This window comes from Dendronephthya gigantea, unplaced genomic scaffold (genome assembly GCF_004324835.1).
Source record: "Dendronephthya gigantea isolate DGI-Jeju-01 unplaced genomic scaffold, DenGig_1.0 000083F, whole genome shotgun sequence".
In the NCBI taxonomy this organism is placed as follows: domain Eukaryota; kingdom Metazoa; phylum Cnidaria; class Anthozoa; order Malacalcyonacea; family Nephtheidae; genus Dendronephthya; species Dendronephthya gigantea.
In genome coordinates this window covers 429,909-664,749 of record NW_021163093.1, presented here as the reverse complement: position 1 = coordinate 664,749, position 234,841 = coordinate 429,909, and the positions used below count along the sequence as shown (strand labels likewise).

The window sequence follows — 234,841 nt, the reverse complement described above, 5'->3', positions numbered from 1 at the left end:
GGCAAACAACGCGCATCTCACTGCTATTTCAAACGTGTCAAAAATTTTGTCCTAAATCACATGTGATTTTGCCAATGCTTAATAATCGCCTTTGGAAATTGATCCGCGGATGTTCAGTTAGTACGTACACGCGTCCCAATATTCACGCACATGGAACAATAATTTAGGTATAACTATTTACTCGCTTGCATCCGAAGATTACATACGATTAAATCACGATTTTGATTAACCGTATACAGATATCCTTCCGTGGAATGAGAATATAAACGATCCTACTAATCGTTCAATCATTTCGACAATAGCATGCGTGCTTGTTTGGTTTCATAAACATTTATTTCAATACCTCAAAGTCATCTCACGCAAGCAACAATACGTGTATTAGAAATATTTACCAGTGACAGAGCGGGATCTTAAATTTAATTTTATAAGAGGCACTAATATAATTACATTATTACCACATGCTTGGAAACAGTTGCAATCATAAACAACTAACAAAATATGCCAGCGCATGCTTGACGAAGCAATCAATTTAACACTGAATGGCAACAAAAATAGACTTGCCAAAATGGAATGACAAATAAAATTTTATAAATGTGCTATAAAATGCTATATAAATGTGCTATAAAAATCTTGTATAAAACTCCACTTTAACTACACTTTGCATAGTTAAATCCTATAGTTAAATCAGAAATACACATGCAACTCTGATTGGCCACTTTTGTCCTTATTAACCAAAGTTAAACGTTAACTAGTCTTTTGTACAACTAGATATTATTACCCAGCGGACGGGACGGAGAATCGAAACTATTTCTCGATATAAAGGAAAAGGAGATGAAAAAGAGAGGGGGTTCGAAGAGGCGAAATATTAAGGTTCTTGAAATTAAAATGGTGAGTTAAACCGGTAATTTCCAGACGCCTGATAATTTCCTTTATCCTCGCATTTGTTTATAAATAGGAAAATACCCATAGCCTTCTCCGCAGGGCATCTTTAATGTATTTTAAGTTGTAGAATACCCATACAAACATATAAGTGATATAGAAAAATTAACTGGTATAAATTTAGCCATTTTCATAACACAGGTGATTTTTATTTATATTCATTTATTTGCCTAATAAGCATCGCGTTCATTCATGCAGAGATGACCTATGCATGTCACACTGGTAGCCTACTTTTTGCTGTTTCGCTACAAGCGGCATATGTGATCAGAACGAGAATAAACCCGGTGACTTTTGGTTCCAACATATTCGTAAATTCAATTTCCAATACAATTTCACGAGCTCGAGGTGCACTTAATGTAAGAAACCTTTCGTCTTTTTTACAGTATCGATTATATCTTCAAATTGCTCAAAGGAGCAACCACCTGACTGTTGTGAAGTTTCACTCGTATTTGCATAGCGGCTGGTATAGCCAAGAAAACACCTGCTCCAAAAGCTAACTACATTTTTAGGCAGCCCAAATTTGTGTGATACTTGAACGCGAGAAAGTTCGGCAACTTTGTAAACATAATAATAGTAGCACCAGAAATACATGCGTGTAAAATCTATTTGCTTTTAAAAGCAATTAACATATATTTTGGGCGTAATTCATATACCCAGCCGTAATTAAAAACTCAGGCGGAATCAGTTCGTTCGATCGCCTGAAGCACCTACTGGGGGATAATTATATACATAAGCTCTGCAACTCTTTTCAACTTTACGAAACGTATCCCTTAGCTTGGATTTATATTTGCCGAGAATTATTAGTTCGTCAGCAAAATTTTGCTTATTCTTATTTGAAATGAAGACAGTTGATCAACCTAGCTGAACTATCATTTATTTATTCTGTCAAAATTCGAAAGAAAATATGCAAATTTTTCGCTAGCGAACTATTTCTCTGCAAGTGGAAACCCACCCTAACACAAAGGCAATTGTCAAAATATTTTAATTGAATACCCATAAAAACGCTGTCAGTTTGCCCGCAGAAAATGGTGTCAAAGAAAAACGCTTTTTTTCTAATAATCGAGGGTCGGGGGAATTGGTGGAGAGTTGATAATTATATTACAACAGACTATGCAAGTGCACTCAGGCATGTGCAGGCGCAGTAAATTCCTGCTTATCATATGTATTGCTTGTGTCCGTGAGCAAAAGCGGATCCAGGGTAAGTCAGAATTGCTACATCTCGAACTTGAATCATATTGAAAGATTTTTATGTAAATTTTTTCTTTAAAAAAACGAATAGCCAATAGCGTTGTTATTAAGGAAATATAAATTACAACAAAACTACGATTTATAGTTTGATTATAGATTTATTATCGCACCAATTTTCTAGCTCAACTTCTAGGCAAACACATTCACAGCTAAATAAAAGCACCGTACATCATTGCAGTGTTAAAATTTGGTTAATTATCTTTTTTAAAGAAATCTGCCATTTTCCACATTTGGATGTGCCTTGCATGTGTTTGTAAGTATAGTAACTACACGTTCATACCACTCCTTTTTTTCATTCAACTTGACTAGTAACATAGAGAGAAAAGAATTTTTGTAGTGTACCTCCTTAAGGTATTTTTAATTTGAAATTACTCCGTTTAAGTTATTCTACCACGAAATGTTCGAAGCGATTCGTAGCAGCTGTCGCGATAACAGTGAACCCTAAACGAACAAATATAACTAGAGAACAATCCTTGTTTCCACTTGAGTAGATTACACGGCCTTATATCCAGTTTAAAAAGGCTCTATTTCCAATTTAGAACACCTTAATAACAATGCATCCATATGACATTCAAAACTCGCGGGTCATTGTTACATGTGTTCAATTCTGCATTGTATGCACCGCCGTTGTGTTTCTGTCCTCGGTCTCTATCGAGAAACCTGCTGATATTCCTATTATAATTTAGCTAATTGAATTTTCTCCAGAGGGTTTCCTTTAGTATACTGTCCAATGTATTCATTTCTGTCTTCTGTTAAGCCGCCTTGATCCGGTTTCTGTATCGTATATTTTTTCCTCACAGCAAATGGGTTGCTCTTGAAAATTTTCTTCGGAAAAATTGGGCGTGTACTTGTAGAAAGATTTCCGTTTTCGCCAGCGTTGCTGTAATCACTAGTGCTTCCTGTAGCAGTATCATCTACTAAAAAGGCAGTGTGAATTTTATTTCGATAACTTCAAATTAAAAATCGCCAAAGTTACGATGCTATTTGATTTGAATTTTTAATTCAAAAGAATATCGCTGCCAATAGAATTATTTTACAGGCTTTTTAAATGGTTGGTGTTTCTAAATGCGTCATGAACCCATTTTGACCAACGCTAATTCCTCCACTGATTTATGGGTAGGGTAGGTATCATTGGTGATATAGAACAGTTAGCCAGTTATGACAAAAAAGCTCCTTACGGCTCATACATTGCTTCATGTTTTTTAAACATTTTGGCATAAAATATTGCAGTACGTGCCTTCGTGAGAACGGTATTAAACATTATCAACTGTTTAACTGGTTCATAACAACTTTATATAAATGTTAAATAACCATTGCCTACAACGTTATTTATCGCAGACTGATATTGCTACTAACATTTGATGCATTCATACTTACAAGTACTGCTTTTTATGAAAGCATAAGTTGTGTGAGGAAGTTTAGCTGCCTTCTTTTCCGTTCTAATTGCTTCGTGAACCTTAAGGCAATGATAATATTCGTTTATATATTTTTAGCATTGTAGCAATCCCAGCCTTGGGCGGTGTCAGTGGTTTTCTCACGTGTCGCGTGGGTTTTGCGTGTGGAGACATCATTGGCTAATTTGTAAATAAAGACGCTTTTTCACTGGCGTAAAATCGCTTAAGGAAATAGTTTGGCCGTAACTGCGAAAAAATATATTTTTTTAATAGACCGTTTCTTTTTTGAAATAATTTCTTGGTTATCAGTTAATGACATAAAGTCACTATAGGCTATTACTGGAAATTACTTTAAAGATTGGAAAAGATTATACAAGGATTCATAATTTACACTTACCTTGCTGTTAAGCAACACATGAAAAACAAATATCACGAATCCTTGCAGAGAATTGAATATTGCAAATAAATATTTAAAGGCAATTGTGTCTCGATTGAAAACCAGTAAACCAAAAACCCACGTGAGTCCAAGCAGAGGCAGCAGTATTGCTGAACCTTTTAAACCAACTTTTACTCTTTTCAACTTGCTAACAGCTTCTGTATTTGTGGTGCCTATTTCGCTGGATGCTAAGGCATTTCGTAAGGCCAGAATAAAAATAACCAAGTTGATCTGAATGACAAATATAGTTGACACTGTCAAACTCTGCAGGTGGTTGATAGGAAACATGTTTGTGTCTCTAGTTTCAATTATACTTTCTGTGTGATAACTTTAAAGGGAATCCTACCGATAAAATTAGTACTATGGTAGCAACAAAAGTCCAGAACAGTGCACCACCACCACGACACCAACATGCATGTTTGGTTCTGAAATCCTCGCGATCATTTGTACCAAGTAGAACCGACATCACAATAATTGGGAGACCTGGACGAGAAATCAACAACTTTGAGATGAAAAAAAAAGGGGAGAGTGTTGATCATTGTATTATTTCAGATTTTAGACAAAAAATCAGCATGTTTTAGCAGGTATTTTAATTCAATACCGTTCCAAGCCACCCCGTGCGTGACATTGCCAAATTAAATGCTATTCTTACCCCAACCAATTGCATAAAATGCTCTCATGTGTTTTCCTCCCATACCCAAACCTGTGAAGACATTCACGAGTTGGAAGTACATGACAATCCCTTCACATAACATCCATCCAAAAAGGGAAAGTACGAAGAAATATAACAATATAGAAACGGCAATACAAAAGCGCTAGAGAAAGGATAGGGGATAATTAGTTGACTTAATATTATAGATATTTGCCGCGGAACAGCAAAAAAACATAAAAAATTACAAATTGTTGTGAAAATATATAGGTAAATTTATCCTTATTTAGCTTTACTTCATAATCATGTGCTGGTCCAGCCATGATAGCCAGAATGTCTGTTATTCCGATCACAACACAGAGATTCATAAGCACTTGGGAAGGTACTTTACTTCTAACATTTCTGTGTATGACTTTCCACATGAATGCATGAGCGAGAATGGTCACAGTTACTCCAAAGAGAGACAAAGAACAGCCAATCGTGGATATTAGTTCCAAAGCTCTCTTCTCGCTACCGCTTATCTTAAAGAAACACGGCAAAACCATACTATAAATCTGGTACTGGTGTATAATCAAGAAAATTAACGGCTTATTAACTCTTAATTACCATTTTTCTCGAAATATCCATGGACGCGAAAGCGGTGAGATGGTAACATTCACATGCCAAGCTTTTACTGTCTGGGACTCTTTTACATCCGTCACTCTTCCATCTGTTTTCGCTCAATTCTGGCTTCCAGTACACACAAGTTTCAGATTGGTTCTAAAAAGTAAAATCATGCACAAACTGTTTTGAATGCTTCGGCAAAGAACAGCATATTTCTAAAATTTTTGGGTGCCACCTTAATATAACATAGATACATAGATGTGTAGAGTATTGTTTTCAGCCACTTGCGCATGCCCAGGCTCTACAATTGTTTGCAGGTAACTGAAAATAGTAATACCATGATATCGCTGTTTTTCCCTTGCAATATAAAGAATTCGCCATGTTTTATTTGAAGAAAGAAATTAGGAGGCATTCATTACCACTTCATCTTTATCCCAGCTGATACGAACAGGCTTCTCAAAAGGCATCTTTGGCTCAGGTCGCACATTTACACTGATAATTTCGCTTTTTAGTTCTTCCTGGATATCACCATAAAAGCTTTTTGTTAAGAAAGAGTGCAATGTCTTATACCACAGAACAGCAACAACAGTATCAGTTTCATTGGATAATTCATCATTCGAAAGTTTGAACGATGCTTTTGAAAAATTAAAAATTCTCTCCTTTCTTGATAATTTTCCAGCTGGCTTTATGTACAAGACGCGTAGTTGTATGTTGGAATGGTTTTGGAAGACGGATGAATTGGTTGTGCTATTTCTCAGGCTATTTGCATGTTGTAATCCGTATTTTTCCAAGGTTATTGCCAGATCACGTATAACTCCCCCCTCCTAGATTAAAGAAAGCAGCTCACTTTATAAAAATAGGCAAGAGGGAATTGGAAATACAGTTTGTTTAAGATTGCCATGACACTAAGTGGCAGGAAGTAGTTGGAATATGCCTGAGAAACAATCAGAAGAGGCTTATCGAGACTTAAATCGCAAAAACTTCTTTTGACATTTCTTGTGAATGCTGAAACATACTATATGGCCACTTTATTTTTCAAATGTTGAAATACAGATGAGACATTTATTACTAACAGCAGTTTTTGAAAGAATTGATCCCAACATAACATCTGAACTCTGTACTAAAAAGAAGAATAATGAGTGACTTTATTATGGATACCTAATATTTAGGTCTCTCACCGTTGTTGTTTCCCAGGTTTCTGTATATCTACGATCCAATATGTTGCTTGCTGGGCCTAATAAATCAAGACTGCTATCAGAAATATTTAAATCAACGATCTTTTGAAGTATTCTGACAGTATCAGTGAGGATCGCAGCACTTTTCTTTTCCGTTCCATTTCCTTTGCCATGGTTTATGTCTAGATCTGTCAGGTAGAAAAGGTCGTTTATGATCTTTTCCGCTGCTAGTTTCCACGTTGACCTGTTTTTATTATTGAGTTCATCAGCCTGAGATTGAATAATGCATAGTAATTAAGTAAATAATATCCATTACTGTAAATTTTAAATTTTAAATGGTTTAGTAGACCCATTTGTAATAATTACCAAGGAACAGCGCAGTGCGTCTTTTTCGTAACAAATGTTGCATAACAATTGAGGCCCTTCATTAGAAGAGTTGATGTGACTGACCGTGAGCAAGTTAGAGAATTTTATGCTCATTTTTCATGTTTTAAATCATTATACTAATGACTTGGCGATAGAGAAAATTTTATCTATCATTTAACGATGTAAAGAAAAAAAAATTATCTTGCCTGATTGTTCAGCTCAGCAATCGTTAAACCAGATTCTTTAAAAAGAAGAGATTTTAAGGGAACAATTAGAGAATAGAACTGTTTGGAATTATTAGAAATGAAAGGAGAAATTATCAATTTGGTGGGAAAATCCAAAAGAAATTAATCTCTCGCGAAATACTTGCATTTCTTTGCAAATGATAACTGTCAAGTTTAACCAATTTATTTATTCTCTCAAAATTGAAAACAAGCTCAACCAATAGACTTACCAATACAAATAGTGCCATTTCCAGAATAACCTCTTTGACAGATACAGCTAAATGATCCTTTTGTATTTACACAATCAGCATGATTATGACAATTATGCAGATTTTTAGAGCATTCATCTAGGTCTGAACAACAATAAGTTAAAGTTTGTGTGTGTAATACTATAGCTGATAATTACGGGAGAGCTGTCTCGCATGGGTTGCTGCCGCTTGGGTATTCTTATCCAATAAAGTTGTGGAAATTAAAAAATTAAAAAAATTTCACAATTAACAATTTAGCGAAATTAAAAGAGTAATTGCGAAATGAGTTGAGATGAAATTGTAATACCTTATTTATAAAAACTTATAGTTATAAGAGAGACTAATCAAGCCTTATATAATATATTAATTTGCGAATAATAAAGGAACCATTTGAGATCCCATCACTCACCAAAACAAGATGCACCATTTCCTGAATAACCTTCAATACAAATACACTTAAAAGAACCATCTGTGTTCGTACACTTTGCTTGATTGTGACAATTGTTTACTTTTGTAGAGCATTCATCAACATCTATAAAAATATTTGTTGCATATTTAGCTGAAATAAAAATATAATAATTATTCTCCTTCCCCTGAATCACGAAATTCTGAGTCTAAAAGGGAACTTTTGATTTTATTATTATCTCCTACCTATTATAAGAACCCCTCCAAACTATATATGATAACGTATATAATTTTTAAAGTATATTTTTTTTTAACAACTAGATTGTGAAATCAAGCAAACGAAAGTTGTTCTCACCAAAACATGATGTACCATTTCCAGAGTAACCATTTTTGCAACGACAGTTGAAAGATCCTTTCGTGTTTATGCAATTCGCATTATTATGACAATTGTGTGAGTTTGTGGAGCATTCGTTATTGTCTGAAAAAATTTTTAACACACTGACTGGGATGGAAATAATATGATATATTCCTCACTGAATTACATCGTTAACGCCGCATAGTTAAAAAAGCCTTCTGTAGTAACTTTCTACGATTGACCTTTATACATTATGTTGTAACAATAGTCTATGTTTGTTGTTCATCGGTCAATTCTATAAAAATACATTTACATTATTAGTATACAAAATTAATTCTCACCAAAGCAAAAAGTACCGTTTCCAGAGTAACCATTTTTGCAAGTACAGTTGAAAGATCCTTCTGTGTTTATACAATTAGCGTTATGATGACAATTGTGTACATTTGTAGAGCATTCATCGACATCTAAAAAAATTTCAGAATTTTATTTTATTTTATTGGAGTTTAAAAAATGCAAGGCAATGTAAAAGGGTTTGAAACAAAGATATAATCACGCGAGCAAACATTAAAGATCATAGATTATGAATAAGTCAATACAATCATAGTTAAAAACTCCAAAGTTTGCAACAAAATTCAACCTGAATTACACAGCTATGCATTATAATTTCATAGCTATATCACAAAGAACTTATCTTTTACTAAAAGTATCACTGAAAATCTATTCAATTAATATAGTCATACTCAATCATGTAATCGTTCCTCACCAGAACATGATGTACCATTTCCAGAGTACCCAGTTTTGCAAAGACAGTTGAAAGATCCTTCCGTGTTTATGCAGCTCGCATAATTATGACAATTGTGTGAGTTTGTGGAGCACTCGTCATTGTCTAAAAAAACACACTAGCTGGGATAGAAGAAGCATTAATCACAACACAACATGTAAGTGATGTAACTATTCTAAAAAATACAGCGTTTAAAAAAATACCAACAATCACGGTGCAAATAAAAACCCATCTGTGATAATTTTCTACTATTGGCTTTGTAAAAAGAGTGTGTTGATCATCAAATTCTCGAAAATCATTTACATAATTGCAACAATTGATTGATTAATTGTTGAATTGATAATGCACAAACTAGTTCAAAGGTAATCATGCTAACAACGGAAGTGCTCACCAAAGCAAAAAGTACCGTTTCCAGAGTGACCATTTTTGCAAGTACAGTTAAAAGATCCTTCTGTGTTTATACAATTAGCGTGATTATGACAATTGTGTACATTTGTAAAGCATTCATCGATATCTGAAAAACATTTTAGAATTTCAAAATGCAAGACGTTGCAAACAGGTTTGAAACAGAGATATAATCACTTGAGCAAGCATTTAATGGTCACAGATTATGAAGTGAATAGTATCATAAGCAATAAAGTTTACATATAATAAAGTTTTGCAACGAAATTTAACCTGAATTGCATACAGCTAAAGTGCTAAACTTTTATATCACAAAGAATTTAACTTGTATGAAAGTGTATGCAGTGAAAACTTCTCACCAAAACAAAATGTGCCATCTCCAGAGTAACCTCTCTTGCAAGTACATTTAAAAGATCCTTTCGTGTCTGTACATTTAGCCTGACTATGACAGTTATGCAGTTTCGTTGAGCATTCATTTACGTCTAAAAAATCATTACACATTATGGTATCACGAATAGTTAATTTATGATCATTTTGCTTTTTGGTATCTTTCCCGATTGGTTCGACTAGACTTAAAAAGCTATGAAATAAATTATTTCATTACATGATTAGTGTTTGTTTTTGTAAATCCTGCAATTTGATTGGCTGCTGACGAGGCGGGATTTTCCCATATTGCCCACGGGCAATACGCTCAATTTTTATTGACCGGATGTAATGGAAATGAATTATTATTCGTGTTTATGGTTTTCCCAAATTAAGTCATATAATAAATAACTTACTGACTTCGATTGTTCGGTCTGTACGGTAAAATATCAAACCTCGGTCGTGCCGTATTGACCTCGCTATCGCTCGGTCAATACGGCACGACTTCGGTTTGATATTCTACCGTACAGACCTCACTCTCAGTCAGTAAGTTCTTATTGTTACATAGGTTCTGTGTATTTTAAATGTGATTGGTTCATTCGAGTCACATGACTTTAAATAAATGCAATGTTTCCCGCCAGGGAAACAAGTAAAAAATTGTTGCCCGCTTCTTGCCATAACAAAGTGAAGTGGGTTTCTTTTTTAATTGTTTTTTTCCTATATAACAAAACACTTAATGTACACTACCTCGGGAAATAGTGAGTCTTGTTTTCCCTCGAGTCTCAATGTTTACCTCGACTTCGTCTCGGGAAACATTCAGACTCTTGGGAAAACAAAACTCACTATTTCTCTCGGGAGCATACATTAAGTGTATATTATTACACACATGAGTGTTATTGAACTTTCGGCACTGCGAAATTGCACTTCGCCAAAAACCTCTCTATAAAAGGGACGAACTATCCAACTAACGAATCATAACACTTCTAATCTTCTATACAAAATTTGTTAATTTTTTCAGCAATTTTAGTTTGAAAGAAACCACGGCCTATCAATCCACAGTTGAATTCCGCAACAAGACCAGTGGCGTAGCCAGCCCGACAATTTATTCATGCTATGCTAATATTTTGGTGTTCATTGACTGTGAAAACAATGAATTTCTAAAGAAATGAATAAGGCTAATGACGTAAAGCATGACTAAATCGTCAGGCAGGCTACGACACCGGTATTTACGTCAGCTTAGTTCATCCATATTTATTTATTATTAATCTCTATATATTTCCTTTCTGGAACACCGTTGTTTGAACGCATTCGATTTTTCTGCTGTCTTGGATTAGAGCGGCTATCCATGGTACGTCACTGACGAAATCGCACAATATTATTTGCGGCAATTTTCCATCTTTTGTAATCGCGTGTGTCTGATTTGATGGAAAATTTGCAACAATTTTCCATCTTTTATAATCGCGCCAAATAGCACGTATGAACCTACCATTACAAAAAGTACCATTTCCAGAATAACCACTTTTGCAAGTACAGTTAAATGATCCTTTTGTGTTAGAACAACTTGCCCGGATATGACAGTTATGAAGGTTTGAGGAGCATTCATCCTTATCTTTAAACAGAAGGAAAAAGGGATGCAATAGAATGAAGAAGGAAATCCACTTACTGGAAAATTTTTAGTTAGTATTATCGAGTGTTAATTCGTAATGAAAAGCTTCTAATATCTATGCGTGCATTTGCAAATAGCTACACAGGATGACCTATAAACTTATCGTCTAAAAAGTAAGCCATTCTTAGAATTGCACTCAAAAAATTAATATTGCTTTTAGAAAATATTTACTTCGCTAATAGATTCCGCTCCAGGTCCCGCTCCAATCCTTCACGTCAGGTGATTTTGTATAAAGGACATAAATTTATCACATTATAGCTATCTCTATAGCTACCTCATTAATAATAAGGCCATTATAATTACACTATGCGATTTGTCGTATACAATTCGTATCCTGGCGTATGCGAACGTATGAACACACGTATACAAACGTGACATTTCAAATTCCCCCTGAACAATTTGAATAGAGATTGTGGCAAAGCCCCTCTTTTGCACTCGTCAGAATGATAATTGTATACAACTCTACGTGTAGTCTAAACAGGCCTTTATAGCTACCTGTACAGACGGTTCCATTTCCTGTAAAGCCCGCATTACAAACACAATTGTAAGATCCAAAGGTATTGTTGCATGTTCCTTGTGAAGAGCACTTGTGAGTTCCTAATGCACATTCATCAAGATCTGACGTAGCAATAAAAAAAAGAAAGTCAGTATGTTCTCGAAATATATTCATCTTAGCTTACATTTAAAAAAATTTGATTTAAATTTTTTTGCCAAAGTCCGTGGGCCCTGATCCATTTGACTAGATATATTAATGATATATATTCTATTGTGTCTTAACCCCTCCTGCACCACTTCAGTATATAATCTTCCAATAAATCATTATCATTGGCTCCTACCCCTTGATTGCGATTAAAAAGCGAATAGTCGCAGAAACGTTATAGTTTTTTGCCGCCTCGGGTAATTATCAGAGGTGGAAATTCCCAAATTAAAACTCTTTTTTCGCTATGGAAGACTCCGCACCCTTTCATTAGGCTTCAACATTGAATTATGTTTAAAACTTTTTTCGTTTTTATTTAAGTAAGCAAATATATGATTTTAAGATCATATAGCACTGTTCCTATTGTATTTGTCTAAAAGCGTAAATCTTAATACAAGCCTTCGGCTAGCGGTCCCTGTTGTTAAAATCTTGACAAAACAATCCTGGTAACTAACTCTCCTATTTTTTATTGAAATACATGTTTATGCATGCAGTTGTACCTATACGTTTTTTTGCCAGTGAGGGTCCTATTTTTCAATGCTTGTCTTCTTACAAGCCCACCAAACTTATTTCCTTTTTTGCTTTTTTTTATAACACTAATTTACCGTGTGTTTGAGAGAATAACATACCTATCATTTGGCAGACATAAGGCTTAGATTCCCTGCATCTATTGTTATTCCAGGTTCCTCCAATATACATTTCAACGCAATCTTCCACCCCACCGGAATCACTCGGTTCACCTTGGCGCCAATTTGTATACACTACGCTTCTTCCATTACTGTAGCACCATTTCGTCGCTATGACAGAGCATCTTCTCACACCAATCCAGAGATTTTGTTTTTTTAGTTGGCTTCTGTATGTTTTCATTATAAAATTGTTAACGTCATCCCCGCTAATATGAGCAAGCTTTCCCCCTTTATCCTCGCAATCAGTACTGGCTTCCTGCCAATTCTTCTTCTCGAAGCTCATATAGTAACACGCGTTATCAAATCCCTTCCAATTTCCGAGACAATTAAAATCTGTCATGAAACAAAAGTATTAAAAGATCTTTTCTGCATGGTATAGTATTCTTAAGGACCTTAAGCCACTAAGTAATTTAATAAGATGAACACATATAAAGTGAACATTAAAGCTTTTTCGCTCTAATCCTAACCAATTTACAAACCCAATTTAACAGACGATTCATTGGTTGGGATGAAATTAGGATGCGGAGACACCGCGGAAATTGGCAAGACTTGCCGCAATTTTCAATTCTTAGGCTTCAAACTTAGTGAGAAAAAATATTTATAAATACTCAAAAAATATGTCTTCACAAAGATTTGAAGCTTGCACACGGCAAAAACCAATCTTTTCAATCAATAACCTTCTGATAATATATAACGTTTAAATTATATTAAATTTTTACGTGCGTGTTTGTACCTACAAAAAGGCAACAGTGGAAAACAGCCCTAATTCCAATGCAGATATCAGCGTGCAATACATGGACGAGCTTGTTTTTATATTGGCTTGTACCTTTTTTCACCTTTATATTAGTTTGAAGCAATTTTTTTATGTGTAGTAGTAGGTGCTCGTCACTTTCGACGGCGGCAATTGCAAACAATAGTTCGTGTGCTTTTCAGTTCATCGGCTTGCGCAAGCAACTTGTACTTCGAATGAATTCTTCCAATAAGCGCAACTGCTTAAGTAATTTCATCGTGTAACTAAAGCCCCGAATTAACTGAAAACGACTACTGCATTCTGGATTGATAAAGCACATACGAATAATTTTATTGTAGACTTGTAGCTATATATATTGAAGTAAAATTATGAAATGACGCGCATCAATCAAACTTGACAATCAATGAATCAATCAAAAAATTTTATTGACGTTTCTAATCCTCCAGCTCATACTCTGCTTATCGGAGACACAATAAATGAAACCCATAATAAATTAAATTTTTTTTCGCTTTTTTCAATCATCAATTTTTTCTTCCGGTGATTAAATCGGGAAGCTCCTGAAGACCAAATATTAGACCAAACAAATATTGAAAATATATTTGGTCAACTGCTACAAGCTCTCTAGAAAAAAGATGGGCATATATTGACATCAAGATGGGCGTATTGACAATCGAACAGTTTCAACTAGTTTGGAAATGCTATAGGCGATTATTTCTCCACAGTTAAACATATTTTATGTCGAGAATTATCACATGCTCGTTTTTTACTGAGTAAAGTTTTAGTGAAGACGTAAGGTTGTAATTACTCATGCGCGTGAAGTGAGTGACAGCACAGACTTGAAACGTGCACATGTCGACAACGTTTAAAAAATTAACATATAGATTTTCGTCTTTTCCATAAACGATGACACGTCACTTATTATTACCAACGGCATTTTTAGTGAGTCATATACTCTGACTAGACTGCCTCAATAGAATACAACTCACGCTTACACCTAAAATAATTTACCTTATCTCTTTTGACAGGCGTGTACAAGAAAAGTTATTAATGTTTTACGTGTGACTGAAATTATAATAATATTTTCTATTATGTAAATTAATATTTACTTTCATGGTTCTTGCGGTTTGTAATAATTACTTTTTCATTTCATTTTGAATAATATTTGCCTTCGAATATTTTTTTCATTATTAACTAGCAAACGTAATTTGACCTTGCATAATTGATTTTCAACGAATACAGCTAACTCAATAGACATTTTACAACAATTAATTACTTACAAGTCAGAAAATTTTCTACCCTAAACTTGTTAAGCAGATTTTCTATCATGAGCCTTACGTGTTCTCACAATTTACGAGATTTGCAAGTTAAGGAGTATAAATAAACTGTAACTCATCATTCCTAGCGCGCTCAGTTGGGCTCAGTAGGTAACGTTCAACTATTTAAAGGTAACAATAGTAACTCCGAATAAAGCAAGCATTTTCATTCAACGTTTCGACTTTATTTAGTCATCATCAGGAATGATTAATTTACATGTGCATGCGTTGTATCCATATTATACATGTAAATTAATCATTCCTGATGAATGATGATGACTAAATAAAGTCGAAACGTTGAATGAAAATGCTTGCTTTATTCGGAGTTACTATTGTTGTGTATTTTATGAAAATGCTCAGTGGTTCCCGCAATTAAGGGCAACCTTTATTGAGTTAGCTGCATGTATACATGTATTTCGCTGCATAAACAATACGTTTTACTGTCTATAAATATACAAGCTGTTTTTTTACATCAAATTATTTATCGAGAACTGGAAGATTTTAATTATTTTTCAAAAAAGGACACCGCAATTGAGTCGAACCACCAAGGTTGAGCCCATGCAGGATACAAATGCATGCATGTAGGCATTCAAATTTTAACATTTCTCTCTGCCAAAGTCTCAGCTATATAAATTATTACAACTTATATACGCTATGAGAAAATTATGAAATAGCGATGATTTGTACAAATATTACGAATGTACGTAAAGCATTTAAAGAACGATCAGTTTAACACATAGCATCAAATCTATGCCAGCACTTAAGGCAAATATGATTTGTTTCGGCTCTAGTTAAAGTATGCATGCTTACCTTAATAACGGGCTGTGGGAATACCGCAGTTTACAAAGTCAAATTTGCATAATATTGGTTTTAAGACGTTTTACGCAAGCCATAATAATGCACTTATTCACCCGCCCCATGTAATGCACTTATTCGCCAGGGAGTTTGGGAAGAATAAGAGTTTAATTATTTCTTATAAATTTTAATCTGGGAAACATTCTATCTTTGCCCGCAGCATAAAATATTAGCCAAAAGTAGCGCTCGATAACTTTTGTTTAATGCATTTTTGGAACTTCCGCTTTCAACGTCGTCTTATATATGAACATTACACACTAAAGGAATATAATATACATAAAAGCTTTAAACTGTCACCGTGTCAACTCGACTGACAATGGGGCTAACACTGCCTACGTGACCCATGATTAAAGGAAGCCATTTGCACTGTACATTTACATCAAACAATTCATGTAATTGTCATGACATATCTGATTTGTGAAATGTAATGATTAAATTTTAATCCAAGGCAAAATTCCTAGAGTATTTCATAGTTGGCTTTTCTATAAGGCTATATATAATAGATTGGTTACAACGTCTTATAGAGTAGCAATTAAGTACAGTAAAATTTGGAATATTAATATGAATTTAAACATTCACAAATAAAAGCTTAATTTTAGTGCACGTTGCATACATTGATAATTTATACACGACAAAGTTGTTTCAGACGTGCTCTTCTGCACGTAAATTACTCACATATTACATCAAGACGTCTTTTTAGCCGCGTATACAAACAAAACCGCTTTTAATTATAAATCCCAAATTAGCATTATGGCTGTCCGTGGACTTTTAGAGCTTGCGCTTTTAAAGTTGTCTTTTATGCATTAAAATTATAGACTTAAAAATTGTTAATATTAGACAGGGCGCTTATATATATTTATATATATTATATAAGCGCCTTGATATTAGACTTATATACTTCACTCATATCGCCGGATTGCTGTTGATCGTATGCAAGATGCAATTATTAATAAAAACTATAGGCCCCACACAGTAATAATACTGCACATTGTAACGATTTCGAGATTGGAGCGTTTTGATTAGTGTTTTTGCGAGAAAACAGATGCATAAATGCATGCAAACAAGAAATGCCAAACACCAATTTATTACAGAAGTTGACATATTTATATATATACATGCACATGCATATTTGGCGACTTTCCATCTGTGCCGCGTGATCTGGCTCAGAACGATAAATTGAAACGGAACCGTATTATAATTAAAAAAAAAGTAAAGTTCATAGCACCGCGCTTCATCATTAAACGCGCAAAAAAATACTAAGTCTTAGATTTCGCGATAAACAGCTGCATATATCTCATGACAATGTGACCTAAATTCGAGTTAAAATAATCCCTACTTTAATTGATGCCCGGCATTATATAGCTATTGTATTCTATGTTCACACGACGTTCGCAAGAACAGCAACCTTTTTTATAAAAGAGTCGTTGAGATCATGACAAATCGAGACCCGCTGGCAAAACAAATTAAAAACTACACCAAGTAGGTCTATACGAGACGAATATGAATGACGTAAGATCTCTAAGTATATCGCGACGTTTAAACTCTCTCGCTCTAATAACACCTTCGAATGAGGCGATTTTATGGCTTCTTGACGATATCAAGGACAAAGCACAGCTGCAACATGAGAGATTTTTCATAACGTAAATGGAACATCAATATCACCTAACATTGGACGTACGATTGCTAAAACCTGCTTTAGAGAATTATGCCAGTGTATGGCTCCATGCATATAGCCTTTTTTAGCCTATATGATCTGAATTGTCGCTACAGTCTTAAATTAAACACCCTGATCGCAGATTGAGTTCACCCGCTTGTTCGCATAGGTGCATATGAAGGTATATAATAATTTCAAACTTTAGATTTTGTGAAAGGGTTTCTTTGCCATGCATATATTCTAAAGAAACTGGACATATAGCTATATACCAATAAAATAGCAGAACGCGTAATTAACAGTTTTGTTTATTATTTCACATTTAACTGAAGCATATATGAATCAAAAATACACATGGAAGAACGGTTTCAAAGCAGCGATAAAAACGAGACTAGAAGTCATGTTGGCTGACTGCATTAAATTAAGCTTACCTTGTGTGTTTACCGTGTAAGCGGCATACAATAGGACGCCAAAACTAAGAAGTAACCGCTTTAGCGCAATCATCTTTGTGTGATGCATATCTTCAACAGATGTTCGAGTTAACGTTAGCCGGAATATAATGGCTGGACTAATTCATTCTATATACAAGATAATAGCATGTCGAAAACCAATCATTTTCAAAGAATGGTAAACTTCAAAAAGTTGCATAATTTATATCTTGTAACCAAAGTACACAGTTACGCTTCGCTAAGTAGTATTGACAGACATTTAATGCCTTTGTTCATATAAAATTATACCGGCCAAGTTCACGATGAAACTATAATTTAATTGATATATACCTACAGAATTAAAAAAGACAATTTCAGATGAGCGATATTAACGGCGAAAAAAAAGTGCAGATAATTGTGAATTTTGAAGGATACGTTGATAAACTTGGTAATATTCTATCAGTCTATCCTGTAAGTCATATTAGCAATGCAAATTATAGGGATTGTTACTAGAAAATATCATTGTTCCGTTTCCCATTAAGTGTTGCTACTTGCATTAAGACAAGCTTCGGCCTTCGTTCCTCTCATTTTGAACGTCATGTATAATGTGAAGGGTCTAGCTAGGCGGGGTCTTCGTGTAGCTTTTAGTCGCTTCAAATTTCAGCTGCATATTTGTTCAGTTCTCTTAAAATATTCACCTTTTGGTAAATATCTGTATAAACATTTAAAAATTTTCTGTCTATCACAATCACAAATGTTCCAAGCGAATTTATCTTGGCCCAAGCCTCAGAATCAAGATAATGCGGTACACCTTTGTTTGACATCACCAAGTATTAAGTGTCGAGCAAGTGTTATAGGCATAAATATGAAACATAAAATTGCAGTAAAACCGCAAATATCAAATAAAATTTGCAGATAATACACAGGCTGTTCGATTTTAATTATTCCTTCCGGATATATACCTTGAAGCTGATTCAAAAACGTATGTGCGGTCACTGCCCCGTAGGCATACTTACGGGCTGCACTGCGTATACATACATATGGAAATGATCGTATAAGATTTTGTACTGGATAAATCCCACTTCTCTGGGAGCAGATGTAATAGTGGCTATCATTATTTATAGGAAGTAAGAGTTATCTCTCTCACGATAAGATACGGATATTTTATCAATTTTATGTCGGTTTCACCAACATTGCATTGAAGTAGCTAGATAAATGCAATAATTAGAAAGTTTAATATTATTTTCGTGCAAAACAAAGCAATTTTGAACTTTATTGTTATATGAGCTTGATTCGTGTGCGCATGCGCTGTTTATACGATCTCCGAAATCATGGAGAACATAATGCCGCAAAAATTTCACTGTTTATTCGATCTTGGGTACCAGGGGCTGCCATGTTGTCTTCTTAATAATGTTATATGGCTACTGCGCACGCGCCGTAGAAGACGTTAACTCTTTGGGCCTAGACAAACTATTAAAAGTGGTTAAAAGCCTCTTTCGTAAGCCGGGGTGTCTCTACCCCCAAGGTGCCCTACCAACCAAGGCGAGATTAAAACTTTCCATATAAACATTTGCATTTGTTCGAAAGTTCGAAACTGTTCTGATCAGTAGCGTAGCCAGCTTGACGATTTGTCCCGCTATGCTGATATTTTAGTGTTCAATGACTGTGAAAACAATAAATTTCTAAAGAAATGAATCATCAAAATAACTCGAAATTTACATAGCGGGACAAAATCGTCAAGCTGGCTACACCACTGGTTCTGATTACCCCTACTTTTAACTAGGGATAGTTAGAAAACATCACGTGACACGTACAATTTTCACGTGTTTGAAAGTGATGGTAATTGGTAACAGATAATGTGTTAACCGTGATGTTATGTTGGCCTTTTTTTAAGACTTTATCGTCATGCATAGACATATATCTATACTCAGGAATGTGATGGCCATTGTCGTGAGAAATTCAATGTGTAAAAGTGTCTTATACGGTGTATTATAAAACGCATTGTTGACCACATAATTTTACGTCATAGACGAACACTGTTCCAGAACTACATGGGCATTCCATTACACACACAGTGTTCTGAATTATCCAGAACAGCAAATGGAGCAGCCCTCTTGAATTCACTGTTTCTCATTTTGCTGTAATTGTCGTGAACAGATTATTTCTACTGATGCATGTAGGATGGTCATCTTAAAAATTTGTCTTTATTTCTGCATTTGAATGAACTGTATTCTTATTCATCAACCACCTGGATATGTTCACGACAATGTCAAAATGAAAAACAAGCCCTTTCCATGCATCACATACGATGAATGCCAAGTAAAGTGCACAGAGGATGGGAACTAGATGCAATATTTAACGGGGTGCATATTTCTTTTGCTACTTATACTCGTTTTCAAAAAAGATCCGTTGGGAAGAACAGAATACATGAATACACATCCCTAATTATCGGGTTATAGTTTTGGGTATATAAATGATGCAGTAAATGTTTAGACAATCCAATAGCTATAAATATTGTTTATTTCATATATTTATGTACGTACATGACATGAATATTTAGACTCTAAAGGCATGATTTCACCGGCGAAATTTTATAGCAAAATGTGAAATATTTCGCCTTCTTCATTCTATATTGAATTTTAAGACTTTATTCGCGCCCAAGGCGAGTGGAGTTTTTTTTTACTTGCGAAATCATGTATAATTACTACGTACGCATAAATTATTTTTTGGCGAAAATATTTCAACTCGCGCTGAAAAAATATCCCTGTCGTCAGGCGTTTAAAACCAATGTAACCTGTTGGGATTTCATGTATATAATTATGTTAAATAATATACGTTATCGTAAGGCTGAGTCTGACTAAAGTTTTCAACGTATTAAGGGATGTTCCATGCAATCCTTAGTTAAGAGTGAAGGAGGAACGCTCAGTAAAGTCGGGAATCATTCGATCGCCAGAGGCCCAAAATACGACCAACATAACCTATGCAACCTACTAATCTTATTTCCAGGTCGAAGATGGTACATCAGGTATAGGTTTGCTCCCGATACTGGATTAAATGCGCGCTGACAGACACGCTAATCGAATGTAACAAACTGTAGTCACGCCCAAGAAGTTGACTGAAAAATATATTGTTTTTAACATAATCAGAAAAACACTGATAGTTACTCATACTAGATATCCCATTCCTTTGCTTGAGACTTAAATACGACATTAAAATATATTTCAGGCTTTCCTCTTCTGTGACTGTGGGTAAATGGGCTTATGGAATACAAGGTGAGCGTATGTTCGTGAAATAAAAGTATGCATTTAGGTCAATCTGTTATGTGACTGAACTGATCAATTAATACGTATACTGGATGTTTTTGCAGCTTTGTATAGCCTGGTTTTCATTTCGTTGCAGTTGTCGTAGTAAACAAGTCATTTTCACCGATAAGAAATAGTCATCACATTACCCATGTTGACATGTTCACGACAATAACGAATGAATGGAAACCAGGCATACATGGCCTGAAGCGACTTATAGCTGATTTATTGTTACTTCAGTTCATCCAGGGAGCTTCCTTTAGTGTACGCGAACTCGTCATCGTTGCGTTTAAGGGTTTCACTGCTGCTGTGCTCCAAGTTGTATCTTTTTTTCACAGCAAATGGCGAGCTTGCCATAATTTTCTTTAAAAACACCGGTGTACCAGACTCTGATCTTGAAACACCGTCGGCTACGAATAAATAATAATTTACATATTTAGCTAAGGCCTTTCTAATCAGACGAGTGCCGAATCACTGGAATAGAGGTAATGTTATCAGACATAGGTACTAAAATCAACCCATATGGCATATATATTGACCCATTTTTGTTCGTGGATTTCTATTAAACCCTAGCTTTTGAACAATCCAATTACTGAATACCTGAATTATGTAAGTTCGTGCCTTATATATATAAACTTGTAAGGTGAATTTATCGTTGATATTTAAAAAATATGTCTTTTTGACTTTGTAGCATTTTCTTCTTATACCATGAAATAACTTTAAAACACTCGTCTTGTGCTAGTAAGGTGCAGCAAATGTTAAAATAGTAATAAAAACTGTAATACAACTATAAGGTAGTTCATCTCATCGAAATGATTTTCATCAAATCACTGAAAAAAACCTTTTAGTTTGCTCGGAGATTTAACACCGTAAACAACATGGAGGGATTTTTTTTTACATTTTCAAAGACCCAATCAGAATGCAGAAATTTTCACTACTTCCGGTAAAATGGCAAATTATTTACCATTTTACATGAAGTATAAAAGATTTAAGCATTCTGGTTGGCTTTGCTTAAAGAATATAAACAAATATGTCCATTAGTTTAAAACGAAATTCCACCTTGTTCTTACAATACTTACACAAATTGTTCTTGGAAAAGGCATAAGTAGTGTGCGTGGTGTTGAATGCTTTCTTTTCTTTCTTGATTGCTCCGTGAATCTAATAAAAGAAAATGGTGCAACTTATAAAGTAGCAGTTCAAATGCGCTTAAACATTCTAGATTGTAGAAGAATAGGCAGGAAAATAGAAGGAAATGGTTTTACACGACATGCAAGAAAGATGTGACATTTCCTGTTGCATACCTTTTTACTCAACAACACGTGGAAAACAAATATCATCAGTCCTTGCAGAGAATTAAAAATGGCGAATAAATATTTAAACGCAATTGTATCTCGATTGAATACCAGTAAACCAAACAGCCACGTCAACCCAAGGATAGGCAGCAATATAGCTGAACCTTTTAGACCAACTTTTGCTTTTCGCAACTTGCTGTCAGTCTTTGCACTTTCGCTTGCCATGCTGGAGGACATGGCGTTCCGGAGCGCCAGAACGAAGATTATTATGTTTATCTAAAAACAGTAAACCATGTTCAGTTTACTCACGAATGCTTGCTATTTTACATAGAGTTATGGGTGGGACAAATGGAGCCTTAAACACATCGGTATGCTTCCATGAAGAGTATCCGCTGGAAATTTTTGTCAATATCCATACAATGGAATATGCTATACCCATACTGTTTCCATACTATAAATTTATTATTCTGCGATATGAAAAGGGCAAGTATAAAAAAATAAGATTTCGAAATGGCATAATGATAAATGAGAAATGTTGTTTAAACAGTTTTGACAGTGTATATATACCTGATCAAGTTAAATAAATATTTGCATAACCTGGCGGCGTTTCAATAAACTTGGTTTGAAACTTAAAATCACGGTAGATCCATGCAAACTCGAAACTAATTAGGCGCAGGCTTTTATACTTGTTTAAAACACGTACGTTTCTCTGATTTTCAAGATGTGAATATTTGAGTGTAATACCTACCAGTAAGATAAGTATTATAATACCAACAAAAGTCCAAAACAAACCACCGCCACCTTGGCACCAACATGCGTGTTCCGATTTGAAATTTTCAAGATCGTTTACTCCAACTAAAACCGCCATAACAATTGCTGGGATTCCTAAAAATGGATATCATAAAATGATAAAATGATCTAAATTATTGAGGCAAAACGGCTATACCACATATAGAGAAAACCTATACACCTTAATGACGGACTTGTTAAGATTTATTAATGGTAATGACGAGGGGAAGAATGAGCTAAATAGTTGAATTCTTTTGAATCGAAAAATACACGAAAGGATTTGTATTATGAATTCGTCAGTTTTTTGCTTAGGAAGGTTGTGAAGTTCAACATTTTGAATAGTTTCATTAAAAAAGGACCAATATTTCGAGTTTTAATTCAAAATCGCGATTATATTTGCTCACGGCAAGCAAGCGGCCCCCTTAGCTATTATTTTTTTCCCGGGTGAGTTTCAAAGTAGCTCAAAACACCTACATCTTGCATCAAAAGTATTCAGTGTTAAAAAACAGGGTCTGCTTTCAACTTTTTTAATTTCAGTGAATCAAACACATGCATTCATATAATTATTTCGATTAAAATTAATTCAATTCGCTTACCCCAGCCAATCACATAAAATGACTTGAGATGTTTTCCTCCTAAACTTAAACCAGTGAAAACATTCACCAGCTGAAGGTAAACGACGATTCCTTCACATAACATCCATCCAAAAAGGGAGAGAACAAAGAAATATAATAACATAGAAACGGCTATACAGAATGGCTGAAAGGAGAAGGTTATTATATGTAAGTTAAAAAATACAGTATAGTCTGCAAGAAAACTCAAGATATGATTGAAAACGCTCATCGTTTTGCAATAATTTTACTACCTCGTTATTGAAAGCTGGTCCAGCCAAGACCGCGAAGATATCTGTCATTCCAATCGCAACACAGAGGTTCATAAGCACTTGGGAAGGAACTGTGGTCTTAACATTTTTGTGAAGTCTTTTCCACAGCAATGCGTACGTGAGTATCGTCAGAACCACCCCAAGTAGGGATGCAGAACAGCCAATTGTTGATATTACTTCTAAAGTTCTTCTTTCTTCATCTTCCATCTAAAAAAAATAAGTATAGCATGCCTCAATTGTCCAATCAAAAGCATTATTATATGGCACGCGGTCTCGTGACTAAAATAGCGTGCGCTGATTGGTTCTTTGCCGGCCTGGAATCCTCCAGTATTAGACCGTTGCCGGAGTAACGGTCCAACTCTCATATTTTTGAACAAAAACAAGCTTGCATTTTCATTTTTGACACGAAAAATATCGACGAAGAATGGACGAGGAAGGGCATTATTTGGTACATGTGAATATTACATTTATTCATCTTTGATTTTTGTTTATATTACTGTATCATTCTTAGTTAACGAGTAAAAAACAAAGTTTTGAAAACCACCCCAGTGCTTGCGTGGCGACTGGCTGGTGAAAGAGCCGACAAGAATGCTGCAGCGCATTGTATAAATAAATAAGCTAAATACTGTACGCCATATAATAAATCCCTTATTAACCGAATACGTTCGGTCTGGAAAATTATCAGACCTCGGTCTTTTATGTAAGGACCTCGCTATCGCTCGGTCCGGACTGTCAAGACCTCGGTCTGATATCTTTCTTTCTTTTGACATTTGACATATATCATGCCACGTTTCGCGTGGACCTGCAACTGCAAGGTTTATATAATTCGCATCCGCCATAAGAAAGTCGGATTTCGTCTAAAAAGCGGTCAAAATATGTAATAAGGTTTCGCGTGCAAATCTAAATCACCTGGACTTTATTTGGTAAAATCCTTCGTCATCATATTATTAAAACTAAGTGTAATTTATTCAAGTATCCATCACTTCTGATTGCATGGTTGATAGCCATGTGTGAAATAGTATTTGAAACGAGCAACGTCATAGCGTGGGAAAGATTTTTCTGGTTCACGCTATTACGCTATTACGTGATCATCACTATCATTATCGCAAGCATATATCGTTATGACATCATTTTAAAGACGATCATATCAACATCTTAAGGGGCGGGAATGTAAAGCAAAACAGATGCATGCGAGCGAAGAAAATTTCTATTTTTAAATAAACAATAAACAATTTTTGAAATGATTTCAATTTTTGAAAAGAATTATCAAGCGCTGTCGTTATGAATCTCAGACTTCGTCTTCGTTCGATGACGATAACGAGAAACTTCGAATTGACAATTCCCCATATCATGTTCTACGTTATCCAAAAAAATTATATAATGCATGTCAACGAACTTTACCAAAAAAGATTATGGGCACGACATAGAATTGCACGCAAAAGGCTGCAAAAAACTTTGACCAGTTTTTCCGTTTGGCTTTGAAACAAAAAACCCCAACTTTGATCTGAATCATGTGATATATTCGAACCAATCATTATTGAATGAGTTTACACGTGATTCAGCCGAGTATTTCAATTGTTTCTTGTATTCCCCACATTTCCGCTGCTCGGAAAAAACTGCCGAACCGGAAAAAATGATTCTTACCATATTTCTAGAAATGTCCATGGAAGCAAATGCTGTAAGATGCTTGCACTCACATATCAGGCGGTGTTCATCTGGTACTTTTGTGCATCCATCTGTTTTCCATCTGTTTTCACTTAATTCTGGCTTCCAGTATACACATTCTTCAGATTCAGCCTAAAAAGTAAGTAAAAACTAAATATAAACGTTTTCGCGTGATGAGATTACTTCCTGCATGCACTCGGTGGGCGAAAATTTGCTTTTTGTAATTGCTTTTCTGCATTGTTTCTCTATTATAAGGGTGATATTAAGGTATTATGGCGTCAAAAATCACGGTAACCACCGAGTATTTTGATAAAATATAGAACAATTGAAAAAAAACTCCGTAAAAAAAGTATAAACATTTTGAAAAATATAATTTTCTACGTTTCGGCTACACTATAGTAATTATTGACATAAGAAGAAAAGAAAGAAGAAGAAGAAGAAGAAGAAGAAGAAGAAGAAGAAGAGGAAGAAGAAGAAGAAGAAGAAGAAGAAGAAGAAGAAGAAGAAGAAGAAGAAGAAGAGGAAGAAGAAGAAGAAGAAGAAGAAAAAGAAGAAAAAAAGAAGAAGAAGAAGAAGAGAAGATAAAAAAGAAGAAGAAGAAGAGAAGAAGAAGAAGAAAAAGAAGAAAAAGAAGAAGAAGAAGAAGAAGAGGAAGAAGAAGAAGAAGAAGAAGAAGAAGAAGAAGAAGAAGAAGAAGAAGAAGAAGAAGAAGAAGAAAAAGAAGAAGAAGAAGAAGAAGAAGAAGAAGAAGAAGAAGAAGAAGAAGAAGAAGAAGAAGAAGAAGAAGAAGAAGAAGAAGAAGAAGAAGAAGAAGAAGAGGAAGATAAAAAAGAAGAAGAAGAAGACGAAGAAGAAGAAGAAGAAGACGAAGAAGAAGAAGAAGAAGAAGAAGAAGAAGAAGAGAAAAAGAAGAAGAAGAAGAGGAAGAAGAAGAAGAAGAAGAAGAGGAAGAAGAAGAAGATGAAGTAGAAAAAGAAGAAGAAGAAGAAGAAGAAGAAGAAGAAGAAGAAGAAGAAGAAGAAGAAGAAGAAGAAGAAGAAGAAGAAGCACGAACTAATCATGCACTAATGCAAACACTAATCTCATGGGTGGGCCAATGAATTCCACATGCATTTCTTCACCAACATAATACTACCGTGATGTCCGATTCAACACGTCTTCCTAACTAATCGAATTCTATACAAAGCAAACATGTCACGAAAGAAGACAAAAGTGAATACACACCGGGTCAATGGTATCCCAAGTGATACGAACTGGTTCTCGAAACGGTATTCTTGGCTCAGGTCTGACACTTGCGCTGATAATCTTGTTGTTCACTGTCGCATAAACGTTCTTTCCAGATAACCTTTTTCCGAGAAAGGAATTTAAAGTTTTATACCACAAGATAACGACGACTGCACCAGACTCTGTCGCTAGTGCATCGCGTGAAAGACTGAATGATGCGTTTGAAAAATTAAAAAGTCTCTCCTTTTGTGCCAATTCAACATTAGTTTTTAAGTATTTGACATGTAACTGTACGTTGGAACGGTTTTGAAATACTGAAGAATTGTATGTATTGTTTTCCAGTTTATTTCCGCATTGAAATCCATAGTTTTCTAGCGTCATCACAAGATCACGGATCACTCCTTCATCCTAAACATAAAAAGGACAAACATTACGAAAGAAAAGTGATAAGTGGAAATCAGTGCCTCTATAGAGCAGACTAAGGAAGAATTGGCAGGCAGAATGAATGCAAAGGTTACTGCATGAAGAGAAGTTTGCATAACTGCTGAAGTGGGTGCTTAGAAAGCTCTTTAAAATTAGTTATACGGGAAAAGGTATTGATAGGAATATCGATTTACAATTTGAAATTTTTTCTACACATCGCGAGAATGTAAAGATATAAAATTTATTTGCTCTCTTATTCTACTTAAAACTGGGCTTCTTTCCAGCATCCCTGCTGTTCATGTTACACATTGGATTACTGCCTGTGATAAACTTGAATTTGCTGTACAAAAGCAACGCTTACGTCAAAGCTGCTTACTACAAAGCTATAGCTGTATTGGAATGCAAAACATGAATCGAAAGAATGGTAGATATAGCAGACGCTCAAATGAAGATGACATGGATGGCTACGAAAGCAATTGAAAGACGAAACTGATCAATGAAACTCGAATGTCTTCAGGGACCGACTCACCTTTATTTTTCGCCATGATTCTGTGTTTCTACTATTTAATATATTGCTCGCTGGACCCAATATATTCAGGCTGCTATCAGAAATATTCAAATCGACGATATTTTGAAGTATTCTGACTGTATTGGTTATATTTTGCTGCCTTGCCGTTCCGTTTTTTCCGCCGTTATTCAAATCTTGACGTGTTAAGTAGGACAGCTCATCGACAATATTCTGAGCAGCTCTTTTCCGGGCTTCAAACGATATGCCTTTATTATAAAGTTCTTGCGCCTGGAAAATTAAATCATAAATTGTTGATGATAGTTTGTACATTTCTTTCTTGTCCTAGTTGCTAATTAATTATGCACTACTCTGAATCCGAAGATGAATAATATACAAAATTTCGAGTACAATTTATTTTGTTTTGGGTGTCACCGAAGAAACTTGAAATCTACTAAACCAGCACAGGTTGTGTCGAAAAAAATTGACAAAATCTGAAATCGTTGAAATTTGGATTAAACAAAAAAATTGATAAAATTTTTCCTCAGTGTGAAAATCGCTTTTGGAAAGAATATTTTGTTGTCTTTAGTCTTATGTCTTCTATGTCTCGGAAAACATTTAATATTTCACTATTTTCATGCATTTTTTCATGACTTTTTTTTATATTTAGCAATGAGGCCTGATTACAACATGAAGAAGAATCGAAGTTGTTCATGAAATTTTAGCTCGAACAACTCACCACTTGTTAACATTCGTGCGTTTTTGTTATGTTCTCAAATGAAAACACTACTCAATAAGCTAAAACGAGTTCAAATTTCTTTCTGAATGCGTATACTCTGCAATCTAAATGAATTATTGAAAACTCATCAAAAACATCTGGCAGCTGGAAAATGGCCATTTTGAGATAAACAGGTATTACTGTGCGTTTTTCTCTCAACTATATAATAATTAAATTACTTAATCCTTTCGATTTTTTTCTGAACGCACATCAATTTTTCACTCTTTGAAGCATTGGGTTAGTCGGCGTACCGCAATCTACGTAAGCATTCAAAAAATATAACAAAATATTCTCTTGCCTGATTTCTCAGTTTACCATATGACAGTGAACGCGATTCTAAACAGATGTATACGTTTAAGTTATACATTACATCATATATTTTTGAAAATGTACAGTACATGTACAGGAAGAATAAACAAGCTGTGGCAAAAAAAAAAAAGGCAACAAAAAAGTGTTGACTTACCATCACAGAGTTTACCATCTCCGGAATAACCATCTTTGCATGAGCAGTTAAAGGATCCCTTTGTATTTGTACAAACAGCACGACTGTGACAGTTATGTCTGTTAGTGGCACATTCATCTATGTCTAAGAGGTATATAAATAAATAACTTAACAAATGCAATCGGATTCGATAAGATTTATAGTAAATTCGTTTAGGACCTGTTCATCTTTTCTTCGTAATTTTATCACGTTTGTCAAAAGTAAAGGAGAAATTATTCTTTACAAATTAAAAGTTGACATTTTCTCGAATTTGCAGCTCAACTTCCACCATGAATATGCATTACTTCCTCAATCATGCACCCACTCGTGTGTTAATATCTTATCGATCCAATTCACTTCTGAAGGATGTTTTATATAGTCTGTTAACATGTAATGTATATGGGCAGCAATAGAAGAACTCATACGGCGCTTCGCATGGCCATTCCCTGAATGATTAACCATGCACTTTCAAATGCACCGTTAAAAGACCCGTTTGAATTTTCATAACTTGAATTTGGAGTTCATGTACGCATGATTTATGTCAGAAAAGTGTGCATGAGCAAGATTATACAAACGTAGATACGTCCTTATAAAGACTTACCATTGCAAAATGTACCATCACCATAATAACCAATTTTGCAAATGCATTTAAAAGATCCTTTTGTGTTTGTACAAACAGCGTCACTATGGCAACCATACATGCCAATAGAACATTCGTTTATGTCTAAAAGAAATTAGTATGACTTAAAAAGCCAAATAAGGAACATAACCAACTAATTAACGATTAACCATACAATCGTTATATACCACATAAAATTGCTAAAAAGATATGCAAGAAGTACGTTTTGAGCAAAAATTATTTAAGTTCCTTTTCTATAACCATTCCTCATCGCTATCCTGCCTAGCCCAACCGGCTTTATCAGAATTCTAATATTCTACCTATGTAAATATTAGCTGGCGGGTGGTAGAGGTTTTATATTTATATATTGCCAAATGTTTAATACTGCACGTCGAGTTTTTAATGCTTATTCCAGCTCTTAGGCTAAAATATTTAAAGCAAAAAAAGAAAATTCTATAGATTTGTGATGTGCCTATGGTGTTTATAACTACTCTAACTGTACATTCACATGCCTTTCCTTTCTAAAACTATCGTCTATCGACTACACTCCCATATATTCGGCGCGCCAAGAGTTTAAATTTTCCCTAAAATCGATTTCACTAAATCGATGTTAATTAAAAACTATATATATTTACCATGACAAAGAGAGCCATTTCCAGAATAACCCCTTTTACAAAAACACTGAAAAGAACCTTTCGTGTTTATACACCTCGCATTGTGATGGCAAGGACTAGGAAAGTTTAGAAAGCATTCATTTATGTCTAAAAAGTAAACAACAAAAAATTATTAGATTCCGCACTAAGATTACTCCGAATCTAATTTTTGGAGTGACATTTAGAAATGGAAATAAAAGAAAAAAATTTTAATACTAATTATATATCTCCTGCAGTATTTGGCAAATGCTGCAATTTCATTGGCTAAGAGGAGTGCGACTTGTGCACAATTGCACCTTACTCGTATAGTCAATGAAAATCGCTGTAGTATATATGTACAACTAATCAATCACCATTCAGAATACAAAATAATTTCAAATTGTACTATATTTATCAAGCATTCTGGTGATAAAAAATTAACAATTATGTCGAGGTTCAATAAATTGATGAGATATATAATTCATAAGTAATAGAGCGAATCATAAGAGTGTTTACAAAATCGACTGCGTAGCGGGAGTATACCTTAAAAAGGTCTTGCACTCCAATTTGTTCTATAACCTTTTTTTACCTTCGCATACGCTCCCGTTTCCTGTAAATCCTTCATTACATGTACAGGTGTATGATCCAATAGTATTCGCGCATTTGGCGTCAGGAGAACATTTGGAAGTACCCAACTGACATTCATCCACGTCAACTAATGTTATAGTTCAAAAATAAAAGAATATACACATGAGTGTTTTTAACATTGATAAACAATTTCTTCTATTATAGTAGATCATCTTGACTCAAAGAAATGAATCCCTGATAGCGAACATTGCATAAGATTGAGTTTTACGAAGATATTGAATTAATGACATACGTACATGGCCTTTGGCAAACGTAAGATCTGCTTAGTTTACATGAATAATCATTCCAGGTCCCGTCGTGGTACATTTCCGTGCAATTTTCAACTCCACGTACATTATTTGGTTCGTTGTTTATTTTGTCCCAGTTTGTATACACGGTCACTGTTCCATCAGGATAACACCATTTCGTCTCATTGAAAGAGCATCTCGTTAATCCAACCCAAATATGTTCGGACTTTCTGAATCTTTTAAGGATGAATTCGTTGACGTCTTTGTCTGTGACTCTCGCGATATCTCCGCCCTTGTTCATACAATCGTTTTTCGCGTCAAGCCAGCTTAGCTCCTTTGAAATACCCGTGTAACAAACACCGCGATACTCTGTCCAGTTATTCTGGCATCCTGTCTCAACACAAAGGTTTTAATTAATATTTTACTATACTTTAAAATCTCGGAGAAAAAATATTCGAGTCGCGAGTACAAATTGCGCTATTTATCACTGATTTTAACAAAAATATCCCGAATTTTGACCGAATTCGATAAAAATTGCCCAACTTTTCAATGTTTAAATTTTTGTGCACCCTCTAACTACCCCCCCCCCAACTTCGTACGCCTGTATTTATATAGGTGTTTTCATCGGTTCATCTGCAACTGTTTATTTAACTCCTATGCCTGTTTCTGTATAGAAGTTGTTTGAATTATGTGCATGCATTGTGCGTTATTTGAATTGAGATATCAAAATACTGAAGTTTTTTTATTCCTGTCGATGACAGTACTGCTAATCCATGCAGATTTTACCCAAAAGCGCACGGCACCTGGTTCCAGGTGTAGGTCTCGTAGCTCACGAATGTCTATATTTCCTGGGATGTGATTTACGCATACCGCTCAACTACCAAACATAATATTGATTAACCATGTCTTTCTAAATAAACATGATTTTATAGGTAAAATTAAGTTTCTAAATGTTATGACCAGAACCTATGCGCAGAACGGATTTTACCTCGCTGTGAACTAACACCAGTCGCAAACCTAATTAGCAAACCGGATAAACCATGCAATACTGTAGAACAATACTTCTACGGAATTTCCAACCAGAATGCCAACACGTGGACCAGTTTTATCATTATCAATGTCACAAGAAGATACTTATAACCTTATAGAGCTCCATTAGTTTGCCAAGATCGCTCTGTTTTTTATCGAAATTTGTTACACGAAGCACGCTCTACCATTTATGGAAGTGCTTTATGCTAGAGACAAATCATACGTCAAATGAGGGAGGTTCCTAGTTATTGCAAGTATATATTGCATTACTGACCGCAACCCCCTACACTATACAACACAGCCTGGGAACACAAATTACCCTGCGAACGAGGTTGTATTGGCGGTACAGACAAAATAATTGCCTCGTAGAAATTACAATAACGAAACAGGACTAAAGTCTGCTTTTCACTAGAGCACTGAGTAGAAAATTATGTTCAAGTGAAACCATTCAACATTGCCGACATCGGCTTCCGGCTTCGATAGCACTTAGGTTTTCCTATGTGCTATTATCCACCACCAAGTCTCAATATATTTTTCATCAATTCATCGTGTCTATAAATTTCCTGCTCTCATGCGCAAGATACTAGCAATTCGTAAATTGTGAAAATAAAATGCCCGGTTAAGGTTATAAGCGTCTTTCAGTGTTAAACTTCCAGTGCCAAAAGTGATATCATTCCTCTCTTAATTATAAGACAAGAGTGGTAAAAAAAATTGACATCGCATAAAATCCGCCCGCAAACCAAAAAAATGATCGGTATTTTTTTTATCTACCGCAAAACACATGTGACGTAAAATGACGTGGTTGTTTATTTGCAGTTTACGTCAGGGTGACGACAGTGTTGTTAAAGTTTGCAGTCAACTTCTGCAACCGAAAACTATGTATTTACATCCTATGACGATTCAAAATTATTCCTGATTACCAATTTGAGGGGAATTTGGTCAATGGTGTATAAATAACTCAGACTACAAAATAGACTAGGCCACGCAGGCATGGTCTAAACACCACGTTACTGAAATCAACCGAAAAAATAGTCCTATACAGTCGTATACAAAGCATTTGGCAGCAATCAATTTAAGGATGTTTACAAAGTGTTTCTTGTATTGCACAGGATGTAAAAAGAGAAGAATTATGTTTATATATATATATTATATAATCGTCACTCGTTGTAAATTTGGCTGCTCTACAAGCAGGGCTCATAAAAAATGCTACAACCCTATATAAATTGCCTGACAGCCATGCACTTGTACCGAACAGACTTTTCAGTTAATATACGTCGCAAAAAAAATCCGGCTCATTTTTTTTCAAATTAGAGCAACCTTAAGTGCAATGCAAAAGCGGCTTTCTGATTGGTTTCGAGCAGGTAGAGGTAATACTGAGCTTTTTTAAGTCCACCTTCTAGTCGGAATTCACCCGGTCAGTTTGGGATTTTCAAGATCTCCTCCGATTGGCAAAGTTGCTGGTCAAAATTCCTAAACATTGGCAATTTTCCGCAGAACGTGTATACTAACTCGTCTACGAAGGCCCTCAGGTCGAAACGTCGAGAAGTGTTTTGTCTGTTTTAGGCAGACAGTTGTTATTCCACATTTGATGCTAAATTGTTTGAGGACGCTGCCACGCAGCTACCTGGTTATATTGGAACTCATTCCACAATATATGTAGATTTTTGAACGCTTTTTCCCAAAATGTCATGAGATAAAGCTCGGAAATTTTGGAATTCCAGCCTCACTCGGTTCGTAAATCCCGGATACACCCCCCTGAAAGTATGTTTGTTATGAAATATCTTTGTTACAGCTTCCTTCAAAATTTATTGTTCAAAATAACAAACTCTTTCTCATTCATGTGTTTAAGAAGGATGTTTTGACTCTTTGGACTTGCCTCATTACTATCAACTCAGTGACGTAATCACAAGAAGGTCTATAACAGCTTCCCTATTTCCTGTTCCTGATATGAAAATTAAACTCCTGGGCACTTAAATCAGGTACTAGGGCTAAAACTGCAAACTTTGAAAACTGTTAGCAACTTTCATACAGCTTTTGTGAGTTTATATGCTTAGTAACTTAACGCTGAATTACTTGCGAATTCTATAAATATATAAGGTGATTTCAAGAGGTGCGAGTTTTGTCGTTACTTTGTTCGGTGTATATAATATGTTCTATAATAGTGTAAACTATATGGAATTTAAAATAACCAAGGTATTGTGGTTTGAATAGCTCTTGAGACTGAATTAAATACAATAACTAATTCTAACTTATTTAACCGTACAGTTTGTTGTATACGCGCCGTATTTGTTTTGAGATAGTGTATTGCATTCGTTGTTGGTGAATAAAACTTAAAAAGGTCTTCTTTTTCTCGCCCATTTAATGTGCAATGTTTTGCGTGCCAAATATATAATATTGCTCAAAAAGCTGCTGATTGAAATCTAATTTAAATTGGCGGCTAGGAGCCCTCCGCTGCGATATTCGCTCTGATTGTGCATTCAGCAATCTTCCAAATCCAGACATCGCAATCATCAACGACAATATCATGTAGTGGGCACTTGGGAAATGCATAACTGAACCAGATATCGATTAAGCATAAACGTCAATCCCTGACATCAGGATTTATTCAAGCTTTTTCATACATGCCAGCAAGCTTTCCATTCATTTTCAAGGTGAATAAATTGAATCGCAATAGAGGCATATATAGCATGTGCATTTGGTGGTATAAGAGCAGGCTTAAAAAGATTAATTTTGGATAAATAATGCTGTAAATAACTTAAGTAGCATATTCAAGCGTCCAAGAAATGCAGCGATAATAATTTCGCTTTCCGTTCTGCCTTTAGACCGACAGCAAATATTTGCAAATGACTTGTGTAAAAAATTTATTCCGTGTAAAATTTCGAAATTCCGTGTAAAAGTTGCACTCCATCCAAAGGGCCAAACTATTGAAATCCCCTCTGTCAAAATATGAATGCGGCACCTCATTATAAGTAATCCTTCGTGGGGTGAGGGGGAAGGAGGCATGAAGAAAATGGCCCTGAGTGATTGGTAATAAGGAGAGTGGGAATTGTATAGGGGTCTGGGGAGTCTCTATCAATGACCTAATTCCCCGTACTTTGGTGGATGATTACTGATGAATCTGTTCCGGCTGGGCGAAATTTGGTATGAGAATATCATTATCATTACTTTTTTTAAACATGGATACTTAGTTGCTAATATTTACGAGTATAATAAGAGTACCTTCATTGGGGAGACCGGCTTTAATCGCCCACCTCCGCTATACATGTTGAAAAAGGGCCTGTTTTAATGCTGAGAACACAAGTTGGACCAAAAAATCATTCTCGAATTCTACCTACTACGACATCAGCTATACCCTCATTCTCACGAGCAGTGTTCGATCCACAGGCCAACAACGCTCATTATGTTGGTTATGGCAATTATGTCGGTTTGCTATAGTCCCCCCCAAGAACCCTCTCTTCGCGCCTGCCGTCGGTAGCTTTAGACTTATGATGATGTTGTATGATGTTACGTTGATGTTCTTATTATATGATGTTGTACAGGGTGTCACAAATGAAAAGAAGTCGTCACTTTAACATGCCGTAACTCATTAAATATTAAGTCCAACGATTTAATTTTTAGATAGCAAGAAAGATGAGTTAATTATCTTTCTTTCAATCTTTTATGCCATAATGGCAGCAATGAAGAACCAAATAATTGTGTGTTAATAGTTGCAGGTCGAAAACTGCATTTTTTTATGCCGGGGAGTTTAATAAACAAAAATTTACTGGCGCATACACACATTAAACCTGATAATAAATTCAAATTTTCTTCGTGTTGCCTTATCTCGGCCAAGTTTTAGTTTAATAACCAAGGCCCTGTTTACACTGTGCAGGATTCGCATGGTCACGACAACGTCCAAGCGAGGTTTTCCCAAAAAAGCATGATAGCATGATTGCCATTTATTAAGACATGATCCGCCAAATGAAGAAGTTCTGGAGACAAAGATACCGTAAACAACATAAACTGATGTCGTGACCATCTGAATCCGGTAGTGTATAAACTAAGGCTATATCTGTACATGAGCGTCGTTTTCGAGCGTTTCGGTTTTTAAAATCGTTTTTGTCTATTAATGTTTAGATGCCTTGACCACGCGATCCAAGGAAAAATATGCATAAATCCGTATGTTAAATTAGCTTCAACCTCTATTGTAAATTAACCGGGCGGTGCCAGTTGAAACCGTTTTGGCATGAAAACGAATAGGAAAACGCTCGAAAACGTTACCGTGTGCGGACTAGCTAATTTTCATTTCAAAATTATTTGATCGTTTCTCGCTGTCTTTATACTGAAGGAAAGTATCATTGGAAACCTAAATAACTGCCCTAGCTTCCGTAACGCATAAGGATTAAATCATAAAATTCAATATATGCTTCATTTAGGTCTGTTAATTTCCATTTCGTTTTCTTAGACACCATATATATATATATAACAAATCACAGACGAATTGAAACTTAAGCAATCCTCACATGCACGCACTTAATCCCTCTGGTGTATGCATTGATATGTCTGCATGAATGCAGTATACCTAAATTTTAGCTTAGCCTAAGAAACAGGATCCATTGCATTGCATTGCTCTTCGCAAACAAGCCAAAAGGCCTTGTTTTATTTACCATAATGCACGCGGAAGTCCTAACAATTTTTTAAGCCCATGCATGGCTCTGCCTTGGTGTTATAGTCGTGTTTATGTTACGAGATTACCCTCCGCATGACCTGTACTATAGGCCTAGCTTCATTCTAATACTGAATTGTGAACGCAGTTAGCAGAGGTTGGAGAGAAAGTCAATACTTGACTTGATATACCGTGATAATCTTCATGGGCAAGCGAGTCTTAACCATGCAAGCTTGGCGACCAAGATTAATGAATAGCAAACTTGCGTAGGGTGAAATATTGTCAAATAAGGGAAACTATGGTCCATAGCTTCTTATAGGTATAAAAAATTTGCTAAATTCCGAGAGCTATATATCTCTACACAAATTACAATAATTTACTATAGCAAGATATGGCAAAATAAACAAGCACCCATGCATTGTCTAATTTGCTGTGCATGGAATACGTTCGTTAGAATAGACGGCTAAAAACTTTTGGAGAGTGGTTTAACAGCATTGAAGAAAAATTTTTCTCTGCCCATACAGTTCATATTTGTCAACAACTTTGAAAAAAATGGTGAAACTGAATCGTTTGTAACAATATTGTTCAATGTTGTTGACAACTGTGAACAAAATAAAACAGCACAACACTGTATATCAAAATTTCAACAACTGATCATTTTTACCAGTTTAAACAAAAAAGTACAGTGGAAATCGGTTTTTATTGCATTCATGCGCGTATAGACTTCACGCGCTGAAACAGATTTTCAGTCACGTAATGACTAGAATTAATCTCTTCCCACACGCGACTTAACACCTTTATTACTTTAAACAGATGCATGCATAACATTCCCTAACTACGTCTACGGTTTATAGAGATTAAGCACAATGCAGGCGACCCTATAAACCCAAGAATGAGCATGTGATGACACTATACTGTACATCAATATTGAAACGTTCATTTCCGATTATTTGAGCAAATAGATTTAACTCCGACGAGACTTTTACGCCATTATATTTTTCGTTATTGTAAGGTGATATTGTTACAATCAAGAAATATTTCGCTAATATATAACATCAGGTCGGACCAACCTATCATAGCTATATATCGTCAAATAGTACTAACGCAGGGTCAATTTTCTGATAATAATATACGCATCATGCTTTATGATATATATTCCAAGAATTATCGTGAAGTTCTATGGCGAGCTTAACGAAACATCACTGCATGGTGCTTAGCACAAGATTAGTACGTTCACACTTCGCCCTAAGGTCCTCGATTCCGATTTTCCGAGGTCATTTGGCATACAAATTACTGTCGATTTGTCCCCATTTATATGCGATTTCCCGTATCGTGGGTATATAAAATGTGAACCGAAATATATGCTAGCAAATATATCATGAAATTTTCTAAGATAAATTTTGAGAAGCAAAATATAGGAAATATATAGTAAATACTTGAACATTTTATCTTGGATACAATCGAAAAACATATATGGATGATGTAACATACCTTGTGTGTTGACATTCCAGGCCGTGTGAAGCACAAAGAATAAAATTAGCAAATTTCTAACAATCCAGCTCATTTTTGCGTGTTAAGTCTGACTATAGTTATAGTGCTTTCTCTATCGAAACGCAGGATACGACACGACACGACAATATTTATTTGTCGAAAACGCAAAACGATTGGTTTGGAGCACTTTAATTTGTACTTGAATTGCAGATCCGTATCTACCGTCACAATATATCCCAACCGTCATATATAAAACACTATTGACATAAATTCCTTTCTTGCGTCCTATATGAAGAGTACCCTGTCATTTAATGACGGTGATGCATGATGTAGGAAGCTGATCAAATATCCCACAAATTCGTTCCAAGTCACGCCCATCATCGATTATATAACGATGTTTGTATTTTGGTGATCTGTATTTGAAGTGAGATAATTGCTTATTTTTTTACGGCTTAGTTTATTTTGTACAGTTAAGGAAATCCCAGGCTGAAATGGGAATTTCGCAAGCAATACAAGAACCGTACTTTAAACTTTAGCGCTCGGTATTTTCAACAATGTCTGCATGGGTTCAATTTTCAGATCATGCTCTGGGATTGCTTGTTTGAACATCCATGTTTTCGCTAAAAAAAATTTGAGCGGGAACTAGCAGGAATATATGTGGTTTGCCGTAGGTCGCAAGAAAAGGATTTCTTTATTTCTTTCCTCTGTGCATATGGAGATATGGCTTCTACCTGGCCCCTATGGCTACTAAAATTTTACGATTTTATCATAATGCCATAATGATAAACAAATAATCATGCGATGTTCCTCGTACAATTCAGGGATTAATCGTAGTCCCGAATTGTACATTTGTACTCGCCATCTCATGAGCCCCCTTTAAACTACAGTGAATTTATTGGAACGGCAGGGGTAACATTGGTACCTGTACCCAATTTTAATAGTGTTATCCTTGCTCGGGCTACCAATACAAAGGCTCAGCACGGATAAATGGGCATTGATATACCTATTTTATATAGCCGTGCCGATAAACCAGGTGTAGTGTAAACGCGGCTATGATTACCAGCTCATCTTATACATATTACTCATCTTCAACACTGACCACCAAATTGAGACTATATCCTGCAGATATACCAAGGAATGAGAGTACGATTGCTTACATGTAGCCAGCGTCCAGATCTATAATTTCGGCCAAACAAATATATTATGAAATCAGCGATTTGTCTCGAAACCAATCCTCTGACGTCATGAAATTATAAGAAAAAGAGGAATGCAAACTATACTGGATTTATCGGCACGGCACGGCTAAAATTGGCACGTACCGAATTTTATTAGTGTTCAGGCTACCAAAACAAAGGCCGAGCATAGGTGAAATGGGCACGGGTACCCATTTTAGCCGTTCCGTGCCAATAAATCGAGCGTTAGGGTAAACGGGGCTTTGATTGCCTTATTAGAACATCTATAACCCATCCACTAGTTCACATCTACTAAAAAAAGGAAAATCCAATCGAAAATCTTAGCATTTTTTGATGTCATCATCTCATTTTGATGAGAAAGGGTGGATATAGTTAGTGATATTCAAATATAGCTACGATAACTTATACTGTACATGCATCAAAACATTTCATAACTATAACCTTTTCTACTATAACTTAAAAGTAGAAAATCGCATTGAAAATTGCAGCTTATTGAGCTTAAGTTGCAAGACTTATAGTGTAAACGGGCTTTAAATCGCCGCATATAGATAGAGCTCATAAAAGACCTTATAAACTGATCTCTACGGCAAACCGCTACGTCCTGGAAACGGTAAATTCTAAAAATTCATTTTTTGTCGACTATTTGTCGCAACAATCAGCTGTTATAGTTGACTAAAGAATACGATTTTACTTTTGCCGTTCGCCTGCATAGCATTCGTGGAATTACTTAGAGTTAAGCCGGAGGTAAGTGGTATTACTTACCCAGATAATCCCGGATATCTTAAAAAATGCATTATAAATGCTTGACATATTAATTTGTCAATGTATATAAAACGGTAATTTGATAAGATTATTGCCCAACAAATTACAAACCATCCCACCATATTCTGACTTTCTGACTAGGAAAGAAATCTGTAAGTAAATCTCTTAGAAATAAGAGAGTATAAGCTTTTAGAAAGATCTCAGATCCTTCTCATCATCGCGACTCTAACATATTTCACTGCTCAATTCCCCCTATAAGTACAACAATAACGCCAATCTTTAAACATTTTGAGAGATTGAGCTTCTTGTCAAACTATATGTATATTCTTTGTTTTTTTAACTTGTTGATACACGCGTTACTATATATATCTTGAACATGATTATACATCTTGTAACCACAGGAGCAGCGTCGCAGCGTTTTCTAACAACATCGCGACAAATGCGGATTAACCACTCCCCAAAACAAACAAAACACTCCTCGACGTTTCTAGCCAAGTGTCTTCGTGAGGACTATATATCTCATGACTAAGGCTCTTAGGTCGAAACAACGAATGGTGGCTTATATAATATTCTTATATAATATTCTTGTAATTTTGCAGGGTGATATCACAATATATAGAGATTAGCTTGTATATACGTACACCACGTAAGTAATTCATATGCAATTATATTAAATACTGACTTACCTGGTGTACCTACAAGCTTATTTATACTGCATGTAGCTCTTTTTTTTAATTATTTCTTGTTTTTTTTCTATAGGAAACTGTAACACCACATTTAATACGAAGTTATCAGTATTAAACAACTTGTTTACATCCACTTTCTTAATTAAGCTTGTTTAAACTGGATTTAAAACCAGTTTAAAACCATTAACATTTCGCAACAAAACTGTCCGATTGATATGTTCTTTTCAGCCATTTATCTCAGAACCGATGGCGGAATTGCCATTGAGCCTGATGGCCCTTTAATATTGTGAGAAAACATTACTTATTATAGAGATTCATTACATCTTTTTTGCGTATTATTTTCAGGGCAAATATCAGTGGCGTATGCAGCATCAATAATTGGGGGGCGGGCATATTCATATACTCATGTTAACAGACTGTAAAGACAATTAATTTGAAAAGAAATGAATCCTGCGTATCACGAATATATGAATACGCCCCCCTCGCCAATTATCGTGCTGGCTACGCCACTGGCAAAGATATTCTTGATTTCACAATAATTGAACGCACATCAAGTTCAAGTAGCTATTTATTTTAGGTTTTTAAAGTTTTTTATAAATTTATTGCCAGAACAGTATGCTAAATGCCATCGCTACACAACATGCCGCAACATATGGGCTTTTTCTTTCACCTACAAGAAAAGTTTAAGACTTTAGCAAACGGCCCCCGCTTCACCATTATTAGGTAAGTTGTAACTAGAAGTAACACCCTGGGTGGGCAGGTGTCCTAGCAGATAGTGTACCCCCCGCAGAAAATGTCTCCCCTATATTATTGCTAGTCAACTTTTTATTTCGTTATAACTGTATAGTTTAAATTGTATACTATGCGAAATATTTTATACAGAAAATATTTTTCACAAATACTAACTTTTTTTTGGACTATCACGTGGTCCGGGGGGACACTATCCGCGGGGGGGGGACCCATCCGCTGTAACACCGGAACATCTGATGTCACAACTGCCAAGAAGTAACTTGGCAAAAAGATCATCTATAAGCCGGGTATTCTGCGTTTGCTTTGCGTCTACTTGTGCCGCGGGTCCGCCTTCCCTCCGCTCTGCGTCTACGGCCGCCGGCAGCTAAGTCATAAGGGAGCTTTAGCAGTGACTACGAGTACAACTACAAGTACGAGAGTGTCAAGACTTTCTATTCGCGTGTTGTTTCCTTATGCCTGGTTTCCATTTAATCGTGGACATGTCAATGTGGTTGATGTGATACAGGTGCGCTCAAAAGGTATTGGACACGTAGTTTTTTTATTTTTTTTTTGTCTGGTGAGGATTTGGTCGGATAATAACAACTTATTTTAACACAGAATTTCAAAAGTCTATGCTCTGATACCACATTTACGAGCTACATACTATATAGCCTTGTTCATTTATGCAAATTACATGCAAATGCGCCGATACGTTCTGGCCATCTGTTTTTTTGTGAATGAAATGTGTTCTTAAGGGTTGTGGCTTACAAAATCGACTCATCCCTATGCAGAATTAGAAATGACGAGTGGGAAATGTCTGGATATATGCGAAAATGCCAATAGCATTACAGTCCCACAAGTATAACGTGGATTCATTCATATATATATCCACGAGTCTGAGCTTCCTCATCCATGCAAAGTTTCATGATCTTAGAATGGGACGTGATAAGAAAACTAAGAAGATTGGTGGAAGACGTTTGAAAGACGAAACCAAGTGGCGTGCTATTCTTCTCAAGAAGAAAGGAAAGTTGAGCAACCGACAGATTGCTGCGTGCTGCAAGGTCAGTCCTTCAACTGTAACAAGCCTTTTGGAGAAGTACAACGAGACTGGTAGCCTAAATGAGCGTAATGATCGACGAACTGGAGCACCAAGAAAGACCACCCCAAGACAAGATCGAGCACTCGTGCGTGCTGTTATTAAATAAGTTGTTATTATCCGACCAAATCCTCACCAGACAAAGAAATAATCAAAAAGCTACGTGTCCAATAACTTTTGGGCGCACCTGTACAGTGATAGAATATTTCTGTTGTGCAGTCAACAATGACCGATTTAAGGCAGAAATAAAGAAAAATTTACAAGTGGACAGTCTGGAGCATTTCTCATCGGTGAAAACGACTTGTTCACGACAATTACGACTAAATGGAAACCAGGCTATACAATATCAGCAAAAACTTGCAGTCGTGGAGCTTTTGAGTACCGACGATTTTTAACCGATTTAGTTAGCCAGGAGAAGAAGCGGACAGTGGACGCAGCCTGCAGGTACAGTTATACTTAACATTACCCGCGCGAAGTTACAGCAGTTTCACGTGATACGCGATATTGGGGCTAGAGCAGTGAACTGTAATAAATATTTATTACAGTGACTGTAGTCACGTTATTTAATACTTATTTTCTTTTCGTTAGTACAGTCACGTTATTTTCATTTCACTGGGCTAGAGTCATCATTATTACCATCATTTTTCAACAGAAATGAGAACTGCACGAGTTGAAAAATTTGGTAAAATTATTAGCTATTTGCAACAAGAATAAATCTTGATAATACTAAAGCGTTGTCCAATACTCACCAATTCTTGCCATTTTCCAAAATATTCCAAGAACACTAAAGGTATAAACAATAATATTGTTATTCTTATAACACAAAAAGCATTTTTTTGAGCAATATAATTACGATTCATTTAAACGGCATTTTTTGTCTTTATGGTCTATAGTCTGTCTCAATGATTACATCACATACAGGCACAAAAAAACTGGGATTAACTGTGATAGGATCATAGAAAAGTTACAATAAAGCAATTAAGCAACAGAAAAAGCAGGCTCAATAACAGCATAACACAAATACCGCAGAGCCTTATTTTCAATCCATCCATTCTCTGAGTTAGAAAAACAAAATAAGTGCTCTGCTAGCTTGCATAAAATTAATGCTGTCTACATTCTTCTTTAAAAAGGTAAGTTCAACTATTATGAGAACCTTTAAGACAGATTCATTTAACAGGTTTTCCATGGATCAAATGTGGCATGAAAACTGTTGTTTCACATTTAATTGCAATTTCTTAAAAGAGGCTAACATGATGCTTCTTGGTTATATTAGAACATAGATTTCATCAAGGCTGGATTTTTTATAGAGAAATAGTTGACATTTTAGTTGACAAATAGTATAATCAACATTTAAAGACAACTTTTGAAATATTATTATTGTGAGATCTGAGATTCTTTTATAAACTAATCGAGAAACACTAATTGTTGTAAACTACATAATTAATGGCAGGTTCCCCATTAGCAGGTAATACTTTGTGATGGTAGTAATTTAAAATATTTTGGGCATTACAATAATAAACCCATAATCAGTAGCTAGGGCATACTTTAAATTCATTATTGCTACACCATGTAAACAATATACTGCATATGCCCAGGAAATATTCATGCCTGCTGTTAAAATTCGTAGAGATGCTGTCCTGTGGTAAGCTGATAAATTTTTTTTCACACTTTTGGCCAGTTTGAGGCCTGTTCATATGGTATAGTCTTACACAGGAAGGCCATTGCATATCTATACAGCCACTATAGTGCTTGACATTGAGTTTTGCACAGAAAATTAACTTTACACATGCAAAAGGGAAGTCAAGGAGAGCAGGCATGCAGGGGTCCTAGGGCACACACTCCATTTCCTTGGCAACTAATCTCTAAATTGCAGCTGAATGCAACCTTTATATATCAACATTCATGCTTTTAAAAAGCACCTAGGTACGAGGCAGTCAGTGAAAAGTCATTCTACTCTCATGAGTTGATATTACAGCTAGGCGAAGCATTGTCTGCATTTATGTACTTAGTTTTATACTTATACTCAAATGCAAAATAGAGTTGGGTATAAACACAATATAAACACTGGAATTGTTTTCTATCTATATTTTGTCATGACTATTAAGATGAGAAAACCCTAAGAAAGATTAGTGAGAAGTATTAGCGCCTTGGGCATATCGTTCTTGGTCCAAATCGAGACTTGAATAAGTGAAAAATGTTAGCAAACTGCAATGACAAGAATTTTTTAGGAAATATCTAGATTTGATTAAATGTTTCTGACTTTGACCCGAAACATTTAAAATTCCTGGATCTTTTTTCATAACAGTGGTCTCTCCATGATTGGCCAAACAAGGAGACATTGTGGAATCATTAGGAATCATAAATGAATGTTACAAAACCTTGCCTAGTCATCTACGCTCCACGAAAGGTCAACAATTGGCTAGATTAGAATAATCATCATACCTACCCAGTTTTATTTTTGTCTAGAATTGCTGGTGCGAAGCCACGAATGTACGTACAAGCGCAAATCAAGAGCAATATGACAGCCAACAAGCTTTGAAAATTAAACAGTGCTGACTATAAAAAAATATATAGAAAATCACATCATCATATTGACCCAAATAGAAAAAAGTAACAAATTCGTAATTACCATGTTGCAAAACGTTGTATGAAATACAAATTATTACAAGTCCCCTCCACTTTCTTTGAAAATATGTCTCATTTTTACAGCCACAATGTCACATTGACACATCACACATCACCTTGTTCTTTGCCGCCCGCGATGTATATCATGTCAGCGGACTTCATGCGACACTTTGTGTCTTTACAATATAAACTGATGCACACTGCACAGCCAGATTCCTGAGAGTAGCCCCCGAATCAAACTGATCCTTTAAATTCGTTTACTTTTCACTGATTGTCTCAGAATTTTGGTGAGTATTCCTCTCTTTTGCTTGCAAATCCAAATGTAATCGTTGCCCATATTAGCTGCGTAAGAAATACTGTGGTGCTAATGGTAAGTTATGGGTGGACCGTGGACAATTTTTAGATTGATGGTTGATTGGGTTGATTGGTTTTCAGTGTATGAAGTTGTATGTAGTTTAAAGAACTACAAAATAGACTCAAACGCACCATCTCAAATGCATGTAGTTCTAAATTTGCCTACTCTCCCAGCCAAATGAGCACCAGCGTGTATAACACAAATTACTTCATGTCTGCCCTTTTAATAACTAACCTCATCATCAGTGTTTGATGATGAGTTCACCAGATGAAGCAGTTTTGTTTCATGGAGGATGTCACTGTGGCAAAGTACGTTATCAAGTGTCAACTGCACCTGTTGTTGATGTCTATAACTGCAGGTATACCTATTTCTCTCTATATACTGTTACTCTATATTATATATATATATATATATATATATATATATATATATATATATATATATATATCAAAATTTAGAAAGGTTGTTATAGCAAATCAAGAGTGCACAAGCCGAAGCGTATATATATATATATATATATATATATATATATATATATATATATATATATATACATATAAATATATATATATATAAATATATATATATATATATATATATATATATATATATATATATTATATATATATATATATATATATATATATATATATATATATATATATATATATGTATAACATGTTCACTCATAGACACATAATCACCCATGCACAGTACACAGTAATTTCTTCTTGGAAAATGCTAATATTTCGGCAAATAGCCATGTAAAAAGGTTTCATGATTTCAGTTAATTTTTTTGCTTTAAATTACAGTAATGCAAGTAGGCTGATCGATGCACTGATATCTTAATTATGCAGCCATTACCCCATGACATGAATGAATCGAGGCCAGAGATATCTGATTTTTGTGGGCAAAATACATCCTGGCCTTCAGGATAATTTAGAGCTTTATAATGTGAAGATCATCCTGAAAGTGATTATCATCATTCATCATTGCTGTTTATTTTGCAAATCAATGATGAATGAATTGTATTCAATTTAATTCAATTATGATTTTTGGCAATTCACTAGATGCAGGTAAATTCTAGAGGTTGAAAGGCTCTTAATTTCGAGTGGAATTATGCACGCTTCAAATTCGAGCCAGGTACAATTGATGGAAAAATGAGTCAACTATAGATAGGTCTTCCAGCAGCAATAGCATTTCACCGGCATCCCAAAAGCGTAGGTTTGATTCCTCCCAGAGGATCTTTAGTTGGCTCATTTTTCCATCAACTGTTCCTGGCTTGAATTTGAAGTGTGTATAATTCCACTCGAAATTAAGACCCTTTTAACCTCTTCAATGTAATTCAGTTATATCTACTGGTCATCTGTGTGTGCATTTAACTGCGCCTTTTCTTTCTGGTAATACCCTGCATACCTGCAGCTTCTTTGCAACACCTAGTCAAATGAGCTGTGCCATGGCACCAGAGGTATTAAGGGTACTGCCCTTCCCCTAAAATGCTGGAGACTGGATATGAATTTGTGGAGCTTCTAATTTGTGTTGTTGCTAAACTAAACCGATACTTTTTATTGGTTAATTTAGCAACAATAATTTATTACTTGTGTTGTTGCTAAACTGAGACTATTTTATCAAGTCCAGTATTTACAAAAATCTAGTTCATTGAAATATTTGTTCCTATAGTTGTAGCATCTGCAGAAAAAAACAGAACCAGCATTTTATTGTTCCAGATGCTTCATTTAAACTCCTTCAGGTAAGTGTTCATACTATAACATGCATTCAATTCATTTAATTGACTTTAATCCTGAAAAAGAAACAATTTGATAAATGATGTGTAGAATTCAAGTTTTTTGAAGCTAACTTACGTAGTTAATGCAATTATATTTTATTGAACTCTGATCAAAATTGAAATAGTGACAGAATATCCAACACTAAATTAGGCAAATAAAGCAGAAATTAGGCAATTTAAATGATTAAATATACACAATTAAAATGAAAAATTTACATCATTTATTATCAAACTTTTTTCCACTGCCATAGAGCACAGAATTCTAGAGTTGTTAAAATCTTAACAATTTTTTCCTAGGGTGAAGACAACCTGACTTGCTACACGTTTAACCAGCACATAGCAAAACATTTGTTTTGCAAAACATGTGGTGTCCAAAGTTTTTACAAACCTCGGTCGAACCCAAACGGCTACGGAATAATGCCACATTGTATTGATGAAGATGGCCCTGTCTTGAAGACAAATGTGAAATATTTTGACGGAAAAAATTGGGAAGAGGCAATCGTTGACAACAATGAAATACTTTCCAAGTCAGAACCGACGTCGATCAACGACTAACTTGACTCAAACTAATTTACGTAAACGATCAATTTAACCCTCAAAGATAAAAGGGTATTAACAACCCCCCCTTGCCATTGGGGTCGGAAACTGCAAAAGTCATTTGAAGAGAACCGTCATTTAGTTGTACGTCAAAAAGCAATGTTTAGAGAATGGGCTGTTTTAAGAAACTTCTCGTCTTCTCGATCCATTCGCAAGTCGATACATCAATAATTATCCACCCACCGCATGCATAGGGAACATGACGAACAAAGCTTTGGTATGACAAAGAGTAAGCAATAGATGCAAAGTTACAACTACGTGGCGTTTACTAATTAAATATGCGGGGTTTTTGTAGCCGCTTTTTTAGTGCGCATTAGCTAAAAGTGACCAACGCGAATTTTCATGTACCTATTGTACCGAACCGAACGCAAATGAACTTAAAAGGAGACTTCAGCTCATTACATTCGCGCATGAAAAGTTGGACAATATGAAATAGGCCAAATATGATATTTCTCAAGGCGATTTTCCGTAATACCATGCAGCGCAAAATCGGTGAACATTTCACAATTTTCAAACGCTTCGGACGATGGTAAATAGCCGTCGAGTTTATCACCTATTATTTCTTGAATAATGTAATGAACAAAGAAGAAATCCAACGCTAAAGAGTAAAGTTGATCAAATTCATAGTTGTTTATTACGTTTGAATCAATACAAATGGTGCACGGTGGTTTCTCGTTTATAATATAGTTTGTGATGTGTTGAAATGTGAGTCTTCTTATATGGAGAGAGTTCATTAATGTGATGTTCTAAATTCTAACTACATTTTGATAAAATTTATCGTAAATTTGATACCAGAATAGTGTCTGTCCAAGGTGAAGTGTTCGCTACTGTTTAGGGAGATATTTATCCTCGGCTTGAGTAAGTTCGTCGTCACCCTGCAGACGGAATATCTCCTTCACTGTCGCAATCTATATAATAAAGAGATATAATGACTAAAAAACACAAACGTTTAATCGGAGAAAACGAAAAAAATGGGGTAAAATTTTCTAATGCAAGATTTTCTACTATAGAAAAAGGGTCCAGGTGACTTTAACTTTGTGGTTCCTTCCTCGGAACAAAAATATATTTCCGAATGAAATTTGAAAAGATTCCAGTGCGCATGCAGTTAGCAAAAATTTTCCGGTTTGTAAATTAATGCAGCTATAATCAGGTCTTCCTGCGAAAATAAATCGCTAGTGGAAGGCAGGCTTTAAACCTTCAAACAAGGTCGTGGAACTAAATCTGACTGAAAGTTCTAGCTGGAGTTTTAGTTGAACAATATGGGGTCATGCTAATATTAACTAAAACTCCTTTCGTTCCCAATTTTCACTTGCTTCCTTCCTGGATTTTTACCTTATCTTCAACGTTAACGAGTGACTGATCTTGGTATATTTGTTGTGTAGTTTGCTTTATGGCGGCAACCGAGGCTCTCATATTGTGATTGGCCCAAATTATCATCGAAATACCAAGATCTCTGAAATGATCTGTGGGAACTTTGTAGTATTTCGTTGGAACAATGATCACTGGCCCCTGAATCAAAAGAAATTCGTTATAACTCGAAAACAATGAACAATTACAATGGATAATATGATGTATAAAATAAACTACGGTACAATTTAAATTCAAAGTACCTGAATAACGATAACTATTGGTTCTGAATTTTTAAACAATGTTCAACCTCAAATTTACCAATCGATTTACTTTGAAGATTTTTTAGTGTTATAATCTATCTTAACCCTAAATCCGCAAATGCTCTTAATTACCTTGCCGTATTATACTAATAGCCTATAACAGGACACCTTTTAATATTGAATCAACAAACTATTTTTTACCTATTCAGTAGTCACAGAACGTAACGTAAGAACATAACGTTACAAAGAACATAACGTTACAAAGAACATAACCTCAATATGTCTAATAGAAATTTTACCATGATTATGGCTGAAATATTAGGACGCATAGTAGGAAACCTGAGGCTCTGCAAAGTTTTCGGTATATGCATGTATAAAATTTTATACTATTCTGCATGTTCTTTTCATATCGAAGGATTTTTTCGCGTCTATTCATAGAACATGACAGTGGTAGATGTATATATACGGATTTCTGAACACGAAGCAGCGCTGCGTTCTTTGCATAATGGTAGTGAGTTTAAGGGGCACCAAATTATGACACCGACGTGAAGTATGTAATATTACTCTAATTTCCACAGTTTCCAAACGGGGATGGAAATTATAGACACAATAGGAAATTTTTGATAAACAAAGTCAGAGGCATACTGTATATAACAAAGTAATATACTGGTTTCCTAACACTAGTAGCAGTTTTCATGTAACGTCCGCGTCGTATAGATTTGGTGCATCTTAAACTCGCTAAATAAATATGCTTAAATATAGGGTTTATATCTGGTCCTCACTGTGGGCTTATCGCGATAAAAGCGATGACGTTTTATTGTCGTCGCAATATCGCAAATGGGAACGTGATTAATCATCGTATTAAACATCGAAACTATTCACGATAAGTAATTACGTTCTAATCCCGATAAAGTGCTTGGCACGTGACGATTGCATGCGATTATTCCACTGACGTCATTTTTATCGCGATAATCGCAATTACTTATCGTGATTTTTCGAGGTTTAACACGATAATTAAACATGCTTCCATAGGCGATTATCGCGATAACAGTTACTGTCATGGCTTTTATCGCGATAAGCCCGTAGTGAGAACCAGGATTTACGATCTACCACACCGTTAGCTCGACGACGCTATAGTCAAATATTTTGCTTGAAATAAGTAACGGGAAATTAATCATGCTGTGAAATAATGACGCAAACGTTTTATTTGTGCTAAGAACCCCCGATGTCTGGATAACAATTAACAACGTAGTTTCATCACAGGCAGCCCAGTCAACGCAGGTAGATTACCGCATACCATCTATACATAAGCTAAGGTAGTATACGGTGCACGCATTGACCGGGCTGCCTATGGTTTCATATATGCTATTAAACAGCTACCACGCGTTGCCGCTGCTTCTATGTCATCAAGAGGCCGTGAAAACGACTCGTTTGAAGGCGCCGTAAGAATGGCAACGCTGTCATGGGCCACATGGGCTGACCACAAGTTACGCATAGCTTTTGTCTAGCGTGTGGAGTTTCTTTGTTTTGCAAGCGCGTCGTTATTCGCTAAGCTGGCCGCATCGTGAACGTAATCTCCCTAATAAACGCCAATATTCGTTCTTTGATGGTACGAATTTATTGAAGGTATTCCCCCCCCCCCTCTCTCTGAGAAATGAACTTGTCTCATGCAGTGCGTGGATAGGCGAACCTCCATGTGCACAGTATATATATATATATATATATATATATATATATATATATATAATTATATATATATATATATATATATATATATATATATATATATATACTTTATACGCACCTGGTTTTTCCATGCGTTCATGAAAGCCTCAATGTCTGACGGGTCAGATTTCTTGCTATGCATAAGAATAGCATCAGCTCCTGCGTTTCTATACGCTTCTGCCCTCCTTAGAGCTTCATCGAGGTCCCAGCCAGCTATGAATGCCTCAACACGAGCTGCTACCACAAAGTCAGGATCTTCCTGGGTCTCTATGAAAACACATAAAGACAAGCGTTAACAGATGAAAGGCACTAAATAGAGACAAGCAAAGAGCAGCCATGCGGAAATGGGTGAACGCACGGTCTTATCGTGTAAGAGCTGCATTCCTCTGTCGCGTTTTTTGCACGTGGCTACGTACACACGCGTGAAAGCTTAAAACCTGATAATTTGTTATATAATTAATTCTATAACAGAAAAACACATGCACCAAATCATCAGCAGACGGAAAACGACGCGAAATTTGAGTTTTCGGAAGCATATAAGTTAAATTCTGGAAACAAATTTTAGAATATGGACAACAGAGAAGTCAGAATGTATTACCGTAAAGTAATCTGCAAGACGTAATATGATAGTTTAAAATTTATTTGCTCTTAGGAAATAAAAAACGTCGAAAATTCGCGCCGCGTTGCCAAATCGCGACTATCTGTGTGGGTCTACGTCTAGCCCCGTTTCCACTACACTCTTTAATTTATCGGCACGGCATGCACGGCTAAAATAGGTACCAGTGCCCTTTTATTTGCGACCGGCCTTTGAATTGATAGCCCGAAGACTAATAAAATTCGGTAAGCGTATACCCATTTTAGCCGTGCCGTGCCAATAAACTGCTTTCCACTGTCGCGTTTTTTATACGCACGTAAAAGTCTAAATCCTCATATACTGATATGTCATATTAGAAAAAGCTAGGTAAATAAATCGACAGGACTTAATTTTCCGGAAATTTTAGTATGTATTTGTTGACCCATGTGATAAATAATAAAAATTTAGAAGCATTTAAAATTGAGTAAATTAGCTTGTAGGTTATTCAAAAATTTCCGCGTGTAAAAAACGTGCAAGTGGAAAGCATCCCTTAAGGCTGTTTTCCACTTACGCGTTTTTCATACGCACGTACACGCACGTAAAAATCTAAATTCTTATACATGTTACCTTTGAAAAAACTAAGTGAATAAATCGAAGGAACTTAGTTTTCTGCATATTTTAGTATGCATTAGTTGACCTAGATGTTACATAATAAAAATTTAAAAGCATTTAAAATTTTCCGTACGTGTACGTGCGTATAAAAAACGTGTAAGTGGAAAGCAGCCTTTATAGTGAGGGGCGCTTTTACCAATACACTGAATACAGTCAGAGACTGCAAACAATAACTTAGAAACTGACTGAAATTGATACCTGACTGTATTACTAATACAGTGGGTGAAATTGTTAAATAATTCTTCCCCCTAAATTCTCACCACCTCAACGGTATACTCTCAGTGAACTAAAAAGGTTGTGTTGTTTGTTAACTAGGGAGTTTTGAAGACGTTTGGACTGTCTGACTGTCGGAAATCTCAGTGAAATTTGGATTTTCCCCTCTTCGATTCTGCGGACAAAATTTACTTCCCTTACTGATATATATATTTTTATTATATTATTTGGGCCACAGGCAATAGTCTCTTGACTACATACCTTTACAAGCTTTAATTTTCAGCGAGAATTCTTCAATATCCGCGAGAGGTTGGGCACGACCATCAAGTAATGAATTGGTCTTAGGAAATAATTTATCCTCCATACAAGCGCCAGCGATACCACGTTGTTCCAGCTTAGTTATCAGTCTCCTGGCGTTGTTAAAATTCCCGTATCCAGTGTCAGCGTCGAGCAGTATGGGTACGTCCGTCGCGTCACTCATGAATTCCAGAACATCAACGACCTGTGTCCAGGATGCCTCGTTGCTGTCACGAACACCAAGTTGTGCGGAAATTGACAAACCGCTGCCCCAAATGCCCTTGAATCCTGGGGACAAATAGAATCAGGCGTTAATAATCGTTTATTGTATGGCTTTTCAAAATCCTCTATTCCGATTGGTTCAGGAGCGGTCCGTAGAACCCATATCCGAACCGTGGTCCGTACTCCGTATATTCCGTATCTGGTCTGTACTGTGAAGTATCAGACAGAGGTTTTTTGCAAAGAAGCCTCGGTCTGATATTTCACAGTACAGACCTCCCTCGGTCAATAATCAGTTATTATTTGGCGATATCGAACAAAGTATCGTGATTTGTCGGTGGCGAGCAGACGAATTGTTTCAAGATCGTCTTGCTTCGAAATATTGGCGAGAATGAAGCACCGAAGGTCTTACTAACTCTAAACACTGCCCGAGAGTAGATTGCCCGGGAAAATAAAAATTATCGCCGAGAGCTGCCTCTTAATAAATCATAAAATATTATCAATGCTAGAATTAAAAGTGATTCTGTGTTACACGAAGGCGAGGAATTGATACGGAAAGCATCAAAACCAGGCGTCGAATGCCAATTTCATTCAGTTCAAACAGTTGAGTTGAACCATATTCATAGCGTAGTGAACGAATCACTGCGACTATAAAAGTGATCGAGAAATATTGAATACTGAATTGTTGACGGACTATTTACGCTGGAAATATATCAATATCATCATTCTCATAGCGTTTTCAGCATGTATGTAGCTTTATGTAAATCAACTTCACTCGTCTTTAGATACTGAATCAACTAATGCCAGTAACGGACGGTCAACTTTGAATCCTCGCTAGAATTATTGCACCCATGGTACCCATCACGTCCATGCATATACAACTATTTTGACGTCACCGTTCACGTACCTGCTTCCTGCACAATCTTTGCACTCAGACCATTATGAGCCTCCATGATAAATTCTAAATCAGGGGATTCTAACATCCTTTTTAGTTGCGTCGTTTTCTAGAAGACAAATAAGTATGAGTACGAGGTGAATGACTGTCTGAGGGTGTCATTATTTAATTCGTTCTTCATACATATAGACGTGGCAATCTGGGCGTTTCAAAGTTAGAGATAAAAAAGCTTTTGGTCGATCTCACAGGGAAATATAAGTTATCCAAGCCTAGGGCCTAGGGGAAAAGGGTGAATACCATAAGCAAATAGATTCATTAGAAGCATTAGTGATTATAGATGACAGATGTAGAGATTGTGGATATCTTATCATTCTTATATCAGCTCACACTAGACTGTTTCATATTAAAACCACTAGAACAGACCGGCTTTTTAAAACTGAATAAGGCAGAAAATCATAACACCACTTAAAATGATGATGAAAAAGATATGGCAAACTGAAGTGAAGTGACATCCTTTGTTAGATATCAGACTATTTTAACATTTAAATTTATTGCATTTTATGTTTTTTGCTAATCCAAGAGCTATGTCGATTGGTCAATTTATTTACCTACATACTTGTTCACTTCCATGCTTTGACCATGTGGTATTTAATCATCACTGTCATGCAATATTGCTGTACAACTTGCTGAATTAGAAAATTGTAACTGAAAAGTGGTATACTGCTTAAAGTAAATGATTGGATTCTTTAATACTAGCAATAAATTATACCCTAAACTGGAGCATTTATCATTTATGGGGGAAATTTCCATTCTTAAAATGACTTTTGATGACTAATGATTAATAACTCATCATTAACTGGCAGTACTCTTCTACTTCTGAGCAAAATTGTCTGGCATTAAAGGCAAAAGTACTAAAATAGGGCAAATCTGGGCCGGTGCATTGCCATTGTAACCTAATTAATTAAAAAGCAGTGCTGACAGACAGTTTTGTTAACTCACCAACTGACAATGCCATGATGAGTAAAATCATGTGGCATATAAAATACTAAAGTAGGGCACATAAGGGTGGATTGCAAGCTTGAATTAAATGAACAAAAAATTGCAGCATTGTGTGCATGACAACAATGGAATGTATACTTGGTAAAATGGATTAGATTGCAATTCCTACCGGAACCTTTTCCTTTGATGCTCCATTGGAAAGAAACCGAGCTGGAGTCACTAAAATGTGATGAAAAAGACATTCAAAATATTAACACTAAACAATAAATACCTGTACTCTGTGTAAAGACCTCCAAACTTTTAAATGACAATGAAAGTTAGAGCATATATAACCTGATGTCTTTACTTGCAGAGCTTACGACTAACTTTGAACAACTTATCTAGTACAAATGCACCTTGCCCAGACCTATCGCAAGGTAACCCAGACATTTCAGGTGAATTAACCTTGCAAAATATTTTTACACAGCAAAAATTAAGTTCATATTCAGGACAGGCCTTTTAAAGCCGTCAGTGTAAACACAGCTATGGAACTGGATTGTGAAATATGGTAAATCCTTTTGAAATGCTGGACTATTTTATGTTTACTCATGCAGTCGCCTGTATATCTGTTAATTATATAGCAGCTTATATGAAGCAGGAGACAGCAGATTCCTGTTGTAGCCAATTAAGGGTCAGCCATCTGAATTAGCAGCCACAAAAAGTCAAAAACGTGACAAAAATAGGATAACAGTGCCGTGTTTCTCCTCACAAACATTTTTTAATAAATTGAGGACAAAAACTTGTTAAGCCTTAACAGGAGTTGATAACAACCATGTCTGGAATGTCAGTAAGGTGGTGCAGCACAACATTCTCTAGTCCTGTTTTCAATTTTAATCAAATGGAACAACTTGTGTATTCTAACCCATGAATTGTATTAGTTTATAAGTACATTAATTGCTATATCATGGCTATATAATCTTTACTGGTCAACTTATATATTCTTTTGCTTGCTGGACATTGTATATATTACTGATAATTGTATATATCAATGAGGTTTTAGGTAATTTGGCAATTGGCACAAGCAATTAGTCTCTAAGAGGAAAAGCACTAGCCCAATCAAAGACGTGAAAAGTTTAAAAAAAAACTTAGGAATAACAATTCTGGGAATCTGAACTTCAAAATATATTTTAGGGGGTAAATTGCCCCCAAACCAGAGCAGGCAATTGCTAAGGAGTTATGACAAGGTTCAAACTCAATTAATTTTATCAGCCCACGATGAAAACCATTGCACAATGATCAAGAGTAAGAAAGCTAGAGCTAGATTAGCGTACTAGCAGTCTAGCACAGTGCAACGGAATCTAACACAACATCACACAACATCAATAATACAACATTGTGGCAATTTATGTTACAACACTTGCATACATTTATAAATCCTACATTCATACTGCCGCCGATACAAAAGAAATATACGTACAAAATGTATCAATTACTGATAGCTGCCAATAAAGGCACCAAATGCATTTAATATTTAGGGCAGGCTCGCATATTCGGACACAATCAAACTTTACCTCTCGACGTTTTTAAAATGATGTTCCTGTTTTGCCACAAAACATTGCGTAAACTTGTTCCTAACATATTTCTTTTTTTGCAGTAAATTTGTGCGAGAAAGCAGGACGCCAACGATAAACTGTCAACGTGTAGCGCATCTGCAAACAAAAGACCTCAGCAGTGAACTTTGTGACCGCCTGACCGGTCAAAATTTCCCCTTTGAATTTGTAGTGTTTCCATACGCGTGTCATAGAACTACCCCTAGGGGAAAAGTATGCTGCCTTTATTCAATGGTGCAGCAAAAATATTATATTGGTACTTGGTAGATGTACCATTTCATTCGGCCGAAGAAAGATTTGAATACTGTGAAATTACAGCAAAATTATGGATTTGCATAAAGTGTAAATAAGAAATTGGAAATAGAAATCGTGCTAAACCAAGATATACCTATGCTTAAATTAGCAGTAATCAGCATTGTTGTAAAGTTACTAAAGTAGTAATTTCCACATAATTATACCATCCAAGGGAATCAATCCTGGGTATTGGCCATTTCCCCCTAATTGTATAAGTTACCTTTCGAATCGAACGTTTCGAACTTTTCTCGTTGTATTTTTATTATACAATTTAACATAGTCAACATGTCTCTTGAGTTACATTACAACATAAAATTGATATGAATTCTACAAGACTGACTCATAAACACTTGGGAAATATAATACGTACGGTAGAAAGGCGTTATTAGCACGGACTGGGGTGACTGGACACAGAAAATTAGATATTAGGAGTTATATTTACAATTTTCGATAACTAATATGAACAATTTATTAAAGAGTACAAGAGGACCCTTAGTCAGCAAGTCGCTGGTTACTATTTACAGGTTTAGAATGGTGCGTTTGCTATTTCTTAATTTCTTTAACATTCATTTAAAGAATTTCCGTAAAATACCGATACCTTGTGTTATTCGCTTTGGGCCAATTATTAGTGAATTCTTTGAAAATATTCTATAGTCTAAACTATGCAATTCTACCGCAAGTGCCAAAAAGTAGCTATTTTACAGACAAGCACGCAAGAGTTAAGGGTGCAATTTTCATGCAACTTGCAATAAAATTGTAGCAATGTTATTACATTCTTTTCACCCTTGTTACACTTACATTTTGAAGAATCTTCACTAATTTACATCTCTTAAAAGTAGACGTGCATTGGAAGTTGCAAAGAAAATTGCACGGCGTTTTACAGGGCCTTACGTGCATAGAAACCGATCAACTCGGATCAGGTGTTTTCAATCACGGTGTGTCCTGGTTTTCATCGCTTGTAACGGATTCCTCGAATGTTTGGGATACAATTTGAATATTGTCAGCGTGATTCTCCGGCGAAACCTTTTGTGCTTTTGTCCACTGAACTTTTGTCTGCATGAAGAGCTCATACTGATGTGAACGTTTATGATCCCGTAGCCTGTTTGAGCGGGTGAAACCACGGCCACAAATATCACAAACATGCGGCTTAACCTCACGATGGATGTGCATGTGTTGCTTCAAGTTGCCTTGGTGACCAAAGCATCGACCACAGACACTACATTGGAATGGTTTCTCTCCGGTGTGCGTTCTCTCGTGGTTGTTGTAGGCGCTGCGGCAAACGAAGAACTTCTTACAATAGAAACATTGCAATTTTCGTTTGACAGGGCGAGATTGCTCGGCCTAAAACGTAAACCGCTGGATAAATCATCGTAAGTCCGCTGAGGAGCCAGAATATCGGATATATAAATAAACCTGGAACGCGCACCCAGTGAAGCTATGAAGTTGGAATACCAAGATTGAGGCCCTGTATATGTTTATTTAACTTTTACTGAACTATATATGTACACATTATTGTCCTCACCGGTTCGTTTCATTATTCGTAATAATATACCCCGTAACGCCGCATCTCAGATTTAAGCCAGGAGTTGCATGAGAAAAATGTGTCAATTACTGTCCTGCGGTGGAAATCGCTTTTGCGATGCCGGTGCAACGCCCTTGCCACTGAGGAACTGACAAGAGCAGGCAAGGAATGCACGCGTTTATTTACGCGTATAAGCTCCATTATCAAATTAAATTACCTGATGGTGTGGGGAATTTTGAGATGACCCTCCAGGACTATCAATACTCGCTGTACTAGGAGACGTGCTATCTCGGAGAAAAGCAACACGTTTTTCTTCATTGTTCTCGTCTCTCGTCGTGCAATCAATTCTCACTTCTTTACGGCTCGCCAAATACTCAAAGGTGCTTTCCACTGGCACGAATTTTTGCCGCGTTTGCACGTTGAAGTGATCAGGAAAGCCTTCGATGTTCTTACGTTCTTTATCCATTTTCTCGCTCAAATAAATACCACTTTTTGTTGTGGTTTCAACATGATTTACAATGTCGTCTGGCGTTTTTTGCCAAGAACGTCTGGTTGAAGCGGAGTATGAATCTGCCCAAGCCGGGTACCACATTTGGTCCGGTCGCAATGAAATGTACGTGTTTATCTCTTTGTCATGTTTATTAGTTGATTTCGTCTCTAAATTTGTCTCTGCTGATTTATTCCCACCTAGAGAGAAATAGTCGATGATAAACGTTTAAAAAAAAACAGTGAAAAGCCCTCCCCCCCCCCGCGACAAAGAATAACCGAAAAACAGTACAGTGATGTATAATTGTATATGTCAGAGTTGGCTTGACTTTTCAAGTTACCTCTGTAATCTATTTTTTACTTCAACACGTCGATTTCTGGTACAGCTAGTTTATTTACGGTCTCACTTCTAATTTTTTGCAATAGGTCAATTCTTACCATGTAGAATAATGTCATATTCTTGCTCTGTCAAATTGGTCTGCTCTTGTGTTATAATAAAAGCCAAACTGGAAGTATTTTGTCGCTGCTTCAAGCCAATGATTTTACCATTCCCGCCTATCGATTCATACAGCATTTTTATCAAACCAAACGTTGTTCCTCGCTCCACACTTACAACTGGTACATTGGAATGAAACAACACAACCTAGAAAATAAGAAGTTTTTAAATTCATATTTAATAAAAAAAATCGTTAGCTTTTCAACGATATGAATTATTGCAAGGGCAATGAAGAGGGCCGGGGGGAGGGTTTGGCCACTCGGGGGAGGGTTGGCCACTGAAGAGAGCCGGAAGGGGGTGGTGGCGAAGGAGTCAGGATTAAAGGCCCGTTTACACTTGCGATTCTTGTTGCGAATTTTTCCTTTTGATAGCAACAAAACAGCGAAAAGTTATGAATAGACAGAATAGTCTGATGTTTAAGTGCTCTTATTTGAGCATTCGTAACTGCAGCAAAATTGCACTTAGGCAGGGCCCGCGGAGTGAGGGGGCTGGGACTAAGTCCTAAATAGAAGGGGGGGGGGCTAAACCCGCGGTCCATGCTGTGTAAAAATTCCACTTTTCTTTTCAGTTTCGAACAGGGGCCAACAATTTTAGCGAAAGTAGTTTTAGCTAACAATCCCCGAGAGTATAAGTTTTAATACAACTTTCTCCCCTCTTTACACCGGAATTCTCGATTCTTATAATATATCTTAATCAATTTAAAGAGTCATTCTCTAGTAACATTCTGAAATGGCATGCATATTCACTGAAGATAGACTGTAAATAAGTTATACGACCAGTAATATGAGAATGCAAGCTACAATAAATGGTAAACATCAGTGAACAGTTTGTAACCAAAATTTGTAGCTCAGCGATTATTTGTCCCAACTTGAAGAATTTGCTTTTTTATCAGCAGGGGCTGGTTGTTTGAAGCCCGTTTAGCTTAATTAAACTGTGGATAAGTCAAAATTAAATAACACTCTTAAACTTTTACATCACTCTTACATCTTACATCCTCATGCACTCTTAATGAGTCAACTTTTGAATATATTATGCACTGAATATCAGAATATGTTCTTTGTAAACAGTATGAAGTATCTTTGTATTAAGGTTAAAAACATTTAGTCCGCTTGCTGAATAAAACCATAGTCTTGCATGTTTTCTATTTCCAGGTTTGAACTCAACCACCTAAATTGGCTTGATACAACCGGCGCATGATTGACGGTTTCTTTGCACGTGAAGCACGCATGCGATTATCGATGGTCACATGCATGGGATTAAGATTTAATTTCATTATTATGAAAACCTTACAGTTCCGCTTTCAATAGCCTTCCACATAAATACTTTTTTCGCACATCTCTCGCACAATATAAACAGGGCAGGGCAGTCGAAAAGGAAGTTGAAATAGGGGTGTGACTTTAATCTTAACGAGAAATGGGCATGGTCAGTACGCGTGACCAAAGATCTCAAATCAAAGTATGTCACTTGTAGCCGTAAAGTACAACACTAATATGCAGTGTGCAACCAAATTTTCATGATGTCGATCCTCGCGATGTACACTACGAAAGGCATCCCGCATATTATTATCAATGTTCTGTATATAGGTCCCTCATTTAGATATGCAACAACTCCACGAGTAATTTTTCTTCAAATCTATTTATTTACATTTGCCACATCATACTAATATTACAATACACAAAAAACACATAAAACATATACACAATAGATGCAATGATGATGGTCGAAACAACGTTAGCCAATTACTGTGGTCCCGTAAATCTGCAGTACTGATAACTATTCTTTTTTACCATTTCTTAGAGCTGCTTTCCACATTCGCGGCGTTATTTGCACGTATGTCACACGTAAAAAACCTGGCTAAGTTGTTGTAAATTTAATTTTAAGTTAAGCCAGAAAAACACACCGAATTCAACCGTTGATTTCATAAGATTAAATTTTTACGTGTATGTACTTACAGAAAACACGACAGTGAAAAGCAGCCCCTATTGCGCGCAATTAGTTATTCACGGCTGATTCAAACCAAAAATATTTTCTTGAAATAGATACTTTCGATAGTTACGTCACAAAATTATCGTTTTAAATTTAGAATCAGCTTAATTAAATGAGATGGGTTTCAAGTTTTACTCGCACGGGCCACGTGCAAAGATACAAAACATTGTTCTTCAACACATGCATGAAAAAGCCGAATTTCAACTTCGACCAATAAATGTTAAAATAAGCCGAAACACTAAAACGAGGCTACCAGGCCACGACCGGGAACCTCGTTCTCGAGTAATGGCTAATTTGCACACTTATTTGTCAAAATGAAAAATTCTTTTTCATGATCATGCATGTGTTGAAGAAGGCCTGAAGGATATTTGGCATCTTTGCACGTGGCTCATGACAGTAAAACGTGAAGCCCATCTCAGCCATTACTATATTCTATAAATAGAGATTTCGAAAAATTCCGCCTAGTGGAAAACTGGCTTTAAAAAACAGAACTTATCAGGAATGACATTGACTTCATCGATATTTCGAGAGAGGCGCCATGCAGGGTCCGCGCAGCGGGGTCGCGCGCGCCATACCAACAATTAAAAACACTCAAAACATCGAGAACGTCCTGTTTATAATTATTTATAGCGTTGCTATATAATTAATGCAGTTAGTAAAGCATTTTACCTCTGAATAGATTGAATTGAGGATTTTGCATAATACGGTTTGTTCCGCGAAATAAACCTTTATGACTTGGCCAGATTAAAGAATTTACACGCGCCAATTTCTTGGTCTGAACAGGTGCGATAGTCTCACTTCGATTGCCGGATGTGAACGAGTAAATTAGTGTAATTTATAGCCAGTTGAAATGAAATTGTTTCAAGACTCAAAACTTACTTATTCCTCAGCACCAATAAAAAAGGAAAATCGCAAAATTGAGTAAGAGACACTCTGTATCGATTTCTTTTTAGTTGCACTGACTACAATAACACGCGATCATGTGAACGATATTTAGTTTCACCGCATGGTAATGAAGGAATAATTATATATATATATATAGACTTCCTGTGATTCAGTTGAAACTTATGCACCTATAATTTTCAGAATTTATACCTTAGACCTTTTAGACATTGTATATGCATGATTAATTACCAGCAGGATTGGTTAATCGAAGAAAGGTTTTATAAGGGAAATACCACTACTCGAAAGATAGTAGTAGTAGCCGACTGTAGTAGATGTAAAGTCCACGAACCTACTTTCTATAGCATGCGGGGTGACTTAGGAGTCTCTCTTAGCAGAAGTTCAGATTTAAGTTTGAATTTCTCAGCAACAAGTTCATACAGACACGCGTTAAATTTGCAATGCTTGGCAATTTTTTTTGCGGGTGGGTAGGGGGGTGAAGCTCATCCTCCCGCCTCTTACTGACACTGTTAACTACACACATGTTTGTTACTGTAACTTGTTGAAGTCGAGTTTGTTTTATTTCATTGCAACCCTGCATGTATGTTCGAGCATGTATGTTCGTGCATGTACGTCGACAGTTGATCGACACACCCTATTTTATCAACAGAGGAAACGTGTGCGTGTCATGACAAATCTCATCTTGACCTAACCTTTTAATTTCCAGAATATGTAAAAGCCCTCAACTCGCATGTGGCAAATGCAAAGGCGATCAATGTTCGTGAAGCATTTTGAGTGCCTGTGTTCTTGCAAACACTGACTCTCCCATATTTGTTATAAGTACTATGGTTTAAATGTGAATAAAGAAGATATGAACAATTAATATATATTGAATGGCAAATTTTCTTTCCATTAATAACAATACAGGTTTTACTATAAACCTTTATCCAGCTGTTACATCAAAAAAAGTCAACATGACTATAGTTAAATGTATCATTCTTCAGAGTTCAGCCCCGCAATTTTATCTTGAAACTTTTGATGATGATACATGCAGACGCATTAAATGGCCTCTCTACCTCGAATTTACCGTGCCACCTAATTAAATAATACACATGTCATATTCATCCCTAAACTTTATTACCTCCCTTACTTAGCTTTATTAAACTTTACAGAATTCACAGACCATTCAACTTTAAGAAACGCGCATTAGACAAATTCAAAAACCTAATTTTATTAAAAAAATTCAAAAACCTAATTTTATCAAGAAAAATGTCTTATAAGCATTAAAACGTTATAAGCATTTTTTTGGCGGGGTTTTATTGTTGCTATGAGGTAATATAAACATACAGACAAGGCACATGACATGTTGTTTTGAATTTCTAAAGAATGCGCGCATGGTCCTTTTGTTTATAGTGACATTTTCCTTCATTTTGGTATGTGGATATTTGTTCAATCTTTTGTATTGTGTTAGTTTAGAATTTTACTCTGTATAACTGATTTATAAAAATCACAGATATGACATATTTAGCATGCATGCATATCTAAATAAATATTTTACTATATGGCTGTATAATGTTGGCAATGTTGCATTACATTAGTTATTACATTTGCTTCATAATATTTCATACTTCAATTAATGTAGAACATTTTGAGTATTCAAACTGTCTATCTGTCTTGTACAAAATTATTGAAGACTTTTCAAAGTGAACTATTATTATCTTTAAAAAATCTTATAACTTCCTGTCCGTTAGAGCATCCGGCCGCCCACGCACAGACACAATGTACGAAGACTCGTCTGTGATCCGCGAAAATATCCAATTACTCGCGTGGTTTTACTTTCATATGTGACAATTTCTCTTTTATTTAGTCCAAAATAAAAAATCCTTGCTTTCAACGAAACACTTCATCCGGATTTCAAAAAGGAAGTCCGCGTGTGAGAGCCGTTTTCGGGGAAAAATTACAAAGCAGAGCGCGCGAAATTTACACCACTATTGAATCATACAACTTAAATTTCCCCCTTGACAAATTCTAATTTAATCGACGAAACGAGTCAGTTCAAAGTAGAATAAAAAAGGAAAGCCGTGCTAATAAAAAGGAAATACGGTGAGAACTGTAGAGTAATTTGTCAAGGAAGTAATAGCAAGTGACTAACACGGAACGTTTCTATGACTATGAAAATATACAAAGAAATATATTTGGCGATTCAATTTGATTAATTCGTATTCCAAACCACCTAAATGTGAAAAATAATCTTACCTAAGTCCCCGCTATGGATCTCGCGATTAGCAGAGGGAAAATTCGGCAACAGCTACAGTTCATAGTATATATTTTGCATGATTCCTTTGCCAAGCGTTGCAGGTCATGCATGCAAATTGACAATGCAAGACGTGCAGTAAATTCTATATGCTGTCTAGAAAACGTTGAAGACTTGTCGTAGCTCTTGAAAGCGTTACACTTACATTTGCACAATCTGTCTCCTTGCCCTGATTGCTGTCTTGCCGTATCGGCTGTGGCGTGGTTGCCATTTCAACTCCTGGAAACGCACAGATAAATCGTAGCAAACCCGCTACTCGCTAGCTCTTCACCTACAGGGAATGTAATCTGTCAAAAGTAAACCACTCAATTTTAACGCAGTAAACTGATTTAAGTGTAAAAGTAAACGCAGTAAACTGATTTGAGTGTAAAAGTAGCCAAACAAGGAAAAATTACCTCTTTATCTGACAGATATCCCTCGTGCCCGATTTGTAATGTGCGACTCAGTTTGAAGAAGCAAGCTGTTTATTAACTGACTCTGATCAACTGATTAGTTTTTGTAAACGTGGAATTCGTAAGTTCGCAAAACTGTTTCACACACTCTGAATCAAAGCGTCGCACGAGCACACTCAAGCACGACTGGTTTGTAATTATGAATACAAACATCGCCGGACGACTTCCTTGTTACTACTTCCTCGTCGTACTTCGTCTCTTCATGGCACACTTTGTTTGCATTTACACGAATACTATAATTGATGCCAAGAAATGCCTAGAATGCAAACATGCGACCACGATTGTGTTAAACGTGAGCAGCGGTGAACCAGTCCCGAGTACTTTATATTGCTCAGCAAATTTCTTTGTTGTTGAACCATTCGCTGTTCCGTACCATACTTTCCCAGCGCAAATCATCCAAACTGAATACGGTCTTGGCAGCAATGGCCACACTAGCCAACCAGTGAACTCAAATAAGACTGGAACGCTCACTCTGTCGGACGTTTAAAGCCAAGATGGCGGACACTAAAGCCTTTCTTGTATGTATGATCCAGGCCTCCACGCGGAAATTTCGTAGGTAAAATGGCGGCAATTTTTATTTTTGCTTTTGAAATTTGCGCGCCAGAGGCCTGGATTATACCTACAATATATATATATATATATATAAACGAAGAAATTCAATTTACAATAGACAATTTCAGCTTGTATGCAAATTAACCCATTTCAAGTCACATGGTCTGAAATGGTTAAGTTTTATTGGCTATTCCATGGTCACAACATCTGAAATGGATTGATTTGCATGCAAGCTGAAAAGGTCTATTCTTGTTTGAAACTCGTTGTTCCTTAAAATAAAAGTAATTATTTACGTTTTAATGCAGAAGTGACTCCTGAAGAATTCCCCTCCCCACTTTCTTTTCTCCTGGTTTGCTAATTTATTATTAGCATAAAATCACTGGACGCCGATTGAATGAGACTATGAGAGTAGCACAGTTATTCATTTATTCTATATCTTCTTGACACTGGCAAATACTGGCTAAGAGGAGTGCGATTTGAGCATTAATTACACAAGAGATATAATTAAGTCGAGTAATTAATGCGAAAATCATACTCATGGGTATCAAAGCACCTACCGCTGGGCATAATTGATTCTGTACACGCGTAAAAACGCTCAGGTTGATGCAATATTGATATGAACAAGATGGAGCAATGTTGTGCTGCCCACATTGTTCAGAGTTGTCATCAACATTGAACAATATTGTTGACACTGAATCGGGTGTAACAATAATGTTCAATGTTGATAACAGCTCTGAACAATGTGGGCAGCACAACATTGCTCCATCCTGTTCATATCAATATTGCATCAACCTGGGCGTTTTTAGGCCTGTAATCACTTGTATGATTTTCGCATTAATTAAACTTCTATTCGTTGTATTACCATTATGAATTATACTGGAGTGCCATACAAACAGTATCTGATTTTAGTCTGCCAAAACCACAAGGTGGAATTTTTGTCGTGACTTTCTCCGCGAGGTAATTCGAAGAGCCTGGGAACGAGGCTGACCCGTACTATTAATCCTAAATTGCACTCGCTATCGCATAATGACCTATATACTATAATTAAATTCTCATATTAATCAATTCTATATAACTGACCTATATCAATTATTAAATTCATATTAAACTTTCTTTTGATCATCCTGACCGGTCTGTTCATAAAACTCGGTTATTACGTCGAAAGTGTTCTTCAATTCGTTCACGAAATCTCCCATTTCGGCCAGGACGACACTTTCATCTTGACCATTTCCTAGTTTCTGAATGAAATCTTTCCGATATGGAACGGCTTTCATCGCCAACTGAGCAAAAACAAATTATTACCGGGGGCTTGTATTGATTTATTATAAAATGAATTCACACCAGTAACATGCTGTTATTATTATCTATAAAATCCTTCAAAACTGTTATTTTAGCGACGATTTTTACGTGTTTATATTTTCCACTTCCTTGTCGTCCATTTTGAATCAAAGTTTACGACCGATTAGCAAGTTAAAGGCTGGTTACCCGAGATTCGACGAAGCGTGGGATATTAAAACAAGTCTTTATGAAGCAAAACAGGCATGCATGATGATGATGATGAAATAATTCATCAGGTAAGCCTACTCGCCGAAGCGATTTTCAGTAAGGACCTGGTACAATGAAGTATTGCAAAGAAGATATGAAAGTATTATAAAGACTAAAATTATATCTCAGTACATTTCTAGCCAATTCCAAAAAGTACGCCTAAAATCTCTAAAAATGTGTTTTAAAAGTAGCTAAAGAGTTACTATTTCGTACATCATTTTCTAGAGAGTTCCAATCAATAGCAACATGATAAACAACTCTCTGCTTTCCCCAAGGACATGCTATTGTTGGAAATACTCACTACACGACTACCAGGATCATGTTACACTGTATGTATACTCAATACCTCAAAGTTATCTCACGCTTCGTAGAATCTCCGCTAAGCGGGGTCCGCCGGGATCGTGTAAACAGCCCCTTCACCCCATTAGCCAGGTGGGTTAAATTTAAACCGCTGCATACTTGCCGGGATATGTGCAACCCAAATTAAGAGAGGTTTAAAATTTAACCCTGGATTAAGCATCCTCAACCTTGGGTTAGCGTTACCCGGCTTTTAACAACCAACCCAAGCAAGATATAAATCATGAAAACTAAACACTCACTGAGAAAATGCTCTGAACCATCCAGCCATGATATTTCTTTAGAGTTCCCTCGTAGGCTGCTTTAGCGCACTTTGTGAGATCCTGCTCACCAGTCAGAACCTCCTGAAGAAACACCAGAATGAAGGACAACGCCCTGGAGAGATATATGCAACATTAGAATCTGAGAGACTTGTTAATCAGTTATGGTCAATAAATATATAAAATTTTTTATCAAGTTGTAGCATCAAGCAGAAGTGAAGAATGTTGGGCTGCACGCCATGGACAGAATTGTGAACACTGTTGATCATGTTCAATAACCACTGGTAATAATGCCGACAGTGGCGTAGCCAGCACGATAATTGGGGGGGTCACATATTCATATTTTCGTGATACGCAGGATTAATTTCTTTTCAAATCAATTGTCTTTACAGTCTGTTAACATTAATATGTGAATATGCGCCCCCCCCAATTATCGTTGCTGGCTACGCCACAAAATGCCGACCAAAGTATATACTATATATACACCTTCGGCGCGTACTTCCCAAATGTTCACGAAAAATACACCTAACCTAAGAGACTGTTTTTTCCAGAAATATCAACTCCTACAATATTACCCTGTATACTGTTACGAAAAAACTCCTATACTGTTTTTTAAATCACGTAGTGTAGTGAGGACTGTAAAGTTTTTGTCGGTTTGTTTTTCCATAAATATATCCGGACCGTATCATCAAGGGTCAATGTTAAATTAAAATAAACCCCAAACCATGTATTCTTTACCTCTTCAACCAAAGAAGTGCGTCGGTTGCGGAATTCTTCGCCTTTGTAGTGCCAGAATCAATCTCACTTTGAACTATATCTTGTAGAACCTTATATTTCTCCTGGTCTTCCTTGTATTTTTTTGTAAGTTTCTGCAATAGATAAACATCATACATGTATAAATGCGCGCCTGAAGGTCTAACATTGTCTTCCCACCTAAGATCGTAACTAAAACGATAATTGGCGGGGGTGGGGGGAGTGTTTATTCGTACATTTAGTTATGCCTGGCGGATTTTGTTTGTAAGCTATTGCACTTACGAAAGAAATCCGCCGGGCAGAACTGAATATTTGAATAAATACCTCCCGCACTATCGTTCTAGTTACGCACTGCTTCCATCCCATTGTTAATATTTGCTCCAATTAATAAATGGACCTTTTGCATAATAGACAAACTTAGGATGTACGTAACAAAGGAGGTAATAAAACACCATGCGCAGCTCCATTTAATTCCATTAAGGGTGGATTTCCACAGAATTTTGATAGAATAAATAAATCAGTTCAGCTTGAATGTTCTTATTTCAAAAGAAGATATGCAAATATTTCGTTAGCGGACCGTTTCTCTGCAATCCAGCCTTGAGGCTCATACACTCGATTTATTGGCACGGCACGGTTAAAATAGTACCCGTGCCCATCATCTGTGCTCGGCCTTTGTTTTGGTAGCCTGAACACTAATAAAATTGGGTATACGGGTACCGATTTAAGCCGTGTCGCGCGAATAAATTGACTGTAGTGTAAACGGGGCTTTCTTGTAAGGAGAAAAAACGCAAATTTCGCGATTATAAGGCGATACTCCAATTACGCCCGTTCCGAATGCGGGCGAAGTGCGCTTTGTTTTTCAGGCGTGTCATGGTCGCATCAGCAGATTTTCAAAGACTTCGTTTCGGGCAAAGCGATATTTTTTTCGATATATCGATATCGGGTTTTTTTAAATATCACACAGCTTACACTATAGATTGGAGATTTCAAACGTTGGTTCTCGATCAAACGAGCGATGGATTGTTCATATGTATATTATAGTTGCTGGTAACTTAAGCCGCGTTTACACTTCAACCTTGGACCAGGTCTAGGACAAGTCCAGGTAATATGTGCCACGTTCACACTGTCTTCCTTGTTGATGATATCGGATAGCCAAAGTAATTGACAAAATACTTGGAAGAAGACCAAAAACACACCGAAAAGTGGTAATACTATTTGGATCCTATACAAATCATACTATTAAGTTCAAAACTTGTCAGGACTAGGTTAAGCCTGTTCACATTACCAAAATCTAGCCTCAGGTCAGGTCCAGGCCACCTTCTGCTGAATGTTGGCCTGGATTTTGTGGTCAGGTCCAGGCCTGGTCTAGGTCAGATAAACAACGTTCATGTACATCTAGGCCTGGTCCAGGTCAAAGCACGTAGTATAAACGCGGTTTTACAGACTTCATACTGATTCCATATTCATTTACTTACCTCGATATTGCCATTGATATCAGATTTGACTGGAGCAAATGCTGTGGGTCCAAGAATATCTACAACAAAAATGATTTTTCATGTTGAAGTGCGTCTGATAAATTGGTCTTTTTTGAGACCTAATCACATTCATTTCAATCATTTGTTCCAAAGGCGGTCATGTTGACCGTAAAATGGCATAATTACATATAGTCAACCTGCGAAGAACGAACGAGTATAATGTTTGGCCTCGTTAGAACAGAGTTTGAACAGGACTGGACGATTTTGGGAACGGTCTAAAATTGTCCTTTTCTGCCTGTTTTCACGAGACCCACGGCACCTGACGACGCCGTGAATCGACTAAAGGACCCTTCCACTTTAGAATAAATTTAAAACTAGGGCATTTATTAGTACAGTTGGGAAAATTGATTTTGAAGAACGTTTATTTGCAAAATATTAGTAGGTGTGAAAAATATTGCAATATAGGAGTTTTGTATATATACATATTACTCTAGCTCCGTTTAAACAACACACAATTTATCGGCACAGCATGTCTAAAATGGGTACCCGTAACAATTTAAAGCCTCGTTTACACTACACTCGATTTATTGGCACGGCACGGCAAAAATAGGTATATATACCCGTGCCCGTTTCATGCGTTCTCGGCTTTTGTTTTGGTAGCCAGAACACTAACATTAACTAAATTGGATACGGGTACCAATTTTAACCGTGCCGTGCCGATAAATTGAGTGTAGTGTAAACGAGGCTTAATTCATCTTCGCTATATTTGACACAGACATTGTTCGTGACTTACAGCGGCTTCCAGGGCTTGGTTGCACGAAAACTGGATAGTGCTATATATCCAGATGCCCAGATAATGTTTTTTTTTTCAATTCCTTTAAAATTGTCCGGTATATAACTTGGATCGAATCTTAACTAATCATACACTAGCTGAAGCTTCTCTTCACTTATTTTTTAACAATTGTTACGTCAAAAACTGTAATGTTATTGTGTACCTAGGCCCCCTATGTTAGTGCTTTTACGTCCGTTGAAAATTTACCATTAAACGTTATTAAACCTCTGCACAACCGTCTCCAGAGTTCGTCAACCCATGCTTCTTGACGGTTTGTCGTGCAACCTACTGTCTCAAAATATATTCCATATTTAACAAGCTGTCGTGCATAACAGATTACGGTTAGCAATTTATTTTTGACACATTGGGAAACAGCAACTATCGTGTTTTAACTATGCATTCTAAGTATGCCTTTCGAGTTTCGTTACTTCCGTATGTCATATAACATGCAGAAAAAAGTGGGAAAATATGCAAGTATTATAATGATTACTGACGACAGAATTTACATTCTGCCAATGCTGATTCCGACAGCTACAGTGACTGAACTTCTGTCCATCCATTCGTCTATTCGTATAATTCATATTTGAAAATTTCCAAAGACACAGACACAGTGCATATTCGTTCGTTTTCGTGCTGCGGTACAGCCATAAAATGGCTAATACAAAGAACTAAAACAATTTGAAAATACGTTTTCACAAAACAGTTTCAGCGAAAGAAAAACTTGCATTCCGGGCAATTAAATTGAGAAACGATTTCGGTATTAAAAAGATCAAAAATTAAAACAACAGCGGCCTTTTCGAAACTTTCACGCAATGATTGAGATTAATACTTTCATATCCATGACTATGGTATCTGATATCGTAAAAGATCTGAAAAGCGTTAACGTTGTTAAGATTTTTCGGATTTATGAATAAACCCAAGGCAAGGGCTATATAATTGGATGAGAAGCTCTTATCGACATTCCACATATAGTAGTTTTAATGCATCAGCACTCACTTAGCTATGTGTCTGATAAAATAGTACAGACGAGTTTACGGCTTTATCTTTGTTTTGCCGCTCGCAGGCTCGGAAGAGACGACCAGTAAACCACCTCCCCCCCCCCTTAAGCTCAGGCCTTAGCAGTTGAATTTCACCTTGCACAAAAAAAATGTATAAATCGAGGGCCAAAACCGCTACCTGGTCCTGGTGTTTGAAAACGACTTTGAATTGAAGTCGAACAGTCTTCAATCGCCTTTTCACAGAGCTGCGCCTGTGGCATGGCTCAGTCCCATATACGAATATCCACCGCCAGAATTATAGCGCTTGTTACGGCCTTGTCGCCTTTAAATCTTACTCGTGCAGTAAAAACGTCACTCTTACAAATACTGAAATATACTACAAATGCTTTTCTGCATGATTCCACAGGCTGATGTTGACAACCAGCTGATATATTTGTGATATATTTGTCATATGTTTTTGCATCAGATTGGCAGTAGCATGTATATGTATATACATATAGCATGCCTCATTTTATAATATTTGGTAATCATTTTATGATATTTAGTAAAAATTTCATCTGCGCATCTAGTTTGTTGAGAAAAATTATCACTTATGATCTCTTATTATAAATTTATATTCTTGACTGTTTTTTATTTCAGAATATGTGACAGGAAGACTAATTATTGCAGTTTTTCATTCATATGTTGAAAAAATTATATGAATTGCTAAAACTGAGAATAAAAACTTTTTGATCATTCTTGGGAGAGTCCCATATAGCCTACAGCACAATGATTTAACTTTTCACAATAACATTCATGTGTGGATATTTTTTTACTTTGGAGGGCAGAGCTTTCCCAATTTGTTCCTTTTAGTGGTTATGTCACTGTCACAGACATGTAAAATCACCTGGCAAAAGTCTGATTTGAATAGAGAAAAACACTAAAGATTGTTTTTTCCATTTATTATTAATAGCGTTGTTGCTGCTATCCAGCTTATCTTCATCTAATATATTCTCATATCAATGCTTTTGATACCACATAATTAAAGATTAATGGAAACCTAGATTAAATATTCACACATCTCTAGACTCTTTAAACAACAGTTGAATAGTCTAAAGGTATTCACAATTTACATGCAGTACCATTTTACGTACGTTGTAAACATTGTTCAAACCTGTTTCAATACTTTTTCAGATCATATTCAATGAAATTTATAGGAACACACTTTATTTAATGTCAGATTCAATGATCTTGAGCTATTACATACATTCCAAATTGTGAAGTGTGTTTACATCAAGCAAAATTGCATTGATACAAATTTGGCAAGATATTTGACTGCTGAAGAGTGCCATCAAGGCAACTAGATCAACACTTACAATGTTGATTAAAAAGCAAAATGTGTTTTTTTTTCTTTTGTGTGAAATAGTTTTTCATGAACATAAGAGATTTTCACTGTGCAAGGATTCTTTGTTAACTTTCTACTATATTTTGTAAAGAGCCTATTTAATAGTGTGATGTTTTGAGAGAGAACTGAGCTTTGGTAACAAGTTATGTTTTTGACAAATAAATTTGTGTAAGGATGACTTCAATCTCTTAATATATTAAAAAATGTATATGTACTGAATTTAATAATTACTCCTGCTTGTTTGGAAAATTTGACATTTGTACAGTTGTTTGTACATTTGTACAAAAGAACTTCCTGATGACTACATTAATTTTTTTCGTAATTTTTGAAACTTGTATGGTAAATTATTCAGATTAAATCCTGAATTTGTAGGAACACAAAATGAATTTATTATTTGCAGAGCTTTTTAGTGTGTTAACCCTGGCCTACATCAGTGAAATGTATCAATTTATTACATCACCAATTTAATAGTAGACACACTATGCAGAGGCGATCTCACGATCTGCATATAATAATATGCTCTACAAATTGTCGAAATTGACGATTTAAATACATTTTTATACTTTCACATATAATTAAGACCTGACAAGCTGTATAGTCGACATTCGTATAAGCAAATATGAAATTATATATATTAGATATAAAATCTGTGCGATGCTGAAAAATATAAAAAATATATATATTGAATAGCGAACATACCAAAGAAAGGAACAATTTCTTGACATGCCTGAAGGAATGGCCATGTCTCAATTCTCTTGTCGTCTTGGATAGGTAGAAACCTATATTTTGCCTGTGTAAAGAACGTCGTCATTCTTGCAAATTATAACGTTTTGTTCTAAATGTTCTAACTTCTAAAAGTTGTTCTTTGACTACATTGAGCCTGCAATTTCGGCCACAGCCGTGTTAAGGAATTCATGTTAGACTTATCTTCCAGGCCTCCAGGATTTGATTGCTACAAATCCTATACAAATTGTTACAAATTAAAGTTATACCAATTGAGTAAAATATACAGGGTGTCCCAAAAAAACGAAAAACTATTGAAATTACCCGTAGCAATGTAACTCAGAGTTCGAATGCCTAAGCACTCTGTTGGGACCCACAAGTGTGTAAATGTTTGCTATAAGCATTTTTATGCATGCATATGATGCAGTAAAATTTGCTCCTACGCGAAAATGATATTTATTAACAATATTTAAATGTGAATCTGAATCACCATGACCTTCGACATGTCTCCTTTCTCTAGCAACACAAAGCATCTAGCATTTCACTGAGTTGCATTAAATCCCCACGGGTTAAAATTCGTGCACACATAAAAGTACCATCATATATTAGAATCATTTTTATCAAGTTAGACTGGTAACAACTGACAAAAGCGTCTTTTTAACAGCTTTAAAATATTCACACAGCTGCAATCGAGATTACAAGTGTTGTTAATTTAATAGTAGGCTATCGCGAAAATATTCGTGCTAAAATCGCTATAAAAATAAGGAGAAGAATTTTTTTCAATCCATTTGGCTCAACGTTCGGAGTCCAGCGACCGTTTTTGCAAATCATGAGAGGTTTAATGAAATCAGAGCCATAATACGGTGTTAAATACTTCGAATAATCTCTAGGACACATGGAAGGTATTCCGAGGAAAGAGCACGACTTCAAAGGAAATAAAACTTCTCGTTTGTGAAATACGTTCCTATATTCGTCCCACAAGATATCACCGTGGTTTTCAATCATAAAAATATCCACGTATATCTTAGAATGAATGTATAGTCGGGCGTGCGGGTCAAGAATGGAACAGTCATCTGTGATGGTTCTCACAATTTTACCATTACAGTCTTCCCGGGGGGTGTCTGCGGAAGGATGCGGAGAATGCCTTTGAAGAAGCAAGCGAATCTTTCCATCATTCAGGTCCAAGGGTCTTCTTGATTCTTCAGCGTAGAGTTTATGGTATTCGTCTCTCAACATGCATATATCAGCATCTGTGTCCAGAGGTATCACATCGCCATTACGTAGGGAACCCAGCATGGAACCAAAACATATGAAAGACTTGTTGATGTTTCTTCGTTCTGCTATGAGGTTCCATTCCTGGAGTAATATCTTAAGTCCTTCGCGGTACGGATTTCCCTCGCAACCTTCCCCGTAAAATTCATCCTGTAGACGATGTGGATTCTCTTCTGAGTGGATGGAGTGATTTTGCATGTTTCCTAAAAGTTTTCTTTTCCAGGTAGATGGAAATCCCTTATATGGCGGAATCCTGCTGAGTACGAATGCCTCATCGTATAAATAGATGAAAGTTAGCGTTCCAAATGAAAAAATCACAAATATAAGGATACGCATTCTTCGAGGACCCATGGTACCTGTTCCTCAAGGATAAACAACCCTTATTATTACACCTGGCTATCGGATTTGTTTAATATATTCTTCAAATTTTTAGTCATTTAAGTACAAGGCACAAATATCCAATCGCGGAATTTCAGCTAAAGAATTTATATGCCTGTAAACAGAAAATCATTATATTAGCACAACAGATACTAGCGTACGAATAGCTGCTGGGTTTTCAAACAAACTCATATAAAACAAACAAATATACGTACATCACGTAAATTTTACACTAGGAGCACTTGCGTGCAGGAACCTGTTAAACAAAACTACACGGATTTTGCTTGAAGCAGAAATTTGCATAATTATTCACAACACAAATATATAGTGAAAGATGTTGGAACAGTATGTACTGTCACCTATACGACTTTGAAATACAATTTTGAAAATTCTGTTAGAGTTGTGTGCAGAAGAGTAAACCGACTTTTCTGAGCAAATTAAACCAACTAAATTACAAAAATATCAATCTCGAGCCGCCCGGCTAATAACAGGAGCAAAATTTGATAATAACAGGAGCAACATATGATATACGCATATAGCTGAAGTTTTCAAGACATTCGCTTGTACAAATCTAGACCAAAGGCGCCAATATTTGAAATCAACTTTTATGAAAAATTTTAAACAATCTCGCCGCACCTAATTTAAAAAAATGTTTCTTAAGATTAGTGATTGTTCTATTTCAATGATTTGCGAAATGGTGATACAGACTTACGCCTGTAATCAAAAAGCTCACTCACACTTACACTAATTGAGTGTGGCATATAAATTTTGTTAATGCTGGTCAATGAGAAAATTTTCTCCCAAAAGATGGAAAGATGTAAGGTAAACCACTGAAAATCAAGCCCCTTTTCGGCTGGAAATTCCGCCATTGAATCGTTATGAGAAGATTAAGATCTCCCACTCAATGAGTTTGAATGTGAGTGAGCTTTTAGAATACAGGCGTTAGTGTTGCCAAAACCAAATACTGAATATATAAAAAGGAGCTTTTCATACGATGGCGCATCTCTTCGGAATAAACATATCTAGGGATGCAAAAATGGATTTCTGTCAGTTGCTCATTCAACTTTATAGGCCAGCAAAATTCGTTTAAAAAAGCATATATATATATGTATATATATTTTCCTATATACGGCCCGACTAAACCGGGTATATAATATATTTTTTTCACTGATTGCCGCCCCCCGTGCGTGCGTGCTTTTAAATCTCGCGCGGTCTGTACGGCTTCATACGGACCGCTCACGTAGCCAATAAGATTGCAGGAAACGCTAAAATATGAATTCGAACCGCAAGAAAAAATATATAATATGTAAATAGTTGTAAATTGTTAATGATTGTTATATTTATTATTTTTATGCACGCCCCCCATGCCAGCTTTTGCTGTTGGGGCTAGCTTGCTAAAACACAGTTTTAGTGTATGGTGTATGTATGTAAAAAAAAACTATGAGGGCCATGGCAGGCCATGCCATTCCCAAAGCTGCATTAAGCCGGTTTTCCAATCGAAGGAACCAGTTCTCGACCGAACAAAATTTTCCACTTGATTTTCTTTTCAATTGTGCATGAGAATTCGACCGTAGACTGATTCCCTTCACCGGTCACAATTGAAAAGAAAATCGGGCAAAAAATTTCGTTCGGTCGAAAAATTCCACAATTCGAAAAACACACCAGAAAAGTTTCCTCGGAACGAAAAACTTCCGCCTACGGCATGCGTAGCAGAACTTTTCAATTCCAATTCAAAAATATTTAGTTCCGTCGCGAGGAATTCGAAACAAAGTTTAAGTTATTTAAATTTCCACCGGAAAAAATCTCCGAAAACTCTCCTTTCCCATGCCGTTGCGATAAAACTTTTGCTCAGTGTAATAAAAGCAGCTGCTTTAGCAGACTAGCGGCTTTCTCAAAAACAACACCGGAAAATCTATTGCAGACCTTAGATTGACGTTTTCCTTCACCGCGAACCGCGACTTGACGTTCTGTTTTTTGCCTTCTTGTTTGTGGTCAACAGTTGCTGAGTTAGAAGTGTGTTTTTCACGTAACTCTGCGTGTTACCAGGGAAATTCTTCTTCATTAAAGTACCCCGCTACTTATTATTCCAATTTAGCTTGGGGGTAATTTTCTAACTTGATATCAATTATCACTGATTTTCTTGAAGAAAGCGAGTACATTTACTCGATAATGAGTTTGGTATTAGCGGTCAGGTATCACAGTTTGACATTCTCTCTATAAATAGTATAATATCCTTGTGTTCCTGCATGGTGTAAGAGAGAGTTGTTAATAAAAATACAAAGTCAAGGCAAGCGGAAGAATTCGAACAATCGACCTATTTGTAAGGAGGAGACTTGCGAAGCTTTTTGGCATAAAAGTATGCATGTAAATGCTTAAACCTCGGTTCTAATCTCTTACTGATATATTCCGCGCGACATCCGGAAGTGCATGTGAACAGAATGGCGGGAAGACCGAAGCGAAATGTGCGTCAGCCCCCAAACGTCTCGAAGACGGTTTGGAGTTTGCAGAGATTACCCCTTCGGTTAAACTGACTGTTTAAAAAACCAAGAAAGGACAATAATATCTATATGAAATTGAGATTACCGAGGTTGATCGCGAGTGGAAAAATGTCCGTATTCATTATAAAGGTTATGATTCAAAGTTTGACGAGTGGCGACCTTATGGCAAAGATCAGGAATATTTCCCCTTTATTCGCTATGAAAAGCTATACTTCCCGACGGCGACATCCTTAGAATATAGAAGCAACTATTTTACGGATATGCTTTATCGGTCAATCTGCTAGCGCTGCACTGATCAAGCATGTAAACAGTACGAAAATACGGAGCATAATGCCTAAATTACAATATTTCGACCCCATCAGTCCGACGCGGGAAATTCATCAATATTTATGATTTTGATATCAAAATGACCGCGAAAACATGTACTTTCCAAATATGGTGGTACCTCGACGTCACAATAAATTTGGAGCTTTATACTTCCGCTTTTAACTGACTTCCGTTCAATTTTTGGCATATTTTGTAGGCAGAAATGAAATTTCAACCCCATAAGTCCGACTTCGCAAAAAGATAAATTTCGTTTAAATCCCTTGTAAAACATTACACATGTGACGTATTTTCGAATTCCGCAGGTACCTCTGTCACAAGTTTTATGCTGCGAGTGTATAAAGCAAAAAACTACAAAATTTCGGAAAATTTTTGTTGCGTCTCAACCGGAAGTGAGCGCGCCCGTGTAATGCGATAGACCTTTTGTCCTGAGTGAGTTTGATCGGTCAAATTTGTGGAAACGTCAAACCGCTAACCTGAAACCGCGGTTTGCCGAAAACGCAAATCTAAGTCCTATTAGCATAATACGACACGATAAATTGGAATCCAAAGTCAGTTTTATTTTTCAACGAGATACCCTAATTAGGTCTGCTTGCTTTGTTATACCCCAGCTGACATTCGAATATAATCAATTACAGTAGCAGCACGCAGGGTTTAGTCAGTATGGACGGGGCTTCAAACAAGCGCATAGCATAGTAAATGTATTCAGGTAAAGGGCGCCCATCTTTTTGCTGAATATAAAAATATGAAACGAATGCAAACCTTTTTGCAGTAAACACTATAACAAGGTAACTAATCAAAATTTACGTATACGTCTATCCCTTAATTGTATATGGCCTTGCATGCGGGATAGAGTTTTAATTTTAAAATTTTCAGAACATGCATAAAAAAGGTTTCACGGCAATAATAACTACAATGATAATAAAGATATAATAATAATGATGATATTAATAAAAGGTTCGTCGATACTGCGAAAAATACATCAAATATGCTCAAATGAGCATTAAAACACAAATACCTGATCGATACATATATACACAGATTTCATGAATTGATAAGAAGTCTGGACATTCCCGATGAAATTTCCTGTTCCCTGCTTTTATCTGTTGCCTGAGATGAAACTAATTTTTTGTTCTCATTGTTTATTGCTTCGTTTCCTCTCCTTTTGTCCAAAGATACAACTTCAACGCCAAGGTTATTGTCACAGTTCACATTCTCACAACTACTTGAGCATACATTATTAACGTCATCATCATCATCATCATCATCATCTTCATCATCATCACGTATAATTTCCACTAGTATCTGGCGAAAATGCCGCTGTGTGCGAGATTTTGGGATTGTGTAATGAGAGTTCTAATTTCGAAATTGAAAGAAACGAACAAAATTCAGACGAGGAATATAAGAGAAAACATACTCCAAAAATAAACATCTTGCAAACTCAAGATATGAGCTGTTAAAAAACAAAATTCAATATTCAAGTGATATTTGCACTCTATTTCAAAGTCATTGTCAAGGTTTGACAATGACTTTGAAATAGAGTCCAAATATCACCTTGAATATTGTGTCTTGTTTTTTAACAGCTGATATCTTGAGTTTTCAAGATGTTTATTTTCGGAGCAGTGGCGTAGCCAGCCGGACGATTTTGTCCCGCAATGTAAATTTCGAGTTATTATAATTATTCATGTCTTTAGAAATCTATTGTTTTCACACTCAGTGCATGAACACTGAATTATTAGCATAGCAGGACAAATCGACAGGCTGGCTACGCTACTGTTTCGGAGTATGTTTTCTGTTATATTCAGTAGCGTAGCCAGCCTGACGATTTGTCCCGCTATGCTAATTTTTTGGTGATCATTGACTGTGAAGACAATAAATTTATAAAGAAATGAATAATTGTAATAACTCGAAATTTACATAGCGGGACAAACTGATCGTCAGGCTGGCTACGCCACTGGTTATATTTCGTAAAATTGTCTGCTGGAATAGGTTTTCAGACGAGGAAACCCAAAAAGAACGCCCATCATCGTTACAAAAGTTTGTATTTTCAGAATAATTCTAGGCAGGTTTATGAATGCATTTTTATTCGGCGGGAACACTATCTGTGGTGTCTTTACTTTTGGTTACATCAACGCTCCGAAGACGACAGTTCTGAATCTGAGGTATGATTTTTCTCCTTTCAGCAGCCCTTTCCGAGCTCTCAGTTAGGTCCCAGTTAATTGATTCTTCCGTTATTTTGTTCTAGGAAATAATAGTATTTATTGTTGTAGTATATATGCACGTAGTATATTTTAATAACGCAATTTTAAGAGGCTGTTTACATAGGCCCTGAACATGCATCACAAACGTGAATGCTTTTGGGGTATAGTCTAGGACCTGTAAAGGAGTTTGTATGCATTTCATTTAGGACAGATTATCTCAACTGTTTTAGGGTAAAATGACCATGGCGGTCAACATGGCATATGTGCCAAAATGTGAATCCGGGACGAAAGTCCTGAAAATGACCACACCCAGAAACGGCATAATCGACATAGCTCTAAATCCTGAATTATCCAAGCTACAGTCTTTCTGAATTGTTTATATGGTTCAGAATGGTTGCTTTTAGGGGTGGTCACTGGAGGGTGAAATTAGCCTAAGTTTCATATTTTACAAGAAAATGAATGTGTACTATTCCAGGTCAACTGCTAATTATGCATAAAATTACAGATTCACCTGGCAAAGTCTAATTTTCCCTATTTTCTAAAAATTTTTGCCATATGATGAAAAAACATGCTTATTTTAATATATTTATTATAAATTTCGTAGGAAATAACAATGTTTTGTTGCGATACGACATATTTCATTTCACTTACCCCCCGCTATAACACGATTTCAGCCATATTTTGCAAATTTGATCGCCGTTTTTCGCCGTCCGTCGCAAGCATATGCCATGTTGACCGCCATGGTCATTTTACCCTAAAACAGTTGAGATAATCTGTCCTAAATGAAATGCATACAAACTCCTTTACAGGTCCTAGACTAGTAATGAAAAAAGTCTTTATGAAACCAAACATTTACTTGCTTATGTGCATACACCATGATCATGTTTTGTCAATGAATGCAGTTGCTTGAAACTGCAAATTTATCATTTTAACCACGATTCGGGAAACATCACAGATATGAGTTCATCAAATTAAAAGAGAATTTGTACTCTAAATTAGTCCTTCCAGCGGCGGTTAAATTATTTAATTTTTGTGGGACATTCTTTGAAGCGTCAGATTGAATATTTTCGTAAATGACAGCAAAGTAAGAATATATTTAATACATATAGATTCGGGTCTTATTTTATAAATATCGCTGCTATTTCGCCGTTTAACAAGATGTGGTCGTGTATGGGCGCCTTGGCACGTCACAGTTTGCACAGGATTGAAGATTTAATATTCCAAAGTTTAAGATAAAGTGATCGTATCATGCGGTTTATTTACATTTTTCAACAATGAACTTCTATACTTTTTAAAGTACGATGTGCCGGCTGAATTTGAATTTCGCGATCGAACGTAACAACATTTAGGTTCGCAAGGCATCTATAAATGAGTATGAACTGTATTGTTTATGTTCAGGGGGCGGTTGCTCAAAAGCAGGTTAAATTGAGCCCTGGGTTAGTGCTAAACCTGGGTTAAAATTCATTACCTAGGTTAGCTAAACCTGGGTTAAAACTGTATTGTTCAAAGCAGGGTTAGCGGTAGGGTTAGTTAACCCAGGGTTAAAATATTTAACCTAAGATTAAATGTATTTTAAGGACTAAATTGGATATGAGAACGTTTTCGATTGGTCAATAAACGAGCGTCCAAACTTTACCCGACGAGGATATATTGTCAGTCGAAAGATTTTATGCCGTGAGGGCAGGGTCGCAGGGACGTTGTTTTGAACAGCAATTTCCGTGCATGGAATTTTGGAAAGATTCGAAATGAAAGGCCATTTTGTATGATAAACAATGTCGATGTGAAATAAAATTAAGCAAATTATAAACAATCTATTTTAAAATTTCAGGCATTCTTGGATTATTTAAAATTCAGGAACAAACGTAGCCTTACCACTTGCTGCCAATCAAAAGAATCGAATCCGAAACAAATATTGCATGCGGTGTTACCTTTTTAATTATGCATTTTCAAAATATGTATTTCAAATATGACGGATTTCACATGGAGCGTAATAAAAATTAATTTGATTTTACTGCAAAAATATTGCAGCCACCCTGCCATTGAGTGGTTCGGAATAACCCCCTTCCTGAATCTTGCAGTATATTTAATGTTCTCAAAATTTCAGTTTAGAGTGGATTTAAAAGAGGCAAGGTCCTGGCTAAATCCTAAAAACAATTCCCCTTTTAACAACGAAAAGTTTTATTCTTGGGGCCACTTGTGTGCATTTTTGATACACCTCTTAGTTCGAAACGTGTCTTCTTACCTGCGATAATTTCTTTGCTATAGCGAATCGATTTTTCCTGTCCGTAATTGAATGATACAAAATTAAAAATAGTTCACTGATCAAGGCAACAATAGTTCACGGGGACAAACAAACAAACCTGATAAATCAATATAAACAAACAAACAAACAAAGTAAAGAAAATAAAACAAACAAACAATATAAACAAACCGACAAAAAGTGAAGGAACCAACAAAACACAAGTAAACCAGACACCAGATATTAGATAAACTTGGATTTACTTCACTTTTTGTATCCAAACACAGTAGTCTATGAGGTAAAGTACATTGAGTAGATACCCCGGTTCACTTTCATTTAACAAATTTAAAATTTGAAGTAAACATTTTCAATCCTCCTTCGATCTGAATAGACATTGAGAAAAACAAAATAACAGGATCACTCTCATATGTATATTACATAGTTCAGGTTGTCTCATAAAAACCTCTGAAACTGTTAAAATCATCTACTGTTAGAAGATTCTATGCCTCATGCAGAAATCAGCACAAAGCTCAGTGGCTCTAGCTCCTCGCTCCTCGCACATATATGCTGCATAGACAAGGCCGAAACTAAGTCCGCGTCGGGCATTTAATCTAATGTTGCATGGCTATCGTAGAAACTTTTGCTCACGTCTCCGAGATTAAGGAAAAACACCGAGGTTAAAAATTACGGTAATCGCGTGATGAAATGATTTACTTGAGGGAGAAACGTTAATTCGTAAATCACGCGGGACTTGAGCTTGACTTAACAAGACTTGAGCTAATGGGTTTTTACTTGTTCTTTTAGCCGGAAATAGTTTATAAATGAAAGCAGAAGATGTGTGATAGGGCCTGAGTTGGATCGGTTCTCGTTCGTTTTAACAATATTTATAAAGTTAACCTTGCCTTGTCACAACCTGATTTTGTTCAATTAATGTATTCAAATCAAGACTCAATTTATCTTCTGTATTTGAGCACACATTGTTCGATTCTAATTGTAATCATGGTATTAAGTTTTTATATTTCACATGCGTACAGTCGTTTTAGTTTTTATCAAGTACACAGAATATATACTGGGTGTCCCAAAAAAAACGAAAACTATAGTATTGAAATCACCAATAACAATATAATTGTTAGAGTTTGAATGCCTAAACACTCTGTTGGGACCCACAGGTGTATAAATGTTTACCATACTCATTTTTATGCATGCATATGATGCAGTAAAATTTGCTTGTTCGCAAAAATGTTATTTATTAACAATATTTACAATTTACAAATATAGATAACAATATTCAAATGTGCATCTCAAGGACCATGATCTTCGACATGTCCCCTTTCTCTAGCAACACAAAGCATTAGCATTTTATAAGTTGCATTAAATCCCCACGGGCTGAAATTCGTTAACACGACATTCAAATTTTAACAATGAGTGATTTCAATAGTTTTCGGTTTTTTTCGGACACCCTGTATAATTACCTTTCACCGTAGCACGAGAACAAACGAATAGCTTCTTTATACAGGGTGTATAAAAAAAAACGCAACCACAAAAAAAACGCAACCACTTAATATTCATGAATATCCTCTTTGTTTTACAACACAAAAGACGTTTGGCTCCTGGAATGCGAGAAAGCTTGTACTGATCATATTCTAGCGGCACAATCGTCGGTAAACAAAGTCGGGTGCGTAAACCAACGAGCTGAATTGAAAGTATTTAACGAGTAAAATTTTATTTACAATTTATTTTACAAGGTCGACAGTTAGCATTCAAGTTATCATGCACGACAGTAAAAACTCGTTGTTCGGTTGTTAGCTGCACCATTATTAGTTTAACTGATTTGACTATTAGCAGTTGAAATGCACGATTAGAAGCCATTTTAAAATCCCAGGGGCATAAAATCTATTGAGCTTATGAACAATATGAATTTTAGAATATTAAGTGGTTGCGTTTTTTTTGATACACCCTGTATAATATCATCAGTAATATCACTAACGAGGTGATAATAGCTTTAGTGCGCGGCGATTTTAGGAACTATTTTTGTCACTCAGGCTTTTTTCAAAAGACAACTGCATGTACAAGAATGAACATGCATAGCCAATCGATAAATATACGTGATTTTTTATTTCGAAAACAAGACAGATTCATATATAATCCTGAATTATTAATATGAACAACATGAACAACCATTCACAAGAAATTAACATTCCTGGGGCCAGTTGTATCAAGCCCGTTTAGCCTAAACGGTGGATAAGTCAAAATTAAATAACACTCTTACATCTCTCTTGAATGAGTCAACTTGAATATTATGCACTGAATATGTAGTTGTAAACAGTATCTTTGTATTAAGATTAAAAACATTTAGTTTGCTTGTTGAATAAAACGGCAGACTTGCTTTCTATTTTGAACTTATCCACCGTTTAAGCTAAACGGGCTTGATACAACCGGCCCCAGGGGTCGGTTTTATCAAGCCCGTTTAGCTTAAACGCTGGTTAAGTTCAAAACAGAAAGCAAATCTGCCGTTTTATTCAACAAGCGAACTAAATGTTTTTGACGTTAATACAAAGATACTGTTTACAACTACATATTCAGTGCATAATATTCAAGTTGACTCATTCAAGAGAGTTGTAAGAGTGTTATTTAATTTTGACTTATCCACCGTTTAAGCTAAACGGGCTTGATACAACCGGCCCCTGCATGCATATTCGTTTGTTCTCGTTCTAAAGCGAAAGTGATCTGTGTACTTAATGAAAACTAAAACGACTGTACGCATGTGAAATATAAAACTTAATACCATGATTACACTGAATTAGAATCGAACAATGTGTGCTTAAATACAGAAGATATTAAAGATAAGTCTTGATATGAATACATTAAATCAGGTTGTGACAAGGCAAAGGTTTATAAATATTGTTCAAACGAACGAGAATCGATCCGTGCATGTTTTTCTTCTTTCAAAATTAGATTAAATGCCCGACGCATTTAGTTTCGGCCCTGTCTAGGCATATATTAAATATGATCTGTAAAGGGTGTATCAAAAAAGGCAACCACTTAATATTCATATTGTTATTAAGCACAATAGTACATCTAACTATTGTTTACCTTTTTTTATACACCCTGTAGGTTAACCTAGAGTTGATATAAATAGAGGTATCCTCGGCTGTTGAGCTTTATAGTTCGTGAGAGCTGTAAAGGAAATTGTCTGAAGATAAGTATCAAATATAAGTATACTGGTAAGCTCTCGTTACTTGTAACACGCACATGCAGCATTTATCGACACCAAATTCGATAAGCTTTTTCGAAATTGTTGCACTTTTAAGACGAATATATAGATAATTGGTCTAATTAAACTTTGTTTTTTCCAGCCTAAAGAAATGGAATCGCCCAGCCACGATTTTAAATTAGTTCTGGGCAAAGAAGGTCCAGGACAAGGGGGACTGGTACTGGAGTCAACAAGGACTGACATCAACCCAGAGGAAAACTATGTCAGTGCGAATTGCCAAGATGGAAACTGGATAGTTTTCAACAATGAACACGGTTACATGTACGATTACGAGTATGCAACACTTTTGTCCGACTCTGAACGCTTCAAATATCTGCCGGAAAAGAAGCGTATCACTGCAGCTTTTACCGTCGACGTCAAAGAAGGTGGCCTTTGCGTGTTTCGTGGACATAATTTCTATGATAGAAACATGGTAAGAGCACACGAGAACTTTCTTTATTGAATATTGATCCACAGTTAATGGGATATACATGGTTTGGAGACTAAATGAAAGTCAATACAACTCATTAACTATGTTATTGTCCAGGTTTATGCAAAAATGGTTCCTTTCTCGTCACGTGTCTATTGTATTTTAGCCAAAAGTATATACCAATGCCAATGGCATTCGTCTTGCTAAGCTCCTCAACCTTGACTTGAAATATGTTAATTATAAGATTTCTATTGGTTTATCTGTGTAAAATACAAAAGACATGAGATGAGAAAGGAACAATTTTTTGCATAAATCTACCTCAACATAGTTACTGAGTTGTATTGTAGTTTTATGTGGTCTCCAAACCATGTATATTCTATTATTCCAACGCGGACCGTCGCTGATAATGTATCTCGTAATAAATTTAAAATTTTGCGTTGTTTTTGACTTTGCCTAGACTTTCACAGAGGTGGAAGCAGCTATTGCTGACCAGTTCAAACCCCTAACAAATGATGGTGTCTCCTCTTGCATTGTTTTTGAACCAAATTCCTGGGAAATGACCTATATTGTTGATGATGCAAGCATGACAACAGCCACAGTAACAGTGCCACCAGGAAAGTATGACGACATGACAAAAGTTGGGATTAACAGCGACAGACTTGTCAGCGCACGGAAACTTCCTCTTTGAAAGAATTAATTTCAATATTCAACTGACTCATATCTCTTAATTGTAGTAACACATATTCTACTTTAGATTTTCTTCTAAACAAGGGCAAGATTCAATTCATTTAAAGTTAAAGAACATTTTAACTTTCGTAGTTTTGTAGCTAAATAATGTGAAATCCAGAATAAATTTCAAGAATATATCCTAAAATAAATTTTGTAACTGTTGAAAGTTATAGTTTTGTTGTGTTTATGAATAGTAAGAAACAATCCTGCACGGAAAGTTTGCAATGCCGCTTTGCGCGGGAAATTTGACTGTCGTTTTATTGTAGTTATTTTATAAAGAAAATACTAAATGGTTTTCCGTGCAGGATTTCGTGACACTGCACTTGGAAAATTGCGAGACTTTCGGAAAGCGCTTTCCGAAGGCTCGCAATTTCTCGCGTGCAGTATCACGCAATCCTGCACGGAAAACATTTAGAATTCCTTTATTAATTTTAAAATTTTCAGAACATGCATAAAAAAGGTTTCACGGCAATATTACAATAATAATAAAGATATAATAATAATGATGATATTAATAAAAGGTTCGTCGATACTGCGAAAATCCATCAAATATGCTCAAATGAGCATTAGAACAAAAATACATGACGGATACATATATACACAGATTTCATGAATTGATAAGAAGTCTGGACATTCCCGATGAAATTTCCTGTTCGTTGCTTTTATCTGTTGCCTGAGATGAAACTAATTCTTTGTTTTCTTTCCTTTTGTCCAAAGAGACAACTTCAACGCCAAGGTTATTGTCACAGTTCACATTTTCACAACTACTTGAGCATACATTATTAACGTCATCATCATCATCATCATCATCATCATCATCTTCATCATCATCATCATCATCATCATCATCATCATCATCATCATCATCATCATCATCATCATCATCATCATCATCATCATCATCATCATCATCATCATCATCATCATCATCATCATCATCATCATCATCATCATCATCATCATCATCATCATCATCATCATCATCATCATCATCATCATCATCATCATCATCATCATCATCTATAATTTCCACTAACGTTCTTTTTGCATTGGGATTTGAAAACAACAATAAGGACGGTACTTCCACTTTACGAAGGGTTTCCTCGTCTGAATTTTGTTCGTTTCTTTCAATTTCTAAATTAGAACTCCCATTACACAATCCCGAAATCTCGGAAACAGCGGCATTTTCGCCAGATACCACATCATCGCTACAAAAGTTTGTATTTTCAGAACAATTCAAGGCAGATTTATGAATACATTTTTCTTCGGCGGGATCACCATCTGTAGTGTCATTACTTTCCGTACCATCATCGCTATCGTCCGTTGAACTCTCCGAGGAGGACAGTTCGGAATCTGAAGTATAGTTTTTCTCCTCATTGTACACCAGGACAGCGGCCGTTTCCAAGCTCTTTAGGTCCCAATTAATTGATTCTTTTGTTATTTTGGTCTTGAAGAAAGTAGTATATATTGTGACATATGAACGTAGTATATTTTAATAACATATTCTTAAGGGGCTGTTTACATGAGCCCTGTTACCCAAGATTAAACGAAACGTGAAATAATTTTGGGGTGATGAAATACGCCTTTATGAAAGCAAACATTTACTTGCCTATGTGCTTACACCATGATCATGTTTTTTACTAAATTCAATACCTCAAAACATTTTACTTTTAAATCTCGGCTAAGCGGAGTCATATATAAACAGCCCACAAAGCATGTATAAACCGGTTTATCAAGATTACAAAGGAATCTCACGATGCATGAAAATCTAGGATGTATAAAAACAAGGAAAGCAGTTGTTTGAAACTTCAAATTTTATTATTTTGACCACGCTTCGAGAAACATCACTAATTGGAGTTAATCAAATTTGTACTCAAAATTATTCCTACTAGCGGGGGTTATTTTGTGGGACACTCTAGAGTCTGCTTGCGCCAAAAAATTGATTAGGTTAGATTGACAATTGAGATTGACGGCAAAGTTTGTTATTAGCTTTATCGACTGTCTAAGTTTCAAAATTTAAACGCGGTCAAATCCCTGAGTTCACTCATTTGCGACATAACCTTATTTAATATGGGAGTTCGTGCATGCGGTGTAACCTTATTAATTATACATTTTCGAAATTTGTATTTCACATATGACGGATGTCACCTCGAGCGTAATGAAATACCGCGTGCCATTCATTTGGCAATTTGGCTGAATGGAATCTTATATAGCTTGTAAAAGGTTCATCAAATTTGATTCTACTGCAAAAAATTGCAGCCGCTACGCTTTTAAACTGGTTCGGAATAAACCCCCTCCTGGATTACCATTATTTAATGTTATCAAAATTTCAGTTTTGAGTGGATTTCAAAGAGTCAAGGCCATAAATCTTGAAAACAATAAACTTAATTTAATTTAATCATTTGTCACAAGGGTGGCAGAGGAAAGAAACAGGACTTGCGTCCTAATTGACACTTGACCCCAACATTATAACTATAGACTTTGTCACTTGTTTCCCACCAAGCACATTCATAACTTTCTTATGCTTCGTGACATAAACCCCCGTTTAACAATGCTAAGTTTTATTCTTAGGGCCACTTGTCTGCATTTTTTATTCACCTTTAAGGTTTGAATTTCTTACCTGCGATAATTTCTTTGCTAGTGAGTCGATTTTTTTTTCTCTGCAATAGAATGATACAAAATTAAAAACAATTCACTGATCAAGGCAACAAAAGGCAACAATGCATGGTTCATGGGAACGAGCACATAAACAATCAACCTAACAAACACACAAAAGAAACAAACAAACAAAAGAAACAAACAAACAAACAAACAAAAAGTGAAGGAACCAAGAAAACACAAGAAAACCAGACACCAGATAACAAAAGAACTTGGACTTACTCCACTTTTTGTATCCAAACACAGTAATCTGTGATGTAAAGTTCATTGAGTAGATACCGGGGTTCACTTTCATTAAATAACTTTAAAATTTCAAGTAAACATTTCAAAATCCTCCTTCGGCCTGAATGTTTGAGAAAAACAAAATAACAGGATCTCTTTCAATGTATCACTTTCAGGATCACTTGTCACACAAAAACCACTCAAAGTTTTAAAATCATCTACTGATAGCATACGTATGCCTCAGGAATCATTACATATAGCTCAGTGGTTCTAGCTCTACGAAACGGCTCAGCATTCTGCGAACATGTTATTTATTACTCACTATACAGACATGCAAAACATCATGCTCGGCTAGACAAAGCTAGTATCGCACAGGGATCGTGATCGACTCGTTTTTCCAGGATGGAAAGAAAACATCGGGTTCAGAAATTGAAATATCCATCTCGAAGTTGCAGAAAAGATATTGAAAATGCTTCATATAGGCGAGCATTCTGTTTATGCCCCAGGTACGTTCGTGGCGAACACTGGGGAACTTAGCACGAACACATCTAACTCGTGACAATTATCACCTACAAATATTCTTAGTCCGCGGGGGAAAATTTGAGATATTCTGTCATTCGTGTCGCAAAATGAGCACGAATGACATATCTTAATTTGGTTCTCGCAGACTAGAAATAGGTGCATGTAGGTGACAATTGTCCGGAGTAACATGTATGCGTGTTAAATTCACCCGCGTGCGCCAGGGTTAAGAAACATTTAGTTCTATTAAGTAGCTTGTATTTAACAGCTCAAATGAAGTACATACGCTCATAGCGCCAAATAGGGTAGTTAAACTAGTTGAAAGGTTTAAAAGCTTTAGTTACCATATTTAAAGATATCTTTAACATCTTGCAGAACTCGGCAACTCAAATCCCAATTTCTATAGAGCGGGTAGGAAAGCGACCGACGAACACACGCGACTAACACATCTTCTACATTTGTGAATCTCTGTACATAGAGAAAAAATAAAAAAAGGAAAAGGTAAAAGAGTGATCAACCTGTTCATGCAACATTGGATAAAAATGCAAACTTCGTCTGTTAGAAAGAACTTTTCTTGGTTATTGATAATTTTAGTTTGTGCATCATTAAAAAGATGAAAAGGTGTTATAATTAAAATAATACCTCAAGCCACGACAAGGTTGGGCTTAATTTAGAAATGGTCCATGCTGATTCAACCTACAAATACGCGCAAGTGAACATAAGCCCTGTTTACACTACGCTCAATTTATTGGCACGGCACGGCTAAAATGGGTACCCGTGCCTAATCTTATTAGTGTTCAGACTACCAAAACAAAGGCCGAGCACGAATGAGATGTGCACGGGTACCCATTTTAGGCGTGCCGTGCCAATAAATCGAGTGTAGTGTAAACGGGGCTATAGTTAATGACAAACACAGGCAGTCTAATATTCTTTTATATGTCATAATGTGATTTAAGATCGTGTTGGTCCAGGTCGACTGTGGGCTATTGACATTTTATTAAACTTTTATACGAAAAAGCCAAGACGAATTAGCGATGAAGACTGGTATTTGATCACGAATCATCGCCTACGGAGAAGACTACAGAGATACTGAACAACACAACTAGTGTGGATGTTATTCTTACCGTGTTCTCGCCAAATGTTGTACGTTTGTTATAAGCATACGCAAATATAATATCAACCAGGCTGTAGCAAACGAAATTTTCTTCCTTTTTTTCAAAAACATCTGATAAAATGTTAAGTTTAAACACATATACGCGTGTTCATATACAGCCACAATTTATTGACCATGCAGCAAAAAGGTTGAAACGCTAAATGACTCCAGTCGTTTCGCGCACTATGTTTGCATCATCTCACACAGCTAAGTCAAACAAAAAGCCTAAACTTCGAGCGAGCAAAGGTTGACAGGTAACCTCATACATGCTTAATTTAGCGTTCTAGAACCAGATGCACACCCGAGGACATTAAAAGCCCAATGCAATATCTTGTGCCGTTAGATGATCCTTAGCTGTTCAAGCTCAACAAATTTCAATCGTATTTCCACCAGCATGGTTCTAAAGAATGCCGTACCAGTAGGCGATTATTCTTGACCAGGGGAGGAGGCAGGGCCGTAGCTAGAAGCTTAATTGGGGGGGGGGGTGTATATTCATATATGCGTCCTATGCCCGACTGATTTCTTTTGTACGCTATTGTTCCTACGTTATATATAAACATGAGTATATATGAATATACCCTCCCCTCCCCAATTAAGCGGTCTAGCTACGTCCCTGGGAGGAGGGCTTGATACATCCATGCAATATAAACATTGGCTTAAAAAGGATGACAATAACCAAAGCCCGTTTTCCAACAAGCGAATTTATTCGCGCCACGCGAAGCGATATCTGAAATCCAGTGATGTGATTGGTTTGCGAAAAAATTCGCCGCGAAAAAGTAGAATCGCTTCCTACTTTTTATCAGTTCGCGCAAATAAATTCGCCTAGTCAAAAACAGGCTTATAGTAGCCTTTAGTGCCGTCTGAGCACTAACAGGAAGTACAACCTAGCATTAAAGAAATCATAGATTCTCTTTATAATACTTGTTGCTTCAGATATGTATAGTTTTACTGCTTTTTAAGCATTTCAATACGGGTAAAAACGTGCAACGGTCCCTTAACCATAACTATTCACATCAAGTATCTTATATAATATCTTTTTAAGGATACACTCTCGATTTGGCAGCTGTTGAAGTTTTTTCTTTTCAATATCATCGAACGAAGCTAGAAAAAAATAAAAGAAATTGGCATGAATAATTCTAATTTTCTGTCTATAGGTATGCCAGTATATGCATGCAAGTAGTAGTAGAAAACAGGCCCTTTAACACCGATTTTAACACAATTGTGGTATATCGCGCTGCATGATCTTTGTTAAAACCTTTACTGATATTATACTAGTTTCTTTTGATCACTGATCACAGAAACGTTGAAACACTACTGTCGGAAATCAAGGACTTGCAGCGTTAGAAACTTTGAATACCAACTTTGCAGATCATAGAATACATGGTTTCAAAAAGGATTAAAGTACAATATAATTCAGACATTCAAACAGTTGTGGTACCCGCGTTGCATATATTACGTTACATATATTTTCACCTGCATATTTATTGAGAGGATCACGTGGGATCAGATGGATATAAAGCTAATTAGTTAGACGACGTATATAGGCCCAACTACATGAAGTATATCCAGCAAAGTATATCGTATTGATTGTGATTTCAGTAATTATAAAGTGCAATCGTGGATTATGAATTTTTACCTTCCTTTTCTATAACATAATCCAAAATTTCTTTTATTCTTACATCATCAAACAAGTCTGCCCTGAAAAAATTATGCAAAGTTATTGCAAAAGTTTAATTTCAAAGAGTGAAAAAATACCGATTAAGTTAAATTAGCCTGGTGGGGCCAGTGGCATAAACGACTACTTAATTTTAACTGTAGTTAAGGGCAATATTGGCCAATCAGAGTTGTGCATTTCTGTGTTAACTAGGATTTAACCATGCAAAATGTACCGGGTGTCCCAAAAAAAAGTACCTATTTTTAATTCAACATAACTTATAAACGAACTAAAGAATTACAATCAAATAATCCATGTGTAGTTGAGTAATGTCTAACTTAAAGTTTGATATATTGCATATGAAGTTTGAGCGAGTAGTTTCCGAGATATTCGCGTTTAAAGATACGGTAACGTTTTGAAATGTGTCAAAAATCAGCAAAAAATGGCTTGTTAAATGCAACAATCCGATATTTACAGGGGCAATTTCCTGGTCGACTCATGAGTAAACGCAGCGATTGGCCATTGCCTCCACGCTCCCCTAACCTGACCGTGTGTGATTTCTTCCTCTAGGGCTATTTAAAGCAGCAGACCAACAACCTCAAAACTTGGGAGAACTTCGCGAGGCGATTCTTAGGTCATGTCGCAATTTGGACGCCCACATGATTCAAAGGTCTTTTGATGGCATGCCGACACGGGCAAGAAAGTGCGTTGCTGCTGGTGGACATGAATTTGCAGATGAATAAGAACAAGTAAAAAACGATTTAAAAAAAAAACAACTAAAAAATAAGTTACAAGACACCATGATAGGCCATTTTTTCCTGATTTTTGACAAGTTTCAAAACGTTGCTGCGACTTTAAACGCGAATATCTCAGACACTACTCGTTCAAACTTCATATGTAATATATCAAACTTTAAGTTAGACATTACTCCACTTAATATGGATTATTTGATTGCAATTCTTCAGTTCGCTTACAAGTTCTGTTGAATTAAAAATAGGTACTTTTTTTTGGGACACCCGGTAGTTAAAGAGTTTTATACAACGGCTCCTGGAGTAAAAAAAATAAGCACCGAAAAGAGCGATTTTTCAGAAAGAACAAAACGATGGGAGTTCCAATGATAGTTTTTATATTGACTAATGTAACAGCTAAAGGGGTCTTCATTTCTTTTTTTGTACCGGCATTATAGTTTTTCATTTGACATCATTTTTATTGATTCAACATACAAAGACAAAGCTTACGTACTTTAAACCGAACGAACTCAGTTGCTCAACTCAATCTATGATTCATTTGCAACTCTATATATTAACCATATATATTTACTGTATCATGCTTTTGGTGCATGGCTATTATGAAATACAACAAGAACGGTGTTCTCAAAGGTCGAGCAAGACGGCGGGGATTGCGAAGCACCTAATGATCGATGTACAGTTGACGTCAAGTCTTACAGCTGACTTCAGTCAAACTCTTTCACTTACAAATAATGTTCTTCGTCAAATTTTCCATTCTCAGAGGCAATTCTCCCCAATCTTCGTTCACGATACGACAATTGATCTGGATTTGGGTTTTCCACAACATCTTTCAGTTCGTCCTAAAAATTCGAAGAGTTTAGAATTGCAACGTTCCCGGACTGTTGGCAAAATTATGTAACCACTCCAAATATAGAGGTTGAAAGGGTCTTAATTTCGAGTGGTATTATACACACTTAAAATTCAAGCCAGGAACAGTTGATGGAAAAATGAGTCAACTATAGGTCCTCCGGCAGGAATCGAACCTACGCTTTTGCGATGCCGGTGCAATGCTCTTGCCACTGAGCTACAGATGTTGCTGACAAGAGCAAGCGTGGTTAATGTGTATAAATTATGATGGTTATGCCGGAAATAGGTGAGGGTAAATCAACTATTATTTTTGGCACTTCACTCGATCATATGACTCGATGCAGGTAAATTCTAGAGGTATAAGACCCTTTCAACCTCTAGAATTTACCTACATCGAGTGAAGTGCCAAAAATCATAATTGATTTACCCACGCCAAATATAGTATGCATGGCGTAAACGGCATAACTCGGCATAGCATATTTAACTTTCCAAGTAAATTTAGAAGTATTCAACTCTGTATAATTGCCTTACTTTTAAACGATGAAAAACACCAGATTTTTTGTTTCCAAAACCATATTTGCATCCGCCTACAACAAGTCGTTCTTCTTCCTGAAAATAAATTAAAACAAAAATTGCCGTCGCATGATTATTTACAGTATACTGGCCAGTACTAGAATCTTATCTTTTTTTTTTAACTAAAGCTGTTCAAATCTAGTTAGACTACCCTTACCAATTATTAAAATCAGATGGAGCTGTGTATGAACATCCGACAGAAACACGTCAATTCTAGACATTATAGCAGAAGTCTCACCCTTTGTATTAATACGCAAGCACACGCAAACAAAATTGCACTTGGCATACCCAGTTTGTATATTGCTCACGCCATCCTGGTGTATGCAGGAACTTTTTGATGGGGTACAAAGTTCCAGCACATTCCAGGATAGCGTAGAAATTATGCGTGTGCTTCTGAAATATTTCCGACACAAAAACATTAGCAAAATGAGTGAGATTTCTGCTATAATGTGTATTTTGTGAAGAATGTGGCAAAAATTACCAGCTATGGTCACACGTTGATTCGTACGTAGTAGCTACAACTCAAAGACGACGTAAGAATGGCGAATAAATAGTGTGGAACATCCTAATTTGAACATTTATTCGTCATTCTCACGTCGTCTTTGACGTTCCCGCAGTGAGTATGAGTACGACTACCAGATTCGTCATTCTCGCGCGTTGTCTGCTTACGCCATCAGCCAAAACACGTAGTCGCCGAGTATGGTAGTTTCACTTTAGTAATTTCATACTCAAAAGCACAACGTATAGGGGTTTCGTCGAAGTATGCAAAACGGCGTAGGCAAAAGCGCGAGCGCAAAGTTTGGCGCGAGAATGACGAATCTTGTGCTCGTAGTCACAGCTAAAGGCCATGTTACACGCTGCAGTATTTTTTGCAACTTGCAATGCACTTATACTTTTAAGAGATGTAAATTAGTGAAGAGTCTATGGTGTAAGAAACGCCATGGAATGTTATAGTGACAAAAGTTTGGTAGTTGCCAAATTTACATCTCTCAAAAGAAGAATTGCATTGCAAGTTGGAGGAAAAATTGCACCGTGTAACAGGGCCTTAAAGCTCCCCGTTATTTACGTGAGAACGTTATACTACTTGTTCTCACCTTTTCGTCGTAAAATTCCTGACTCCATTCCCAGTCAAAAACCTCCTCATCGTCACTATTACTGGCTGCATTCTCAGACACGACCTCAATTCCTGGAGTTGATATGTTACACTTGCCAGAGGGAGCAAGCAACTTCGTTACGAGATCAAGGTCAGGGAAGTGTGCACCAGGTACTAGCTTCGGAAGTCGAACTGTGAATAAACCTATGATATAAACACAATATATCAGGTACACATTCGTAAAACGATTAAATCCCTACTGCTAATCCGAACAAATCAATCTGTAATCCATACCCAAGCTAAACCAAATCCTGCATGTATCAGTTGTACAATTTAGCCAATAGTTGTGGCTAAATTATATTAGTCGCATTCAACTATGATTCAACTAAAAGGAAGACTCATGTATAGACCAAGCCTGGTTACTAAGGATCAAGGGTCTGTTCATATGAGACCTAGCTTGCATGCTTTTGCTGCCCCCATGATGTTTTCATATGAGCCTATTAAAGACGAGATCTCGCTTCGTTCGCGTGGGATCTCGCCAGAACCGGGCTGGTCCGGTTCCATACGAATGTAATTTTACAGATAAATAATTTTATTATGTTCAACCATATGATTGGGTTTAATTTGCTTATTAGCTACTAACACTGGCCAACATATAGAAGATCCGTAGTTTTGTCAAAATCCAGAGCAGTATGGTCAACTTAATACATTATTACCACATTCTGACAAAATCTAATATGGCGGGTTTTGAAGCATACATGGTAAAATACGATTTTTAGTCAATTCGATAATAGTTTTGGAAAACGGTGAACGCAAAGAGTCAGAAAGGACGCGTTTCGCTATTAAACGCGACGGAAATTTTTCATTTCAGAAGCAAATAAATTAAATTCTGAAACAGCATTTTGAGAATTATAGGACCAAACAAGTCAAAATGTAGCTTCTATCGGCAATTACCAACTGGTAAAATTTGTCAAATTAAATAAATTGTCAAAGTAGCGGCTTTTTAAAACTGAAAAATTCGTAAAAATCGGATCGGGTTGGCGGATCGGCCATCGGCCTTTAAAGGCACTGTGCACCTAAATAGTCAACGCGATGTACAAGAAGTACCTTTATCAACATCGTAGGATGCGGATTCCTCGCCATTTTCAATAATTTTTTCAGGAAAATTTAACCTATATAATAACAGTAAACACACAATTTACATTTCCCAGTAGCTATATGTTTAGTATGTGGCTTAATATCAGGGGGCAGTTGTTTTAAAGGCGTTAGCTTTAGGCGTTCCTTTAGATTCGAACAGTTACTATGAATCAGCAGAATCACCAAGTGGGTAAGCGCAGCCGCGAAGCCGCATTGGTGAATAAGACAAAACTTAAATCTTACAGTAAGACATTTCAAGTCATCGATTTTCATTTTTATAGACACAGGGTGATTCTCTGGTCACACACGTGACATTGCTGTTTCTTGACTTTCTTCAGGCTTCATATTTTGACGTGTGTGACCAGAGAATCACCCTGCAGGACGACAGAAAACAGTTCTTATTTTAGGCAAACTTAAATAAATGGAGTTTTTTTAACCACAGGTTTTGGGAAAAGAAGCAGACATCCTTGTTCATTTACACACAAATAAAAAAAAGTTTTTGAATATGACACCTATGATACACCTTCCCAACCCAAGAAGCTCAATTTCAAGATAAGCCTGTTTAGACTCAAAAGTTTGCTCCATCAGTTAAAAAGGAAGAATTCAATTGAAACCTAATAAAACCTTTGGCTTTCAATTAGCTATCATTGAAAGCATTTTCTTGTTACCCCCAAAGTTCCCTTGCAAAATTGTTTTGGTAAGGGAAAGGAGACATTGTAGGTACAAACATTGCACTTCTATGAACCTTTCAAGTTATTTGGATGACAAAAAATGTGTGCAATTTGTTCTGAACATCCAAGTGGCTAATAACTTCCATAAAGAACTCATAAGTATATTCAATACTGCAAAGTTTTTGGTCCGTTAACCCGGACCTTCATCAGTGCAATTACCTGACCATTGCACTGATGAAGGCCCGGGTTAACGGACCAAAAGCTTTGCAGTATCAAATATACTATGTGGTGTACCTACAAGCTAAATTACTTATCATGTTAATCTTGTTCTGAAAAAATGTTTTGTCTAGGATGAGTGTCCAAGTTTTATGGGTTAATATCTTATTACAAATGCTACATATATTTCTGTATACCTATAAATTATGTTACCTTAAGAAATATGGTTTGACATAAAATTTGAAAAGGTTTTCTTCTATAAAATACTCTACATCTTGTGCCTACAAGAAAGACCAGGAATTAAGACTTGAATGTTTAAACTAACAACTGACCACAATTGTTTGAAAATGCTGCTAAAACACACAATTTGGATCAGGCAATGGAAACAAGGTTTAATTGACAATAGCAGATGGAATGTAGTTTTTGTTGGAGAATGCCATTCATTTATGATCTAAGAGTAAAAAATGTGGGCATCCAATTATAGCCCCTCAAAAGCAACATTGTGCAATAAATTACACATTCAATAGAGTATCCATATTTTCATGTCTAGCATCCATGCTTTCAATTAAATTGGTTTGTTTTCACATCATTATTTTCTCCTGTTGATAATGCACATAATTTTTCTCCAAAAAAATGCTTCCTCTACTTGAGTAATTATAAATCTGTAATAAATCATCTCCCTTAGCCTGGGTAGGTTAAAGAGCCTGGCTTGCGAGGTTGGCCTGGTTTGACAATGTAAGGTTGAATTTTTAACAGTTATTTAACCTGCAAGGTCTAATTAATGAATAATGACAAAAACTGATTGTTAGAAATTTTGGCTATATATATATATATATATATATATATATATATATATATATATATATATATATATATATATAATATATATATATATATATATATATATATAATATATATATATATATATATATATATATATATACATATATATATATATATATATATATATATATATATATATATATATATATATATATATATATATATATTGACTCCAAATTATTTTGTAATCACATTATTTGCTTGGTTTGAAATGACAAGGGGATTTTGATGAATTTATTTGTAGCTATATCTAAATACTTATGCAACTTACAAAATACTTATGCAACAATATGTTCCCAGAATTAAACTCTAATTAAGACTTTATTATCTGGATTGATATTCAGTGATAAAAAAATTAGGATAAAAGTATGATCTTGTTGCGACTTGAACCATGAATGCTATGTACTAACTGTACAGGTATGCAAGGCTGGTGCTAACTCATCTGGTGCTGAATGTGGCCAGACTTGAGACTTTGATAATACAACCTACCTTTATGTAGGGTGTCTTCATATAAACAAACACGAATTTCTCATCTTGACCTAACTCAAATGCCGGGGTGAGCATCGAAATATTCTACAGAAATTGGACTACCACGATTGCAGTGTACAATAATACAAAACACCGCAATAAATGTTGTAAAAATGCTTAAATGCAGTTCTTTTATAATTCGTCTTTTTCTCCCACATGCTTGTGTCGGAATTTGTCGGAGCGTCTCGGATAACATTCGCTTAATGCTGCAAACGTGTCGTGTAACTTTCGTACATTGTCGACTTGTCGTACACGTTACAACGTCGGAAATATTATCCTGGATAGCAAGAATTTTGTGTATAAAGAATCTTTTTTATTTTCTGAATTTTCCCCATATTACCTCATATACCTAGGTGTATATATTGGTGTCGTGAATTTTTTTCACTGTGATTTCACAGCTTTACAGTTTCGGACAGTTTAAAACACAAATCATTTTGGTCATTTTAGAATTGGATTCCCCAGCTGGATTCCTGGAAAATTAAGGAAATCTTCCAACAACGTATGTGGCAACAACCTTCTTGAAAATCAGCAGAGACAAGTCAGACAACTTGGTCACCAGCATTTGATCAACATCCGGCAGAAAACCAAGACTTTCTTGATTTAATCATTTAAAATACTATAAGACAACCATCTGCAGTTATAGTAGAAGGTTCGTCCAGCTATATGGCTTTCTCTACTGCCACTCTACTTTTAGCATTCTCTGTATTTTGGATGGTTATACAAGGCGCAGTGGCGGAAGTAATGCCACCACCGTTTACCAAAGTACTGTTTATACAAACGCCACCAATGACAGGTAAACTATGAATTCTATTATTTTCATATCATTCCATTCAAATGCATGCAGTGATGCAAATCAGCAAATGCCAACTGGCACAAATTATTTAACACTCAAAGTTCAAACGCAAAATTTTCGCGTTTATCTGCAATGTCATTCCAATCTCAGGTGAGGGTAAAATTTCGTTAAAAAGAATCCAAATCATAGTTTTTGGTAGGTTTGGTGGGTTTTGCCCTTCGTATATGAACCATTTTATTTGAGTGGTGATCATTTACTGGTCAATTAACCTGAAATGTTTCAACATTGTGGAGCAGTACAGGAGTGTCAGTCATTGCATGAGGAAATTTCACATAATTTCACAGCCAAAGCACAAAGGCAATTAACACATACTGTGAAGAACAAACGATACTTGATAGTGGCGAGTCTAGACTTTGAGTTTATATACCACCACTAGATTTGGAAACCAAATCACGTACTTGATTGACATGAATTAAATCACATGAAACCCAAGACCAGGGTTTAAGAATGCTATAGATGAAGAGCTAATTTAAAGGTCCAATTTTGGAAACATATTAAACTAGCTACATATATAGCCCAGAACTATTTGTATATATAATTATCTTAAAGTTATTAGTTATTATTGTTCTACACACCAGTTCAAATCAACAATGTAAGGATCATGGCACAAAAATTGCAGCATTAAATATAATATTATGTACTTCCTGGAAACTTTTTATAATATATTTTTAAAACTTTTTAATCTTTTTGCAGCAACTAAACAAAGTGAAAGACAATATAGCATGCAACTATCACAGTCTTCTCTGCAGAGACTTCTTTTGTATTAAAATGTGTATATTAAAATGTGTAGTATGCACAGGTGTGCGGTCTACTGGTGGGGGTCCGGTAGGCGCAGGTTGCCGCAGTGGCAGCTGAGTTTCAGGGTCAATTACACTTCAGAATGAATCTTAATTCAAATTTTAATCAAAATACCTTAATAAGAACCATATTGGTTTTATTTATTTCTAAAGAATATTTTACCTACCCTGGATCTGCCACTGGATTGCCTCATTTAGTCATTTTAATACAAAATTAGATGCCTCTTCAAAGGAAGGTGGGATGCATGCAAGCATGTTTGTTTCACATGTTTTAAATTTTTCTTAAAAAAACCCTTACATTTAGAGGTGTAGCAATTAACCTAATTAGGTAGTGTTAGTTATTCAGAATGCACATTGTATAAATCAAAATTCATTTGTATTAAATTTGACTTGGTACCTCAGTTAGCCAAAAAAAAACTTTTGCTAGAACTGTTGGCCCCTAATTAATTCCAGCTGGGATGGAAAAATGGGTATTTATTATAAATGTTGTCAAAATCACATGACACCACCCAATACTCATTCACCAGTCCTTTGATATTCAATGTAGAGTATGTAATCAGCCTTTCATACAATGATGAATATGCTTCCATTTTTGGGGTACTTTTTTCAAAATCATGAACGTATATATAAGACCTCCTAACGACGAGTGTTTTTAATTTTAGGCTAGATTTTGATTGCAAAAATTGCTTTTCATGTTATCACAATTTTTTAAACCCATTTAAGAAAATTGAAAGTACCCCGAGAACGTCATCGTTAGCAAGGCTAATTCGCCATTCCTGATTGTTATAGAGCATTTGAATGACATTAAAACTCTAGCGCAAGCACTATGCTTCAATTTTCACCCTGTTTATTCTTTTTTGAGGAAGAAATCTGTTGGCATAATACCGTTTAAACAACAAATTTGTTTTTAGGTAACTGTGTTGTCATATTACAAAACCTACTGCGGCGATCTTACAATGTTACGCAAGTAGTTGCTACAAATGGTGTGTACGACAAACAAACAGCAATTGCTGTTGCACAATACAAGGAGGCAAACGGAATAACAGGGTATACATTTTGCTTCGTGCTGTTATATATTATTAAATTACAATTAACTACTGCACTCATTTTAAAAGTGTTATAGTGATATGAATTAGTGTATTGTGCAAATATTCCTAAGGTGGGTATTAATTAACAATTATTGGATAAGGTTGAGTGTGATGTTGAGAATTATTATATACACAAGCGCCTGATATGAGGTATGCTGCAATTTCATTGGTTGGCTACTAGACAGATATTAGCTCATATTTGTCTATTTGAGAAAGTAAACAAAATGGCTGAAAGATTTGGGGAGTTGAGTGAAATAGAAATCCAAGCTTTAGTTGATAATAGCACACCAAAATGCACCGAAAGGGCGACAAGGTTTGTGTATATAGTAAAACAGTTATTCTGCTCACTCTCGTCGTATATGACCGATCAGCTCATATACGACTCGAGTTCGCAGAATAACTGTTAATTATCAAGCCGAAGTTTGCATTATTCGCCGAAGCGAAGCTGAGGCGGATAACGCAAACTGAGGCTTGATAATTCTCGATATCATGCGAAAACCGAATTCAATAATTGTTTTATTATGTATTTCCTTTTTAGAGAGGAAGCCTGTGCCATTATTGACAACAAACTAGCGGCAAAAAATTACGTCACCTAAGGATAATTTTCATTGTCGTGTAGTTGGCAAGACATTGAGAATTATCTGTAGGTTTTTAGCCAATCACAATCGAGATTGCATTAGTAATGCATAATAATCAATTTTGTTCACATTTATTTCGAAATTTTGTGGTACAAATTTTGTGGAAAGCTATGCACTAGGTTGCATGAGGATGTTTTGGCTTACGTTAGATCAATATAATCAAATTGATAGTTCAAGCAATATTACTTGGGACGTTTTTGCAACGAGGCTGCACGTGCGTGATAATGGTAATATATCATCAACATGTCATAAAAAATATTGCGTTTTTCAATTACCACGTTAACATCACAGCCTCTTTGGGTTAGATAAAGTGTCTTGTTCGGCATTCAGGCTGATTGCTATGCAAATTTACCTTTTAGTGACCCTTTGGTATTTGACAACGTTACAGCGGAACTTGTGTTGAAACAATTGTCTTATGATGGTTACAAAGACGATGGAAAAGTACCTCCGGGATATAAATTTAAGGTGATCTAGATTTTTTTGTCGCGTAGTTAATCAAAACTGTACAAATAATTTCACTAAGCAATTTTTTCATTGCAAATTCGTCTTGCAGTTCCTGCTACTCTGCCACAAGCATATTTCACGGAGACATTATAATTGGATTAAAAGGAAATAACCAGCTCGATAAAATTAAATTTATAATCGATGATCTTGAGACGTTCAAAACCGTGGAAGAAAACGCATGTCGTCAAAATCTTTGTTGATATTGAACGACCCTCTTAGATTGTTAGGAATTGCATTCATCTCTCTACATGCATTGATCACTTTATTATATTTTTAACAATTTCACAAATTATATCTTCACCGATATCGTACGATATCGATCGACTGGCAGTCTCTATGAAGGTATAGTCATACCAAACATATTTATTCAATTCAATTCCGAATAAATTACGTCGGAAATTTGTTTGGCAGATCGGCTTTCCTACTATATACGGTCGCCACCGTTTATGCCTGGAATAGACAGCAGACACGCTGTAGCTACGTACTGAGATATACGCCTGTATTCAAAAAGCTCACTCACACTCATACTCATCGAGTGTGACATATAAATTTCGTTAATGCTGATCAATGAGAAAGTTTTTTCTGAATAGATGGAAAGATATAAGGTAAATAACTGAAAATCAAGCCCCTGTTCGGCTGGAAATACCGCCATTGAAACGTTATGAGAAGATTAAGATCTCCCACTCAATGAGTTTGAGTGTGAGTGAGCTTTTAGAATACAGGCGATAGTCGATCTTGAGGGGTCTGTGACTGTTCAACAACTTAGATAAATGACTTTCAAAGTAAATCTTTTTGCAAAAACATCTGTGTTTATAATTATTACGTGTATTTTTTTGTACACGTTTATTTGCATGTGCAAACATCACCTAAATTTATAGTTTTGCAGAGCTTTCGCGGTCTCTAAGCCCGAGCCATCAGTGCAAATCCATGACGATAGTCCGGTTTTACCGACAGAATTGCTATTATCGCCATGCAAACGTTCACAGAACCTATGTATATTTTGTTTTCCATATTTTTGCAAAAAGGGAAAGTAAATCGCATGATTTAATTTTACAGATATTTATTCCTGTCCACAAAGATCGAAACATCGAAACCGAGGGAAAATTGATGGATGAAAACGGCAAGGTACAGTACAGTACAGTACAATATAGCATACAATATACCATACTCAGGGCTATTTGCTCACAACCAGATCATTTTTTCAACTTTCGAGCATTTTCTTTTATTCTTTTCACGGTTCACACGTACTATAGAGAAAGGTACTGTATGGCTGTCTATAAGTAGCTACCTATAGGCGATTATTTCGCCATTTTTAAACCATTCGTTTCAGTAGCGTAGCCAGCCTGACGATTTGTCCCGCTATGCTGTTATTTCGGTGTTTATTGACTCTGAAATCAATAAATTACTATTACAGACATTAATAATTATAATAACTCGAAGTGCCAGCCCTTGCCGGGAAGATGATGACTTTTCTTCACAAATTTAGGTGTTGTACGTATTCAGAGTACGTGCGCATGGATCATTGGACTCTAGTGGAAAAGCCGTAAACCAATTCACAACTAATGGAAACACACCAACTGGACTAATGGTAAGATTTATTCACTATGCAATCTCACTCTGTGTCCTCCCCTGTATTCTAAAAGCTCACTCAGACACTGTGCTCAGACTTCGTGGGAAAGCGAGTCGTGGGAAATCTCAATAACTTCATGGCTATTCCATTGAGGGAAGGGATTTTCAATTTTTTCACTAGAAATATAATGATAACACAATTTCTATGTGGTACTCAATGAGTGTGAAGGCAAGTGATCCTTTGAATACAGTCGTTAAAACCTATATCGACAAATTTCCATGTAGGAATCTAGGAAGCAGATAAAAGATGGAATACATATAAATAGGTATTCTGTGCTTAGGAGGAACAATGCATGTAATATGCATGATTGTGTGATAAGCTTCTACTAGAGTAAGAAATCTGGTAGTATTTGTTAGTCATGGAAGTAGGCAAACGTCATAGCCTTTTTAAATAGAACATTATCTTCTAGTATAGTTATTCACCGGTTGGTTTTTTAGCGATAATATTACTGTATGTCTGTGAAGTGATAAAATCGTTATCTGTTTGGAAAAACAGGGAAATTAGTTTGGAAACATGCTAAAAAATGCTGTGTCTTGTCACTCCACAAATCCTGGAAACCCTTGACTTGCTACCATTTTATGTGCGATTTTCTTCTTTTGACCGATTTAGCTAAATGGATGAATTAGGCTATGTGCATACGAGCGTTGTTTTTGAGCGTGTTATCTATAGTTAATCGCTTTAACGCCTTGTATACACAATCGCAGGGAAAATGTTAAGTTAGCTTCAAATTCTAATGTAAATTGACGGTGTTTGAAACAGTTTTGGCATGAAAACGTGCACATATCCTTAGTTACTGATGTTCAAATAAGATATTTTATACATAACTATAATTAATCATAACGTAAGCAATCATAACTAATCACTCGTTCACATCTATGTAAAGAAGAAAATCACAGCAAAGTGTGAATGATCCTGCATCAGCCACAGTTTCACGAGTTCTTTATATTCCTCAATATCCTCGTTTTCGTGTTCTGACGCATTCCAAATGAATTCTATTGTAAAACGTATTTCAAATTTATGGTGAGTGATGGGTCTTTTTCATATAGAAATGTGATCTTAACACGAAAGAACCATATCCTGCTTCTTTCGGACCGTAAGTATACCATGACCAAAGCTACACAACGAATTTTGTAATTATGCATGTGGGACGTAATCAAGCCATGGAGAGTACATCCAGTTTGGGATTAATAGTACGAGTGATGTTTAAAAATTTTGCTAAATTTGAAAGAGCCGCAGAGGCAAGTCCAATTCGGCAAAACAATTTTCAACAAACATCACGAAATTGGTTTGAGGGTAAATTTTCAAGTTTCCAAGGCCGACGTAATTCACACATTCCTGGCGGCGGCCATATTGCTTAATAGGGACCTTAAGCATGTAGGCGGGAACACGACGACGGTAGCTATCAATACAATGCTTCATTGAAAAGAAATGAATTATTAAATACCTATGGAAGTTTTAGACGTGATCTACGTTCTGTTTACAACGGCAAAACGTCGTTTATTACGTCCTTAGTAGAACGTCTGCATTTCAGGACCCAGTGAACGCTACCTCGAATTAAGCTCTACAGAATTGTCCTTAAACGTAAACACAATGTTTTCAACGTCTTATATCTCATTAAATTGGTACACTAATAATATACAACAACGCCTTACCATAACATTTATTTAAAGGAGTATTCCAACCACGTCGTCGTCGTGTTGCCGTCCTACATGCTTAAGGTCCCTAATTTGCGTGGCATTACGTTATCAGCCGCAAATATTTTTGCAGATTTAGAATTCTGTATAAAAATAATTCTGAAGAACAAAGTCATTTTGAAATTCAAGATATGAATTAAAACAAGAAAAGTGAATTAAAGTGCAAGTGATCCTCAGACAAAATCAATTGACTTTGGATGAAGTCTAGCCTGCAGCGCAGACTATATATTGGGGTATATATACCCCAATATATAGTCTGCGTTGCAGGCTAGATGAAGTCGAAAATTTACACATTAGTTCGCCTTTCTTGTTTTTATTCATATCTTGAATTTCAAGATGGCTTTATTTTCGGAATTTGTTTCTTTTTATATATTTTTGAAATTTTAGGCTGGACATGTTTTTTAGTGTGTAATATATGGTTTGTTGTTATTTTTCTTATTTAGTTATCCTGTCGTGCGAGCAGTGAAAGGATTGAAAGGTGGCATTAGATTTTTTATTATATTTCAGAATACTGTATCAATCAGTTTTTTTCTCAAAGCTGGTTTCAATTTAATCGTAATTGTCGTGAACGAGTAATTTTCACCCATCAGAAAATGTTTCACTTCATTTCGGCGGGAAAAGTCCTGTGTGCTTGTCGACCAATCAGCACGCGCGTACTATAAAGGTTATGGTATAATAATATCTATGTAGTTTCTTTCTGTTTAATATTCATGAATCCGACGTTATAACAGTTATATATTTTTTAAGATTGTTCTAATCTTTCACAGACTACATACTTTCACAGACTACTGAAATACAAAATGATTTTGCAATGAAAAGGGATTTCGATTTTCGAAAACGATTTGTTCCTCGCTAATATTTTTTAAAGCCAATTTACATGCAAACGTGGATTTATTACTGCAACGCTTTCTGTCTGTTAACCCTTGCTGTCATAATAAAGAAAATAATCCGGTTTTGACTATTTTTTACTTCTTTCAGGAAACGTGGCTATAGGCAAGAATGCCAACGATACGTTTCTTAGTAATTATAGAATCGGTATTCTCATTCACACAGGAGAATGGAAAAATTGGAATCCTTCTATGAATATGCCAAACAGGTGATAGAGTATTAATGAATAATGTTACATTTACATTTACAGTACAGTAAAATGCAGTGCAATTTCCTATGTTGATAAGTATCGTTCATATATCAATTCCTATATCACAATGACATTTCCATTTCACCACCATGACAGGTAAATATAGTTGTAATTGTTACCGAGATGGTGGAATATAATTATAGAACATAGAAATTGTTCCGAAAAAAACTATTGAAATCCCTTATTGTTATAAAATTGTTACTCTACCCATAAACAGATATTTTCCAGATGCACAAAGGAAATGTATATACTGCTGAGTAGTCTCACTAAGCTCTACTTGCTTTTTCATAAACGATACCTAAAAAAGGTACTTCTATTCGTTACTAGTTCGTGTTCAATAGCTCATAAAATGCTGAATATTTAGTTTCGAATTTCCCGCCGGCTGATCTGAGTAAAGAAATCAACGAATGAGAAGCTAGATTCCTGTGCCTGTCCTTCTGTCTTCGGACAGTGTTTTACTGTATTAAAATCAACAAGTTTAAAAAAATATCTTTGAAAAAGTCTTGCATGCAACAAATATAGATTTTGGATTTTGTTTGCCTAACTTGGGATTAGGGTGTAAATAATATTTTCTCATTTACGGCGGCGATAATTGTCCATTCGAATATATTCGGCCGGCCTAAAATTTCCAAAATAAACATCAATAGCCTCTATTCCTTATGAATTTTCCGGCGAAAAACTATAAGTGGGCCTTTTACAGCATGGCCTTCATATTCCTCATTTCCGTGTCGAGAATATGTTCTAAAACTGACATGTTCACACAATAGGATGTGCCATCCAATGTTTGCCATAATTTATATAACAGTTGATTCAAACCGTGTTTTAAACTGCAAGTATTTAAACCTGATATCTCTTGTGATATATAGAATATGCAGATCGGACTGAAATATATTTAATATAAAGTACTAGTTTTATAGGTTTTTGACGCGAACTAATGTTATTTTTTAGTAACGGGTGTTTACACGTCCATCCAGATTCTATGAAAAGAATCGACGAAATTCTACAGAAGGATTTACACGTGAAAGCAAATGAAAACCCATTTGGCAAGCTGCCTTACCCTTATCCTTGTCAAGGAATTATGTCGATCGAGCAGATTGATGGGTTTCCATAATCATAAAACATAAATGATTTAGAGTTTTACGTGCGTGTACGTGCGTATGGAAGACACTGTGATTAACATTCTTCCTCCCTTTTATCCTCCTCAGATTCTTAATTTCTCTGTTCATTATTTAGACCTAACTATCTCAATCAACTATCATACATTCTTTTTAATTTCATCCACTTATGAAATCTATATCAAAGCCAAATCATTAAAATATGTAACCCATTTCACTTCTAATCACACTAATCATGTATTCAAAGGGCTTGTTACTGCAGAAACTATACCTTATAATAGATTATCTTCTAGACTGTATTGATGATTGTAATTTCTTGCTCGAACTCTTTACCTCTCGACTCTACAACCTCTCTTGATTACCCTATTACTATCATCGAAGCAATCCGACACAAGGCGAAGAGAAATCAGTTAGAGAAAAAGAATCGGCTGCCTGCAAACCATTATAAAACCAAACTCAACAAACATGCAGGAACAGATAAAATTGTACAATGTATCATCAACAAGTATCATAAAAATTGTTCAACTTGTTACTACACACATTGTTATTAACCAACCAAAATAAACTGACACAAGCTTTTTAAACTAAATGTGTAAAATCAATGTTCTATTTACTAGTCTAGCTTTCCTCTGTGGCTAATGCATGTATACCATTCTATGATGTTATTTTTAATATTTAGCTTTGCTAATCAATAGTCACCTCGAAATTTATACCAAAAGATGTTAGTAGAGCGAATTAAATGGTGTTATATTCCCACTGCTCCTTCCGGCACACAATGGTCAAGTTGAGGGTATTAAAGCCTGGCTTTCACATGTCGTAATTCATCGCCGATGGCCTACGATCTATTGTCGGTGATCAATGAAGTAAATAATTTTCTTCGATATAGACAAAGGATTTTATGCATCAATGACCACCGACATGTACAGTAGCCATCGCTGATGAATTACGACATGAAAACCAGGCTTAAGCATAGGGGTTAATACCATCCTCGTCCCCAGGGCCTAGCTCCGTTGCTCTTAGAGCAACGGAGCTAGGACCTGGGGACGAGGATGGGTTAATACTTTAACCACCGGGTGTTAATATAACCGGAAGTCGTGACTTTGAACCTCAGCCGAATAAAAAGTAAAAGGTTTCTATGCCTACGTTTTTGTCGCGCGTTTTCACCGGTTGTTTCCTTTGAAACTTGCTATATATTCTGCGATTAATGGAAATATGTAGATGATGTCACTGCTTCCGAAATCATAGCCAAACATGAAAACTCAACAATCCAATCAGATCTTGATTATAAAATTATGTCCTCTTAGTCCTCCGCAAATTATATTAAGTTAAATGTGAAAAAATGTAAAGAGCTAAGGATATGTTTCTTCCGTGATACGCCTATGTTTGAGCATACCTCTAAGTATTGACGGAACAGCAATAGCCACTGTTGACTGCCACAAAGTTCTTGGTACAGTATTAAATAGCTCGCTAAAATGGTGATCATGTTAAGATGATTACAAAGAAGGCAGCTGCTAAGCGCCTTTACATTATACGCACCTTAAGGAAAAGCGGTATGTCCGCAGATGATTTGTTAATTTACATAATGAACTCATTCGTTCGGTCTTATGCCGGTTTTCCACTAGCGATATTTTTCGCGCGAATCGACATTTTACTTTTGTTCGAGAGCTCTCAACTACAACCATCTGGAACAAACTGCTAAATACAAAGAAATAAAGTCGCTTCGCGCAAAAAATATCGCTAGTTGAAAACGGGCTTTAGAGTACTGTTGCGCAGTTTGGCACATGCACTAACCTACTGTTGCAGAATCTTTCGTTTATTCTGCCTTTCTGGTTCATCAAACGTTCACACTCGAAGGGACTGTATATTCTGATTTATTATCGATAGATTACATTTCATTTTGCTATATACAATGGGTCATTATTTGGTATATCCCTATATCATATTACAATTACTAATATTAACTCGCGCTCCGTGGACTGGTGATCTGCGCTGGGAACTTACGACACCCCACCCACCTTGATTCATACACGTCTATGAATCAAGCATCGCCTTTGTTTTCGCTTTTGAAATTATGGCTGCCGCTCGTCTTGTTCGTTCATGCTGGTCTCCCTCTGGCTTAGCTGTAGGGATGTCCCTTTCCTCCCTTTCCCCACCCGGTCGAGATTGAACTTCCAATGGGAAAAGCTTCTCAATTGGTCTGTTTAAGAAGCGTGGTTTTCCTTTACCTGCAAGCCTAACCTTTGCTCCTCTAGCTTCCTTATCCTTCCCTACAATTAACTCTTCTACTACTGCTAACTTCCAGGTACATCTTTTCTCGCCTTCTCCGAACACCGTCACTACATCTCCTTTCTGGACCTTCCTTAACTTTCCTCCGTTTGTGCACTTGTGAAACTCTCTAAGTCCCGTTAAATATTCGCCCTTCCATCTTTTCCAAAAGTGCTGCAACTTTAACGTTACATATTTAAATCTCTCCCCACAGCTACTCGCTCCTATGACTACCTCATTCTGTGGGATTAAATGGATTGCTCTACCATATATCAAATGTGAAGGAGTTAACACTTCTCCTTCCAGCTCTTCAAATACTTCTGTTAATGGTCTCGCATTCAATGTGCCTTCAACTTCAACTAACACTGTGCTCAGCTCATCAAGGTTCAACTTTGCATTCCCTAACACCTTTCTAAGACACCTTTTCACACTGCGCACCATCCGTTCAAAGAAGCCTCCCCACCAAGGTGCTCTCTCTAAGTTGAATCTCCATGTTATTCGTTTGGCTCCTAATTCCGATCTGACTTTCGGCTCATTACAAATCTTCCTCAATGCTTTCTCTGCTGCCTTGAACGTTTTAGCGTTATCGGAAACTATAAGACTGGGTGCCCCTCTCCTAGCTGCAAATCTTCTCAAACAGCATAAAAACGTATCCGCTGATAAGTTGCACACTAATTCTAAGTGTATTGCACGGGTCACGCAGCATGAAAACAAGGCAATATACACTTTGTTCGAACAATTACCGGACTGTTTGACAAAAAGCGGACCTGCAAAGTCGACTCCGACTTGCGAAAACGGCGCGGCCTGTCTGACTCTAAATTCTGGCAAGTCTGCTTGTGGTGCTCTGCTATACGCTTTTCCTTCCAATCTTTTGCAAGTTACACACTGGCTCACAATTCGTTTTACCAGCTGCCTTCCCTTAACTACCCAGTATTTAGTTCGTAGCCTGCACAGCGTAGCACGTACACCCGAATGGTGCACTTCCTGATGGCATTTTCGGACAATCAACTCTGTCAGTCTATGTTCTTTTGGCAGGATAATTGGAAAACAGTTGTCAATTTCTAAATCTGAATTTTTTAATCTACCTTGGCTCCTAAGGATACCCTCCTCTTCCTTCAACCTTAAACTCACACTGAGTTGGGTGAACCTCTTTTCAGTTTTTAGTTCTGCCTGTGCTTCTTTAATCCAAATTTTTTCGGCTTCAATTATTTCGGCAACTGAAAGAGCCCCAGACTGCCTATCGACTCTCTTTACTCCTGCGCTAGCATTACGTAGGAATCTCATCACGCATGCTGTCACTCCAAAAAGCTTCTCTGAACTACTAAATTTGTTAATATCAATCACATCTTTCACACTACATTGTCTGTCTGCCTGTACAATCATCGTTGCTACCTGGCGTTCTTCCTCTACCACCGTCTGACTCTTCCCCGCACTCTCAAATTTAGGCCATTCTTCTTTGGGCTTTGTAAGCCATTTTGGTCCAGACCACCACAACTGGTTACCCTCCAGTTGTGTACCTAATTCACCCCTTGAACCTACATCGGCTGGATTCTCTTTACCCGGACAATGTCCCCAGTCTCCTTTCGTTGTCAGTTTTAAAATCTCATTCACACGATGAGCTACGAATTGCTTCCATTCACCTCTATTCTTTATCCAGTACAGGGCTGTCATGCTATCAAGCCAGTAATAAGTAGAATCTATCCTAACCTGGTTTTCAAATGCTTCCTTAACTGATTTCACTACTTGTGCAAGGAGTCGTGCTGACATCAACTCTAGTCTGGGTATGCTTGTTTGTTTCAAGGGTGCTACTCTAGCCTTGGAGGTCAATAACCGAACATATACCCCAAACCTCGTTTGACACACAAAATAAACAACAGCGCAATATGATTTTTTACTTGCATCCCCAAACCCATGTAAACTACACTCTAAAACCTCCTCTACTGGACTGGCATACATACAACGGGGTGTACTTATCTCCTTAACTTCTAGAAGGTCTTTAACCCAGGCTTCCCATTTCCTAATGAAAACTTTGCATAAGTCTCAGTCTCTCCCCCGCCATCTGGGTTTGTCTTATCTATCCCTCTCTCTTTCCGATCAATCTGGTCACTCAATGCTTTGCTATTTGTTAGCCATTTCCTTAGATTAAACCCTCCTTCAGCCATCCTAGTCTTTGTATTCTCATACAACTTAAATGCCTTTCCTTCACTTCTCTCTCCACTGACCAGGTCATCCACATAAAAGCTTTCAAGAACCTTACGTACAAACCCTGGGTCTATTTCTTTGTACTTTGAGACATGATGCCTCAAGGTGGCATTGAGTAAAAATGGCGATGAGTTTAATCCGAATACTACACGGCAAAATCTGTAAACCATTACCTCCCTATCGCTGCTTGCAATCTCATTCACCCATAAAAACCTCAGAGAGTCTCGGTCTTCCTTGTCTACCTCTACATTTAAAAATGCCTTTTCGATGTCTGCTACTAATGCTACTCTATTTTCTCTGAAACGTAACAATATACTGTAAAGCAATGGATTGAGCGATGGTCCAACATGCAAACAGTCGTTAAGCGATGTTTTGGATTTTATTCCTCTCGAGGACGCGTCATACACTATGCGTACCTTAGTTGTCACTGCATCTTTACGAATTACTGCTTGGTGAGGTAGATAATGAACTTTGCCTGCTTTCTCAAGACTTGGTACCTGCTCTATGATTCCCTGCTCTGCCTGATCTCTTATTATCCTATCGTACTCTTTCAACAATTCTGGCTCCTTTTCCAGTCGTTTCAACTGGCCTTTCATTCTAGCAAGACTATTCATGTAATTGTCTGGAAGATTGTCATGATCCTCCTTCCAGGGCAGTTTTACTGAGTATCGATTACCTGTGAATGATATTCCATCAAGAAATGTTTCATGAACTGTGTCCTCTTCAATTATACCCAATCCTTCAAAACTCCAAAGTTTTTCCACATTACTTTCTAAGCTATCTCTGTCCCATTTCGTTGTCTGCCCCATAAAGTTCACCTGAGTCACTCCAGCACCTTCTATCTCTCTTCCCCTTAGAGGTCCTGACAACACCCATCCCAACTCAGTTTGTATAGCTACGGGCTCCCCTGTCTTACCTTTCTTTGTCTCACCTGTTTGGAAATTCCAAAGATAGTCTGCCCCTATCAAAACGTCTACCTCTAATTCTTCCTGAAAATTCACCACATCTGAGAACCATACCCCCTCTAGATGCGAATAATTCTTTCTAGCTAATTCTACGTGACTATTCTGCACAGTGCAAATTTCTGGTACCACATATGCTTCTATTGAGATAATCTTATCCCCATTAACAGGCTGAAGTTTAAGCTCGACCACTTCCCTTTGTTCAGCCTTCGTGCACTTTTGACCGAACGTATTAATGCCTAGAAATTCCCTTCTTAAACCCCTTGGATTAACAAGACTCGCTGCATGCGATGTAACGAAAGAGCGATGACTTCCCCCATCAAAGAGTACCCGGACCTTAGCCACCCTCTCACCCCTTAATACCCCGCGCGCAGTTTGCAAGGCAACCAGACCACCTGTCCCGGCAAGCAAGTTATTACATGGGCTAGCTACATTATTGTTAACCTTAGTTGATGGGATTTCTTCATTCTTACAGGTCTCTTCGTCTTTCGGAGACGCATCACATAGGGCGACATGATGCATTCGGTCGCATTTTCGACACTTAATTTTAGAACTACAATTACTGGCTCTATGGCCCTTAATTAAACATTGAAAACATCTACCATACTTTAAAGCTAGGGTCTTACGTGTTTTTGGATCCTTGACTCCATCACATTCTTCGTGCGCGTGGTTCTTTAAACAGAATGCACAACTCTTTTTCTCTTGACCAGCCAGCAACGCCGCAGCTGTCGAGTTATCTAGACCCCCAGTTGGTTTCCTGCTTTGATTTCTTTCATACTCCCGTTCCGTTTTAGTCGCCACCGCTTCGTGCGCCTCTCGCAGTTCTAACTCCTTCTCAAACGCGTCCAACATTTCTTGCATCGTCCACTCAATGAAATCAGTTCCTCGGGTGATCATAAGCCGAAATTGTTCAGGCATCTTCTCCAATATGGCCGGTACAACAATAGTGGAATACGATTCTTCTCCCACGCCTAAGGATTTCAACGCGCGGTTGTGGGCTTCGCAGCTGTCATATAACTTCCGCAGCCTTTGAGTGTCCCTTTCTCTAAAAACCGCAGGCAGTTGAATAAGGTCATTCATATGTGTGCGTTGAATTGCACTTTTTTTCGAATCGTTTCTTAAGCAGATCCACCGCGCACTGATAATTCCTTGCTGTTAATGACAGACCAGCGATGGTCGATTTTGCCGGCCCTTCAAGGTATCCGCGTAGATATGCAAATTTGTCTACGTCCGACAATTGATCATTGTTGTCGATCGAACTCGAAAAACTGTCCCAGAACTCTGGCCATTCGCAAATTTCCCCCCAAAGTTTTTCAACCGTAACTTTGGTAACTTTGCTCTTATGATTTTGCCCGTGCTTTCAACCGATGTTTGGCTTTCGTTCAGAATCTCATTGTCATTGATCGCCACGGGTTTTGTCGTTGTCAATTCTAATTTACCGAACGCGTTGTCCATTTCAAGTAAAAGGCGTTCAAGTTCTGCGATTACTTCGTCTGCTTCTTCTATCTCCTTTGCCATCAACTCATCCGCCGCTTCTTCTTTCGACTCGCTCAGGGCATCGATGATTTTCGTGTCAAGTTCTCTTAAGATTTTGACCTTTTCCTTCAAGGAGCTTTGACTCTGCTTCAGCCACACGACGTCTTTCTCTGGACTCTCATCGCTTAACTTAGCGATCGCTTCGACTATCTTTGCCACAAGCTTCTTCGTAGACGACCTTTGCCCACCTCGTACGCGTCTTTTCTTAGCTAGGTCATCCATGTGTTCTGACCTTTGTGACAATTTTCTTTTGTGCGGCGACTGCCGTGCGAGTCTAACTAACGTTTCCACAATCCGCTTTAACTATCCAGCATACAATCCGGCTCGAAGGACCACTGTGTTGCAGAATCTTTCGTTTATTCTGCCTTTCTGGTTCATCAAACGTTCACACTCGAAGGGACTGTATATTCTGATTTATTATCGATAGATTACATTTCATTTTGCTATATACAATGGGTCATTATTTGGTATATCCCTATATCATATTACAATTACTAGTTAGATCACATTACCCAAATCAGATATTTTACATAAAGTTTTACTACATATTAACTCGCGCTCCGTGGACTGGTGATCTGCGCTGGGAACTTACGACACCTACCATCGTGTCTTAGCGAACAAATTGAACGTTTACATAGGAGAGTTTTAAGAATAATTTACCCAAGTTTATCATACAGAGAAGCATGCACTGTCTGCTGCATAAGGCTGGACGAAAACAGACAACGTCTGCATGTGCTTTAATCTCTTCCAAAACTGAGATGAAGTTAAACAATGATAACAAACTCAATACACTTATACGTAATACTAGGCTCAGTGAACAAGGTCGATCATTCCGTAACTCTGATAACTTTTCTATTTTTCAAATGTAGTACGGATCGATTTAAACTCAGTTTCTTTCCAGAGTTAACCCAATATTCTAACAAATATGCAGTCTATTAAAATATTTTTTAACATATCTAGGACAAAATTAATAGTATCTATCCAAATGGTCAATATTTCAACAATATTTATATAGTTATTTATAATCGTTATAACTTGTTGTAATATTTAATGCATGCATGTATAGGAGACAATGGCGTATTTAAATTATCCTGTTATTATATTTTTGTCTTTAATACTAATAGAGTTATAGACTAGTTACGATACTTGTAAATATAAAGCATTTCACTTCTGTGCAATTTTATATATTTAATAAACTTTTAAAAGTATACCCTGTATATATTAATCATTAAGTATCAACAGGAACTTATAAGGAAACTTGCAATTAGCTATCGCGTGTTCATGCAGAGACTTAAAATCGCTCAAGAGGGAGAATGTATGTAACTGCTGTGGCGTTTTCAAAAGTGCCTCCTTTAATTAAAAGTATCTCCAGATACACCATAATCTCCTCCTGTGTAACATGTAATAATATACTGTACTTATACCTTCATTTCGTATTCTCCCCGGCTTAATTTCTCGGCTACATCAATGCATGGTGCATATACTCTTCACGATTATGGACCACAGCGAACCAACAATGCGTATTGCTGAATTATTGGTTCGCTCTGGTTTTAAATGAATACGAGATAAAAATTCGAAACATGTGAAATTTGTGCAATTTTCAAATTAACAGATCCCGCTTTGCTATAAGAGCTGAATCGATACACACGTTGCCATTCGCAGGTAATAAATTTATTTTGTTTTAAATCCCGTCAATTGACCGTATCTTTAAGAGGCCATGATAATAACTTCCTTGCTCTTGAGGGTCGGAACTTTTACAATCTAACTGCAACGACTTCCTAAAAGTGCGATGTGTAATAATTTTATTGTGGAATCATAGGTTACTCGAAACAGCTAGGGCTTTTTAACAACTAAGCACCCGTTAGGGTTAAGTTTATAATTAACTAAATTGTTTTCAAATTGCATGACCACAGTGTCTACTTCATCGCAGATATATACGTTATGAACAGCCCCCAACTAATAAGGTCCGCCTAGGCCATTTTTGTTTCCTATTATTACGTATTTTTTATTTCATATAGTTCGCAAAACTAACACAACTGCATGATAGAAATTAGTTTATGTGGATCCCAAGTGTCACAAATAATATGTCTGGGTTTTGAGTCCAACCTAAATTTTTGCAAATAAATGTAGGGAACTTTTTGTAACATCCCGGGGAAACAGTTGCCTTTGTAATTTAATTGATCAATATCATAAGTCAAAATAAGTCATCCAACAGTCTTTTTGATGAAACAAAGATCGCTCATCGAAATAACAAAAAGAAATTTTTGCAAACAAATGTAGGGAACTTTTTGTAACATCCCGGGGAAACAGTTGCCTTTGTAATTTAATTGATCAATATCATAAGTCAAAATAAGTCATCCAACAGTCTTTTTGATGAAACAAAGATCGCTCATCGAAATAACAAAAAGAAAATTTTTGCAAATAAATGTAGGGAACTTTTTGTAACATCCCGGGGAAACAGTTGCCTTTGTAATTTAATTGATCAATATCATAAGTCAAAATAAGTCATCCAACAGTCTTTTTGATGAAACAAAGATCGCTCATCGAAATAACAAAAAGAAAATTTTTGCAAATCCGAGCTGCATGGATTCCATAATCCATAAGAGAGATCCGTGATTTCACTAAAACATGGCTTTTTAACAAATAAGCACCCGTTAGGGTTAAGTTTAACTAAATTGTTTTCAAATTGACCATAGTATCTGTCTTATAGCAGATATATACGTTATGAGCAGTCCCCAACTAGGAGGATCCGTCTAGGCCTGTTTTGTTTCTTATTATTACGTTTTTTTATTTCGTAAAACTAACACAACTGTCAATCCCAACTGTCACAAATAATATGCCTGGGTTCTGAGTGCACTGATCTACATATTAATCCAGCCCAGCATTCCAACGTTTTAGATACACTTTGAATCACATAAAATATAGGGATTTGCTAAGCCACCAAGCCTATTACTTATTATGAGCAGAATCTTTGATCTCATGCATATCCTGTATATTCCCCGAGCCGGTGCGGAGCACCGTGCGAGGGTACTAATTCCGCTCGGATATTTACACCCACGATGTGCAAATGCGAAATCAAAGTCGTCCGCCATTATGCAATGGACCTCACGCCATGGACGGTCTTCTACGTTATGCGCATGCGCCAGTGTGAACTACTAAGCTCTTGATTGGTCGAGACAAAAATTTTGTATTTTCAAACGTCGGTGAATAACTGTCATTTCGCAAAATTTTGATGAAATTTTTAAATTTATGTTTTCATATATATGGAATACATGTATTTTTAATTAAATTAGGGGAAAACTCGAATGTGGTCAGGAATTTTCACGTTATAACAAATAACAAGACCAAATTTTCGAGTTTCGACCGAATTCACCGTGTATAATGAAGTCGGAAGATTTTACACTTGATAATATTTCATCCGGCACAGCTTTAAAAAGTAATTCTCTTGTGGTAAACACAACTTTAATATTCTGAAATGTATTTCACTATAAATCTGAATGTGTTATGTGATAAACGACATTATAACTTCATTTATAAACTCCGTTTTCATAATGACAAAAACCGGTCGAAGCGTAACATAAAACTTCAGAAGTTGTATGAGACGTCTGATGTTATATTTCATGGTAATTAATAATTAAAACAATTTACCATAACACTGACTATAGATGAGTGACTTAACTTCCAGAAAAAGGTAGGAATCTTGTCGTATTTTTGCCATTTTGTCACAAAAATATGAGGGTAAACTTTGATTCTTTAAAAATATACGGCCGTCGCGAGTTCAGTTGCTATGATTACAGTGTTTCCACGTACAGAAAAATATTTCCATACTTTTCTCAATTTCTTTTTCTCTCTATACCATGTACCCTCCAAAACCCCCAACCCACATAAATTTTCTAACAATCATGTTACTATCCCTATGATTAACTGATTTCGTTCAACCGAGGCGAGGGGTTGCTGCATGCATGTATTTCTAGTTTATTAAATAAGTATGAACTGGCACTTGAAGAAACTTGCCATCATCGCGTGTTCATGCAGAGAGTCAAAGTCGCTCTTTTTGTCCGGCAAGAGGGATAATGTAATTGCTGTGGCGTCTTCAAAACTGCATATCCTTCCTTTGATTAGGAAACATCTAGGACTATAGATACACCGCAATCCCACATAACATATAAAAATATACATGTACTTATGCCTTCATGCTTATTCTCATGCTTTCCTTTCATCTACATGCATGATACTCTTCAATATTACGGAATCGATTTTTTTTGTTACCCAAAGAGAAATAATGGATCAATATCATGCGTCAATCATCGAACAGTCTTTTTGATGAAACAAAGATCGCTTTTCGAAGTTTTTCCTTTGGCAATGAAAATTGGGAACTTTTTACAACATCCTGGGAGAAAGTTGTGTAAATCATTTATAATGGATCAATATCATACGTCAATCATCGAACAGTCTTTTCGATGAAACAAAGATCGCTTTTCGAACTTTTTCGTTAACAAAAAGAAAATTTTTGCAAATCCGAGCTGCATGGATTTCATGATTCATAAGAGAGATCCGTGATTTCGCAAAAACATTGCTTCAGTTTTAACAAATAAGCACCCGTTAGGGTTAGGTTTGACTAAATTGTTTTCAAATTGACCACATTGTCTGTCTCATAGCAGATATATACGTTATGAACAGTCCCCAACTAAGACGATCCGTCTAGGCCTCTTTTGTTTCTTATTATTACGGTTTTTTTGTTTCGTAAAACTAACACAACTGATAGAAATTAAGTTTCTGTGGATCCCAATTGTCACAAATAATATGTCTGGGTTCTAAGTGCACAGCTACCAATTAATCCAGCCCAAAATTTCAACGCTTTAGATATGCTTTGAATCACATAAAATATATGGATTTGAATAGCCACCAAGCCTATTACTAATTATGAGCAGAATCTTTGATCTCATGCATATCCTGCATATTTTATTAAATAAGTATGAACTGGCACTTAAAGAAACTTTTCATTATCGCGTGTTCATGCAGAGAGTCAAAGTCACTCTTTTTGTCCGGCAAGAGGGATAATGTAATTGCTGTGGCGTTTTCAAAACTGCATATCCTTCCTTTGATTAGGAAACATCTAGGACTATAGATACACCGCAATCTCCCATAACATATAAAAATATACATGTACTTACGCCTTCATGCTTATTCTCATGCTTTTCTTTCATCTACATGCATGATACTCTTCAAAATTACGGAATCGATTTTTTCTTGTTACCCAAGGAGATTTCTTTGGCAATGAAAATTGGGAACTTTTTACAACATCCTGGGAGACAGTTGTGTAAATCATTTAATGGATCAATATCATACGTCAATCATCGAACAGACTTTTTGATGGAACAAAGATCGCTCATCGAAATTTCTCGTTAACGAAGAGAAAATTTTTGCAAATAAATGTAGGGAACTTTTTGTAACATCCCGGGGAGACAGTTGCCTTTATAATTTAATTGATCAATATCATAAGTCAAAATAAGTCATCCAACAGTCTTTGTTGAAACAAAGATCGTTCATCGAAATTTTACGTCAGAGGATATCACGTCAGTTCCTTCATATAGATTTTAGACCACGAAAGACTCCTTATAAAAGTCTCTGCATTTCTCGAAAGCTGATATAAGATCGTGCCAATAGTACAACTACATCGCATGTATCAGTTAAAAATGGCGTTTAGCAAAAGTTCACGAAATATCAAAATTCACGATTCTGTCCTCAGTGCTGATTGCCAAGACCTTCAAGGGTTCTATCAACCTTCTACACTTAATCTGAATGACTACATTGCTAACGAGGATGGTTCCATGGTCTGGAGGAAAGGAGGAAACTTTTGGGCGAGTTCCAGAAGCAGCAGCCTATCTGATCCCGCGATTTTACACGCTGAATGCAGAAGAATTGATGGGTCTTACGCCTCCAGCCAAATTGATCTAGATCAGAAGATTGCCAACATTGATGGAAAGTTGACATTCTCTGCCTAATCGCAGTAAAACTGTTCACGGTATTCGACTTCTAGTTGCAGAAATAATCTTAGTAAAATTAGTACACACTAAACATTTACATGCAGTAGTGAAATCCATGATACCTTATTAACGGTTACCTTATTAAATGTTACTTTTTGAATAAACGCGAAGCCAGTGTGAACAAAATAAAGAAGTTAAGCGAATTACTGCATTGCGTAAGTTCGTATGTATTTTTCCATCTAATCGTTTGTGAGAATATCACTATGAATGAATTTCTTTGTTAGCAAGTATCTGGAACACTTTTGAGAGGTTTTACGAACAATTTCGGACAGCAAAGAATTATTTAAGAATTATTTTTAAGAATTATTCTTTATCTTCACTTTAACCCAATTGTGCGCAGATAAAAACAAATTAGTTTATACTTGCGGAATATAAATTGCTAAATTATAATTATTAATCTAATACATGATAAATAAATATAACTGTACAAATTGAAAAATCGTAATCGAGAATAACAGCAAACACAGATTAAAACAAATATAGTCTATATACTAAATGGTTTTCCTTGCAGGATCGATAGCGAGACACCTGCACACGGGATATTGCGAGACTTTCAGAAAGCGTGAAAAACATGGACGAGCCGTAATTTGCTTTAAAAAAAACTACAATGAAACAACGATCAAATTTATTTAATTGGTTAGCAGAATCTTGGAATTATAAACAAACCAATCAGAGACTCTGTAGTTAGGGAAAACCGTTGTTCCATATTTTCTTTAACTTGTCTATCGTTTACAACCATTCACGCGTAAAATTGTACGATATTTTGAAAATCCCACGCGAAGGCGAATTGTAAACTTTCCCGCGCAGGATTGTCTCATCTGGCACGCCTGCTTACCCATAAAATTGCGTGTTTCATTGTAATTATTATACATAGGGCTAGGCACGTACCGGTTTAAAATATTTCAAAGCTTCAACCCCGAGGCGGTGCGGAGCGCCGTGCGAGGGTACTAACTCCGCCCGGAGATTAGGAATTACACCCAGGCATGTGACAGAACATGGCGGAATCCAAAGTTGCCCAAATTTTACGTCATGGATCATGGACGTTGGGCATTCAATGGTCATGGTACTTGCATGCATGGGCTAAATTTGAACGATTGAAGACTGGTTATCAATTTCCTGCAGCAATTTAGCTGTCATTTTTCACTATTTTTACACACTTCAAATTCAAGCCAGGAACTATAGGTCTTCCGGCAAGAATCGGACTTACGCTTCCGCGATGCTGGGCATAATGCTCTTGTACGTGCCAAGTTAGGTGCCATCAGAGAGAATTGGAGAAACCAAGTTGAAACTGTACATGCAAGTACATGAAATTTGCAATGAACCCTAACGCTTGTATTCTAAAGCTGGCTTATATTAAAAAATTTCCATGACGACATATCCTCACGGATAAGAGCTTGATTTTAGTGTTTCACCTTTCCACTGATTAATTATCTTTCCATGCAAATATATAATTACTTTTTCACAAATCAGTAAAACAAAATTTCATTGTCACATGCAGCCATTAACTTGTAATTTTTTAAAGTAGTTTGGGGTTTTTTTCGACGTAAAGCCGGTTTTCCATTAGTGATCCCAATACAAAAGAATAAAGTCACTTTGCGCGAAAAATATCGCTAGTGGAAAATCGGCTTAAAAAAAGAGTGTACAATTATTTTTGGTTGCTATGACTGTAGTGAGTAGTCAAATATGGCACGTACGCATACCCATAATAATGTTTTTGTTGGTGGCTCCCGTGCAAAACTAATTTAAAACAGAAAGAAAATCTTCCCCGCTCGTAAAATTCCGTCTATAGTGGAAAATAGGTCTTCCGTGGCGCATAAATGAAAAAAATTGAAAATTAAACGAGACTTACCTGTAAGTTGAAGTTTGATTGTAATTCTGTCTTGTCATCAGCCAGGAACGAAGGAGTCACATGAGATGCGCATGCGTGCATCGCCAATCAGTCTTTCAAAGCAAGTACGAGCAGGAAGTATAGAACGAAGGAGTAACTGGGAAGGGAGGGATAATATGGGCATGTGACTCCTTCGTTCCTGGTTGATGACAAGACAGAATTACAATCAAACTTCAACTTACAGGTAAGTCTCGTTTAATTTTCAATTCTATCTTGTCATCAGCGTACGTCACTACGGAGTCACATGAGATTTCAAAGTCCTGCTCAGACGAAGGATATCAACACACGACAAATAACCACTGGATCTTTGATCTAATAAACGCTAACATTGCAATCAAAACGTTGGCTATGTACAGTCAATCTCAATTACTGAGAACACGTGAACTAAAATTTGATGAAGTTTGTACTGGTTTGTTGTAGTATCTTGAGAAAATCGCGTCCGTAGACCAGCCAGCACACTTCATGATTTCTTGTACAGAAAGCCCTTTAGACTTTGCATGTGATGTTGAAGCTGCCCGGCTACTGTGTGCACTGTACTTCAATACATCAATACCAGCTAGTTGAAGAACTGTTTTAATCCATCTGGCTATAACAATTGTGAATTAGAACCTCTGATAACTTTGGTCTTTCGTAAATACACGCGAAGATGTTCCACAACACATAGTTTTCTGTCGGGTGGGAACTCTAAAAGTTCCATAGGTTCCAAATGATGTCCAGGCTTTGTCTGCTTAAGTTTGCTATTAAAAACAATTCGGTATCTGTCCTCCATCTCTTGCATATAATTGATATCCATCAAGTGAATTGCCTGACATCGTTGAGCGGTAAGTAGGCATAGGAGCATAGTAATTTTTAGGGTAAGCTCTTTTAATGATAATTTCTCTGAAGGTTTATATGATCTCAAGTGAGCCAGAACTATATTAACATCCCAGACCTCAGTATACCTTGGTAGTGCAGGTTTTAGTTCGAATATCCCTTTGAGAAAACGCGAAACGAGAGGATGATCTCCGAATTTAAATCCTTCCTGTACTGGAAGTATAGACGATAAAGCCGATCGGGCTGTATTTATCGAACTGTAGCCTAAACCCGAATCAAATAATTTCGTAAAAAATTCAATGGCATTCTCTACTGAAGGGTTGAATTGATCGATTTGATTTTCAATACAATACTGGTTCCATTTTGTGAAATGTGTTTGGTACTGTTTTAGTGTTCCCGCTCGCCATGAGGACATCAGGATATGTTGAGCTGCATCCGAAAGATTATGTTTGCTTAATGCTTGGCTGATAAATGGCACACCATGAGTGACAACTTGGCATGTAGTGGATGTAGATCCATCGGTTTCGATGGTAGAGTGAGCAGGCTTTTGCCCGATTTCAAATGAACAGGTGGTTGTACTAACATTTGCATTGCTTTCGCAAACCAACTTTGTGTGGGCCAGTTTGGTAAAACAACAATGCCTTCTGCTTTCTCCTGACAAATTTTGCTCAATACTTTTGATACCACACTAAATGGAGGAAAGGCATAAAATTTTAATTCTGTCCAGAGCATTGTGAATGCATCGACAGCTATTGCATTTGGGTCAGGTTTGTAAGCCGCGTATCTATCAAATTGGTTATTCATACGAGAAGCAAACAAATCAATGTCAGGTTGAAATCTCAACTGATGTAATGAATCAAGTAGCATTTGCCTGTTTAACATCCATTCTAAAGAATTGTTATGTTCTCGTGATCTTCTATCTGCTATTGTATTGCTCTTTCCTGGCAAATAAGCAGCACTTCACCAGATATCTCTGGCAATACACCAACCCCAAATGGTTTTGCAAATATCATTGCAATCTACTGAATGACTTGAACCCATGTGGTTCAGGATATTTACACCTGTTGTGTTGTCTAACCTAACCCGAACATGTATATTCTGCTCATCTTTAACACACGTTTGTAATCCCATAAATACAGCCAACATTTCCAAGTAATTAATGTGGTGTTGAGCTTCCCTGGTCGTCCATGGCCCACCTGTAGAAATGTTGTTGCATTCAGCTCCCCAACCTTGTAGGGAAGCATCAGTCGTGACCTGCCTTTCTGGTGGTCCATGGGAGACTATGTTAAATGTAGATGTAATGTTGTGCACCCACCAAGTCAATTCTGACTTAGCAGCTTGTGATATAGTCATTACTGTATCAAAATCACCCTTGTTTTGTTGTAATGCAAGGGTTTTATCCCCATCTAATTTCCTGTAGTAGAGGGGGCCATGCATTGTACCAGGAAAACTAGACACCAGCTTACCAATCACCCGAGCAATCTCTCGTATTGTGCAAGATTTTCTGTTTAGACGATCTTGACATAATTTTTTCAAATTAGTTGCTTTTTCATCAGTCAATGTTATAGTCATCATTTTGGAATTTAGAACAAATCCCAAAATGGTTAAAGTTTGAGAAGGAATAAAATTACATTTTTCTGGGTGAGAGATCAAGCCCAATTTGGCAAACATTTGAACTGTATCCACTATATTCAGCACACATTGATAGTATGTCTTCCCTTGTAAATAAAAATCATCCAAGTGGCCAAGAGAAATGTGGCCTTGCTCATGCAAATATGATAATAGCACTTTTAAAATTTTTGTAAACTTCCTTGGGGCCGAAGAGAGGCCATTAGGAAGGCATGTGTAACAAAATTGTTGGCCATTCCACATGAAACATAAATATTTTCGATTTGTGGGATTAATAGCAAATGAATAATATGCATCCTTAATGTCTATAGAAGCCATGAAACAGTCTTGTTCCATGAGACTTATAACTGTATAAAGAGAATCCATTTTGAAATGGTGATACTCAACCACCTCATTAAATTGTTTAAGGTTGAGAAAAGTCGATTGGAGCCATCCTTTTTGGGATGTAAAAATACTCCAGATATAATCTGACCTAACTTTGGCTCAGCAGGCTCAATTATGCTTTTATTTAGTAAAGAAATTATTTCCTGGCCTAACAGTTCATTGTGGATGTTATCCCTTTGTGAATGTTTCATCATATGCTGAACTGGTGTTTCATTACATTCAATCTCAATCCCTTTAATATCAGCTATCAAGTGTTTATCATTAGTTAGTTTGGCCCATTCAGACCAATAATGTGATGCTTGCCCACCTACAAATAGCTCACACCACGCCTGCAAAAATTGTTTCAATATAGGAATAAACAAAGAAAATGAACGTACATTATTTTTTACTTCTTGAAGACCTTTTATGATCTCATCCCGGATGCCGGTGGCTGTCTTTTCTTTTTGTTGTTGGGGTAGCCTTTGGACAAAAAAGGTTTCCCCTTGTAATTTCGGGTGTTCTGATTTGGCGGGTAAGTTGTCTTTTTATACTCATATGGTTTTGTTCTATAGTTAGCAAAACGCTTTCTGGTTGGAATTGCAATGGAATTACCAATGGTATCAGTCTCCTTGGCCTCCTTCAACTGTTTTGGAAGGTCTGAGCCAAATAGAAGGGGGCCATTGGGTATTTCTTTGGTACAAATTGTGGCAAACTCTCTCTTTAAAGCAGGTCTGATTTGTTCCCGTCTGAGACGTGATAGATCACTACTCATATGACCAAGCAATGCAATGGAATCAACAAAACGAGATGCCAGTTTCTTACTGGCCTCGTCCTTTGTTTGGGGTAACAAATCATTCACAATTTGCAATATCACCACAGCCACTTTCCGAGCTGATTGTTGAATATTTGACAACTGCAAATCAGTTTTTCTTCGAGAAGAATTCAATTGGTCCCAAATTTCGGGATTTACACGAACTGGGAGTAGTTCTGAACAATTCTCTGGTGTCTCATAACGCTCTGTGAGCAGTTTTATTTTCTCAGGAGGCAAATGTTTTCCCCATCGTTTATCAGTGATGTCTGCCAACTGTTTTGTGACCGGTGGTCCAGTAGCCTCATTCTTTTCAAGCATATCAGCTAGCTCAGTGAGAAATTCGTGTTCAATTTCATCCGGTGGACTTTTTCCTACTGTGGCCGTGCCAGTAAGTAGTTCTAGATCTTTCTCATCTTCACTTGGGTGAAGACTGAGCTCATCCATTTGACGACGCCGTTTGGGTGGTCTATCGTCGGCATCAACTTGACTTGCAAGCTCGTCAACATCGTCCTGTTCAAAAACATGGTCTTGCGTGCTTCCCGTTTGAGATGAGCTCTCGCCCAGTGGGCGCTCATCGTTTAAGATGCGCGGAGGCATATTTTTACACAAAGTGGAAAGTAGACTTGCTACTTGTCCCATACTTTCTTGGATATCCAGGAGAATATCAGTTTTAATACCCGCATTGTCAGTATTTCGCGTTTCACGGGTCGGTGACCCGACGGCATGTTCGTCAACGCCTTCATTTATTGTTGAAATTTCCATAATTTCATTCGTTGAAACTTGCCTAAAACCAGCAAACTATATTAATAATTTAAAAACTTACCATTCCTGAAAAGGATAGAACTGAAATGTGAAAATACATGGAGGATTACGGTGGATTTAAAATAGAAAATTTATTTTACCTTGTGTACTTCTTGGCAAAGACGCTAGCACTGATTGGCGATGCACGCATGCGCATCTCATGTGACTCCGTAGTGACGTAACCTGATGACAAGATAGCATTGAATGAATGCATTTAGTTGTTCACCGAGAGGTTGTTCACTATGAAAATTAGATAATGCGCCGAAAAACTCGATTGGGAGAGGCGGGGATGGTTCTTGAAAAAATGTTCAAGCGAAAGACGACTAACATTTCTAATAATTAACATATTTTTCATGTCAGGTAAATTTGGCTAAAATGCAATAGACACGTGACTAGAAAGGAACCATTTTTGGAATAAGCCTGTGGCCGGTTGTATAAAACTCTTTAACTACATTTTGCATGGTTAAATCCCAGAGTTAACTCAGATATACACAAATCTGATTGACCAATTCTGTCTCTAACTACAGTTAAAAGTTAACTATAGTCTTTTATACAACGTCTGCCATTTTGTTCAGTTTTTTCGTTGGTTTTGCTACCCACCGTGAATGAGCTGATATACGTGGGTAGCTCCACCATCAGATTGCGGAATAGCTCATATACAGTGACTAGCTATATTATAAATTTTATTAATTGTGGCCTGACCGGGTCACCAGGACGATATTATGCTGAATTGCAGTATTCAGATTCGGAAACAGCCAGAAAACGAACGGAACGGATCCTGCTTTAAACGGGATATTTTCTGCCACATAAATACTGCATATGTCTGCCCGGGATGATATTACACTGACTTTTGCAATCACTGCTTGCAATATTCAGTTTCGGAAGCCGCCGGAAAACGCCGGTAGCAGAGTCATTACCGAAAATTAGTTATGCATGATTAGTTTTGCAGTTCTGTTTGGCAAAGTACTTGAACGCAAGCTATTAGCTATAATATATAATATAGGTTTTTGAATTTTGAAAAACTTACACAGATATATACAGAAATTGAGCACGACATGGTAGTTTCAATAATTTTTTAGTATTTGCTTGCAAACCTTTCCATTTATATGTATTATTGAGTATTGTACTTTTTTGTGTATTTGCCAACAATTAATGCGGCAATAAGTTAAAACGCCTAGCAATGATGTGGTACCTCTCATATTATAATAGAGCAAGACGACTTACCTATAGTTAGTATGTGTTAGTCTAACAGCGGTCCAACGAGAAGTTCTATAAATTATAAGCAAATACTCATTTCAATTCATTGCCTTTAACGACAGAAATATCTGTCAAGAATAATATATCTTTAATATACGAGTTTGGATCTATTGTGTTTAATTAAAATTTAGCTGCATGTCTTTGTGTGCATGTTATGATTGTTTTCTGACAGACGCAGATTCTGTGGGTATGGGATTCTTTGCCGACAATCACGTGCAGAGATAGCGACAACATAACATAAGCGTGATAACATGCGAACATAAATATAAAGAACTCGGGAGATCCAAAAGACACTGACATTGTACGCAACAAGTTCTAATTATTTTTGACGAGAACCAGCATGCATGCATACGTCTCATTTGCAATTATTATACATCTAACCAATCACAATAAAGATCTTTTGTTTTCGATATTTACATATGAACTGAATACACCGTCGCATACGTCTTTCGCATGTCAACAATCAACTATTTACACGTAGCAAGCTGTATATCACATAGCATATTATATCTTTCCTTCAAAAATTATGGATGGTGTTAAAGAATATATAATATCCAAGAGATTTAGCATCTTATCCTACATATGTGTGGTCATCCATCTTCACTGTGGAGTGATATTTACTGCAATTACAACGTCTCTCAGACTTAGCGAGATGGAAAGGTTCAATTGTGCTGTCGACACAAGATATGCAACTCACAAAAGTTATGTCGAGAAAACGTGTTTTTCAATCTACGATAACGAGTACAACTCTCCTGTGAAATTCTCCGCCTTCGTTCCGTTCAATTTTGGTTCTGTTGTTGTTGTGAGTGTCGTTTATTCGCTTGCTGTTGGCAATCGTATCGAAGATGCAGTAAGACTCTCAAGTAGAAGTGATGAACCTCAAACAGTCGCGAGAGGAAACAATGAACAAGGTAGAAAAACCTTTTATGTTTTCAATTTCTATATGTTCCACCTTGTGGCTCGTTCAATGCTCTGTATCTTATTCACAATCCTTCAGTATACGGTATTATATCCGAGTGGTTATGATTCTCAATTCAGTTGTGTTTATCGCGAATTGAGATCAGTCGATCCCAACATGACTCCAGCAAATAATGGAAGTGCCAACCTATCTAGTGTAGAATGTACGAACTCGGCTGCCAAAGATAAACAGTTTTGGTTGACAATTGTGTCTGTTTGTAATGGCATTTTTGCTGTAATTGCATTAGCAGAAATTGTTTATCTACTGAAGAAGCGATTTTTCCGTCTCACCCCTCAATCTTCTACATGGTCATGTGATTTGCAATTTATTAATGAACATTTTCTTCGAAAGCGATACGTAGCCAACAGTTGTGACATTTACAAGCAAAAGGTCATGAAGTTTTTTCTTACGCCAGACATAAATTACGGTTTAAATAATACAAGCTTAGATATGATGTTTATCGATGTTGTTATCCACTCGGGGCAAGCACCACTTAAATTTTCAAAAGATTTGACTAGGCATGAAATCTATGATGTTTATATGAAAGTTCCTGAAAAGTCGATACATCTGAAACAGATTAAAGATCTGTTTTATGCAAACAAAGATACTAACTATAATGTCCCTTCCACCATCTTGGTAATTGGGCGTCCTGGGATCGGAAAAACTGTTTTGACCAGGAAAATTATGTCCGATTGGGCAAAAGGTGATGATAAAATTTATCACAATAGGATCGCTTTCTACTTTAAATTTCGAGAATTCATTTTCAAAGAGATGCAATACTTAACAATTAAAAAATTTCTACAGTTTGGAACCGAACTAAATGAAGATGAGTTTGAAGGTCTTTTTGAAAAAATTTGGAAAAATCCACAAAATGCTATTTTCATTTTTGATGGCTTGGATGAATTTGGCGCCGATGTAAAAAACATTCAGTATGTCCTAGCTCAGTCGAAGAAGTATTCTAGCAATGATGTTTCTTGCCAAATGTCAGCAATGTCTCTTTTTGTCAAAATCTTGTCGGGCGAAATGTTACCAGGAGCAACAGTTTTGGTGACCAGCAGGCCAATTGTAAATGATGTTTTGTGCAAACTTCATTTTGGAAGAACTGTTGAGATCATCGGCTTCACATCTGATAAAATAGAGCAGTATGTAAAACAGTTCTGTGCTAATCATAACAAGTGTGATCTAGAAGCAACAATGCTGAGTCATATCAAATCATCATCTGAAGTAAAGAATTTATGCTACATTCCAGTGAATTGTTTTATTGTTTGCGTTGCTCTGTTCGAATGTCTTATTGATTCAGATGGTGATATTGGTTCTCTACCAACTACTTTGACTAAACTGTACGAGTTGGCCTTAGTCTACTTCAATAAGTATCATGATCGAAATGAAAACCAAGAAGAAGTTCTAAAAATACTGCGAGAGTTGGCTTTTAACGGTATGGAAAAAGACAAACTGATTTTCAATGTTGACGAGAAAATAAAGGGATCAGGATTGTTAAACTCGTTACCTAAGCCAAGTTTTCAAATTCAAGAACAAGGTTGCTTTATTCATTTAACTTTCCAAGAATTTCTCGCGGCGAAGCATATTGTGGAAACAAATACCCCCGAACAAGTGAAAGAATTCATATCTTCTCATATCAAACATGGCAAATGGCATCTGGTGCTTCAGTTTCTTGCTGGATTGTTGCGAGAGAAAATGGAGACATCTCATGAATACAGAAGCTGTGTGTTGATGTTTAAAGAACATTTTACTTGCGAAATTAGTAATGAAGAAACGGTTTGTTTCCTCGATCTTTATCAAATACTTGTGATGAAATGTTTAAGAGAAACACAGAATGAAAATATTGCCAGAGAAATTGTTGCGACCTCTATTCTAAAAGATGTGACGGAGATCTCATGTCCCTACCATAAAGCATCATTGCTTTCTCCAAGCGATATAACGGCAGTTGTGTTTCTTTGCAAGCATATGAAGATTTTAAATAGTTTAGATGTGAAGTATTTATCCAGTTTGGATTGTTCGTTGGAACTGTTGAAATTACTCCAAGGAAGATGCATGAAATCACTCAACATCGTTGGTTGTCATCTTGGTGACTCGGGTCTAGAGCATCTTGGTGCATTATTGAAATCTGGTTGTCTGGTGAATCATGAGTATTCCAAGCTCACCATGTTGAATCTTGGACGAAACACTATTACTGCTGCTGGTATGGCTGGTGTTTTAGATAATCAGGTTTATAATCAGTTGACAGATCTTGACCTTAGCTACAATCCTATTCGTGATGAAGGTGTTCGTATTCTATCTATCTCAATGCAAGAAAGGCGCTTGAATCTTGAAACCTTAAATCTTGCCTCCTGTTCTCTGACTAGTGAGAGCGTACCTTGGCTCGTGAAATTTCTTAGAAATGAACATTGTGGACTAAGAACCTTGAAGCTCAGTAGCAATGATATAAAAAATGAAGGTTTATTTGCCTTGTGCAATGTTCTTGGAAATGAAATATGCAACCTAACTGAGTTGACTCTTTCCAGCTGTTCACTAACTGAAAAATGCATGTCTACGTTGTGCCGCGCTCTTGATGAAGAACATTGTCGATTAAAAACATTAAACCTTAGTAGCAATGATATTAAGGATGAAGGTTTAGACATCTTGTGCAAAGTTATTGGAAAGGAAACATGTAATCTGACAGAGTTGCATCTTTCCGGCTGTTTTTTAACGATTAACTGTATGTCCACGTTGATCCGCGCTCTTGATGAAGAACATTGCACGCTAGAAGTATTGAACCTTGGATTCAACGATTTAGGTGATGAAAGTGTGCGTGAATTGTGCGATGTTCTTCAGACAAGAACATCTCATCTTACCCGGCTGACGATTTCCGGTTGTTCTTTAACAGACGAATGCATTCCGATCTTATGCAAAGCTCTCGGAGATGACCGATGTAAGCTCACTCATTTGGATGTAAGTTACAATGGATTCAAGGATAAACATTTACGATTACTTGCGAGCACTCTTGGACTTCGAAGTTGTTGTCTTCGTCGTTTGAATATTGGGAGAAATAAGATCACCGAAGAAGGTGTGAAGTTGCTTAAAGAGACCTTAGGAACACGTTTAGACATCGTGGTTTAATGTTAAGCAGGGATGCACCAGTATCTCTATGGAGCCCCTCAATTCCATCTTCCACAAGTCCATCAAACAGTGCACCCCACCCTTTCGATCTCGAATACGATCCTGGAAGCGCACCAGGTCTTGCACAACTTCAGACTAAGACAGCCCGTGATCCTGTTCTCCACAGTTCACATTAACCGGTTGGCAGCAGCAACAACAGCAAATTCCACCAGGGGTAAGAAGAAGATCACCAAAGATTTCTCCTAAAAGGCTAACGCATCATCATTCCTACCTCATTACGCCCTACAAGAAAGAAACAATCCACCGGAGTCACAACGAAAGGCCAGATGCCAAATCCGTGCTCAACAACCTATATATTGGCCAGGCATAAATCCGAATCCACGACTTGGTCTCCCGCTGATCGCAATGCCTGACGCAATCAGCAAATAAAGACACTCATTCAACACAATGTACCCAAAGAACCCTGGACGAAAATAGCATCAGACGTGTTTATTCTGCACAGACATAACTATGTTATCATCACTGACTACACCTCAGAATACATCGAGACCTGCAAGATATCGCCGAACAAGAATCACTAACGTTTAGTAAACTTTCTTTGGTGTGGAGAAGTTATGTTATTCTGAACACATCTTCGTCGTCTATGTGTTATAGTCGTCTTGTAATATAATGTATGTATTTTATGGTTAGTGCGTCTTTTGGCGCCAAATAAAAACTTTTCATATTGTTTACTTTGTCGTGTAGAACACCCATAGCCCTTGCCGCATTCAATAGATTGGTAATAAGATCCTTCCTGAGAGCTTTCCTTTGCAAACGTTCCGAAAAACATTTCTGAACCATTCGATCCTTTATCTATCGTTTCTTATCATGAAAATGAAAACGGTCAGCGGCTTCACGTAGGCGCGTGATAAATTTGTCAATTTGTCTGTGTGAGCCACCATTTCCTGCGCCAATTGCCAAAAATTATATAATTATGTTTCGAAAGTTACATTGACCTTGGGTTCAGAATGTGCCTACAGTTTTGCTTTTACTTGTTCATACTCCTGGTCATCCTATGAGGTTAACGAGATAATTTTTCACCAGCATTATGCAGAAGTACAGCATTTAGTTGAGCTTTACAGCTGATCTGGGTATAAAAATCAACCAATCAGAAGCCAGATCTTCGACAAAACAGAATTATCATTTCCTTCATTGCATATGACTTCGACATTCGAAAATATCCAGTAATTTTGCTATAATTATTTATGCGAAAACACGTTTAATTTTTTCAAACTGTAATCCCCGAGCCGGTGCGGAGCACCGTGCGAGGGTACTAATTCCGCTCGGATATTTACACCCACGATGTGCAAATGCGAAATCAAAGTTGTCCGCCATTATGCAATGGACCTCACGCCATGGACGGTCTTCTACGTTATGCGCATGCGCCAGAGTGAACCACTAAGCTCTTGATTGGTCGAGACAAAAATTTGTATTTTCAAACGTCAAAAAATAACTGTCATTTCGCAAAATTTTGATGAAGTTTACAAATTTTATGTTTTCATAAAATAAAGAATATATGTATTTTTAATTAAAATAGAGGGAAACTCGAATGTGGTCAGGACTTTTCACGGTTTAACAAATAACAAGACCAAATTCGGAAGATTTTACACTTGATAATATTTCATCCACAGCTTTAAAAAGTAATTCTTTTGTGGTAAACACAACCTTAATATTCTCAAATGTATTTCACTATAAATCTAAATGTGTTATGTGATAAACGACATTATAATTTTATTTATAAACTCCGTTTTCATAATGACAAAAAGAAAAGAAAATCAAAACATTCCCGTGCAAAAACCAGTCGAGGCGTAACATAAAACTTCGGAAGTTGTATGAGACGTCTGATTTTATATTTCATGGTAATTAATAATTAAAATAATTTACCATAACACTGACTATAGATGAGTAACTTAACTTCCAGAAAAAGGTAAGAATCTTGTCGTATTTTTGCCATTTTTTCACAAAAATATGAGGGTAGACTTTGATTCTTTAAAAATATACGGCCGTTGCGAGTTGCTATGACAACAGTGCTTCCACGTGCAGAAAAATATTTCCACACTTTTCTCAATTTCTTTTTCTCACATACGTAATTTTTCTAACAATCATGTTATCATCCCTATGCTTAATTAATAACTAATTTTGTTAAACCGAGGCGAGGGGTTTCTGCATGCATGTATTTCTAGTTTAAAATTTAAAATTTTCGCCCTTTATACTATTACTTAGAAGAATAGGGACAAATACCACCTGGCGCATGATAACTCAGTTTTTTCGAGACGCTTTATGACGTCATGATCTCAGATAAGCAGGTTGTCATTGATATCTATCCACAAACAAATTTTCTAATCACAAAACACACTTGTGATTTACGCTTTCAAAAATCTTTTTTGAAGTTAAAGCGATGGTGTAAAAGCCTTTCATAGCCGACTATGATTTATAGGAAAACGACGTGTCAAGATCATATATAAACTAGAAATACATGCATGCAGCAACCCCTCGCCATTTCAAACGAAGCAAAATATTTCCTGAGCTTGCCAGACCTAACCTTCAATATTATGAAATGTCCTAAATGTAAAGCCGATAGCTGATGTTTCAAATATTTCGGAAACAAACACAGTCGTAAAGGTGAAGTGAAATCACCCGTTTTCCTGCTGCTTTCCGTTGCATTAAGTTATAGACTTTCACAGTTTAAGTGAGAGTTAATACTTCATTATAGCTAAACCTTCAAAACATCAAACCAGCCAAAATAATATAAATAACCAAGCAGTGAACGTCGAATGTTGTTTTTCGATTATTAAATTCATGCAGTGATTGCAGTCGACTATATATAAACCTTTAAAGTGATATTTGTTATATTAAAACTCCGAATTACACTTTTAAGGACTCTCTTGGAGGTTAAAACGATGATGTAAAGGCTTAAATATTCGGTCACGTCTTCGCAAAACCGAGCAAAACGACATACTGTACCAAGGTCATAAAATGTATTCGTACAGCAAACACGAAATAAACCTCGAAATAAACAAAATAGACTCCTACCATTTCAAGGATTATAATCGAGTTGTTCCTTTTCACCGCTAATTCCTCCAGTTCTGATAATATTTTAAACTCTTCCAGTGTTTTATCTGTTATTTGATTCCACATTTCATATTTTGTTTTCGAAACATTTTTTTAAAAAATAGTTTGGCAGTTTGCAAAATGACAGTTAAATTGCTGACGTTTTTCACTGAAACACAAACGTTTCGTCTTAGCCAATCAGGAAGTTGCTGATTACCAGTCTACACTCGTTCGCATTTCGCGCATGCGCACAAGTACCATGACCATTGAACGTCCATGACATTTGGGCAACTTTGGATTCCGCTATGTTCTCCCGGGTCCCGGGTGTAATTCCTAATCTCCGGGCGGAATTAGTACCCTCGCACGGTGCTCCGCACCGGCTCGGGGATAAACTGCATCCTCATACAGGAAACACGGAATGAAACAATTATACTATAGACACATACCACTAGCTTAAAACATTTCAAAGCTTTATATAGTTAACCAGGGGTGTAACTTGGATCATGTGAGAACGGGGGTAGTTTTCAAAGCTGTGGCCAAGTGAGGTCACTTTTTTAGGCCAAGTGAGGTCATCTGGCTTAAATTTCCGTTGCGCCAGTTTTCATTTTTTGAAAGTAAATCGCCCGTGTGGATTGACCTTACTACAATGTGAAATTTCATTCGTAATATTTATATATTCTTAATATTGTATATCTTGAATATCCGTAACTTCCCGATCATATCTGTCAAAAGAAGAATATCGATGTAAAAGCCGGGCCGCGCGTACGGTGACGGTAGAGTTTTAAACCCTAATGTACTTCTAATGTTGACTCTTCCCCTCCCGACACTGTGTGCGTAACAAATAACCGTAGTTGTTTGATATTTTTGTGCAACTTTGCTGCGCGGGAGTGAACCAAAAAAGGAACTCTTCCGCAAAAGGAACTGTCCCGGTAGAGGTGGAGATCCGACTGCGCCGGGCCCTGTTAGATGGAAACCATTTGGCAGCATCAAAACTTCTCAATATGGTGAAGGCAGTCGCCATTTCCACCATAGAGTTCAGTGACGCGGGAATGCTTCTTCAAAAAATGTTCTAGTGAAAGAATTTCAGCAACAGCCTAAAAAACTTCAAGACTGGATAGCTATATCTACAACTTTACAACCAATTATGCATTCTATTTGAATCAATTGGAAGCCTATTGTTGTGACGCGTTCAAAGTGTTAATGTTGTGTTTGCATGTCTCGTTGTAGTACAATTCAACTCATTAACAATGTGTATTTCCAGGTTTATGCAAAAAATGGTTCGTTTCTCGTCACGTGTCCATTGTATTTTAGCCAAACTTTCCAATGGCATTCGTCTTGCTGCTTTAAGCTCCTCATCCTTGCCTTGAAAAATATGTTAATTATAAGATTTCTATTGGTTTATCTGTGTAAAATACAAAAGACATGAGATGAGAAAGGAACAATTTTTGGCATAAATTTACCTCAACATAGTTAATTAGCTGTATTGTAGTTTTATGTGGTCTCCAAACAATTTATATTCCATATTAACTGTCGTGTTACTAACTTTCTGTGTCCAAATAACGATTTTTTATATCTTTATATATCATAAGTGGATATCTTTACTTTCTTCTAGAGATGGTTACAGTATTTGCTAATGATTATTTTCGCTCAAAAACGACCTTCCCTGTCGGGGGCGGAGTAAAAGCATTCAGCCAATCACAAAGGGTAGCAAAATGAGCTGCATGAACGCTCACTAAGTTACATACATAGATATAAGGCTTGTACAAGGGCTGTTTATATATGAGAGCTGTTTATACATATGAGAATAGTTTATTGAAAAGCACTTTGCAGTTCAAAACTGAATTACATGGAGAAAGATGTATAAATTGCAAATATAAAGTGCAAATATTTTACACCGCATATAAGCCTGACCTCAGTTAAAAGAATTTATAATATAAGTATGATATAACGAGCAATTTGATTGGCCACCGCGCGTGCATTGTGAGGCCATAATGCACGCTTCTGGCTTTGAAGTTTTGGTTGCTAAGCAACATCTTAAATAACATGTAAGGAGTATTTCATTATTGATCAAATAAATAAATTTTGTTGTTGCCCTATAATTTCTTCTTATATTATAAAATAATTAAAAAAGCTCGTCGCGTGCCTTTATGGTGTAATAGGTGTAAACTTGAGAAGCTTGTAAAACACTCGGCTACGCCTCGTGTTTTACAAGCTTCTCTCGTATTCTCCCAACATTCCCCCATCGTGCATTATTACACCATAAAAGTACGCAACTCGTTTTTTAATTCTTAAATAATTATACATGGTTTATATGAGCTTATAGCCGACGAGGTGCGTAGCCAATATCGGTGTATCACAAACAAAGTTAATATTAGTCCTAGAATGTTGAAATTTGAAGACTCCTGTTCCGTTAGTTTAGTTCGAAGCAGAGTTTAGTTCTGATCTTCGTAGCAAGTGACAAAAAAATACTAAACAAGAGCAGTGTTTGAGATCAACAGAAATTTAGTTTGTGCACTAACGTCTAAATTCGTTGTCGTTCAGGTTGATTTTATAACGTATACAAATCAGTAACAACTGGAATTCATGAGCTATGATTCGCCAGGAAATCAGATTTAAAAGTTAAAACGCAAAAATACCCAATCTTTTACCTTCGCGCCCTCGCTTCCGCTTTGTGAAACTTAAATAACTTAAAAAACATATTCTATATTTTAGGCCTGTCAAGTTAAACTGCATTTTTAGTTACCTATTTTTGTGCGCACACCGTTTTTAAAGTGTCCGCTAAAACAAGTTTTTTTTACTTGCAAAAACACAGTTTTTTACAAACTTTCTATACCGGAGGTGTCTGAAGGGTTTAAGCTACCTGCACATACCAAAATATTTCCCTAACGATGCCCCTACCATTCCCCAAGTGTAAACTTTTTTCTGATACACCATGTATATCAAAGCACTTAATGTACGCTCCCTCGGGAGACAGTAAGTTTTGTTTCCCATCGCGGTAGCCTACATTATAAGTGTACAATATTCACTCTATAAATTTCATTTTCGCGCCACGGTTAACGACCCCTGTGCTTCCCACCTTCCCGCGGTAATTACCACGCATAGGAAAATGAAAATTTCACATTTTAATTAATTAGGGCTTGTGCAATGCCGTAGTTGCTAAAAGCGCAATGGGTTTGAATCGAGATTTTCACGCTGAATGCGACCAGCACTGAACAGCACTAGCTCCAAACATTATCTGATGCAGATGATTTCGCTAAACATTTCCTTCTCGAGGGCTGTTTAAGAGAAAGACCAAACTATGAATGGAAATTTAAGTACATCAACGAGTACTCGTTCGGCTCAAATAGAACAACACGAATATTTACGGGTTTGCCGTTGTGGCTGCCGTCCTAGAGCTCGTAAAATCTGATCCCCATATGTCACCGACCGTCGGCGATGGCTATTGTGGGTGATCGTAATTGAAAAAAAATTTAACACAATACGTTGCCGACTGTCGGTGACATATGAGAACATACATAACTGAATTCTATACGAGAACTGGGGAGGCTGAAGTTACTCTTTAGTGGAAATAAAAGTCGTTTCCTGCTGGTGAGGTGATTAACATCGGTTAAGGCCTTTTTGTTAGTCTCCACATGTGATCACAAAAGAATGTTTCACGCCGATAACGACATACGAAAAAAAATCTTAGGTGATGCATTAATAGTTTAAACGCCCAATTACCCACCCACGTTTTACCCAAAACGACGTAAACGACATCTTTTCGTTATTTGTCTACCACCTGAAGGTTCCTCCTATACCCGGATGAAATAGACTGTATTAGACAATTTTTGGTAAGCAATACTATATATACTGTATGTATAAATAAGTCAAGCATAAAATCATTATCAACGTTTCGACATTAATATATAGCCTTAAGACAATGTACCCCTCTGGTTTGAACATTGAGAAGGATGAATAACTCTTTATGCTAATTTTAATCCTGGTATATATATATAGGTGTATAAAACTAAAAACTTTTTATATTTAGTTTACGTAATGAAGATATTTAAGTCGAAGCGTTGATAATGATTTTGTGATTGATTTATAAAATTAATGGCTTTTTGCCAGGTGATTGCCTTATACTCCATAACTACTCCATTCTACGATGCAGTCTGTTAGTATTGCTATAATACTATAGTTCAAATTTTATGAGCAAAAAGATTTAAAAATGCTCAACAAAAAAAAATAAGTTGCAAAGACGATGTGAAGCTTGCACATGGTAAAAGCAAATCGTCTGAATTAAAGAACTTATAATTTTATAATTTAAGCCTCAAAATGGCTATTTCACAGATGTGTCTGGTGAGCCGTAAGGGAATCCATAATAGTACGCTCTTAGATAGCGATACGGAAATCCGCAATTGTGCATCAGTGCATGATTAGATTTTCGGGTTTAAACTTCATATAAGCACCAATTTCTGCGGTGTCGTATAAGCGTAATTAAGCGTATATTTCAAACGCTAAACACTTACCGCTGGCGACTAAAGCAGCAGACGCAAAGGCGCCTAGGCTCGGGCGTAAGCATATTTAATAATACTACTACCCGGTATAGCCAAATTTCTAAAATCAGTGGGAAAGACTTAAACACTAAGCAAAATTAATTCTCTAAGAATATGTTATAACCTGCATTTGCGGAATAGGAATACAAGACTCAACGTGGGGGACGCGGTATTAAGCTTTCTTTCACTGTCCCCTTTTTTTTCAATAGAGAGCTTTAGATTTGACTACAGCTTCCGCTACGGCTACGAGATTCGTCACTGTGAGTGAAACAAACGTCTTCGTTGTCCTTGATATTTTATCCTGCCTGGGTAACAGCAAATAGTCACGGACAACATTTTACCAATCGATTGCAAAATGACATTTTCTCTACTGAATCAGCCGTTTCAAGTCAAACGAAGAAGAACTGTATTTTGATCGTCAACGAAACAGATTTGTCGTTTCTGCTGCAACTAGGGCGAAAAAAAATATTCATATTGTAGAACTTGATCTCCAATTTGCCCGAAACGATCCCAACTCTACTACAAAGGAATTAAACTGGATGTGGACAGACTTTTTGTAGCCGTGCTATTATTCACTTTCTGGCAACTAAACCGGTTTGATTCAGTTCCCTTTACAATGCCCAAAGCGAAAAAGAAAGTACAAATTTGTACTTTCTTTTTCGCTTTGGGCATTGTTCTTCCTTGTTCTTCCATTGTTCTTCCTTAATGCTAATGATTTCTCTGACAAAACTGACCCTCTAGCTAGCAAGTTTTTTAGAATTCTTTCACCATCTTAAATATGACATTAATGACGTCTATTTGTCCTGCGAAGAAAGTGCTTCAACAACAGCCATCTCTGTATTCACCTTGCCCTTCAACATCAAACGCTGGAAAAAATCAATGAATACTTTCTTTAATGAGTCTGTTTGCTCCGCATCAGAAGTTTCTTTATCTCTTAAAGTTGCGACATATGGAATAACTGGCTTATTATGCTTAGTCTACATTCCGTTGGTTATTCTATTGCAGATTATGTCGATGGTGATATTGATTTTCAATCCTCTTTTTTTTTTTTAACTAGCATGTTCAATATCAGGGCGAATAAATGGTTTTCAATTTATTGCCTGTGCACTCTTTTTACTTCGTATTTATTGGAAATTTGTGTTCTTTCTATACCTGATGTTTTAATTCCGCTGCTCTCAAGCATAATTCTCAATATTGTGTTCTTTTTCCCTTACATTGTTTACATATCAATTCTGACATTCTACTCCTGGATGTTTTGGTCATCTGTTGAACAACGATATGTCGTCTTGATGAGGCTGATCTATGATTGCAACAAGGATTACAACGAGAACCAATGCGACGAGCATAGTGAAAAGGGAGGTAACAATGACAACCTCAAAAATTACAATGGAAATAACAGAGAAAGCGATAGACATGTAAGAATGACAACAACAAAGAAAACAATGGCCATGAAAAAAGTAAGAATGGCACTGACAAAAGTGGCAAAAAGAGAGGGGACAGTGGCAATAATACAGAAAAGAGTGACACAGATACAGGGAACAATTGCAATAACACAGGCAACAATGCAAACAAAAGAAGAGGCAATGAAAATCGCAAGATTGTGTGCGTGGTATCAGAGGAACTTTACGATGTCATTAGAGAATGCCTCCTGCCATATCATGTGGGCCTTTTTTACTAAGCGTTAAAAATTTCTTCATTTTTTTTTTCGCTTATCCTATTCTCACTCTTGTTCGAGTTCTTCAAGCCAGCGATGTTTCCCCAACAGTCCAGTTGCTCACAACGTTCAGCGTGAGTGCTTTTCGTTACATTATGAATATTGTTGCGGCGAAAAAAGGAGAAGATCAGAAAGATGCGTGGAAACAACAATTGAGACAACGAGTGAAACCATTAGTGAACAAACTGACGGCTGCAAAACCTGAATTACGTCAGACTGAATTGAGTATACCCTATCATGTTGACGATTCAAATTACCGAGTAACTAGCGTTTAGTGTAACGTTTTAAAAACGGGTCATCTTTGACTTAACACAAATCTAACAATTAATCTGGCGCAGACAAAAGAAATGAATTTTAAACCAAAAATTTCAACATTTTCTTAACTTTTCCAACACAGGGTGTATAAAGAAAGTACCCCCTATTAAAATCAAGCTTTTGTTCGAATTTGAATGCCTTATTATTATGATAAACTCATGGGTGCTTAAGATGTAAAGAGAGATGCTCAATTTGAATGCCTTAACCTATGCCTACCTTGCCTATTTATCAGTGCAAATGATACAAGGTGTATAAAAAACTGCAACACTTAATATTCATATATATTCACTTCTATTCAATAACAGAAGATCGTAGGCCTCTGGGAATTATTAAAAGTTGCGTTTTTTTATACACCCTGTATAATCAGGCATTCAAATTCGAACCGAAGCTTCATTTCAATAGGGGGTACTTTTTTATACACCCTGTATAATATTAGCAGGAAACGATAAGTTTCGGGCTGAGGCATTGTAGTCTAGTGAAACGATAGGAATAATAATATTAATAATGATAATGAGGGAATATAAGGCATAGAAAAATTATAGAAATTTCATAAAACTATGGAAACTATGATGTACGAGGTGTAAACATTGCATGCAAACACTATAATTTTTCATAAGTAGTTACTGCAAATAGTTTTTTAATGACAGTGCAATTCATTATACTTTTGGGATTTGAAAATATTTTCTATTCCTTGTTATTTGAATAGCCAAAGGACGCTGCATGTACATGTTTAAAGTCACATTGAAATCTTTATTCTTGCATAATTCAATGATAAACCGCAGTTGCTGACCCACACTCACGGTCACAGATCCAATTTAGGGTGGAAAATTTTACCATAAAATCCACGGTTAGCTCACAGCACGGAGTCACACAGATTTGGTTGCCCGTCAAACAATTACACGAAATCTACATTTTTGTGGTTTTATTCACTTTACGTCCAATATATTATGAAATACAGAATCAAAAGTGCCCAATACTAACAATCCCAATTAAGCTATTGGCGATCTTAATTAGCTACGCCACACACTCCCCTTCTAAAAAGAGTATTCTCTAACATTAAACTAAAAATGTCACCGAAATCCAAATAGATTTAGTTCTATACTAAATAATATTGTCGGAGCCTTTCGAAGTCAAACTTGTAGAATCTGCCGTTTTCTGGCCAGGAAAACAACATTTTCATCAATTCATCTGTTGTTTTCACGTGGTCCAACTGTTTTCCTTTTCACGTAATAACGGCTCTTCAATTCTTCTGTATCATAACAGGATCTTAAGGTAGGATCTACTCATTGCTGTAAAGTTCAGAAAACCAAATACTAAATTACATTTAAATTCAACTAGTAAACCAATGTTAAACAACAAGGAAACTAGTAGCTTATTCAGGGTTAGAAAGGATTGGGAAATGGAGGGGACCATGGGGTATACCATGTTGGGGGATGGAATGATGGTGGCAATAATGGTGCTCGTGGATGATATAATGGTTGTGGGATTGATGGTGGTGGGATTGATGGTGCTGGTGGTGGGCAACTCTGCGATTGTGGAAATGGGAAAAAGCTTGGAGGTACCGTAACTGAAGACACAAAATGTTCTGCGTTTCCAAGTTGGTTGTAGTTGAGGAGGTTTTGTGCGTCGCGTACTTCGTCGTGTCGGGAGTAAAGGTGGGGATTGGGTGGTAGGTTGTATCGGTTCTTGTGCTGTATGGTTTTCGAATGTATCGTCTTCTGGGTTAACCACACCAGGTTCACTTCGGTTGTCTCCCTCGTTTCCTTGTAATGGTTGTTTTTAGGATTACCAAGATTCATCGGATCAGATTGTAATACGCGAATCAGAATCTCGGAGTCATCACTAATCACTTTCGCACTGTTCTTTCTTTCGATTACGCTATTATTCTTCTTTTGGGGGGCAGTTTCTTGCATTTGTTTTACTCGTGGTTCCGGTGTGATTGGGAGAAAGTCGCACAGCAATAAGAGGTTTCGATGAAGTAACCGTTTTTTTCCATCTTTCGCCTCTGGTTTCACTTCATATACTAGACTGTTCAGCATACACTTACGATAACATGCATGTCTTCTTCCCAGCTCAATCTCAATTTCCCTGGACCACCGCGTTCGCTTAAAATTCCTTACTAGTACACGGTCACCTGTTTTTGACGTTGAATATCTCGCACCTTTGTGGTCATGTTTGTTCTTGTTCATCATGGTCAGTTGAATTTCTCACTTGAATAACCATCGGCCGGGAGGAAAATCCACTGCTTATATTTGTCAGTTGGGCACCCGTATCCCACAATGCTTCAGCTGGTACATTCTCAATAAAACATTTTATTACACATCGATTACCAACTAGTTTGATCACATCATTTTGCTGTCCTGGTGTACATAAGGTGGCTTACATATTGTCCTTGTTCTAACCAGCCTTTCTTGTCTTTTCCAAAATTTACTACCAGGTTTACTATTGCATCACACAGAGATTGATGCTGTTTCTAATGGCCCGATTGGCACCTTTTGGAACAATAACAAACTGTTTATACCGGGAACATCTTAGAATACTTGTATTGTTTTGTAGCTTACCAGATTTTCCACATAAATGGGACTTGTTGTTGTAATTGGACTACTCCCTGTCTCTCTGAAGGAGTCCTCGTCCGTTTCCCGATCGCTGTTTGCATCCTCTCGCATAGTGTTCATCTAAACCATTTTTAATTATGTTGACCGATGCCACTTTTACATTAAATTACATCATTGCATCATCTGAAATAATGATGTAATCTTTAGCTAATTAAGAGATCAAACAAAATCATTCTGTCGAATATTAAACGCAGCCTAGCTCGCGCAAGTCATCTCAAATAGTTCATCGTTAAATATAGTATATAGACAAATGTTTAGAATCAGTAGGAATGGCCTGTTCAACATGCAAGATACCGAGCAAAAATGCTTCGGGAATAGGGAATTACCCGTGGTTATAAAAGGTGGGCGTTATGAGTTTTCTTTGCACAAGACGAATACCATGGGTGGTAGGTTCGGTATTAATTGCGCTAATTTGTCTGTAATCCCACCCGTCTGCGAGGAAAGCCATATGCAAACATTTTGTGGAAGCCCTGCCGCCTCTACACAATAGTTATGGAAATATGACAACCAAGAAAATTGAGACGTCGAGAAGTGTCATTGACATTGTTTATTTTAGGCAGTTGTTACTACCACATTTGATGTGAGTATAAAGGCTTAAAGCTGTAGATTTCACTATCGCATCAGTCGTACGATACCATCTGTACAGTCAATCATTCAATCAATTTCTTTCTACCGACTAGCATGTGCCGAAGAAATAATTGAATTAGCCTCAACAATTAGTCGTCATTCTGCTTCTAAAATCGCTATATCTGGTATAGTTGACAGGTCTGACGACTTGAAATCTGCTAGTAAAATTAGAGACGTTAATAAATATTTGGATCAAATGAGCAAACAAAACAAATGGGGTTTTATCAATAATAGTAATATATTAGCCAGTGAGCATCTGAATCGTAGTCGTCTCCATTTGAATAAACGTGGAACAGCTCTTTTAGCTCTTAATTTTGTAAATTATATTAGAAAAGATTAGGATATTGCCGCGGGGAAATCAGATACATTTGTGCCCGGTGGAACAACTCCTATGTCTCAAGCTTCGAATTTGAATTTTAACATAACAAATCGGGGCTTGGTTATGGCATCATTAAACATTAATAGCTTGTTACTGCATATTGATGAGCTCAAATTATTTTTGAGTACTTCTAAAATCGACATTTTAGCAATCAATGAAACCAAACTAGACTCTCATATTGAGAATAGGGAAATTCAACTACCGGGTTTTGAACTCGTGAGAAGGGATCGTGACCTGAACGGTAGGCATGGAGGTGGAATTTGCCTCTATGTACGATCCAACATTAATTACTTCATCCGACACGACTTAGAAGCTCCGACCCTTGAATATCTATGTATTGAAATTACTAAGCCAAGATCGAAGGCGTTTTTGGTCAGCACATGGTATAGGCCTCCGAGCTCCCCAAGTGAAGCGTTCCATGCTTTTGAGAAAATTATAGGCAGGATAGATAGCGAGGATAAAGAGCATTATTTGCTCGGAGATATTAATTGTGATATGTTATCTCCTGAGGCGCATAATACTTCTACCTTGATTGATTTATTCAATATATATGGATTAAGTCAGTTGATTGATGAACCAACAAGAGTAACCCCCAGTTCGCAAACATTAATTGACCTATGTGTCACTAATTGTCCTCAAAAAATAGTCAATGCAGGTGTCTTGCATCTTGGAATTAGTGATCACTCTTTGGTTTATTTTATTCGAAAAACACATTATCAGCAAACAACCGCACGTATCATCCAATCGCGGGTGTTTAAAAACTTTAATAAGAATGATTTTCTTCGGGAGTTGAACGAAAAACCTTGGTGTGAGGTTAACTCCCAAAATAATCCGAATTGCATGTGGGATATCTGGAAATCGCTTCTAATGGAAAGCATAGACAAACACGCACCTATTAGAAGCAGACGTGTTGGTAGAAAAAAAGCACCGTGGATTACCAATGAGTTGTTGAAGAAAATGCATGTGCGTAATTATCTTAAGAAACAGGCGGTCAACTTTAACGATGGGGTATCTTGGGAAAAATATAAACGCTCTCGTAATCTGACTAATAATGCAATTAAGTATGCTAAACAGCAGTACTTCAGCTCAAACCTTGAACATAATAAAAATAATCCTCGTCAAACGTGGAAGCTTATTAATGAACTGACTTCCCGCACGTGTAGTAAGTCCCAAATTTCCGAAATTGAAGTTGGTGATCGTACTATTAAATCTTCCACGCATATAGCAGAAGCTTTTAATGAATATTTCAGCAATATTGGTCCTGACTTAGCTAGGGAAATTACACAAACTAACATTAACCCGGAAATATATTTAGAACCAACCACCAAATCTTTTAGTCTTGACGCCCCTTCTGAGCAAACAGTATGTCTACTATTAAGTAAACTTAATGAAAAAAAGGCTATGGGTCTTGATAAAATTCCAGCTAGGCTCCTAAAAATTGCGGCTTTTGTTGTTGGCCCCTCGCTTACCAACGTATTTGAGCGATCGATTGTTACCGGAATATATCCAACAGAATGGAAACTCGCGCGGGTGTTACCAGTGTTTAAAAAAGGCAGGAAATCTGACCAGAGCAATTATCGACCAATCTCAATATTACCAATTGTCTCAAAAGTTTTTGAAAGAATGGTTTATGATCAGCTTTTTGGCTATTTAAATGAGAATAATTTATTAAGTAGCTGCCAATCTGGCTTTCGTTCGCTCCATAGTACAGTAACAGCTTTACTTGAGGCCACTAATAAATTGTCGGTGAATATAGACAAAGGTCTTCTCAATGGAGTAATATTTATTGACCTGAAGAAGGCCTTTGACACTATTGACCATGATATTTTACTGCGTAAATTAGTAAACTATGGTGTTGACCAGAATGCCCTAAGGTGGTTTAATTCATATCTCAGTGGCCGAACCCAAAAATGTGATGTCAACGGCAGTTTATCTAGTCTTGGCGCAATTAATTGTGGCGTGCCCGAAGGTAGTATTATTCGTCCTTTGCTATTTTTAATTTACATAAATGATCTACCAAATTGTCTTCGATCAGCCTTTGCCAATTTATTTGCTGATGATACTAATATTAGCCTTTCGGCACGTAACCTACCTGAACTTGAGCCCCTAGTCAATTCAGAACTTGCTAATCTCAAAACTTGGTTGATTGCAAATAAACTTAGTTTGAATATAGCTAAAACCGAATTTATGGTTATTGGGTCGAGGCAAAAAATATCTGCCGATAATCACAGTACAATTTGTATTCAAATTGGCGATCAGACGATCCAGCGGGTTGGTCACACTATTTCCCTTGGCCTGACCATCGATGACCGTCTTTCTTGGTCCAATCATATTGATGAATTATGTAAAAAAATTTCGTCAGGGATCGGGGCTTTGAAAAGAATTAGACCTTGTGTCCCTTTACACTCTGCTGTGCTAATTTATAATGCTTTAATATTGCCATATTTTGATTATTGTTCTCCAGTTTGGGATGGTCTAAGCAATCAACTTAGTGATAAACTGCAAAAACTGCAAAATCGTGCAGCCAGAGTAATTATGAGAGCCAGTTACGATATAAGGTCTAGTGAACTTCTTGACATGTTGCAATGGGATATGCTTAATATTCGTCGCAAGAAACAAAAAGCTATTGTAATGTTTAAATCTTTAAACAACTTAGCTCCTGATTATATGCAAAATATGTTTGTTCCACGGAGCACAGGTTATACATTAAGAAACTCGGTTAGACAAGTTGATCTACCGATGCCCCATACTGACTACTTAAAACGTAGTTTTAGTTATAGCGGGGCTTGTTTATGGAATAATCTTCCAGAAAATGTTCGGAAAATTACCTCTCTGCAACAATTTAAATCCGAACTTGACAAATTCTTTTGAATATCTGATTTCCACACGGCAATCATGTAAAACAGTATTTTGTGTTATTATTGTGTGTTTTGTTTATTGTATGGCTAAAAGTTTTTAGATATTTCTCTTTATTGTTTGTTCTATATATATAGCATTACTGATGATTCTACCGTGCATAAATAAATTTTTAATAATAATAATAATAATAATAATTAATAATTTTGCTCCATGCGCTAGCTACCGACAATGAAAAATCTTACAACAAATCACTTCGTATAACTAGGGTACCTGCAAGGTAGGGATTGCTGCGAGCATTTTAGGGTCCGAGAGTGTTTTTCCCGCTGTCGAAGGGTAAAGGAGAGAACGCTGTCTTACGAGTTGCAGCTCGTTGAAGTCAAAGTCTTTAGAAGCAGCTAGTTTTAAGACTATTTTATCATACGAATCACAACAGGAGTATTAACAATAATAGTAATATTAGGTAGAATTTTGCGCGCGTAGCGACATTTTCCCTGCAACAAAGTTGAAAGTATTGTACTATTCAGTTTCCGCGCGGAAAATATTGTTTGGGCGAAAAATTCCGCCTAGCGCAAATACAGGCCCTGAGCAGTAGCAAAAACATTTTTTGGTAACATTGTATTTGTTTTTGTTTGAAATATGCTATTTTTCTTTGTGGTAAGAGTCCATGTAAATGTTTGGCTTCATGTGAAGAGTAACAAAACATCACTTATTACTTTGAACTTTGAACGCGCTCGAGAAGACATGTAATCAGAAACCACGTGAAGATCCGGTAAAAGCACTAAATAACAAAAATATTTAGCTCATTGTAAAATAGGAATAAAAAGATATGCCTATGCTTACAGTAACCTAATATAAAATAAGTGAAGCATTGCACGAATCTGAGTGATTCAGTCAGGCAATTTAGACGATCAATTCAATTGCATATTTTATCTGCGACTGTGTCATGTTATTAAACAAGACTCGCAAGCGTCAAGCCGCATACTTGAAACATCATTTGATGCAAAATATGGAAATCAGCAAAAGAATACAAATGTCAATGGATAAAATAACTTTTAGTAGGGCATCTGTTTGTAAAACTTGATTTGCTTCACAGCACTGACAGCTCAACTGCTCAAACAAAGCGAATTAGCAAATTGGATAGTACATCTTAATATTCTAGAAGAATTGATATAGTTCGTATATAAACAGCATGAATCTAGCCGTGATCGATTGTATGCTTTTCGCGTTTCATAAATATACAAGTTAAAAATGTAAACAGCTGTAAACCGTAACATATGAACAAAAGATGAAAATATCTTACCTTGAATAGTCAAAATAGAACAGAAGCTTTAAAATTTAACAAAAATTTGAAGATCCTGTCCATCGAAATCAAAAAGCACTTGGATATGAGCGAGTTTAAAATTTGTGTTCTACGCATAAAAAACGCGCACGACCACAATTCCTTGCGCTGAATAAAATTTAGTTCAGAACCTCCTCTCTGCACAAATTAGACTCCTGCTACACTCGCTCGCTTCAGGCTCGCTCGCTCCGCAGCAATAAAACCAGCCGTAATCTGAGCTGTGTTGCAAATATGTAATTATAGCCTCTTTGTGTGCTTTCATGTGACATAATTTAAAACTAGGTTACCTGCAAGGTAGAGATTGCTGCGAGCATTTTAGGGTCCAAGTGAATTGTTATATGAAATGTTAGTAAACTAAATCCGTTTTAACTAATATATAGCAATAGCAGGTTTAAAAAACGCAAAGTGAACTTCTATTGAGCGTTAACTCAATAACTCGCTGGGGCTGTACATGAATTAACACCTATTAGCGAGAACACTGTCAATGACGTCAATATTTAGGTCAATATATGCTATATCAATGCTGTCTTGCGAGTTGCAGCTCGTTTAATCAAAGTCTTTAGAAGCAGCTAGTTTTAAAAATATTTTAACATACGAATCACAACAGGAGTATTAACACTAATAGTAATATTAGGTAGAATTTTGCGCGCGTGGCGACATTTTCCCCGCAACAAAGCGAAAATACAGGCCCAGTAGCACATGTTTAACAAAATAGAACATTTTTTGGTAACATGGATATTTGTTTTTTAAATATGCTATTTGTCTTTGTTGTATCCATGTAAATGTTTGACTTCATGTGAAGAGTAACAAAACATCACTTAATACTTTGAACTTTGAACGCGCTCGAGAAGACGTGTAATCAGAAACCACGTGAAGATCCGGTAAAAGCACTAAATAACAAAAACATTTAGCTCATTGTAAAATAGGAATAAAAACATAGCTATGCCTATGCTTACAGTAACCTAATTTTAAATAAGTCAAACATTTCACGAATCTGAGCGATTCAGTCAGGCAATTTAGACGATCAATTCAATTGCATATTTTATCTGCGACTGTGTCATGTTATTAAACACGACTCGCAAGCGTCAAGCCGCATACTTAAAACATCATTTGATGCAAAATATGGAAATCAGCAAAAGAATACAAATGTCAATGAATAAAAAAGACTTTAAAGCATCTGTATGTAAGACTTGATTTGCTTCACAGCACTGACAGCTCAACTGCTAAAGTAAAGCGAATTAGCAAATTGGATAGTACATCTTAATATTCTAGAATGATTTATATAGTTCGTATATATACAGCATGAATCTAGCTGTGATCGATTGTATGCTTTTAGCGTTTCATAAATATACCAGTTAGAATTGTAAACAACTGTAAACGTAACATATGAACTAAAGATGAAAATATCTTACCTTGAATAGTCAAAATAGAACAGAAGCTTTGAAATTTAACAAAAATTTGAAAATCCTGTGTATGAGCGAGTTTGAAATGTGTGTTCTACGCATAAAAAACGCGCACGACCACAATTCCTTGCGCTAAATAAAATTTAGTTCAGAACCCCCTCTCTGCACAAATTAGACTGCTGCTACGCTCGCTCGCTTCAGGCTCGCTCGCTCCGCAGCAATCACTTCACTTGACATCATCTAGAAGAAATATTCGCTCACGTTGTAACGAATACAACCCAGCCGTTTATGTTATGAATAGTACAGAGTATCCATCGAGGACTCGTAGTCAGCACGATTGATAATAATAACAATAATAATAAAGGAGAAGGCGTTGTTAGTACAGAGAATCATATGACCATGCATGACCTTGTCTGAAACTTTGCGCATGACCTTTAGTTTATTAGAATCGTACTAGAAATACATAAGAAGTCGATTTAACATTGTCGATTTAACATTGTCGAAAGAAATGTTGTCTGTTTTTGAATAAATACCAGCGACTGTTTAATTTTTTATTTTTACCATGAATAGTCCAGCTTACTAGTAGTTGAGTCTTTTTTGTCTTCCGCTAGCTTGTCTTGAGTGTCGTGTTTCCGGCAACAAGTATTACGCATTGACAATAATAATACACACTTGCATCAGACAAAGGGAAGCATTCATTCATTCATTGTAAGAAATGATTTGTCAACTCAAAATGGTTACATCTTTTCTGTATGTTCTCTTGGTTCTTGGTATTTCGTTTTGGGTAACAGCTGACGGTCACGAAGGGCGCACATTTACCAGTCAAAACCATACTTACAATATTACAACGACTTCCTCAAGTCAAACAGACAAGGAATGTATTTTGATCGTCAACGAAACAGATTTGTGGTTTCTACAAGAACTAGGTCGAAATAAGGTTATTCATGTTGTACAACTTGATCTTCAATTCACCTCTAAACAGAACAATGCCACCATTAAGAAGTGGAGTTGGCTATGGACAGACAATATCGGTCATAACATCTTGGCATTGCTCGCAATAAAAGTCACTGATGATAGTGCTGCCCATACTGGGTTGACTTGGACTCTCGACGTTGGCAGAAAAACAAGTGCATTGCGTGTAAGTGATAGTCCTGCCGGATGTACGGCATCTAAAAAATCACCAGAAGATTTTCTTGCTAGTGCTCTTTTGAGGCAGCTGTCTACGATCCAGGAGAAAGAAATTTGTTTCAACAAAAATTCGAGTCAAACCACGCAAAAGAGATGCTGCAAGAGTTTTAACAATAATCCTCATTGTTATGTGAGGTCAGATGAATCTGAATTCGTGCGCACAATTAAATCGATGTTATCGGTGATTCGATACGGCCAATATTTATTTCTGCCTTTGTTATTATATATTGCCATGATATTACTAGGCAAAAAGGAAAATAAGGTTGATGGTTTTTACAGGTTAACGGAAAGTCCAATGTCATTACTATCCATTCTGCGTCTGTTATTTTGGGGTGGTTTTGGAAGGGTGAGATGTTTTGTTCGCAGGTGTTTGTTCTTGGTAGTGATCTTCCTGTTGTGTTGGACACTGAAATTGTTCGATCACTTTGGCGTTTTTCCTCTTTATATGCTTCTTGCTCTTTCGGCGCTGTCCATTCCTGTGTTTATCATATATTACGATGCTGAGAATTTTTCCATGGAAATTGACTACTCAGATCCTATTCTACGTGATGCATTTCATTATTTTAGTTATGACATAGATATCTATTTGTCGGGCAAGGCCAAATCGAAAATCATTGGTTTAGTTACGTTGCCTTTTAACATAAAACGCTGGAAAAAATCGTTGAATAGATTTTATAAATCTGTGAAGAGCTCTAATACATCACGATATTTTCCACGGTGTAAAGTTCTGCTGTACATTAAAGTTGTTTTTCTTTGTTTGGTTTACATTCCAGTTGTTTTTATCTTGCAAGTTGCTTTAATGTTTGAATGCATGACTACTTTGACCAGTTCAAGGTGGGAAAGATTTATACCCCTCTGTATGTATTTGTTTTGTAATGAAATTTTTCTCGTGTTTCCATTATTTATTTGTATTGTCTACACGCCTCTCATTGTAATTGGGTTGCTCTCAGGCATAATTCTCAATATTGTGTTCTTTTTCCCTTACATTGTTTACACATCAATTCTGACATTTTACTTCTGGATGTTTTGGTCATCTGTTGAACAACAATATGTCGTCTTGATGAGGCTGATTTATGATTGCAATATGGATTACAAAAATAACAATGACAACAATTACCTCAACAATGACTCTAACAGTGACCTTAACAATGAACTAGACAATGACCTCAACAATGACAACAACAATGACAACAACAATGACAACAACAATGACAACAACAATCAACAACAAACAACAACAATGACCTTAATAATGAACTAGACAATGTCCTCAAAAATATCCTCAACAACGTGAGTGGCAGTGGAGGAAGTGGTGTGTTGGATGAATGTAGTAAAATTGGGTGTGTTGTATCAAAGGAACTCTATGATAATATTAGAGAACGTCTCTTACCATACCATGCGAATCTTTTTTACTTTGCTTTAAAAGTTTTCTTCACTTTTCTTTTCTCTTATCTTATTCTCACTCTTGTTCGAGTTCTTCAAGCCAGCGATGTTTCCCCAACAGTCCAGTTACTCACAACGTTCAGCGTGAGTGCTTTTCCTTACATTATGAATATTGTTGCGGCGAAAAAAGGAGAAGATCAGAAAGATGCGTGGAAACAACAGTTGAAACAACGAGTGAAACACTTAGTGGACAAACTAACGGCTGCAAAACCTGAATTGCGTCAGACTCAATTGTGTTTACCCTCCTATCATGACGATTCCACGGCTAGCGAAACGGAATCTCACGAAAGTCGTGAAGTAAATAATGAAGATGGCGATTTTATTATCTGCGAGAGTAGCGTTTAGTATAAACTCTTCTGAAACATTAAATCATCCAACATATCTTATACTTTTACCAGGTGATCTCGCGCCGAGATAACGGTTTAAATAGCGAAGACCCTAGCCCTACATTTTTAATAATAGAAATGTTATGTTTCACAGCGTTGCTTAAATGAACAAGGTTTTGAATTTTGCCTAAGAATTTACTCGATCTGACCAGTCGAACAGTGTTATTGCTCAGCAAACTATGAGTTGATTATTTCATCAATATTTCCAGTTCTTTTCGTATGTTCAGATCACTTAAACATGTTTAGATAATATTTTTGAAATGTTAATTCATGTTTATGTAATTTTTAAAATTGATTTTTAAAGCTTAACCTATATAACGAGTATATAGATGCTAAGGCATTATTGGCCTTATCAAAGCGATGGTATTACTATAATCAGGGGAATTTTATAATCATCATGTAAACTTTATAGAAATTTTATAGAAACCTTTTAACCATGATTTCAGTAGTAATGTTGGAACAAAATCAGGAAAGATAACTTTTTCAGCTATTATAAGTTGCTGTTAATAAGATTTGTGTGTCAAATAAAATGAATAAAAAAAAACTAACTGCATCATGTTCCGGAAATTTGTCAGACTCCAGGTTTCAAAATTGCGCTCAGAGTTGACGCTTCATTATTTTAAAATGTTGCTGGTTAATAGTTAATATTGGTGAGGAATTTGCTATATGACGAAAGAGAATTATAGTTTCGAATTGGCATGTTCTGCTACGCAAATGTTGCTCCGTGTTTTGCCTGTAATTTTATTTTATACGACATTTTCTGGTGCGTTTTTGTCTCATTGTAAGATGTGAACTTTGTTTGTCTGGCAGACTTTGTATAAAGAAAAGTAGAAAATTGGCACATTTTTAAACTTTTTAGTACACCTTACTCAATGCCTCAAAGAATACAGATTATACGTTACAAACATCTAAGTTTGGTCATTTTATTCCGTTAGTTATTAGTAAAGACTTGATCGAGTAAAGACTAGCAATAAGGCAGAATAATAAAGACTAGATTTTACTGTCTTATCTGTCGTACGATTCTCTAAAATTTACCATCTCTACTCAATCACTCAAATCTGTTTGTCTACAAGAAAATATTCTAGGCCCATTCTGAACATTCTGTAATACCGTATAATATAAAACGTTTTATGTATAAACATGTTAGAGCTACAGAAGATAATACGATAATTCACTTTGAATAATAAAACCAGGCGTAAACTGAACTGTGTTGGAATGATATGATTAAAATCTGCTGCGTGTGTACTTTCATGTGACTTAAATTAAAAATCACTTCACATAATCTAGAAAAATAGGTAACACCTGACGTTTTGTTTATTAGAATTGTACTAGGAACACATGAAGAGAAGTATTATCCGGTTTTTCAATAAATACCCGTGCCTGTGTAATTATTTAGTATCACATTGAAAAGTGTTGAACGAAAGGTAGCATTCGTTACAAGCTAAACTTTGTCAAGTTAAATGGTTCCATCTTTTCCGGATGTGTTCTTTGGTTCTTGGTATTTCGTTTTGGGTAAAGGCTGACTGTCACGAGGCGTTTATTTACCAGTCAAAACAACACTGACAATATGACGACGAGTTCCTCAAGTCATACAGACAAAGAATATCTTGAGGTTTCTAAATGAAACAGTCACAATCTCAATATTCAATATTTCAATACTAGCAATGACAAAGCTCTCTTCTTCTTCCATTACCCGACAGGAAATTAATGCAGATTACCTCACACTGAGCTAATTTCGAACAACGTAAAGTCAAAACAACACTAATAATATTACAATGACCTCCTCAAGTTAAACAGACGTTTTTCATTCACGAAATCTCTCTAGTCTCTACTTCTTCACGACCTCCCTAAATAAACCGATAAATGTTTGCAAATGAATTGTCTAAGGTTTCTCGTAAGTGCAAATGCAAATTGTAATGTACATGTATCGTGTGATTAGTAAAAGGACAAACACAACCTCAATATCCAGTACTTCCAAAGACAAAGCACTCTTATAAAAAATAAATAAAGCTCCATATTATATCATTACTCTATTCTAATAATTATATTAATTTATTCTTATATGGTTAAACAGGATAAAATAAATACATTCCAATATAAACCAAGGAGCAACGTTGCAGAGCATTTTGAAAAACTTCGCATCAAATGTGGTATAAGAATTAACTGATTTTTGATTGTCTAGAAGTTAGTTATCCTTTTTCGAATAGACATATATCTGTTGACAGGCGCGCACATTATCAAAAATAATGGGGGGTGTCTTTTTTCCGGGACCGACTTTTGTATAGCGTTCGTGCTCGATCAAATTGATAGTTGCAGGCGCGGATACAGCCCGATATCTGGCCATCTCTGAGATCCAACCGCTATATAGCAGGGTCCGGGGTCCATTCTCCCCAGAGAAATTTTTAAAATTTAAAGCCCGCTAACGGCATTTCCCGCGCTCTCAGCAACAAATATTATCTAAAAATGCCTTTACGGCACTCGCATTTATAAAAAGATTATACGGAAAAATACATAAAATCGACAATTATACCGTCCAAAATGAAATACTACGCTCGATATGTAACCGTTGACTAGTACTAATATATGTTACTCAACCTTTTGAATTTGAGATATTTACATACAAGACGAACGATTAACCGCAAGAATATTAAAGGTTCAGTCCAATTTATATAAAGTCAGATTGATTATCACTGAGCTTTCAGACATACAAGCATAGATATTTCGAAGATTCCAACTCTTAGTAAATTGGGCTTCGAGCATTCTCACGAACGCATTGTTATTATTCCTAAATCTGCTGCCCGCGGCATACTTCGAACCAAAATACATTTACTAGTATGAAATCTCGTTCGAGATATCTTCTTCCGATTTAAACGCTCGAAGATTTGAACGGAGCGCCAGTGCGTGTTGTTAAAGTTCGCCCAAGTCGCTATGTCCACAAGGCAAGCTACCCTTCTGGGGTATTCTCATCACATTACCTTAGTGAAGAATGAGATGTTGCAAGCGGAAGTGGGTGTCACATCACCCCCACACTCCCCCCCCTAATGTGGGCCCCTGCACTGACTCATCTAGAAGAAATATTCGCTCACGTTGTAACGAATACAACCCAGCCACTTATGTTATGAATAGTACATATGAAGAGTATCATATGACCTTGTCTGAAACTTTGCGCATGACCTTTAGTTTATCACAATCGTACTAGAAATATATAAGTACTTCAAGATCAATTTTACATTGTCGAAAGAAATGTTGTCTAATAAATACCAGCGACTGTTTAATTCTTTGTTTTACAGTAAATAATAGTCCAGCTTACCAGTACGTAGTTCAGTCTTTTTTTGTCTTGCCGCTTCCTTTAAGTGCCGTGTTTCCGGCAACAAGTATGACCCAAGGACAATAATAATACACATATTTTGCTGACTTGCATCAGACAAGACAAGGGAAGCATTCATTCATTCATTGTAAGATGCTTTGTCAACTCAAAATGGTTACAGCTTTTCTCTATGTTCTCTTGCTTCTTGGTATTTCGTTTTGGGTAACAGCTGACGGTCGCGAAGGGCGCACATTTACCAGTCAAAACCACACTTACAATATTACGACGACTTCCTCCAGTGAAACAGACAAGGAATGTATTTTGATCGTCAACGAAACAGATTTGTGGTTTCTACAGGAACTAGGTCGAAATAAGGCTGTTCATATTGTACAACTTGAACTTCAATTCACCTCTAAAGAGAACAATGCCACTAATAAGGAGTGGAGTTTGCTGTGGATAGACAATATCGGTCATAATATCTTGGCATTGCTCAAAATTAAAGTCACCGTGGATAGTGTCCACACTTGGCCTACTTGGACTCTCGACGTTGGGAGAAGAACAACTCGATTGCGTGTAAGCGTTAATCCTGCCGGATGCACGACTTCTAAAAAATCACCAGAGGACTTTATTGCTGGAGTTCTTTTGAGGCAACTGTCTATGAATCAGGAGAAAGAAATCTGTTTTAACAAAAACGCGAGCCAATCCACGCAAAGGAGATGCTGCAAGACTTTTAACAATAGTCCTCATTGTTATGTAAGACCAGCTAAATCTGAATTCGTGCGCATAATTAAATCGATCCTACTGGTGCTTAAATACAGTTTCTATCTTTTTGTTCCTGTGACATTTTATATTACTCCGATGTTGTTGTTAGGAAAAAGGGAGGAAAATAAGGTTGATGGTTATTACAGGTTAACGGAAAGTCCGATGTCATTACTATCCATTGTGCGTCTGTTGTTTTGGGATGGTTTTGGAAGAGTGAGGTCTTTCGTACGGAGGAGTTTGTGCTTGGTAATGGTTTTCCTGTTATCTGGGGCAGTGAATTTTTTCGATTACGCTGACTTTACGCATCTCGTGGTTTTTGCTCTCTCGGCTCTGACTATTCCTTTTACAAGCTTATACAATCATAAAGAGAGTCCTGTGGAAATTGACTTATTAACTTTATTGAATTCATCTTGTATTGTGAAAGCATTTCGTTATCTCGATTATGACATAGATATCTATTTTTCGCCCAAGGCTAAATCTAAAGTCATTGGTTTAGTCACGTTGCCCTTTAACATAGAACGCTGGAAAAAATCTTTGATTAGATTTTCTGAATCTGTCAAGTCCTCTAATACATCACGATATTTTCCACGGTGTAAAGTTCTGCTGTACATTAAAGTTGTTTTTCTTTGTTTGGTTTACATTCCAGTTGTTTTTATATTGCAAGTTTGTTTAGTGTTTGTATGCATGTATCGTTTTTTTAAGTTGCTAATTTCTCCTTCCTTATATGGGGAAATTTCCCTTGTTTTTGCCAATCTCTTGTTTCCCTTTCCACTATTCATTTGTTTTCTCAACATGCCTAGGGTTGTTTTTGGGTTCCTCTCAGGCATAATTCTCAATATTGTCTTCTTTTTCCCTTACATTGTTTACATATCAATTCTGACATTTTACTCCTGGATGTTTTGGTCCTCTGTTGAACAGCAATATGTCGTCTTGATGAGGCTGATTTATGATTGCAACATGGATTGCAAAAGTAACAGCGACAACAACAATGACCTTAACAATGACAACAACAATGACAACAACAATGACTGCAACGATGACAATAACGATGACAATAACAATGACGACAACAATGACGAGAACAATGACAATAACCATGACAACAACAATGACAATAACAACGATAGTGATCAATCATTGAACATAGTTGATAATGAACCCGAGAGGAGGCAAAGTGAAGTCGTGGTTGAAAGTTCTGAAATTGTTTCCGTAGAATTGCAGGAGCTCTATGGTAGTTTTAGTGTGAGTGGTATATCGTTGAACATAGTTGACAATGACTCCGGCACAGGAGAAAGTGAGATGTTGGATGAAAAAGATAAAATTGTGTGCGTGGTATCAAAGGAACTCTATGATAATATTAGAGAACGCCTCTTACCATACCATGTGAATCTTTTTTACTTCGCGTTAAAAGTTTTCTTCTTTTTTCTTTTCTCTTATCTTATTCTCACTCTTGTTCGAGTTCTTCAAGCCAGCGATGTTTCCCCTACAGTCCAGTTGCTCACAACGGTCAGCGTGAGTGCTTTTCCTTACATTATGAATATTGTTGGGGCGAAAAAAGGAGAAGATCAGAATGATGCATGGAAACAACAGTTGAAACAACGAGTGGAACCATTAGTGGACAAACTGACGGCTGCAAAACCTGAATTACGTCGGACTGAATTGAGTATAGCCTATCATGTTGATGATTTAAATAGCGAATTACCCTTTTCTGAGAATGAAAGTACAATCACAATTGACAATGTATCTTCAAATGTTTAAACATGTGACCACGTGCTGAAGAAAGAACTGAAAGTGAAAAGGGGAACTGCGTATAGTTGGCGACAACCTCATTTTTTGTGGTTTTTCTAAGGTGTGAAAACTTTTTTTTCATTTGTCGGCTAATTTTAATCTCCACGCTATTTCGGTTGCCCTATCAGTATTTGAGCGCCAGTGTGTGGAATCCCGTTTACCAGATTTATTTAGTCGTCGATAACTTTTAGTTGTCCATCACAAATAGTTGTCGACAACTAAATCCCTAGTCTGTGGAGGCCCTTAGTTTATTGAATTGCTTTAAGAACAGGTCTGGTCCCGTCTTCCCAAATCCACACATTTTGAATTGATAAAAGTCTTACGTTTCACAAAGATGCTCAAATCAACAGGATTTCGAATTTTGCCTAAGAATTTACTCGATTTGACCAGTCGAACAGTGTTATTGCTCAGCAAACTATGAGTTGAATATTTGATCAATATTTCCAGTTGTTTTCGTATGTTCAGATCACTTATAAATCATGTTCCCATAATATTATTGTGGAATTGTTCACTTTTTATGTAATTTTTAAAATTGATATTTAACGCTTGGCCTACATCATGAGTATAAATGCTAAGACATTAGCCTTGTCAAAGCGATGGGATTATATAATAAGGGGAATTTTAAATTTGGAAACATTATAGAAACTTCATAGAAACTATAATATCAGTTTGTAATATTCGAACATAATCAAGAAAGATAACTTCTTTAGCTATATTAATTAGGTTTGTGTTTCATATAAAATGAATAAAAATATATTAACAAACTAACTGCATCCCTAGACCATAGACCAGCGGCATGTTCCGGAAGTTCGTCAGACTCCAGGTTTCAATAATGAGCTCAGAGGTGACGCTTCATTATTTTAAAATGTTTCTAGATTTCTACAGTCCGATTGAGGAGTTTGACGAGGCAGACTTTTAGTTTCGAATTGCCATGTTTTGCTACGCAAATGTTGCTCCGTGTTTTACCTGTAATTTTATACGACAATTTTTATACGAATAATAATAAGTAAAGACTAGATTTCACGATCATATCTATCGCACGATTCTCTAAGATTCACCATCTCTACTCAATCACTGAAATCTGTTTGTCTACAAGAAAATATTCTAGGCCCATTCTGAACATTCTGTAATACCGTATAATATAAAACGTTTTAAGTATAAACATGCTAGAGCTACAGAAGATAATACGATAATTCACTTCGAATAATGAAACCAGGCGTAAACTGAACTCTGTTGGAATGATATGATTAAAATCTGCGTGTGTGTACTTTCATCTGACAATAAAAAATCACTTCACATCATCTAGAAAAATAGGTGACACCTGACGTTTAGTTTATTAGAATTGTACTAGGAAAACATGAAGAGAAGTAGCTATTATCCTGTTTTTGAATAAAGACCTGTGTCTGTGTAATTATTTAGTTTCACATTGAAAAGTGTTGAACGAAAGGTAGCATTCGTTACAAGCTGTACTTTGTCAACACAAAATGGTATCATCTTTTCCGGATGCTCTCTTGGTTCTTGGTATTTCGTTTTGTGTAAAAGCTGCATGACGGTCACGGGGCGCTCATTTACCAGTTAAAACAACACTGACAATATTACGACGACTTCCTCAAGTCATACAGACAAAGAATATCTTGAGGCTTCTAAGTGAAACTAGTTACAACCTCAATATTCAATACTAGCAATGACAAAGCTCTTTTCTGTAGCCATTACCCAACAGTAAATTAATGCACATTACCTCACACTCAGCTAATTTCGAACAACGTAAAGTCAAAACAAGACTGACAATATTACGACGACTTCCTCAAGTCAAACAGACAAAGAAAATCTTGAGATTTCTAAAAGAAACTAATCAAGATATAACACGACAGGAAATGAATGCAGATTACCTCACACTGAGCTAATTTCGAACAACGTAAGGTCAAAACAACACTAATAATATTACAACGACCTCCTCAAGTTAAACAGACGAGGAATATCTTAGTTTTTCATTCAAGGAATCTCTCTAGTTCTTCATGACCTCCCGAAATAAACCGATGAATGTTTGCAAATGAATTTACTATAAAAATTAATAAAGCTCCATATTATATCATTACTCTATTCTAATATTTATATGAATTTATTCATATATAGTCGCTGATTAAGCAGGATAAAGTAAATACATTCCAATACAAACCAAGAAGGAACGTTGCAGTGCATTTTAAAAAACTTCGCATTAAATGTGGTATAACAATTAACTGATTTTTTATTGTCTAAAAGTTAGTTATCCTTTTTCGAATAGACATATACCTGTTCAGCACTATGCTGGACTTCTAGACACGGAAGCCGGATTTATCTTCCGGACACGCAACCATACTTTATAGAAATCTCTGCATAATAAAGATCGCATGAATAGCTATAATTAAACCATTTGATACTTGCCGGCATTCATGTTATAGAAAAATGTTTGTATTTTGTTTGTGCTGTAAGCTAATATTACAGCTGTTACTTTGGAACACCTGTAATGTACTATAGCATAGTATTGTCCTATACAATTATACAAACGTTATATTTTAGCCCTGTTTACACTACACACAATTTATTAGCACATCGCAGCTAAAATTCGTACCTATATCCAATTTTATCTATGTTCAGACTACCAGTTCAAAGGCTGAGCATGGATTTTAACAATGCCGCACCAATGAATTGAGTATAGTGTAAAAAAGCAGGACTTTTCTTTTGGTTGTTCATCACAGGTATATGAATACTTTTACTGCCCTTGAATTGCACTATGCAAATAAAGTAATTTAATGACCACTTTGCAAATAAAATAAATAAATTCCAAATATAATTTGATCAAATTTAATTATGATTATCTGCAAAATGGCTAGTAGTGTCATGTACCTACTTCGCAAGAGTAGAACAAATAATGCGCAGAAACATGTACGCTTGGCGGGCCTATTTTTTCGGCGAGCTTCTGTTTCTACAAGTGTAGCGTACACGCATATCGTGTGATAAGTGAAGAAAGCTAAGACAGAACGTCAATATTCAATACTGGCAGTGACAAAACGTAAAATATGTGATATTCAAGCATATATTGGGATAAAGTTTCGATCGAATGGCTTTCGTCGGGACAGATACCATTCATTACAAGCAGTACTTTATCAAGTCAAAATGATTTAATCTGTATTTTCAATGATTTTATCTGTTATCTACACTGACAAGCATTTTGTACCACTAGCTACCGAGGATGAATAATCTTACGATAAATCACTTCGTATAATGAAACCAGACGTAATCTGAGCTGTGTTGCAAATATATAATTATAGCCTCTTGTGTGCTTTCATGTGACATAATTTAAAATCACTTCACTTGACATCATCTAAAAGAAATATTAGCTCACGTTGTAACGAATACAACCCAGCCGCTTATGTTATGAATATTACAGAGTATCATATGACCATGCATGACCTTGTCTGAAACTTTGCGCATGACCTTTAGTTTATTGCAATAGTACTAGAAATATATAAGAAGCCAATTTTACATTGTCGAAAGAAATTTGTCTGTTTTTGAATAAATACCAGCGACTGTTTAATTATTTATTTTTACAGTAAATTATAGTCCAGCTTACCAGTAGTTGAGTCTTTTTTTGTCTTGCCGCTTGTCTTGAGTGTCGTGTTTCTGGCAACAAGTATGACGCAAGGACAATAATAATACACATAATTTGCTGACTTGCATCAGACAAGACAAGGGAAGCATTCATTCATTCATTGTAAGAAATGCTTTGTCAACTCAAAATGGTTACATCTTTTCTGTATGTTCTCTTGGTTCTTGGTATTTCGTTTTGGGTAACAGCTTACGGTCACGAAGGGCGCACATTTACCAGTCAAAACCACACTTACAATATTACGACGACTTCCTCAAGTGAAGCAGACAAGGAATGCATTTTGATCGTCAACGAAAGAGATTTGTGGTTTCTACAGGAACTAGGTCGAAATAAGGTTATTCATATTGTACAACTTGATCTTCAATTCACCTCTAAAAAGAACAATTCCACCATTAAGAAGTGGAGTTGGCTGTGGACAGACAATATCGGTCATCATATCTTGCCATTGCTCAAAATTAAAGTCATCGAGAATAATGTCATTACGTGGCCTACTTGGACTCTTTACGTTGGGAGAAGAACCACTCGATTGCGTTTAAGCCTTAATCCTGCCGGATGTACGACTTCTAAAAAATCACCAGAATATTTTCTTGCAAGTGCTCTTTTGAGGCAACTATCTATGATCCAGGAGAAAGAAATTTGTTTCAACAAAAATTCGAGTCAAACCACGCAAAAGAGATGCTGCAAGAGTTTTAACAATAATCCTCATTGTTATGTAAGGTCAGATGAATCTGAACTCGTGCGCACAATTAAATCCATGATATCGGTGATTCGATACGGCCGCTTTTTATTTCTGCCTGTATTATTCTATATTGCCATAGTATTACTAGGCAAAAAGGAAAATAAGAACGATGGTTATTACAGGTTAACGGAAAGTCCGATGTCATTACTATCCATTCTGCGTCTGTTATTTTGGGATGGTTTGGGAAGAGTGAGATCTTTTGTACGCAGGAGTTTGTGCTTGGTAGTTGTCTTCCTGTTTTGTTGGACACTGAAATTGTTCGATCACTCTGACGTTTTTCTTGTGTTTTTTGCTCTTTCGGTGCTGTCCATTCCTTTGTTCATCATACATTATGATGCTGAGAATTTTTTGTTGGAAATTGACTTCTCAGAAGTATTGCATTTATTTCCTAATGTAAGTGCAGCATTTTCTTATTTTAGTTATGACATAGATATCTATTTGTCGTGCAAGGCTAAATCGAAAGTCATTGGTTTGGCCACGTTGCCTTTTAACCTAAAACTGTGGAAAAAATCGTTGATTAGATTTTCTAAATCTGTCAAGTCCTCTAATACCTCACGATATTTTCTACGGTGTAAAGTTCTGCTGTACATTAAAGTTGTTTTTCTTTGTTTGGCTTACATTCCAGTTGTTTTTATATTGCAAGTTGCTTTAATGTTTGCATGCATGTATTTTTCAGCTATTCGTAGGGCCTTCCCCGGCAGAAGGTGGCGACGATTTGCAGTCGCCTTTATGTATATATTTAATATATTATTTTACTTGTTTCCAATGTACGTTTGTATTTCCTTCACGCCTTCAATTGTAATTGGGTTGCTCTCCGGCATGATTCTCAATATCGTCTACTTTTTCCCTTACATTGTTTACACATCAATTCTGACATTTTACTCCTGGATGTTTTGGTCATCTGTTGAACAACAATATGTCGTCTTGATGAGGCTGATTTATGATTGCAACATGGATTACAAAATTAACAATGACAACAATGGCCTCAACAATGACCTTAACAATGAACTAGGCAATGACAACAACAATGGCAACAACAATGACAACAACAATGACAACAACAATGACAACAACAAAAACAACAACAACAATGGCAAAAACAATGAAAACAACAATGACAACAACAATGACAACAACAATGACAACAATGGCAACAACAATGACAACAACAATGGCAACAACAATGACCTTAATAATGAACTAGACAATGTCCTCAACAACGTGAGTGGTTCATACTTGAACATTTTTGATAATGACTCCGGCAGTGGAGGAAGTGATGTGTTGGATGAAAGTAGTAAAATTGTGTGCGTGGTATCAAAGAAACTCTATGATAATATTAGAGAACTCCTTTTACCATACCATGTGAGTCTTTTTTACTTCGCGTTAAAAGTTTTCTTCACTTTTCTTTTCTCTTATTCTATTCTCACTCTTGTTCAAATTCTTCAAGCCAGCGATGTTTCCCCAACAGTCCAGTTACTCACAACGTTCAGCGTGAGTGCTTTTCCTTACATTATGAATATTGTTGCGGCGAAAAAAGGAGAAGATCAGAAAGATGCGTGGAAACAACAGTTGAAACAAAGAGTGAAACCATTAGTGAACAAACTGGCGGATGCAAAACCTGAATTACGTGAGACTGAATTTAGTATAACCTCTAGCTATCATGACGAATTTTTGATGGAACGATTATTTGAACATTTGATGCAACGATTGAAATCATTAGTGAACAAACTGACGGCTGAGAAACCTGAATTACGTCGGACTGAATTGAGTATACCCTCTAGCTATCATGACGAACTTGCATTAATTGAACGTTTGATGCGACGATTGAAATCATTAAGGAACAAATCACACCAAATTCGTGTAACAAACAATGAAGATGACGATTTAATCATCTACGAGAGTAGCGTTTAGTATAAGCTCTTCTGAAACAATAAATCATCCAACATGTCTTATACTTTTACTTTTAGCAAGTGATCTCTCGCCAAGAGAACGGTTTAAATAGCGAAGACTCTGACCCGGTCCACGCAAATCCATACATTTTTAATAAAAATGTTACGTTACACAATGTTGCTTAAATCAACGGGGTTTTGAATTTTGCCTAAAGGCTCGTTTACACTTGCGATTTTTGCTACGATTTTATGTGCAAGATGTGAACGAGTAAATAGTTCCGAATGCTCTGGGGTCGGTTGTTCGAAAGGCGATTAGATTAAACGGTGGATAAGCCAAAGTTTAAAACTGCTCTCATACATCTTGTGAATGATTGAACCTGCATCTTATGGATTAAATATGTTTGAAAATTGAAAATTAAACTATTGACAGCGAAATAGTTCAGCTCAGTTGTTCAATAAATAGATAATTTTGTTTTCCATTTTGAACGTATTCACCATTTAAGCTAACAACTGGCCCATGATGTATAAGGGCTCTATTTTGAACATCAGTAAGTAATTCACCCGTTGACATGCCTACCAAAAGGCAAAAATCACACAAAAAATTGCAGCAAAAATTGCAAGTGTAACGAGCCTGTGTAACGATTCATCTGACCGATGGAACCGTGTTATTGGTCAGCAAACTATGAGTTGATTATTTGATCAATATTTCCAGTTCTTTTCGTATGTTCAGATCACTTGTAAACTATGTGCAGATAATATTCTTGAAATGTTCATGTTTATGTAATTTTTAAAATTGATTTTCAAAGCGTTGCCCAGATAATGAGTATAAATGGTAGTACGTATATTAGCCTTGTCAAAGCGATGGCATTATATAATAGAGGGAATATTAATCATGGGAAACATAGAAACTTCATAGAAACTTCTAACTATATATCAGTTTGTAATATTCGAACATAATGAGGAAGGATAACTTCTTCAGCTTTTATTAACTGCTGTTAATTAGATTTGTGTTTCATATAAAATGAATAAAAATATATCAGAAAACTGCTGATACCCCCCCCCGTCTTGCGCTACCCTGAGCGACTGAGAAAGATCTCTCTACTGAGAAAGATCTCTTTATATTGGCTTATCAAATACATCAAACTACAGGGAATGTAATCACTCAAGCGTGTTTTTTGAAAACACTTTTTCAGCCCATATATTCGGTGTATTGGATCGAATCTAAAATACACTGCACGCATGTTCTGTGTACTTGATCTGAAGCTAAACGACTGCACGCATGTTCTGCGCGATCTAGATTAAACGTTTGTACGTGTATCCCTGTGCACTTGATCAAAACTAAACGACTGCGCCCATATTTTCTGAACTCGATCTAGTTAATATATTTCAAAATTTAATTTAGCATCAAATGTGGTGGTATAATGTGGTATAAAAGTGTTCTATAACCGTATAGAAACACAAGAAAGAATTTTTCTATTTTATAATATAACTAAATAAAAAGATTTTGTAAAAATATTATAATTCGATTCAATTACAGATTCTCTTAAATTACTTCGTCAATTTCGACGGGAAAAGTCCCGCGTCTCTATACAGTTATAAAAACATGCTTCTCGACCAATCAGCACGTGCGTACTATAAATGTTATATTATAAAACAGTTAGAAATTGCAAGTTAAACATTCAGAAAATACAATCCAGTTGAGTCCATCTCTGATCTTATGATACACTGGATAGAGCTATGCGTATTGAAAAAAAGCCATATTTTACCGGTAGGCCCCACTAAAAGTAGACTCTATTTTTATGTCTTTACTAGAATGGAAGTGCTGATGAACTGGAAAAAATTGTTGAACAAACGTCTAAAGAACGTCTTTTGCTTGAAAAACAAGTTTCTTCAAACGTCGAGGTTAGTCGGACTCGTGTTAAGTAAACAGTGCATTGTGTTTATATGTTTGGAAAAGTCTATTCTTTCATAAAAGATTTATTCAACGTGCACAAATTTCCTATGAGAATTTTTACTGTATCAAAACAACCCTATATTACAAACACGTATCTTTCTGCCGTATCTTCCTCTTTGAACAAACTGACCTGTAATACACATATTCCCTTCTCAATCCAAACATTGCCCAAAACGTCTCTTCTAACATTTCAACATCAACTCAAATAGAGATATCCCTAACACATACACACTGACGCCAAGCTCTTGAGAATGTCTATTTTTATTGCAGATGTATCTGTTTTAAACCATGCAATATGTTTCTAAATATCTCAAACACCTACGATTATCTTAATACATACACCTCCGGCATCTAGAAAAAGTATACAGACACCTTTCCAGTAATATCTCCAGTAATATCTATGATAGCTACTGGGGACCTTGTGTAGTTTTACAGACATCTTACTTCTTACATTGGAAAGTAAGCTTCTTCACTACGGTTCTCTTATATGTGTGTTGCATAATGAACTTGATTCCTTGTTTAGAATTTACAAGAAGAAATACAGGATATCAGCGCTCAAAACACAAGACTAGCAAATGATAACGATATTTTAAAAGAGGAAGTGTGTAAACTGCAAGATTTTAAATCAAAACACGACACAATTGTAAGTTTTGTTTATATTATTATAAAATAACTGGGTTAAATATAGGTTTGATACCTACGTTCCTTGCAATTTACAATACCTACGAACAATAATTATATATGAATTTCCTGTTGTATAATTGTATCCTTATCTGATTATATCCTTATTATATCCTTATTATATCCTTATTTGTACTATAACTTCCTCCATGCACGAAGGCCCTCACGTTGAAAGATCGCGAAACTCCCTTGTATAATTTAAGGGGTCATTATCATTGCGACGATATTCGTCCTGTAAAGATATATGAAGAAGCTATCATTCTGTGACAGGATATCTTCGGTTAAAACTCATATATTTTTCTAATTCATGGTTTTCTTTGTGAATTTTAGTCAACTCGAGTGAAAGAAGTCCAGGCACGCAACGAGAAACTGGAAAATGCGTGTTCGGAAAAGGACAAGCGGTTGTATAAATTGGTAAGTTTGATTTTCTTTTGACACCTGGTTCGAAACATGGGCCTACATTACTGGTTCTGATGTTTCATGTCATTTTTTCAGCGGTAACTAAACTGGTAAATATCGGTTCATCTGAATAAACTAGAACGCCTGAAAATGTAAAATAGTGTAAAACAGTAACTATGAATAGCCCCCTTGAGCATACTCACATAGTTTATGCAACTTACTCACCGAGGTGTTGACTTTAGGAAAAGCAAGCGTTCACTGCGAAGAACAATGCATTACAGAAGAAAAACAACGAGTTGTTATCCAAAGTTGACCAGCTTAATCAGGTGTCCACTGCCTTGCATGTCAGTCTTGCAATATCAGGCATCACTTGCACTCAGGTATCCACTGCCTTGCGTATTATTTATTGATTAGGGGACTTTGTATAGCTAAGCCTGTTGTTGCGAACTTCACTTGATTGGTCCATTCTGCTTCCGGTGTAGCCAATCATAAACAATGTTTACAATTTCGATCAAACTTAATTCGAACTTTGGAGTTCCCAGACCATTCCTCTATATTAAATCCAGAACAAAGCGATCACATTTGAAGGGTGTCTTCAACTCTAGGTTGAAAGAGAATGCTCTCGTTTAAAAGAGTATTCAGACATTGGAAAACGAGAATCTTGCGATGAAAGAGGAGAATGTGAAGTTAAGAAACGAAATCAAAGACTTATCCGAAGTCAAAAAGGTAGATGCTTTATTTGGCGGGCTTACTGGTTACGGTGTACTAAATAATTTTATCATTACCGTTTCACGTTGTTGAAATTTTACTTGGGATCATTGAATGTTTTCAGGTGACGATTGATTTTTTCATATATCTTCATCTCAACAGACGTAGAAGCTAAGACATGAATTAGAAAATTAAATCCGTGAAATGGAAACTAAATAATTATATTTTTCTTCAAATTTTTTTTTGAAATCTAGGATTTCTCTCATATACAAACCGCATGAAATGTGGTAAAAAGTTATATATGTATTCTTTTTCCTTTTTTAGGAAGCCGAATTTGGAAAAAAATGGATTTGGAACACCAAAGAGAAAATGTTTTGTTGAAGCTCGGGGAACGAGATCAAGAAATTTCATCTCTTTATGAGGTATGAAAGTCCGGTGAAATGAAATATCAGGTAGATTTAGCACGAGCACGTGAGCCTCAAAAATGACGTGAAAATGGCGAATAAATAGCGTGATGCGTCTATATATGCATGGACATGACACGTCCTCATGCTAAATCTTCCTATTTTAACATCGGCGGTTCGGAAAGATTATAATGACACAATGACAGTTATAATGAACTTTTTAACTGATTTTAGATATCTTTCTAATATTGATTCTTAACGTATTAATGTCGCTATTAGTATAAGCTGGAGGGCCACTTGTTAATCAGCTGATCATACTGTTCGATGTTTACCCTCAATAAATAAAGTTGATCTATCTATCTCTGACAGCATAAACAGGGCTTTCATAAAATAGCGTTATAGATACCTTTAATTTTGAAAAATCTCAATCGTCGTCCAACTATGATCGTAGACGTTGTTTATTTTTCTCCCCAAACTTCTTCTGTCTTTGAGAATGTTACACATGCATAAAAACCAATTAAATAACAGCTTGGAGCGAACAGTTATGAAAGAAACCCCAACGTAAGAATACTAAGTTTTAATCTAGGTTATACCATGTAAGCAATCCTATTCGGGTTTCAATCTAAATCATTAGTTTTCAATATTCCTAAAACTGTAGGGAGCCACCTTAAGGGCCTGTTTATATTTTACCGCCTTTCTGGGACGGGACAGTTTCCGTGATCCCGTTTGTAATACAAACACTATAATAAGTGAAATGAGTGTTTATATGATCACTCTTCCATCCCGGGATCCCGCTAAGACGGGACGAGAAATTGCCATATAAACACTCCATCCCACTTGGCCGGGATGTTTCGCGATAAACATATCTTCGGAGCATGTGTATATTGGCGTATATTCGTTTTCTACAGTAAAACATGACGTCGAATGAACCTGTCCTATAAAATGAACTCCATATAAACACGCCATCCCGCCTATTGCAAGACTGAACTGCGCATTCCAGTTTTTGGACTTTCAAATGCATTTTAGAAATTAACTTGACTTCTAGAAATAGTACTCGACATGTTTTCTAAACCCAAATCGTTTACACACGTTGTGTAGATCCTGATATTTACATCAGAAGTCCGCTTCAAGACTCTCCCGACTTGGAAGAAAAACTCTCCATATTCATGGCTAAGTACAATTATGATCCAATGCTATATTCTCCTAACGAGAACCCAGAAATGGAGCTTGCTTCTCAAGCTGGAGATTATCTGTATGTTTATGGAGATGTCGATGGGGTATGTGATCGTAGAAAAACTCGCATTGATCGAAAAACCATTCTGATAAACGGTTTACAATCCTGGGACCGGTTGTTCGAAAGGCGTTTAGCTTAAACGGTGTAACTCCATTGACAATTAAACTATTTACATCGAAATATTTCAGCTCATGCAGTTGTTCAATAAATAGATAGTTTGGTTTTTCATTTTTACCTTGTCCACCGTTTAAACTGAACGCCTTTCGAACAAATGGCCCCAGGAATATATTGTTTTCAACTATCACAGGCCAGTTGTATAAAATTGTAGTTGATTCCATAGTGAAAAAATTAGCCAATTGTATCAGCGTTATTTCGCAGACACGAAAGTTCGTCAAAAGTTAACCTAATTCTCACTCAATATATTAAACTTTTTAACATTGTTTCTTAACAGTTTTAAATTCACAAAACATTATTTTCGTTATCGAAGTGTCGTCATCATCTAATTTGGAATGACATATTTGATGTGTTGAAACAGGATTGTTTCTACGTGGGTGAGCTCATGAACGGCGAACGCGGTCTTGTTCCTTCGAATTTTGTTGAACAAATCGCAGAGGAAGAGGCCATCTTGAAAGAAAGCGACGACTTAGGTATGAGACATGATTGAATTGTTTGTAATCGCTTGTCTTAATCTGCTAAAAAGTGTTCATTTCAAAACAACCTTTATAATCTATATAGATTCGTAAACCAGGATTTTATTTACATTGTGTTTTTTTTCAGATGCTGATTCTGATAGCGAAGGTAAAGAATTGTCAAAAAAATATCAAAACATTTTTGCTGTATATTTTTGTTTACTTTCTTTTGTCTTTTAATCGTTTGTTTGTTTGTCGCCTTGTTTGTTTATACCCACATTCTATGTTAAAATGAACTCTAAAATGTTTTATGCATAGGACACGTTTTTTACTTTCACCTAAACTTTTAACCGTGTGGTCTATTTTAATCATAACTTTCTACTTAAAACCTCTGCTAAAATTTTATATAGATTTTCTAAAAGAAGACAGTTCAGACGACGAAATAATGTTAAAAGACGAGGATGGCGAGAAGAGAGTAATACGACCGAAAGCATTTTCGGGTAAATAATAAGAAAATAATGATTGATGTAACCTGAGTTTGGTCATAAAATCTAGGTTTTACTATAATCAGGTATTCCTGATCAGACTTTTCGCGCATGCGCTTTGTTGTTAGAACGCTGTCCGTACTAGGCGAGTCTCTCCACTCGAATGCTGTGGAAATTTGCTCCGAAGATCATGAAATAGAAGATAGGACTTGTGGGAAGGTGGAAGGAGCTGTTTTAAGTGTGAATAATGGGGATAAAAAAGATTTCGAGACAGGAATTAATTTAGATTCGCCTAAAAATATTGATGGAGGCAATTTATTGAGTAATGGCATAGGCGGCCCAAAATTGGCGGCCGAAAAATTTTTCGGCAATTTGTCAATGTAATGTATAATATGTAATTACATAAGGTAGGAAGCTCTTTTTTACGTTACGAAACTTACCACTTAGACTATGACAAAATACATCAATTAAATTGACCGAAATAGTAAACTAATCTCTGATAATTTTCCTCGCTTCTTACGTGCGAATTATGATTTAAAACTACTTTTAACATGACAAAATACGGCAATATTTTTATAGTTTTTGATCAAAAATATTTCGTACGATGCGGGATAACAGTGGTCTCTGTATTCGTCATTGTTTTGAAATATTTTACATGATCCTATTGGTTGAAAAAGAAACAAACTGTAAAGTATTTGAACGAACTTTTTTCAACCAATAGGATCATGTAAAATATTTCAAAACAATGACGAATACAGAGACCACTGTCATCCCGCATCGTACGAAATATTTTTGATCAAAAACTATAAAAATATTGCCGTATTTTGTCATGTTAAAAGTAGTTTTAAATTGTAATTCGCATGTAAGAAGCGAGGAAAATTATCAGAGATTAGTTTACTATATTTTTTTATTAGTTTCGGTCAATATAATTGATGTATTTTGTCACTGTCTAAGTGGTAAGTTTCGTAACGTAAAAAAGAGCTTCCTACCTTATGTAATTATATATTATACATTACATTGACAAATTGCCGAAAAATGTTTCGGCCGGTAATTTTGGGCCGCCTATGGTAATGGCAATGCTATAGTCTCAAGGGATTTGGCCAATTCTTTGGACGCGAACTCTACAGCATTAGAAAGTAAAAACTATTCTGAATTGCCGAAAAACAGCGTTGGAGAAAGCTGGTCTGATAAAGAAAGTACAAGGAACCAAGGCGCCTTTTTAAGTAATGAGAGCGATCAGGAAGACAGCGGCGACGGTCTTCACCAGGCCACGTCGAGTATGGATTCGACTTCTGGAAGTAGGACCAGTAGGAAATCGAATGTTTCCGAGGTTGCCGAGTTGAATTCAGGAAGTAAGGATGACAACGAGAACGTGAAAGATGGCGGACTGGATACGACGAATGCCGCCGATGTTCCTCCGACTCTCGTCCGAAGGCCACCAATCGTCAACCGGTATGACGTTGAAACGGAAAGTGAAAGTTATAGCACGGAGTCTAAGACCATGGACACGGAAGATGAATTGATTGAAAGATTTGAGCATTTTGAGGTATGTTATCTAATTTGAGACCCGTTGACACAATTTGCTGCGTATTCGATTTATTTTCCAGTTTTTTCTCGGGTTTTATAATGCAACGTACCTTCTGTCTAGCGTTTCAAATTCCATAACTTTATTCATGTAGATTTCGGGGGAAAACGAAGTCGACGTCGCCTATAAAAATGACGAAGACTATAAAAACATGAACGAATTACCCGAGTGTGACACTCTCGGCAGTAATCATCCAGGGACTAAAGAAAACACTTCGAATACCGAACCACGCGAAGAAGAAGATATCAGAAGAAGCGACGGCATTAATAACGATACTTCACCCCAGGGTAATGGAATTTCGCAGAGCAATTTAGCTACAGATCATCAATCCTCAGCGATGATGAAGCTACTCTTTCTAATAAACAACTAACCTCCCTCCCGGATGATCATTCTAGGAACTCGGATATAACTGAGAGTCGGAGCCGAACCCTTACGTCCGATGACGAGGGTTTCCGAACTGAAGACGATGTTTTGGATCTCCTTGATGGCGAGGATGATGCTATGATTGGTGAGCCTAAGGGTGACAATACAACATCTACGACAAAGAAACGACAAAGTGCGAGTACATCTAGGGTTGAGAATGGTAATTTTAGAACTACGAGTGATAATCGAAATGACATCGACTATAGGACAATTGGTAGTAATGATAAACAAACCATGGATAATACTGAGATTTTGAGAGATAGAAATGTTCAGCAAGATAAAATTGATGGGGTTACCCAGGAAAATAAGCCAGACTTAGATTCCGTAAATCTCACGGAAAAGGTAAGCGGCAATACACAGGTAAGATCTGATGATAATAGTTCTAAGGGTGAGGAAGTTACTGTCAGCTGTCACAATCAAGACAACACAGAACCTAATTCCGATGGAAATAAGACAGAAGACGAAGAGTTGACTGAAAATATTAGCGAGTCTAGTTGTCCCACAAGAGCGTCTTTAAGATCAGATAGTTCTCTTTCTGAAGAACCTCCTGCAGCTGAAAACGCTTTAGAGGCCATCATAGCTACGCTATCCTTGCCCGATAACCGCCGGGGCACGGTGCAGACTGGAAGAGATGGTAACGAAAACATTCCGAGTGGTTCCGAACGAACGTCCGAAGTCGTTTCTGCTGAGAACAGATCTGACTCGGAAGGGAGCGAGGTTGCTTCGGAACAAGTTCGTTACTAGATCGCGTTGTATAGATATGACCCGATGACTATGTCGCCGAATGTGGACGGAGCTGACGAAGAATTGCCATTCAATGAAGGAGACATTATCAGGGTAAGTCAGCTTCAGAATCATTGTGGGAAAGAGATTGAATATACAAGTATTATTTAGCAGGATTCCCGGTTGAAGCACGACAAAGGTAATAATTCATGTTCAAATCCTAAATACTCGAACTTAATCCCTGAGATTAAGGTTAGATTTAGGATTAACTGCAATCAAATATAATCTAAGACCGGATCTCAAGGATTAAATCCGTGTATTTAGGATATTCTGATAAACATTGAACATATTCATGTACTAGACACTCAAAAATGAAACAAAGACAAATGATTAAAAGACAGAGAAAACGTTAAAATATAAACTTAGGGATTATTTGGGAATCATATTTCAATTTTCAGGAAGTCTGAGAGAGGGAATTATATTGGCTACTAAGCCTAAAAATTACCGTACTGCATAAAATGGTAATGTAATATGGTGTATATATATTATGTATGTATACACAAAGTGATTGTCACTTGGTCAATAGAGCTCAATACCGTAGGGCAGAGCAAGAATAAAATTGAAGGAAGAAAAGTTAAAAAAGCTTAAAACAGTTTACTCGGTAACTGGATATATATAGTATATATATAGCATATATGTATATATATATAATTAATATATATATATATATACACATGTATATATATATATATATATATATATATATATATATATAATACAAGTATATAGTATGTATATTATGTAATATACAGTATATATAGTATACGTGCTATTAGTTTATATGCAGCCTCTTTCAAAGAATTCGGCTCTGAATGTCATCTGAGAACACTCTTTGTAATGTTTTTCTTTGTCTCAGGTGATTGGCGATGTGGACGATGATGGTTTTCTCTGGGGTGAATGTAAACTCAAGCAAGGATTGGTTCCATCAAATATGGTCTCAGAAGACGATATCAACGAAGCAGAAGACTTGTTTAACGAAGATACCAATGACGTCAAATTGCAAAAAATTCCAAACGAGGGATTGACCATTCCCGTATAGGTGCATTACGACATTTTCCCATCACAAAGGCGCAATGGATTTGAGCAGAATCGTCAATCATTCGTAGAAAGGTGACGGCGGCATAACCAATCTTGGATGCATCAGAAAAGTGATGTAATTGAGCTTCGGCCATGGTGCCAAAGTAGAATGGTATAAAGCATCTTGGAATCTTGATATTGTGAATGTGTTGTAATTCTTCAATCCATCTTTGCCATGGTTCTGTCTTCACGGTTACGTCAGTTAATCTATAACGAACTAGAGTTAACAATTTCGAAGACACTCTTTTGGTCTGACTCTATGACTACATTACAATACATCAAGAACGAAAGACGTCGATTCCGCCCGTTTGTGGCTAATCGCCTTGGTGAAATTCATGACGTATCATCACCAAATGACTGGAGATATGTTCCAAGCGACCTTAATCCAGCCGACGATGGCTCAAGAGGGATGAAAGTTAAGGCCTTTCCACCAACATGTCGATGGTGGACTGGCCCATCTTTCCTCTGGCAAGCAGAGGAATCCTGGCCACCTCAGCCTGTAGGTGACGTTCCAAATAATGACAAGGAACTTCAGATGGAGAAGCACTTAATGATAATTTCCCTTAGCCCTTCTCTGGATCAATTCCTACACCAGTGTTCCTCCTGGCCTCGTCTTCAAAGGCAAATGGCGTGGTTGTTACGTTTCATCCAATATCTCAAGAATCCAGTTATTCCCTCAACAATCCCGCAGATGATTACCTTTGCCGAAATGCAAGTTTCATCCTTGAAAATAGTTCACATCATACAAAGTCAGTACTTCCCAAACGAACTTGAGTCACTTTGGGTCGGCAATCAAGTTTCCACCAACAGCAAATTAGCAACCTTTAATCCAGTCCTGATCGATGGTATCATCAGAGTCGGCGGAAGAATTCGTAATTCTCCTCTTCCCCTTGATGCAATACACCTGATTTTGCCCAAAGATCATCATGTTTCTACTCTGATCGTGCGCTACTACCACTAGATCCTCGGACATGCTGGTAGGGAACATGTTCTTTCCTTTGTACGTCAACAATACTGGATATTACAAGGACGAGTACTTACACGGAAGATTTTAAGAAATTGTGTTAACTGTCGAAAGCGAAACGAAGCAGTAATGCAGCAATTTATGTCCGATCTTTCCAGTGAAAGATTGACTCCATACGAAGGCCCTTTCACCTACACTGGAGTTGATTTCTTTGGTCCCTTTCTCGTAAAAAGAGGACGCTCAATTGAAAAAATTTACGGATGTATTTTCGTTTGTTTCAACAGTCGGGCAATTCATATAGAGGACGCTAGTTCGTTAGAAGCTGACGTGTTCATACAAGCATTAAGAAGATTTATTTCTAACCGTGGTTGCCCAAAGGTGATTTGGAGTGATAATGGTACAAACTTCACTGGTGCAGAGAAGGAGCTCCGTCAATCAATTTTAAATTGGAAGAAAGAAATAATCCAGAACGAGATGCGATCGAAAGAAATCAAGTGGGAAATTAGTCCAATTTCGAAATGGCGCTTTCAACCTCCGGCAGCGAGCCACATGAGTGGAATATGGGAACGACTTATTCGCAGTGTTAGAAGATCAATGAAGGCAATAATCGGTCACCCCCATGCCTTTCTGAGTAAAGAAACATTGCGTACCCTTTTTGCTGAAGTGGTTACAATTCTCAACAGTCGTCCACTCTGCCCTAGTAGCGAGGATCCAAATGATTTGGAACCCCTTGCGCCAAACCATTTATTGTTACAACGCCGAAATACTGCTATTCCACCTGGCATTTTTTCCGAAGAAGATATACACTCTCGTAAACAATGGAAACGTGCACAGTTTTTGGCTAATTGTTTTTGGTCAAGATGGATGAAAGAATACCTTTCTATATTAGCTACAAGAACGCCAGAAGTGGATTCAGAAAAGAAGAAATTTGGCAGTTAACGACCTTGTGTTAGTAGTTCATAGAACTATTCCTCGTGGACGCCGGTTACTCGGCCGATGTACAAAGGTATTCCCTGGCCCTGACGGCCATGTTAGAACAGCCGAGATCAAAACAAAGGATTCTTGTTTAATCCGACCGATCTCAAAGTTATGTTTATTGGAAGAAGTTAGTCAGCAATGATATATCAATTTGTACGAAACGATACTAGTATTAACTTCAAAGGTTGAATAATCAACATAATGAAACACTCATCTGTTTATGTTAAGTAAAGAAATAGAACCTGAATGAACTCTTCATTTTTCAGGGGGCCGAGGATGTTGTGGCTAATTCAACAACAACACAGTTTACTAATTAGTTATGCGTAATGAACATCAATAATATAACTGAGTATAAAAAAGCCAACACCCAAATATCACAAGTTACTATGAACAAGTTAAACAACAAGCAACATTTAACAAAGTAAAGTCGAAACCAACAAATCGCGTTCCTTGCACATTGGAATTTTACAGGCTTGTTAAGACCTGTGTGCCGGGAGGTGAAATGTAAAGCTTAGGATGTAAGATCATTAAATAAAGATCAAGATTGTTCCAAACGTGCAAACCCTGCTTTGTACATACCTATTATCTCTACTGACTCTGGTTTTAAATCAATGAGAGTAGCGATAGTATAGCGATGAATTATGTACCTGGTCATGCACTTATTAACCATTTCTAATTTATTTTAGCAATCAGCTTTGACTTTGTTTACTACAACAGCCTATAATTTTTATCCCCCTTCTGAAACGGTGGAATAGGCCCAATGGAAGTTTTGCAGTCTAAGTAATGAATTACAATAACAACAAAATCTACGACGTGAACTTCTCGTTTTTATCCTTTGACTAATCTCAGACACAATAAAGCCCCTAAAGACACAATGAATATCCTATAGAATATTCTAAGGGATTTTGGAACCTATTCCATGGAACGTTCTACAACATATTCTATAGCACCTTTAATAGAATATTCTATAACATATGCCATGTTTTATAGAATATTCAATAGAATATCCTTCAGAACATTCATTAGAATGTTCTATTGAATACTGGTATTCTATGGAACATTCTAACACATATTCTATGACATCTTATATGTAATGTTCCATAAAATATTTTCAATCTATGGAATATTCCATTAATGATCCTATTGAATATGTGATAAAATGTTCCATAGAATATCTATTCTATAGTATATTTTATAGGATAATCTATTAAATATGCTATTGGATGATAAATGGTATATTCAACATTCGTCCATGTTTCGACTTTGAAATATATCACTTTATAACAACATAATCAAAACTTCTTTCTGCCAAGAGTGAGACATACAAACAAATAAAATATTCCCAAATATATGTAACAAATTTATTTACTTAAAGTTCAATTGATGCAAAGATTTAATGAAAATGCCTTGCTTAAATTACATATAAATAAACCTAGAGATTAAAGAAATTGAAATACATATATTATACAACAAAGAATAAAAAACAAGTCCTATAAGTGTCCATATAACTTTAATCTGCATGTAGAACTCTAGTTCTGGTAATTAAGTCTGTCAAATAATCATTTTGTTTTGTGGATAAAACAACTGCAGCCAGTTGTTTGAAGGCTGTTTAGCTTAAATGGTAGTTAAGTGAAAATTATATACATTTCACACATTTTGAGGAGGATTCAATTGAAATATTATGCACTAAGTAATTGAAACAATATGGTGTCACTCAAATTGAAATATTTTAGCTTGGGTTTTTATGAATGTATAAATTTATTCAATATTTTCTAGATAAAATTATTACCATACTGCAGTTTTCCCACCAAATAAAATGACTGTGCAAGAAAATAGCAAAAATATAACTAGGCTATTATACTAAATATATTTACATGTACAGAACATGTAAATAGTAGAAAATGCAGTGGCGTAGCCAGCCCGACAATTTAGTCATGCTATGCAAATTTTGTGTTATTATCATTATTCATTTCTTTAGAAATTCATTGTTTTCACAGTCGATAAACACCAAAATATTAGCATAGCATGACTAAATTGTCGGGCTGGCTACGCCACTGAGAAAATGGAATGTCATATAGTTACTGATGTCCAGATGCTTTCAACTTGGTTTTCTCAACTTGCACAATATTATTAATCTTTGGTGCCATAACTTGTCATATGTGACATGTAAGCCTCTTTTCCCTCAAACCTTTTTGCACCATACTTTAGACACAGCTAGAAAAGGTAAAACTCATCAATAACTGAACAAAGATATGTATCTAAGATATATTAATTTAGACCAGACATAATTACTAACAATTATACTGCTTACTATACATACTCTTAACTTTCTCTGGCTCTGGTTTTGCATCCTTTTCTTTGAATTAAGCTAGGTATTTGAAGCCTTTCCAGTGATGAAATAAGAGCAAGGTTGTTCTTGCATCCACGGCACTGCATAAACAAAATCTTTCACATTTAATATTGCTTTAATAGAGCTCCATTTTGACCTTTGGTTAGTGTGATGTTTGGACAAAAGGAAATCTGTAAATTTTAACAGTAAATACACACAGTGGCGTAGCCAGCCTGACGATTTAGTCACGCTATGCAAATTTTATGTTATTATCATTATTCATTTCTTTAGAAATTCATTGTTTTCACAATCGATGAATGCCAAAATATTAGCATAGCATGACTAAATTGTCGGGCTAGCTACGCCACTGAATACACAATTAAACACTTGAGACCTAGCTTATATTTAATTCAATTTTAATGGTATATAAAATTTATCGATAATGATATATAAATTTATAAAATATATCTATAGCTAGTGCAAATGTCTTGACAGAAATAATTTTTAGTTGGAATGGCTCTATTTATAGTGGTATAAATAAAAGGTGTAAATAAAATGTTCAAATAGAAAGTTTAATCTAAAGGTGAATAAAAATTTATGAGATTAATTATAATGGTATAGAGAGCATATGTTGCCTATACAAACATATAGCATTTACAGCATATACAAAACACACTCACCACTGAATTCCAATACTTTAGCTACACATGTTGTTGTAGATGGGTCAATGAACTTTTGATTATTTTCTTAACTTTAGAAATTTCTCATTGCCATGGCCTTTCTTTCTCACGATCCTAGTCACCTTTCAGGCATTCACAAAATTATCCATATCTTCTGATTCTTCTCGCATAATACAGCGCGTTTCACCACCCTCCTATGATTCCTCTTTGACAAATTCAAAGAATGCGTATTTCATGTTAAAATACGAAAGAAAAACGCACTAAATTCTACCAGTATCAGTTATAAAACGTTGAATCAACGGATGACAAACTACATACAAAGACGCGCTCAAAATTTGAAAATAATGCGTGGCGGTTAAACAAATCCCACATAACCTTGCGACCTTGTTTGGGCAAAACGCCCGCCATCTAACCTGCGAACGGGCATATTATGAAACAGATATGACATGAAATATGTCATAGGTGTGAAATATTCCTGATTTGTCTTTACAAAACGATTGATTTCTGCTGAGAATTTTAGCTTTAAGACTTTAAAAGTATGTTGAGAGAACCTTACAAAAAATGCGAATATAATTCTCGACCAATGAATTGTAGACTCTCTGGGCAGATTGTTGGATCTTGTCTAAAAGTACATACGAGTGACCACGAGTGACCACGAGTGACCACGAGTGACCACGAATGACCACGAGTGACCACGGATGACCACGAGTGACCACGAGTGCCCACGAATGACCACAAGTGATTTTTTTGGATTGGCTATCTATAAAATTGGAGAACAGTTAAAACGAAAAACAGGGAAAGCTTGCTTGATTTAAGATTTGGTTTTAAGTTTGAAGTTTTGTGTCATTTTTTTAACCCTAACCCTAACCCTAACCCTAACCCTAACCCTAACCCTAACCCTAACCCTAACCCTAACCCTAACCCAAAAAAATCACTTGTGGTCATTCGTGGGCACTCGTGGTCACTCGTGGTCATCCGTGGTCACTCGTGGTCACTCGTATGTACTTTTAGACAAGATCAGATTGTTGAAATGCGCAAAGTCCAAGAGTCAATTCAAGTATGATGCGCAGCAATAAACGAACTCCACACACACAGATCACACATAAACAATAACTTTAATACCATTTATAATTATACAATGTTCTGTTGTTGATTCTCGATAGAGATTGAGGTTGAGGTTTGGTAGATAGATTGGTATGGTTGCGGATATGGATATAGATATGTTTGTGGGTTCGAACTACACAATTTAGAAAAGATTTACATAGATTATGGCATGCGCGCAAACTAACATAAGCATAATATATACATGAATACGATTTGACACTCTACGCGATTGAGAATAGAGAATAACGAACTGACTACTACAAGATAAATGTAACTTACTTTGGTTGGCGCACACCAAACTTGAATAGATATTGATGATAATTCGTTCGTATAGATTTATAGATGTTTACCGTTCTCGCTCTGTTTGAGTTGACAATATACTGATACCTGATACTTTAAAACTAAAGACTAATAATACATGCGTTCCGTCGCCATGGAAATGGCAACATATCAATATTCCAGACTACGTGTACGTTTCAAACCTACATGAATAGTGTACTAAAAATGTTATATTTTAAATTGCATAAAGGTCTCATTCTGTATAACATACATTCTATAGAATATTGTGTACAGCATGTTCTATAGAATATATTATTGGATATTTTTAATGTGAATGTGCAATAGAATATTCTATAGCATCTCTAAATTCTATAGAATATGGCAATGGAATATGCTATAGGATAAGAAGTCCTATAAAATATTCTATGGGATTTAGAATAAGTTATAGCATATTTTATAGGATTCTATAGAACATTTTCGTAAGGGCAAGAAGGCGTTTGCTCGACAGAGAGCCAAAGATCTTGCTGAACGAGCCAAGCTCTTGATGAATAAGGATAATGAAATAAACAATTTGAAGAAAGAAGTCGAGGAAACACGTCACAATGGCTTTAATGAGGTAGGCAGATTTGTTAAACCGAGCGTCTTTCTATATGCGTAAAAAGCTATGTTTTGACAATGTAAGTTATGGAATGGTCGGAACGAATTTCTAAAGGTAGCCTGTTGGATTTGAAACAACTCGTACACATACATGCATGTATATGCGACGCAATGACCTATATTTATAATAATGCCAAACAACAGCATTTAGATAAAAGTTAATCGCTACGCACCCACCATTAAGACCTCATGGCGAGCTCACAGCGTGTTTTAACAACACTGTGCTTGTTGTTTTAAATATTTCTCACGGCCGATTCACACATTGCGAGATTCATCCACGTTTGATGGAAACCGAGGCGCTTATGGAAGCCTAAATTTCGAGGTAATTGAATTCCTATAATTTTATTGGCTACACTCATTTGCATCATTTCACCTATAAATTATATAGCTAACCGTAATCAATTCATAATATCATAATCTACCGTGCATGGGGATGAAGAATTTTACTCACAGCATGTCTTAACAATATTGGCACAAGATCATTACCGTGGGGGGTAGGGTAGGTATTAATATTATTTAGCATTCTTTTAAAAAGTTCGTTTTGTCTTCTTACAATCCCATCCCTTTGCGAGGAAAGCCATGCACATGCAAATATTTTGTGGAAACCCTACCGCCCCTATACAATGGATATGGAAATGTGACTGAAGTTTAGCGATATATTTCGATACGTTTTTCGTTTCTTTGCAATTAACGAAAGCTAACACTCAGTGCTAACAGTTCTTGTTAACTCAAAATGGTTACCTCTTTCCAATGTGTTCTCTCCGTGCTTGGTATTGTTTTATTGGTAAAAGCTGATACTCACGGAGTGCATTCGTTTACCAATCACAGCAACACTTACAATATTACAAGTGCTTCAAGTGAAACAAACAAGGAATGTCGTTTGATCATCGACGAAACAGATTTGTGGTTTCTACAGGAACTAGGTCGAAATAAGATTATTCATATTGTAGAACTTGATCTTCAATTCACATCTAACAAGAAAAATGCCACCATTAAGGAGTGGAGTTGGCTGTGGACAGACAATATCGGCCATAATATCTTGGCATTGCTCACAATAACAATCGTACCTGGGAATCGTACTGAGCTGGCTGGGTTGAGTTGGACTCTTGATGTTGGGAGAAAAAGAAAACGATTGCGTGTAAGCGTTAATCCTGCCGGATGTACGACATCTAAAAAATCACCAGAGGATTTTCTTGCTAGTGCACTTTTGAGGCAACTGTCTATGAACCAGGAGAAAGAAATTTGTTTCAACAAGAATTCGAGTCAAACCACGCAAAAGAGATGCTGCAAGAGTTTTAACAATAATCCTCATTGTTATGTGAGGTCAGATGAATCTGAATTCGTGCGCACAATTAAATCGATGTTATCGGTGATTTTCTACGGCCAATTTTTATCTGTGCCTGTGTTATTTTTTATTGCCATGATATTACTAAGTCTAAACCAAAATAAGAACGATGGTTATTACAGGTTAACGGAAAGTCCGATGTCATTACTATCCATTCTGCGTCTGTTATTTTGGGATGGTTTTGGAAGAGTGAGATCTTTTGTACGCAGGAGTTTGTGCTTGGTAGTGATCTTCCTGTTGTGTTGGACACTGAAATTGATCGATCATTCTAGCGTTTTTTTTCTTGTGGTTTTTGCCCTTTCGGCGCTGTCCATTGCTATGTCCTTCATATATTACAATGCTTGGAATTTTTCCGTGGAAATTGACTTCTCAGGGCTATTGCAGTTGTTGCCTAATTTAAGTGCAGCATTTCATTATTTTAGTTATGACATAGATATCTATTTTTCGCCCAAGGCCAAATCTAAAGTCATTGGTTTAGTCACGTTGCCCTTTAACATAAAATGCTGGAAAAAATCGTTGATTAGATTTTCTGAATCTGTCAAGTCCTCTAATACATCACGATGCTTTGTACGGTGTAAAGTTCTGCTGTACATTAAAGTTGTTTTTCTTTGTTTGGTTTACATTCCAGTTGTTTTTATATTGCAAGTTATGTTGATGTTTTTATGCGTGTTTCTTTCGTCCTTATCACTTAATTGGCGTATTCCTGCTAACAAACGGATGCGAAATATTTTTATGATTTTATGCAATTTAGCTTTACAGATCCTTCCAATATACATTTTTGTTTTTCTCTACATGCTTCCTGCTGTAATTTTGTTGCTCTCAGGCATAATTCTCAATATTGTCTTCTTTTTCCCTTACATTGTTTACATATCAATCCTGACATTTTACTCCTGGATGTTTTGGTCATCTGTTGAACAGCAATATGTCGTCTTGATGAGGCTGATTTATGATTGCAACATGGATTACAATTACTTGAATATTGTTCAGGATGACTCCTGCAGTGCAGAAAGTGAGATGTTAGATGAAAATAGTAAAATTGTGTGCGTGGTATCAAAGGAACTCTATGATGATATTAGAGAACGCCTCTTACCATACCATGTGAGTCTTTTTTACTTCACGTTAAAAGTTTTCTTCGCTTTTCTTTTCTCTTATTTTACTCTCACTCTTGTTCGAGTTCTTCAAGCAAGCGATGTTTCCCCAACAGTCCAGTTACTCACAACGTTCAGCGTTAGTGCTTTTCCTTACATTATGAATATTGTTGCGGCGAAAAAAGCAGAAGATCAGAAAGATGCGTGGAAACAACAGTTGAAACAACGAGTGAAACCATTAGTGAGCAAACTGACGGCTGCAAAACCTGAATTACGTCGGACTGAATGGAGTATAACCTCTAGCTATCATGGCAAAGGTCTTTTGATCGAACGATTAATTGAAGATTTGATACAACGTTTGAAACCATCCACAAACAAATCACACGAAATTCGTGTAGCAGACAATGAAGATGACTATTTAATCATCAGAGAGAGTAGCGTTTAGTATAAACTCTTCTGAAACTTATCCTACATATCTTATACTTTTACCAGGTGATCTCGCGCCGAGAGAACGGTTTAAATAGCGAAGACCCTGGCATCATCCACGCAAATCCATATATTTTTAATTAATAAAAATGTTACGTTTCACAGCGTTGCTTAAATAAACAAGGTTTTGAATTTTGCCTAAGAATTTATTCGATCTGACCTGTCGAACAGTGTTATTGCTCAGCAAACTATGAGTTGATTATTTCATCAACATTTCCAGTTCTTTTCGTATGTTCAGAACACTTAATCATGTTTAGATAATTTTTTTGGAATGTTCATGTTTATGTAATTTTTAAAATTGATTTTTAAAGCTTAACCTATATAATGAGTATATACATGCTAAGGCATTATTGGCCTTATCAAAGCGATGGTATTACTATAATCAGGGGAATTTTATTATCATCATGTAAACTTTATAGAAATTTTATAGAGACCTTATAACTATGATATCAGTAGTAATGTTGGACATAATCAGAAAGGATAACTTCATCAGCTATTATAAGTTGTTGTTAATAAGGTTTGTGTGTCAAATAAAATGAATAAAAACAAACTAACCGCATCATGTTCCAGAAATTCGTCACACCCCAGGTTTCAATATTGAGCTCAGGCCTCAAAGTTGACACTTCATTATTTTTAAATGTTGCTAGTTTTCATAATATAGTCAACATTTGCTCTAATCTCGAGATAAAGCAACTGACAATATTTAGTTGAGACTTGGGATATAAACTGAAAAATGCTTTTGTAGTAATATAGGAAATTAATAACCCACAGTGCAAAATCTGAGATTCCCCCCATTGATACCTGCATGTTATGTTTTGAAACCTATGGGTCGGAAAATAGAGTTTGACCTTTTAAATCATGTTTTCCTATAAGTAAAAGAATACCTTGCAGGATTGCGAGATCCATCCACGCGTGATTGATGAAAACCTAAATTTCCACGCGCGGATTGAGGTAACTAAATTCCTCATGCATTAGTAGACTACGTGTTTCACTGCGTATATTGCATGCTGATACAGTACAAAAGAGGTCAAGTTATAAGCTTTCGAGTGTAAATTTAAATAAAATTGTATTGGCTTCACCACGATCATTTGCATCATTTGACAATATATAAAGATATATATAACCTAATCATTTGATTATTTCACAATATATAAACCTAGTGAAAATTAGCGTAGAGACAAATGTTTGGAATCGGTGGAAATGACTGGTTGAACATACCAAAGCAAAATACCGTGCAAACAAATACTTAAAATTGAAGAATACTTTCAGAATATAGGGAATTACCCGCGCAGATAAAAAGTGGGGATTACCCTCCCAGCAGGGGTTTTCTTTGCACAAGGCCATTACTATGGGGGAGGTTCGGCATTAATGTTGTGTATTATGTATTCTTTTCAAAATTTCATTATCTTTTTTTTTTCCTATCCCATCCCTCTGCGAGGAAAGCCATGTGCAAATATTTTGTGGAGGCCCTGCCGCTTCTACACAAATGATTATGAAAATGTATTGAAATATAGCGTTATATTTCCGTACGATCTTTTGCATTAAACGAAAGCTAGCACTCAGTGCAAGTACTGCTTGTTCACTTAAAATGGTTACACTTTCCCAATACGTTCTCTCGGTGCTTGCTATTGTTTTATTGCTAATCAGTCAAAGTGTCGTCGCCGACACTTACAATATTATTACAACTGCTTCAAGTCGAACAGACAGGAAATGTCGTTTGATCGTCAACGAAAAAGATTTGTGGTCTCTACAGGAACTAGGTCGAAATAAGGCTGTTCATATTGTAGAACTTGATCTTCAATTAAACCTCTAACAAGAAAAATCCCACCATTAAAAAGTGGAAATGGATATGGACAGACAATATCGGTCATAATATCTTGGCATTGCTCGCAATAAGATCATCAAAATCGCCTCTGGCTGACCTAGCTGTGCTTACGTGGGCTCTCGACGTTGGGAGAAAAACAAGTCGATTTCGTGTAAGTGATAATCCCGTCGGATGTACGACATCTAAAAAATCACCAGAGGATTTTATTGCTGGGGCTCTTTTGAGGCAACTGTCAATGATCCAGGAGAAAGAAATTTGTTTCAACAAAAATTCGAATCAAACCACGCAAAAGAGATGCTGCAAGAGTTTTAACAATATTCCTCATTGTTATGTGAGGTCAGATGAATCTGAATTCGTGCGCACAATTAAATCGATGTTATCGGTGATCTTCTATGGCCAATTTTTATCTCTGCCTGTGTCATTCTGTATTGCCATGATATTACTAGGCAAAAAGGAAAATAAGAACGATGGTTATTACAGGTTAACGGAAAGTCCGATGTCATTACTATCCATTCTGCGTCTGTTATTTTGGGATGGTTTGGGAAGAGTGAGATCTTTTGTACGCAGGTGTTTGCTCTTGATAGTGATCTTTCTGTTGTGTTGGACACTGAAATTGTTCGATCACTCTGGCGTTTTTCTTCTTGTGCTTTTTGCTCTTTCGGCGCTGTCCATTCCTTTGTCTATAATGTATTACGATGCTGAGAATTTTTCCGTGGAAATTGACTTCTCAGGACTATTGCAGTTATTGCCTATTGTAAATGCAGCATTTCATTATTTTAGTTATGACGTAGATATCTATTTGTCGCGCAAGGCTAAATCGAAAGTCATTGGTTTAGCTACGTTGCCTTTTAACATAAAACTGTGGAAAAAATCGTTGATTAGATTTTATAAATCTGTCAAGTCCTCCAATACATCACGATGTTTTCTACGGTGTAAAGTTCTGCTGTACATTAAAGCTGTTTTTCTTTATTTCGTTTACATTCCAGTTGTTTTTATATTGCAAGTTATGTTAATGTTTTTATGCATGTTTGCTTTACTTGCTCCAGTTGCTAGCTGCGCCTTCTTCTATAATATGTATTTTTGTAATACAATTTTTCTCATGTTTCCGTTATTCGTTTGTATTTCCTACACGCCTCCCATTGTAATTGGGTTGCTCTCAGGAATAATTCTCAATATTGTCTACTTTTTCCCTTACATTGTTTACATATCAATTCTGACATTTTACTCCTGGATGTTTTGGTCATCTGTTGAACAACAATATGTCGTCTTGATGAGGCTGATTTATGATTGCAACATGAATTACAAAAATAATGGCTCCAACAATGACCTTAACAATGAACTAGACAATGACCTCAACAATGACAACAACAACAACAATAATGTATTAGTTAATGTCCTCCACAACGTGAGTGGTTCATACTTGAACATTGTTGATAATGACTGCGGCAGTGGAGGAAGTGATGTGTTGGATGAAAGTAGTAAAATTGTGTGCGTGGTATCAAAGGAATTCTATGATAATATTAGAGAACGCCTCTTACCATACCATGTGAATCTTTTTTACTTTGCTCTAAAAGTTTTCTTCACTTTTCTTTTCTCTTATCTTATTCTCACTTTTGTTCGAGTTCTTCAAGCCAGCGATGTTTCCCCAACAGTCCAGTTGCTCACAACGGTCAGCGTGAGTGCTTTTCCTTACATTATGAATATTGTTGGGGCGAAAAAAGGAGAAGATCAGAAAGATGCTTGGAAAGAACAGTTAAAACGTCGAGTGAAGCCATTAGTGGACAAACTGGTGGATGCAAAATTACGTCAGACTGAATTGAGTTTACCCTCCTATCATGACGATTCAACAGCTGGCAAAACAGAATCACACCAAAGTCGTGAAGTAAATAATGAAGATGACGATTTAATCACAGAGAGTAGCGTTTAGTATAAACTCTTCTGAAACATTAAATAATCCAACATATCTTATACTTTTACCAGGTGATCTCGCGCTGAGAAAACGGTTTAAATAACGAAGACCCTGGCCCTACAATTTTAATTAATAAAAATTTTACGTTTCATAGCGTTGCTTAAATAAACAGGGTTTTGAATTTTGCATACGAATTTACTCGATCTGACCAGTCGAACAGTGTTATTGCTCAGCAAACTATGAGTTGATTATTTGATCAATATTTCCAGTTCTTTTCGTATGTTCATAACACTTAATCATGTTTAGATAATATTTTTGAAATGTTCATGTTTATGTAATTTTTAAAATTGATTTTCAAAGCTTAACCTATATAACGAGTATATAGATGCTAAGGCATTATTGGCTTTATCAAAGCGATGATATTACTATAATCAGGGGAATTTTATAATCATCATGTAAACTTTATAGCAATTTTATAGAAATCTTATAACTATGATATCAGTAGTAATGTTGGAACATAATCAGAAAAGATAACTTCATCAGCTAATATAAGTTGTTGTTAATAAGATTTGTGTGTCAAATAAAATGAATAAAAACAAACTAACTGCATCATGTTCCAGAATTTCGTCAGACTCCAGGTTTCAATATTTAGCTCAGAGTTGACACTTCATTATTTAAAATGTTGCTAGTTATCTTAATATAGTCAACATTTGCTCTAATCTCGAGATAAAGCAACTGACAATATTTAGTTGAGGCTTCGGATATAAACTGAAAAATGCTTTTGTAGTGATATTTAAGAATTAAAAAACGAGTCGCGTGCCTTTATGGTGTAATAATGCACGATGGGGGAATGTTGGGAGAATACGAGAGAAGCTTGTAAAACACGAGGCGTAGCCGAGTGTTTTACAAGCTTCTCGAGTATTCTTCCAACATTTCCCCGAGTGCATTATTACACCATAAAGGCACGCGACGAGCTTTTTTAATTCTTTTATAATATAAGAAGAAATTATAGGGCAACAACAAAACTTATTTATTTGATCAATAATGAAATTCTCCTTACATGTTATTTGAGATGTTGCTTAGCAACAAAAACTTCAAAAGCCAGAAGCGTGCATTATGGCCTCACAATGCACGCGCGTTAGCCAATCAAATTGCTCGTTATATCATACTTATATTATAAAGGAAATTAATAACCCGCAGTGGAAAATCTGAGATTCCCCACATTGATACATGCAGGCTATGTTTTAAAACCTGTGGCTCGGAAAATAGATTTTGACCTTTTAAATCATGTTTTCCTATAAGTAAAAGAATACCTTGCAGGATGGCGAGATCCATCCACGCGTGATTGATGAAAACCTAAATTTCCACGCGCGGATTGAGGTAACTAAATTCCTCATGCATTAGTAGACTACGTGTTTCACTGCGTATATTGCATGCTGTCACATAAAATATTTTGCGATACAGTATAAAAGAAGTCAAGTTATAAGCTTTCGAGTGTTAATTTAAATAAAATTATATTGGAATCGGTGGAAATGACCTGTTGAACATGAAAAATACCGAGCAAACAAATACTTAAAATTGAAGAATGCTTCCAGAAGATAGGGAATTACCCGCGCTGATAAAAAGTTGGGATTACCCTCCCAGCAGGGGTTTTGTTTGCACAAGAGCATTACTATAGAGGATGGCCGGCATTAATGTTATGTATTATGTATTCTTTTCAAAAATTCATTGTCTTTCTTTTTTTTCTTTCCCACCCCACTGCGAGGATGGCGATGAGCAAATGTTTTGTGTAAACCCTGCCGCTTCTACACAAATGGTTATAAAAATGTACTGAAATGTTGCATTATATTTTGGTACGATCTTTTGCATTAAACGAAAGCTAACACTCAGTGCAAGTACTGCTTGTTCACTCAAAATGGTTACATTTTTCCAATACGTTCTCTCGGTGCTTGCTATTGTTTTATTGGTAACTAGTCAAAGTGTCGTTGGCGACACTTACAATATTATGACAACTGCTTCAAGTCGAACAAACAGGAAATGTCGTTTGATCGTTAACGAAAAAGATTTGTGGTTTCTACAGGAACTAGGTCGAAATAAGGCTGTTCATATTTTAGAACTTGATCTTCAATTCACCTGTAACAAGAAAAATCCCACAATTAAAAAGTGGAAATGGATGTGGACAGACAATATCGGTCATAATATCTTGGCATTTCTCGCAATAAAATCATCAAAATCGCCTCTGGCTGACCTAGCTGTGCTTACGTGGGCCTCCGAGGTTGGCAGAAAAACAAGTGGATTGTACGACATCTAAGAAATCACCAGAGGATTTTATTGCTGGAGCTCTCTTGAGGTAACTGTCTATGATCCAGGAGAAAGAAATATGTTTTAACAAAGTTTTGGGCCAATCCACGCAAAAGAGATGCTGCAAGAGTTATAACAATAATCCTTTAAAATATCATTGTTATGTAAGGTCAGCTGAATCTGAATTCGTGCGCACAATTAAGACGATCCTATCTGTGCTTCTATTTGGGCTCTTTGTTTTTATTCCTGTGATATCATTAATTGCCATGATATTAATAAGCAAAAAGGAGGAAAAAAAGGTCAATGGTTATTACAGGTTAACGGAAAGTCCGATGTCATTACTATCCATTCTGCGTCTGTTGTTTTGGGATGGTTTTGGAATGGTGAGATCTTCTGTACGGAGGTGTTTGTGCTTGGGAGTGATCTTCTTGTTATCTTGGACGCTGAAATTGTTCGATTACTCTGGCGTCTATATTGTGCTTTTTGCGCTCTCGGCACTGTCGACTCCTCTTGTCAGCTTGTACAATTGTGAAGAGATTTTCGTGGAAATTGATTTTTTAGCTCTATTGTATTCATCTTCTATTGTAAAGCATTTCATTATTTCGCTTATGAAATAGATATCTATTTGTTGTCCAAGGCCAGATCGAAAGTGATTGGTTTAGTAACGTTTCCCTTCAACATTTAACGCTGGAAAGAATCCTTGATTAGCTTATCTGAATCTGTTAAGCCCTCCAATACATCGCGATGTTTTGTACTTTATAAAGTTATTCTGTACATTAAAGTTGTTTTTCTTTATTTGGTTTACATTCCGGTTGTTTTTTTCTTGCAAGTTGCTTTAATGTTTGTATGCCTGTATCATTGTGTTAACTTACTTTTACCCAGCGCTCCTGCCAAAACAAGGAGGCAAGTTACTATATGAAGTGTATTGCCCATCTTTCTTTTCTCTCATTTCCAGTATTCCTTTGTTTTTACTTGATGCCTCCTGTTTTATTTATCTTGCTTTGGGGAATAATTCTCAATATTGTCTGCTTTTTCCCTTACATTGTTTACATATCAATTCTGACATTTTACTCCTGGATGATTTGGTCATCTGTTGAACAACAATATGTCGTCTTGATGAGGCTGATTTATGATTGCAACATGCATTACAAAAATAACCGCGACACCAACAATGACAACAACAATGACAACAATGTCCCCAACAACGTGAGTGGTCTATCGTTAAACATTGTTCACAATGACTCCGGTAGTGGAGAAAGTGAGATGTTGAACGAAAATAGTAAAATTCTGTGCGTGGTATCAAAGAAACTCTATGATAATATATACATGTATAATATAATACATGTATAATACGTACCATGTGAATCTTTTTTACTTTGCTTTAAAAGTCTTTTCACTTTTTTTTTCTCTTATCTTATTCTCACTCTCGTTCGAGTTCTTCAAGCCAGCGATGTTTCCCCAACAGTCCAGTTGCTCACAACGGTCAGCGTGAGTGCTTTTCTTTACATTATGAATATTGTTGCGGCGAAAAAAGAAGAAGATTAGAAAGATGCGTGGAAACAACAGTTGAAACAACAAGTGAAACCATTAGTGAGCAAACTAACGGCTCCAAAACCTGGATTACGTCAGACTGAATTAAGTATACCCTATCATGTTGACGATTCAAATTACGGAGTAACTAGCGTTTAGTGTAACGTTTTAAAAACGGATCATCTTTGACTTAACACAAATCTAACAAGTAATCTGGCGCGGACAAAAGGAATGAATTCTAAACAAAATATTTACATTATTTTCTTAACTTTTCCAACACAGGGTGTATAAAAAAGTACCCCCTATTAAAATCAAGCTTTTGTTCGAATTTGAATGCCTTATTATTATGCTAAACTCATGGGTGCTTAACATGTAAAGAGAGATATTCAATTTGAATGCCTTAACCTATGCCTACCTTGCCTATTTATCAGTGGAATAGATACAGGGTGTATAAAAAACTGCAACACTTAATATTCATATATGTTCACTTCTATGCAATAACAGACGATCGTAGGAATCGTAGGGAATTATTAAAAGTTGCATTTTTTTTATACCCGGTATAATCAGGTGTTACGCAAGGCTTCATAGTGATTGAGATACGCATATAAAAATAGTCATAAAAATAGAAGTAGCAAGAGCATGACAGGGATTAGTGATTAAGTTTTTGCCACAAGACGCCTGAGTAAATATAATTTCGGCCCATTCGCAACTATTAAATCACATTTCCTTTCATGCATGACATTTCGTGGGATTGAATAAAGTAGTAAGGTGAAAATATCAATCATCCTATCAGAACGTGCACATCTGGATCAACAGTCGTATGTCGTTGCCAAGTTTAACTGTCATAATTGAAAATATGCATGCTCGAGGCAGCTGCGAAGCTCTTATGTCAATCAAATGTGTTTTTTATAATGCGCGGTCGAGCATTTTAAGAGTTACGTCACAAGAAACTTAAGTCGATTAAAAGTTGTAGTAAATGTAGTTAAGTTATAAAATAAGGTTCACAGAAACAATGTTTGATAGTTTTAATGCATGTTGATGATAAATATTTTAAGTTGTGAACATTTTTAAGTATCGATCGATTGAGCAGAAGATCAACTCGACTAGTGCGACAACGCCTTAAATAAACAAAATATGAGAGCTGGAGCGAGCTTCTAAGACCAACCCACTGATTACATGTACAACGCTGATTGGCTGGATAAGGATCAGCCCACTATGGTTGATGACGTATGCAAGAGTCACTGAACCCTCATTATAAAAGGGCGTGCACAGCACCTGAACCTTCAGTGGACTAGCAGAGTGGACACAAGAACTTCGGACTGAACCCCGAAACGAAGTGGACTGACGGAGTAAAGATTAACTTATGAAACGTTAGGAAGCTCAACGACAGAACTGACGAAGAAGACAAGAACAGAAAACAACGAGATCCGAAAGGACGAATAATCAGAAGAGAAGAGAAGAACGGAGAAAGAAGAGAACATTAGCGAACTTTAGTAAAAGCTTGTAAAGATCTCGTACCTCGCGTATCAATTAAAGAATCTTTATAACACAGGCATTCAAATTCAAACCGAAGCTTCGTTTCAATATAGGGGGTACTTTTTATACACCCTGTATGATATTAGCAGGAATCGATAAGTTTCGGGCTGAGGCATTGTAGTCTAGTGAAACGATAGGAATAATAATGGTAATAATATTAATAATGATAATGAGGGGAATATAAAGCATAGAAACATTGTAGAAACTTCATAAAACTATGGAAACTATGATGTACGAGGTGTAAACAGTGCATGCAAACACTAGATTTTTTAATAAATAGTTACTCCAAATAGCATTTTAATGCCAGTGCAATTAATTGTATTTTTAGGATTTGAAAATATTTTTTATTCCTTCTTATTTGAATAGCCAAAGGACGCAGCATGTACATATTTAAAGTCAGATTAGAATCTCTATTCCTGCATAATTCAAACCGCAGTTGCTAACCTACACTCACGGTCACAGATTCAATGTAGGGTAAAAAATTTTATCATAAAATCCACGGTGAGCTCACAGCACTGAGTCACACAGATTTTTTTGCTCGTCGAACTATTACATGAAATCTAGATTTTTGTGGTTTTATTCACTTTACGTCGAATATATTATGAAATACAGAATCAAAAGCTGACCAGGCAAAAAACATTTTCATCTGTTATTTCACGTGGTTCCAACTGTCTATTTTCCTTTCCACGTAATAACGGCTCATCAATTCTTCTTCATTGCTGTAAAGTTCAGAAAACCAAAGAGTGAATTACATTTAAATTTAACTACACTAGTAAACCAATATTAAACAACAAGGACACTAGTAGCTTATTCGAGGGTAGAAAGGATTGGTAAATGGAGGGAGCCATGGGGTAGCCTGGGCACCTGTATCCCACAATGCTTCAGCTGGTACATCCTGAATAAAACATTTTATTACACATCGATTACCTGGTTTAAGGTGGCTTAGATATTGTCCTAATATTAACTAAAAATGTCACCAAATCCAAATAGATTTAGTTCTTTACTAAATAATATTGTCGGAGCCCTTCAAAGTCAAACTTGTAGAATCTGCCGTTTGCTGGCCAGGCAAACAACATTTTCATCAGTTATTTTCACGTGGTCGAACTGTTTTCCTTTTCACGTAATAACGGCTCTTCAATTCTTCTGTATCATAACAGATCTTGAGGTAGGGTCTACTCATTGCTGTAAAGTTCAGAAAACCAAATACTAAATTACATTTAAATTTAACTAGTAAACCAATGTTAAACAACAAGGACACTAGTAGCTTATTTAAGTTTAGAAAGGATTGGGAAATGGAGGGGACCATGGGGTATACCATGCTGGGGGATGGAGTGGTGGTGGCAATGATGGTGGCAATGATGGTGCTGGAGGATGGAATGATGGTGCTGGTGGTGGGCAACTCTGCGACTATGGAAATGGGAAAAAAATGTTTTAGGTTTCTAAGTTGGTTGTAGTTGAGGGGTTTAGTGCGTAGCGTACTCGCGTACTTCGTCGTGTCGGGAGTAAAGGTGGGGAGTAGGTGGTAGGTTGTATCGGTTCTTCATTCTGTTGCTCTTCTTCCAACTGCCTGTTCAGGTTAGGCTCCTGAATATTCTCTACTGCTGCATGGTTTCAATCGTCTTCTGGGTTAACCACACCAGGTTCACTTCGGTTGTCTCCTTCGTTTCCTTGTAATGGTTGTTTTTAGGATTACCAAGATTCTTCGGATCAGGTTGTAATACGCGAATCAGAATCTCGGAGTCATCACTAATCACTTTCGCACTGCTCTTTCTTTCGATTACGCTATTATTCTTCTTTTGGGGGGCAGTTTCTTGCATTTGTTTTACTCGTGGTTCCGGTGTGATTGGGAGAAAGTCGCACAGCAATAAGAGGTTTCGATGAAGTAACCGTTTCCTTCCATCTTTCGCCTCTGGTTTCACTTCATATACTAGACTGTTCGGCATACACTTACGATAACATGCATGTCTTCTTCCCAGTTCAGTCTCAATTTCCCCGGACCACCGCGTTCGCTTAAAATTCCTTACTAGTACACGGTCACCTGTTTTTGACGTTGAATATCTCGCACCTTTGTCATAGGTCATGTTCGGTAGAATTTCTTGTTCATCATGGTCAGTTGAATTTCTCACTTGAATAACCATCGGCCGGGAGGAAAATCCACTGCTTATATTTGTCAGTTGGGCACCCGTATCCCACAATGCTTCAGCTGGTACATTCTCAATAAAACATTTTTAGCTCGCCTGCACTTTAGTGCAAGAGAGCTATTGCTATAGTCTTGGCGTCCGCGTCCGCGTCCCCGTCCCCGTCCCGGTCCCGGTCCCCGTCCCCGTCCCCGTCCCCGTCCCCGTCCACGTCCGCGTCCACACTACATGATAAGTAGAATGTTAAGATGCCACTTTTATTTTCCCATTATTTTCAACTTATCTACTTAAGGAGTCTATTTGTTGCAAAAGAACCATTTACCAGGGGGGAGTGAACATTATACAACAAAATATAATGATAAGGTCAATGTTAACATGCTATATTTTTTCTATACTTTGGCTTTACATCAGAGGAATCATTATCAATATAAGTCATCAATATGCATTGTGACTATTTAGTGCCATTTGGTACGCATTTATACAATAATAAAGAGAGTTTTCTTCAAAATTATCAAATGATAAGGTGAATGTTAAGCTAATTAGCATAATGATAAGGTCAAGGTTAAGATGTTATATTTTTTAAATATTATGGCTTTGCATTGGAAGATTCTTTATAAATATAGCTCATCGATATGTCTTGTGACTATATGGTGACATTTAGTACACATTTACACAAAAATAATGGGAATTTTGTTCAAAATTATCAAATGATAAGGTGAATGTTAAGCTAATTAGCATAATGATAAGGTCAATGTTAAGATGCTATATTTTTTAAATATTATGGCTTTACATCAGAGGAATCATCATAAATATAAGTCATTGATATGGATTGTGACTATTCAGTGCCATTTGGTACACATTTATACAATAATAAAGAGAGCTTTGCTCAAAATTATCAAATGATAAGGCAAATGTTAAGCTTATTAGCATCATGATAAGGTCAATGTTAGAGTTATCCAGAGTTATCACGCTCATTACGATTTTCAGGGCTATTGTGTAGCCCTGTCTTTTTTAGTTCAAAGTTGTAGCTGAATCATATTTAACGAAAGTATTTGTACAACCCTAAGCCATATGAGAAACTTTCAAATATTTTCACCTGTATGCTACCATATGTTTGTATTGCATGTACATGTACAATTATAAATTATGAGATTGTGTTGTGACATGCCGTATCAAAATTCAATCGCTTAGTATAGAAATCATTCAGGGAGTGAATATAATTATATAAAACATAGTCCAACGTTAAAGTTTAAAGAATATTGTCAGATAATTCGCAATTACAAGCTTTAGCACATAAGTATTTATAAGTAGAAAGCCGATAGGCTCGGAATGCAAAGGCAAATGGCAACGCATGTGACATATATTTGCATATTATTTATGTAGATACACATGCAAATATATTATTAAAGCCAGTTAAATTGTAGACAGGGCCCTATAAGATTTATGTACATACCTTTTCGTTGTTTGATGCATAATCCTTTTTTGTGTAGATATAAAAATCCAATCTTGTCTTTTTCATAAAGCTAGGCGCACACACGACGATTTTAGTCGGCCGATTCCTGTCTAGATTGTCTAGATGGATGTTTTCATCAAAATGTGGCGACTGGCAATCTATACTTGGTCACTCAGATTAGACCAAGTAGACTCGCGTACACGCGCGAGGCGCGAGGCGCGAGCGCCGCGAGAAGGAAAACATGTCTGGGCAAGGGCTGCCTATATGTCTAAACCTGAATGGACCAACTATCGTAAAATCGTTGTGTGTGCGCCCGGCTTAAAGCAGGGCCTTTTGCCTGGTCCGTTAACTTACCTGTTGATATCACGTGCGCGGATTGCGAGAAACGGAAGAAATATTGGTCACAAATAAAACTAATGTAATTCCGAGGCCAGTTTTGGCCAGTAATTCTGAGGTCACAACTAATATCTGAAGTTTGTGCTTAATATTACCTTCCAAAGCGGATTTTAGCCTTGTAATTTCTAAAAAAAGATCGGTAATTTGTGCTTCATACAGATACCTTCAGGGGCGCCGTGGCCGGGGGGGCCAGGGGGGGCCATGGCCCTGTCGGAAATTTACGAACATTGCATGTTGTCGGAGTCTATCAATCATAACAGAGACTAAGCTATTTTTGCATTTGTGGCTGTGTTATGCTGAACAACCCAAAAGTATTTAAACTATCAGAAAATAGACGCGGTTATTTCTAATATTAGCTATACGGTACGACACTACCCCAAGTTTTTATTATACTGTTGTCGCGCAGGCTAAACTAGCTGTTTTTTCCGAACGTTTCCGGTTTCGATAAACATGCATAGTTTCTATTAATATAACATTACGCAAGGAATGTAATTTTCGAAATGTCGGAGATTGGCGCGATAAAATCGCGATGAATGGCGATGTATCTTCGACCGCATTTATTGTTTAGTGAGTTTATACAGTCTATTGCATTATATGGTGACTGTCTAAAGAAACACCAGCATGTTCCGTATCAGAATGCTGGACCTACAGCAAATCCTTTTCAAGTTTATAGTACTTTTAATCAAACGGTTTCTGAAGTTTATACAAAGATAAGGTACCACGATAGTACAGCAGAAGAAGTAAACTGATGAGAGGATTGAAGCAATTGCGAATATGTTTATATTTTGGTTATAAACAAATGTTGCGTATAGGATACGCAGCTGTATGTCATCCACTAAGGTTACAAAGCTATAATAGAGTATCGTGAAATAACGTATCGCGTTATTTGTTAATGCATGTGGATTAGAAATTTCTGTAATACAGTTTTCCCACAAACAGTTAACTTTATCAAAAATTATTAAACTACTCAATTGAAAAGCGTATGTAAAACGTGAATATTTATCAGTCATATTCATTGTGCATGAAGTGTTAATTTAAATTAGTAGACGTAGCTCGTGATCTTTGAAATAGCAAATGCATGCGCGTCCTTGCCTAAAACCCCCTGTCAGTTTTATCAATATTCATTACTTTTTTCTTATATAAAGATGTCGGGAAAAAAACGTGCTGGTCGGAATAATGTTGCCTTTGGCCACCCCTATATTAGCACACCCACGGCGCCCCTGATGGGCCTCTCTTAGTTACAAATCGGAAAAGCTTAAGAATAAGCTTGATTACAGTGGAAATCGAATCAGCGACCATTGGTTTGTTTGTCCAATGCCAGCCTGTCCTATTGGAACTCGAGTGGTGTTATGATTCTGACTGTCAAATGTTTGTCCTTGACGTCTATTGTAGGTTACAGTGAAAACTCATTCGTTTAAAATGTTGTGATAATACTTTTTCTCTGATAGGATTACCAGAGCCTCCTGTTGATCTTCGACTTTCCCAGCGGACGTCAGAGAACGTGGTTCTAACTTGGTTACCAGTCACTCTTTCTCTCGATGGCTACTCTAATGGTTATAAAGTGAGCGGTTATAAGATTTACGTAAATGATATTTATTGCACGGAGATTGTTTCTGCCTGTGTGGACAGCATAGCAATACCAGTGGAAAAACTGAGAAATCTCGGAAAGCGACACGACTTTTCGCGCATGCGCTTTGTTGTTAGAACGCTGTCCGTACTAGGCGAGTCTCTCGACTCGAATGCTGTGGAAATTTGCTCCGAAGATGATGAAATAGAAAATAGGACTTGTGGGAAGGTGGAAGGAGCTGTTTTAAGTGTGAATAATGGGGATGAAAAGATTTCGAGACAGGAATTAATTTAGATTTGCCTAAAAATATTGATGGAGGCAATTTATTGAGTAATGGCAATGCTATAGTCTCAAGGGATTTGGCCAATTCTTTGGAAGCGAACTCTACTGCATTAGAAAGTAAAAACAATTCTGAATCGCCGGAAAACAGCGTTGGAGAAAACTTGTCTGATAAAGAAGGTACAAGGAACCAAGGCACTTTTTTAAGTAATGAAAGCGATCAGGAAGACAGCGGCGACGGTCTTCACCAGGCCACGTCGAGTAAGGATTCGACTTCGGAAAGTAGGACCAGTAAGAAATCGAATGTTTCCGAGGTTGCCGATTTGAATTCAGGAAGTAAGGATGACAACGAGAACGTGAAAGATGGCGGATTAGAAAAAGATACGACGAGTGCCGCCGATGTTCCTCCGACGCTTGTCCGAAGGCCACCAATCGTCAACCGGTATGACGTTGAAACGGAAAGTGAAAGTTATAGCACGGAGTCTAAGACCATGGACACGGAAGATGAATTGATTGAAAGATTTGAGCATTTTAAAGTAGGTTATCTAATTTGAGACCCGTATACACAATTTGCTGCGTATTATCGATTTAATTTTCCAGTTTTTTCCCGGGTTTTATAGTGCAACGTACCTTCTGTCTAGCCTTTCAAAATCCATAACTTTATTCATGTAGATTTCGGGGCAAAACGAAGTCGACGTCGCTATAAAAACGACGAAGGCTATAAAAACATGAACGAATTACCTGAGTGTGACACTCTCGGCGGTAACCATCCAGGGACTAAAGAAAACGGTTCGAATACCGAACCACGCGAAGGAGAAGATATCAGAAGAAGCCATGGCAATAATACAGATTCTTCACCACAGAGTAATGGAATTTCGCAGAACAATTTAGCTACAGATCATCGCTCCTCAGGGAGCGAGACTGATAGCGAAAAAAAGGAGGACAAGAATCACTCGAAAGATTTTCAAGCATTCATTCAGAATGCGGTGTCGGATGATACGAGCAGTTGGGCAAAGGGGATGTCCCACCTAACTATCGGACCACCGCATTCCGAAAGCGAAACGGATACAGAATACGGGCCACCGTTATCTGTCATACACGAAGTTGATGAAGATAATCTCACCGAAACAAACGGTCGCACCTCACAAGATAGAACCAGTGATGATGAAGCCACTCTTTCTAATAAACAACTAACCTCCCTCCCGGATGACCATTCTAGGAACTCGAATCTAACTGGGAGTTGGAGCCGAACCATTACGTCCGATGACGAGGGTTTCCGAACTGAAGACGATATTTTAGATCTCCTTGATGGCGAGGATGAGGCTACGATTGGTGGGCCTACGGTTGACAATACAACATCTACGACAAAGAAAGGACAAAGTGCGAGTACATCTAGGGTTGAGAATGGTAATTTTAGAACTACGAGTGATAATCGAAATGACATCGACTATAGGACAATTGGTAGTAATGATAAACAAACCATGGATAATACTGAGATTTTGAGAGATAGAAATGTTCAGCAAGATAAAATTGATGGGGTTACCCAGGAAAATAAGCCAGACTTAGATTCCGTAAATCTCACGGAAAAGGTAAGCGGCAATACACAGGTAAGATCTGATGATAATAGTTCTAAGGGTGAGGAAGTTACTGTCAGCTGTCACAATCAAGACAACACAGAACCTAATTCCGATGGAAATAAGACAGAAGACGAAGAGTTGACTGAAAATATTAGCGAGTCTAGTTGTCCCACAAGAGCGTCTTTAAGATCAGATAGTTCTCTTTCTGAAGAACCTCCTGCAGCTGAAAACGCTTTAGAAACCATAATCGCTACGCTATCCTTGCCTGATAACCACCGGGGCACGGTGCAGACTGGAAGCGATGGTAACGAAAACATTCCGAGTGGTTCCGAACGAACGCCCGAAGTCGCTTCCGCCCAGAACAGGTCTGACTCGGAAGGAAGCGAGGTTGCTTCGGAACAAGTTCGTTACTACATCGCGTTGTATAGGTATGACCCGATGACTATGTTGCCGAATGTGGACGGAGCTGACGAAGAATTGCCATTCAATGAAGGAGGCATTATCAGGGTAAGTCAGTTTCAGAAACATTGTGGGAAAGAGATTGAATATACAAGTATTATTTAGCAGGATTCCCGTTTGAAGCACGACAAAGGTAATAATTCATGTTCAAATTCTAAGTTCTCGAACTTAATCCCTGAGAATGAGGTTAGATTTAGGATTAACTCCAATCAAATATAATCTAAGACCTAATCTCAAGGATTAAATCCGCGTAGTTAGGATATTCTGTTAAACATTGAACATAATCATGGACTAGACACTCAAAAATGAAACAAAGACAAATTATTAAAAGACAGAGGAAACGTTAAAATGTATTTCATGTTCAAATCCTAAATACTCGAACTTAATCCCTAAGATTAAGGTTAGATTTAGGACTAACTCCATAGTACATAGTACATAGTACATGGAACATAGGACATAGGACATAGCACATAGCACATAGCATAACATATATGTATATATAGTATATATAGTATATATATAGTATATAGTATATATAGTATATATAGTATATATAGTATATATAGTATATATAGTATATATAGTATATATAGTATATAGTATGTATATTATGTATATGTGCTATATTAGTATATATGCAGCAGCCACTTTCACAGAAGTTGGCTCTGAATGTCATCTGAGAACAATCTTTGTAATGTTTTTCTTTGTCTCAGGTGATTGGCGATGTGGACGATGATGGTTTCCTCTGGGGTGAATGTAAACTCAAGCAAGGATTGGTTCCATCAAATATGGTCTCCGAAGTCGATATCAACGAAGCAGAAGACTTGTTTAACGAAGATACCAATGACGTCAGATTACAAAATGAGCTGAATTCACATGACCAAGTCAATGGGGAACTGGACGTCAATATTATCTCGGAGAATCTTGGAGAGACTGGAACTAGTGGTGACAGGTTGTCGTTTTGGGAGAATTTGGAAAGTGATGATTTGCGAAATGAAAGCTTGAAAGATAAAAGCTTTGTATGTTATGACCCATTGAGCGATTCTCCTAACGTTGACAGTGAGGTATGAAATTTTTACCAGTTTCAATTTATATAAGTCCAAAGGGGAAGAGATGTGATGCATTTTTAAACAAACAATTTAACATTTTTATTACGCCAAATTTAAACTGGTGTTTAACAAAAAAAATAATTAGCTCCGTTATATTAGCTCTATACATTTTGCGAGAAAAAATGATCTTGCTGCAATTTGTCCGTAATCTCGAATGCAAAGAAATCTTGTTTTTTTTATAATTGAATTGTCATGGAATATTATAGGTTGAATTGAAGTTCAAGTCCGGGGAGATGATTTTCGTTTTTGGTGAGATCCACGACGACGGTTTCTTCGATGTAAGTGGGGCCTTTCCTGTTTAAGTCTTTGGAGATGTCCTTTTGATTTGCATTTGTAATTTTCAAGTAGAAACATTTTTCACATTTGTGCGCAGGAATTGTCACTAGTCACCTTTTTTTAGTTCTTTTCTTTTCACGATAAGCGCACGAATGGAACGATTCAATTCTTCCTGAGCACATGCATGTTCACATTCCTTTAAAATTTAACCAGAAATATGCTAATCTATCGTAATCGCTGGAAGTTGTCTTGAATCATGTACTTTCTGTATCAGTCTACATAGCTCATGGGCTTGATAAATCTTTTAACACATTGGGGTGAATATTTTTCTGCAAATTGCCCAAATTTCCGAGTAGTTCGGCTTAATTATTCAAGGGAAAAATCCCTTATAGCAGCATGCAATGCAAAAAATGAAGTTGCGGATATTTATATCTGTAAAAATTACTCGTCTACTTCATTTTAGGAACAGTCACTGAGAAACCTCAACCATAGTCCCACTGAAGATGGCGGAATTCCTCACAAGAAAAAGGGGAATATTTTCTCCAAGGGAAGGAAAATGTTTAAGAAAGCTTTCAAGTAGAAAAAGTCACAGGATATAATTCCGTTGGTAAAGTGTGCGCGTATAAATGATGTAGTCAATTGAAAGAGACCAAATTGCTGTTAGAGAAAGTTTTAAAACGTATATTTTAATCAAAGTATAACGGGTGAGCGAAGTAACCTCGATACTTTTTAATGTGTTTTTTAACTAGTTGTTATATACTACTTCAGTCTTACGTTTCCAGCAAAAATCTATAGCAAATATACTTAGAAAACATATAACGTTCTGGGAACTAGATTCATCGCTAACTTATAATTATGGCTTCAACTCGATTCATTGCGCCTCATAGAAAAAATACAGGTTAACATATAACAATATGGCAACTAATATTGAATGTATTCTTTATATGATCAAAATTTTACCCGTAGTATAGACCTATTTAAAATTCCCAGCACGCCTTATTCAAACCTCCGAGCCTTCGTTAAACTACGAATCACTTTTAGCTTTCGTATATATATTTAATACCAGGTTTAAGTTATGTAAATAACAACTGTACAGATCAGTAGTGTATAAAGAAATGCTAATCTGACAACTTCACCACGTAAATTACTTCATAAACTGGCGTACTTCCCAGGGGCGCCGTGGGTGTGCTAATATAGGGGTGGCCAAAGGCAACATTATTCCGACCAGCACGTTTTTTTCCCGACATCTTTATATAAGAAAAAAGTAATGAATATTGATAAAACTGACAAGGGGTTTTAGGCAAGGACGCGCATGCATTTGCTATTTCAAAGATCACGAGCTACGTCTACTAATTTAAATTAACACTTCATGCACAATGAATATGACTGATAAATATTCACGTTTTACATACGCTTTTCAATTGAGTAGTTTAATAATTTTTGATACAGTTAACTGTTTGTGGGAAAACTGTATTACAGAAATTTCTAATCCACATGCATTAACAAATAACGCGATACGTTATTTCACGATACTCTATTATAGCTTTGTAACCTTAGTGGATGACATACAGCTGCGTATCCTATACGCAACATTTGTTTATAACCAAAATATAAACATATTCGCAATTGCTTCAATCCTCTCATCAGTTTACTTCTTCTGCTGTACTATCGTGGTACCTTATCTTTGTATAAACTTCAGAAACCGTTTGATTAAAAGTACTATAAACTTGAAAAGGATTTGCTGTAGGTCCAGCATTCTGATACGGAACATGCTGGTGTTTCTTTAGACAGTCACCATATAATGCAATAGACTGTATAAACTCACTAAACAATAAATGCGGTCGAAGATACATCGCCATTCATCGCGATTTTATCGCGCCAATCTCCGACATTTCGAAAATTACATTCCTTGCGTAATGTTATATTAATAGAAACTATGCATGTTTATCGAAACCGGAAACGTTCGGAAAAAACAGCTAGTTTAGCCTGCGCGACAACAGTATAATAAAAACTTGGGGTAGTGTCGTACCGTATAGCTAATATTAGAAATAACCGCGTCTATTTTCTGATAGTTTAAATACTTTTGGGTTGTTCAGCATAACACAGCCACAAATGCAAAAATAGCCTAGTCTCTGTTATGATTAATATACTCCGACAACATGCAATGTTCGTAAATTTCCGACAGGTTTGAATCCTGGGGGGGGGGCATGGCCCCCCCTGGCCCCCCCGGCCACGGCGCCCCTGGTACTTCCAAAATATATCAGCAAATCGTTTAGCCAACGCCACTACGGTTAAAAATATGCGATGTTCGAATCACCAAGATTTTTCATCGAACTCGTATTTTCTTGGTTTTTTTCTTTAAATTGTTCAAAAAATATTTAAATATTATTATAACAGAGATTTTAATTGCAAATAATTTATCTAAGTACTAATTGAAAGAGTTACTTTATTGTTTTATAGTGAAAATAAAATAAAATCGATATTTAGCCTAAAGTTCTTTTCAGCTAGGATAAATATTTTGCGTGGAAGAATTGAGTCGAAATCTCAAAATCTACGAAATTTTATGCTTTCTTTCAAAATATTCAATCTAACGTGTTTTTGCAACGTGTTAAAAAAATGGCGGATTTCAATTTTACCCTTTTTGTATTCTTGAATTGAAATTCCTTCTACTTCACCGTATTTGCACCTCAAATTCTGTAAATGTTCGTTCATATGCAAACCGAATGCTTATATACAAGCATAAAACCTCTCTTCTTCATAAATAGAAGGGCTATACTTATGTATGATCAATTTCGTATATTTTTTCGCCATTTGCTGTTATAAAATATAATTAACTTTGTCTCACATTAATTATAGCTTGTCAGCAAACGTCGAGCTATGCGTAAAGCCTTCTTGCAAAGAAATAAAGAAAAAACGTTCAAAATTAAGGGGACTCCTTCCTATGTATCATAATTCGTTTTATTTTTTTACCAATCAGCAGCGGGCGGAATCCTAGCCTTTCCTGCAATCTGATTGGCTAATATCGCCGATCGGCAAAGGTATCTCCGATCGGCAAAAAAACCTTCACAAACTTTAACTGAGAGCAAGTACACGCTATACTACAATCCAGTACAAACCACTTACCATCACGCAGTTACTCATAGTTTTGATATTTCATTTTCAATGTTCATTGCTATACGCAGACGAACAAGGGAGAATTTCGTTTTACACAAATTAATACTTCTACGTAAAACGTGGCGCACATGCAAAGGTGAACTCGTGATCAGTGTCATCTGCACATATTCTTAGTTTGCTGGAAAAAACTCAAGGCATATTCAAACAACAGATAATGAGATGATGATGGTAAAATTATGGTTCTCACTTCATGGCTGTTGTTTAAGTGCATTTGACGCGACCAAAATGTGACGCGTATGAATTAGTCCTTTGTTTTGTCACTTTAAAGTTCCGACACAGCCAAAGCATAATCTGATCATAAATAACATCCAAATTGAGGATCGTGGGTTGTGTGATGTACCCTAAAAGGAGTATATAAATTCCATTTTTTTCTTCTGAAAAAGAATTAGATAGAAGCGATCACTTCGAAAACCACTCATATTAAGAACTACAGCAAATTCATGATCAACCATTTATTTGTAAATTGATTGAAGAATGTAGCACATATATTCCCCTACAACAAACGAAAATTACATCAAGCATGCTTCACAAACTACGCGAATGAAGACCCCCTCTCTACACATCAATTGTAGTAAACGTATGTCATCAAATCTTCATGATTCTTGTTTACTTTTCATTTGGCAATAACTGTGAAGAAATGAAATTGACTTTATCACGATTAAGTAATTAAACAAAAAAATGTTGGCAGTACGATAGAAAAATGTCCTTTTACTTTGCTAGTTACTTATAGGATATTGCAATTGTTACTATGAAAAAGGGTTGTATATATACAAGTTGTATGTTATAATACTTAACAATAACTGGATGAGGTTGAACATGATATGAAAAATTATCAAGCCGACGTTTGAAGTTAATAACGACAAACTGAAACTTGATAATTCCCCATATCATGTAAAAACCGAATTCAATTGTTAACTTAAACCAGAGAGGTGCTGAAACCACCTAACGCTCGCCTGCACTGTTTGTCTAGAATAAGGAATGTATGAAAGGTATCTGTATGAAGCACAAATTACCGATCTTTTTATTAGAAACTACAAGGCTAAAATCCCAGATATTAGTTGTGACCTCAGAATTACTGGCCAAAACTGGCCTCGGAATTACATTAGTTTTATTTGTGACCAATATTTCTTCCGTTTCTCACAATCCGCGCACGTGATATCAACAGGTAAGTTAACGGACCAGGCAAAAGGCCCTGCTTTAAGCCGGGCGCACACACAACGATTTTACGGTAGTTGGTCCATTCAGGTTTAGACATATAGGCAGCCCTTGCCCAGACATGTTTTCCTTCTCGCGGCGCTCGCGCCTCGCGCGTGTACGCGAGTCTACTTGGTCTAATCTGACCAAGTATAGATTGCCCGTCGCCACATTTTGATGAAAACATCCATCTAGACAATCTAGACAGGAATCGGCCGACTAAAATCGTCGTGTGTGCGCCTAGCTTTATGAAAAAGACAAGATTGGATTTTTATACCTACACAAAAAAGGATTATGCATCAAACAACGAAAAGGTATGTACATAAATCTTATAGGGCCCTGTCTACAATTTAACTGGCTTTAATAATATATTTGCATGTGTATCTACATAAATAATATGCAAATATATGTCACATGCGTTGCCATTTGCCTTTGCATTCCGAGCCTATCGGCTTTCTACTTATAAATACTTATGTGCTAAAGCTTGTAATTGCGAATTATCTGACAATATTCTTTAAACTTTAACGTTGGACTATGTTTTATATAATTATATTCACTCCCTGAATGATTTCTATATTAAGCGATTGAATTTTGATACGGCATGTCACAACACAATCTCATAATTTATAATTGTACATGTACATGCAATACAAACATATGGTAGCATACAGGTGAAAATATTTGAAAATTTCTCATTTGGCTTAGGGTTGTACAAATACTTTCGTTAAATATGATTCAGCTACAACTTTGAACTAAAAAAAACAGGGCTACACAATAGCCCTGAAAATCGTAATGAGCGTGATAACTCTGGATAACTCTAACATTGACATTATCATGATGCTAATAAGCTTAACATTTGCCTTATCATTTGATAATTTTAAGCAAAGCTCTCTTTATTATTGTATGAATGTGTACCAAATGGCACTGAATAGTCACAATGCATATCGATGACTTATATTTATGATGATTCCTCTGATGTAAAGCCATAATATTTAAAAAATATAGCATCTTAACATTGACCTTATCATTATGCTAATTAGCTTAACATTCACCTTATCATTTGATAATTTTGAACAAAATTCCCATTATTTTTGTGTAAATGTGTACTAAATGTCACCATATAGTCACAAGACATATCGATGAGCTATATTTATGATGAATCTTTTGATGCAAAGCCATAATATTTAAAAAATATAACATCTTAACATTGACCTTATCATTATGCTAATTAGCTTAACATTCACCTTATCATTTGATAATTTTGAGCAAAACTCTCTTTATTATTGTATAAATGTGTACAAAATGGCACTAAATAGTCACAATGCATATTGATGACTTATATTGATAATGATTCCTCTGATGTAAAGCCAAAGTATAGAAAAAATATAGCATTTTAACATTGACCTTATCATTATATTTTGTTGTATAATTTTCACTCCCCCCTGGTAAATGGTTCTTTTGCAACAAATAGACTCCTTAAGTAGATAAGTTGAAAATAATGGGAAAATAAAAGTGGCATCTTAACATTCTACTTATCATGTAGTGTGGACGCGGACGGGGACGGGGACGAGGACGAGGACGGGGACGGGGACGGGGACGGGGACGGGGACGGGGACGGGGACGGGGACGGGGACGGGGACGGGGACGGGGACGGGGACGGGGACGGGGACGGGGACGGGGACGGGGACGGGGACGCGGACGCCAAGACTATAGCAATAGCTCTCTTGCACTAAAGTGCAGGCGAGCTAAAAAACGGGTGATACAAATTTATATCCCCGCATTAATTTTGTTGTTTTACATTTCTGCTGCTTGTGACATCAATTATAGTTCATGTCATGACTCATCGTCAACGCTATGACGAAATTATCGGGCATGAACAAAAATTGGATCATTTGCACGTTATCACAAATGGAGAAAATAGACCGAAGTCTGTTTTCACTATATACTGATTCTCAAAATTGTTTTGATGTACCGTGTACGCAGAGTCATTTAACACCATAATATAGGACGAACGTAATATTTAATTGACGATCATGAGCAGGAACATTTTCTACTAGCTCAGCCAGTCAGATCTCGTAAAAGCTCACATGCAGTTAGATATTGTATTTTTTATTAGCTGATGCGAATCGCTGGTGAGAATTGTAGATTCATATGTACATGAATATTGCAATATATTTGGGATGCATGTTCATCTCACAAACTGAAAATATTGTTGTACACATGCATGTTACTTACACACGCTCCGTGATAATCCAATCTCACTACTCCGTTAGTTTTACACAAGGAAACTTTCAACAGGCACGGGTTAGGATATGTCTTGCCGTCGGTGCCACATTGTGGGTCGTAGTTAACAGGGCAGACTTGCGCACATTTTGGATCTGAGGCAGAGACAAGTCTACGTTTTAGGTGCTGGCTGTATGAAAGCCGGATAGCGCTATCAACTAGATAGTGTTTTTCCGGCAAAACTAAAAATTTAATGTTCTTCAAGCATTTTTAGAACGGTTCAAAAAATCACTATCCGGTGGATAGCGCTATCCAGCTTTCATACAACCGGCCCCTGTAAAATTCACTGTGCATTGAGTTTAACACTAAAGTAACAATAACATTTATAGTATAACATTTATAGTACGCGCGTGCTGATTGGTCGAGAAGCGTGTTTCTATAACTGTATAGAAACACGGGAATTTTCCCGCCGAACTTGACAAGCGAAGCGATGTAATGAGAATTTGTAATTAAATCGAATTATAATATTTGTACAAAATCTTTTTATTGAGTTATATTATAAAAGAAATAGAAAACATTTTTTCCTGTGTTTCTATACAGTTATAGAAACACTTGTGGGAGTTTGGGAGAACTCGAAATAACTTTAAAAACTCGCCATATACGGGCTCGTTTTCCCACTGATTATTTTTTGTTCTCCCAAACTCCCAGGCGTGTTTCTATAACTGTATAGAAACACGGAAAATGTTTTCTATTTCTTAAATATTGCAGTATCGTTGGTACACGAAAGGAAAGAGGTTGCGTCAGAATGCAGTAATAGATGCAATGATAACTATTCTTCCATCCTATTATCTTATTTTTCTCAAATTTCCTGGAGAAGACTTTTTTAGTGAAATGATTTACTTACCGCAAGGTCCTTCGCTATAAATTAGGGTTCCTTCGTTGAATACACAAGCAGTCTCCTCCAATACACAATGATTGGGATAAGTATTGCCATCTGGTCCACATACTAGAGGAAAGGATATAAATGAACAAGCAACAACACAATATGTATATATATATATATATATATATATATATATATATATATATATATATATATATATATACACCCATTTGCAAAAACGTTTGCCGCAGATAGATAGATAGATAGATACTCAAAGTCTAATTAGAATTGCATATGAATACATTCGAATGGGATTTCAATCATATTACACAACATATGCAATTCTTATTGTACATATATATATATATATATATATATATAATATATTATATATATATATATATATGTATATATATATATATATATATATATATATATATATGTATATATATAATATATAAATATATATAGAATTGAAGACGTCTTACTTAATAAGTAAGCCTGAAGCATGCAGATTGTGGAAGCATCATGGGCTGGGATTGCTTTAGCGATAATTGTGTTTGCATGATCACAACTCGATTTAAAGGGCAATTTGCACGGTGCAATTTTTCTTGCAACTTGCAATGCAATTCTACTTTTAAGAGATGTAAATTAGTGAAGAGTCTTCAAAATGTAAGTGTAAGAAACGCCATGGAGTGTAATAAAGAGAAAAGTCCGGTAGTTGCCAAATTTACATCTCTCAAAAGAAGAATTATATTGCAAGTTGCAAGAAAAATTGAACCGTGTAACAGGCTTAAAGCAATCTGACAAAGCAGAATTAAGTATTATTCCATCCGTTAAAGGCACGCCATATATACCATTATACCTTCATTACCTCACTATAAAATTTATATTCGCTTGTAACTTAGTCCGGCTCTTAGTCTGAAGATTTCTTCAGCCAATACGTTCCGTCACTGATTGGGTCATTGACTTTTTATAAACGCTATGTTCTTTATGCTCTTTTAAAAACAATTTATTAGCCATTATAATCTTTATAGCATTTGGGATTCGATTTCCGCCTGGATTACCAGGAGGCCGCTGCCAGGTTGATCCTTAGTCAGTTCAGCTATTATGCTCAATATACTACGGAAAAAAAAATTTACCTTGTGACGCTTGTGACGTAACAAGCGAACTTGACAGCATATAAGCTGTGGTTAGTGCTAGAACAAAAGCGAGACCTGGGAATATAAAATTAATCACGATTACCATCAATGAAACCAAAGGTTAGTGACGTCTAGCTCGGACATTGAGATGTTACGTTTACACTTACCTAGAGTATACTAAGGACAAATATTACGATATGCATGACTCGTGTGGGCCTTTTCGCGATAGTTGCGCGTTCAATATATGAAGCCGCGTAAACTAGTTATTGTCAATCAAAAATGCCTGCACCGTATTCTAATGATTTACGCTGGAGAATGATTGACCAACGATTATTTTATGACAGAAGTTATAAAGAAATAGAATAACAGCTCTCTGTTAGCTCTGAACTGTTATGCATGCGAACGTTTCAGACGTTTTTTAACACGGGTGATGTGAAGACTTGCCGTTTTGGTAGTCCAATGGGCAGCGTAATATTATCCCCCAAACGAGGAATATATTGTCATGCATTGCTTCCTTCGAATGCCCCAACTGATCCAGCTACATGAGATGACAAATTATATTCTCAACGCCACTAGTTCTTCTTTTGGTCCAATAGCTAGTGTACGCGGCTTCATATATTGAACGCACAACTATCGCGAAAAGGCCCGCGCGAGTCATGCATATAACAAATCTATATATATATATATATATATATATATATATATATATATATATATATATATATATATATATATATATATATATATATAGTGTACGTAATTGTATCATATAAAGGCACGGCAGAGGAACTTGAAAAAGTTCAACAACTCTGATGCAACGAAAAATCATGTGCATGTAGAAAACGGATAAAATACCTTCTTTCATGGTTGATTTTTTAACAATAGCAACAGCAATTAATTTAACCTAAAAACGAATCGTAATGTTTTTATTCACATTTCAAAGATAACAGTGTAAGACGGCAAGATCAGGCGTTAACTCCGGGTACGATAACGTTCAACTAAATGGAAAGGTATACCTTTCAGTAAGGATATAATATTTAACAATGACTATAATATGACAGTGCAGTCATGCACTGAAAGGATCTTTAATGACATTTGGTTTGAAATCAGATGTACAGTACAGTGCAACTACGTGTATTTCCGGATGGTTTGCCCGGTTCAAAAATAATAATGAAGCAAATATGTTGTAAACACATCGCTTGCTCCAACCTATACAAGCCTCGCTTACTATTGACTATTCCTTCCTCGTATATCTGCGCTTGCATTGTATGCCGTAAATATGCTTAACACAAATTTACAATGACCTATATATAAATCAGTGAAATATTTTCACTTTGTTGTACGTTCCTTGCCAATTCCTTCGTGAATATTGATCTAGGCCGAAAACCAATCCATTCAGTAATAATTAAAAGAAAAAAAATTGTGAAAACACTACTTGCTTCGACCTATACAAAGCTATTTTCGTAAATTATGTTTTGTTATATTTGCTATCCCTTATGAATGGGCAACTTTGTCAGTGGAAATACACACTTGCATGCGTCGCCCAACACTGTGTGTCTCGAACTATTAAATATATAGCTACATACATGTAAAGCATATATTGATATATACCGAATTGATTATACATTGGCTTGTTGAACCGTCTATTATATTAACTTTGGTGGGAATTGCGGTGTACTTTGCTGGCTAAAATGATACATTTGCCGGGCTGAAATATATTTTAGCCTGCTGGTTTAAGCCAATTAGAAGAATGACAGAAGTTTTTACCCATTGCATAATTTTTTATACAAAATGAGTTCAGAGTCGGGCCAAAAACATATTTATGCCCGCGAACATCAATTCTATTGTTATATTAGTTACAATATATAGATATGAAATCTCAGAGGCATGGAATATTTCTCAAAAACGGCGACAAGGACGAGGCGCTGTACTTTGGTTGGCGCGGAGTGAGAAAATTTTGACATTTGAGTCCTCTAGATACTTAAAAATAGCCATTTCAGAATAGCCATTTATTTTCAAATAAAAATTGTACTTATAGCAATCACGCGTCCATTAATTGCAGGTACACCCTATTTCATTTAGAAGAACACATTCGCATTTACAAGGACACGCTATTTCAATAGCTGATATTCATTGCATGTAATAATCAAACAATTTGTACAATATCGTAAATCCTCTACCTTTGTAATTTATAGTCCTCTCTGATCCTCGAATGGACAGCAAGATGGTTGGCGATCAGTTGTGCATACAAGCTAAAACAAGCCTCTTTATATATTGTTGTTGTTTTCATATTCCGCCGGAAAAATATACGAATAAACAGCGTGACGTCAGCATATCTTCAGCGCGCATTCACTCCTTTGAGACAGCGGCGCGAAGCGGCACACGGCTAAAAATAACCGACTCTCGTGTTGTACGACGGAAGGGTCTTCGGGCGAAGAGTCAATAAAACCGACTGATAATTATGCGTATCACAAAGCATTCGAATGTGTTATAACCTATTAATCAAAAGCACAGATATAATTTATAGCACCGTTTACGTTAAATTTCATTTCCACTGCACCAGGGTTTCCACAACATATTTGCACGCGAATCTCCTTATATAAGGGGATAGCAATGACAAAGAGTGAACAAAGACCTTGTGGAAATAGTGTATAATCCTTGGTGGTTGTTATTTCATGTATATATGTATTATTTAGGCGCATTATTTGATCTGTAGGAAGCTGATGATGGCAAGTACAAATTGAGGCCATTGAGTTAAAATTGACTTCAAGATTCAATTTTAATATAAATATAAATATCGTAATATAAGATTATATAAAATTTCACTCTACGGTATTTCTCAATAGCATCAACCATGCAGACAAATAAGCCCCACTTACACTACACTCGATTTTTTGGTACGGCACGGCTAAAATGGGTACCCGTGCCCATTTCATCTGTGCTTGGCCTTTGTTTTGGTAGCATGTGTCATCTATGCGACCATCGTATCGGACCAGGTTTTGTCACAGAAATTGTAACATTGAGACGTGCACAAGGAAAGTTCAAGAATCAGTTGATATGATGACTGTATATTTTCAGATGTTTCGTCAACATATCCCTGGGAAGGTGTGTCGATAGGAAAAAATGGAAGGTCGTATAGTTTATTGATAGGTTATATATACTTATAGTTCAAACGGGCAGCTGTGATTGCTTCGTGTAGCTATCTAGATATGGCACTTATGGCCCAAAATATCTTAATTTTATGAGTGTGATCGTTTTCGGTCAATCGTGCGAACTGAGAGCCATACACATGAACTAACACGAATATCCATTTTGGTCCAGTTCAATGTCTTAGAACTGCCTCTTCCTAGTCAAACTATATGAACCAATATCCGAACACGTATGGCAACAAACGAGCTTTGTTTATATGCATGCACTACAATCAATGTGCTAAAACGACACGGCTAGTATTGTTACCGGATCATTAATTATATGACTGCCGTATGCACGCATCCTTTGGTTTAATAAGGTCTACAGAAGTTTATAAGAAGAAAAATTATTACATAAATTGGGTACTTAGCTTGTCTTGTGTGATGACGAAGGTTTTTACGCTAAAATTATTACCGCAAAATATTATTTTGAACTAGGCAGAATCATTTTTGAGACATTGAACTTGACATAAATGTATATTCGTGAAAGTCCATGTGGATAGCCCTGCATGGTTGACCGATATTGAGAAATGCTTCCTGTAAAGTGGAAAAAATTCTAACAATATTAAATAACCCAGAGTGAAAATTGAACAAACGGAATAGTTTTTCGATATTTTCTCGAAACAAATCGTGTGTTTTTATATAAAGAAACAATTTCTATGACAAAACCTGGTCTGATACGATGGTCGCAAAGATGACACATATTAAAAGTTCAATATCAGTGCATATGCGCTGAAACGCATAGAAACCTCTAATCTATTGTGTCTCCGCGAATAATTCCGATGTTGGTTCTTAAGGGCCCGTTTACACTACAATCAATTTATCGGCAAGGCATGGCTAAAATTGGCAGGCACGGCTAAAATTGGCACCCGTGCCCAATTTTACTAGTGCTCATGCTACCAAAACAAAGGCCGAGCACAGATGAAATGGGCACGGGTACCCATTTTAGCCGTGCCGTACCAAAAAATTGAGTGTAGTGTAAAGGGGCTTTAGTATGAGATCATGTCTGTAACATTGAGACGTGCACCGGGCAAAGTTCAAGAATCAGTTTATATGTATATATTTTCAGAAGTTTCGTCAACATATCTCTGGGAAGGTGTGTTGATCGATATAGGAAAAAATGGAAGGTCGTATAGTTTATTGATAGGTTATTATCGGGGACCAAGGCAAACTCTTCAGTCGACAAAAGAGAGATGCTTGCATGTGGTTCAAAGAAGGTGATTAAACATTTGCAGTAATTATCTATACACGCGTGAATCTAGGAAGTTAATTAGATTCAAACCAATTAACCAAAACGAGAACAATGCCAAGTTGAAATTGACTTCGAAATTCAATTTTGATGCTAAATATAAGTAAAGTAATATAAGAATATATAATTTCGTTTTTTCACTTTACTGCGTTTTGTAAAATCGATCAATCGTGCAGACCGACAGCCATGCACAAGACTGACTCACATGAGTATCCATTTAGGACCAGTTGAATGTCTTAGAACTGCCTCTTCCTAATTTAAACTACGAACCAATATCCGAACACGTATGGCAACAAATGAGTCATGTTTACCGGCACTATAATCAATGTGTTAAAACGGCACGGCTAGAATATGTACAGGAATATTTACGAATTTCGACTACCTCATGCTAACATGATTTGGTTTACGGTTTATATACAAAGAGCTTATTGAAAAATTATTACATAAATTGGGTACTTTGCTTGCCATCATTTAAGAAGAGAGGTTTTTTTCGCCAAAAATAGCGCAAACGGGGCTTATTCGGTCGCCATGCATGTGCATTGGTTCGTAGTTTAAATCAGACACTGATTCACATGCAGGAAGTGAGTCAGTTATAATTTGAAAACATTCAACTTGACATTACCTTGCTCTTATATTGGTATTAAAATTGAATCTTTGAGTCAATTTGAACTTGCCTCAATTTGTACTTGCCATCATCAGCTTCCTAGATGAATTAATGCGTCCTAAATTATTTTCAGTTTAGAGATATGTTGACGTAACTTCAATCCTCATTTGATCACAGGGCCTATTTTAAGGATATCTTAGTGGGGGATGAAATGACAAAAAGGAGCTTCTAGTCATGATTGAGGGGAACATGGTTCGTGACGTCAGAATTATCTGCGCGGTAACACAATAGAATGAAGGCGAGCATGCATGCGGTTTAGCGCAAGTGGAGTGCTTTTGAACTTTATGTTTCATGTTTGCGACCAATGTATTAGGCGAGGTTTAGTCAAAGAATTTGTTTCTTTGTCTAAAATCACACAATTTCTTTCGAGAAATAGCTATGACACGAGAATGGGGCCCAAAACCTGAGCCTCGTTTTTTTCTTATGGCGTATTTCTGAATTTATTTGTCAAAAGAAAAAAAATTATTTCTGACGCATGTGTTGAAGAAGGATGTTTTACATCTTTGCACATGCATAGCTTGTGAGAGTAAAACTTGGAATATGTTTTATTTAAGGTGGTTCAAAACGGAAAAGTTTTGACGTAATTACTGGAGGGTGGATTATTTAATTTGTATCAATCAGAGTCCTTAGTTGGTTAATTTTCGATTCGTATTTAGCGGAATGATTTAGAGATACATTCCACTCGTTAATAATATGTATATTTAACTGAATATTTTTGACGGAAAAACCTCTCTTCTTCTTCATGACGGGAAGCTATGCACCCGATTTATGCAATAATTTTTCATCTGATAAACTATCTGTAGACCTTAAACCAAAGCATTGCGTTGTTTTACATTCCTGCTATTCATGACGTCAATCAGTTGATATTATAATTGAAGCACCAATTGCCTTAGCGATAATTGTGTTTGCATGATCATAAATCGATTTAAGGCACTCCGACAAAACAGAAAGATATGCTCCGTCTTGGTGTAAACTATTTCTCGAACTTTTTCTAGGTGAAAAGGTCAGAGGGGGTGAGAAGCAGACATTTTTAGCGGACGAAATCGTCGTGGGGCAATCCACTCCCATGGATCGGAGTTTTGAGAACAACGATGAAGGGCCACCCGAAGCTTACCTTGATGTTTCCAAGTGGAAATTGTTGAGGGATTTCAGAAGCGACAGAATGCACGCCTTGAAAGGCTGTGGAAACACCAAAGTGAACAGAACATGACATGTCAAAATAGGTAAGACTCTTGATTTAACCGACTCGTCACTGATTTGAAACTTGTATCATATGCAGGAATTACATCGTGTAAACGGGAGATAGATGTGGCGAAAGTTTGGCTAAAGTGTGAACTATTGAGAGTTGTTTTGTCCTTTCTAAGCAGTCAAAACGCGAACAAAAGTTTCTTAAGAGTTTACTCAGGACCCTACACGGAGGGGGAAATTAAAGGTGTAATTATTACACCCCCTCTACCCTATGTAAATTTCCTACACTAAGTTCAAAACTATTTTGAACTGAAGAGGGTCAGTGTTGTCACCTACAACACGTTCAGTATGTTGTGAAGGAAAAGCCACTGCTTTCTTGACAAAAAAACCTGTGTACCGTACGGATGTTAATTTGAAACAGGCACAAGCTTGTTTCTCAACTCATCTCGCCGACAACGGGCATTCACTCTCCACATGACTCTAAAGTACCGGCCAAGACGCCAGTCAACAACACAACACAAACAGTCCTTATGACTACACTAGCCTGTACGATAAACATCTACAAACATATAAAAGGATACTCCCAGCTTCCAACCATTCACTCTAATGCAATCAGCCGTGGTGTGCCTTGTTTATAGAAACGCCTGCTTACGAGAACAACACGCAAGGCAATTGGATGATTTACGGCGATACTACGAAGACGAGATATTCGGCTTGAAAAAGCAGCTGACTGACATGAAAAACATTATCTCTCAACACAAGCAACAAGAAAACGCAGTTCAAAATGAATTCGAAAACGTTTCGCAAGCAAACCTTGGGCTCAGCAGCAAATGCGACGCCCTCGAAAGCGCCAAACAACTCATGCAAAACCAGTTGACCCAAATTACAGTTCGAAAATAAGAGTTGGAAAGTCAGTGTCAGCAGCTTCTCGCTACGAATCAAATTATTGATGGGAGATCGAAAGAGTTGAAGTGGGTGAAAGAGGGGATGGCCGTTAAGATGAAGGAGGCTGATGGTCAGCGGGAGAAACTGCAGACCAAATGTGATCTTGACTGAAAAGAGAAAGGTAAGATTGGGATGATAATGCTTGTCATAATGTTATCATAATGATGACATCGATCAGTGCATTAAAGTACAGATAATTTTGCTTGCGATTAACACTCGTTGAAAAGACCAATAAGTAAGATTTTGGGTCAATTTTAAATTCCGTGACACTATGTCCGCCATTCCTAGTTTCCTAGCCATATGCCAATTCAGTGACTGTGAATTTTGTATTATTATTCTTTTCTCAGAAATGTTCGCGAGTTGGAATTTGTAATTGAAACATTGAAAAGAGAATTAGTAAGTTCTTTTATCAGTGACTTCACGTCTTTTATCAGTGTGGATTATCTGGCTATTTCCACGCGAAAGGCTGATAGCTTTCGTTAATTTGTGAAATAGCAGTGATCTTCTGAGCTAATTTCAAGGTAATGATTGACATATAGTTTTGTTCCCTCATAAACTTGTAATACTTTTATACTCTGCGCGTGGTTCACTCAAAAAAATACTAGAATGTGTGCTCGATGGATTCTGATTAGCCAAAGGCACTGTCGAAAATGACTGACAATATGTTAAATGAAGTACATACTGTTTTAGCGCGCTTTTCAGTTAAGCGCCATTTTATGTTAATATTGTTGTTTTTCCTATATGCATGTTTTATACGAAGAACCTAAATAAATCACTATAAACAAATGACATTGGTGCCGTGACCAGGATGGAAGAACAACAACGTTTAGTAGCATCTCGAAGAGCCCACAAGGCACATTTAACGAAACTTTTCAAGAGAATAACGGAGCTAAAACAATCGAACAAAACGAACAGAATGCCCTATTGAGCGGGCTATTAGAACAACTTGAACGAAAAGGCAAAGTACTTGCAGATCTAGACGAGAAGATATTTGCATTAATCACTGAACCTGTAGATCTAGAAACGGAGATTATAGAGGCAGAAGACACGCAGAGCCTCATCACAGAAACAATTTATTTAACCAAAAATTTCATCAAGTCCGAGAGCAAAACGTCTATAAAGGAGCCAACGAACACTATCGAAGAGAGTCAAACAACATCAGATAGCAACACAACAACCAACAATGAATTAAAGTGAGTCGACAGATCAACCATTGGTATTACAAGAAACGCAAGTAGAAGAATCAAATCAAATTCAATCAAGTACAGTAAGTGGAGAATCAATTGTTTTAAACGTAGAACAGCCTAACGTCACTGGTGCATCGGCTCCAAGCACGAATCCAACGATATCGAACAGTCATTATAACACAAGTCGACTCCCAAAGTTAGCACTACCTACATTCGATAGCAACCCATTGTCTTGGCAGTCATTCTGGGATTCATTCCGCACCGCAGTACATGATAATCCCCATTTAGGCAACATTCAGAAAATGAACTACTTGAGAGCTCAACTAACTGGAGAAGCATCGAGAGCAATAGCTGGGTTTCCCTTGACTGATAATAACTATCTAGAAAGTATTAAACTCTTACAAGAGAGATTTGGTCAACAACACAGAGCAGTGAGTGCACACATGCAAGCACTATTAAACATTCAAAGCCCAACGAGTACACTGCAAAGCTTAAAGGATTTCTATGACACACTGGAAACACACATCCGTGCACTTGAAGCATTAGGAAAGTCGCATGAAGCATATGGAGACATCTTGGTCCCCATAATCCATAAGAAGTTACCATCAGATTTGATTAAGACACTTACTAGAGAACACAACAGTAATGAATGGAAACTTGATGAGCTCAGAAAAGCATTACGCAGAGAAATCAATATATTAGAAGCAGGAGAGAACAATCCCTCTAACAAACACCATGGTTATTTCCCCGATCCACCCACAGCAGCCTTCACAATTGGACAATCACAGAACCCATCATACAAGTCACACCATCGACCACTAACCCCAGTGAAACGAGCATGTGTTTATTGCAAAGGCTCACACAACCCAACTAACTGCACCATTGTAACCGATAAGCAACAACGACTCAACATAGTACGAGATTCTAAACTATGTTTCAACTGCCTTAATGATAATCATGTAGTATCACAATGTAAGACAAAGGGTCGATGCAAAAACTGTCATCGCAAACACCATACCAGCTTATGCTCAACTGAAAACCCACCAATGAGAAAAAATTCCCATTGAAGTTATCACCGTTCCTCAAATTTCTGCCCCACTACAGAACCTTGCCACTATTGAATTGCATAGTTTACCCCACCTTAACGGACTAACACTTGCCCACCCCATAACAAATGAGACCACCTTCGAAGTCAATCTCTTGATCGGAGCAGATCATTATTGGAATATCGTTGAAACGGAAATAATTAAAGGCCCTGGTCCAACTGCTGCCAAGTCAAAAATCGGTTATCTTCTATCTGGACCTGTTTCATTGATCAACCAGACATCCACACTAAATACCACCATCTTAAACGTAATGACAGCAAGCAAAGATGTCGAATTTGAACTCCAACGTTTCTGGGAACTTGACTCAATCGGAATTCGGTCAGATCAGAAAGATGATACTTCAGAATTCCTACTACATTATCAAGACACATCCATTTCTCTGAAAGATGGAAAGTATCATGCCAAGTTACCTTGGAAACCAGAACAACCAATACTACCATCCAACGTCAGAATTGCACAACAAAGAACGAGATCAATGGTGAAGCGACTAGCTGCTGATCCCGAGAAACTTATGATGTACAACGACGTGATTGTTAATCAGTGCAATCAAGGCTTTATCGAGAAAGTTGAAAACCCCAGTATGAACACTGGAACCTGTCACTATCTTCCCCATCATGCCGTATTTAAAGAATCATCCACCACACCTCTACGAGTTGTGTACGACTGCAGCTGCAGTACGTCAAATCAACCAAGTTTAAATGATTGCCTGGTCACTGGACCACCGATTCTCAACGATCTAACAGCGATATTGCTTAGATTTCGTCGACAGAAGTACGGAATGACCGCAGATATCGAAAAGGCATTCCTAAATATTGTCCTGAATGAAGAAGATCGTGACGCCACTCGTTTCTTCTGGTTGAGCGATCCGAAAGATCCAAATAGTGCCTTTGAAGTTTATCGATTCAAACGCGTATTATTCGGGGCGACAAGTTCTCCGTTTATTCTAAACGCAACACTAGATAAACATTTGAAACAATTCAATCACCCAGTTGCAGAACACATTCGTGAAGATATCTATGTAGACGATCTGGTCTTAGGGGCCCAAAACAACGAAGAAGCAATCGCATTTTACACGAATGCACGAACATTGATGTCACCTGGTGGGTTCAATTTGAGATCGTGGTCATCTAACAACGAAACCGTCAAAACTATCGCAGCTGGTGAAAACCTCCTAAACGACAACCCCAAACCCAAAGTCCTTGGAATGAAGTGGGACACCACTGACGACACCCTTCTCTATTCTAACAACGTCACCGTATCAGAAGCTGATCCGACTACGAAACGAGAAGTGTTGCGCACATCATCGAAGATCTATGACCCCCTCGGTTTCCTTAATCCCGTAGTCGTTAATTCGAAGATTTTGATGCAAGAGATATGGAAAACAGGGTTGCAATGGGATGAACTGTTACCCCCAGAAATGCAAGAACGATGGAATAATATTGCTAAAGAATTAGAAGCAAGTACCAGTGTACAAGTACCCCGTCAATACTTCCCGTCAACGAACAACCTACCTGAAGACACGGAACTACACGTATTCGTAGATGCGAGCTTGAAAGCGTACGGAGCCGCAGCATATGTGAAATCTTCAGAAGCCAATCAGTCCTCATTCGCCATGGCTAAGTCACGAGTTACACCACTAAAACGATTGACATTACCTCAATTAGAATTAACGGCGGCCTCGATTGGAGCGCGATTATGTTCATACTTACAAAACATACTCCAAATTGTCAAAGTTTTTCTGTAGACGGACAGTCAAATCGTTTTCCACTGGCTTCGCAGTAGTAAACAACTTAAACCTTATGTTGCCAACCGTGTCGCAGACATCAAATCCCTCACTTCGATCGATGATTGGAAATATTGTCCTACAACAGATAACCCGGCCGATTTACTCACCAGAGGAATTTCCACCCATCAACTCAAGGCATCAGAATTATGGAAAACCGGGCCAACTTGGCTATTAGCAACCCCAGAGATGTGGCCATCTTGGACCCCCTCAACCCACTCATTACTGACCCAAGCCGAGGATCCAGAGAGTTTAGAGAACAAAGCAATAACACTCCACGATCCTTACAAACAGCCTGGACTTCACCACCTCATACAAATCTCGAGCTGTAGTAGTCTCTCCAGATTAATCAAAATAACAGCATACGTTTTACGTTTCGTCAAAAACTGCAGAGATAAACAAGAAGTTACAAGAATTGGTCCTCTGACACCAGTCGAAAGAGATGAAGCAACTCGTCAACTAATCCGTAATGCGCAACAGTTGACATATCACAACGAAATCCAAATCCTCTCATCGAAAACTACGCAACGACCACCACTAGTACGCCAACTTTGCCTGTTCAAGGACAAGTTTGGTCTTCTTCGTTCCGGTGGGAGAATCCACAACGCCCCCCTCGCTGATTGTACGAAATTTCCAATCCTTCTGCCACCGAGAAATGACCTAACGAAGCTCATCATCACCGAGAAGCACGAACGTCAGTTACACTCTGGTGTAAACGCCACCTTAACAGCATTACGTCAACGATATTGGATTCCTTCCGGACGGCAACTCGTGAAAAAGATCATCAATAAATGTGTCACTTGCAGAAAGATATGCAGCACCCCGTATAATCCACCCGATCCACCACCACTACATAAGTCAAGAGTTCAAGAAGCGCGACCATTCGAAATCACCGGTGTTGATTTTACGGGAGCTTTGCTTATAAGAGAATCGGGAACAGAAACCAAAGCATACATTGCACTCTTTACATGCGCCACCACAAGAGCAATACACCTCGAAATTGTAACGGACATGTCTGTACCAACATTTAGGCTAGCATTCCGTAGATTTGCCGCGAGAAAGTCATTACCGAAGTTAATGATGTCAGACAACGCTTCTACCTACTTGTCAGCGGCCGAAGGATTGAGAAAACTGTTCAAATCACCAGCATTGAAAGAGTCATTAAACAAGCAAAACGTAGAATGGCAATTCATTCCAAAGAGAGCGCCGTGGTTCGGTGGCTTTTGGGAGAGATTGGTAGGACTGACGAAAACGGCCTTAAAGAAAGTACTCGGTAAAGCGTCGGTGAACTTAGTAACACTACAAACCCTCGCAGTGGAGATCGAAGCCATTATGAACGACAGACCTTTGACCTACGTGTCATCAGATATAAAGGACGAGCAGCCACTTACACCAGCGCATCTGTTATACGGCAGGAGATTGACAATTCTACCGAACGAGAGTCTGATGACGACGAACTATCAGATCCAAACTTTAATGAAACTGAACTCCAAGGAAATGCCAAGAGACTGGTAGGTAAGACAAACCGACCGATAACGAAACTTTATCCTCTCGAAGTAAGAGCAAAGACGGATGATTGTGAGAATAAAGACAAGGATCACGCCAAACAAAGGGATCAAACGACCCAAGTGAATGATCGTATTTCACAACGGCCACGACGGGCAGCTGCGGGAAAAGCTATGGAACAGATCAGGAATTGGATTCAAGATCTTCGCGTGCCCCCGGAGGATGTCGAAAATGACTGACAATATGTTAAATGAAGTACATACTGTTTTAGCGCGCTTTTCAGTTAAGCGCCATTTTATGTTAATATTGTTGTTTTTCCTATATGCATGTTTTATACGAAGAACCTAAATAAATCACTATAAACAAATGACAGGCACGTCCGGGTAGATATTTTAAACTCAGTTGGGAAGTGGGTGCTTCTTGTTTTCTAGGAAGATAAGAAAGTGAAATTTGAGGTGGAGAGAAGTATGTTTAGTGCAACGCAAAAGAGAGTCGATCGTTTGGTTGTACAAAATCGAGATAAAGATTTGACCATTGAAGACCTGGAGAAAAAAGTTGTATCGCTTGAACAAACAGTCAAGGATGTGTCCGCTAGTTCTGCCAAGGCTGGACTAGTGAGTATTTGAAATGATGGGAACGATCGATGAGACTGGTTTCTCCGTTATGTTTTAATCATTAGTGAGAACAAACAATATAAATGTACATACAACTTTTTTGACAGAATGAAATCAGAGAGAGTATTCAAAGAGATAAAGATATGTTAAAAAGGGTTAGTTTTATGGATTTTTCTTCTTGCCATGTTCAAAGAAAACAATGATATACACACAAAGTTTTTGAAATGAAGAACAGTTTAAAATGCATTTGAATTTGATGTGAAAAATATGAGTAATCCTATCAGGATTTTTTACACCAAAAGATTATGGTACTCGGACACCTCATATAGGCCATCTACTGTCCCCGGTGGCGGTGTCATTGCTGAACCCCACCCTCTATTTCTTTAAAAGTGCAGTAATCGCCTTTGCGACTGGTACTCAATTCAGTTCTTCAGTTCTCTTTCAAAAGTCTTTCTCGTTGCAGGTTCTTAACGAATACGATTCTCTCACCGAGAAACATGAAAAGACGAAGGTACACATTAAAAGATAATACATATGTTAAAGAAACCTCATGCAGTCTTAACGTTGAACGTTTTGTTTAATTATAACCAGAAAGATGGCAACCTAGGTTTCCGCGATTTCTGTCGTCTAACAACATAATAGGGTGTTTTAGCATGAAGACGTGAACGTCAAAGACGACGTGAAAATGGCGAATAAATGGCGTGATGCGTCCAAAAATGGACATGCCACACCATTTTCACGTCTTCATGCTAAATCTCTCTAATATCACTAGTAATTCACAGAACGCATTAGGTTATTACAAAGTCAGAGTATAAACTGCACGATATATTTAACGTGTGTTCGAAAGAGCGTACAATCATCTACTATGTATAATAATTCCATTTTCTTGGTTATCAAGGGACACGTGTATCTTTTAGAAGAAAAGTTAGCTGAAAGTCAAGGGTAAGGTCAAAATTTACGAAGGTAAAGGCCGGTTTACACCTGCGATTTTTCTTGCGATTTTATATGCGATTTTCTTCTTTTGATAGATGTGAACGAGTCAAAACTTAGCAATACTCCGATGAGCACGAGCTCCTATTTGAGCATTCAAAACTAATTCACTCGTTCGTATCTATCAAAAGGAGAAAATTGCATATTAAATCGCAGCAAAAATCGCGAGTGTAAACGGGCCTTAAGTTGCATGCAAATCTGGGATATGAATAAACTATCATGGCCCTGTCTAAAGTCCGTTCTACAGAAAACAATCAAATGCACCTGGTCTACGTTCTATATAGTACATAAAGCATAAGGTTAAACTGTAAAACTGTAAAAGTTGAAACGAAAAGTTGTAAAATGCTTGAAACATGGGCAAGCAAATTCTAGTACGCGTTCCGCTTGCTTTGATAAAAATTAGTCGAACATGCAAATTGTCCATTAAATCTTTTTACAGGGAATTATCCGAGGCTAATATAACTAAGGGAAATTTGGAAACTTCACTACGAGAAGTCCTGGGCAACCAGAGCAGGTAGGAAGACCATTCTCGCAAATTTGCCCAACACTCAGCAGGAGATATTGCAGCACTTCCAAAATAATTACTTCATATTCAATGGCGGATCTGGGGGTGTGCAGAATAAATTACACAGCTTAATTTTGAATTAAAAACACCTTAATAACAACACTGTTGCTTATAGATTTGAAAAGAATATTCTTATACATTAAAATCTGCGAATGCGATTCCGATTTTAAGCTGTAGGACCCTTAGACCCGCCACTGATTAATATTGGCTTTGAATGATGGATAATAATACGGTTAACTGCAAAGTTATTTTGGAACAGTTTACATTTGAAGTGTTTCGTTGCAGTTGCCGCAGGATCGTCGAAAGATCAAGCAGAAGAACCTGGGAGCAGCCAACCAATTTTAGCCTTATCACTGATAAAATTAGAGTTGAAAATAATATTAAAGAAGACAGAGAAAGGTTGAAATATGATCACTATAAGGAGAGCACGCGACGATTTAGGTATGGAAGTTTCAACCTTGGTTGAAATCATTCCATTCTTCAGGTTTGACTTGCACTACCACTACTACAACCATTAAGAGATCAGAATTCTAGTTTAGAAACATGATTAACAAACCGTTAGTTCTGAACTTCATGATTTTAGTGTTCAAATCGGAGTATTAAAGTAATTTACGCTCTCTGAACTATTATAGCAATCGAGCGGAAAGAGATGAAATGGTTGACTTGTCATCGGTAAAGCCATCAGATGTTGTCGAGGGTCGTAGGTTCACAAAATATCCCAATGGCTCTAAGAAAATGCACGATCGGGAATACGAGGAAGAAGATAGTTTGGTCTGTGCTTATTGCAATCAACTTTATAAGAAAGGTCAGTTATTATTTACAGCATGTTGATCTCATCGACTGCATGACCATGTTCCATCCATTGCAAAAAATTGCCAAATTTGTATACTTCTTTACTTCTCTGAAACAAAATTTCTCGCACTTCGTTCTCCTTGGTGACTTGTCAGGTTAGAAAAAGAGATCTCAAATCCAACATCTACAAATTCGAATATACGGCACGCAATTGGTGTAGCTTGTTTATCAAATGTACTATAAACTATTCAAACTTTTTTCAGAACAGGATGTAAATCATGACAACGGTGAATCGAGAAAGCCGGCGAGCCGAATTCATAGTTATGCTCAAAAACACGATTGAGAGCTAATAACGAGTCAGGCAAAGGATCATTGAACTCGAAAAGTAAGTAAAATACCATATAATTTTGGTTATGGGAGATGCTATATTAGTCTGGATTTGGTCAGCACCGACATACCATGAAAAAATCTGAAAACTGAATATGAACGTTTGACCTAGCAAGTCCTAAGATTGCACTGCAGGGAGAAACAACTGTGATACCAACGTCGGTTTTCCTTTTAATTATCCATCTTCTGTAATCACTGTCAAATACTTCAATTTGATTGGTTTACAGGAGTGCGATTAATCATTAATCGCACTCTTGGTGAGCTGTAATCGCACTCTTGTTCACAGCCAATGAAATTCAGCATAGCTTTACAAGTAGCCAATCAGCATTCAGGATACAAAATAAGAATTTGTTTTCTTTTGGGGCGCGAAATTTTCAAAAATGGAGGAATTTGACAATGATTTTGAAAATTTTGACCTTTTAAATGATATATTTGCAGAAGAAAATGACCAGAATTTTTGATTACAGAAGATGGATAATTAATAAGTAATAGAACGAATTAAGTCGTGCAATTAATGCCAAATCATACTCGTGCTTAACAAATCAACCTCCCGCTGCGCGGTCGGTTGATTTTGTAATCACTCGTATGATTTTGGCATTAATTGCACTCCTATTCGTTCTATTAACATTATTAATTCAGGTAATTACAAGTCAAAGATGGAGGTTAGACTTTACGTGCTATTATTTTTGTGAAGTTAAATACCTAGCTATTAAATAGCCCGATTGTAAGTTCCTAGGGCTATATACTGTGTTTTGTGCTTTGCTTTATCGAAGAGACAATATTTTCTTATGTTTAGATAATATTACCCAAACCCAAAAAATACCCCCAAAAACGAACACTCGGACACTATAGCTTTTGTTTTTCATCAAGTTAGAGACTGCCTTGACAAAAAATTCCTGGTCGCAGATGTCGAGACAGGAAAAAGAAGACAAGGCTAGTGCCGAGTATATTATGACTAAGCTGAAATTTGAAATTCATTTTAAATATTCACTAAATATAATTTCAGATGAATAGTTTAAGCGTTCATACAAAACCCACGTAAATTTGGTAGACGTAGGCGTTAAATTTCGAGTTATTATAATTATTCATGTTTTTAGAATTCCATTGTTTTCACAGTCAGTGAACACTAAAATATTAGCATAGCGGGACAAATCGACAGGCTGGCTACGCTACTGTTTTAAAATAACACTATCAGATTTAATTACCAAATTTGAATTGTATAAAACGTTTTAAATACTGGCAGTTTGTATTTAGGAACATATTTAAATATTCTTTGTCCCCTTTTGCCTCATCCATTAGCGCTACGTGGTCCTCTTTTGTGGAAAAATCTTGAAAAATGCATATTTGCACTCTTTTAACAGAATTTCTTGGAAAGCAAATTGGACAAAGTTCTCAAAGAACTAGGGAAGATTCGTCTACAATTGAGGAGTAGCGAAACTGATTAGTCCCAGGAACTGTCGTGTTGCGATGCATGAATACCAAACATGTACAAGTCGGTGAAAATGTCTGGCGCCGGGAATATATAGAGAAAACTAACCTCAATATGTGGCTTTTGTACTTTTTGATTGAATGTAATATACCAATAGAATAACAAAACGCGCATTTCTTTTTACGGGAGTAATTTCGTAAGTATACCGTTGTCTACACAAAACGCCCTGGTCCCAGTTGTTCAAAGCTTGGTTAGCGCTAACCCTGGGTTAAATTTTAAACCAGTGTTTACGTAGAACAAGCATTTGACCATTAAAACGGCGTGGTTATCAATGTCAAAATATTTGACATCATAACCAAAGCATGGTTATATTGTTTAATGTTTGTATATGAGCACGAAACATGCTTGCAACTTTAAATAGGACAAGCATTTGACCATTAAAACATCGTGGTTATCAATGTCAAAATATTTGACATCATAATCAAAGCATTGTTATATTGTTTAATGTTTGTATATGAGCACGAAACATGCTTGCAACTTTACATAGGACAAGCATTTGACCATTAAAACAGCATGGTTATCAATGTCAAAATATTTGACATCATAATCAAAGCATTGTTATATTGTTTAATGTTTGTATATGAGCACGAAACTTGTTTGCAACTTTACATAGGACAAGCATTTGACCATTATAAAACAGCGTGGTTATCCATATCAAAATATTTGACATCATAACCAAAGCATTGTTATATTGTTTAATGTTTGTATATGAGCACGAAACATGCTTGCAACTTTACATAGGACAAGCATTTGACCATTAAAACAGCATGGTTATCAATGTCAAAATATTTGACATCGTAACCAAAGCATGGTAAACAGAACATGGAACATTCTGCCTGATGAACTAAGACATCAATCTTTAAGCTTAGTCATTATTATTACCGTACTGCTTTAAATCTGGTCTATGAACAAAATAATCGACGGACACGGAAAATTGCCTAAATTGCGGTTAAATCGTACGTTAATACGTTTCGTTTTCCCTGTTTTCATATCTTGTTTCGGTCTGCTTTGTTTTGTTTCGCCGGTTTCGTTTCGTTGTTTCGTTTTGTCTTGTTGTATCGTATGGTTGCGTTTCGTCACTTAAATGTGCTCTGCTTTTATTGTAAGGGCCCACTGTAATTGGTGTAAACTGTTGTGGTGTCCCTGCCAAATGATTTTTACAAAGTAAATTGTGATAGCAATCTCAAAAAGTCTCTTTATGTCGTTGGAAATTTTGAGTTTTTAATCAATGAGGTCTATGGTCTTAATTGATGAAAGAAAATGTTGAAAGTTCTATAGAATTTCACTTGCTTTTATATCAAAATTTCCATAAAACCCTGGATACATACCTAATACAAGACGCCGTTCTGGGGTTAACTCCGGCGCATGTGCCAGTCTTCAATATAGAGCTTCTGAACATAAACAATACAGTTCGCGTTTTGTTTCGCA

The 234,841-nt window shown here is 36.5% G+C and overlaps 16 protein-coding genes and 2 long non-coding RNA genes across 25 annotated transcripts; 8 read left to right on the top strand and 10 right to left on the bottom strand.

Moving 5' to 3' along the window:
* Window positions 1-2,298: 2,298 nt before the first annotated feature.
* LOC114533038 (adhesion G protein-coupled receptor E2-like) lies at window positions 2,299-17,807 on the bottom strand. Of its 3 annotated transcripts, none has more exons than XM_028554616.1 (21): window positions 17,639-17,807; window positions 12,581-12,970; window positions 11,750-11,872; window positions 11,075-11,197; window positions 9,585-9,707; window positions 9,215-9,337; window positions 8,806-8,928; window positions 8,384-8,506; window positions 8,043-8,165; window positions 7,692-7,814; window positions 7,265-7,387; window positions 7,017-7,051; window positions 6,448-6,714; window positions 5,689-6,093; window positions 5,273-5,425; window positions 4,963-5,187; window positions 4,670-4,832; window positions 4,364-4,500; window positions 3,979-4,248; window positions 3,565-3,643; window positions 2,299-3,104 (listed from the first exon to the last, which is right to left on the bottom strand). In XM_028554616.1, exons 1-21 carry the CDS (start codon window positions 17,724-17,726, stop codon window positions 2,863-2,865), a joined length of 3,561 nt encoding a protein of 1,186 aa, XP_028410417.1. In that variant the 5' UTR covers window positions 17,727-17,807; the 3' UTR covers window positions 2,299-2,862. The 3 variants fall into 3 exon arrangements, with proteins under 3 accessions (XP_028410417.1, XP_028410418.1, XP_028410419.1); XM_028554617.1 differs by having other exon boundaries at window positions 2,299-3,101; XM_028554618.1 differs by lacking the exons at window positions 8,384-8,506; window positions 8,806-8,928.
* A 2,939-nt stretch (window positions 17,808-20,746) lies between these two features.
* LOC114533040 (CD97 antigen-like) lies at window positions 20,747-38,368 on the bottom strand. The gene is made up of 16 exons (XM_028554620.1): window positions 38,269-38,368; window positions 31,113-31,493; window positions 30,818-30,943; window positions 30,232-30,357; window positions 29,579-29,701; window positions 28,960-29,082; window positions 28,795-28,832; window positions 27,743-28,009; window positions 26,791-27,198; window positions 25,546-25,698; window positions 23,884-24,108; window positions 23,615-23,777; window positions 22,978-23,114; window positions 22,239-22,505; window positions 22,017-22,095; window positions 20,747-21,347 (listed from the first exon to the last, which is right to left on the bottom strand). Exons 1-16 carry the CDS (start codon window positions 38,339-38,341, stop codon window positions 21,169-21,171), a joined length of 2,868 nt encoding a protein of 955 aa, XP_028410421.1. The 5' UTR covers window positions 38,342-38,368; the 3' UTR covers window positions 20,747-21,168.
* Window positions 38,369-45,555: 7,187 nt separating this feature from the next.
* Window positions 45,556-48,673, top strand: LOC114532991 (centromere protein V-like). Its single transcript, XM_028554568.1, has 4 exons — window positions 45,556-45,646; window positions 45,960-46,072; window positions 47,395-47,464; window positions 47,798-48,673. The coding sequence occupies exons 2-4, from the start codon at window positions 45,966-45,968 to the stop codon at window positions 48,053-48,055; spliced, it is 435 nt and encodes a 144-aa protein (XP_028410369.1). The 5' UTR covers window positions 45,556-45,646; window positions 45,960-45,965; the 3' UTR covers window positions 48,056-48,673.
* Window positions 48,674-48,703: 30 nt separating this feature from the next.
* Window positions 48,704-57,015, bottom strand: LOC114532990 (phosphoenolpyruvate phosphomutase). Its single transcript, XM_028554567.1, has 7 exons — window positions 56,852-57,015; window positions 55,471-55,520; window positions 54,315-54,411; window positions 53,153-53,476; window positions 51,512-51,699; window positions 49,430-49,606; window positions 48,704-49,005 (listed from the first exon to the last, which is right to left on the bottom strand). The coding sequence occupies exons 1-7, from the start codon at window positions 56,916-56,918 to the stop codon at window positions 48,922-48,924; spliced, it is 987 nt and encodes a 328-aa protein (XP_028410368.1). The 5' UTR covers window positions 56,919-57,015; the 3' UTR covers window positions 48,704-48,921.
* A 422-nt stretch (window positions 57,016-57,437) lies between these two features.
* On the bottom strand, window positions 57,438-65,477 carry LOC114533035 (zinc finger protein 90 homolog). Of its 3 annotated transcripts, none has more exons than XM_028554609.1 (5): window positions 65,266-65,477; window positions 65,016-65,157; window positions 59,631-59,835; window positions 58,924-59,393; window positions 57,438-58,525 (listed from the first exon to the last, which is right to left on the bottom strand). In XM_028554609.1, the coding sequence occupies exons 2-5, from the start codon at window positions 65,079-65,081 to the stop codon at window positions 58,115-58,117; spliced, it is 1,152 nt and encodes a 383-aa protein (XP_028410410.1). In that variant the 5' UTR covers window positions 65,082-65,157; window positions 65,266-65,477; the 3' UTR covers window positions 57,438-58,114. The 3 variants fall into 3 exon arrangements, with proteins under 3 accessions (XP_028410410.1, XP_028410411.1, XP_028410412.1); XM_028554610.1 differs by having other exon boundaries at window positions 65,016-65,141; XM_028554611.1 differs by having other exon boundaries at window positions 58,391-58,454.
* A 1,126-nt stretch (window positions 65,478-66,603) lies between these two features.
* LOC114533036 (glycolipid transfer protein-like) lies at window positions 66,604-74,352 on the bottom strand. Its single transcript, XM_028554613.1, has 5 exons — window positions 74,178-74,352; window positions 70,265-70,323; window positions 68,775-68,905; window positions 68,019-68,151; window positions 66,604-67,154 (listed from the first exon to the last, which is right to left on the bottom strand). Exons 1-5 carry the CDS (start codon window positions 74,287-74,289, stop codon window positions 66,978-66,980), a joined length of 612 nt encoding a protein of 203 aa, XP_028410414.1. The 5' UTR covers window positions 74,290-74,352; the 3' UTR covers window positions 66,604-66,977.
* Window positions 74,353-86,258: 11,906 nt separating this feature from the next.
* Window positions 86,259-87,681, top strand: LOC114532986. Its single transcript, XM_028554565.1, has 3 exons — window positions 86,259-86,337; window positions 86,470-86,799; window positions 87,254-87,681. Exons 2-3 carry the CDS (start codon window positions 86,479-86,481, stop codon window positions 87,482-87,484), a joined length of 552 nt encoding a protein of 183 aa, XP_028410366.1. The 5' UTR covers window positions 86,259-86,337; window positions 86,470-86,478; the 3' UTR covers window positions 87,485-87,681.
* Window positions 87,682-88,426: 745 nt separating this feature from the next.
* On the bottom strand, window positions 88,427-100,451 carry LOC114532984 (protein SHQ1 homolog; the record flags this gene model as incomplete). Its single annotated transcript, XM_028554562.1, has 14 exons — window positions 100,349-100,451; window positions 99,230-99,297; window positions 98,100-98,164; window positions 96,994-97,196; window positions 95,858-95,935; window positions 95,207-95,319; window positions 93,714-93,775; window positions 93,125-93,178; window positions 92,049-92,149; window positions 91,567-91,620; window positions 91,269-91,392; window positions 90,406-90,526; window positions 90,146-90,185; window positions 88,427-88,972 (listed from the first exon to the last, which is right to left on the bottom strand). Coding segments are annotated over exons 1-14 (1,704 nt in total), but the record flags the coding sequence as incomplete, so codon positions are not given.
* A 152-nt stretch (window positions 100,452-100,603) lies between these two features.
* LOC114532985 lies at window positions 100,604-110,492 on the top strand. The gene is made up of 10 exons (XM_028554564.1): window positions 100,604-100,684; window positions 100,835-101,180; window positions 102,949-103,084; window positions 104,123-104,228; window positions 105,324-105,392; window positions 105,754-105,855; window positions 106,944-106,990; window positions 108,035-108,069; window positions 108,570-108,687; window positions 109,678-110,492. Exons 2-10 carry the CDS (start codon window positions 101,051-101,053, stop codon window positions 109,838-109,840), a joined length of 906 nt encoding a protein of 301 aa, XP_028410365.1. The 5' UTR covers window positions 100,604-100,684; window positions 100,835-101,050; the 3' UTR covers window positions 109,841-110,492.
* Window positions 110,493-111,875: 1,383 nt separating this feature from the next.
* On the bottom strand, window positions 111,876-113,780 carry LOC114533009. The gene has a single exon (XM_028554585.1). It carries the CDS (start codon window positions 113,778-113,780, stop codon window positions 111,876-111,878), a length of 1,905 nt encoding a protein of 634 aa, XP_028410386.1.
* Window positions 113,781-114,295: 515 nt separating this feature from the next.
* LOC114533050 lies at window positions 114,296-116,369 on the bottom strand. The gene is made up of 2 exons (XM_028554633.1): window positions 114,458-116,369; window positions 114,296-114,374 (listed from the first exon to the last, which is right to left on the bottom strand). Exons 1-2 carry the CDS (start codon window positions 116,351-116,353, stop codon window positions 114,363-114,365), a joined length of 1,908 nt encoding a protein of 635 aa, XP_028410434.1. The 5' UTR covers window positions 116,354-116,369; the 3' UTR covers window positions 114,296-114,362.
* Window positions 116,370-130,879: 14,510 nt separating this feature from the next.
* Window positions 130,880-135,183, top strand: LOC114533046 (NACHT, LRR and PYD domains-containing protein 3-like). Its single transcript, XM_028554627.1, has one exon. The coding sequence runs from the start codon at window positions 130,945-130,947 to the stop codon at window positions 134,491-134,493; it is 3,549 nt and encodes a 1,182-aa protein (XP_028410428.1). The 5' UTR covers window positions 130,880-130,944; the 3' UTR covers window positions 134,494-135,183.
* A 32,957-nt stretch (window positions 135,184-168,140) lies between these two features.
* Window positions 168,141-175,342, top strand: LOC114533008. The gene is made up of 11 exons (XM_028554584.1): window positions 168,141-168,209; window positions 170,330-170,419; window positions 170,995-171,114; window positions 171,483-171,566; window positions 171,794-171,931; window positions 172,157-172,277; window positions 172,584-172,681; window positions 173,762-173,940; window positions 174,433-174,544; window positions 174,675-174,695; window positions 174,937-175,342. Exons 1-9 carry the CDS (start codon window positions 168,141-168,143, stop codon window positions 174,458-174,460), a joined length of 927 nt encoding a protein of 308 aa, XP_028410385.1. The 3' UTR covers window positions 174,461-174,544; window positions 174,675-174,695; window positions 174,937-175,342.
* A 733-nt stretch (window positions 175,343-176,075) lies between these two features.
* Window positions 176,076-178,867, top strand: LOC114532988. The gene is made up of 3 exons (XR_003688018.1): window positions 176,076-176,557; window positions 176,691-177,856; window positions 178,659-178,867. It is a non-coding gene; the product is annotated as an uncharacterized LOC114532988 (long non-coding RNA).
* Window positions 178,868-182,863: 3,996 nt separating this feature from the next.
* LOC114532989 lies at window positions 182,864-184,646 on the bottom strand. Its single transcript, XR_003688019.1, has 3 exons — window positions 183,831-184,646; window positions 183,142-183,251; window positions 182,864-183,035 (listed from the first exon to the last, which is right to left on the bottom strand). It is a non-coding gene; the product is annotated as an uncharacterized LOC114532989 (long non-coding RNA).
* A 26,154-nt stretch (window positions 184,647-210,800) lies between these two features.
* On the bottom strand, window positions 210,801-218,093 carry LOC114533053 (four-domain proteases inhibitor-like). Its single transcript, XM_028554635.1, has 6 exons — window positions 217,941-218,093; window positions 216,616-216,664; window positions 215,761-215,835; window positions 214,640-214,741; window positions 213,748-213,890; window positions 210,801-210,945 (listed from the first exon to the last, which is right to left on the bottom strand). Exons 2-6 carry the CDS (start codon window positions 216,623-216,625, stop codon window positions 210,925-210,927), a joined length of 351 nt encoding a protein of 116 aa, XP_028410436.1. The 5' UTR covers window positions 216,626-216,664; window positions 217,941-218,093; the 3' UTR covers window positions 210,801-210,924.
* A 753-nt stretch (window positions 218,094-218,846) lies between these two features.
* LOC114533047 lies at window positions 218,847-233,466 on the top strand. 4 transcript variants are annotated; one of them, XM_028554628.1, is made up of 14 exons: window positions 219,961-220,165; window positions 220,935-221,053; window positions 221,857-222,084; window positions 222,688-223,115; window positions 223,342-223,390; window positions 229,008-229,190; window positions 229,298-229,345; window positions 229,654-229,701; window positions 230,089-230,132; window positions 230,620-230,694; window positions 231,031-231,186; window positions 231,378-231,550; window positions 231,801-231,922; window positions 233,286-233,466. In XM_028554628.1, the coding sequence occupies exons 6-13, from the start codon at window positions 229,044-229,046 to the stop codon at window positions 231,878-231,880; spliced, it is 771 nt and encodes a 256-aa protein (XP_028410429.1). In that variant the 5' UTR covers window positions 219,961-220,165; window positions 220,935-221,053; window positions 221,857-222,084; window positions 222,688-223,115; window positions 223,342-223,390; window positions 229,008-229,043; the 3' UTR covers window positions 231,881-231,922; window positions 233,286-233,466. The 4 variants fall into 4 exon arrangements, with proteins under 4 accessions (XP_028410431.1, XP_028410429.1, XP_028410432.1 ...); XM_028554630.1 differs by lacking the exons at window positions 219,961-220,165; window positions 220,935-221,053 and adding an exon at window positions 218,847-218,865; XM_028554631.1 differs by lacking the exon at window positions 233,286-233,466 and having other exon boundaries at window positions 231,806-231,894.
* Window positions 225,538-228,815, top strand: LOC114533007. The gene is made up of 2 exons (XM_028554583.1): window positions 225,538-226,844; window positions 228,437-228,815. The coding sequence occupies exons 1-2, from the start codon at window positions 225,538-225,540 to the stop codon at window positions 228,813-228,815; spliced, it is 1,686 nt and encodes a 561-aa protein (XP_028410384.1).
* Window positions 233,467-234,841: the final 1,375 nt, after the last annotated feature.

Bases quoted from the DNA above. Each gene is read 5' to 3' on its own strand.
- LOC114533046 (XM_028554627.1), top strand. From the start codon at position 130,945: ATGGATGGTGTTAAAGAATATATAATATCCAAGAGATTTAGCATCTTA.
- LOC114533009 (XM_028554585.1), bottom strand. From the start codon at position 113,780: ATGACAGCCCTGTACTGGATAAAGAATAGAGGTGAATGGAAGCAATTC.
- LOC114533040 (XM_028554620.1), bottom strand. From the start codon at position 38,341: ATGAGCTGGATTGTTAGAAATTTGCTAATTTTATTCTTTGTGCTTCAC. The intron at 30,358-30,817 runs GTAAAAAAAGGT...TTTACTTTTTAG, and splicing joins AAACGGGAGCGTATGCGAAG to ACATAAATGAATGCTTTCTA. The intron at 29,702-30,231 runs GTAAATATATAT...AATTTCTTTTAG, and splicing joins AAATGGCTCTCTTTGTCATG to ACATAAACGAATGTTCTATT.
- LOC114533038 (XM_028554616.1), bottom strand. From the start codon at position 17,726: ATGCATCACACAAAGATGATTGCGCTAAAGCGGTTACTTCTTAGTTTT. The intron at 6,715-7,016 runs GCAAGATAATTT...ATTCAATCTCAG, and splicing joins TTGCTGAGCTGAACAATCAG to GCTGATGAACTCAATAATAA. The intron at 5,188-5,272 runs GTAATTAAGAGT...TGTTTCTTTAAG, and splicing joins TGGATATTTCGAGAAAAATG to ATAAGCGGTAGCGAGAAGAG.
- LOC114533050 (XM_028554633.1), bottom strand. From the start codon at position 116,353: ATGAATGACCTTATTCAACTGCCTGCGGTTTTTAGAGAAAGGGACACT.
- LOC114532986 (XM_028554565.1), top strand. From the start codon at position 86,479: ATGGAATCGCCCAGCCACGATTTTAAATTAGTTCTGGGCAAAGAAGGT. The intron at 86,800-87,253 runs GTAAGAGCACAC...GACTTTGCCTAG, and splicing joins ATTTCTATGATAGAAACATG to ACTTTCACAGAGGTGGAAGC.
- LOC114533053 (XM_028554635.1), bottom strand. The intron at 213,891-214,639 runs GTAAGTAAATCA...TCTCTGCCTCAG, and splicing joins TTATAGCGAAGGACCTTGCG to ATCCAAAATGTGCGCAAGTC. The intron at 210,946-213,747 runs GTAAGTAACATG...ATTTCTTCACAG, and splicing joins TGGATTATCACGGAGCGTGT to TTATTGCCAAATGAAAAGTA.
- LOC114533036 (XM_028554613.1), bottom strand. From the start codon at position 74,289: ATGACGACGTTCTTTACACAGGCAAAATATAGGTTTCTACCTATCCAA. The intron at 70,324-74,177 runs GTATGTTCGCTA...TTTTTGTTGTAG, and splicing joins AGAAATTGTTCCTTTCTTTG to ATATTCTTGGACCCACAGCA. The intron at 68,152-68,774 runs GTAAAGAATACA...ATATCTCTCCAG, and splicing joins GCACTTCTTTGGTTGAAGAG to GGCGTTGTCCTTCATTCTGG.
- LOC114532991 (XM_028554568.1), top strand. From the start codon at position 45,966: ATGATGAGTTCACCAGATGAAGCAGTTTTGTTTCATGGAGGATGTCAC. The intron at 46,073-47,394 runs GTATACCTATTT...TTGTTCCTATAG, and splicing joins GTTGATGTCTATAACTGCAG to TTGTAGCATCTGCAGAAAAA. The intron at 47,465-47,797 runs GTAAGTGTTCAT...ATTTTTTCCTAG, and splicing joins CTTCATTTAAACTCCTTCAG to GGTGAAGACAACCTGACTTG.
- LOC114532985 (XM_028554564.1), top strand. From the start codon at position 101,051: ATGGCTTTCTCTACTGCCACTCTACTTTTAGCATTCTCTGTATTTTGG. The intron at 105,393-105,753 runs GTACAGTACAGT...TCACAAATTTAG, and splicing joins TGATGGATGAAAACGGCAAG to GTGTTGTACGTATTCAGAGT. The intron at 108,070-108,569 runs GTGGCATTAGAT...TACTTCTTTCAG, and splicing joins AGCAGTGAAAGGATTGAAAG to GAAACGTGGCTATAGGCAAG.
- LOC114533047 (XM_028554630.1), top strand. From the start codon at position 229,044: ATGTTTAGTGCAACGCAAAAGAGAGTCGATCGTTTGGTTGTACAAAAT. The intron at 230,695-231,030 runs GTAGGAAGACCA...GTTTCGTTGCAG, and splicing joins GTCCTGGGCAACCAGAGCAG to TTGCCGCAGGATCGTCGAAA. The intron at 231,187-231,377 runs GTATGGAAGTTT...GAACTATTATAG, and splicing joins GAGAGCACGCGACGATTTAG to CAATCGAGCGGAAAGAGATG.
- LOC114533008 (XM_028554584.1), top strand. From the start codon at position 168,141: ATGAATATTGTTGCGGCGAAAAAAGGAGAAGATCAGAAAGATGCGTGG. The intron at 170,420-170,994 runs GTTAGTCGGACT...TTCCTTGTTTAG, and splicing joins AAGTTTCTTCAAACGTCGAG to AATTTACAAGAAGAAATACA. The intron at 172,682-173,761 runs GTATGAAAGTCC...CACGTTGTGTAG, and splicing joins AAATTTCATCTCTTTATGAG to ATCCTGATATTTACATCAGA.
- LOC114533007 (XM_028554583.1), top strand. From the start codon at position 225,538: ATGACAGCAAGCAAAGATGTCGAATTTGAACTCCAACGTTTCTGGGAA. The intron at 226,845-228,436 runs GTACGGAGCCGC...ACGTGTCATCAG, and splicing joins GTAGATGCGAGCTTGAAAGC to ATATAAAGGACGAGCAGCCA.
- LOC114533035 (XM_028554609.1), bottom strand. From the start codon at position 65,081: ATGGCAACCACGCCACAGCCGATACGGCAAGACAGCAATCAGGGCAAG. The intron at 59,836-65,015 runs GTAAGTGTAACG...CTTATTTTCTAG, and splicing joins AGGAGACAGATTGTGCAAAT to GTTGTGTTGTTTCATTCCAA. The intron at 58,526-58,923 runs GTAATTTAATTT...TTTACGTTTTAG, and splicing joins AAAATTCCCCACACCATCAG to GCCGAGCAATCTCGCCCTGT.
- LOC114532990 (XM_028554567.1), bottom strand. From the start codon at position 56,918: ATGTTAGGAACAAGTTTACGCAATGTTTTGTGGCAAAACAGGAACATC. The intron at 53,477-54,314 runs GTACGTGAACGG...ATTTGTCCCCAG, and splicing joins AAAGATTGTGCAGGAAGCAG to GATTCAAGGGCATTTGGGGC. The intron at 49,607-51,511 runs GTGCGTATAAAG...CTTTTGATTCAG, and splicing joins TGAACGCATGGAAAAACCAG to GGGCCAGTGATCATTGTTCC.